General features: G+C 46.0%; 2 protein-coding genes, 1 non-coding gene and 4 pseudogenes across 3 annotated transcripts; 4 read left to right on the top strand and 3 right to left on the bottom strand.

Moving 5' to 3' along the window:
- The first annotated feature begins 30,964 nt into the window (after positions 1–30,964).
- On the top strand, positions 30,965–34,623 carry LOC148776269 (uncharacterized; annotated as a pseudogene).
- A 56,624-nt stretch (positions 34,624–91,247) lies between these two features.
- Positions 91,248–94,906, bottom strand: LOC148776268 (uncharacterized; annotated as a pseudogene).
- A 3,184-nt stretch (positions 94,907–98,090) lies between these two features.
- On the bottom strand, positions 98,091–239,759 carry LOC148776264 (liprin-alpha-1-like). Its single transcript, XM_088841800.1, has 9 exons — positions 239,720–239,759; positions 239,562–239,623; positions 116,236–116,337; positions 115,602–115,766; positions 114,274–114,495; positions 112,214–112,360; positions 101,700–101,762; positions 99,969–100,192; positions 98,091–98,275 (listed from the first exon to the last, which is right to left on the bottom strand). Exons 1-9 carry the CDS (start codon positions 239,757–239,759, stop codon positions 98,131–98,133), a joined length of 1,170 nt encoding a protein of 389 aa, XP_088697926.1. The 3' UTR covers positions 98,091–98,130.
- Positions 153,511–153,617, top strand: LOC148776267 (U6 spliceosomal RNA). The gene has a single exon (XR_016038707.1). It is a non-coding gene; the product is annotated as a U6 spliceosomal RNA (small nuclear RNA).
- On the top strand, positions 210,110–210,691 carry LOC148776266 (large ribosomal subunit protein eL21 pseudogene; annotated as a pseudogene).
- On the top strand, positions 230,943–232,330 carry LOC148776265 (acidic leucine-rich nuclear phosphoprotein 32 family member D-like; annotated as a pseudogene).
- A 12,709-nt stretch (positions 239,760–252,468) lies between the features above and the next one.
- On the bottom strand, positions 252,469–270,761 carry LOC148776263 (liprin-alpha-1-like). Its single transcript, XM_088841690.1, has 8 exons — positions 270,547–270,761; positions 268,488–268,634; positions 264,379–264,510; positions 262,669–262,892; positions 260,688–260,898; positions 256,326–256,465; positions 255,311–255,480; positions 252,469–254,001 (listed from the first exon to the last, which is right to left on the bottom strand). The coding sequence occupies exons 1-7, from the start codon at positions 270,670–270,672 to the stop codon at positions 255,354–255,356; spliced, it is 1,107 nt and encodes a 368-aa protein (XP_088697816.1). The 5' UTR covers positions 270,673–270,761; the 3' UTR covers positions 252,469–254,001; positions 255,311–255,353.
- Between the last annotated feature and the right edge of the window lie 17,597 nt (positions 270,762–288,358).

Below are 288,358 nucleotides of genomic sequence, written 5' to 3'. Positions count from 1 at the left end.
ATAGTGTGTTGATTTTCACTGAAATCATGGTTCTGTCACTACTTTTGTAAACTAACCTGAAACGTAACCTTCACGGTAACTGGGACGATATGCTTGTAAAAGTTTTGTTCCCATTTGCTTTTATCCTCAGTGTTCCTCCTCAATCCCCTGCCAACCCTTATCTTGTATGAGAACAAGGTGTATCTTTGTGGCTGAAGACTTGAATGAAAGATAATGGAACCTTTTATTCTCTGAATAGTGACATGTTATCTGCAGCCACAGATTAAATATCAGACCTAAGAATAAAGATCCTTGGTACTTAAAAAAATAAATAAATAAAGGGGAGAACGTCCTCCCCTTCAGATTCAAATGAAACATCGGGATTCCATAGCAGACGAATCAAGGGACTCGGTCCTCATCTTGAGATGACGAGTGGAAAACGGGGCTCTTCTTGAGCTGTGGCAGGAAGCTCGCTGCTCCTCTCGAGTTTGGCTGGGTATCTCGGGAACTTCTATCGTTTCCTTTAGGGTGCCGAGTATTCTTCCGAGTTTGAAGAGGGAATGTGGGAATTCTTTTGAGCCATTGCAGGGGAAAGGAGCGTGGAGGGGGTGATTTCTTGGTGTTTCTCGAGATGTGGCTTGAAGATTGGAGGTCTTCTCGAGTTACGACGTGGACCTCTAGGACTCGCTAGTGTTGCTGCAGGGAAGTCAGGTCTCCATTCGTGTTGAAAGTAGAAACTCGGAATGCGTTTCGAGGCGCTGCTGGGCATGAGGGCCGCATTTAGACTTGAGTCGGTAAACTCAGTGTTCCTCTCCAGTGGCCACAGGGATCTTGGGGTTGCTATGGAGGTTCCACTGGGAATTCAGGCCTAGTCTTTGTTGAAGATGGAACTCTGCTTTCCCCCCGAGTTGTAAAAGGGATGTCAGGCCTGCTGTCTGCTCAAGCGGGAAATATCGGCTTTTTCGAAAGTTTCAGAGGGAGATTCATGCTTACGATCATCTTGGGAGGTGATACTCCGTATTCGACTGGAGTTGGATTAAGTGCAACACGACTCATCTATAGTTGAGTGTGAACTCGGAGTCCTTGGACTTTGTTGCAGAATCCACGTGGTTCCCCGCGAGTGTCAATACAAGTGACAGGACTCATCTAGTCTTGCTAGGGGAAGTCGGGAATCCTCTTCAGTTGAAAGTAGAATGGTCCATTATGATCAGGTGAGGTGTGATAACGGGGCTCCTCTTAAATTGTGGTGGGAAATTCGGAGTTCTTCTCTCATTAGGACACGTATCTCTGGGCGACCCTTGAGTTGCATCAAGGAATTTAAGTCGCATATCGAATTTTGAGAAGGAACTTGGGACTTGGGTCTAGGCGATGCCAGAAAAAAGGGCCTCTTCTGGCTTTGAAGGAGGAATCTCGATGTTTTTCTCGAGTTGCTGCGTCCTCTCGAGTAACGTCGGGAATATCAGGGAGCCTCCTGTTTTGTCTCTGGGAAGACAGAAAGCCTTTCCATTTGCAAGGGGAACCTCGGGATTCCTTTGGAGTCACTGCAGAGAAACAGGTCTACCTCTAAATTCGAGTCCGTCAACTCATGATTCCTCTCCAGTGGAAAAAGGGTTCTCGTGGTTGTTCTCAAATTCACCTGAGGAGACAGGCATCGTCTCGGGTTCTGACATAAAACTCCGCATTATTCTCTAGTTGTAAAAGCGGTGTTAGACCACAGTCGAGTTGAATCTCTACCTGGAGATTGTATCGAGAATGCTCGGGCAGTCAGGTCTCCACTCGCCTTGTGAGTTGATACTCGAGGATAGATTGGAATCGGTGCAGTGGAATCAGACAATATCACAAGTGGTGGGGTTCATCAGTACCTTTTTGAATTGTGTTTTGAAACCCCGGGGATCCTCCCGAGTTTCAAGGTGATACCGGCCTCCTCATAATGTGCGACGGAAAAGTCCGGATTCCATTGCAGACAAAGCAGGGGAATCAACCCTCATCTGGAAAAGAGGACAAGAAAAAGGGGCACTTTGTCAGTTGTGGCAGGCAACTGTGTGTTCCTCTCGAGTGGGGCCGAGTATGATGGTATAGTTTTGAGTCTCATAAAGGATGGTAAGTAACCTTTCGAGTTTCCAGAGGGAATGTGGGATTTCTCCTGAGAATCTGCAGCGGAAATGTTCCTCATCTCACCGTAGGGGAGAACTTATGGCTTTTCTCGAATTGCAGCAGGAACCTTGCGGTCCCTCTCGAGTATCGATTGGGACCTCAGGAACTCGCTCGTGTTGTCTCAGGTAAGTCAGGTCTCCTCTAATGTTGGAAGGGGAAGGTCAGGATTCCTCTCGGGGCGCGGGAGAGGAACAGGGCCTCATCTAGAGTTGAATCCTTATATTGGTTGCTCCTCTCTAGTGGGGACGGCTATATCGGGGAACTTATTGAGTCACATAAAGGGTGTCAAGTACCTGTTCTAGTTTCAAGTGGGAATGTGGGATATCTGCTGAGACTCTGCAGCAGAATTGTTCCTCATATCACATTGAGGGGAGAATCTGGTTGTTTTTCTCCTGTTGCAGCGGGAAGCTTGGGGTTTCTCTCGAGTTGCGACTTGGACCTCAGGAACTCGCTAGTGTTGGCTCAGGTATGTCAGGTCAACTTTCGTGTTGGAAGGGGAAATTTGGGATTCCTCTCGAGGTGCGGCAGAGGAATAGGGCCACATCTAGCCTTGAGTCGGTTAACTGTGAGTTCCTCTCCAGTGGCGACAGGGATCTCAGCGTTACTAAGTAATTTCTACTGGGGAGTCAGCCTCATCTCCATTTGAGGTATGGAATTCCGCTTTCTCATTGAGATGTAAAAGAGGAGTCAGTCCTCGATTCCTGCTCTGGTCATTCAATAGGGCATTTTCTATAGTCTCAGCATGGGTGTCAGTTCTCCCATCATGTTGTGAAGGGATACTCGGTGTTCCATTGGAGCTGTGAAAGGACATCAGGACCTACCTCGGTTGGAGGAGGAACTCAGAATCCTTTATCCTTGCAGCAGGATCCACAGGAGAGCACTCGACTTTCAATAGGAAACAGAGGCCTCCTCTTGTGGTGGGAGAAGAAGGAAGGATTCCTCATGAGTTGAAGCAGGGATTGAACGCACATATTGTGAGGAGGTGGGGAATACGGAGCTCTTCTAGAGGTGTGCACAATAACTCGGGACTTCTCTCGATTGAAGACGGGTATTCTGGGAGGCCCTTGAGTTGTAATTATGGATTCAAGGCTCCTATTGAATCTTTAGAGAGATCTCAGATTGCTCTCCAGGTGCTGCACGAAAAAAATGGCCTCATGTTTCGTTACCTTGGGCATCTCGTGGCTTTTGGCGAGCTGCGGTGGGAAGTTTAGCTTTCCTTTAGAATTACGACGGGGAACTCAGGGATGTAAGTTACGAGGGAATGCTCGAGATTACTCGAGTCACTGCAGAGGAGTAGGGCTTCAATTCGCATTGAAAGGGGAAACCACAAAATCTTTCTCCAGATGGGGCAGGAATCTTTCGGATTACTCGAGTTGCAACAGGTGCCTCACGGAGTCTCTCAAGTGGTCTCTAGTAAGTCCGGAATCCTTTTGAGGTGTGAGTGACCTTTGGGATGCCTCTCGAGTGATTTCAAGGACTAGGGTCTCAATTATAGTTGAAGCGCTAAACTCAGGATGCCTCTCCAGTTCTGACATCGATCTCAGTGTTCCTATGAAGTTTCAACAGGGGAGTCATGCCACGTCTCTTGTTGAGGCATGGAACTCCGCTATCTTGTCGAGTTGTTAAAGGGGTGCGAGATTCCTGTCGAGTAGAATTTCTGTCCTTGGGCTTTTACTCAACGATGTACCTGGGAAGTCAGGCCTCCCTCAATGGTGTTAGTTGATCCCGTGGGTTCTACTTGAATCGGTACTGTGGAATGGTCTTAAGTCGAGTGGAAGGGGAAAGCAGTGTCATTTTGAATTGTGGCACGACTCACCAGTGTCCTCTTGAGTTTAAAGGGGAGAACGTCCTCCCCTTCAGATTCGAAGGGAACATCGGGATTCCATCCCAGACGAATCAAGGGAATCGGTCCTCATCTTGACATGACGAGTGGAAAACTGGGCTCTTCTTGACCTGTGGCAGGAACCTCGCTCCTCCTCTCGAGTTTGGCCAAGTATCCTGGAGAACTTCTGGAGTTGCGTATAGGGTGCCGAGTATTCCTTCGAGTTTGAAGAAGGAATGTGGGGTTTCTTTTGAGCCGCTGCAGTGGAAAAGGGCATCCTGTAGCGTGGAGAGGAGAATTTCATGGTTTTTCTCGTGTTGCAGCTTGAAGCTTGGAGGTCTTTTTGAGTTACGACTTGGACCTCTGGGACTCGCTGGTGTTGCCTCAGGGAAGTCAGGTCTCCTTTGGTGTTGAAAGTAGAAACTCCGGATTCCTTTCGACGCACTGCAGGGCATTTGGACCGCATTTAGACTTGAGTCGGTTAACTCAGTGTTCCTCTCCTGTGGCCACAGGGATCTTGGGGTTGCTCTAGAGGTTCCACTGGGAAGTCAGGCCTAGTCTTTGTTGAAGATGGAACTCTGCTTTCCCCCCGAGTTGTAAAAGGGATGTCATGTCTGCTGTCTGCTCTAGCTTAAAGTTTTGGCTTTTTCGAGAGGCTCAGCGGGAGACTCATGCCTGCGATCATATTGGGAGGTGATACTCCGTATTCCACTGGAGCTGGATTAAGCGCAACACGACTCATCTATAGTTGAGTGTGAACTCGGCGTCCTTGGACCTTGCTGCAGAATCTGCAGGGTTGCTCATGAGTGTCAGTAGACGTGAGAGGACTCATCTAGTGTTCTAGGGGACAATGGGATTCCTCTTCAGTTGAAAGTGGAATGGCCCATTATGATCAGGTGAGGTGTGATCACGGGGCTCCTCTTAAATTGTGTCAGGAAATTCGGAGTTCTTCTCTCATCCAGATGGGTATCTCTGGACAACCCTTGAGTTGCATCATGGAAGTCAAGCTGCATATCGAATTTAAGAAGGAACTCGGGACTTCTGTCTAGGCGATGCAGGAAAAAAGGGGCCTCTTCTGGATTTGAAGGAGGAATCTCGATGTTTTTCTCGAGTTGCTGCGTCCTCTCTAGTAATGACGGGAATATCAGGGAGCCTCCCGTTTTGTCTCTGGGAAGAGAGAAAGCCTTTCATTTTGCAAGGGGAACCTCGGGATTCTTTGGAGTTGCTGCAGAGAAACATGTCGGCATCTAGATTCGAGTCCATCAACTAATGATTCTCGCAGTATAAACAGGGTTCTCGTGGTTGCTCTCAAAATTCACCTGGGGAGTCAGGCCTCATCTCCTGTTCAGACATGGAACTATGCATTATTCTCTAGTTGTAAAAGGGGTGTTAGGTCACAGTCGAGTTTAATTTCTACCTGGAGATTGTATCGAGAATGCTCGGGCAGTCAAGTCTCCCCTCGCCTTGTGAGTTGATACTCGAGGATAGATTGGAATCGGTGCAGTGAAATCAGACAATATCACGAGTGCTTGAGGACATCAGTACCTTTTGAATTGTGCTTTGAACCCCAAAGATCCAACCGACTTTCAAGGTGATACAAGAGTCCTCATAATGTGCGACGGGAAAGTTCTGATTCCATTGCAGACAAAGCAGGGGAATCGACTCTTATCTGGAAAGGAGGACTGACAAACGGGGCACTTTGTCAGTTGTGGCAGGCAACTGGGTGTTCCTCTCGAGTGGGGCTGGGTATGGCGATGTAGTTTTGAGTCGCATAAAGAATGGTAAGTAACCTTTCGAGTTTCCAGAGGGAATGGATGATTTCTCTTGAGAATCTGCAGCGGAAATGTTCCTCATCTCGCCTTGAGGGGAGAATCTTGTGGTTTTTCTCAAATTGCAGCAGGAAGCTTGGGGTCCCTCTCGACTAGCGATTGGGACTTCAGGAACTCACTTATGTTGTCCCAGGGAAGTCAGGTCTCCTCTTGTGTTGCAAGGGGGACGTTGGGATTTATCTTGAGGCGCGGCAGAGGAATAGGGCCTCATCTAGAGTTGAGTTCTTATATTGGGTGCTCCTATCCAGTAGGGACGATTATACAGGAAACTTTTTGAGTTGCATAAAGGTTTTTAAGTACATGTTCCAGTTTCAAGCAGAAATGTGGGATTTATCTTGAGACTCTGCAGCGAAAAATTCCTCATCCCGCATAGAGGGGAGAAACTTGTGGTTTTTCTCGCATTGAGGCATGAAGCTTGGGGATTTTCTCGAGTAGCGACTTGGACCTCAGTAACTCGCTCGTGTTGCCCCAGGGATGTCAGGTTTCCTTTCCTGTCGGAAGGGGAACTTTGGGATTCCTCTTGAGGTGCAGCAGAGGAATAGGGCCACATCTAATCTTGCGTCGGTCAACTGTGTGTTCCTCTCCAGTGGTGACAGGGATCTCGGGGTAACGATGTAGGTTCTACTGGAGACTCAGCCTCGTCTCGATGATGCATGGAATTCTGCTTTCTCATCGAGAAAAAGATGTAAAAGCTGAGTCAGTACTCGGTTCCTGCTCTGGCAGTTCAATGGGGCATTTTCTATAGTCTCAGCATGGGTTTCAGGTCTCTCATCATGTTGTGAGGGGATACTCAGTGTTCCATTGGAGCTGTGCAAGGACATCAGGACCTACCTCGGTGGGAGGAGGAACTCAGAGTCCTTTATCCTTGCAGCAGTATACACGGGAGAAAACTCGAGTTTCAATAGGAGACAGAGGCCTCCACTTGTGGTGGGAGAAGAATGAAGGATTCCTCATGAGTTGAAGCAGAGATTGAACGCACATATCTTGAGGAGGTGGGGAATACGGATTTCTTCTAGAGGTGTGCCTAGAAACTCGGGGCTTCTCTCGATTGAAGACGGGTGTTGTGGGAGCCCCTTGAGTTGTAAATATGGATTGAAGCCTCCCATCAAATCTTGAGAGAACTCGGGATCTCTCTCCCAGCGCTGCAGGGAAAAAATGGCCTCATGTTTCGTTGCCTTGGGCATCTCATGGCTTATGGCGAATTGCAGAGGGAAATGTGGCTTTCCTTTCGAGTTACGACGGGGAACTCAGGGATACTCTCATGTTGCATCATGGAAGGAAGTTACGAGGGAAAGCTCGAGATTGCTCGAGTCACTGCAGAGGAGTCGGGCTTCAATTGGCATTGAAAGGGGTAATCACAAAATGTTTCTCAAATTGGGGATGGAATCTTTAGGATTCCTCGAGTTGCAACAGGTGCCTAAGGGAGCCTCTCAAGTTGTCTTGGGATATCCGGAATGCTTTTGAGGTGTGAGTAGCCTTTTGGATGCCTCTTGAGTGAATTCAAAAGCCTAGGTCTCATGTGGAGTTGACGTGCTAACCTCAGGTTGCCTCTCCAGTTCTGACATGGATCTCAGTGTTCCTATGAAGTTTCAATAGGGGAGTCATGCCACATCTCTGGTTGAGGCATTGAACTTCGCTATCTTCTCGAGTTGTTAAAGGGGTGCGAGATTCCTGTCGAGTTGAATTTCTGTCCTGGGGCTATTTCTCGATGTTTCTCCTGGGAAGTCAGGCCTCCCTTCGTGGTGTTAGTTGATCCCGGGGGTTCTCTTTGAATTGGTAGGGTGGAATCAGGTCTTAAGTCGAGCAGAAGGGGAAACCGGTGTCATTTTGAATTGTGGCATGACCCACTGGGGTCCTCTCGAGTTTAAAGGGGAGAACGTCCTCCCCTTCAGATTCGACGGGAACATCATTACTCCATCCCAGACGAATCAAGGGAATCGATCCTCAACTTGAGATGACAAGTGGAAATCGGGGCTCTTCTTGAGCTGTGGCAGGAACCTCGCTGCTCCTCTCGAGTTTGGCCGGGTATCTCGGGGAACTTCTGGAGTTGTGTATAGGGTGCCGAGTATTCTTTCGAGTTTGAAGAGGGAATGTGGGATTTCTTTTGAGCCGCTGCAACGTAAAGGGGCGTCCTGTAGCGTGGAGGGGAGATTTTCATAGTTTTTCACGAGTTCGGCTTGAAGTTTGGAGGTCTTCTCGAGTTACGACATGGACCTCTGTGACTCGCTAGTGTTGCCTCAGAGAATTCAGGTCTCGTTTCGTGTTGAAAGTAGACCTCGGGATTCCTCTCCAGGCGCTGCAGGGCATGAGGGCCACATTTAGACTTGAGTTGGTAAACTCAGGTTTCATCTCCAGTGGCCACAGGGATCTTGGGGTTGCTATGGAGGTTCCACTGGGAAGTCAGGCCTAGTTTTGTTGAAGATTGAACTCTGCATTCCCCCCTAGTTGTAAAATGAATGTCAGGCCTGCTGACTGCTCAAGCGGGAAATTTCAGCTTTTTCGAGAGCCTCAGTGGGGAATTCATGCCTACGATCATGTTGGGAGGTATTTCATTCTGTATTTCAGTGGAGCTGGGTTAAGCACAACACGACTCATCTATAGTTGAGTGTGAACTCGTAGTCCTTGGATATTGCTGCAGAATCCACTGGGCTGCCCGCGAGTGTAAATAGAAGTGACAGGACTCTTCTAGTGTTGCTAGAGTAAGTTAGAATTGCTCTTCAGTTGAAAGTGGAATGGCCCATTATGATCAGGTGAGGTGTGATCACAGGGCTCCTATTAAATTGTGTCAGGAAATTCGGAGTTCTTCTCTCATCCAGATGGGTATCTCTGGACAACCCTTGAGTTGCATCATGGAAGTCAAGCTGCATATCGAATTTAAGAAGGAACTCGGGACTTCTGTCTAGGCGATGCAGGAAAAAAAGGGTCTTTTCTGGCTTTGAAGGAGGAATCTTGATGTTTTTCTCGAGTTGCTGCGTCCTCTCTAGTAATGACGGGAATATCAGGGAGCCTCCCGTTTTGTCTCTGGGAAGAGAGAAAGCCTTTCATTTTGCAAGGGGAACCTCGGGATTCCTTTGGAGTTGCTGCAGAGAAACATGTCGGCATCTAGATTCGAGTCCGTCAACTAATGATTCTCGCAGTATAAACAGGGTTCTCGTGGTTGCTCTCAAAATTCACCTGGGGAGTCAGGCCTCGTCTCCTGTTCAGACATGGAACTCGGCATGACTCTCTAGTTGTTAAAGGGGTGTTAGGCCACAGTCGAGTTTAATTTCTACCTGGAGATTGTATCGAGAATGCTCGGGCAGTCAGGTCTCCCCTCGCTTTATGAGTTGATACTCAAGGATAGATTGGAAACGATTCAGTGGAATCAGACAATATCACGAGTGGTTGGGGACATCGGTACCTTTTTGAATTGTGTTTTGAAACCCCGGGGATCCTCCTGAGTTTCAAGGTGATACCAGCCTCCTCATAATGTGTGACGGGAAAGCCCGGAATCCATTGCAGAGAAAGCAGGGGAAATCGACTCTCATCTGGAAAACAGAACTAGAAAACGGGGCACTTTGTCAGTTATGGCAGGAACCTGGGTGCTCTTCTCGAGTGGGGATGGGTTTGGCGGTGTAGTTTTGAGTCGCATAAAGGATGTAAGTAACCTTTCAATTTTCCAGAGGGATTGAGGGATTTCTCTTGAGAATCTGCAGCAGAAATGTTCCTCATCTTGCCTTGAGGGGAGAATCTTGTGGTTTTTCTCGAATTGCAGCAAGAAGCTTGTGGTCCCTCTCGAGTAGCGATTGGGACCTCAGGAACTAGCTCCTGTTGTCCCAGGGAAGTCAGGTCTCCTCTCGTGTTGGAAGAGGAACGACAGGATTCCTCTCCCAGCTCGGCAGAGGAATAGGGCGTCATCTAGAGTTGAGTCCTTAAATTGGGTGCTCCTCTCCATTGGGGACGGCTATATATTGGAACATTTTTAGTCGCATAAATGGTGTCAAGTACCTGTTCGAGTTTCAGGCAGCATTGTGGGAATTCTCTTGAGATTCTGCAGGGGAAAATTTCCTCATCTCACATCGAGGGGAGAATCTTGTGGTTTTCCTCGTGTTGCTGCGGGAAGCTCAGGGTTTCTCTTGAGTTGCAATTTGGACCTCAGGAACACGCTCGTATTGCCCCAAGGATGTCAGCTCTCCTTTCCTGCTGGATAGGGAACTTTGGGATTCCTGCCGAGGCACGGCAGAGGAATAAGGCCACATCTAGCCTTGAGTCGCTCAACTCTGTGTTCCTCTCCAGTGGCAACAGGGATCTAGGGGTTACTATGTAGGTTCTTCCAGGGAGTCAGCCTAGTCTCAATTTGAGGCACGGAATCTGCTCTCTCATGGAGTTGTAAAAGAGGAGTCAGTCCTCGGTTCCTGCTCTGGCGGTTCAATAGGGCATTTTCTCTAGTCTCAGCATGGATGTCAGGTCTCCCATCATGTTGTGAAGGGATACTCGGTGTTCCATTTGAGCTGTGCAAGGACATCAGGACCTACCTCGGTTGGAGGAAGAACTCAGAGTCCTTTATTCCTGGAACAGGATCCACGGGAGAGACCTCGAGTTTCAATAGGAGATAGGGGCCTCCTATTGTGATGGGAGAAGAAGTAAGGACACCTCGTGAGTTGAATCAGGGATGAATGCACATATCGTGAGGAGGTGGGGAATACAGAGCTATTCTAGAGGTGTGCACAGAAACTCAGGGCTTCTCTTGATTGAAGACGGGTATTCTGGGAACCCCTTGAGTTGTAAATATGGATTCAAGCCTCCTATCGAATCTTGAGAGAGAACTCGGGATTGCTCTCCAGGCGCTGCAGGAATAAAACGGCCTCATGTTTCGTTGCCTTGGGCATCTCGTGTCTTTTGGCGAGTTAAGGAGAGAATTTTGGCTTTCCATTCGAGTTACTACGGGGAACTCAGGGAGACTCTCGTATTGCGTCAGGGAAGTAACTTACGAGGGAAAGCTCGAGACTGCTCGAGTCACTGCAGAGGAGTCGGGCTTCAATTCGCATTGAAAGGGGTAACCACAAAGTGTTTCTCAAGTTGGGGCAGGAATATTTTTGATTCCTCGAGTTGCAACAAGTGCCTCACGGAGCCTCTCAAGTTTTCTCTGGGAAACCGGAATCCTTTTGAGGTTTGAGTAGCCTTTGGGAAGCCTCTCGAGTGAGTGCAAAGGCCTAGGGTCTCATTTGGAGATGAAGGGCTAACCTCAGGATGCCTCTCCAGTTCTGACATGGAGCTTAGTGTTCCTATGATGTTTCAACAGACGAGTCATGCCAGGTCTCTTGTTGAGGGATGGAACTCCGCTATCTTTTCGAGTTGTTAAAGGAGTGCGTGATTCCTGTAGAGTTGAATTTCTGTCCTGGGGCTTTTTCTCAATGATGCACCTGGGAATTCATGCCTCCTTTCATGACGTTGTTGATAAAGGGGGTTCTATTTGAATCGGTACAGTGGAATCAGGTCTTAAGTCGAGCGGAAGGGGAAATCGGTGTCATTTTGAATTGTGGCACGACCCACTGGGGTCCTCTCAAGTTTTCAGGGGAGAAGGTCCTCCCCTTCAGATTCGACAGGAACATCGGGATTCCATCCCAGACGAATCAAGAGAATCGATCCTTACCTTGAGATGACGAGTGGAAAACGGGGCTCTTCTTGAGCTGTGGCAGGAATCTTGCTGTTCCTCTCGAGTTTGGCAGGGTATCTTGGGGAACTCCTTGAGTGGCGTAGAGGGTGCCGAGTATTCTTTTGAGTGTGAGGAGGGAATGTGGGATTTCTGTTGAGTTGCTGCAACGGAAATGTGCGTCCTGTAGCATGGAGGGGAGAATTTCATGGTTTTTCTTGAGTTGCGGCTTGAAGCTTGGAGGTCTTCTCAAGTTAAGACGTGGACTTCTTGGACTCGCTAGTGTTGCCTCAGGGAAGTCAGGTCTCCTTTCTTGTAGAAAGTAGAACTTCGGGATTCCTTTCGAGGTGCTGCAGGGCATGAGGGCCGCATTTAGATTTGACTGGGTAAACTCTGTTCCTCTCCAGTGGCCACAATAATCTTGGGGTTGCTATGGCGGTTCCACTGGGAAGTCAGGACTATTCTTTGTTGAAGATGGAACTCTGCTTTCCCCCCGAGTTGTAAAAGGGATGTCAGGCCTGCTGTCTACTCAAGCGGGAATTTTTGGCTTTTTCAAGAGACTCAGCGGGGGATTGATGCCTAGGATCATGTTGGGAGGTGATACTCCGTATTTCACTGGAGCTTTGTTAAGCACAACACGAATCATTTATAGTTGATTGTGAACTCAGAGTCCTTGGACCTTGCTGCAGAATCCACGGGGTTGCCCACGAGTGTCAATAAAAGTGACAGGACTAGTCTAGTGTTGCTAGGAGAAGTTGGGATTCCTCTTCAGTAGAAAGTGAAATGGTCTATTATGATCAGGTGAGGTGTGATCACGGGGCTCCTCCTAAATTGTGGCGGGAATTTCGGAGTTCTTCTCTCATTAGGACACGTATCTCTCGGTGACCCTTGAGTTGCATCAAGGAATTCAAGCCGCATATCGAATTTTGAGAACGAAGTCGGGACTTCTGTCTAGGCGAATAAGGAAAAAAAGTGCCTCTTCTTGCTTTCAAGGAGGAATCTCAATGATTTTCTCGAGTTGCTGCGTCCTCTTGAGTAACCACGGGAATATCAGGGAGCCTACCGTGTTGTCTCTGGGAAGACAGAAAGCCTTTCCTTTTGCAAGGGGAACCTAGGGATTCCTTTGGAGTCGCTGCAGAGAAACAGTTCTGCATCTAGATTCGAATCCGTCAACTCATGATTCCTCTCCAGTGGAAACAGGATTCTCGTGGTTGCTCTCAAAATTCACCTGGGGAGTCAGACTTTGCCTCGTGTTCAGACATGGAACTCCGCATTATTATCTTTTTGTAAAAGGGGTGTTAGGCCACAGTCGAGTTGAATTTCTACCTGGAGGTTGTATCAATAATGCTCGGGCAGTCAGGTCTCCACTCGCCTTGTGTGTTGATATTGGAGGATAGATTGGAATTGGTGCAGTGGAATCAGACAACATCACGAGTGGTTGGAGACATCGGTACATTTTCGTATTCTGTTTTGAAACCCCAGGGATCCTCCCGAGTTTCAAGGTGATAACAGCCTCCTCATAATGTGTGATGGGAAAGTCCGGATTCCATTGCAGACAAAGCAGGGGAATCGACGCTCATCTGGAAAAGAAGACTGGAAAACGGGTCACTTTGTCAGTTGTGGCAGGAAACTGGGTGTTCCTCTTGGGTGGGGTTGGGTATGGTGATGTAGTTTTGAGTCCCGTAAAGGATGGTAAGTAACCTTTCGAGTTTCCAGAGGGAATGTGGGATTTCTCTTAAGAATCTGAAGCAGAAATATTTCTCGTCTCGCCTTGAGGGGAGAATCTTGTGGTTTTTCTCTAATTGCAGCAGGAAGCTTAGGGTCCCTCTCGACTAGCCACTGGGACCTAGGAACTCACTTGTGTTGTCCCAGGGAAGTCAGGGGTCCTCTCGTGTTGGAAAGGTATTGTCAGGATTCCTTTCGAGGTGCAGCAGAGGAATAGGGCCACATCTAGAATTGAGTCCTTATATTGGGTGCTCCTCTCCAGTGGGGACGGCTATATTGGGGGACTTTTTGAGTCGCATAAAGGGTGTGAAGTACCCATTCGAGTTTCAGCCGGGAATGTGGGACTTCTCTTGAGACTCTGCGGCAGAAAATTTCCTTATCTCGCATCGAGGGGAGAATCTTTTGGGTTTTCTCGCGTTTTGGCGGGAAGCTTGGGGTTTTTCTCGAGTTGGGACTTGGACCTCAGGAACTCACTCGTGTTGCTCCAGGGATATCATGTCTCCTTTCATGTCGGAAGGGGTACTTTGGGATTCCACTCAAGGTACAGCAGAGGAATAGGGCAACATCTAGCCTTTAGTTGGTCAACTGTGTGTTCCTCTCAAGCGGCGACAGGGATCTCGGGGTTACTATGAAGGTTCTACTGGGGAGTCAGCCACGTCTCGATTTGAGGTATGGAATTCTGCTTTCTCTTCGAGTTGTAAAAGATGAATCAGTCCTCGGTTCCTGCTCTGGCGGTTCAATAGGGCATTTTCTATAGTCTCAACATGGGTATCAGGTCTCCCATCATGTTGTGAAGGGATATTCGGTGTTCCATTGGAGCAGTGCAAGGACATCAGGACCTACCTCGGTTGGAGGAGGAACTCAGAGTCCTTTATCCTTGCAGCAAGATCCTCGGGAGAGCACTCGAGTTTCAATAGGAGACAGAGGCCTCTTCTTGTGGTGGGAGAAGTAGGAAGGATTCCTCATGAGTTGAAGCAGGGATTGAACGCACATATCTTGAGGAGGTGGGGAATACGGAGCTCTTCTAGAAGTGTGCACAGAAACTAGGGCTTCTCTCTACTGATTACGGATATTCTGATAGCCCCTTGAGTTGTAAATATGGATTCAACCCTTCTATCGAATCTTGTCAGAGAACTTAGGATTGCTGTCCAGGCGCTGCAGGAAAAAAATGGCCTCATGTTTCGTTGCCTTGGGCATCTCGTGGCTTTTGGCGAGTTGCGGAGGGAAGTTTGGCTTTCCTTTCGAATTACTATGGGGAATTCAGGGAGACACTCGTGTTGCAACAGGGACGTAAGTCACGAGGGAAAGCTCGAGATTACTCGAGTCACTGCAGAGGAGACGCGCTTCAATTTGAATTGAAAGGGGTAACCACAAAGTGTTTCTTGAGTTCGGGGCAGGAATCTTTCGGATTCGTCGATTTGCTACAGGTGCCTCACGGAGCCTCTCAAGTTGTCTCTGGGAAGTCCGGAATCCTTTTGAGGTGTGAGTAGCATTTGGGATGCCTCTCGAGTGAGTGCAAAGGCCTAGAGCCTCATCTGGATTTGATGCACTAACCTCAGGGTGCCTCTCCAGTTCTGACATGGATCTCAGTGTTCCTATGAAGTTTCAACAGACGAGTCATGCCAGGTCTCTTGTTGAGTCATGGAACTCCGCTATCTTTTCGAGGTGTTAAAGGGGTGCGAGATTCCTGTTGAGTTGAATTTCTGTCCTGGGGCTTTTTCTCAATGATGCACCTGGGAAGTCAGGCCTACCTTCGTGGTGTTAGTTGATCCCGGGGTTTCTATTTGAATCGTTAGAGTGGAATTAGGTCTTAAGTCGAGCAGAAGGGGAAATCGGTGTCATTTTGAATTGTGGCACGACCCACCGAGGTCCTCTCGAGTTTAAAGAGGAGAAGGTCTTCCCCTTCAGATTCGACGGCAACATGGGGATTCCATCCCAGACGAATCAAGGGAATCGATCCTCATCTTGAGATGACGAGTGGAAAACGGGGCTCTTCCTGAGCTGTGGCAGGAAACTCGCTACTCCTCTCGAGTTTGGCCGGGTATCTCAGGGAACTTCTGGAGTTGCGTATAGGGTGCTGAGTATTGTTTCTAGTTTGAAGAGGGAATCTGGGATTTCTTTTGAGCCACTGCAGCAGAAAGGGGTGTCTTGTAGCGTGGAGGGGAGAATTTCATGGTTTTTTTTTTTTTTTAAGTTGCGGCTTGAGGCTTAGACTTCTTCTCGAGTTACGATGTGGACTTCTGGGACTCACTACTGTTGCCTCAGGGAAGTAAGGTCTCCTTTCCTGTTGAAAGTAGATTCTCGGGATTCCTTTCGAGGCATTGCAGGGCATGAGGGCCGCATTTAGACTTGAGTCGGTAAATTCAGTGTTCCTCTCCTGTGGCCACAGGGATCCTAGATTTGCTATGGAGGTTCCACTGGGAATTCAGGCCTAATCTTTGTTGAAGATGGAACCCTGCTTTACCCCCGAGTTGTAAAAGGGATGTCAGGCTTGCTGTCTCCTCAAACGGGATACTTCAGCTTTTTCGAGAAGCTCAGCTGGATATTTTTGCCTATGATCATGTTGGGAGGTGATACTCTGTATTCCACTGGAGATGGGTTAAGTGCAACACGACTCATCTCTAGTTGAGTGTGAACTCGGAGTCCTTGGACCTTGCTGCAGAATCCACGTGGTTCCTCGCGAGAGTCAATAGAAGTTTCAGGACTCGTCTCGTGTTGCTAGGGGAAGTTGGAATTCCTCTTCAGTTGAAAGTGGAATGACGCATTATGATCAGGTGAGGTGTGATCACGGGGCTCCTCTTAAATTGTGGCAGGAAATTCGGAGTTCTTGTCTCATCGGGACGGGTATCTCTGGGCAACTCTTGAGTTGCATCAAGGAACTCAAGCCCCATATTGAAATTTGAGAAGAAACTCGGAACTTCTGTCTAGGCGATGCAGGAAAAAAAGGGCCTCTTCTTGCTTTCAAGGAGGAATCTCGCTGTTTTTCTCGAGTTGCTGTGTCCTCTTGAGTAACAACAGGAATATCAGGGAACCTCCCGTGTTGTCTCTGGGAAGACATAAAGCCTTTCCTTTTGCAAAGGGAACCTCGGGATTCCTTTGGAGTTGCTGCAGAGAAACAGGTCTGCCTCTAGTTTCGAGTCCGTCAACTCTTAGTTCCTCTGCAGTGGAAACAGGGTTCTCGTGGTTGCTCTCAAAATTCACCTGGGGAGTTAGGCCTCGTCTCGTGTTCAGACATGGAACTCTGCATTATTCTCTAGTTGTAAAAGAGGTCTGAGGCCACAGTCTAGTTGAATTTGTACCTGGAGATTGTGTCGAGAATGCTCAGGCAGTCAGGTCTCCACTCGCCTTGTGAGTTGATACTCGAGGATAGATTGAAATCAGTGCAGTGGAATCAGAAAATTTCACAAGTGGTTGGGGACATTGGTACCTTTTTGAATTGTGTTTTGAAACTCCGGGGATCCTCCCGAGTTTCAAGGTGATACTGTCCTCCTCATAATGTGCGACGGAAAGTCCGAATTCCATTGCAGACAAAGCAAGGGAATCGACTCTCATCTGGAAAAGAGGATTGGAAAACGCGGCACTTTGTCAGTTGTGGCAGGAAACTGGGTGTTCCTCTCGAGTGGGGCCGGGTATGACGGTGTAGTATTGAGTAGCATAAAGGATGGTAAGTAACCTTTCGAGTTTCCAGAGGGAATGTGGGATTTCTCTTGAGAATCTGAAGCGGAAATATTCCTCATCTCCCCTTGAGGGGGGAATCTTGTGGTTTTTCTCGAATTGCAGCAGGAAGCTTGGGGTCCCGCTCATGTAGTGATTGGGACCTCAGGAACTCACTCGTGTTGTCCCAGGAAAATCAGGTCTCCTCTAGTGTTGGAAGGGGAACATCAGGATTCTACTTAAGGCGTGGCAGAATAATAGGGCCTCATCTAGAGTTGAGTCCTTATATTGGGTGCTCCTCTCCAGTGGGGACGACTATACTGCGTAACATTTTGAGTTGCATAAAGGGAGTCAAGTACCCATTTGAGTTCAAGCGGGAATGTGGGATTTCTCTTGGACTCTGCAGCAAAAAAAGTTCCTCATCTTACATCGAGGGGGGAATCTTTAGTTTTTTCTCTCGTTTCAGTGGGAAGCCTGGGGTTTTTCTTGAGTTGCGACTTGGACCTCAGGAACTCACTCGTGTTGCCCCAGGGATGTCAGGTCTCCTTTCCTGTCAGAAGGGGAACTTTGGGATTCCTCTTGAGGGGCGGCAGAGGAATAGGGCCACATCTAGCCTTGAGTCGGTCAACTGTGTGTTCCTCTCTAGTGGCAACAGGGATCTCAGAGTTACTATGTAGGTTCTACTGGGGAGTCAGCCTCGTCTTGTTTTGAGGTATGGAATTCTACTTTCTCATCGAATATTAAAAGAGTAGAGTGTCCTCGGTCCCTGCTCTGGCGGCTCAATAGGGCATTTTCTATACTCTCAGCATGGGTGTCAGGTCTCCCATGATGTTGTGAAGTGATACTCGGTCTTCCATTGGAGCTGTGCAAGGACATCAGGACCTACCTCGGTTGGAGGAGGAACTCAAAGTCCTTTATCCTTGCAGCAGGATCCACGGGAGAGCACTCAAATTTCAATAGGATACAGAGGCCTCGTCCTGTTGTGCGAGAAGCAGGAAGGATTCCTCATGAGTTGAAGCAGGGATTGAACGCACATATTGTGAGAAGGTGGGGAATACGGAGCTCTTCTAGAGGTTTGCACCTAAACTTGGGGCTTCTCTCGATTGAATACGGGTATTCTGAGAGCCCCTCGAGTTGTAAATATGGATTCAAGCCTATTATCGTATCTTTAGATTGACCTCCGGATTGCTCTCCAGACGCTGCAGGAAAAAAAATGTCCTCATGTTTCGTTGCCTTGGGCATCTCTTGGCTTTTGGCGAGTTATAGAGGGAAGTTTGGCTTTCCTTTCGAGTAACAAGGGGACCTCAGGGAGATTCTCATGTTGCATCAGGGAAGTAAGTTACGAGGGAAAGCTCGAGATTTCTCAAGTGACTGCAGAGGAGTCGGGCTTCATTGGCATTGAAAGGGATAACCATAAAGTGTTTTTCGAGTTGGGGCAGGAATTTTTCGGGTTCTTCGAGTTGCCTCAGGTGGCTCACGAAGCCTCTCAAGTGGTCTCTGGGAAGTCCGGAATGCTTTTGATGTGTTGTAGCCTTTGGGATGCCTCTAGAGTGAGTACAAAGGTCTATGGTCTCATCTGGAGTTGAAGCGCCAAACTCAGGGTGCCTCTCCAGTTCTGACATGGATCTCAGTGTTCCTATGAAGTTTCAAAAGGGGAGTCATGCCAGGTCTCTTGTTGAGGCATGGAACTCCGCTATCTTTTCGAGTTGTTAAAGGGGTGAGTGATTCCTGTCTAGTTGAATTTCTGTCCTGGGCATTTTCTCAATGATACACCTGGGAAGTCAGGCCTCCCTTCGTGGTGTTAGTTGACCCAGGGGTTCTATTTGAATCGGTACAGTGGAATCAGGTCTTCAGTCGAGTGGAAGGGGAAAGCGGTGTCATTTTGAATTGTGGCTTGACCCACCAGGGTCCTGTCAAGTTTAAAGGGGATTCGAAGGGAACATCGGTATTCCATCCCAGACGAATCAAGGAATCGATCCTCATCTTGAGATGATGAGTGGAAAGCGGGGCTCTTCTTGACCTGTGGCAGGAACCTCGCTGCTCCTCTCGAGTTTGGCCGGGTATCTCTGGAAACTTCTTGAGTTGCGAAGAGGGTGCTGAGTGTACTTTCGAGTTTGAAAACGGAATTTGGGGTTTCTTTTGAACCGCTGCAGCGGAAAGGGTCGCCCTGTAGTGTGTAAAGGAGAATTTCATGGTTTTTCTCGAGTTACGGCTTGAAGCATGGAGGTCTTCTCGAATTACGATGTGGACATCTGGGACTCACTAGTGTTGCCTCAGGGAAGTCAGATCTCTTTCGTGTTGAAAGTAGAACCTCGGGATTCCTTTTGAGGCGCTGCAGGGCATGAGGGCCACATTTAGACTTGAGTCGGTAAACTCAGTGTTCCTCTGCAGTGGCCACAGGGATCTTGGGGTTGCTATGAAGGTTCCACTGGGAAGTCAGGCCTAGTCTTTGTTGAAGGTGGAACTCTGCTTTTCCCCCGAGTTCTGAAAGGGATGTCAGATCTGCTGTCTGCTCAAGCGGGAATTTTCGGCTTTTTCGAGATGCTCAGCGGGGGATTCATGCCTACGATCATGTTGGGAGGTGATACTCCGCATTCCAATGGAGCTGGGTTAAGCGTAACACGACTCATCTCTAGTTGAGTGTGAACTCGAAGTCCTTGGACCTTGCTGCAGAATCCACGGGGTTGCCCTTGAGTGTCAATAGAAAAGACAGGACTCGTCTAGTGTTGCTAGGTAAAGCTGGGGTTCCTCTTCAGTTGAAAGTGGAATGGCCCATTATGATCAGGTGAGATGTGATCACGGGGCTCCTATTAAATTGTGGCGGGAAATTCAGAATTCTTCTTTCATCGGGACAGGTATCTCTGGGCGACCCTTGAGTTTCACCATGGAATTCAAGCCCCATATCGAATTTTGAGAAGGAACTCGGAACTTGGGTCTAGGCGGTGCAGGAGAAAAAGGACCTCTTCTTACTTTGAAGGAGGAATCTTCGATGTTTTTCTTGAGTTCCTGCATCCTCTCAAGTAACGACGGGAATATTAGGGAGCCTCCCGTGTTGTCTCTGGGAAAACAGAAAGCCTTTCCATTTGCAAGGGGAACCTCGGGATTCCTTTGGAGTCGCTGCAGAGAAACAGGTCTGCATCTAGATTCGAGACCGTCAACTCATGATTCCTCTCCAGTGGAAACAGGGTTTTCGTGGTTGCTCTCAAAATTCTCCTTGGGAGTCAGGCCTCAACTCGTGTTCAGACAAGGAACTCTGCATTATTCTCTAGTTGTACAAGGGGTGTTAGGCCACAGTAGAGTTGAATTTCTACCTGAAGATTTTATCGAGAATGCTCGGGCAGTCAGGTCTCCACTAGCCTTGTGAATTGATACTCGAGGTGTAGATTTGAATCGGTGCAGTATAATTAGACAATATCACGAGTGGTTGGGGACATTGGTACCTTTTTGAATTGTGTTTTGAAACTCTGGGGATCCTCCTGAGTTTCAAGGTGATTGCAGCCTCCTCCTAATTTGCGACGGGAAAGTCTGGATTCCATTGCAGACAAAGCAGGGGAATCGACTCTGGAAAAGAGGACTGGAAAACGGGTCACTTTGTCAGTTGTGGCAGGAAACTGGGTGTTCCTCTCGAGTGGGGCCAGGTGTGGTGGTGTAGTTTTGAGTCGCATAAAGAATGGTAAGTAACCTTTCAAGTTTCCAGAGGGAATGTGGGATTTCTCTTGAGAATCTACAGCGGAAATATTTCTCATATCGCCTTTAGGGGAGAATCTTGTGGTTTTTCTCAAATTGCAGCAGGAAGCTTGGGTTCCCTCTCAGGTAATGATTCGGACCTCAGGAACTCGCTCGTGTTATCCCAGGGAAGTCAGGTCTCCTCTCGTGTTGGAAGGGGAACTTCGGGATTCCTCTTGAGGCGCGGCAATGGAATAGGCCCTCATCTAGCATTGAGTCCTTATATTGTGTGCTCCTCTCCAGTGGGGATGGCTATATCGGGGAACTTTTTGAGTCGCATAAAGAGTGTCAAGTACCCGTTCGAGTTTCAAGCGGGAATGTGGGATTTCACTTGATACGCTGCAGCAGAAATGTTCCTCATCTTGCATTGATGGGGGAATCTTGTGGTTTTTCTCGAGTTGCGGCGGGAAGGTTAGGGTTTCTCTCAAGATGTGACGTGGAAATCAGGACTCGCTCATGTTGCCCCAGGAATGTCAGGTCTCCTTTTCTGTTGGAAGGGGAACTTCGGGATTCCTCTCGAGGCGCGGCAAGAAATAGGCCACGTCTAGCCTTGAGTCGGTCAACTGTGTTCCTCTTCAGTGGCAACAGGGATCTCTGGGTTATTATGTAGGTTCTACTGGGGAGTCAGCCTCGTGATTTGAGGTATGGAATTCTGCTTTCTCATCAAGTTGTAAAAGAGGAGTCAGTCCTCGCTGAGTGATCTGGTGGTTTAATAGGACATTTTCTATAGTCTCAGCATGGGTGTCAGGTCTCCCATCATGTTGTGAAGGGATACTCGGTGTTCCATTGGAGCTGTGCAAGAACATCAGGACCTACCTCGGTTGGAGGAGGAACTCAGTCCTATATCCTTGCAGCAGGATCCACAGGAGAGCACTCGAGTTTCAATAAGAGACAGAGGCCTCCTCTTGTGGTGGAACAAGCAGGAAGAATTTCTCATGAGATGGAGCAGGGATTGAATGCACATATCATGAGGAGGTGGGGAATATGGAGCTCTCCTAGAGGTGTGCACAGAAATTTGTGCCTTCTCTCGATTGAAGACGGGTGTTCTGGTAGCCCCTTGAGTTGTAAATAAGGATTCAAGCCTCCTATCGAATCTTGAGAGACAACTCGGGATTGCTCTCTAAGTACTGCAGGGAAAAAATGGCTTCATGTATCGTTGCTTTGGGCATCTCGTTGCTTTTGGCGAGTTGTGGAGGGAAGTTTGGCTTTCCTTTCGAGTTACGACGGGGAATTCAGGGAGACTCTCGTGTTGCATCAGGGAAGTAAGTTACGAGGGCAAGCTCAATATTGCTCGAGTCACTGCAGAGGAGTTGGGCTTCAATTTGCATTAAAAGGGGTAACAATAAAGCATTTCTCGAGTTGGGGCAGGAATTTTTCGGAATCCTCGAGTTGGAACAGGTGCTTCACGGAGCCTCTCACGTGGTCTCTGGGAAGTCTGGAATCCTTTTGAGGTGTGAGTAGCCTTTGGAATGCCTCTCGAGTGAGTGCAAAGGCCTAGGGTCTCATCTGGAGTTGAAGCGCTAACCTCAGGGTGCCCCTCCAGTTCTGACATGGATCTCAGTGTTCCTATGAAGTTTCAACAGATGAGTCATGCCAGGTCTCTTGTTGAGGCATGGAACTCTGCTCTCCTTTCGAGTTGTTAAAGGGTTGCGTGATTCCTGTCGAGTTGAATTTCTGTCCTGGCGCTTTTTCTCAATGATGGACCTGGTAAGTCAGGCCTCCCTTCATGGTGTGAGTTGATCCCGGGGGTTCTATTTGAATTGGGACAGTGGAATCAGGTCTTAAGTCGAGAGTTAGGGGAAATCGGAGTCATTTTGAATTTTGGCACGACCCACTGGGGTCCTCTCAAGTTTAAAGGGGAGAACGTCCTCCCCTTCAGATTCGACAGGAACATCGGGATTCCATCCCAGATGAATCAAGGGAATCGATCCTCATCTTGAGATGATGAGTGGAAAGCGGGGCTCTTCTTGACCTGTGGCAGGAACCTCGCTGCTCCTCTCGAGTTTGGCCGGGTATCTCTGGAAACTTCTTGAGTTGCGTAGAGGGTGCCGAGTATTCTTTCGAGTTTGTAGATGGAATGTGGGATTTCTTTTAAGCCGCTTCAGTGGAAAGGGGTGTCCTGTAGCGTGGAAGGCAGAATTTCATGGTTTTTCTCAAGTTACTGCTAGAAGCTTGGAGGTCTTCTCCAGTTACAACGTGGACCCCTGGGACTCCCTAGTTTTGCCTCAGGGAAGTCAAGTCTTCTTTCGTGTTGAAAGTAGAACCTCGGCATTCCTTTCGAGGCATTGCAGGGCATGAGGGCCACATTTAGACTTGAGTCAGTAAACTCATTGTTCCTCTCCAGTGGCCACAGGGATCTTGGGGTTGCTATGGAGGTTCCACTGGGAAGTCAGGCCTAGTCTTTGTTGAAGGTGGAACTCTGCTTTTCCCCCGAGTTCTGAAAGGGATGTCAGATCTGCTGTCTACTCAAGCGGGAATTTACGGTTTTTCGAGAGCCAAAGTGGGGGATTCATGTCTACTATCATGTTGGGAGGTGATACTCCGTATTTCACTGGAGCTGGGTTAAGCAAAGCATGACTCATCTCTAGTTGAGTGTGAACTCGGAGTCCTTGGACCTTGCTGCAGAATCCACGGGGTTGCCCTTGAGTGTCAATAGAAGTGACAGGACTCGTCTAGTGTTGCTAGGGGAAGTTGGGATTCCTCCTCATTTGAAAGTGGAATGGCCCTTATCTTCAGCTGAGTTGTGATCACGGGGTTCCTCTTAAATTGTGGCTGGAAATTCGGAGTTCTTCTCTCATCGGGACGGGTATCTCTGTGATGCCCTTGAGTTGCATCAAGGAATTCAAGCCACATATCGAATTTTTATAAGGAACTCGGGACTTCTCTCTAGGCGTTGAAGGAAAAAAGGGCCTCTTCTTGCTTTGAAGGAGGAATCTCGATGTTTTTCTCGAGTTGCTGAGTCCTCTCGAGTAACGACAGGAATATCAGGGAGCCTCCGTGTTGTCTCTGGGAAGACAGAAAGCTTTTCCATTTGCGGGGACCTCAGGATTCCTTTGGAGTCGCTGCAGAGAAACAAGTCTGCATCTAGATTCGAGTCCGTCAACTCATGATTGCTCTCCAATGGAAACAGGGTTCTCGTGGTTGCTCTCAAAATTCACCTGGGGAGTCAGGCCTCGTCCCGTGTTCAGACATGGAACTCCACATTATTCTCTAGTTGCAAAAGGGGTGTTAGGCCACAGTCGAGTTGGATTTGTACCTGAAGATTGTATCGAGAATGCTCGGGAAATCAAGTCTCCACTCGCCTTGTGAATTGATACTTGACGTTAGATTGGAATCGATGCAATGGAATCAGACAATATCACGAGTGGTTAGGGACATCGGTATCTTTTTGAATTGTGTTTTGAAACTGTGGGGATCCTCCCAAGTTTCAAGGTCATATTTGCCTCCTCATAATGTGCGACGGGAAATTCCGGATTCCACTGAGACAAAGCAGGGGAGTAGACTGTCACCTGGAAAGGAGGACTGGGAAACGGGGCACTTTGTCTGTTGTGGCAGGAAACTGGGTGTTCCTCTCGAGTGGGGCCGGGTATGACGGTGTAGTTTTGAGTCGCATAAAGGATGGTAAGTAACCTTTCGAGTTTCCAGAGGGAATGTGGGATTTCTCTTGAGAATCTGCAGTGGAAATGTTCCTCATCTCGCTTTCAGTGGAGAATCTTGTGGTTTTTCTGGAATTGCTGCAGGAAGCTTGGGGTCCCTCTCGAGTAGCGATTCGGACCTCAGGAACTCACTCGTCTTGTCCCAGGAAAATCAGGTCTCCTCTCGTGTTGGAAGGGGAAGGTCTGGATTCCTCTCGAGGCACGACAGAGGAATAGGGCCTCATCTAGGGTTGAGTCCTTATATTGGGTGCTCCTCTCCTGTGGGGACGGCTATATCGGGGAAAATTTTGAGTCACATAAGCGGTGTCAAGTACCCGTTTGAGTTTCAGGCGGGAATGTGGGATTTCTCTTTGACTCTGCAGCGGAAAAGTTCCTCATCTCGCATTGAGGGGAGAATCTTGTGATTTTTCTCGCGTTGCAGCGGGAAGCTTGGGGTTTCCCTCGAGTTGCAACTTGCATCTCAGGAACTCGCTCGTGTTGCCCTAGGCATGTCAGGTCTCCTTTGCTGTCGGAAGGGGAACTTTGAGATTCCTCTCAAGGGGCGGCAGAGGAATACTGCCACATCTAGCCTTGAGTCTGTCAACTGTGTGTTCCTCTCCAGTGGCGACAGGGATAGCGGGGTTACTATGTAGGTTCTACTGGGGAGTCAGCCTCGTCTCGATTTGACGTATAGAATTCTGTTTTCTCATCGAGGTGTAAAACATGAGTCAGTCCTCTGTTCCTGCTCTGGTGGTTCAATAGGACATTTTCTATAGTCTCAGCATGGGTGTCAGGTCACCCATCATGTTGCGAAGGGATACTCGGTGTTTCATTGGAGCGGTGCAAGGACATCAGGACCTACCTCGGATGGAGGAGGAACTCAGAGTCTTTTATCCTTGCAGCAGGATCCACGGGAGAGCACACGAGTTTCAATAGGAGACAGAGGCCTCCTCTTGTGGTGGGAAAATAAGGAAGGATTCCTCATGAGTTGAAGCAGGGATTGGACGCACATATCGTGAGGAGGTGGGGAAAACGGTGCTCTTCTAGAGGTGTGCACAGAAACTCGGGGTTTCTCTAGATTAAATACGGGTATTTTGGGAGCCCTTTGAGTTGTAAATATGGATTCAAGCCTCCTATGGATTCTTAACAGAGAATTCGGGATTGCACTCCAGATGCTGCAGGAAAAAATGGCCTCATGTTTCGTTGCCTTGGACATATCGTGGCTTTTGGGGAGCTGGAGAGAGAATTTTGGCTTTCCTTTCGAGTGACGATGGGGAACTCGGGGAGACTCTTGTGTTGTGTCAGGGAAGTAAGTTACGAGGGAAAGCTCGAGATTGCTCAAGTCACTGCAGAGGAGTCGAGCTTCAATTGGCAATGAAAGGGGTAACCACAAAGTGTTTCTCGAGTTGGGGCAGGAAACTTTCGGATTTCTCGAGTTGCAACAGGTGCCTCACGGAGACTCTCAAGTTGTCTCTGGGAAGTCCGGAATACTTTTGAGGTGTGAGTAGATTTTGGGATGCCTCTCGAGGGAGTGCAAAGGCCTAGGGTCTCATGTGGAGTTGAAGTGCTAACCTCAGGGTGCCTCTCAATTTCTGACACGGAGCTCACTGTTCCTATGAAGTTTCAACAGGGGAGTCATGCCAGCTCCCCGAAAACTCGGTTTCTCTGAGGAACTGTCTTCTCTTTAGGGAAGTCTGAGTATTCCATAGTAGGAAAACTGACTTCAGGTCTGCCTCAAGAGTTTTCAGTTCCAAGATTGCCCTTGATTCTAGAGTTCAGTCAGCCAGGGCGTTCTGTCCACAGTGTGTTGTCAGCACTCTGGCGGGGGGGGGGACGTTGTGGGGTGTCCTCCCCTCAGCTCTGAGCCCCAAGGTGGGTGAGGTCCTGAGGCGGTGTCCCCTGCAGCCCGTGCACACTCCAGCACTGAGGGAGTGCCTCCTGTGTCGCTCAGAGCCTCCCACGTTCTGGTGAAAAGCCGCCTGCATCAGAAAAGCTGGGGTTTTGTGGTTGGCAAATTCCCTATCAGATCTGCATTTTCCTTTTTCACTTAATACAGTGTGAAGATTGGCATGTTGGAAGACAGTGGTCCAAGGACATGCGTTTGAGTTTTACTCATCTCATCAGTAGATTTAAGAAGTTTTCTTTAGACACGGTCTTGGCAGTTATAGCAATTTACAAAAGGGGACAGAATCCAAAGGCCCGCCTCGTGGTGAGCAGGGGGCCTTGGGTCTGGGTACAGCCGAGTGGCTGGGGGCCCCGAGGTCTGCCTGGTGCCACACCCGCACAGCGGTTCCCCTGTCCCTAGTCCACGTTCAGAGTGGCTGCAGGCCGGCGACCCTGCACAGGACCTGGCAGAGCTGCTACTCAGATTGTTCTCGTCACATCAGCTGAGGCCGAGGTGCCCGTCCCTGTCGGCCGAGCGTGGGGGGACTGGGGGAAAGGCAGGGAGTGCACAGCACAACCAGCAAATGCAAGTGGTGCCGCCTCACTTTTGACGCCATAGACAGACTGCTTTGTAGGCCGTGTTTGAGCACAGACGAGCTCAGAAAGATTGCCTTTCCCCACCCCCGCAGGAAATATGAAATGGTTATATATTAATATTCTTATTTTTACATCAAGTTGTCAGGTAAAAGTGATTTTCCCTTATGCAACAAGTTGACTTGATGTAAATGGTAAATTCTGTCCATCAACTTATCAACAGTGAAAACTTTCAAGATGTATAAGTAGAAGTGAAACTAGAGAGTTTAGTTCCTGTAAGAATCTTATATTTTAATTTGAAAATCATTTTATTTGCATAATCGAGTATTTAAACTGCTGTATAACATCCTCCATGACACACTAGGGGAGAAGAGCAGTAACCATGAATTCTAGGTTAATACGGCACATTGACATGAATCCAGAAACTCACACAAAGCTGGGGGAGAACTTCATCAAGTGATGCGTTTGTACATATACAACCTCAAAAAAAAAAAAAAAAAAGATCGACTCAGCACTTCATCTGGTCTGGGGACTTGTCTTTAGAAACTCCAGCTTGTTCGTGAATCTCTGTTTTGACTGTACAGAGTTCCCGATTCCCAGTGGAAAAGACTTGAGGCACTGACGTGCATCTCTGCCCTGAGAGCAGGGAAAAGGTAGAGGCTGTCAACTTCAGGTATCTCCTCACAGGGAGAGAGTCACCACCCAGGCCCCGTCAGAATGTTAGAGTAAATAAGTGCAACCAAACGTGAATGATCAGGGGCCACTTTGTAAGACTCAGTGCTAGTTACTCTAAGTTTGAGAATATTCAAAAGAGGGAAAGTTGAACCTTTTTGCTGAGATGTTAATTGAGCAATTGTTTCTGGAATTTGCTAATCGTGACACAGAATGCCAGCCCAAATGTGTTGTCGAGACACACTCCCCTGCTGAAAAATGCACGTGACAGGTTTTATTCTATTTTAGGTTGATCGAAGAGAAGAACACGGAGCAGTCAGCCGAGGAGACTGAGAGCAGTGTGGGCAGCGGGAGCTTAGGCAACCTCCGTCATTTTATTTATTTTTTATTTATTTATTTATTTTTTCAGCTTGTCAAATTTATATTTTATTAAAGGGATGTCTATGTGTCCTGTCAATGGGTTTATGTCTTCTTTCAGTGTATTTATTTATTTATTTATTATTATACTTTTTGGAGGCTAGTTACTTTACAATATTATATTGGTTGGTTATGCCATACATGCTCCCTCAACCTGTATCCCGCCTCCTCGCTTGCCAGCTCCGGCTCGCACAGCAGAGGGCGCTCCAAGCCCCAAAGGAGGTGGCACAGCCCGCCGCAGGAAGTAGACAAGCTGGGCATCACGACTGGGATATGTGTCTGGCTCCTCCCTGCCGCGTCCCTCCCCCAGCACACTGGTTTTCTTTTGTTTGTTTGTTTTTTCTCTTTTTACCCAGAAGAAAATCAGGTACATTTGCTACGCTCAGAGGTCTAAGATTTTTTAAAACTGCCTAGTCTTTATGGCACAGTGACAAATTCAGTTCAGTTCAGTTCTGGACCACTGGCTTAGCACGTCATCGTGAACTCAGCCAGAGCCTGCCTCTGTAACATTGGGCCTGGCCTGTGCTGGGCACAGCAGCTGCAGGGAAGTTTCTGTTCTCAGGGAGCAGACAGCTTCGTGAAAGTTACCATAGGCAGCTCTCATGGCGTGTGAAAACCGTGCCGCACATTTTCCACTGGGGATGCCTGACTGCAGGGTGCAGGGCATGCGGTGGGGACAAAACCCAAGAATCTCAACTGGTCTGCTTGCTGATGGGCCTGGCCGTGCGCTCAGGCCAGCTCTACGTGTGAAACCAGGTTAAAAGCCGGGGGCCCCAGGGAAGAAGTCGGGCTTCCTCACTCTTCCGAGTCTAAAAACAGGATGACTACCTAGGGCTTTTGGTGGCAGAGTGTGTGGCTCTAAAGCACATGTCCCAGCTTGCTTTCATGTTTAGCTTGGGTTTTGTGAGTGCATTGCTCTTTACCCCATGAAATCACGTGTACAACACTCTGCTTTGTAACTGCACTTGCATTATCACTGTTTCCGTTACCACCCATTTCATGTTAGCTATATTGTTAGTCAGCATATAATTAAATTCACTGTGAATCATTTTAGTGGCATGTGAAGTGGTAACTAGTCCATGTTGTGGTCTTTTGACACGCTGTTTTTATAATTTGCATCATTGACTAAGTAGTTGAAATTTAAAATTCTTTGATGATTTCTCTGTGGTTTCATGCTTGATTTCTTTCCGAGTATTTGTAAAAGAACAGTTCTGTATATGTTTTCCTTGCTGTTGGACTTCTCTGACGGTGTGTCTGCTTTTGTCATTGGTTTTGATTTCCTGTCTCATCCTGCTGTCTGCTTAGTCGTTGTCAGTCAGGCAACGGTCAATCAGTCGTTGTCAATCAGCTGTCGTTTGCCCATCCGTCTCCCCTCCCCCATCCTCCCACTTGCTCTGGTCATAGCGGTGCTGTGGTCCACAGCGTGAGTCCCCTTAGTAGGGTTTGTGCTTTGTCTTCGTGTCTCATTAAATGGTGTGTTTCCCCCATAGCAGTAAGTTTGAATTAGCGTATCACTAAGCAGTTACAGGAGAAGGCAATGGCACCCCCACTCCAGGACTCTCGCCTGGAAAATCCCATGGACGGAGGAGCCTGGTAGGCTTCAGTCCATGGGGTCGCGAAGAGTCAGACACGACTGAGCGACTTCACTTTCCGTTTTCACTTCCATGCATTGGAGAAGGAAATGGCAACCCACTCCAGTGTTCTTGCCTGGAGAATCCCAGGGACAGGGGTGCCTGGTGGGCTGCCATCTATGGGGTCGCACAGAGGGGACACGACTGAAGCGACTTAGCAGCAGCAGCAGCAGCAGCATGCAGTTATAAGCATAATGTAGATGGATCCTAAACTACATAACGTGTGTAATTCATAAATGAGATGATCCTTACATAAAGAAATGACCCTCTTAAGTGTAGATTTAATGGACTTTTGACACAATATCCTTTCTGTGTAGGCGCTTGTATTTAAGACTCTCAATGTCATCAGCTTTTGCACAGTTAATGTCTCTCTTAGACTTTAAAAAAGTATCTTCTATGGTTAATGACTGCACCTGCTATTATGCTAGTTTTCATTCTTACATATTTTCACAGGGAACCTGCTTTAATGAATTTATTTTGAGAAGTTTTAAATCAAATTCTTTGTAAGGATTTTACATAAATATCCAATAAGTGGTCAGATTTCTTCAATGTTGAAATAGGTATTATGGTAACTTCCTCATCAGTTAAATTACTAATTTAATGTTTAACATTTTTTTTGAGAGAAACTAATTTATAGAGAAATTTGGCTGAGAATAGACAACTGTTAAGGCCCTTTATTGTACAGAATGCTGTGCTTTATTAAATCACGATATTGTAATGGAATTGTATCGTCTGAGTAATAATTGGTAGTGTTTCTCTAGTAAATCTTCAATAGCTTATTTAATTTCTGTGGTCAAAAATATGTTCTGTTTCCAGTTACATGTTCTCTAAATCTTCATCTCACTTATATGTTTGCAGTCTTTTTTGCTTTACTGTCTTTGCCTATACTGATTCTTGAATTTTTAGCTTCAGAGTCACAATAAATCTGGTTTCTTTTCATTTCTTTGCATGCATCTATCAACCTAGTGATTTAAGGAAGCATCGTTGAAAGGTAAACTACTTAGTACTTTAGCATGCCTTTGTTTCTCTGTGAAGTGTTAAACAGTCCTTATCGTTTAACATGAATGAACACTATGTGGTTATGTACTGGTGAATAATTGACGTTTTAATGGAAGTAACGAAGCTCACCTACCACTTAAAATATGCTGATGGTTCGGTTGGAAATAGGTCATTTGTTGGGACAATTGTAACAGTTTGCTTTCTCCCACTTGTTTGCCTTCTAATCATCTCATGCTTATTTATAATAGACATAGTATCATTGGTTATTTTTAAATTTTTCTTTACTTATTTTTTTTGCCATGCTGCACAGCTTATGGGATCTTACTTCCGCAACCAGGGATCAGACCAGTGTCCCGGCAGTGAAAGTGCCAAGTCCTAACCTCTGACCACCATGGAATTTACATTCAGTGTTTTCTTAAAAGTCACGACTGTTAGATTTTCTTAAAAGACATAGATGTTAGATTTGCGGGAAGCCAATTTACTGACGGTGGGTAGCAGTGTGCAGGAGACTCTGTGCACCGGGCACCGTGTCAAGTGCTTTCCAAGTCTGTCATCTCATCCCACAGACACCCAGGTGAGGTCTAGGCTGCTGTTATCCCCATTCAGCAGACATGGACACTGAGACTGAGAGAGCCCAGGCTCACACACAGCAGAGCGGTGCGGACTGGTCTGATCAGAGCCTGGACGTGTACCCGTGGTGCCGTCCAGCTCTCTTTCCTCCTGAGGCTCTCGTGTCCATCACGGCATCCCTGATGGAGGGAGCATCAGGAGGGAGCTCGGTGCCGCTCCCCTCGGGTCACTTGGATGAGCCCCTGTTGTTGGGATCCAGTGCCCCGAGGGTTGGCCTTCCTTGTCCCTCTCCCGCTCCCAGCCCGCTGACCGAGGACTCCTGGGGCCTTCCCGCAGGACTCGGGCAGCCGCACTCTGGTTCAGGCAGCTCAGGGCCCGGGAGACCTCCTGTTGGGCACAGCAGGGCAGCGCCGTCACCCTGGGATTGGTGGCCGGGGTGTGCCGCTCTGTCAAACCTCAACATGGATCAGCCGTAGGCACCCATATGTCCCCTCCCTTTTGAACCTAACTCAAATCTCCCTCCCTATTCCACTGCTCTAGGTTGATACAAGATCATCTGTTAGTGAGACCTAGGGGTGCTTTATGGCAACCACAGTGAGCGAATTACACTCGAACTGTGTGTAAGCACTTCAGGGTGTAGCCCCCAGTCTGTGTGTTCCCGAGAAATCCAAGGCAGACCCGTGGTGTTCGCATGGAGGGGTTAGGTACCTTTTCTGTGTTTCTCTGGTCGTGATGGGTTCCAGTAACCTGCATCATCACTACAAATGCTCTTGGGTGGTGGCACAAGCGGTGTGCTTTCCTCCTTCAAACAGAAAGGTCTGGACGGCTTTGCTGAGAGGTTTCTTACTCTTGAAACTGGTGCTTCTGAGCAGCGTCTGGCGATGAGCACAGTCCTTTCATCAGGGCAGTTCATGCCATGCAGGGTTCACGGTGCTGGCATTGCTCTGCCCTCCTACCCGGCAGGGCCATCTGGTCGTTGGGTTCCAGGGAGGGCAGAGCCCGGCTGCAGGGAGGCTCTGGTCCGGGGTCTCTGCACTCAGTCGGGTGCTCTCGCTGCCCCACAGCCCTGCCTCTCTTGAACAAGACAGTCCTTTAAGATGGCATTAAGCTATAACAAGGGTTTATTTTGTACTTGGGGGAAAGCATAGCTAATAGATTTTCAAATAAGTTTCTGGTTATAATGTAAAGCCTGTGAGATTGCCTTTTACGACAGTCTTTTGTTACCCAATTTTACACTTACCTCATTCCCTCAGCCGCCAGCTATCTGGGAAGAGGTAGGAGGCATCGAAGGCAAAACCTCGACCCCTGCCCCACCGCGGTCCCTTCGGCTGGACCAGCTGCACACGGGGTCGCTGCGCACAGCCAGCCACGAGGCCATCAGGGACGCCTGCAAGTAAGGGGCCTGTGCGCCTCGGCATCAGTTTCAGGAGCCCTGCGCCTCTTGTCTTGAAAGAGTTGCAAGGATGATTTTACATGAATCCCACTGGGTTCGGTGCCTGGGTTTAGTGGTGGACTTCAGGTGCTGGGGGAGGAGAGCTCAGTGACCTCAGTGATTTTAGGAAACATCTGTCTCGATGGATTGACTCCTGTGGGAGCTTTCCTCCTGCTCTTGCTAGAGGTCTGCCCGGCCCGGGGTGCGTTCCTGCTGGTGGCGGCCCCTTGCCTCTCGGGTTCACTCTTGAGGGTCCCTCCCTTTTCCTCAAGCGTCTCCTCTCAGGAGACTCTGTCCACTCCCGTGACTGACACTGTCCTCATTCAGACCACCACCTGCTGATCTCCTGTCCTGAGCCAGGCAGCACTCGATGGAGGGCACGTGTGGTCACCTGACCAGCAGCCCTGCACGGTGACCGTCGCTCTCCTGCCACTGCCAGGGGCAGTCACCGTGCGGGAGGCAGGGCTACTGCCCAGAGCCGGGGAGCTCGCCTTCTCTGGGAGTGTCGTCACCTGCCGAGCAGCGACCCTGAGGGAAGGTTGGAGCGCCCTCTGCACCAGCTGGCCTGGGGTCAAGTCCTCCTTGGGGGAGAGCTAGAGGCAGGGAATCGCAGCTTCCCGGGGTGGTTGTCTGTGGCCAGGAGCCTGCTTTGCTCGTGTGGAGTGTGCTTGGTGAAGGAGACTCCACGGTCTGCTGCGAGGTTGAGGCGCGGGTGTTGCTGGGTGCCCGGTTCTATCAGTAGGTCCTGTGGACGGGTGTGTGTTTGCACAAGGGTGCCAGATAACGGTCGTTTTCTCTCCCCGAAGCTCGACAGGCTCCCAGGACAGCCCCGGGAGCAACCCCAGCAGCAGCAGCCAGGACTCGCCGCACAAAGCAGCAAAAAACAAAAGCATCAGGTACTCCATCAGCCGCATATTTCAAAAGAAGTAAAAGGGCCGGCCTGGACACCCCGGCAAGGAGGCATTCGGACCAGGTGGGTGCTTCACCGTTCGGAGTTAGGGGGCCTGCAGGCATGTCCCTTCTGCGTCTCCCCCGTCATCCCCACGAGGCACCTGTCACTCACGCTGGGGGTCCTCCTGGGAGCAGGAGCGGAGGAGGCGTCTGTCTTCTCGGTGGGTCTGAGATGATCTGATGAGTTAATGAGTGGTTGGGTGGATGGATGGATGAATTCGTCAGTGGATGGGTGGATGGATTAATGAGTGGATGAACAGATGGCTGGCTGGATGGGTGGATGAAGGGAGCATGGAATGAATAAAGCAGATGTTTATACTCCAATGCTAGAAACATATTCTCCGAAATTGCTTGAGTAGGAGCTGGGCAATGGTTGTTTCCTCCAGAACAGTGACAGGTGTTTGGAAACGGCTAAGTGCTCATCAGTGAGGGGTGAGGTACAATCTGTGGACAGCCCACAAGGAACAGCCCCCTCCTTCCTGCCACCGTCCCCACCCCCAGGAGCCCGTCAGGGGCTCTGCCCACGGCCCCCGCCCCACCCCACAGCCGCGCAGGTCCTCCTGGGGGCTCCTCAGCACACAGTGTCATCACCAGGCCCCCACCTCACTCGGCGCCATCTCCTGGAGGACAGGGTGTGTTCCTGCCTCTCCAGCCAGATATTTGCTGAGTGTCTTGTTTGTGCTGGGTGTGGGATGTACAGGGGTAAGTAATGCAGATGTGGTCTGGAGCACAGTTTAGGGACAAGAGGGGAAAAGGAGCAGGTTATTACATCTCTCCCTGTTATTCAGAAATACAGCACTGCGAGGGATGCTGCATTGACTGTGTACCAAATGCTGCACGTGCCCCTCACCAAGCAGGGGCTGCCACCTCCCGATTTACAGAGGAGACATGGCCCCGCGGTTAGGGAGTGGTGAGGCAGGTTCACACCCACGCAGTGGGACCGGGCACTTTGCCGAACCCCAGCCACCTCTCCGGTGGATGCAACAGGAATGAGATGGTTCTATGGCATCACTGATTCAATGGACGAGAGTTTTAGCAAACTCCAGGAAATAGTGAAAAGGACAGGAAAGCCTGGAGTGCTGCCGTCCATGGAGCGGCAAAGAGTCGGGCACAACTGAGCGACTGAACTGAAACCTGAGTGTGTGCTGAACTGCTTCAGTCGTGTCCGACACTCTGCAAGCCCAGGAACTGTAGCCCAGTAGCTCCTCTGTCCAGGGGATTCTCCAGGCAAGAATACTGGAGTGGGTTGTCATGCCCTCCTCCAGGGCATCTTCTTGACCCAGGGATCGAACCCACGTCTCTCGTTATCTCTTGCATTGGCAGGCAGGATCTTTAACGAGCGCCACCTGGAAAGCCCCAGTGAATGCTGACAACTAGGAAATGCAGAAAATAAGGGCTGCTCCTAAGTTAAACCAAAAGAGCAGCAAGCACAGGTTGTAAAGTGGGAAACGCAGGATGAGCGACAGCAGTGCTGATGGAAACAAGCTAGGATGCGCTCACCCACATAAAGAAAATACCCGTGCCATTCGGAAGAGGAGCCCGTCAGCCCTCGAGGGACAGTAGAACCGGAACGGAAACCGAGGCCATGGTCAGCAGTGCCCACCCACAGGGCCCGAGTGGAGTAGTGTCACTCACCGGGCTTCCTGCGTCTCCAGAGCTGCTGGCGGTAACATCTCTGAGTGCTAGACTGGGCAGCGTCCCCGAGTGAGCTAAGACATCACTGCTCTCCTTCCAGTGCTGCTGCGGGGCCCTCTGTGGGCGGCCACGCTAATCCCCTGCCCTGCCACCCTCTGGGGCCCGGCTGTCCCCTGGGATCTTTTCAGCCCTTGATCTTGGGTGTTCCCAGCCCTCTGCCACGCAGGACTGGGACGCAACTCAGGACTTGGGCTTGAGACATCAAGGAGACCGTGAATCTGGACGGACCCCGCCCTGGGGCCTGTGAGAGAGCAGGAAAGCAAAGCCCCCACGGGGAGGAAGCAGAGCTGGGGAACGTGCCCTCAGCCACCACTGCCTTCTGCGCAAGTGCCTCTTCTTTGCCTCTCCTTGACCTGAAAGGAACCCCAGCTGCTGCTGCTCCGCAGGTGATTCCTAAAAATGCACCTCCTGCAAGAGCTGTTGTCCTGCTGCACTGGGGCTGCCTGAGTGTGCTAAGGAGTGTCAGAAAACTGGGGATGCCACACCTCATACTGGAGGTGGAGGGCCTGATACTGGGAAGGGTCTAATGCCTGGGGAGGGTCTGAGGGTGAGGGGGGCCAGATGCTGGACTAGGGTCTCATGCTGGGGGAGGGCATGATGCTGGACTAGGGCCTGATGCTGGGGAACGGCCTGATGCTGGACTAGGGTCTGATGCTGGGAGAGGACCTGATACTGGATTAGGGTCTGACCCTGGGGGAGGGTCTGATGCTTGGGAAAGGTCTGATCCCGGGGGAGGGCTTAATGGTGGGGGGGGAGAGCCTGATAGTGGACTAGGGCCTGATGCGGGGGGAACCTCTGATGCTGGCCTAGGGTCTGATGCTGAAGTAGGGCCTGATGCTGGGGGAGGGTCTGATGCTGGGTCGTGTCTGAAGCGGGACTAGGCCCTGGTGTTGAGAGAGGGTCTGATGCTGGAGTGGGCCTGATGCTAGGGGCAAACGTCTGATGCTGGGGGGACCCTCTGATGCTGGATTAGGGTCTGATGCGTGGGGAGGGCCTGATGCTGGGGGAAGGCCTGATGCTGGACTAGGGCCTGATGCTGGGGGAAGATCTGATGCTGGACTAGGGCCTGACACTGGGGGTGGGCCTGATGCTAGGGGGCAGGTCTGATGATGGGGTGCAGCCTGCTCCCAGATGTTCACAGAGTTGAGTATAAACCTCTGTGAGAAATCTTTTTCTCGTACATTCCTAGCCGCCCTTCTATGTTCTCTTTTTCCGAAGCATAGTTGCTGTGCACTATCGGTTTAATTTCTGCCGTACATCAGCATGAGTTAGCCATAGGTGTACGTGTGTCCCCTCCCTCTTGAATCACCCCCCACCTCCCCTTGCTGCATTCTTGTTTCTATGGATACATGAATAGTAAAGACTGTTGACTAAGATAACATAAAAAGCTCCCACACACAAGCGTGCACAGGCACACTCCCTAGTGCATCATTCGGGTCCGCGTCAGGGTTGCCCTCGGCCAACCCCCTGGGACCCACAGTGCGCCTTGACACCTGCACTTTGTTCCCACCCTTGGCCCGCTGCCCACGCCTCAGCAGCAGCGGGGCCCTGTCCCCGCAGATGCTGAAGTGATGGAACCCCTTGGCTCCGGAGCCAAGGGCACGAACACCCCGTCGGTCGTCCTTGGCGGACACCTATGTCTTCGCCTTCTGGCCTTTCCACTGTATCCATCGGCTTCTCCTAACAGAATGTCCGTGTGATGACACGGGCTCCCATTACCAGCTCTGGTCTGTTCTCAGGGAGAGGACAGCTTACCCTCGGCACTCTTGATTGGCAGTGGGAAATTTTGCTTCAATACTTTATTGAAAGAAAACAATAAATAATACTGCAATAAAAAAAGTTCAGAAGTAGACTGTGCGTACTTTGTCACATATTCAGGAAGTTCACAAAAGAGTAATAGGAAAACAACGGTAAGAATGAATTGTACAAGTAAATTAAAGGCGGAACCTACATGTAAAGAGACATGCTGTCTCTGTCTACCGAGATCCAGCTGCATAATAAATATCGCACCATGATCTGAACGCATCTCTTGCTGGCTTTTTTAATGTGCCACTGAAAAAGTAAAAGTTACATTTGTACTTATACAATCCAGAATGGCTATGTCATTGCAATCTAAAAATGTACGCCTAGGTCCATTCTTTAAACATGTTTAGAAACAGATGTAAAAAGGTGATTTACATACAAATAAGGCCTTTGTCAGAGCTGCACTACGCTGTCTGTCTGGGAAGTGGCACCTTCGCTGTCCAGCTGGATGGCTCCGCAGCGGGCACAGGGCATCGCAATTGGTCCCCGATGAGCCTCACCGGAGAGGAGGGATCCGAGTCCAGAGACTAGGTTACCGGAGAGATTTTCATAGCCGTCTTCTAGTCATCCTTTCAGCCCAAATTTCATCAGAAGCTCACATTTAACACCCAGTACTTTTAAATCGCTTCACGCTGCAGACAAAAAGCATTTCTTGCCAGAAAAAGTACGGTTTAGGTCAGTCGTTAAAATCCAACAACCATTGGTTGGAATTAAGTTTGCTGATTTCAGAGTGATTGTTCAAGAGCTCGGTTACAGTCTGGAAGGGTAATGCACACTGTGTCGTGATTTTACAATCGCAGGAAAAGCCCTTCTCTCATGGTTTAACATGTAAAAGTTAAACAAGAATAATTACAATAAATGCATCATTTACAAAAGCCCTATATTTGTTCATAGGATTGACACAGACAAGCACTGCAGTACATTCATTTGAAAGACTAAAATCAGGTATCAGAACACGAATTGCTCTGAAAGGATATTTATAGCCTGAATATACAATAAAAAGTAAGTAATTATATAAATGAAGTCATAAGTTTACATAAACATAAGAAACATGAAATTCTAAAATATTTTCTCTATGGTATCCATGAGCTTTTCACTAATTAAAAACCCTGTCATAAAATATCTTCGGGTCCATATAACAAGTATCAACAGATTAAAGATTGCATCGAGTTGAAAATGTAGTCTCTGTCGTATCCTGGACGCTGTCTAATCACCTGTAGAAGTAGTGTGGGTAAACTGGAAACACACAGACGAGTCAGTCCTGGGACGGCGGCTGGTGCCCGAGCCCCTGCCCCTCCAGACACCCCCCCACACCCCATTCTGGGCTTCAGGGGCTTTGAGAATTCAGAGAAACACGGAGGACCAAGCAGATGAAGGAGAGAACTCTGTGGCGGACTTTATTCTGACATATAGCTAAAAGCTGCTGGTAACAATCCCCAAAACCCAATCCAGCTTTCTAGCTGAGAGGGGAACAGGACAGAGCAGACAGCCTCCTGCCCTCAGAGCGGCTGGAGCAGGGCTGGGCCCCCAGGCCGGACACACCAGAGGACCGCCCAGAGCAGCACCTGCAAGGGAGGGTGGCCCCTCAGCGGCGGCCGAGCCCCAGATGCTGGTGCACCTCCGTGAGAAATGCTGGCCTCCGCACAGAGAGGCCCAGGGCAGGGCAGCCTCGAGAACCCTGACGCCCTGGGCCCTGCTCCCTCCAAGACTGTGCACGCAGGGCATGGCCGGCAGCACTGCCTCTGTGGGAGGGACACCCGTGCACACGGACGCATGGGAGCCTTGGGCCGTGCTCTGACCAGTCCAGCGCCAACCGGGCGCCAAGGTCACATTCTCTGCTGCTGAGGGCTCTCCCAGGCCGACTTCCAGAGACCCGCTGACCCTCCACTCCCAGGGTGTGGCCTCCATGCCCCCGCGGGACCAGGCTTGCCAGTACTCACCCCGAAGCTCAGCAGGAGCAAGTCCTGACTGCAGCGGAATCCAGCCTCTGCATTCCTGCCACGCTGCCTGATCCCACGAGCGCGGGAGGAAGCGTGCAAACACAGTGCGGCTAACCGTGCAGTGTCACACGAGGCACGAGGACACACACACACTCACACCCGCAGCAGCGCCCACTCCTACTGAGGGTCTGGGGAACCTCCTAGAGGGAGGATGAGCCGGGGAGAGCGAGCCTGGCGGCTGCCATCTGTGAATCCTACCCACCGGGGGTGGGGCGGGCAGTCACACTAGAGCAGGAACGGCACAGTCGATGACAAAAACACCGACATGGGGACAGCTACTCCACGTGAGCAGCTGCCACTGTTTCTCCCTGGTCTCTCATCCCCTCCTTTCCTTAATTAACAACTGCCTGAATCTGCCCAATGGAACTCAGGGAAGGTCATGGAGGCTGAATGAAGGCCGTTAATCAAAGAAACGGGGGACACAGAATGCCTTGTGCTCAGGAGCCCCAGGGGGCCCTGCATGGTATCGCCTGTTGGCCCAGCTGCAGTTTGCTCATCCTGTCTTCCTATTCTGGGCCACCCTTCCCTTTTCCATCCCCTGCTACATTTCACTGTCAGGGCACCGACCATGACACCCTTTCTCCGGGTTCAACCACAGCAGGGTCGAAGGGCTGCAGCCTTTCAGCTTCCCCTCTGCTGGCACCTTCACCACACAGGACAGGGTCTGTGTGCACCCTGCTTGTTTACTGCAGCTGGAGACCACAGGCGGTGTGTTTGCTCATGTGCTCACCCCTTTCGCTTCGGGCCAGGTTTGGGGGGTACTGGAGGAGCCCACCACAAGGCGCCCTGGAGGTGGGGCATCAAGGCCCGGACAGAAGGATCGGTTCTTCCAAAATTGCTGGGGATGGGGGATGGGGCAATTTCAGGGCCTCCTCCTCCTGACACTTGGGAGTCTGTTCTTTGTTTTACTTTGCGTGTTTGTCAGAGGCTTCCCCTTTTTCTGTGAGCACTTTCTGAGCCCCCTTCCGCTGTCCCTAGACCCTAGGAGAAAGCCTGGCGAAGGCGGGGACAAACTTGGGGCTGAAATCAAACAGATCATTTACTCTCTGTATATCTTTGGTCGAATTATTAACTCGTCCACACTTCGGTTTCCTTTCCAGGAACAGGCCAGAAACTCCTAGCTCCTGGGACACCCCAGAGGATGAAAGAAGGTGACCAGTTGACCGCCCATCCCCAGTCCTGGCACCAGCACACAAAGAAAGCAATGCCTTCTCTCTGTCCTCCCAAATGTCAGGCCCCAGAGTTTCCTCCCTTATGATACCCGGCCCCCCACCCTACCCCCGCCCAGGAGAGGTATTCAGCTCAACTCAGTGTCAGGAGACATGGGGGCAGGTGAGGGAAATTGACGGTGATTTTCCACTAGCTGTTCAGCACTGTGCTGGATATTTTAGGCATTGCTAGATCTTTCAGGCATTATTTCGTTATTAGGCAGAAAGCACACAAAAATCGGTAATGACTCAGGCCTGCCTTGAACTTTCCTGCCTTCTGTGTGGCAGATTTCAGAGACTCAGGCCCTGGATTTCTCGTCCTCTGAGCCTGGCCACTGGGTGAGACCTGGTCCCCACTTTCCCTTTGCTGGCTGGCCCTGCAGGCCAGCACACAGACCCCTTTTCAAAGTTTCACAGACAGACTGACAAAGGAAGTAACACAAGTTTCAGAATCTCACAGGGCTCTGTGACTGCAGTCTGGATTCTGCCCCCTTTTAAGAGCTGGTTCTGAGACACCCCTTGACCTCTTGCCTGTTGCAGCCATGCCTGGGGCTGGGGGTCTGCAGTCTCCTGTTTCTTTTCCAACCTGCCCCCAACTCACCCCTGGCCGCAGAGTGTTCAGACCACAGAGAGAGGGACCTTAGGACCTCCTGAGGCATTTGTGAGGAAATCCCCTTGGGGAATTTTCTCAAAATGGGATTTGGAAATTCTGCACCTTAGTCACTCTGGACAGAGGCAGCTCTGGGCAGTGACAAGAGAGGGGGGACAGGGATTTAGATCTGGGCTCTGGCCCCAGTTCAGCTCCAGTCCTCTTTGTGAGATGGTGGCAGACCTCTGCCCTTTGAGGCCCTCCATTTCCTCATCTAGGAAGTGGAGGTTTGACAGTATTGTTCCTGAGGCTGTTCTCGGTTGAAAGATACAAAACTAGAGGATTTGTGGTATTCCGGAGGAGAGTTGGGGGTACGTGTGCTATTGCCCCTAAAATCGATTCACATCACTTCTCCTGCAGCTAAGGCTGAGGGGTTATCTTATCATCTCTCCTTCCTTCCCGTCCAAGGGAAGGGACTCACCAAGGCCCGGGACTCACCTTACTCCCTAGCTCATGAAGTCCTTGTGTGGGCAGTACTGGTCGGTCCTTTCACCTCACTCCCTCCGTCACTCCTTCCCTTTCTCCACCCCCCACATCCCCCACCCCCGCCACCTTTCCATTCATTTCTACGTCTGTGACATGTAAAATTCTTCGGGGCTTCCCTGGTGGCTCAGTGGTTAAGAATCCACCTGCCAATGCAGGAAACACGGGTTCGATCCCTGGTTCAGGAAGATCCCACATTCTGTGTGACTACTAAGCCTTTGCGCCACAACTACTGAGCCTGTGCCCTACAGCCCAGGAGCCACAACTACTGAGCCCACGTGCCACAACTATTGAAGCCCGCACGCCCTAGGGCCTGTGCTCCACAACAAGGGAAGCTACCGCAATGAGAAGCCTGTGCACTGCACCTTGAGGGCAGCTCCCGCCTGTGCAACTAGAGAAAAAAAGCCCTCACGGCAATGAAAATCCAGCACAGCCAAATAGAAATAAAATAATAAAAAATAGAATTCTTTGTTTATTAATGTAGAAAACAACTTAAGCAGGAGGGTATTGTAGTGGGGGCGATGCTGAGTAGTTCACAGAGTGGACAGAGCATTGGAGAACCTGACTTGGAAAAAGGGCAAGTGAGAAACCAGGGCATCTGGGCGGCAGTGCTACTGGACAGTCTCATCAGGGTACCACTGTTGAAACAAATACACCCCAACCATGTTTCCTATCCACGTCTCAATCTATTAAAGATTCATAGTCCTAGGGGAGGGAGGGTAAACAGCCAAGCTGGTGTCATTTTCTTGCTTCTTCTCTGGGAGAGGATAGAACTCTGCGATTTACAGTACCACTGAGACTGTAGAGCCTGGAGGAGAAATAAGTCCACAAAAGGATATCAAGATGATATTTGGAAGGGAGAATGGATACTGTGTAAGGAAGTTAAAAAACAAACACAGAAACATATTAAACCAATACTCCGCCCAACCATCCACCCATTAATCTCTCCATCTGTCCGTTTATCTATCTATACTTTCGGCCAACCCAGAAACACGCTTAAAAAAAAAAAAGCCAAAACCTTTTATTTTGTATTGGGGTATGGTGCTGGAGAAGACTCTTGAGAGTCCCTTGGACTGCAAGGAGATCCAACTATTCCATCTGAAAGGAGATCAGTTCTGGGTGTTCACTGGAAGCACTGATGCTAAAGCTGAAACTCCAATACTTTGGCCACCTCTTGCGACGAGTTGACTCACTGGAAAAGACTCTGATGCGGGGAGTGATTGGGGGCAGGAGGAGACGGGGACGACAGAGAGTGAGATGGCTGGATGGCATCACCCACTCGATGGACATGAGTTTGAGTGAACTCTGGGAGTTGGTGGACAGGGAGGCCTGGCATGCTGTGATTCATGGGGTCGCAAAGAGTCGGACACGACTGAGCGACTGAACTGAACTGAACTGAACTGATAGCTGATTAACAATGTTGTAACAGTTTCTGGTGAACGGTGAAGGGACTAGGCATACATATACATGTATCCCTTCTTCCTCAAACTCCCCTCCCATCCAGGCTGCTGCAAAACAGTGAGCAGAGTTCCCTGTGCTAGAGCAGTAGGTCCTTGTTGGTTATCTATTTTAAATATAGCAGAAGAAACACACTAAAAAAGCCTTTTTTTTTTTTTTTTTTTGGTCTGTGTGGCATGTAGGATCCTAGTTCCCCGACCAGGGATGGAACCTGTGCCCTCTTCATTGGAAGAGTGGAGTCTTAAACACCGGATCACCAGGGAAGTCCCTGAAGAAACACATTTTTATTCAGCACCGCTGGCTCAGATGGTAAAGCGTCTGCCTGCAATGCGGGAGACCCAGGTTCGATCCCTGGGTTGGGAAGATCCCCTGGAAAAGGAAATGGCAACCCGCTCCAGTACTCTTGCCTGGAAAATTCCACGGACTGAGGAGCCTGGTAGGCTACAGTCCATGGGGTCGCAAAGAGTAAGACAGGACTGAGAGACTTCACTTTCACTTTCGTGTTTCAGAGGCCATACCAGGCACTTGATAGACTGCAAACGTATCCCTCAGAAATATCACAAGAATCTTCTTGGATTTACATACAAAGGATGTATTAATGGAGCTGAAACAAAGATGAGGACCCAGAGAAAGGAATTCATGTCTAGCCACGCACTGGAGGGCCTCTAACAACATTTCTAGGGACAGAGTGACTCGCTTTGCATGCGGGCAGACAAGGGATGGTTTTTGTGGACGTGTATTGCAGGAGATTGCTCACCACAAGTGCACAACAGGATGTGGCCAGGATTTAACCTCTGAATCCTAGGCTCTGCCTCTAGTCTCTTTACCTCTCTAGCAGTAAGGAAGTCATAGTTCCTTTTTAACAGCTCTCAAACGGGGACTGTGAATATAAGAATCCCTGCCCGGTATAACTCAGAGAAGTTCTGTGAAGTGGGGTGAGTTAGTGGGTGTGAGGTACTTTCCAAGTACAAAGACAGAGAACTATTTTTGCCGTGCTTATTTCTGTCTCCAGAATGGCTAATGAGAACACTCCTGGCTCACGTGTCCCTCTCACTTCTTTCCAGTCCTCACTGCCCTCCACCTAGCGGTCACCACGGAGAGAGTCTGGTGACATTTTTGGTTCTTTAGGCTGGTGGATGAATGTCCAGGATAATCACTGCTACTCACCTTGGATCTGTGAATAGTCAGGGCTCTGTGGGCCCCATGCTGGTTGGAAACAGTCCCTGGGTGAGTGTCTGTGTGTGTGTGAGCAGATCCCGGTTTCTTGTAGAAGTGAATACAGTGACTCAGAAAGCCCTGAAATACGTGGGTGGCTCAGCTTTCAGTTCACAGTAGAAAGGAGCTGGTTCTCCAAGTTTTTGCTAAGTCAGCACAAGAGATCAGAGCTGAGATCAGAGGGTGAAACAGATATTGTCTGGAAATTGCCCCATGCTTACAGGACCCAGGCCATGACCCTGGGTGAAGCTTGTCAATTCCCAGTGCCTGTTTTGTCATCTGTAAAATGGGTGGCTTGCCTGTTGGTGGTGTTGCTTAATCTTTGTCACTTGTCCTAGGATGAATGTCTGTCCAGGCACAGGCCCCCAGCTCATCTCTTGCAGCTAACGGTCATTCCTCATATGGAAAGCACTCTCTGCGCTGCCTTTCATTGCTGGTGGTCTACACACACTGCCACCTCTCTGGAGGGTTGCTTGGCAAAATTCATTCAAATTTTCAAAGCGCATACTGTATTTAATAAGCACTAGCAATTCTACTTCTAGGAATTGATCTTACATTCATATGCACACGTGCACAAACTAATATTTACAAAATAGTCATGGTCTGTAACAATGAACGCTGCAGACAGCCTCATTGTCCATCAGGAAGGGGCTGACTGGGGCTTCCCCCATGACTCAGTGGTAAAGAATCTGCCTATTGACATGCAGGAGCTGCAGGCGATGTTTGTTCGATTCCTGGGTCAACAAGAACCCCTGGAAGAGGGCATGGCAATCCACTCCGGTATTCTTGCCTGGAGAATTCCATGGACAGAAGAGCCTGGTGGGCTACAGGCCATAGGTTTGCGAAGAGTTGAAAACAACTGAAGGGCCTGAGCATGCAAGGGGCTGATTAATCTGGTGCTTCCATATAATGGAATTTTAGGCCGCTACTAAAAAGAATGATGTAGTTCTTTATGTGCAGTTATGAAATGATCTCCAAGATACAAGAGGCAAGAAACAGAGTAGCTTTTGAAGTGTGCTTCATGTGTGTGACAAAAGAAAACTCATCCATGCTTGTATATGTACAGATTCTCTTCTGGAGGCTCGTGGGAAACTAGTAATAATTACCTTCCCTTCCTATCAGAAAGGGCAATGCAAAGGAGGCCTGGGGGCATGGGTAAGAGGGGCAGTGCTTTTTTTCTTTTAAGCTTTCAGACACTTAAAACATGAGTTTAGGGACTTCCCTGGCAGTCCAGTGGTAAAGACTCCAAGCTCTTAATGCAAGGGGTACCGGGTTCAATCCATGGTAGGGGAACTAAGACCCTACATACTGCATGGCAGAGCCCAAAAGAAAAAGGTGAGTTTATTTAGGACAAAAGTATACTTTGAAACATTGACATGAGTCCTTCTTTTTTAATTTGTTATTATAATTATTATTGTTTTACTTTTTGGCCACACTGCACAGCATGTGGGCTCTTAACTCCCTGACCAGGGGTTGAACCCAGGCTCCTGGCATTGGAAACACGGAGTATTAACCACTGGAGCACCAGGGAAGCCCCAGCATGTATCATTTTAAACAGTATAACCATTCAAAATTATTATAGTATTTATTTTCAGTTTCTGGTAAAAAAAAAAATATTACCTTTTTTACATGACTCCTTCACCAAACTTGCTTGATTTTTTTTCTAAAATTTTAATTTTATATTGGGGTACCATTTTGCTGACAAACGTCTGTATAGTCAAAGCGATGGTTTCTCCAGTAGTTATTTATGGATAGGAGAGTTGTACCATAAAGAAGGCTGAATGTCTAAGAATTGATGCTTTTGAACTGTGGTGTTGGAGAAGACTCTTGAGAGTCCCTTGGATTGCAAGGAAATCAAACTAGTCAATCCTAACGAAAAGCAGCCCTGAATATTCACTGGAAGGACTGACGCTGAAGCTGAAGCTCCAATACTTTGGCCACCTGATGCGAAGAACTGACTCATTGGAAAAGACCCTGATGCTGGGAAAGATTGAAGGCAGGAGGAGAAGGGGACGACAGAGGATGAGATGGTTGGATGGCATCAATGGACATGAGTTTGAGCAAGCTCCAGGAGAGAGTGGAGGACAGGGAAGCCTACTGTGCTGCAGTCGCAAAGAGAAGGACATGACTTAGCGACTGAACAACAGTTGATTAACGATGTTGTGTTTCATGTGTTCAAGAAAGTGATTCAGTTAATTATATACATGTATCTGTTCTTTTTCAAAATCTTTTCCCATTTAGGTTATTACAGAATATAGAGCAGAGTTCCCTGTCCTTGTTGATTATCTATTTTAAACGTAATAGTGTGTGTATGTCAATCCTGAACTCCCAACTTATTCCTCCCCACCAGAGGGATGCTATTTCTGTATCTTCAGAATTTAGTATCATGTGGATTTTCTGTCAGTTTATAAACAGTCATCTGGCAGGAAGTGCCCAGGAGTCCCTTGGCATTTCAGGCTCGGTCTTAGAGTCTCTTTGATCTCTAAGTCCAGTGAGGGACCCAGGTCTCACGGGGGTGGGACAACTCACCCAGAGGCTCATCCTTGCTGCAGTCTTTCACCCAATCCCTCGTTCCACCAGCTGCATTGGCTTTTGGAATCGTGCTTTGGCCCCAAAACACAGCCTTCTGTGCCTTCCCCTAGAAGAAGAATGATGTCTGAACCCTGGGAAAGGAGGGATGGATTACTATCTCCTCTGATAGAGGGTGTTGTGTAGTGGAAACTGCACCGGCTTTGCAGTTGCACAAGCTTAGTTTCCAATTCCAGCTTCTGCTGCCGAAGCTGTGAAAGTTCAAGAAACTGCCGTGATCTTGCTAGACGGTCTGCTCATCTGTAAAACGGGCTGACTGCTACTGAGTCCTGGGTCTGGAAAGATGAGAGGAGGTCATTGTGTACAGTGCCTGGCACACAGCAGCTGCTCCGCGAATAGCTGCAGCTGCGCCCATGGTCACTGAAGTCAGGGTGGCCTCTTCTCACGAGGGAGGGAAGAAAGAGTGGTGGTTGGAATTGAGGGCCCCCTGAGCTTGGCCCCTTGCTGGGTAGAGGTGAAAGGGCATGGTGCCTGCCTGCCAGGAATGCTCAGTGATTAAGTAGTCTGAGAGAACCTCAAGTCTGCAGCCGCCTCTCTGTAGCTCTGACGTCTGGAGATGGTGTGGTCGGCCCCAAGGTGACTGTTTGCAGGACGGGACTTGCCCTGGTGTTCATGGTGGTGACTCTGGTCAAGGAAGAGCCTGACTCAGGAAGAAGCAGGAGTGCTGGAAGCTGCTCTGGGAGGCTGGCATGACCCCGGCATCAGCGGTTCTTATTTCCTGGCTCCACACGTGACTCTGCAGCACACTGGCCTTTCCTGCCACTTGGAAATTGTTTTTAAAATGGGGTTTTCCTCCCAGCTACAGAAACATCCACGCCTTCAAGGCGGGGGCAGTGGTGGAGAGCACAGAGTTTCGAGTAAGGCCCGCCTGCGTTGGAGTCCTTGCCTGGATGTTGATTCACTCATTGGCTGTGTTCTTTAACTTTTCAGAGCCTCAGTTTCCTTGTCTGTGAAATGGGGATAATAATGCTGCCTACTTTTCACTGTGAGGATGCACAGAAATGTGTGAGGCAGTACAAAAATGTTGTCTCAGGAGAGCTGGTTAAAGCTGAGCTGATTGGTCTAAAATGAGGGCAAAAATCTTTTTAGGGTGGGAATTACTTTTGGGTTTGGGGAAAAGGTGCATAATGGGCATGTCTGATTAAAAAGGGGAGACTCCCTGCCTTACCCCACCCTTCCTCTGTTGTCTAGAGAGGGCTAATTTTTCTGCAAAAGAAAGAAACAGGTTTGAGAGTTTTTCATGATCAGTGTGAGAGCTGGTGTGGAGTCGTGAGGGAGAAGAAGGGAGATGCCCAAGAGTCCCAGGTCTTGGGAAGAAAGTCAGGCCAGGAAGAGATTAATATTTTTCTGTCAGGAAATGGCCAGTGGGTTTTAAAAATAAATTTATCTAGCTAGGTAGCTATTTATTTATTTTTGGCTGTGTTGGGTCTTTCTTGCTGTACCCGGGCTTTCTCTAGCTGAGGGGCCACTCTTCATTGAGGTGCGGGGCTTCAGTAGTTGGAGCTTAGTTGCCCCATGGTGTTTAGTTGCCCGTGGCACGTGACGTCTTCTGGAACCAGGGATCAAACACGTGTTCCCTACATTGGCAGGCAGATTCTTAACCGGTGGACTACCAGAGAAGTCTCTGGCCAGTGGATTTTTAAAGCAGGGATTTTTACGGCTAATATCTCATTTTATTATTTATTTATTTTTAAATTTATTTATTTGGCTGTGCTGAGTCTTAGTTACAGCACGCAGGCTCTTCAATCTTTATTGCAGCATATGGGATCTGTAGTTGCTGCAACGAAACTCTTAGTTGCAGCATATGAACTCTTAGTTGTGGCATGTGGAATCTAGTTCCCTGACCAGGGATTGAACCAGGATCAGACACCCTGTACTGGGAGCACAGAGTCCTAGCCACTGGACTGCCAGGGAAGACCCTAATACCTAATTGTAAGTTCTCACCCAAATTATTCTGTGCTACATTCAGAACCTATCTTATGCCCAAATTTCCAGTAAACATCTGTTAACACCCAATAACTCACAGAGGGGTTACTTTGGGGAGATGAGGGCCCTGCGTGTGAAGGAAGAAAGAATTCAGTGGAAGCTGGGAACTGGAGAGGAGAGGTGGCAGGACCCAGCCCCAGCCTTCGGTTCTCACGAGGGCATGTGGATGGGCTGAGCTTCCTGACAGCTTGCAGACGCTGAGATGCCGGAGAGAACCAGTTTTGGGGATATTTTGGTGAGGCTCCAGATGACCCCAGAGCAGGACCTGCCAGGTGGGTGGCTTAAAAAGGAGGGAGGACACGCTGAGACTCAGGTCGAGGAGAACGGGGTGGGGCAGAGGCTGCAAGTGAGGGACCAGGGGCTCTGGCCACCACGCCCAGTGAGCAGACTGCGAGTCCCCGGAGCTCAGAGCAAGGTGAGGTGACACCTCCTCAGGCAGAAACCGGAACCCGCAGGGTGAGAGTCACACCCCTCACCCCCAGCCAGGGCCTCCAGGCCACTTCAGTGCCCCTTGCATCCCCAGGCCCTCTTGGAGAGGGTTTTCCATCGTCCATCCTTGAGGATGGGATCCAGTGTGGGATCAGTTCCCGAGAACAAAGAGAACATCCGTCTTTGGGGGTGTAGCTAAGTGGTGACATGTCCGTTTTTGACACTGCCGCATGATGCACGGTAAAGGATCACCCCGCTGTCGCAGATGAGCAACACTCTCCAGCCACAAAACCACCCTCTTGGGTTGCAGACACACAGGCTGCTCTCCGGCCTCAGTGCTGCAGATACTCAGAGCATCTGTCTCTGCAAAGCCCTGCTGGTGCGGCTGAGAGCACAAGGGACCCTCCTTTTTCTGTCATGTAGCTGTCCTGTGACTTGTAGCTTCAGTCTCTTAAAAAAAAAAAAAGAAAGAAAGAAAACAACAAAACTTTTTATTTATGTGACTGGGCCAAGTCTTATTTGGGGCACATGGAATCTTCGATCTTTGCTGTGGCGTGTGGGGTCTAGTTCCCTGACTTGGGATTAAATCTGGGCCCCCTGCATTGGGAGTGTGGAGTCTCAGCCATTGGACTACCAGGGAAGTCGCCTTCAGTCCTCTTTATGAGGCTTAATTTCCCTCCCAGGGACCAGGTAGAAAAGGCTCAGAGAGTAGGATGTGGAATGGTTTTGTTAAAAAATTAGAAAGAAAAGAAATGGAAAGTATGGAGGTTGAGTCACAGGGCAGTGGGGCTAGACCCAGGCCACCAGGACATCAGGTGGGTAGATTTTCTCTTTACTGTTCTGTTGAACTTGTCCTTTCTCCCTTTCTGTTAAATAGGGAATAATTTAAACAATTCTTCCCCTATGGCTTTGGCAAGATTCTCTGAGATAACATAAAGGATTGAATAGGATTTAGCACAGATGGACATGAGTTTGTGTGAACTCTGGGAGTTGGTGATGGACAGGGAGGCCTGGCGTGCTGTGATTCATGGGGTTGCGGAGTCGGACACGACTGAGCGACTGAACTGAACTGAAGCACTCAGTACAGACCAGCCGATATGGTCTTGCTTATTCTCGCCTCCCCTTTGTACTTTTGGTCTCTCTCTCTCTCTTTTCGTTCTCTCTTGCCTCCATTTTTCCACCAGTGATAAGGTGAGTGGAAGCATCATTCAGAATCCCAATAGTAGAACAGACATGTGGACACAGGGGGACAGGAAGGATGAGACGAATTGAGAGATTCGGATCGGCATATGCACACTCCCATGTGTACGATAGATAGCGAGTGGGAAGCTGCTGTATTGCACAGGGAGCTCACCTCAGTGCTGATGAGCTGGAGGGGTGAGATGGGGGTGCTGGGAGGCAGGTTTACGAGGAAAGGGATATGTGTGTCCAGCTGATGCACTTTGCTGTATAGCAGAAAATGACTCAACATTGTAAAGCATCTATACTCCAATAAAAGACTTAAAAATGAGAAGAGAAAAAAAAGGCATAAAGCACACCTAGAATAAACATCAAATGCTTATCATTAAAAAAGAAAAAAGAATCTCTATTGTGATGAAAGGGGAACTTTCCTGTTAGGAGTGAGGATCTGGCTCCTGGTAATTAGGGATCGTCAGGATCCCAGGTTTTGGGCCCAGGCCAAAGCAGTGTGAACTTGCTACTTCCCTCAGCTCCTTGAAAGCCAGTTCCACCACTTACTAGCTGTTTGACCCTGGGTAAAGGGGTGAACTTAATCAAGCCTGTTTCCTTATTGGTAACATGGGGCTGATCCTGTGCAGGACACGCTGGGGCTGGGATAGTTGATCGGCATGTTCCATGTCATGGGCCCAGCTGAATGTGTAAGGCAGGTGCTCCAGATAAGTAGCTGCTTAAGCTAAGATGATGAAACTCTACTGCTCAGGCCAACAACCTGGGAGTCGTCGTCCTTGACTTTTCATTCTCACACACTTCTTTGAGCCTGGCGTGCTGCAGTCCATGAGGTTTGGAAGAGTTGGATGTGACTTGGCTACTGAGCAACAACAACTTCCCTGGGAGATGATTCCAGGAGTTTCCAGGAGGCACACAAAGAAATGGAGCATAAAAAGTAAGAATGCCCCTGCAGGTTTCTTTACTGAGCAGATTGCTATTGTAAATGGGCTTCCCTGGTAGCTCAGCGGTAAAGAATCTGCCTGCCAAGGCAAGAGACTGTAGGTTCGATCCCTGAGTTGGGAAGATCCCCTGGAGAAGGAAATGGCAACCCACTCCAGTGTTCTTGCCTGAAGAATCCCATGGACAGAGGAGCCTGGTGGGCTACCATCCACGGGGTCACACAGAGTTGGACATGACTGAGCAACTAAACAACAGCAAACCATCATAATGGGGCACTTTGGACTCAAAGTCCTCTTTGAGGACTCTGGCACATGGTGTGGAGGGAGAAGCTGAATGATTTGCCCACCAGCGTGGGTCTATCATTGATCAAGGGCTCTTCAGGATGACTTCCCCAGCATTCCCATCTTGCTGGGGGTGGGCCCTGGGGCAGGGAGGCAGCGGCTTGCTGTAGAGGGCCAGCCAGTGGTCGTGGGGCCTGGATTAAAAGGATGAGCTGGACCAGAAAGATTTCTCTGCTGTGGCCTTGGAGATGGAGAAAAAGTGGGGGCACAGGACCTTCCTCAGCTAGTAGGCGTGGACATTGAGCTGGGCGTGTAGATGCTATGACTATGGCCCATAGAGACAGGCATTGATCGGTCCCTCTGGGAGCCTTGGCATCAGACAGACACAGATTTGAATTTTGGCTTGGTCACTGACTAGCTGGGTGTGTTGGAGCAAGTTGCTTGAATTCTGAATTCTCCATGGTTTTCTCGTATGCCCTATGGCTAAAATCCCTGCCCTGCAGGGTAGATATTAGGATTAAGAGACATAAAGGATGCTGGGCGTCAGAAGAATTGATGCTTTTGAACTGTGGTGTTGGAGAAGACTCTTGAGAGTCTCTTGGGCTGCAAGGAAATCAAAGCAGTCAATCGTAAAGGAAATCAGTCCTGAATATTCATTGGAGGAACTGATGCTGAAGCTGGAACTCCAATACTTTGGCCACCTGATGCAAAGAAGTGACTCATTGGAAAAGACCTTGATGCTGGGAAAGATTGAAGGTGGGAGGAGAAGGCGACGACAGAGGATGAGATGGTTAGATGACCTCACCAACTTGGTGGACATGAGTTTGAGTAAACTTCGGGAGCTGCTGATGGACAGGGAGGCCTGGTGTGTTGCAGTCCATGAGGTCTCAAAGAGTCGGACATGACTGAGCAACTGAACTGAACTGTAAGGTACCTGACACAGAACAAGATGGTCACTGAGTGTGATTTTCCTTTTCATTTCCCACTGCCCCACCCCTTGCTTCTTGGAGCTGGGCTGTGACAGGGTTGTGGGTCACAAGTGGGTTTGAGAATGGAGGCTTCTTAGGAAGAACTGAGGAGGACTCCAGCTAGAAAAGGGGAAGTGGAGGCATGCTCATGACTCAGAATTTCTATTTCAGGCTCCCAGGCAGGATTGGGAGGACAGTTCCCCAGCCATTGTGAGATATAAGCAGACAAGAACGAGCGAGGCCAGGGCTGGCTAGGCAGTGGGGGGTTTTCTGAGCTTGGGCCCTTCCCTTCCCCCTCCTCTCCCCTGGGGGGTGAGGGTGGGATGGTGGTCCTGGCAGGGACTCTGCTTTGTAGTAAGGCAAGAAAGGAGGTGGGGGAAGCACCCTGTCAGTTATGCAGCCAGGAGCCTCAGGCTGCTCTGTGAGCCCAAGAGGGAGACAGCTAGCTATCCAACTGTGGTCCACCCTCAGGATGAAGGGGCAAGGGCATCTGTGGGCAGACAGGGAAGTCTCAGGGAAGCCAGGGTGGGAGCACCTCCAGTGGACTCCTCCCTTGTAGGTCTCCATGCTGGAGACACAGGGTAACAAGAATGAGGGGAAATGATGCAAGTAAAACGCAAACACAGAAAACATTCAGATCATTAAAACGGATCGAAGTAATGCAGAAGCACCTAGAGCTGTGGCTGGAATCTAAGTTATAGACTCAGGTTTATAGGAAAGAGAACTTTACCACTATAACCTGGTCTGAAATGTATTTTTATCCTGCCCTGTTGCTGGCCTGGTGAGAAGCTTTGATGTCACCTTTCTGGGGGGTGTTCCAGGCATTGGGGCCCCCATTTGGTGACCTGTCACCACTAGTTATTGCTGAGCCTTCCTCCCTGGGGTTAGTGTGGACTGGGGGGTGTGGTGGTGTTCCGATAGTCTGGGGCTCGCTTGAGGACACAGAGACCTTCCCCAGGACTTGGGCCTTCTGTCTGAATGTTCTTCACAGCCCTTCTTCTTTGGGGTCTCCCCTGTGTCGGCCTAAAGAAAAAGACACAGTGTGTGAGCTGTGGCTTCGGGTTTCCTTCAGGGACTGGCTGAGGACTGCAGCCCGGGAGCCAGCCTCTCAGTCGCTCTGCAGAGTTGCTCTAAGGAAGTGTGTGGGGGGAGCCAGGGTGTGTGCGACTATCGGCTGAGGGTTATGAGCAGTCAAGCAAACACCTTGGTGAAAGGGCACCACTAGTCACGGAGCACAGCTGTCTCAGGTGAAAGGTGTCAGTGACGTTCAGTGCATGGGAAGAGGTGAGAATCCGGGTCATTCAAGTTCTTCCTGAGATAAGCAACTGAGGGGTCTGCTTCTCTGAGGCCCAGAGTGTCTCATCTTGTTGTGGTCTTCTCTTTTTTCCTTTATAAATTATGAAAGTATGATAACACATTTACAGGAGGCTTGGAAAACACAGAGCAAGGTTATATATAATTCCACTATGCATTACAGTTTCTGTATTTATTTTTAAGTTTAAATTATGAAACTTTAATAACGCATTTACAGCAGTCTTGGAAAATACAGAACAAGGTTACATATAGTTCCACTATATATTACAATTATTTTTTAAGTAGATAAATTAAGATTTCTCTTTAAGTTGGAGTTTCAATGTCAAACTCTCAAAAATTAATAGGATGAAAAGATAGAAAGGTAGAAGGATATGGTAGGCCTGAGAAGCACTCTGAACCAATTCACATAGTTAAGATTTATACAATTTCCACACAATATCAGAATACAAATTCTAGTCAAGTCCCCGTAGTCTATAAGCCAGGAGACACTGGAACATATACAGGGACATAAAACAAGGTGCAAAAATTTAATGGTCTGCAGGTACAGAAACCATGGAGTCTGTCCTCTTATCACTGAAGAATTATGTTAGAAATCAATATCAAAAGATATTTGAAAATAACCCACATGTTTTCAAGTACACTGTGATGTTTACCAAGAGAGATCTTTGACTTAGCCTTTGAAAGCCTCAATAAAGATGAAAGACTGAAGAAACACAGAGGCTGATTGCAGAGAAGAAAGTGCTTAAATGAGAAATTAATGTCAAAATGGGAAATTAATATCAACGATACTTAAAAAAACCCATGTATTTTGAAATTAAATGTCCACTTTTAAATGACGGGTGTGTCCAAGAAGACATGACAGGGAAAATTAGAAGTGTCTGTACATCCTGTTGTGGGCTTCATTTCCCCTCAGAGCGTGCCGTCGGGCAGCTTCTGCAGCAGGTTATGACCTAACCTTCGTAAAGCCGGGTGCTGAGCAATGCTCTTGTTTATCTGTCTTGACACCTGCTTCCCGGCAGTGGTGCTGGGATGCGAGGTTGCACCTGCCTCCCTCCAGCCCAAACCAAGACTCCCTCTCTTTCTTTTCTTGGCCATGCCGAAGTGCAGGATCTTAGTTCCTTGATCAGGTCAAACCCGGGGCCCTAGCAATGAAAGTCCAGAATCCTAACCACCGGGTCAGCAGGGAATTCCAACCCCACCTTTTTTTTTTTTTTCCTTCTAAATGAGTGTTTCATTATCTTTCTTTCTTTTTTTTTAATTGAGGTGCAGTTGATTTACAATATTGTGTTAATTTCTGCTGAACAGCAAAGTGACTCTGTTATACACATGCATACATTTAAAAAATACCCTTTTCCTTTAAGGTTTATTCCAGGAGATTGGATACAGTTCCCTGTGCTATCCAGTAGGACCTTGTTGTTTATCCATTCTATTCTTTTTGGCTGTGCCACAGGGCATGTGGGATCTTAGTTCCCTGACTGGGGACAGAACACTCGCTCCCTGCAGTGGAAATCTTAACCACTGGACCACCAGGGAAGTCCCTGTTTATCTGTTCTAAAGGTAATAGTTTGCACCTACTAACCCTGGACTCTCAGCAGAACTCTCTTTTTTTTGTCCTGGAAGAAATCCTCCCTCTTTAATAATTCTGGTGAAGACATGAAGGAAATGCACTTTGAATCTTCTTTTATTCTTTGTGCAGAGGGCGTCGGCTTTTAGAACACAAGCCAGAGACCTCCAGTTTTGCTCTCTGCCCTGCATCAACTCTCCCCTGCAAGGGCTGCAGGAGCCCTCAGGGAAGGGAAGAGGGGACAGAAATAGGAAAATATCCCTAAATATCCTGACAGGGAGTAAAATGTGGCAGTCTGTTTTCCAACAGTGCTCCCTTCCCCCTGTTCACTCCTAGAGCAATGTGTCCTGCATTTGCATGTGTGTGGATTTGGTAGCCTGGGTTAGTCCTTAAGAGGGTCATGCCCCTCTACAGCCAGGAGCATTTCCCCATCTCCTCCCCATTCCCTGTTTCCCATTTTAAAATGCCATGTAGATTACAGTTTAGAATATGCTACACCTAGAGTAGAGCCAGACAGTTTGGTGACGTCAGCTCCCTCTGCAATACCAGCTGCCCTTCGCCTGGTAGATACCCAGTTCCCAAGAGCATAGTACAGAACTGCTATCTCTGCTTTACCGTTCCCCCAGCTCCCTATTAAAAAAATTATTGAAGGGCTTCCCTGGTGGCTCAGTGGTGGGGAATCTGCCTGCCAATACAGGAGACACAGCTTCGGTCCCTGGTTCGGGAAGATCCCACATGCTGCAGAGCCGCTAAGCTTGTGCACCCTAACTCCTGAGCCTGTGCTCCAGGGCCTGGGAACCACAACCACTGAAGTCCATGCGTTCTGTAGCCTGTGCTCCAAAACAAGAGAGGCCACTGAAATGAGAAGCCCGTGCTCTGCAACGAGAGAGTGGCCCCTGCTCATCACAGCTAGAGAAAAGTCCAAGCAGTGACAAAGAACCGGCACAGCCAAAAAACGAAATAAAAAACTTAAAAGGAATTATTGAGGTGTGGCTTTGCATAGAGCTAAGTGTGTGCCTCTTACAGCTTGATGAATTTTGGCACATGGATATGTGTGAGTAGTCATCACCCAGACCCAGATAAAGAACATTGTCAGCTCCTCAGAAGTTTCTCTCTTGTTCACTCTCTTTTTTCGCCTTGCCAAAAGGCTTGTGGAATCTTAATTCCTTGAACAGGGATTGAACGCTGGCCACTGGGAGTGGAAGTGCAGAGTCCTAACCACTGGACCACCAGGGACTTCCCTCCCTCACATTTCTTTCTTTCTTTTCTTTTTTTTTTTGCAGTGAATCCCCTAAAAGTAACCACTATTTGATATCTATGACTGTTTTTTTTTTTTTTAAGACTTTTTGGAAGTGGATCATTTTTTAAAAGTCTTTGTTGAATTTGTTACAACATTGTCTCTGTTTTGGTTTTCTAGCCTCAAGACATGTGGGATCTTAGGTCCCCCTACCAGGGATCAGACCTGCACCCCCTGCCTTGGAAGGTGAAGTCTTAACCACTGAATCATCAGGGAAGTTCTTCTATGATTGTTTTGACTGTTCTTGATTTCACATAAATGGGAAAAAGTATTTACCCTCATGAGTCTGACTGTTTTGCTCCAAACCATGTCTGTGAAATCCATTCATACTGCATCTATCAGTGGTTTGCTGGGTGGTGTGTCCCATTGCATGGATGCACCACAATGACTAAGGCTGCACACAAGCTTCTCTGAATTCAAGTTTCCCCCCAACCTCTGGTCTGAAGGGAGAATTGCATGACAAACTGCTCTCCACTTGTTCACCCAGTTCAGTTCAGTCGCTCAGTCTTGTCCGACTCTTTGTGACCCCGTGAACTGCAGCACACCAGGCCTCCCTGTCCATCACCAACTCCCGGAGTTCACTCAAACTCATGTCCATCGAGTCGGTGATGCCATCCAGCCATCTCATCCTCTGTCATCCCCTTCTCCTCCTGCCCCCAATCCCTCCCAACATCAGGGTCTTTTCCAATGAGTCAACTCTTTGCATGAGGTGGCCAAAGTATTGGAGTTTCAGTTTCAGCATCAGTCCTTCCAATGAACACCCAGGATTGGTCTTTGGGATGGACTGGTTGGATCTCCTTGCAGTCCAAGGGACTCTCAAGAGTCTTCTCCAACACCACAGTTCAAAAGCATCAATTCTTCGGCGATCAGCTTTCTTCACAGCCCAACTCTCACATCCATACATGATCACTGGAAAAACCATAGCCTTGACTAGACAGACCTTGGTTGGCAAAGTAATGTCTCTGCTTTTTAATATGCTGTCTAGGTTTGTCATAACTTTCCTTCCAAGGAGTAAGCATCTTTTAGTTTCATGGCTGCAGTCAGCATCTGCAGTGATTTTGGAGCCCAAAATAATAAAGTCTGACACTGTTTCCACTGTTTTCTCATCTATTTCCCACGAAGTGATGGGACCAGATGCCATGATCTTAGTTTTCTGAATGTTGAGCTTCAAGTCAACTTTTTCACTCTCCTCTTTCACTTTCATCAAGAGGCTTTTTAGTGCCTCTTCACTTTCTGCCATAAAGGTGGTGTCATCTGCATATCTGAGGTTATTGATATTTCTCCCAGCAATCTTGATTCCAGCTTGTGCTTCCTCCAGCCCAACGTTTCTCATGATGTCCTCTGCATAGAAGTTAAATAAGCAGGGTGACAATATACAGCCTTGACGTACTCCTTTTCCTATTTGGAACCAGTCTGTTGTTCCATGTCCAGTTCTAACTGTTGCTTCCTGACCTGCATACAGGTTTCTCAAGAGGCAGGTCAGGTGGTCTGGTATTCCCATCTCTTTCAGAATTTTCCACAGTTTATTGTGATCCACACAGTCAAAGGCTTTGACATAGTCAATAAAACAGAAATAGATGTTCACCCTGAGGTCCCGCCTTCTACTCTTCTGCAACTCTTGGAGTAGAAGGGGCAGCGTTTCCAGGTTCTCCAGCTGTCTCTTACTTTATGCCTTCCTCCTTCCAAGGAGGCACTGGCCCTGCCTTCTTTCTTGAGCTGGGAGAGCAACTGGTTTGCCAAGGAGGACATTCAGTACGACAGGACCTGCTGCTGGACCTGTGTGGGACTCCCGATTGGGGAGGGCAGTTGGAGAGGGAGAAAACGGGCCAAAGGAATAGAGGGAAATCTCGGGTGTGGAGTCTGGATTTCTGCAAGGCTGTGGCATTCAGGTTGCACCAAGTTTAATCAGGTATCCCAGGGGCAGAGAACCTCGAACTGGAGTCTTGGTTTCATACAAGGATGCCCAAGATCAGAGGTCATCTTGGTTCCTAGCCTAGTGCAAAGCAGGGCAAGCTGGATTGACTCAGATAGGACTTGGAAAAGGCTGGCTGGACTGAACTGGGGAAGCTGGCTGCGGCTGCTTGGGAGGACAGACCTTCACCTGGGAGGTCCCTGTCCCCAGGAGGCCTTAGCTAAAGGGTAGGATGGCCTTCCGGGGGCATCAGATGGCTTCTGAGCAGATGACTATTTCTGGACCCCACTGAGGAGTAGGGCACATCACACCAATACCCCACAGGCAACACTGTAGAGGGAGAAGTTTGTCTGCAGAGGTCAGGATGAGAGCTGGACTGTGGCAGATACGGTCCAGAAGGCCCCTTGAAGACTTTCTGTTTCCAGGAACCCTCATTTAAGTGTCCACTTCAACCCTGACCTCTCCAGGAAATTCCCCATAATCCATAATACTCTCACTTCCTCTTTTCCAAAACTTTCCATCCTCAGGATGGTGGGAATGGACAGCACCAGCCTGTGTGATAGTTTCCTAAAGGTACTAGCATGTAAAAGCAGTGTTCCTGGCTCCTAAATTGAGGTGCCAATTAGGAGGATGACAGGCACATGACCCTGGTGAAGGACAAGGCTCCTCATCATGACTGCAAGTTCTTTGCCATCATCTCCTCTTCTCCCAGGCAATCCCACTGCATCTCAGATTATACCATTACAGTGGCTCACTACTGGCTCACTACTTGCCCAAGCAATGTCTCAGCGTTGCCAATTCCCAGACAACCTTTTCCCTTTCCAAGTTAACCCTCCAGTATTAGTTTTGGAGAAAGTGGCTTTTCCCACCCCTGTTTATGTGTCTCCTCCAAGTGCAGCCACATCTCCGTCCTGTCGGTAATATGAGGGACCACATTCACTCTGCAGTTTGTCTGGTCTGATTTTTGGAGGTACTAATTTTTGGCTTAAGTGGCAGAAATCTAGCTTAAATGAACTTGCTCATAAAGGAAACATAATGGTTCATGGAACTGGAAAGTGCAAGCAGCTCCCGGCTTCAGATCCAGCTTGATCCAGAGACTCAAACAATGTCATCAGGAGTTTCTTGCCCTCCACTTTTCACTTCTGCTTTTTCTGAAGATACAGAATAGTCGGGATACTCAGAAATTATCCAGAAATGCTTGGACACAGCTCTCTCTCTTTGAGAGAGCCAAGACTCAACTTCAGTCATTAGCTGTGGACATGTTGTGACAGATTAAAGCAAGGGACATGGCACACAAACTCAAATTCCCATCGAGTCCAGGCAGTAATCTAAAAGAGTGAAATAGGCCAGCTGGAGAATGCACGCCTCATGAAAAGAGGGGCAATCACTATGTGGGATGTTGACCCATGGCTACCAGATCTGTTCATTTTTCTGAGTAGACATAGTGTTAACCTTTATTTCTGCATTATACTGTCTTGGATCAAATAAAATAATATTTTCAAAGTACATAAATCAGCAGGAAAAAGTGTATAACCAGTTTTCTCTGTAATAATATATTTTGAATATAAAGGTCAAAAATCATCTTAATACTGATTTAATCCAAGAGATAGATCTATTTTCCGTATCAGCCTGACAATTAGGGACAGAAGAGGAAAAAATAAAAACAGTAAAAGAAAATTTAAAATGGAAGCATTTAAAAATTATTTAAAACATTTTTATTTATATATTTATTTATTTTAATTGGAGGCTAATTACTTTACACTATTGTATTGATTTTCCCATACATTAACATGACTCTGCCCCGGGTGTACATATGTTCCCCATCTTGAACCCCCTTCCCACCTCCCTCCCCATCCCATCCCTCTGGTTCATCCCAGTACACCAGCCCCGAGCATCTTGTATCATGCATCGAACTTGGACTGGCGATTCGTTTCACATATGATAATATACATGTTTCAATGCCATTCTCCCAAACCATCCCACCCTCACCCTCTCCCACAGAGTCCAAAAGACTGTTCTATACATCTGTGTCTCTTTTGCTATCTCGTATATAGGGTTGTCGTTATCATCTTTCTAAATTCCATATATATGCGTTAATATACTGTATTGGTGTTTTTCTTTCTGGCTTACTTCACTCTGTATAATAGGCTCCAGTTTCATCCACCTCATTAGGACTGATTCAAATGTATTCTTTTTAATTGCTGAGTAATACTCCATTGTGTAAATGTACCACAGCTTTCTTATCCATTCGTCTGTAGATGGACATCTAGGTTGCTTCCATGTCCTGGCTATTATAAACAGTGCTGCGATGAACACTGGGGTACATGTGTCTCTTTCAATTCTGGTTTCCTTGGTGTGTATACCCAGGGGTGCGATTGCTGGGTCGTATGGCAGTTCTATTTCGAGTTTTTTAAGGAATCGCCACACTGTTCTCCATAGTGGTTGTACTAGTTTGCATTCCCACCAACAGTGTAAGAGGGTTCCCTTCTCTCCACACCCTCTCCAGCATTTATTGCTTGTAGACGTTTGGATAGCAGCCATTCTGACTGGACTGAAATGGTACCTCATTGTGGTTTTGATTTGCATTTCTCTGATTATGAGTGATGTTGAGCATCTTTTCATGTGTTTGTTAGCCATCTGTATGTCTTCTTTGGAGAAATGTCTGTTTAGTTCTTTGGTCCATTTTTTGATTGGGTCATTTATTTTTCTGGAATTGAGCTGCAGGAGTTGCTTGTATATTTTTGAGATTAATCCTTTGTCAGTTGCTTCGTTTGCTATTATTTTCTCCCATTCTGAAGGCTGTCTTTTCACCTTGCTTATAGTTTCCTTTGCTGTGCAGAAGCTTTTAATTTTAATTAGGCCCCATTTGTTTATTTTTGCTTTTTTTCCAATATTCTGGGAGGTGGCTCATGGAGGATCCTGCTGTGATTTATGTCGGAGAGTGTTTTGCCTATGTTCTCCTCTAGGAGTTTTATAGTTTCTGGTGTTACATTTAGATCTTTAATCCATTTTGAGTTTATTTTTGTGTATGGTGTCAAGGAGTGTTCTAGTTTCATTCTTTTACAAGTGGTTGACCAGTTTTCCCAGCAGCACTTGTTAAAGAGATTGTCTTTTCTCCATTTTATATTCTTGCCTCCCTTGTCAAAGGAAAGGTGTCCCTAGGTGCATGGATTTATCTCTGGGCTTTCTATTTTGTTCCATTGATCTATATTTCTGTCTTTATGCCAGTACCATACTGTCTTGATGACTGTGGCTTTGTAGTAGAGCCTGAAGTCCGGCAGGTTGATTCCCCCAGTTTCATTCTTCTTTCTCAAAATTGATTTCACAAATAAAGACCAAAAGAAAGCAGGAGTAGCAATACTCATTTCAGATGATATAGACTTTAAGACAAAGGCTGTGAAAAGAGACAAAGAAAGACACTACATAATGATCACAGGATCAATCCAAGAAGAAGATATAACAATTATAATTATATATGCACCCAGCATAGGAGCACCGCAATATGTAAGACAGATACTAAGAAGTATGAAAGGGGAAATTAACAGTAACACAATAATAGTGGGAGACTTTAATACCCCACTCACACCTATGGATAGATCAACTAAACAGAAAATTAACAGGGAAACACAAACGTTAAATGGCACAATAGACCAGTTAGACCTAATAGTTATCTATAGGACATTTAACCCCAAAACAATGAATTTTACCTTCTTCTCAAGTGCACACGGAACCTTCTCCAGGATAGATCACATCCTGGGCCATAAATCTAGCCTTGATAAATTCAAAAAAATTGAAATCATTCCAAGCATCTTTTCTGACCACAATGCAGTAAGACTAGATCTCAGTTACAGGAGAAAAACTATTAAAAATTCCAACATATGGAGGCTGAACAACACGTTGCTGAATAACGAACAAATCATAGAAGAAAGCAAAAAAGAAATCAAAATATGCATAGAAATGAATGAAAATGAAAACACAACAACCCAAAACCTGTGGGACACTGTAAAAGCAGTGCTAATGGGAATGTTCATAGACATACAGGCATATCTCAAGAAACAAGAAAAAAGCCAACTAAATAACCTAACTCTACACCTAAAGCAACTAGAAAAGGAAGAAATGAAGAACCCCAGGGTTAGTAGAAGGAAAGAAATCATAAAAATTAGGGCAGAAATAAATGCAAAAGAAACAAAAGAGACCATAGCAAAAATCAGCAAAGCCAAAAGCTGGTTCTTTGAGAAGGTAAATAAAATTGACAAACCACTAGCCAGACTCATCAAGAAACAAAGGGAGAAAAGCCAAATCAATGAAATTAGAAATGAAAAGGGAGAGATCACAACAGACAACACAGAAATACAAAGGATCATAAGAGACTACTATCAGCAATTACATGCAAATAAAACGGACAACTTGGAAGAAATGGACAAATTCTTAGAAAAGTACAACTTTCCCAAACTGAACCAGGAAGAAATAGAAAATCTTAACAGACCCATCACAAGCATGGAAATTGAAACTGTAATGGGAAATCTTCCAGCAAACAAAAGCCCAGGTCCAGACGGCTTCACAGCTGAATTCGACCAAAAATTTAGAGAAGAGCTAACACCTATTCTACTCAAACTCTTCCAGAAAATAGCAGAGGAAGGTAAACTTCCAAACTCATTCTATGAGGCCACCATCACCCTAATACCAAAACCTGACAAAGATGCCAGGAAAAAAGAGAACTACAGGCCAATATCACTGATGAATATAGATGCAAAAATCCTTAACAAAATTCTAGCGATCAGAATCCAACAACACATCAAAAAAATCATACATCATGACCAAGTGGGCTTTATCCCAGGGATGCAAGCATTCTTCAATATCCGCAAATCAGTCAATGTAATACACCACATCAACAAATTGAAAAGTAAAAACCATAGGATTATCTCAATAGATGCAGAGAAAGCCTTTGACAAAATTCAACATCCATTTATGATCAAAACCCTCCAGAAGGCAGGAATAGAAGGAACATTCCTCAACATAATGAAAGCTATATACGACAAACCCACAGCAACATTATCCTCAATGGTGAAAAATTGAAAGAGTTTCCCTTAAAGTCAGGAACAAGACAAGGGTGCCCACTCACACCACGACTATTCAACATAGTTTTGGAAGTTTTGGCCACATCAATCAGAGCAGAAAAAGGCATAAAAGGAATCAAAATTGGAAAAGAAGAAGTAAAACTCTCACTGTTTGCAGATGACATGATACTCTACACAGAAAACCCTAAAGACTCTACCAGAAAATTCCTAGAGCTAATCAATGACTATAGTAAAGTTGCAGGATATAAAATCAACACACAGAAATCCCTTGCATTCCTATACACTAATAATGAGAAAATAGAAAGAGAAATCTGGAGAAGGCAATGGCAAGCCACTCCAGCACTCTTGCCTAGAAAATCCCATGGATGGAGGAGCCTGGTAGGCTGCAGTCCGTGGGGTCGCTAAGGGTCGGACACGACTGAGCGACTTCACTTTCACTTTTCATTTTCACACATTGGAGAAGGAAATGGCAACCCACTCCAGTGTTCTTGCCTGGAGAATCCCAGGGATGGGGGTCCCTTGTGGGCTTCCGTCTATGGGGTCACACAGAGTCGGACATGACTGAAGCGACTTAGCAGCAGCAGAAAGAGAAATTAAGGAAACAATTCCATTCACCATTGCAACGAAAAGAATAAAATACTTAGGAATATATCTACCTAAAGAAGCAAAAGACCTATATATAGAAAACTATAAAACACTGGTGAAAGAAATCAGAGAGGACACTGATAGAGAAATATGCCGTGTTCATGGATTGGAAGAATAAATATTGTGAAAATGAATATATTACCCAGAGTAATTTATAAGGTCAATGCAATTCCTATCAAGGTATCAACAGTGTTTTTCACAGAGATAGAACAAATAATTTCACAATTTGTATGGAAATACAAAAAACCTAGAATAGCCAAAGCAATCTTGAGAAAGAAGAATGGAACTGGGGGAATCAACCTGCCGGACTTCAGGCTCTACTACAAAGCCACAGTCATCAAGACAGTATGGTACTGGCATAAAGACAGAAATATAGATCAATGGAACAAAATAGAAAGCCCAGAGATAAATCCATGCACCTAGGGACACCTTTCCTTTGACAAGGGAGGCAAGAATATAAAATGGAGAAAAGACAATCTCTTTAACAAGTGCTGCTGGGAAAACTGGTCAACCACTTGTAAAAGAATGAAACTAGAACACTCCTTGACACCATACACAAAAATAAACTCAAAATGGATTAAAGATCTAAATGTAACACCAGAAACTATAAAACTCCTAGAGGAGAACATAGGCAAAACACTCTCCGACATAAATCACAGCAGGATCCTCCATGAGCCACCTCCCAGAATATTGGAAAAAAAGCAAAAATAAACAAATGGGGCCTAATTAAAATTAAAAGCTTCTGCACAGCAAAGGAAACTATAAGCAAGGTGAAAAGACAGCCTTCAGAATGGGAGAAAATAATAGCAAACGAAGCAACTGACAAAGGATTAATCTCAAAAATATACAAGCAACTCCTGCAGCTCAATTCCAGAAAAATAAATGACCCAATCAAAAAATGGACCAAAGAACTAAACAGACATTTCTCCAAAGAAGACATACAGATGGCTAACAAACACATGAAAAGATGCTCAACATCACTCATAATCAGAGAAATGCAAATCAAAACCACAATGAGGTACCATTTCAGTCCAGTCAGAATGGCTGCTATCCAAACGTCTACAAGCAATAAATGCTGGAGAGGGTGTGGAGAGAAGGGAACCCTCTTACACTGTTGGTGGGAATGCAAACTAGTACAACCACTATGGAGAACAGTGTGGCGATTCCTTAAAAAACTCGAAATAGAACTGCCATACGACCCAGCAATCGCACCCCTGGGTATACACACCAAGGAAACCAGAATTGAAAGAGACACATGTACCCCAGTGTTCATCGCAGCACTGTTTATAATAGCCAGGACATGGAAGCAACCTAGATGTCCATCTACAGACGAATGGATAAGAAAGCTGTGGTACATTTACACAATGGAGTATTACTCAGCAATTAAAAAGAATACATTTGAATCAGTCCTAATGAGGTGGATGAAACTGGAGCCTATTATACAGAGTGAAGTAAGCCAGAAAGAAAAACACCAATACAGTATATTAACGCATATATATGGAATTTAGAAAGATGATAACGACAACCCTATATACGAGATAGCAAAAGAGACACAGATGTATAGAACAGTCTTTTGGACTCTGTGGGAGAGGGTGAGGGTGGGATGGTTTGGGAGAATGGCATTGAAACATGTATATTATCATATGTGAAACGAATCGCCAGTCCAAGTTCGATGCATGATACAAGATGCTCGGGGCTGGTGTACTGGGATGAACCAGAGGGATGGGATGGGGAGGGAGGTGGGAAGGGGGTTCAAGATGGGGAACATATGTACACCCGGGGCAGAGTCATGTTAATGTATGGGAAAATCAATACAATAGTGTAAAGTAATTAGCCTCCAATTAAAATAAATAAATATATAAATAAAAATGTTTTAAATAATTTTTAAATGCTTCCATTTTAAATTTTCTTTTACTGTTTTTATTTTTTCCTCTTCTGTCCCTAATTGTCAGGCTGATACGGAAAATAGATCTATCTCTTGGATTAAATCAGTATTAAGATGATTTTTGACCTTTATATTCAAAATATATTATTACAGAGAAAACTGGTTATACACTTTTTCCTGCTGATTTATGTACTTTGAAAATATTATTTTATTTGATCCAAGACAGTATAATGCAGAAATAAAGGTTAACACTATGTCTACTCAGAAAAATGAACAGATCTGGTAGCCATGGGTCAACATCCCACATAGTGATTGCCCCTCTTTTCATGAGGCGTGCATTCTCCAGCTGGCCTATTTCACTCTTTTAGATTACTGCCTGGACTCGATGGGAATTTGAGTTTGTGTGCCATGTCCCTTGCTTTAATCTGTCACAACATGTCCACAGCTAATGACTGAAGTTGAGTCTTGGCTCTCTCAAAGAGAGAGAGCTGTGTCCAAGCATTTCTGGATAATTTCTGAGTATCCCGACTATTCTGTATCTTCAGAAAAAGCAGAAGTGAAAAGTGGAGGGCAAGAAACTCCTGATGACATTGTTTGAGTCTCTGGATCAAGCTGGATCTGAAGCCGGGAGCTGCTTGCACTTTCCAGTTCCATGAACCATTATGTTTCCTTTATGAGCAAGTTCATTTAAGCTAGATTTCTGCCACTTAAGCCAAAAATTAGTACCTCCAAAAATCAGACCAGACAAACTGCAGAGTGAATGTGGTCCCTCATATTACCGACAGGACGGAGATGTGGCTGCACTTGGAGGAGACACATAAACAGGGGTGGGAAAAGCCACTTTCTCCAAAACTAATACTGGAGGGTTAACTTGGAAAGGGAAAAGGTTGTCTGGGAATTGGCAACGCTGAGACATTGCTTGGGCAAGTAGTGAGCCAGTAGTGAGCCACTGTAATGGTATAATCTGAGATGCAGTGGGATTGCCTGGGAGAAGAGGAGATGATGGCAAAGAACTTGCAGTCATGATGAGGAGCCTTGTCCTTCACCAGGGTCATGTGCCTGTCATCCTCCTAATTGGCACCTCAATTTAGGAGCCAGGAACACTGCTTTTACATGCTAGTACCTTTAGGAAACTATCACACAGGCTGGTGCTGTCCATTCCCACCATCCTGAGGATGGAAAGTTTTGGAAAAGAGGAAGTGAGAGTATTATGGATTATGGGGAATTTCCTGGAGAGGTCAGGGTTGAAGTGGACACTTAAATGAGGGTTCCTGGAAACAGAAAGTCTTCAAGGGGCCTTCTGGACCGTATCTGCCACAGTCCAGCTCTCATCCTGACCTCTGCAGACAAACTTCTCCCTCTACAGTGTTGCCTGTGGGGTATTGGTGTGATGTGCCCTACTCCTCAGTGGGGTCCAGAAATAGTCATCTGCTCAGAAGCCATCTGATGCCCCCGGAAGGCCATCCTACCCTTTAGCTAAGGCCTCCTGGGGACAGGGACCTCCCAGGTGAAGGTCTGTCCTCCCAAGCAGCCGCAGCCAGCTTCCCCAGTTCAGTCCAGCCAGCCTTTTCCAAGTCCTATCTGAGTCAATCCAGCTTGCCCTGCTTTGCACTAGGCTAGGAACCAAGATGACCTCTGATCTTGGGCATCCTTGTATGAAACCAAGACTCCAGTTCGAGGTTCTCTGCCCCTGGGATACCTGATTAAACTTGGTGCAACCTGAATGCCACAGCCTTGCAGAAATCCAGACTCCACACCCGAGATTTCCCTCTATTCCTTTGGCCCGTTTTCTCCCTCTCCAACTGCCCTCCCCAATCGGGAGTCCCACACAGGTCCAGCAGCAGGTCCTGTCGTACTGAATGTCCTCCTTGGCAAACCAGTTGCTCTCCCAGCTCAAGAAAGAAGGCAGGGCCAGTGCCTCCTTGGAAGGAGGAAGGCATAAAGTAAGAGACAGCTGGAGAACCTGGAAACGCTGCCCCTTCTACTCCAAGAGTTGCAGAAGAGTAGAAGGCGGGACCTCAGGGTGAACATCTATTTCTGTTTTATTGACTATGTCAAAGCCTTTGACTGTGTGGATCACAATAAACTGTGGAAAATTCTGAAAGAGATGGGAATACCAGACCACCTGACCTGCCTCTTGAGAAACCTGTATGCAGGTCAGGAAGCAACAGTTAGAACTGGACATGGAACAACAGACTGGTTCCAAATAGGAAAAGGAGTACGTCAAGGCTGTATATTGTCACCCTGCTTATTTAACTTCTATGCAGAGGACATCATGAGAAACGTTGGGCTGGAGGAAGCACAAGCTGGAATCAAGATTGCTGGGAGAAATATCAATAACCTCAGATATGCAGATGACACCACCTTTATGGCAGAAAGTGAAGAGGCACTAAAAAGCCTCTTGATGAAAGTGAAAGAGGAGAGTGAAAAAGTTGACTTGAAGCTCAACATTCAGAAAACTAAGATCATGGCATCTGGTCCCATCACTTCGTGGGAAATAGATGAGAAAACAGTGGAAACAGTGTCAGACTTTATTATTTTGGGCTCCAAAATCACTGCAGATGCTGACTGCAGCCATGAAACTAAAAGATGCTTACTCCTTGGAAGGAAAGTTATGACAAACCTAGACAGCATATTAAAAAGCAGAGACATTACTTTGCCAACCAAGGTCTGTCTAGTCAAGGCTATGGTTTTTCCAGTGATCATGTATGGATGTGAGAGTTGGGCTGTGAAGAAAGCTGATCGCCGAAGAATTGATGCTTTTGAACTGTGGTGTTGGAGAAGACTCTTGAGAGTCCCTTGGACTGCAAGGAGATCCAACCAGTCCATCCCAAAGACCAATCCTGGGTGTTCATTGGAAGGACTGATGCTGAAACTGAAACTCCAATACTTTGGCCACCTCATGCAAAGAGTTGACTCATTGGAAAAGACCCTGATGTTGGGAGGGATTGGGGGCAGGAGGAGAAGGGGATGACAGAGGATGAGATGGCTGGATGGCATCACCGACTCGATGGACATGAGTTTGAGTGAACTCCGGGAGTTGGTGATGGACAGGGAGGCCTGGTGTGCTGCAGTTCACGGGGTCACAAAGAGTCGGACAAGACTGAGCGACTGAACTGAACTGGGTGAACAAGTGGAGAGCAGTTTGTCATGCAATTCTCCCTTCAGACCAGAGGTTGGGGGGAAACTTGAATTCAGAGAAGCTTGTGTGCAGCCTTAGTCATTGTGGTGCATCCATGCAATGGGACACACCACCCAGCAAACCACTGATAGATGCAGTATGAATGGATTTCACAGACATGGTTTGGAGCAAAACAGTCAGACTCATGAGGGTAAATACTTTTTCCCATTTATGTGAAATCAAGAACAGTCAAAACAATCATAGAAGAACTTCCCTGATGATTCAGTGGTTAAGACTTCACCTTCCAAGGCAGGGGGTGCAGGTCTGATCCCTGGTAGGGGGACCTAAGATCCCACATGTCTTGAGGCTAGAAAACCAAAACAGAGACAATGTTGTAACAAATTCAACAAAGACTTTTAAAAAATGATCCACTTCCAAAAAGTCTTAAAAAAAAAAAAAACAGTCATAGATATCAAATAGTGGTTACTTTTAGGGGATTCACTGCAAAAAAAAAAAGAAAAGAAAGAAAGAAATGTGAGGGAGGGAAGTCCCTGGTGGTCCAGTGGTTAGGACTCTGCACTTCCACTCCCAGTGGCCAGCGTTCAATCCCTGTTCAAGGAATTAAGATTCCACAAGCCTTTTGGCAAGGCGAAAAAAGAGAGTGAACAAGAGAGAAACTTCTGAGGAGCTGACAATGTTCTTTATCTGGGTCTGGGTGATGACTACTCACACATATCCATGTGCCAAAATTCATCAAGCTGTAAGAGGCACACACTTAGCTCTATGCAAAGCCACACCTCAATAATTCCTTTTAAGTTTTTTATTTCGTTTTTTGGCTGTGCCGGTTCTTTGTCACTGCTTGGACTTTTCTCTAGCTGTGATGAGCAGGGGCCACTCTCTCGTTGCAGAGCACGGGCTTCTCATTTCAGTGGCCTCTCTTGTTTTGGAGCACAGGCTACAGAACGCATGGACTTCAGTGGTTGTGGTTCCCAGGCCCTGGAGCACAGGCTCAGGAGTTAGGGTGCACAAGCTTAGCGGCTCTGCAGCATGTGGGATCTTCCCGAACCAGGGACCGAAGCTGTGTCTCCTGTATTGGCAGGCAGATTCCCCACCACTGAGCCACCAGGGAAGCCCTTCAATAATTTTTTTAATAGGGAGCTGGGGGAACGGTAAAGCAGAGATAGCAGTTCTGTACTATGCTCTTGGGAACTGGGTATCTACCAGGCGAAGGGCAGCTGGTATTGCAGAGGGAGCTGACGTCACCAAACTGTCTGGCTCTACTCTAGGTGTAGCATATTCTAAACTGTAATCTACATGGCATTTTAAAATGGGAAACAGGGAATGGGGAGGAGATGGGGAAATGCTCCTGGCTGTAGAGGGGCATGACCCTCTTAAGGACTAACCCAGGCTACCAAATCCACACACATGCAAATGCAGGACACATTGCTCTAGGAGTGAACAGGGGGAAGGGAGCACTGTTGGAAAACAGACTGCCACATTTTACTCCCTGTCAGGATATTTAGGGATATTTTCCTATTTCTGTCCCCTCTTCCCTTCCCTGAGGGCTCCTGCAGCCCTTGCAGGGGAGAGTTGATGCAGGGCAGAGAGCAAAACTGGAGGTCTCTGGCTTGTGTTCTAAAAGCCGACGCCCTCTGCACAAAGAATAAAAGAAGATTCAAAGTGCATTTCCTTCATGTCTTCACCAGAATTATTAAAGAGGGAGGATTTCTTCCAGGACAAAAAAAAGAGAGTTCTGCTGAGAGTCCAGGGTTAGTAGGTGCAAACTATTACCTTTAGAACAGATAAACAGGGACTTCCCTGGTGGTCCAGTGGTTAAGATTTCCACTGCAGGGAGCGAGTGTTCTGTCCCCAGTCAGGGAACTAAGATCCCACATGCCCTGTGGCACAGCCAAAAAGAATAGAATGGATAAACAACAAGGTCCTACTGGATAGCACAGGGAACTGTATCCAATCTCCTGGAATAAACCTTAAAGGAAAAGGGTATTTTTTAAATGTATGCATGTGTATAACAGAGTCACTTTGCTGTTCAGCAGAAATTAACACAATATTGTAAATCAACTGCACCTCAATTAAAAAAAAAGAAAGAAAGATAATGAAACACTCATTTAGAAGGAAAAAAAAAAAAAGGTGGGGTTGGAATTCCCTGCTGACCCGGTGGTTAGGATTCTGGACTTTCATTGCTAGGGCCCCGGGTTTGACCTGATCAAGGAACTAAGATCCTGCACTTCGGCATGGCCAAGAAAAGAAAGAGAGGGAGTCTTGGTTTGGGCTGGAGGGAGGCAGGTGCAACCTCGCATCCCAGCACCACTGCCGGGAAGCAGGTGTCAAGACAGATAAACAAGAGCATTGCTCAGCACCCGGCTTTACGAAGGTTAGGTCATAACCTGCTGCAGAAGCTGCCCGACGGCACGCTCTGAGGGGAAATGAAGCCCACAACAGGATGTACAGACACTTCTAATTTTCCCTGTCATGTCTTCTTGGACACACCCGTCATTTAAAAGTGGACATTTAATTTCAAAATACATGGGTTTTTTTAAGTATCGTTGATATTAATTTCCCATTTTGACATTAATTTCTCATTTAAGCACTTTCTTCTCTGCAATCAGCCTCTGTGTTTCTTCAGTCTTTCATCTTTATTGAGGCTTTCAAAGGCTAAGTCAAAGATCTCTCTTGGTAAACATCACAGTGTACTTGAAAACATGTGGGTTATTTTCAAATATCTTTTGATATTGATTTCTAACATAATTCTTCAGTGATAAGAGGACAGACTCCATGGTTTCTGTACCTGCAGACCATTAAATTTTTGCACCTTGTTTTATGTCCCTGTATATGTTCCAGTGTCTCCTGGCTTATAGACTACGGGGACTTGACTAGAATTTGTATTCTGATATTGTGTGGAAATTGTATAAATCTTAACTATGTGAATTGGTTCAGAGTGCTTCTCAGGCCTACCATATCCTTCTACCTTTCTATCTTTTCATCCTATTAATTTTTGAGAGTTTGACATTGAAACTCCAACTTAAAGAGAAATCTTAATTTATCTACTTAAAAAATAATTGTAATATATAGTGGAACTATATGTAACCTTGTTCTGTATTTTCCAAGACTGCTGTAAATGCGTTATTAAAGTTTCATAATTTAAACTTAAAAATAAATACAGAAACTGTAATGCATAGTGGAATTATATATAACCTTGCTCTGTGTTTTCCAAGCCTCCTGTAAATGTGTTATCATACTTTCATAATTTATAAAGGAAAAAAGAGAAGACCACAACAAGATGAGACACTCTGGGCCTCAGAGAAGCAGACCCCTCAGTTGCTTATCTCAGGAAGAACTTGAATGACCCGGATTCTCACCTCTTCCCATGCACTGAACGTCACTGACACCTTTCACCTGAGACAGCTGTGCTCCGTGACTAGTGGTGCCCTTTCACCAAGGTGTTTGCTTGACTGCTCATAACCCTCAGCCGATAGTCGCACACACCCTGGCTCCCCCCACACACTTCCTTAGAGCAACTCTGCAGAGCGACTGAGAGGCTGGCTCCCGGGCTGCAGTCCTCAGCCAGTCCCTGAAGGAAACCCGAAGCCACAGCTCACACACTGTGTCTTTTTCTTTAGGCCGACACAGGGGAGACCCCAAAGAAGAAGGGCTGTGAAGAACATTCAGACAGAAGGCCCAAGTCCTGGGGAAGGTCTCTGTGTCCTCAAGCGAGCCCCAGACTATCGGAACACCACCACACCCCCCAGTCCACACTAACCCCAGGGAGGAAGGCTCAGCAATAACTAGTGGTGACAGGTCACCAAATGGGGGCCCCAATGCCTGGAACACCCCCCAGAAAGGTGACATCAAAGCTTCTCACCAGGCCAGCAACAGGGCAGGATAAAAATACATTTCAGACCAGGTTATAGTGGTAAAGTTCTCTTTCCTATAAACCTGAGTCTATAACTTAGATTCCAGCCACAGCTCTAGGTGCTTCTGCATTACTTCGATCCGTTTTAATGATCTGAATGTTTTCTGTGTTTGCATTTTACTTGCATCATTTCCCCTCATTCTTGTTACCCTGTGTCTCCAGCATGGAGACCTACAAGGGAGGAGTCCACTGGAGGTGCTCCCACCCTGGCTTCCCTGAGACTTCCCTGTCTGCCCACAGATGCCCTTGCCCCTTCATCCTGAGGGTGGACCACAGTTGGATAGCTAGCTGTCTCCCTCTTGGGCTCACAGAGCAGCCTGAGGCTCCTGGCTGCATAACTGACAGGGTGCTTCCCCCACCTCCTTTCTTGCCTTACTACAAAGCAGAGTCCCTGCCAGGACCACCATCCCACCCTCACCCCCCAGGGGAGAGGAGGGGGAAGGGAAGGGCCCAAGCTCAGAAAACCCCCCACTGCCTAGCCAGCCCTGGCCTCGCTCGTTCTTGTCTGCTTATATCTCACAATGGCTGGGGAACTGTCCTCCCAATCCTGCCTGGGAGCCTGAAATAGAAATTCTGAGTCATGAGCATGCCTCCACTTCCCCTTTTCTAGCTGGAGTCCTCCTCAGTTCTTCCTAAGAAGCCTCCATTCTCAAACCCACTTGTGACCCACAACCCTGTCACAGCCCAGCTCCAAGAAGCAAGGGGTGGGGCAGTGGGAAATGAAAAGGAAAATCACACTCAGTGACCATCTTGTTCTGTGTCAGGTACCTTACAGTTCAGTTCAGTTGCTCAGTCATGTCCGACTCTTTGAGACCTCATGGACTGCAACACACCAGGCCTCCCTGTCCATCAGCAGCTCCCGAAGTTTACTCAAACTCATGTCCACCAAGTTGGTGAGGTCATCTAACCATCTCATCCTCTGTCGTCGCCTTCTCCTCCCACCTTCAATCTTTCCCAGCATCAAGGTCTTTTCCAATGAGTCACTTCTTTGCATCAGGTGGCCAAAGTATTGGAGTTCCAGCTTCAGCATCAGTTCCTCCAATGAATATTCAGGACTGATTTCCTTTACGATTGACTGCTTTGATTTCCTTGCAGCCCAAGAGACTCTCAAGAGTCTTCTCCAACACCACAGTTCAAAAGCATCAATTCTTCTGACGCCCAGCATCCTTTATGTCTCTTAATCCTAATATCTACCCTGCAGGGCAGGGATTTTAGCCATAGGGCATACGAGAAAACCATGGAGAATTCAGAATTCAAGCAACTTGCTCCAACACACCCAGCTAGTCAGTGACCAAGCCAAAATTCAAATCTGTGTCTGTCTGATGCCAAGGCTCCCAGAGGGACCGATCAATGCCTGTCTCTATGGGCCATAGTCATAGCATCTACACGCCCAGCTCAATGTCCACGCCTACTAGCTGAGGAAGGTCCTGTGTCCCCACTTTTTCTCCATCTCCAAGGCCACAGCAGAGAAATCTTTCTGGTCCAGCTCATCCTTTTAATCCAGGCCCCACGACCACTGGCTGGCCCTCTACAGCAAGCCGCTGCCTCCCTGCCCCAGGGCCCACCCCCAGCAAGATGGGAATGCTGGGGAAGTCATCCTGAAGAGCCCTTGATCAATGATAGACCCACGCTGGTGGGCAAATCATTCAGCTTCTCCCTCCACACCATGTGCCAGAGTCCTCAAAGAGGACTTTGAGTCCAAAGTGCCCCATTATGATGGTTTGCTGTTGTTTAGTTGCTCAGTCATGTCCAACTCTGTGTGACCCCGTGGATGGTAGCCCACCAGGCTCCTCTGTCCATGGGATTCTTCAGGCAAGAACACTGGAGTGGGTTGCCATTTCCTTCTCCAGGGGATCTTCCCAACTCAGGGATCGAACCTACAGTCTCTTGCCTTGGCAGGCAGATTCTTTACCGCTGAGCTACCAGGGAAGCCCATTTACAATAGCAATCTGCTCAGTAAAGAAACCTGCAGGGGCATTCTTACTTTTTATGCTCCATTTCTTTGTGTGCCTCCTGGAAACTCCTGGAATCATCTCCCAGGGAAGTTGTTGTTGCTCAGTAGCCAAGTCACATCCAACTCTTCCAAACCTCATGGACTGCAGCACGCCAGGCTCAAAGAAGTGTGTGAGAATGAAAAGTCAAGGACGACGACTCCCAGGTTGTTGGCCTGAGCAGTAGAGTTTCATCATCTTAGCTTAAGCAGCTACTTATCTGGAGCACCTGCCTTACACATTCAGCTGGGCCCATGACATGGAACATGCCGATCAACTATCCCAGCCCCAGCGTGTCCTGCACAGGATCAGCCCCATGTTACCAATAAGGAAACAGGCTTGATTAAGTTCACCCCTTTACCCAGGGTCAAACAGCTAGTAAGTGGTGGAACTGGCTTTCAAGGAGCTGAGGGAAGTAGCAAGTTCACACTGCTTTGGCCTGGGCCCAAAACCTGGGATCCTGACGATCCCTAATTACCAGGAGCCAGATCCTCACTCCTAACAGGAAAGTTCCCCTTTCATCACAATAGAGATTCTTTTTTCTTTTTTAATGATAAGCATTTGATGTTTATTCTAGGTGTGCTTTATGCCTTTTTTTTCTCTTCTCATTTTTAAGTCTTTTATTGGAGTATAGATGCTTTACAATGTTGAGTCATTTTCTGCTATACAGCAAAGTGCATCAGCTGGACACACATATCCCTTTCCTCGTAAACCTGCCTCCCAGCACCCCCATCTCACCCCTCCAGCTCATCAGCACTGAGGTGAGCTCCCTGTGCAATACAGCAGCTTCCCACTCGCTATCTATCGTACACATGGGAGTGTGCATATGCCGATCCGAATCTCTCAATTCGTCTCATCCTTCCTGTCCCCCTGTGTCCACATGTCTGTTCTACTATTGGGATTCTGAATGATGCTTCCACTCACCTTATCACTGGTGGAAAAATGGAGGCAAGAGAGAACGAAAAGAGAGAGAGAGAGACCAAAAGTACAAAGGGGAGGCGAGAATAAGCAAGACCATATCGGCTGGTCTGTACTGAGTGCTTCAGTTCAGTTCAGTCGCTCAGTCGTGTCCGACTCCGCAACCCCATGAATCACAGCACGCCAGGCCTCCCTGTCCATCACCAACTCCCAGAGTTCACACAAACTCATGTCCATCTGTGCTAAATCCTATTCAATCCTTTATGTTATCTCAGAGAATCTTGCCAAAGCCATAGGGGAAGAATTGTTTAAATTATTCCCTATTTAACAGAAAGGGAGAAAGGACAAGTTCAACAGAACAGTAAAGAGAAAATCTACCCACCTGATGTCCTGGTGGCCTGGGTCTAGCCCCACTGCCCTGTGACTCAACCTCCATACTTTCCATTTCTTTTCTTTCTAATTTTTTAACAAAACCATTCCACATCCTACTCTCTGAGCCTTTTCTACCTGGTCCCTGGGAGGGAAATTAAGCCTCATAAAGAGGACTGAAGGCGACTTCCCTGGTAGTCCAATGGCTGAGACTCCACACTCCCAATGCAGGGGGCCCAGATTTAATCCCAAGTCAGGGAACTAGACCCCACACGCCACAGCAAAGATCGAAGATTCCATGTGCCCCAAATAAGACTTGGCCCAGTCACATAAATAAAAAGTTTTGTTGTTTTCTTTCTTTCTTTTTTTTTTTTTAAGAGACTGAAGCTACAAGTCACAGGACAGCTACATGACAGAAAAAGGAGGGTCCCTTGTGCTCTCAGCCGCACCAGCAGGGCTTTGCAGAGACAGATGATCTGAGTATCTGCAGCACTGAGGCCGGAGAGCAGCCTGTGTGTCTGCAACCCAAGAGGGTGGTTTTGTGGCTGGAGAGTGTTGCTCATCTGCGACAGCGGGGTGATCCTTTACCGTGCATCATGCGGCAGTGTCAAAAACGGACATGTCACCACTTAGCTACACCCCCAAAGACGGATGTTCTCTTTGTTCTCGGGAACTGATCCCACACTGGATCCCATCCTCAAGGATGGACGATGGAAAACCCTCTCCAAGAGGGCCTGGGGATGCAAGGGGCACTGAAGTGGCCTGGAGGCCCTGGCTGGGGGTGAGGGGTGTGACTCTCACCCTGCGGGTTCCGGTTTCTGCCTGAGGAGGTGTCACCTCACCTTGCTCTGAGCTCCGGGGACTCGCAGTCTGCTCACTGGGCGTGGTGGCCAGAGCCCCTGGTCCCTCACTTGCAGCCTCTGCCCCACCCCGTTCTCCTCGACCTGAGTCTCAGCGTGTCCTCCCTCCTTTTTAAGCCACCCACCTGGCAGGTCCTGCTCTGGGGTCATCTGGAGCCTCACCAAAATATCCCCAAAACTGGTTCTCTCCGGCATCTCAGCGTCTGCAAGCTGTCAGGAAGCTCAGCCCATCCACATGCCCTCGTGAGAACCGAAGGCTGGGGCTGGGTCCTGCCACCTCTCCTCTCCAGTTCCCAGCTTCCACTGAATTCTTTCTTCCTTCACACGCAGGGCCCTCATCTCCCCAAAGTAACCCCTCTGTGAGTTATTGGGTGTTAACAGATGTTTACTGGAAATTTGGGCATAAGATAGGTTCTGAATGTAGCACAGAATAATTTGGGTGAGAACTTAAAATTAGGTATTAGGGTCTTCCCTGGCAGTCCAGTGGCTAGGACTCTGTGCTCCCAGTACAGGGTGTCTGATCCTGGTTCAATCCCTGGTCAGGGAACTAGATTCCACATGCCACAACTAAGAGTTCATATGCTGCAACTAAGAGTTTCGTTGCAGCAACTACAGATCCCATATGCTGCAATAAAGATTGAAGAGCCTGCGTGCTGTAACTAAGACTCAGCACAGCCAAATAAATAAATTTAAAAATAAATAAATAATAAAATGAGATATTAGCCGTAAAAATCCCTGCTTTAAAAATCCACTGGCCAGAGACTTCTCTGGTAGTCCACCGGTTAAGAATCTGCCTGCCAATGTAGGGAACACGTGTTTGATCCCTGGTTCCAGAAGACGTCACGTGCCACGGGCAACTAAACACCATGGGGCAACTAAGCTCCAACTACTGAAGCCCCGCACCTCAATGAAGAGTGGCCCCTCAGCTAGAGAAAGCCCGGGTACAGCAAGAAAGACCCAACACAGCCAAAAATAAATAAATAGCTACCTAGCTAGATAAATTTATTTTTAAAACCCACTGGCCATTTCCTGACAGAAAAATATTAATCTCTTCCTGGCCTGACTTTCTTCCCAAGACCTGGGACTCTTGGGCATCTCCCTTCTTCTCCCTCACGACTCCACACCAGCTCTAACACTGACCATGAAAAACTCTCAAACCTGTTTCTTTCTTTTGCAGAAAAATTAGCCCTCTCTAGACAACAGAGGAAGGGTGGGGTAAGGCAGGGAGTCTCCCCTTTTTAATCAGACATGCCCATTATGCACCTTTTCCCCAAACCCAAAAGTAATTCCCACCCTAAAAAGATTTTTGCCCTCATTTTAGACCAATCAGCTCAGCTTTAACCAGCTCTCCTGAGACAACATTTTTGTACTGCCTCACACATTTCTGTGCATCCTCACAGTGAAAAGTAGGCAGCATTATTAGCCCCATTTCACAGACAAGGAAACTGAGGCTCTGAAAAGTTAAAGAACACAGCCAATGAGTGAATCAACATCCAGGCAAGGACTCCAAGCCAGGCGGGCCTTACTCGAAACTCTGTGCTCTCCACCACTGCCCCCGCCTTGAAGGCGTGGATGTTTCTGTAGCTGGGAGGAAAACCCCATTTTAAAAACAATTTCCAAGTGGCAGGAAAGGCCAGTGTGCTGCAGAGTCACGTGTGGAGCCAGGAAATAAGAACCGCTGATGCCGGGGTCATGCCAGCCTCCCAGAGCAGCTTCCAGCACTCCTGCTTCTTCCTGAGTCAGGCTCTTCCTTGACCAGAGTCACCACCATGAACACCAGGGCAAGTCCCGTCCTGCAAACAGTCACCTTGGGGCCGACCACACCATCTCCAGACGTCAGAGCCACAGAGAGGCGGCTGCAGACTTGAGGTTCTCTCAGACTACTTAATCACTGAGCATTCCTGGCAGGCAGGCACCATGCCCTTTCACCTCTACCCAGCAAGGGGCCAAGCTCAGGGGGCCCTCAATTCCAACCACCACTCTTTCTTCCCTCCCTCGTGAGAAGAGGCCACCCTGACTTCAGTGACCATGGGCGCAGCTGCAGCTATTCGCGGAGCAGCTGCTGTGTGCCAGGCACTGTACACAATGACCTCCTCTCATCTTTCCAGACCCAGGACTCAGTAGCAGTCAGCCCGTTTTACAGATGAGCAGACCGTCTAGCAAGATCACGGCAGTTTCTTGAACTTTCACAGCTTCGGCAGCAGAAGCTGGAATTGGAAACTAAGCTTGTGCAACTGCAAAGCCGGTGCAGTTTCCACTACACAACACCCTCTATCAGAGGAGATAGTAATCCATCCCTCCTTTCCCAGGGTTCAGACATCATTCTTCTTCTAGGGGAAGGCACAGAAGGCTGTGTTTTGGGGCCAAAGCACGATTCCAAAAGCCAATGCAGCTGGTGGAACGAGGGATTGGGTGAAAGACTGCAGCAAGGATGAGCCTCTGGGTGAGTTGTCCCACCCCCGTGAGACCTGGGTCCCTCACTGGACTTAGAGATCAAAGAGACTCTAAGACCGAGCCTGAAATGCCAAGGGACTCCTGGGCACTTCCTGCCAGATGACTGTTTATAAACTGACAGAAAATCCACATGATACTAAATTCTGAAGATACAGAAATAGCATCCCTCTGGTGGGGAGGAATAAGTTGGGAGTTCAGGATTGACATACACACACTATTACGTTTAAAATAGATAATCAACAAGGACAGGGAACTCTGCTCTATATTCTGTAATAACCTAAATGGGAAAAGATTTTGAAAAAGAACAGATACATGTATATAATTAACTGAATCACTTTCTTGAACACATGAAACACAACATCGTTAATCAACTGTTGTTCAGTCGCTAAGTCATGTCCTTCTCTTTGCGACTGCAGCACAGTAGGCTTCCCTGTCCTCCACTCTCTCCTGGAGCTTGCTCAAACTCATGTCCATTGATGCCATCCAACCATCTCATCCTCTGTCGTCCCCTTCTCCTCCTGCCTTCAATCTTTCCCAGCATCAGGGTCTTTTCCAATGAGTCAGTTCTTCGCATCAGGTGGCCAAAGTATTGGAGCTTCAGCTTCAGCGTCAGTCCTTCCAGTGAATATTCAGGGCTGCTTTTCGTTAGGATTGACTAGTTTGATTTCCTTGCAATCCAAGGGACTCTCAAGAGTCTTCTCCAACACCACAGTTCAAAAGCATCAATTCTTAGACATTCAGCCTTCTTTATGGTACAACTCTCCTATCCATAAATAACTACTGGAGAAACCATCGCTTTGACTATACAGACGTTTGTCAGCAAAATGGTACCCCAATATAAAATTAAAATTTTAGAAAAAAAATCAAGCAAGTTTGGTGAAGGAGTCATGTAAAAAAGGTAATATTTTTTTTTTTACCAGAAACTGAAAATAAATACTATAATAATTTTGAATGGTTATACTGTTTAAAATGATACATGCTGGGGCTTCCCTGGTGCTCCAGTGGTTAATACTCCGTGTTTCCAATGCCAGGAGCCTGGGTTCAACCCCTGGTCAGGGAGTTAAGAGCCCACATGCTGTGCAGTGTGGCCAAAAAGTAAAACAATAATAATTATAATAACAAATTAAAAAAGAAGGACTCATGTCAATGTTTCAAAGTATACTTTTGTCCTAAATAAACTCACCTTTTTCTTTTGGGCTCTGCCATGCAGTATGTAGGGTCTTAGTTCCCCTACCATGGATTGAACCCGGTACCCCTTGCATTAAGAGCTTGGAGTCTTTACCACTGGACTGCCAGGGAAGTCCCTAAACTCATGTTTTAAGTGTCTGAAAGCTTAAAAGAAAAAAAGCACTGCCCCTCTTACCCATGCCCCCAGGCCTCCTTTGCATTGCCCTTTCTGATAGGAAGGGAAGGTAATTATTACTAGTTTCCCACGAGCCTCCAGAAGAGAATCTGTACATATACAAGCATGGATGAGTTTTCTTTTGTCACACACATGAAGCACACTTCAAAAGCTACTCTGTTTCTTGCCTCTTGTATCTTGGAGATCATTTCATAACTGCACATAAAGAACTACATCATTCTTTTTAGTAGCGGCCTAAAATTCCATTATATGGAAGCACCAGATTAATCAGCCCCTTGCATGCTCAGGCCCTTCAGTTGTTTTCAACTCTTCGCAAACCTATGGCCTGTAGCCCACCAGGCTCTTCTGTCCATGGAATTCTCCAGGCAAGAATACCGGAGTGGATTGCCATGCCCTCTTCCAGGGGTTCTTGTTGACCCAGGAATCGAACAAACATCGCCTGCAGCTCCTGCATGTCAATAGGCAGATTCTTTACCACTGAGTCATGGGGGAAGCCCCAGTCAGCCCCTTCCTGATGGACAATGAGGCTGTCTGCAGCGTTCATTGTTACAGACCATGACTATTTTGTAAATATTAGTTTGTGCACGTGTGCATATGAATGTAAGATCAATTCCTAGAAGTAGAATTGCTAGTGCTTATTAAATACAGTATGCGCTTTGAAAATTTGAATGAATTTTGCCAAGCAACCCTCCAGAGAGGTGGCAGTGTGTGTAGACCACCAGCAATGAAAGGCAGCGCAGAGAGTGCTTTCCATATGAGGAATGACCGTTAGCTGCAAGAGATGAGCTGGGGGCCTGTGCCTGGACAGACATTCATCCTAGGACAAGTGACAAAGATTAAGCAACACCACCAACAGGCAAGCCACCCATTTTACAGATGACAAAACAGGCACTGGGAATTGACAAGCTTCACCCAGGGTCATGGCCTGGGTCCTGTAAGCATGGGGCAATTTCCAGACAATATCTGTTTCACCCTCTGATCTCAGCTCTGATCTCTTGTGCTGACTTAGCAAAAACTTGGAGAACCAGCTCCTTTCTACTGTGAACTGAAAGCTGAGCCACCCACGTATTTCAGGGCTTTCTGAGTCACTGTATTCACTTCTACAAGAAACCGGGATCTGCTCACACACACACAGACACTCACCCAGGGACTGTTTCCAACCAGCATGGGGCCCACAGAGCCCTGACTATTCACAGATCCAAGGTGAGTAGCAGTGATTATCCTGGACATTCATCCACCAGCCTAAAGAACCAAAAATGTCACCAGACTCTCTCCGTGGTGACCGCTAGGTGGAGGGCAGTGAGGACTGGAAAGAAGTGAGAGGGACACGTGAGCCAGGAGTGTTCTCATTAGCCATTCTGGAGACAGAAATAAGCACGGCAAAAATAGTTCTCTGTCTTTGTACTTGGAAAGTACCTCACACCCACTAACTCACCCCACTTCACAGAACTTCTCTGAGTTATACCGGGCAGGGATTCTTATATTCACAGTCCCCGTTTGAGAGCTGTTAAAAAGGAACTATGACTTCCTTACTGCTAGAGAGGTAAAGAGACTAGAGGCAGAGCCTAGGATTCAGAGGTTAAATCCTGGCCACATCCTGTTGTGCACTTGTGGTGAGCAATCTCCTGCAATACACGTCCACAAAAACCATCCCTTGTCTGCCCGCATGCAAAGCGAGTCACTCTGTCCCTAGAAATGTTGTTAGAGGCCCTCCAGTGCGTGGCTAGACATGAATTCCTTTCTCTGGGTCCTCATCTTTGTTTCAGCTCCATTAATACATCCTTTGTATGTAAATCCAAGAAGATTCTTGTGATATTTCTGAGGGATACGTTTGCAGTCTATCAAGTGCCTGGTATGGCCTCTGAAACACGAAAGTGAAAGTGAAGTCTCTCAGTCCTGTCTTACTCTTTGCGACCCCATGGACTGTAGCCTACCAGGCTCCTCAGTCCGTGGAATTTTCCAGGCAAGAGTACTGGAGCGGGTTGCCATTTCCTTTTCCAGGGGATCTTCCCAACCCAGGGATCGAACCTGGGTCTCCCGCATTGCAGGCAGACGCTTTACCATCTGAGCCAGCGGTGCTGAATAAAAATGTGTTTCTTCAGGGACTTCCCTGGTGATCCGGTGTTTAAGACTCCACTCTTCCAATGAAGAGGGCACAGGTTCCATCCCTGGTCAGGGAACTAGGATCCTACATGCCACACAGACCAAAAAAAAAAAAAAAAAAGGCTTTTTTAGTGTGTTTCTTCTGCTATATTTAAAATAGATAACCAACAAGGACCTACTGCTCTAGCACAGGGAACTCTGCTCACTGTTTTGCAGCAGCCTGGATGGGAGGGGAGTTTGAGGAAGAAGGGATACATGTATATGTATGCCTAGTCCCTTCACCGTTCACCAGAAACTGTTACAACATTGTTAATCAGCTATCAGTTCAGTTCAGTTCAGTTCAGTCGCTCAGTCGTGTCCGACTCTTTGCGACCCCATGAATCACAGCATGCCAGGCCTCCCTGTCCACCAACTCCCAGAGTTCACTCAAACTCATGTCCATCGAGTGGGTGATGCCATCCAGCCATCTCACTCTCTGTCGTCCCCGTCTCCTCCTGCCCCCAATCACTCCCCGCATCAGAGTCTTTTCCAGTGAGTCAACTCGTCGCAAGAGGTGGCCAAAGTATTGGAGTTTCAGCTTTAGCATCAGTGCTTCCAGTGAACACCCAGAACTGATCTCCTTTCAGATGGAATAGTTGGATCTCCTTGCAGTCCAAGGGACTCTCAAGAGTCTTCTCCAGCACCATACCCCAATACAAAATAAAAGGTTTTGGCTTTTTTTTTTTTAAGCGTGTTTCTGGGTTGGCCGAAAGTATAGATAGATAAACGGACAGATGGAGAGATTAATGGGTGGATGGTTGGGCGGAGTATTGGTTTAATATGTTTCTGTGTTTGTTTTTTAACTTCCTTACACAGTATCCATTCTCCCTTCCAAATATCATCTTGATATCCTTTTGTGGACTTATTTCTCCTCCAGGCTCTACAGTCTCAGTGGTACTGTAAATCGCAGAGTTCTATCCTCTCCCAGAGAAGAAGCAAGAAAATGACACCAGCTTGGCTGTTTACCCTCCCTCCCCTAGGACTATGAATCTTTAATAGATTGAGACGTGGATAGGAAACATGGTTGGGGTGTATTTGTTTCAACAGTGGTACCCTGATGAGACTGTCCAGTAGCACTGCCGCCCAGATGCCCTGGTTTCTCACTTGCCCTTTTTCCAAGTCAGGTTCTCCAATGCTCTGTCCACTCTGTGAACTACTCAGCATCGCCCCCACTACAATACCCTCCTGCTTAAGTTGTTTTCTACATTAATAAACAAAGAATTCTATTTTTTATTATTTTATTTCTATTTGGCTGTGCTGGATTTTCATTGCCGTGAGGGCTTTTTTTCTCTAGTTGCACAGGCGGGAGCTGCCCTCAAGGTGCAGTGCACAGGCTTCTCATTGCGGTAGCTTCCCTTGTTGTGGAGCACAGGCCCTAGGGCGTGCGGGCTTCAATAGTTGTGGCACGTGGGCTCAGTAGTTGTGGCTCCTGGGCTGTAGGGCACAGGCTCAGTAGTTGTGGCGCAAAGGCTTAGTAGTCACACAGAATGTGGGATCTTCCTGAACCAGGGATCGAACCCGTGTTTCCTGCATTGGCAGGTGGATTCTTAACCACTGAGCCACCAGGGAAGCCCCGAAGAATTTTACATGTCACAGACGTAGAAATGAATGGAAAGGTGGCGGGGGTGGGGGATGTGGGGGGTGGAGAAAGGGAAGGAGTGACGGAGGGAGTGAGGTGAAAGGACCGACCAGTACTGCCCACACAAGGACTTCATGAGCTAGGGAGTAAGGTGAGTCCCGGGCCTTGGTGAGTCCCTTCCCTTGGACGGGAAGGAAGGAGAGATGATAAGATAACCCCTCAGCCTTAGCTGCAGGAGAAGTGATGTGAATCGATTTTAGGGGCAATAGCACACGTACCCCCAACTCTCCTCCGGAATACCACAAATCCTCTAGTTTTGTATCTTTCAACCGAGAACAGCCTCAGGAACAATACTGTCAAACCTCCACTTCCTAGATGAGGAAATGGAGGGCCTCAAAGGGCAGAGGTCTGCCACCATCTCACAAAGAGGACTGGAGCTGAACTGGGGCCAGAGCCCAGATCTAAATCCCTGTCCCCCCTCTCTTGTCACTGCCCAGAGCTGCCTCTGTCCAGAGTGACTAAGGTGCAGAATTTCCAAATCCCATTTTGAGAAAATTCCCCAAGGGGATTTCCTCACAAATGCCTCAGGAGGTCCTAAGGTCCCTCTCTCTGTGGTCTGAACACTCTGCGGCCAGGGGTGAGTTGGGGGCAGGTTGGAAAAGAAACAGGAGACTGCAGACCCCCAGCCCCAGGCATGGCTGCAACAGGCAAGAGGTCAAGGGGTGTCTCAGAACCAGCTCTTAAAAGGGGGCAGAATCCAGACTGCAGTCACAGAGCCCTGTGAGATTCTGAAACTTGTGTTACTTCCTTTGTCAGTCTGTCTGTGAAACTTTGAAAAGGGGTCTGTGTGCTGGCCTGCAGGGCCAGCCAGCAAAGGGAAAGTGGGGACCAGGTCTCACCCAGTGGCCAGGCTCAGAGGACGAGAAATCCAGGGCCTGAGTCTCTGAAATCTGCCACACAGAAGGCAGGAAAGTTCAAGGCAGGCCTGAGTCATTACCGATTTTTGTGTGCTTTCTGCCTAATAACGAAATAATGCCTGAAAGATCTAGCAATGCCTAAAATATCCAGCACAGTGCTGAACAGCTAGTGGAAAATCACCGTCAATTTCCCTCACCTGCCCCCATGTCTCCTGACACTGAGTTGAGCTGAATACCTCTCCTGGGCGGGGGTAGGGTGGGGGGCCGGGTATCATAAGGGAGGAAACTCTGGGGCCTGACATTTGGGAGGACAGAGAGAAGGCATTGCTTTCTTTGTGTGCTGGTGCCAGGACTGGGGATGGGCGGTCAACTGGTCACCTTCTTTCATCCTCTGGGGTGTCCCAGGAGCTAGGAGTTTCTGGCCTGTTCCTGGAAAGGAAACCGAAGTGTGGACGAGTTAATAATTCGACCAAAGATATACAGAGAGTAAATGATCTGTTTGATTTCAGCCCCAAGTTTGTCCCCGCCTTCGCCAGGCTTTCTCCTAGGGTCTAGGGACAGCGGAAGGGGGCTCAGAAAGTGCTCACAGAAAAAGGGGAAGCCTCTGACAAACACGCAAAGTAAAACAAAGAACAGACTCCCAAGTGTCAGGAGGAGGAGGCCCTGAAATTGCCCCATCCCCCATCCCCAGCAATTTTGGAAGAACCGATCCTTCTGTCCGGGCCTTGATGCCCCACCTCCAGGGCGCCTTGTGGTGGGCTCCTCCAGTACCCCCCAAACCTGGCCCGAAGCGAAAGGGGTGAGCACATGAGCAAACACACCGCCTGTGGTCTCCAGCTGCAGTAAACAAGCAGGGTGCACACAGACCCTGTCCTGTGTGGTGAAGGTGCCAGCAGAGGGGAAGCTGAAAGGCTGCAGCCCTTCGACCCTGCTGTGGTTGAACCCGGAGAAAGGGTGTCATGGTCGGTGCCCTGACAGTGAAATGTAGCAGGGGATGGAAAAGGGAAGGGTGGCCCAGAATAGGAAGACAGGATGAGCAAACTGCAGCTGGGCCAACAGGCGATACCATGCAGGGCCCCCTGGGGCTCCTGAGCACAAGGCATTCTGTGTCCCCCGTTTCTTTGATTAACGGCCTTCATTCAGCCTCCATGACCTTCCCTGAGTTCCATTGGGCAGATTCAGGCAGTTGTTAATTAAGGAAAGGAGGGGATGAGAGACCAGGGAGAAACAGTGGCAGCTGCTCACGTGGAGTAGCTGTCCCCATGTCGGTGTTTTTGTCATCGACTGTGCCGTTCCTGCTCTAGTGTGACTGCCCGCCCCACCCCCGGTGGGTAGGATTCACAGATGGCAGCCGCCAGGCTCGCTCTCCCCGGCTCATCCTCCCTCTAGGAGGTTCCCCAGACCCTCAGTAGGAGTGGGCGCTGCTGCGGGTGTGAGTGTGTGTGTGTCCTCGTGCCTCGTGTGACACTGCACGGTTAGCCGCACTGTGTTTGCACGCTTCCTCCCGCGCTCGTGGGATCAGGCAGCGTGGCAGGAATGCAGAGGCTGGATTCCGCTGCAGTCAGGACTTGCTCCTGCTGAGCTTCGGGGTGAGTACTGGCAAGCCTGGTCCCGCGGGGGCATGGAGGCCACACCCTGGGAGTGGAGGGTCAGCGGGTCTCTGGAAGTCGGCCTGGGAGAGCCCTCAGCAGCAGAGAATGTGACCTTGGCGCCCGGTTGGCGCTGGACTGGTCAGAGCACGGCCCAAGGCTCCCATGCGTCCGTGTGCACGGGTGTCCCTCCCACAGAGGCAGTGCTGCCGGCCATGCCCTGCGTGCACAGTCTTGGAGGGAGCAGGGCCCAGGGCGTCAGGGTTCTCGAGGCTGCCCTGCCCTGGGCCTCTCTGTGCGGAGGCCAGCATTTCTCACGGAGGTGCACCAGCATCTGGGGCTCGGCCGCCGCTGAGGGGCCACCCTCCCTTGCAGGTGCTGCTCTGGGCGGTCCTCTGGTGTGTCCGGCCTGGGGGCCCAGCCCTGCTCCAGCCGCTCTGAGGGCAGGAGGCTGTCTGCTCTGTCCTGTTCCCCTCTCAGCTAGAAAGCTAGATTGGGTTTTGGGGATTGTTACCAGCAGCTTTTAGCTATATGTCAGAATAAAGTCCGCCACAGAGTTCTCTCCTTCATCTGCTTGGTCCTCCGTGTTTCTCTGAATTCTCAAAGCCCCTGAAGCCCAGAATGGGGTGTGGGGGGGTGTCTGGAGGGGCAGGGGCTCGGGCACCAGCCGCCGTCCCAGGACTGACTCGTCTGTGTGTTTCCAGTTTACCCACACTACTTCTACAGGTGATTAGACAGCGTCCAGGATACGACAGAGACTACATTTTCAACTCGATGCAATCTTTAATCTGTTGATACTTGTTATATGGACCCGAAGATATTTTATGACAGGGTTTTTAATTAGTGAAAAGCTCATGGATACCATAGAGAAAATATTTTAGAATTTCATGTTTCTTATGTTTATGTAAACTTATGACTTCATTTATATAATTACTTACTTTTTATTGTATATTCAGGCTATAAATATCCTTTCAGAGCAATTCGTGTTCTGATACCTGATTTTAGTCTTTCAAATGAATGTACTGCAGTGCTTGTCTGTGTCAATCCTATGAACAAATATAGGGCTTTTGTAAATGATGCATTTATTGTAATTATTCTTGTTTAACTTTTACATGTTAAACCATGAGAGAAGGGCTTTTCCTGCGATTGTAAAATCACGACACAGTGTGCATTACCCTTCCAGACTGTAACCGAGCTCTTGAACAATCACTCTGAAATCAGCAAACTTAATTCCAACCAATGGTTGTTGGATTTTAACGACTGACCTAAACCGTACTTTTTCTGGCAAGAAATGCTTTTTGTCTGCAGCGTGAAGCGATTTAAAAGTACTGGGTGTTAAATGTGAGCTTCTGATGAAATTTGGGCTGAAAGGATGACTAGAAGACGGCTATGAAAATCTCTCCGGTAACCTAGTCTCTGGACTCGGATCCCTCCTCTCCGGTGAGGCTCATCGGGGACCAATTGCGATGCCCTGTGCCCGCTGCGGAGCCATCCAGCTGGACAGCGAAGGTGCCACTTCCCAGACAGACAGCGTAGTGCAGCTCTGACAAAGGCCTTATTTGTATGTAAATCACCTTTTTACATCTGTTTCTAAACATGTTTAAAGAATGGACCTAGGCGTACATTTTTAGATTGCAATGACATAGCCATTCTGGATTGTATAAGTACAAATGTAACTTTTACTTTTTCAGTGGCACATTAAAAAAGCCAGCAAGAGATGCGTTCAGATCATGGTGCGATATTTATTATGCAGCTGGATCTCGGTAGACAGAGACAGCATGTCTCTTTACATGTAGGTTCCGCCTTTAATTTACTTGTACAATTCATTCTTACCGTTGTTTTCCTATTACTCTTTTGTGAACTTCCTGAATATGTGACAAAGTACGCACAGTCTACTTCTGAACTTTTTTTATTGCAGTATTATTTATTGTTTTCTTTCAATAAAGTATTGAAGCAAAATTTCCCACTGCCAATCAAGAGTGCCGAGGGTAAGCTGTCCTCTCCCTGAGAACAGACCAGAGCTGGTAATGGGAGCCCGTGTCATCACACGGACATTCTGTTAGGAGAAGCCGATGGATACAGTGGAAAGGCCAGAAGGCGAAGACATAGGTGTCCGCCAAGGACGACCGACGGGGTGTTCGTGCCCTTGGCTCCGGAGCCAAGGGGTTCCATCACTTCAGCATCTGCGGGGACAGGGCCCCGCTGCTGCTGAGGCGTGGGCAGCGGGCCAAGGGTGGGAACAAAGTGCAGGTGTCAAGGCGCACTGTGGGTCCCAGGGGGTTGGCCGAGGGCAACCCTGACGCGGACCCGAATGATGCACTAGGGAGTGTGCCTGTGCACGCTTGTGTGTGGGAGCTTTTTATGTTATCTTAGTCAACAGTCTTTACTATTCATGTATCCATAGAAACAAGAATGCAGCAAGGGGAGGTGGGGGGTGATTCAAGAGGGAGGGGACACACGTACACCTATGGCTAACTCATGCTGATGTACGGCAGAAATTAAACCGATAGTGCACAGCAACTATGCTTCGGAAAAAGAGAACATAGAAGGGCGGCTAGGAATGTACGAGAAAAAGATTTCTCACAGAGGTTTATACTCAACTCTGTGAACATCTGGGAGCAGGCTGCACCCCATCATCAGACCTGCCCCCTAGCATCAGGCCCACCCCCAGTGTCAGGCCCTAGTCCAGCATCAGATCTTCCCCCAGCATCAGGCCCTAGTCCAGCATCAGGCCTTCCCCCAGCATCAGGCCCTCCCCACGCATCAGACCCTAATCCAGCATCAGAGGGTCCCCCCAGCATCAGACGTTTGCCCCTAGCATCAGGCCCACTCCAGCATCAGACCCTCTCTCAACACCAGGGCCTAGTCCCGCTTCAGACACGACCCAGCATCAGACCCTCCCCCAGCATCAGGCCCTACTTCAGCATCAGACCCTAGGCCAGCATCAGAGGTTCCCCCCGCATCAGGCCCTAGTCCACTATCAGGCTCTCCCCCCCCACCATTAAGCCCTCCCCCGGGATCAGACCTTTCCCAAGCATCAGACCCTCCCCCAGGGTCAGACCCTAATCCAGTATCAGGTCCTCTCCCAGCATCAGACCCTAGTCCAGCATCAGGCCGTTCCCCAGCATCAGGCCCTAGTCCAGCATCATGCCCTCCCCCAGCATGAGACCCTAGTCCAGCATCTGGCCCCCCTCACCCTCAGACCCTCCCCAGGCATTAGACCCTTCCCAGTATCAGGCCCTCCACCTCCAGTATGAGGTGTGGCATCCCCAGTTTTCTGACACTCCTTAGCACACTCAGGCAGCCCCAGTGCAGCAGGACAACAGCTCTTGCAGGAGGTGCATTTTTAGGAATCACCTGCGGAGCAGCAGCAGCTGGGGTTCCTTTCAGGTCAAGGAGAGGCAAAGAAGAGGCACTTGCGCAGAAGGCAGTGGTGGCTGAGGGCACGTTCCCCAGCTCTGCTTCCTCCCCGTGGGGGCTTTGCTTTCCTGCTCTCTCACAGGCCCCAGGGCGGGGTCCGTCCAGATTCACGGTCTCCTTGATGTCTCAAGCCCAAGTCCTGAGTTGCGTCCCAGTCCTGCGTGGCAGAGGGCTGGGAACACCCAAGATCAAGGGCTGAAAAGATCCCAGGGGACAGCCGGGCCCCAGAGGGTGGCAGGGCAGGGGATTAGCGTGGCCGCCCACAGAGGGCCCCGCAGCAGCACTGGAAGGAGAGCAGTGATGTCTTAGCTCACTCGGGGACGCTGCCCAGTCTAGCACTCAGAGATGTTACCGCCAGCAGCTCTGGAGACGCAGGAAGCCCGGTGAGTGACACTACTCCACTCGGGCCCTGTGGGTGGGCACTGCTGACCATGGCCTCGGTTTCCGTTCCGGTTCTACTGTCCCTCGAGGGCTGACGGGCTCCTCTTCCGAATGGCACGGGTATTTTCTTTATGTGGGTGAGCGCATCCTAGCTTGTTTCCATCAGCACTGCTGTCGCTCATCCTGCGTTTCCCACTTTACAACCTGTGCTTGCTGCTCTTTTGGTTTAACTTAGGAGCAGCCCTTATTTTCTGCATTTCCTAGTTGTCAGCATTCACTGGGGCTTTCCAGGTGGCGCTCGTTAAAGATCCTGCCTGCCAATGCAAGAGATAACGAGAGACGTGGGTTCGATCCCTGGGTCAAGAAGATGCCCTGGAGGAGGGCATGACAACCCACTCCAGTATTCTTGCCTGGAGAATCCCCTGGACAGAGGAGCTACTGGGCTACAGTTCCTGGGCTTGCAGAGTGTCGGACACGACTGAAGCAGTTCAGCACACACTCAGGTTTCAGTTCAGTCGCTCAGTTGTGCCCGACTCTTTGCCGCTCCATGGACGGCAGCACTCCAGGCTTTCCTGTCCTTTTCACTATTTCCTGGAGTTTGCTAAAACTCTCGTCCATTGAATCAGTGATGCCATAGAACCATCTCATTCCTGTTGCATCCACCGGAGAGGTGGCTGGGGTTCGGCAAAGTGCCCGGTCCCACTGCGTGGGTGTGAACCTGCCTCACCACTCCCTAACCGCGGGGCCATGTCTCCTCTGTAAATCGGGAGGTGGCAGCCCCTGCTTGGTGAGGGGCACGTGCAGCATTTGGTACACAGTCAATGCAGCATCCCTCGCAGTGCTGTATTTCTGAATAACAGGGAGAGATGTAATAACCTGCTCCTTTTCCCCTCTTGTCCCTAAACTGTGCTCCAGACCACATCTGCATTACTTACCCCTGTACATCCCACACCCAGCACAAACAAGACACTCAGCAAATATCTGGCTGGAGAGGCAGGAACACACCCTGTCCTCCAGGAGATGGCGCCGAGTGAGGTGGGGGCCTGGTGATGACACTGTGTGCTGAGGAGCCCCCAGGAGGACCTGCGCGGCTGTGGGGTGGGGCGGGGGCCGTGGGCAGAGCCCCTGACGGGCTCCTGGGGGTGGGGACGGTGGCAGGAAGGAGGGGGCTGTTCCTTGTGGGCTGTCCACAGATTGTACCTCACCCCTCACTGATGAGCACTTAGCCGTTTCCAAACACCTGTCACTGTTCTGGAGGAAACAACCATTGCCCAGCTCCTACTCAAGCAATTTCGGAGAATATGTTTCTAGCATTGGAGTATAAACATCTGCTTTATTCATTCCATGCTCCCTTCATCCACCCATCCAGCCAGCCATCTGTTCATCCACTCATTAATCCATCCACCCATCCACTGACGAATTCATCCATCCATCCACCCAACCACTCATTAACTCATCAGATCATCTCAGACCCACCGAGAAGACAGACGCCTCCTCCGCTCCTGCTCCCAGGAGGACCCCCAGCGTGAGTGACAGGTGCCTCGTGGGGATGACGGGGGAGACGCAGAAGGGACATGCCTGCAGGCCCCCTAACTCCGAACGGTGAAGCACCCACCTGGTCCGAATGCCTCCTTGCCGGGGTGTCCAGGCCGGCCCTTTTACTTCTTTTGAAATATGCGGCTGATGGAGTACCTGATGCTTTTGTTTTTTGCTGCTTTGTGCGGCGAGTCCTGGCTGCTGCTGCTGGGGTTGCTCCCGGGGCTGTCCTGGGAGCCTGTCGAGCTTCGGGGAGAGAAAACGACCGTTATCTGGCACCCTTGTGCAAACACACACCCGTCCACAGGACCTACTGATAGAACCGGGCACCCAGCAACACCCGCGCCTCAACCTCGCAGCAGACCGTGGAGTCTCCTTCACCAAGCACACTCCACACGAGCAAAGCAGGCTCCTGGCCACAGACAACCACCCCGGGAAGCTGCGATTCCCTGCCTCTAGCTCTCCCCCAAGGAGGACTTGACCCCAGGCCAGCTGGTGCAGAGGGCGCTCCAACCTTCCCTCAGGGTCGCTGCTCGGCAGGTGACGACACTCCCAGAGAAGGCGAGCTCCCCGGCTCTGGGCAGTAGCCCTGCCTCCCGCACGGTGACTGCCCCTGGCAGTGGCAGGAGAGCGACGGTCACCGTGCAGGGCTGCTGGTCAGGTGACCACACGTGCCCTCCATCGAGTGCTGCCTGGCTCAGGACAGGAGATCAGCAGGTGGTGGTCTGAATGAGGACAGTGTCAGTCACGGGAGTGGACAGAGTCTCCTGAGAGGAGACGCTTGAGGAAAAGGGAGGGACCCTCAAGAGTGAACCCGAGAGGCAAGGGGCCGCCACCAGCAGGAACGCACCCCGGGCCGGGCAGACCTCTAGCAAGAGCAGGAGGAAAGCTCCCACAGGAGTCAATCCATCGAGACAGATGTTTCCTAAAATCACTGAGGTCACTGAGCTCTCCTCCCCCAGCACCTGAAGTCCACCACTAAACCCAGGCACCGAACCCAGTGGGATTCATGTAAAATCATCCTTGCAACTCTTTCAAGACAAGAGGCGCAGGGCTCCTGAAACTGATGCCGAGGCGCACAGGCCCCTTACTTGCAGGCGTCCCTGATGGCCTCGTGGCTGGCTGTGCGCAGCGACCCCGTGTGCAGCTGGTCCAGCCGAAGGGACCGCGGTGGGGCAGGGGTCGAGGTTTTGCCTTCGATGCCTCCTACCTCTTCCCAGATAGCTGGCGGCTGAGGGAATGAGGTAAGTGTAAAATTGGGTAACAAAAGACTGTCGTAAAAGGCAATCTCACAGGCTTTACATTATAACCAGAAACTTATTTGAAAATCTATTAGCTATGCTTTCCCCCAAGTACAAAATAAACCCTTGTTATAGCTTAATGCCATCTTAAAGGACTGTCTTGTTCAAGAGAGGCAGGGCTGTGGGGCAGCGAGAGCACCCGACTGAGTGCAGAGACCCCGGACCAGAGCCTCCCTGCAGCCGGGCTCTGCCCTCCCTGGAACCCAACGACCAGATGGCCCTGCCGGGTAGGAGGGCAGAGCAATGCCAGCACCGTGAACCCTGCATGGCATGAACTGCCCTGATGAAAGGACTGTGCTCATCGCCAGACGCTGCTCAGAAGCACCAGTTTCAAGAGTAAGAAACCTCTCAGCAAAGCCGTCCAGACCTTTCTGTTTGAAGGAGGAAAGCACACCGCTTGTGCCACCACCCAAGAGCATTTGTAGTGATGATGCAGGTTACTGGAACCCATCACGACCAGAGAAACACAGAAAAGGTACCTAACCCCTCCATGCGAACACCACGGGTCTGCCTTGGATTTCTCGGGAACACACAGACTGGGGGCTACACCCTGAAGTGCTTACACACAGTTCGAGTGTAATTCGCTCACTGTGGTTGCCATAAAGCACCCCTAGGTCTCACTAACAGATGATCTTGTATCAACCTAGAGCAGTGGAATAGGGAGGGAGATTTGAGTTAGGTTCAAAAGGGAGGGGACATATGGGTGCCTACGGCTGATCCATGTTGAGGTTTGACAGAGCGGCACACCCCGGCCACCAATCCCAGGGTGACGGCGCTGCCCTGCTGTGCCCAACAGGAGGTCTCCCGGGCCCTGAGCTGCCTGAACCAGAGTGCGGCTGCCCGAGTCCTGCGGGAAGGCCCCAGGAGTCCTCGGTCAGCGGGCTGGGAGCGGGAGAGGGACAAGGAAGGCCAACCCTCGGGGCACTGGATCCCAACAACAGGGGCTCATCCAAGTGACCCGAGGGGAGCGGCACCGAGCTCCCTCCTGATGCTCCCTCCATCAGGGATGCCGTGATGGACACGAGAGCCTCAGGAGGAAAGAGAGCTGGACGGCACCACGGGTACACGTCCAGGCTCTGATCAGACCAGTCCGCACCGCTCTGCTGTGTGTGAGCCTGGGCTCTCTCAGTCTCAGTGTCCATGTCTGCTGAATGGGGATAACAGCAGCCTAGACCTCACCTGGGTGTCTGTGGGATGAGATGACAGACTTGGAAAGCACTTGACACGGTGCCCGGTGCACAGAGTCTCCTGCACACTGCTACCCACCGTCAGTAAATTGGCTTCCCGCAAATCTAACATCTATGTCTTTTAAGAAAATCTAACAGTCGTGACTTTTAAGAAAACACTGAATGTAAATTCCATGGTGGTCAGAGGTTAGGACTTGGCACTTTCACTGCCGGGACACTGGTCTGATCCCTGGTTGCGGAAGTAAGATCCCATAAGCTGTGCAGCATGGCAAAAAAAATAAGTAAAGAAAAATTTAAAAATAACCAATGATACTATGTCTATTATAAATAAGCATGAGATGATTAGAAGGCAAACAAGTGGGAGAAAGCAAACTGTTACAATTGTCCCAACAAATGACCTATTTCCAACCGAACCATCAGCATATTTTAAGTGGTAGGTGAGCTTCGTTACTTCCATTAAAACGTCAATTATTCACCAGTACATAACCACATAGTGTTCATTCATGTTAAACGATAAGGACTGTTTAACACTTCACAGAGAAACAAAGGCATGCTAAAGTACTAAGTAGTTTACCTTTCAACGATGCTTCCTTAAATCACTAGGTTGATAGATGCATGCAAAGAAATGAAAAGAAACCAGATTTATTGTGACTCTGAAGCTAAAAATTCAAGAATCAGTATAGGCAAAGACAGTAAAGCAAAAAAGACTGCAAACATATAAGTGAGATGAAGATTTAGAGAACATGTAACTGGAAACAGAACATATTTTTGACCACAGAAATTAAATAAGCTATTGAAGATTTACTAGAGAAACACTACCAATTATTACTCAGACGATACAATTCCATTACAATATCGTGATTTAATAAAGCACAGCATTCTGTACAATAAAGGGCCTTAACAGTTGTCTATTCTCAGCCAAATTTCTCTATAAATTAGTTTCTCTCAAAAAAAATGTTAAACATTAAATTAGTAATTTAACTGATGAGGAAGTTACCATAATACCTATTTCAACATTGAAGAAATCTGACCACTTATTGGATATTTATGTAAAATCCTTACAAAGAATTTGATTTAAAACTTCTCAAAATAAATTCATTAAAGCAGGTTCCCTGTGAAAATATGTAAGAATGAAAACTAGCATAATAGCAGGTGCAGTCATTAACCATAGAAGATACTTTTTTAAAGTCTAAGAGAGACATTAACTGTGCAAAAGCTGATGACATTGAGAGTCTTAAATACAAGCGCCTACACAGAAAGGATATTGTGTCAAAAGTCCATTAAATCTACACTTAAGAGGGTCATTTCTTTATGTAAGGATCATCTCATTTATGAATTACACACGTTATGTAGTTTAGGATCCATCTACATTATGCTTATAACTGCATGCTGCTGCTGCTGCTGCTGCTAAGTCGCTTCAGTCGTGTCCCCTCTGTGCGACCCCATAGATGGCAGCCCACCAGGCACCCCTGTCCCTGGGATTCTCCAGGCAAGAACACTGGAGTGGGTTGCCATTTCCTTCTCCAATGCATGGAAGTGAAAACGGAAAGTGAAGTCGCTCAGTCGTGTCTGACTCTTCGCGACCCCATGGACTGAAGCCTACCAGGCTCCTCCGTCCATGGGATTTTCCAGGCGAGAGTCCTGGAGTGGGGGTGCCATTGCCTTCTCCTGTAACTGCTTAGTGATACGCTAATTCAAACTTACTGCTATGGGGGAAACACACCATTTAATGAGACACGAAGACAAAGCACAAACCCTACTAAGGGGACTCACGCTGTGGACCACAGCACCGCTATGACCAGAGCAAGTGGGAGGATGGGGGAGGGGAGACGGATGGGCAAACGACAGCTGATTGACAACGACTGATTGACCGTTGCCTGACTGACAACGACTAAGCAGACAGCAGGATGAGACAGGAAATCAAAACCAATGACAAAAGCAGACACACCGTCAGAGAAGTCCAACAGCAAGGAAAACATATACAGAACTGTTCTTTTACAAATACTCGGAAAGAAATCAAGCATGAAACCACAGAGAAATCATCAAAGAATTTTAAATTTCAACTACTTAGTCAATGATGCAAATTATAAAAACAGCGTGTCAAAAGACCACAACATGGACTAGTTACCACTTCACATGCCACTAAAATGATTCACAGTGAATTTAATTATATGCTGACTAACAATATAGCTAACATGAAATGGGTGGTAACGGAAACAGTGATAATGCAAGTGCAGTTACAAAGCAGAGTGTTGTACACGTGATTTCATGGGGTAAAGAGCAATGCACTCACAAAACCCAAGCTAAACATGAAAGCAAGCTGGGACATGTGCTTTAGAGCCACACACTCTGCCACCAAAAGCCCTAGGTAGTTATCCTGTTTTTAGACTCGGAAGAGTGAGGAAGCCCGACTTCTTCCCTGGGGCCCCCGGCTTTTAACCTGGTTTCACACGTAGAGCTGGCCTGAGCGCACGGCCAGGCCCATCAGCAAGCAGACCAGTTGAGATTCTTGGGTTTTGTCCCCACCGCATGCCCTGCACCCTGCAGTCAGGCATCCCCAGTGGAAAATGTGCGGCACGGTTTTCACACGCCATGAGAGCTGCCTATGGTAACTTTCACGAAGCTGTCTGCTCCCTGAGAACAGAAACTTCCCTGCAGCTGCTGTGCCCAGCACAGGCCAGGCCCAATGTTACAGAGGCAGGCTCTGGCTGAGTTCACGATGACGTGCTAAGCCAGTGGTCCAGAACTGAACTGAACTGAATTTGTCACTGTGCCATAAAGACTAGGCAGTTTTAAAAAATCTTAGACCTCTGAGCGTAGCAAATGTACCTGATTTTCTTCTGGGTAAAAAGAGAAAAAACAAACAAACAAAAGAAAACCAGTGTGCTGGGGGAGGGACGCGGCAGGGAGGAGCCAGACACATATCCCAGTCGTGATGCCCAGCTTGTCTACTTCCTGCAGCGGGCTGTGCCACCTCCTTTGGGACTTGGAGCGCCCACTGCTGTGCGAGCAGGAGCTGGCAAGCGAGGAGGCGGGATACAGGTTGAGGGAGCATGTATGGCAAAACCAACCAATATAATATTGTAAAGTAACTAGCCTCCAAAAAGAATAATATAAATAAATAAATAAATACACTGAAAGAAGACATAAACCCATTGACAGGACACATAGACATCCCTTTAATAAAATATAAATTTGACAAGCTGAAAAAATAAATAAATAAATAAAAAATAAATAAAATGACGGAGGTTGCCTAAGCTCCCGCTGCCCACACTGCTCTCAGTCTCCTCGGCCGACTGCTCTGTGTTCTTCTCTTCGGTCAACCTAAAATAGAATAAAACCCGTCACGTGCCTTTGTCAGCAGGGGAGTGTGTCTCGACAACACATTTGGGCTGGCATTCTGTGTCACGATTAGCAAATTCCAGAAACAGTTGCTCAATTAACATCTCAGCAAAAAGGTTCAACTTTTCCTCTTTTTACTAGCACTGAGTCTTACAAAGTGGCCCCTGATCATTCACGTTTGATTGCACTTATTTACTCTAACATTCTGACGGGGCCTGGGTGGCGACTCTCTCCCTGTGAGGAGATACCTGAAGTTGACAACCTCTACCTTTTCCCTGCTCTCAGGGCAGAGATGCACGTCAGTGCCTCAAGTCTTTTCCACTGGGAATCGGGAACTCTGTACAGTCAAAACAGAGATTCACGAACAAGCTGGAGTTTCTAAATACAAGTCCCCAGACCAGATGAAGTGCTGAGTTGATCTTTTTTTTTTTTTTTTTGAGGTTGTATATGGACAAACGCATCACTTGATGAAGTTCTCCCCCAGCTTTGTGTGAGTTTCTGGATTCATGTCAATGTGCCGTATTAACCTAGAATTCATGGTTACTGCTCTTCTCCCCTAGTGTGTCATGGAGGATGTTATACAGCAGTTTAAATACTCGATTACGCAAATAAAATGATTTTCAAATTAAAATATAAGATTCTTACAGGAACTAAACTCTCCAGTTTCACTTCTACTTATACATCTTGAAAGTTTTTCACTGTTGATAAGTTGATGGACAGAATTTACCATTTATACATCAAGTCAACTTGTTGTATAAGGAAAAATCACTTTTACGACAACTTGCTGTAAAAATAAGAATATTAATATATAACCATTCCATATTTCCTGCGGGGATGGGGAAAGACAATCTTCCTGAGCTCATCTGTGCTCAAACACGGCCTACAAAGCAGTCTGTCTATGGCCTCAAAAGTGAGGTGGCACAACCTGCATTTGCTGGTTGTGCCGTCCATCCCCTGCCTTTCCCCCAGTCTCCCCACGCTCAGCTGACAGGGACAGGCACCTCGGCCTCAGCTGATGTGACGAGAACTATCTGAGCAGCAGCTCCGCCAGGTCCTGTGCAGGGTCGCCGGCCTGCAGCCACTCTGAACGTGGACTAGAGACAGGGGAACCGCTGTGCGGGTGTGGCACCAGGCAGGCCTCAGGGCCCCCAGCCACCCGGCTGTACCCAGGCCCAATCTACTGATGAGATGAGTAAAACTCAAACACATGTCCTTGGACCACTGTCTTCCAACATGCCAATCTTCACGCTGTATTAAGTTAAAAGGGAAAATGCAGATCTGAGTGGGAATTTGCTAACCACAAAACTCCAGCTTTTCTGATCCAGGCGGCTTTTCACCAGAACGTGGGAGGCTCTGAGCGACACAGGAGGGCACGCCCTCAGTGCTGGAGGGTGCACGGGCGGCAGGGGACACCGCCTCAGCACCTCACCCACCTTGGGGCTCAGAGCTGAGGGGGGGACACCCCACAATGCCCCCCACAGAGTGCTGACACCACACTGTGGACAGAACGCCCTGGCTGACTGAGCTCTAGAATCAAGGGCAATCTTGGAACTGAAAATTCTTGAGGCAGACCTGAAGTCAGTTTTCTTACTATGGAACACTCAGACTTCTCTAAGGAGAAGACAGTTCCCCAGAGAAACCGAGTTTCCGGGGAGCTGGCATCAGGCTGACCCACCGGATCTCTTCGATGATGGCGTCCAGCTGCCCCTGAAGCATCACAGTCGGAGTCTCAGCATCGTTCTGCCTGCTGGGCGACAGCTGAGTGGCCGAGCTGAAGAGGGTGACCCCGTCGCCCTTGCCATCAGACACGCCCTCGTCACTCTCGAACGCCTGGGCCACGTTGGCCAGCATGCTGGCTTGCTGCACGCGATCCCAGCCCTGTTCCTTCAGGGTCTGCACCTGGGCATGAGAGGACCACGTCTCGTCAGCGACATTCAGGAAAGCTCAAGTCTATCAGGAACTGAACACAATTTTACATGGAAGCCCTGACTGAGGATAAATGGGTCATGCTTAGGAGACACTGCCATCTCTTAAGCGAGCAGTACTAAGAAACGGGCAGGAGGAGAATTCAGTTCCCATATGGCCTGGTGACACTCAGCTCTTAGCGTGGACAGAAGGCAATCGTATGAGGTTATTCACAAGGGAGGGCTGATGGAGTCAGAGACAAAAATCAAACATTAAAAAAATACATCCATGCCCCCATCAGCCAGGCTGAAGGAAAATAAGAAAAAGCAGTCCTTCAGCTCCGCAGCCGCTGGGTCCACCTCAGCTGTCATCACTTGTACTGGTTCACTGAGGAGGGCCACCCTCACAGGTTCCCAGTCCTCCATTTTCCAGGCTGGTCTGAACACCCACAGACAGGAGCGAGCAGGGGCAGCCAGGGGACAGGAGGGCCAGCCCCACCACGGCTTTCCTCTCAGGGCACAGGCCCTCGGCTGTTCTGGGCGGCGGCCCCTCGCACTGCAAGGGCGGCTCTGTCATCAGAGACGCACGGGAGGGTGCCTGCAGGGCCCTGTGCTGCCCTCCCACTCTCACACTTCACACCCTTCTCTCCGCAAATGTCCCCCCTGCCCCACTGTCACCCAGGTCCTGCCTTCTTTTCCCAGACATGACCTCAAAGCAACTGAGGGGCAGCCTCGAGATGCTGGCTTGCCGGCTCCCTGTCCCCAGGGGCCAGTGCCCTCGTCCCCTGTCTTCGTCACGACCCCTCCCCAGGGCAGGGCCACCCCCTTCGCTGGCTCCAGGACCACCTGCCATCATTCCTGCTCCACTCCAGCGAACCAGCTGCCTATGGGTTCACCCCCATCAGCCCGGTCAGCACATCCTCTCCCTTCCTGCGCCTTCAAATCACACAACGGGAACCAGCAGATTCCTCCTCCAGGGCTCCCTGCAGCGCCTGCTGCGAGTCTCTTAAAGTTCCCTGGGAGCAGCCTCTACTGTCCCCCTCCCTGCCTGGTCTCCAGCTCTCTGCAAGCAGGCGGTGTGCCCCGCCCTGCAGGGCAGCTCCCCGGGGGCTCTCAACCCCTGGACTGCCAGCAAAGCCCCAGAAATAAACTTCTAAGAAAGAAACGAAGGGGTGAGGGTGGACCGAGAACAAAGTTCGAGCACGGTGGCTGCTAACACTGGGGCCATCGGGGGATCCGGCTCACTAATGCTTTCTGTAAGGGTTATGGGCACACGTCTACGTCTGTTCCTTTACACACTGCCTGTGGATGCTGTCATGCTTATTGACTAGCATGAAATGCTGCTACTCAATTATTCGTAACCAGTAAAGACATTTACTCTGGGGCCCTCTTGGGAACAGTTTTCCAACTCCTGTCCTGGAGCTTTTCCCCACACACAGATCAAGCCGGGACAGGCCACGCCATATGTGCCTCTTTGTAAAGGGGCCATGGGGCTGGCTCACCTTATCCTCCAGATCAGCCATTCTCTTATTGTGTTCTTCCTTCACGTCGTCTCCCTGCCTTGCCTACAACAGGAAAAACAAAAACTCATGAACTTCAAGAGCAAAGTACGGTTCTTCTTTTAAAAGCACCAGGGAGGGGAGAAGGAACAAGATGGCGGAGGAATAGGACGGCGAGACCACTCTCTCCCCCACAAATTCATCAAAAGAACATTTGAACGCGGAGTAAAGTCCACAAAACAATTTCTGAATGCTGACAGAGGACGTCAGGCACCCAGAAAAGCAGCCCATTGTCTTCGAAAGGAGGTAGGAAAAAACATAAAAGATAAAAAGCGAGACAAAAGAAGTAAGGATGGAGCTCCGTTCCGGGAAGGGAGGCTTTAAAAAGAGAGAAGTTTCCAAACACCAGGAAACACTCTTACTGGAGAATCTGTGGCGAGCCTTGGAAGCTCAGAGGGCCACATAACCCTCTTTTTTTTTTTTTAAGATTTTTTTAAAACCCACAGATTACCCGCCAAACAGTAACTCCCAGCAGAGAAGCAGCGCAGACGCCTGCATATGCCATTAGCAAGCGGCGGCTGGGCAGGGAGGAGCCGGCTGAACTTAGAGAGAGGACTGGGCTTGAATGCCGCAAGAACATTTTGAGAGAACTGGGGAGAGCAAAGCAGACTGTGGGACAGCTTCCCCACGAAAAGGCGGAAAGCTCTAACCTAAGACTCAGCCAGCCCCGCTCACAGAATAAAGGACTGAGCAGAGTGAGCCAGCTGCGGTCGGCCCATCCCCCATCCCCCACCGAGACAGGCAGGGAGCGCAGCCAGAGCTGGAGCGGGCAACCGCGGCCCCAGAAAGGCATCTGATACAAACTGCAGACAGGCTTGTTGCTAGTCAAGACTTCTTGGGCTCGGGCCGGTCGATATCCCCCTGAGAAGGTGCGCCAGTTGTACACCCAGAAAACTGAGTGGCGGGGACTGGGGAGGCGATAAGTCACAGAGACCGCGCTCGCCAAACACCTGGTCCCCTGAGCTGCTCGGACCGGGGAAGGCACAAAACGCAGGCCCAACCAAGTCTGCGCCTTTGTGGAGTACCTGAGAACCTGAACTTGAACCGCTCAGACCTGGGAAGTGCATACAACCCGGCGCCGGCCTCGGACAGTTCCTGGCAGAGCAACCTAGAGCCTGTGCAGTGTAGACTGGGACAGCATACGTGCTGTGAGCGGGGGCAAACCCAGTGTGGCCGAGATGCTGCGAGCACTCCCCACAGACGCCAGAGATATTCATCTGCAGTGTTCCTCCCTTCCCAGTACAGGACTGAACAACTGAGCCTTAAAAAGTGTCCACCCACCCCCTAGTATCAGGGCGGAAATTAGACACTGAAGAGACCAGCAAACAGAAGCTAAAACAGAGGGAACCACCTTGGAAATGACAGATAGAGACGTCTAGAGGCTACTCCAAGAATAAGACCAAAAACCAGAGGCAAGAGGCTTAAGCCCGAATCCTGAGAACACCAGAGAACTCCTGACTCCAGGGAACATTAATCAATAGAAGCTCATCAAACGTCTCTATACCTACACTAAAACCAAGCACCACCCAAGGGTCAACAAGTTCCAGAGCAAGACATACCACGCAAATTCTCCAGTAACACAGGAAACTAGCCCTGAGCTTCAATATACAGGCTGCCCAAAGTCACTCCAAACCCACTGACATCTCATAACTCATTACTGGACACTTCATCGCACTCCAGAGAGAACAAATCCACCTCCACCCACCAAAACACCGACACAAGCTTCCATAACCAGGGAACCTTGACAAGTCACCTGTCCAACCCCACACACAGCGAGGAAACTACATAATAAAGAGAACTCCACAAACGGCCAGAAGAGGGAAAGGCCACCCCAAGCAAAGCATTACAAGCAAGATGAAGAGGCAGAGAAATACCCAGCAAGTAAAGGAACAAGATAAATGCCCACCAACACAAACAAAAGAGTAAGATATAGGGAATCTACCCGATAAAGAATTTCGAATTTTGGTGGTGAAAATGATTCAAAATCTTGAAAGCAAAATGGAGTTACAGATAAATAACCTGGAGAAAAGGATTGAGAAGATGGAAGAAAGGTTTAATAAGGACTTAGAGGAAGTAAAAAAGAATCAATATACAATGAATAATGCAATAGATGAGATCAGAAACACTCTGGAGGGAACAAACAGTAGAATAACAGAGGCAGAAGACAGGATAAGCGAGCTAGAAGATAGAATTGTAGAAATAAATGAAACAGAGAGGAAAAAAGAAAAACAAATTAAAAGAAATGAGAACAATATTAGAGACCTCTGGGACAATGTTAAACGCTCCAACATTCGAATCATAGGAATCCCAGAAGAAGAAGACAAAAAGAAAGACCATGAAAGAATACTTGAGGAGATAATAGTTGAAAACTTCCCTAAAATGAGGAAAGAAATAATCACCCAAGTCGAAGAAACCCAGAGAGTCCCCAACAGGATAAACCCAAGGTGAAATACTCCAAGACACATATTAATCAAATTAACAAAGATCAAACACAAAGAACAAATATTAAAAGCAGCAAGGGAAAAACAGCAAATAACACACAAGGGGATTCCCATAAGGATAACAGCTGATCTTTCAACAGAAACTCTTCAGGCCAGGAGGGAATGGCAAGACATACTTAAAGTGATGAAAGAAAATAACCTACAGCCCAGACTACTGTACCCAGCAAGGATCTCATTCAAATATGAAGGAGAAATCAAAAGCTTTACAGACAAGCAAAAGCTGAGAGAATTCAGCATTACCAAACCAGCTCTCCAACAAATGCTAAAGGATCTTTTCTAGACAGGAAACACAGAAAGGGTGTATAAACTCGAACCCAAAGCAATAAAGAAAATGGCTACGGGATCGTACTTATCAATAATTACCTTAAACGTAAATGGGTTAAATGTCCCAACCAAAAGACAAAGGCTGGCTGAATGGATACAAAAATAAGACCCCCATATATGTTGTCTGCAAGAGACCCACCTCAAAACGAGGGACACATACAGACTGAAAGTGAAGGGCTGGAAAAAGATATGCCATGCAAATAGAGACCAAAAGAAAGCAGGAGTAGCAATATTCATATCAGATAAAATAGACTTTAAAACAAAGGCTGTGAAAAGAGACAAAGAAGGAAACTACATAATGATCAAAGGATCAATCCAAGATGAAGATATAATAATTATAAATATTTATGCACCCAACATAGGAGCACCACAATATGTAAGACAATTACTAACAAGTATGAAAGGGGAAATTAACAATAATGCAATAATAGTGGGAGATTTTAATACCCCACTTACATCTATGGATAGATCAACTAAACAGAAAATTAACAAGGAAACACAAACTTTAAATGATACAATAGACGAGTTAGACCTAATAGATATCTATAGGACATTTCACCCCAAAACAATGAATTTCAACTTTTTCTCAAGTGCACATGGAACCTTTTCCAGGATAGATCACATCCTGGGCCATAAATCTAGCCTTGGTAAATTCAAAAAAGTTGAAATCATTCCATGCATCTTTTCTGACCACAATGCAGTAAGATTAGATCTCAATTACGTGAGAAAAACTATTAAAAATGCCAAAATATGGAGGCTGAACAACACGCTGCTGAATAATGAACAAATCATAGAAGAAATCAAAAGAGAAATCAAAATATGCATAAAAATGAATGAAAATGAAAACACAACAACCCAGAACCTCTGGGACACTGTAAAAGCAGTGCTAAGGGGGAATTTCATAGCAATACAGGCACACATCAAGAAACAAGAAAAAAGTCAACTGATTAACCTAACTCTACATCTAAAGAACTAGAAAAGGAAGAAATGAAGAACCCCAGGGTTAGTAGAAGGAAAGAAATTGTAAAAATTAGGGCAGAGATAAATGCAAAAGAAACAAAAGAGACCATAGCAAAAATCAACAAAGCCAAAAGCTGGTTCCTTGAGAAGGTAAATAAAATTGACAAACCACTAGCCAGACTTATCAAGAAACAAAGGGAGAAGAACCAAATCAATAAAATTAGAAATGAAAATGGTGAGATCACAACTGACAACACAGAAATACAAAGGATTATTAGAGAATACTATCAGCAATTATATGGCAATAAAATGAATAACCTGGAAGAAATGGACAAATTCCTAGAAAAGTACAACTTTCCAAAACTGAACCAGGAAGAAATAGAAAATCTGAACAGACCCATCACAAGCACGGAACTAGAGGCTGTAATCAGGAATCTTCCAGCAAACAAAAGCCCAGGTCCAGGTCCAAATTCTACCAAAAATTTAGAGAAGAGCTAACACCTATTCTACTCAAACTCTTCCAGGAAATTGCTGAGGAAGGGAAACTTCCAAACTCATTCTATGAGGCCACCATCACCCTAATCCCAAAACCTGGTAAAGACCCCACAAAAAAAGAAAACTACAGGCCAATATCACTGATGAATATAGATGCAAAAATCCTTAACAAAATTCTAGCAATCAGAATCCAACAACACATTAAGAAGATCATACATCATGACCAAGTGGGCTTTATCCCAGGAATGCAAGTTTTCTTCAATATCCGCAAATCAATCAACATAATACACCACATTAACAAACTGAAAAATAAAAATCATATGATTATCTCAATAGATGCAGGGAAAGCCTTCGACAAAATTCAACATCCATTTATGATTAAAAAAAAAAAACCCTCCAGAAAGTGGGAATAGAAGGGACATACCTCAACATAATAAAAGCTATATATGACAAACCCACAGCAAACATTATCCTCAATGGTGAAAAACTGAAAGCATTTCCCCTAAAGTCAGGAACAAGACAAGAGTGCCCACTCTCACCACTACTATTCAACATAGTTCTGGAAGTTTTGGCCACAGCAATCAGAGCAAAAAAAGACATAAAAGGAATACAAATTCGAAAAGAAGAAGTAAAACTATCACTGTTCGCTGATGACATGATCCTCTACACAGAAAACCCTAGAGACTCTACCAGAAAACTACTAGAGCTAATCAATGATTACAGTAACGTTGCAAGATATAAAATCAACACACAGAAATCCCTTGCACTCCCATACACTAATAATGAGAAAATAGAAAGAGAAATTAAGGAAACTATTCCATTCACTGTTGCAACGAAAAGAATTAAATACTTAGGAATATATCTACCTAAGGAAACAAAAGACTTGTACATAGAAAACTATAAAACGCTACTGAAAGCAATCAAAGAGGACAGTAATAGATGGAGAAATATACCATGTTCATGGATTGGAAGAATAAATATTGTAAAAATGAGTATACTACCCAAAGTAATTTATACATTCAATGCAATCCCTATCAAGCTACCAACGATATTTTTCACAGAACTAGAACAAATAATCTCACAATTTGTATGGAAATACAAAAAATCTCGAATACCCAAAGCAATCTTGAGGAAGAAAAATGGAACTGGGGGAATTAACCTGCCGGACTTCAGGCTCTACTACAAAGCCACAGTCATCAAGACAGTATGGTACTGGCATAAAGACAGAAATATAGATCAATGGAACAAAATAGAAAGCCCAGAGATAAATCCACGCACCTATGGACACCTCATCTTTGACAAAGGAGGCAAGAATATAAAATGGACAAAAGACAGTCTCTTTAACAAGTGGTGCTGGGAAAACTGGTCGGCCACTTGTAAAACAATGAAACTAGAACACTTCCTAACACCATACACAAAAATAAACTCAAAATGGATTAGAGCGCTAAATGTAAGACCAGAAACTATAAAACTCCTAGAGGAGAACGTAGGCAAAACACTCTCCGACATAAATCACAGCAGGATCCTCCATGACCCACCTCCCAGAATATTGGAAATAAAAGCAAAAATAAACAAATGGGACCTAATTATAATCAAAAGCTTCTGCACAGCAAAGGAAACTATAAGTAAGGTGAAAAGACAGCCTTCAGAATGGGAGAAAATAATAGCAAATGAAGCAACTGATAAAGGATTAATCTCCAAAATATACAAGCAGCTCCTGCAGCTCAATTCCAGAAAAATAAATGACCCAATCAAAAAATGGGCCAAAGAACTAAACAGACATTTCTCCAAAGAAGACATAAAGATGGCTAAAAAACACATGAAAAAATGGTCAACATCCCTCATAATCAGAGAGATGCAAATCAAAACCACAATGAGATACCATTTCACACCAGTCAGAATGGCTGCTATCCAAAAGTCTACATGCAATAAATCTGGAGAGAATGTGGAGAGAAAGGAACCCTCTTACACTTTTGGTGGGAATGCAAACTAGTACAGCCACTATGGAGAACAGTGTGGAGATTCCTCAAAAAACTGGAAGTAGAACTGCCATATGATCCAGCAATCGCACTCCTGGGCATACACACCGAGGAAACCAGAATTGAAAGAGACACATGTACTCCAATGTTCACTGCAGCACTGTTTATAATAGCCAGGACATGGAAGCAACCTAGATGTCCATCTGCAGACGAAAGGATAAGAAAGCTTTGGTACATATACACAATGGAGTATTATTCAGCCATTAAAAAGAATACATTTGAATCAGTTCTAATGAGGTGGATGAAACTGGAGCCTATTATACAGAGTGAAGTAAGCCAGAAAGAAAAACACCAATACAGTATATTAACGCATATATATGGAATTTAGAAAGATGCAAATGATAACCCTGTATATGAGACAGCAAAAGAGATACAGATGTATAGAAGAGTCTTTGGGACTCTATGGGAGAGGGTGAGGGTGGGATGATTTGGGAGAATGGCATTGAAACACGTATGCTGTTATATGTGAAACGAATCATTAGTTCAGGGTCAATGCATGTTATAGGATGCTCGGGGCTGGCATGCGGGGATGACCCAGAGGGAGGATAAAGGGAGGAGGGAGGTGGGAGGGAGGTTCAGGAGGGGGAACTTATGTAAACCCGGGGCGAATTCATGTATGGCAAAACCAACCAATATAATATTGTAAAATAATTTGCCTCCAATAAAAAATAAATTAATTACCAAAAAATAAATAAATAAATAAAAGCACCGGGGAGCCGTGACGTGAGCAGTCTGTGCCCTGGTTCTCGAGGTGGTCCCCTCCCACAGCCACGTCTGGTGGGCTCTTGAGCATCCCCAGAGCAGACGGGCAGGTACAGAGAGAGGCAGGGACTTCACTTGTCAAAGGTCACTCCCAACGCTTCTCTTTGGCTGAGCACCTGAGGGACCTTAGTGTCACCAGCCATTACCTGTTGGAGGAGCTCGGGGAGCAAGCAAATTTACACTCAGAAACAAATAGACTTTAAAGGGGATCAGCTTACACACACGTTGGTAGAGAAAATTCCCAGTACATAAACAGAAGCTTGAGTCTGGTTTAAGGGGGTAAAATGAATTCAAGTTATAAAGCAAAAGGTGAGAAAATTCATTTTGGGAAAAAAGCCAGTGGAGATAGACATTCACATATTTTTCTTTACATGCAACATCACTTAAATTCTTTGTAATGATTGCTGTTGTTCAGTCGTGTCTGACTCTTTGTGACCCCATGGACTGCAGCATGCCAGGCTTCCCTGTCCTTCACTATCTCCCAGAAGTTGCTCAAACTCACATTCATCGGGTCAGTGATGCCATCCAACTGTCTCGTCCTCTGTCGCACCTTCTCCTCCTGCCTTCGATCTTTCCTAGCATCAGGGTCTTTTCCAATCTGTCAGTTCTTTGCATCAGGTGGCCAAAGTACTGAACCTTCAGCCTCAGCATCAGTCCTTCCAATGCATATTCAGGACTGATTTCCTTTAGGATTGATTGATCTCCATGCAGTCCAGGGGACTCTCAAGAGTCTTCTCCAACACCTCAGTTCAGAAGCATCGATTCTTTGGTGCTCAGCTTCTTTACGGTCGAACTCTCACATCCATACATGACTACTGGAAAAACCATAGCTGTAACTAGGTGTTCCTTTGGTGGCAAAGTAATGTCTCTGCTTTTTAATATGCTGTCTAGCTTGGCCATAGCTTTTCTCCCAATGATAATTCATATTCAGTTCAGTTCACTTGCTCAGTCGTGTCTGACTGTGCGACCCCATGAATCACAGCACGCCAGGCTTCCCTGTCCATCACCAACTCCCAGAACTTGTTCAAACTCATGTCCATTGAGTTGGTGATGGCGTCCAATCATCTCATCCTCTGTCACCCACTCTCTTCCTGCCTTCAATCTTTCCCAGCATCAGGGTCTTTTCCAGTATGAAAATTCATATTAAAAAACTAGAAATAATTACCTCAAGCAATTTTTAAATGTAATAACAAAGTTGGCAAGTCTGTGTTTTATAAAATGAGCATCAAGCTAGTGGTTTAAAAAGCTGTTTTAGGACCTACTATATAAAAAAAAAAAATGGAGAGAAGACAAAAGAATGATCTATTTGAGACTGGCCCTGTGTTAAAAATTGCTGAGGCTAATTGCTGGGTCATGGGCATTTATTATACTATATTACAGAAGTGGTATATGATTATACCACTTTTGTGCATGTTTGAAATTTTCCACCTTAAAAAATTAAAAAACAGGTTCAGTTCAGTTCAGTTGCTCAGTCGTGTCCGACTCTCCGCGACCCCATGAGTCACAGCACGCCAGGCCTCCCTGTCCATCACCAACTCCCGGAGTTCACTCAAACTCATGTCCATAGAGTCAGTGATGCCATCCAGCCATCTCATTCTCGGTCGTCCCCTTCTCCTCCCGCCCCCAAACTTTCCCAGCATCAGAGTCTTTTCCAGTGAGTCAACTCGTCGCATGAGGTGGCCAAAGTATTGCAGTTTCAGCTTTAGCATCAGTCCTTCCAATGAACACCCAGGATCGATCTCCCCCAGAATGGACTGGTTGGATCTCCTTGTGGTACAAGGGACTCTCAAGAGTCTTCTCCAGCACCACAGTTCAAAAGTATCAATTCTTCGGCGATCAGCTTTCTTCACAGTCCAACCCTCACATCTATACATGACCACGGGAAAAACCATAGCCTTGACTAGACGGACCTTTGTTGGCAAAGTAATGTCTCTGCTTTTTAATATATTATCAAGGTTGATCATAACTTTCCTTCCAAGGAGTAAGCGTCTTTTAGTTTCATGGCTGCAATCAGCATCTGCAGTGATTTTGGAGCCCAAAAAAACAAAGTCTGACACTGTTTTATTTTCTGTTAAAGTCTTCTCCAGCAACACAGTTCGAAAGCATCAGTTCTTCAGTGCTCAGCCTTCTTTATGGTCCAATTCTCACACCCATACGTAACTACTGGAAAAACGATAGCTTTGACTATACGGATCTTTGTCGGCAAAGTGATGTCTCTACTTCTCAATATGCTGTCTAGGTTTGTCATAGCTTTCCAAGGAGCAAGCATCTTTAAATCTCATGGCTGTAGTCACCGTCTGCAGTGATTTTTGAGCCCAAGGAAACAAAACCTCTCACAGCTTCCACAGTACGGCATCGGCATTCAAATATTTTTAAAGCAAAACAAAAGTTTACTTTGAACTGGCTTAGTCATAAACAGCATCCCAAGCTCAACAGCCTCTGAGCAGCTGTTCTGAAAGTAAGGAAGTGCACCCCTGATTGGGAGACATTGAGCTCTCTGCCTAAGCGGGGAGGGCGCCTCACCGTGGGTCTCATCATCGCAGTCAGAACCACTGCCCCCTGGGAGCCCACGTCTGAGGCTCTACAGTCCAGGCCCAGGAACACAGGCATGGTGGGGACAGTGCTGACACATGAGGCTTTAAAACCCTCAGTAAACAATAGCATATGGTACGTAGTATTTTCTGATCTGCCTCTTGCAGCCACTATTTTATATATCGTAATGCATTCCACCTCATACATTTCAATGATTTTCTAGTGTTTTATTTTTGTGGTGGGGCCAATGATACATGTTGGCACACACCGGCCCGACTCACTTTTTTTGAGAGAAGCCAGATTTGGTTTTCCTGGTTAAGTCCTGATTATCTGAGACCACACAGGAACAGGAGCGAGTAAGGCTCACCAAACCATAGGAAGGACAATCCCTAACCAGACCGGAGCTCTAACCCTTTTGTCACAATGACCCAGTTCTCCACAGGCAGCCCGCTGCCCTGAAGTTCCCTGCTGCTCTCTGCTCTTTCAGTAAAAATGCTAACAAGCCAACAGATTCACGTTCAAATAAAACAAGGGAGTCAGGAGAGGAATTTCACAAAATGGTTAAACCAAGTCCCAAATAATTCAAACCTGCAAGTTGCAGTCACCCCCAAATTTTAAAAAATGTATTTCCTTCCAGTACGCTGATTTACCATGATGTACATCATGATTTACCATGATATACCATGATGTACATAATTTACATGATGTACATGTTTTAGGGTCATAAGAACTTTACACAGGGACTTGATTTCCAACGTGGGAGGTCACATGAAAAGGTCTTTACCTTCCCTCCTCAGTAATTCAATACTATAAAAGTCAGACACAGTACAGTAAAGGCCATTACCTGTCGATGCATAGAATCCTCATTTGCGATTTCCTTTTCAAGTTTATCATTGAAGTCATGCACATAGGCAGCTTCACGCTGTGTGGCGAGGGAGCGTTTCTCTAGGATAATGATTCTCTTTTCCATGTCCTCCTTCTGGGCCATGGCCTACACCGGGCATTGCAGAGGAGAAAATGTAAGTTGTTATCATGGAACACTCCGATACACTTGAGTAACAAAGCTGGACTAAATCCTAAGTTTCAAATCAAACATAAAGTCAGCGTCCTCAAAATTAAACTCCTAGACGTGGCAGTTTTCTTGAACGTGAGCAAAAACACGCCTACCTCCAAGGTCACATTTGCCATGATGGGTATCCATCTGTCTGAATGTTCTGCCCGACTAATCGGTTTACCAAGCTTCTTTGCTATATAATAAATCCAAACAGCAAACAAAAAGTATACTAATCTACCCTGTTATTGAAAGAATTCCAGGAGGGAAGGTATCTGGCATGAAGTCAGGACCTCTGTCTGCTACACCATACAGGCGGACGTGACCAGAACAGGGAGGGACCTACAACAGACCCAAGAGGGAGCTCTGAGGCTCGTTTCCTCGGGTAAAAGTTGGAAAAATCTCATGCAATTTCCTCAAAATTAAAGTAAGACTATTAACGAGTGGAAACAGAAGTCAAAGTGTAACACAACTGGAAGCAGCTTTCTCAAGCAGAGTTAAACCACATGTATGAAATGCTCAAACCAGGACCAGAACTTGCTGCTGGCGCGACTCCTGTCTGCCAGCTCAAAATCCATTTTGGGTCCCTCTGCGGTCACTAAGTAACCAATGTAGGCCAAGTCCTAATATTAAAAGTGAAAGGTCTTAAAAACACTTTTTCCAGAATTCTCAACGTACTAAACTCTGTCACCTAATCTCCTTCTGTTGCCAAAGAGTAGTGTGAGAAGGTTATACAAACATGTGCAAATATTTCTGTTTTGAGTTCTCACACAGAATTCCTCACACCAAGCTACTAAACAGGTACACCTGCTGGAACACATGCTGGAGCGGCTCTGTCTGAGACGGTGTCACGGGGGAGGGGTGGGGCAGGGTGGGGGCTGTCTGTCTGCATACAGAGGAGAGGTGAGGCTCACAGGAGGAGGCCTGAACCCCCAGCACTCTTCTGTTTTCACAATGACCGTTAGGTAGTTTCTCATAAATCATGACACCCGCAGACATGACCGCCAGAAACATCAGGAGTCTACGCGGTTACACAGCTCGGGCCTGAGGACCTGAGGGTGAGCAAATGCCACTCGACTGGTCTGACCGCCGGGATCACTGTCACACATCCCTGTCAAGGAGCGGAAGCTCAGCAAACCAGAGAAGACGGCCAGGCAAGCTGCCTCGGCAGAGCCCACACAGCATGCTCCCATCTCTCCGAGAGAACGGCCTCCACAGACGTCACCAGACTCGCCTGAGCGAATCAGAAGGAAATCTCAGCATCGTCAGGAATACATTCGACAGGCAGGTGGGGGGGCGGGTGAACTGGGAGATTGGGGCTGGCATGTATACACTGCTGATACTACGTATCAAGTCAACAGCCAGTAAGGACCTAGTGTACAGCACAGGGAAGGTTCCTCAGTGCTCTGTGGTGAAGGAAATGGGTAGGAAATCTAAACAACAGGGATATACGTAGATATATATATACACATATACATGACTGATTCAGTTTGCTGCACAGCAGAAATTGATCCAGCAGTGTAAAGCAACTACATGCCAAGAAATGAATGAATGGATAAATGAATGTTTTAAAAGGAACACACTGGGCCCCCTAGAACTTGTAGAAATGAGGAGTCCACACCCAGGGTGCAGCACAGCGCAAGGGCTACCCTCATGTTGGTCCACTGCCAACGGACCGCCTGGATCAGGCCTCTTCTACCCCAGAGACCTCGACACAGAGGCGGGGAGGCAGCCTGTCGTGGTCTCACCAGAGCTCTGCTCTTACTCGTGCAGCCATCCCGAGGCTGAGATCACCGGGAGAACAAGGGACCCACAACCACCTCAGGGCAACAGACACGGCCGCCGTCACTCACTTCACAGACATCCCGCTCCAGTTTCCTGTTCACTTCCTTGGACTTGAGGAGTTTCTTCCTGGCCGTGTCCAGGTCCTCCTCCAGCTCTCTCACGTGGGCAGAGAGGGCTGCCAGGCGCTCTTTCATCTGGCTCTGCTCCCGCAACTGCTTGTCTATGACTTCCTGGAGCTCACTCATCTTAGCCAGGTTTTGCTCGTGGCTTAGAGAGCCATCAGACGATCTCTGAGGGGGAAAGGAAGCCTTAGACAGCCTTGTTTTGGGAGGGAGGGGACACAGCACTTCCGGGAAATCGGCGAGGTCAAAACTGCCTTCTGCTCTGGGAGCTCACAGGACCCTCACGGCTGCTCAGACCTACATGGTGCATTGGTGATGCTGTCCATCCCGATTAGAACCGGGTGATTAGAGTCAGACTTTGTCTTCTCCTGGACAAAGGGGTGCTTAAGAGATCCTGCAGCTCTGAGCCACAAGTCTAGTTTGCTAGTCATTAAAATACCCCAGGTGGGCGGGTCCTCAATCAGAACGCTAAATAGCATGTGATGCCCACCACTACAGCCTTCATACTTTTTTAAAATGAAAGGATACAAATGACAAACCCATAACTGAAATTACACGATGACTGATCAAACTTACCTCTTTATGTGTAGCACCTAATTCTTCTTCTAACAAACGACACCTTTCGTGTGCTATACGTAATCGCTCTCTCAACTCAAATAAAAGGGGTCGAGTCACTGTGTGTTGATGTGTGTATACACGTTAGTGCACTCCTCATTCTATGCTCACCCTAATACATGGCTACTGTAACAGAGTATCTTTAATGGCTCTCATTGATCTTAACATCAAGAAAATCTGCTTGTTAACCGCTTTAAATTCTAAGTTTGAGAGAACAAATGTTATCCTAAATTAATTCTAGTACCCAGTTTTTAACTGCAAATTGATATACAGAATATAATAAATCTTGAGACATTTATGCCAACTAATACTTTTTAACTGGGGGCTTCCCAGGTGGCTCAGTGGTAAAGAATCTGCCTGCCAATGCAAGAGGGCAGGTTCAATCCCTGGGTCGCGAAGATCCCCTAGAGTAGAAGACGGCCACCCACTCCAGTATTCTTGCCTGGGAAGCCCCATGAAGAGAGGAGCGTGGTGGGCTACAGTCCACAGGGTCGCAAAGATACGGACATGCCTGAGCCATATAAAACTGACATCTTACAGAAAAAATGTATTTACAAGAATTCAAGAAGCTCAAAAGTCAACTAGTTACATAAATACATGCATCATCCACCTAACAAGGCAGCAAGTGTACAAATCCAGGAGGTTTGGGTGGCTGGTACCTTCTCATCCAGGGCCTTGTGGTGGTCAAAAAGAAATTTCAGCGCCCTGAGCACCTCCACCTCGCTGGTCATGCTGGCTGGGGGCTGCTCCTGCTGCTTGCCCGCCGTCATCTGGAGGGACGGCATGTTCTGGGAAACCAGGAACTCCAGGTGCTCCAGCAGCAGCTGCAGGGCGGGGCCAAAGGAGCACCTTCAACCTCACACTTGCATTCAGGGTCGGTAACTCCTCTCAGCCTCACGCTAAAGCCGAAACCATGCTAAGGCACATCGGAATCCTGCCAGTTCTGTCTAAAGCTAGGGTGGACTTCCCAGGTGGCCCAGTAGTTAAGACTCCACACTTCTGCAGGGTCATGGGTTTTAATCCCTGGTTGGGGAACTAAGATCCCACAAAAAGTGTAGCGTGGACAAAAATGTAAGTGAAGAGAACTTCCCCTTGAATGTACTAAAATTACATTAGCTCTCATCATAAATTTGAAGCAAGGTATGAGAACCCCGAACTGATCCACGCCAGTCTGCTCAGTGGGAAGATGTGAAAAATGACTTTAAAATCAGACAGAATTTAAAGTCACTAACACGGAGCCCAGTGGTGACCCCCGCGGGGCAAATGTCAACACGTGAGAATCCCCCTACTGACCCTGGTGTTGTTTCTTTCAGCTCTGAGCTCGGCGAGTTCTTCTTCCCTTTCCAGGAGCTGCTTCCTGTATACATTTACCTCCTCGTTAGAAGCTGGAGACTTCTAGAAAACAATTAAATGAGTCACTAAATGCAAACACAAGTTAAAAAGAGAGCGAGACAATGAAGACTGACCCTGTCAAGTCTCTCCAGGCTCCACACAAAGGATCTCCCTGCCCCCCCACAGAAGAGGGGGTCTGCCGACCCCAAGACCACACACGCCACCACAACTCAGACCGGCCATCAGCCTCCACCACGACCTGGCCGGCACACGGCAAGGGAGAACCCAGAATCCAAGCCTGCCTTCTCAACACCCAGGGACATCTGAGAAACGTTCCTAAACATAAACCTAACAACAAAGTGGATGAAGAGATTCTTAAACGACACACAGACAAGTGACCCAGAACCACTGGGGAGAGTGAAGAAGAAAGGTAAGGTCTACAAGGCCACCAGGCTTTGGAGTGTTCCTCTGGGAAAAAGGCTGATGGCACCCCAAGGCCATCTGTTAGCTTGACTCCACTGAAGTCACACAGTCATTCAATAAACTGGTTAAAATGTTAAACTCATGTTATATGTATCTTACCACAATTTGCGTGCACGCGGGGCCGTCCACGTGGTGAACTTGCTCAAATTGAACCACACGGCGTCATCCATTCTTCTGTTTTTCTTGGCACAGATACACAAATCCTGGGCTACATATCCCCTATTCCATACTGAGTATGCAGCACCCAGAGTAGTGCCCTACACTTGTAAGAGGCATGCAGTAGACATGTGAAGCCATGAGGGTGTATGTTATACACGTAAGCAGTAGGTACCCGTCATTAAAATCCTGGACACACTGGTCTGTGCTTTGTAAGACAGGGGGCGTTAAGGGGCTTAGCCTTTCTGCTTCAAGGACTGACTCTCTAGCTCGATCCACACGCTCCAGAGACTCCTCCATCCAGTGTTTCCCTTCTTTGTAAGACAGGGGACGTTAAGGGGCTTAGCCTTTTTGCTTCAAGGACTGGCTCTCTAGCTCAGTCCACGTGCCCCAGAGACTCCTCCAGCCAGTGTTTCCCTTCTTGTGGGGCCCCCACCCATCCTCCGCGCAGCACCTGCCCAACCTCTTACAAGGTCAACCTGCTGGGGTCGATCCTGCCCACTAAGGTCAAAACGCCCTGCCCAGCAGGGCCCACAACCAAGCTAACAAAAGGAAACACAACCCCAACACTTCGCCGGGTGAGGGCCAATCTGACGGGCCCAGCCCCCGGCTGCTCTCACCTCAGGGCACTCTGCTTCCAGGACTCGGTCCGAGGCCAAGCTCCTCCTTGTCTTGGCCTTTGCTTTGGGTTTGCAGCACTGGAATAACGCCCACAGGCGGGCCCTTCTGCGACCCATCCTCGCGGATAGGGGCAGACCCCCACTCGGGGCAACTGCTGTTTCACAGTAGGATACCTCAGCTCCTGAGCTATCACCACTGATCTCACACTATGACCACCGCTCTCACACACACACTGCTCTCACACACACTGCTCTCACTCACACCGCTCTCACACTATGACCACCAGGACCACTGTCTCAAGGAGAAATGGCACGAAGTCTCTGCCCCCAGCACGTCTCCCAGGAGCACGGAACCAGAACCCACTCAGTCACAAGGGGTTCCATGGTAACAGGGGGGCTGGGCTCGGGCCCACCATCAACGGTGCAGAGCGGGGGAGGGGCTGCCAAAAAGATGGCAGGTGAGTGTGGGGTACGGGAGAGGGAAGGCCGTGCCAACAGCTCAGGCCCACCGCCAAACATGACCCTGCAAGGTACTGGTCACAGTCGGACCGAACAGTTTAAACTGCTTCAGAAACCACCACCACTAGGAATGAGCATGTCTTCTAAGTGGCCTTCTGCCCCCTCCACCCCCCAAACAAGCCTTCAGTGAGGCTACAGAAAGGGTACCCCTGAACTCAAGGGCATCCCCAGAACCCACCCAGCTGAGAAGGACTCACCGCGCCAGCCGCCCCTCACTCTCACCCTGAGCTAAGTCCTCCCTGACTGACTCCCTCAGTCGAGCTCAGCAAGGGATTGACCAACCTCGCTCCAGGCACTTAAAATGAACCCACAGTGGGTACAGGGGTTCATTTAACCTGCTGCGAACTCGCCCTCTTAACTTCAACCCTGGGCTACCAGACGACTCTGCCCCGTGGGGGCTGCACGGTGGAGGTCCGGGGTGTCCCTGACTCGAGCCGCAGCAGCCAGCACCTCCCAGACCATGCCAGATGCTGCCCCTCCCTCCACCCCCAAGTCTCCCACCCCCTCTCCTGGCCCCACTCCCACGCTCCCAGCTCTCCACTCGCCAGGGCACAGGCCACACTGCTCCTGGCTCAGCCCAGACCTCTGCTGTCACTTGAGGACCTCAGTCCCCGGGGTGCTTGGGGTCCTATATCCACCCATCTCAGCGATTACAGACTCTGGGAGAGACAGAGAACAGTTTGGGGTCCCGCCCGCAGTTCACCCTGAACACTCTCTTTTTTTGGCTTTATCTACTGGAGTTCTCCGAGATGTCTTTTTGATACCTCAACTACTGCTTTCAAAAGACTGTAAAATCACTATGCTCAACTTTAAGAATAAAATCTTCATTTTCAACCTTAAAATGAAACTGGAGGCAAGACTAAACGCAGTCAATTTTTCAAACTGAAAAAGAAAACCCACATGTGACCACGTCAGAGAATACAGGTCATGTAACCCCTCCCTCCTCAGCCTTCTCCACCCCCAGCAGCCCGTCATCACAAGGCCTGCCCTGGGCCGTCAGGGGTGGGGAAGTGACCTGACCAGCTCCTCTGTTCCCAGGCCATGTGGGCTGCTTGCACCACCTTCTTCACAAGTTCACATGGCACTGAAACAACCCGGGCAAGCTGGGGCTTCTGATCAGAAACACAACCGTGGGTACTAGGCAAGGATCCCTGGTTCTTGTTTACCCCAGTAGCAAATAGAGATGATCAATACAATTACTGTGACTGTTACATGTGGCTTCAGATAAGAGAAGACACCCAGGGCGTCCCCACTTCAAGTTACAGACGCAAGCAGCTTGTAGGGCAGCCCACTGGGAGCTAGAAAAGCTAAACACGGTTTAAAGGAGGTCCTTGAAAGTGAGAGTGAAGTCGCTCAGTCGTGTCTGACTCTTTGCGACCCTTTAGACTGTAGCCTACCAGGCTCCTCTGTCCATGGGATTTTCCAAGCAACAGTACTGGAATGGATTGCCATTTCCTTCTCCAGGGGATCTTCCCAACCCAGGGCTCAAACCCGGGTGTCCCGCATTGCAGATAGAAGCTTTACAGTCTGAGCCAGAGGTCCTTAGGCAGCCACAATCCAAGATTTCGAACAGGAGGGAAGCCCAGTGAGGGAGCTGGAGACCGAGAGGGCCGCTCCTTTCCTCGTGGCATCTGAACAAAGCTGACTCTGTGAAGAAAAGGCAGGGAAAAAGTCAAGCAGAGGGGACTGGCTAACACAGCTCTGGACAGTTCCTTGGGCTGGGAAGACAAAAATTTGAGCGGAGGCCTCACATGTCAGTCCGGATGACAGAGACCAAGCTCCCCAAGAAAAGGGAGGAACAGATAACGTACCCAACACAGCCCAAACCGGCTGAGTGCTGAGTATCGGTCACCTCGTGATGCTCAGGAGACAGAAGGTGGGCTTCAGGACCTGCTGAGAAGGGGGGGCCCTGGGAGGCACCCCAGGCTTCCAGACAGAGACGCTGGAGCGCTCCTCCCTGGGGTCAGGGGGGGACGGTGGGGGAAGGCTTCTGAGACTGAGCTTACAAGGACCCCCTAGCCTCAAGTCACTCAAACCCTGAGTGAACAGAGAGCTCTGTGTCCACTAGAGGTCTGCGTCAGAGGAAACTCTGGAGAAGACAGCATCACCAGAACCTCTAGGGTTTTCCATACAGAATGCCCAACATGCAACCAAAAAAGCAAAAAAGGGTGTAACAACAAATACGAGCAAGAGAAAAAGAACCGAAACAGACCCAGAGGTATCAATATATATCAGCATATCAGAGGTGTGTGTGTGCTACAGGGATCAGATGCAAATGTCACCAGTTCAAAAATACACTTGAAAAAAGGAAAAATTTCTGAGAATCAAAAGCGATTCTAGAACTTTACAATAACAGTGAACTGAATTTAAGATCTCAGTCTCTGGGCTTAACATCAAATTGGACGTAGCTGAAGAGAGGATCAGTGAACTGAAGGATGGATCGGTTAAAATATATATATATGTGGGGAAAAAAGTATAGAATATATCAAAGGAGCCCATTGTTAAACTACGTTGTTAAAAACTATAAATGGGGACCCTCATGGTGGAGAAAAGACAGAAAGGGGAATAAGAAATGCCTACAGGGGTTGAAACTTAAGAGTCTCTTAATGAAAGTGAAAGAAGAGAGTGAAAAAGCTGGCATAAAACTCAACATGCAAAAAATGAAGATCATGGCATACGGCCCCATCACTTCATGGCAAATAAATGGGGAAACAATGGAAACAGTGACAGATTTTATTTTCTTGGGCTCCAAAATTACTGCAGATGGTGAAATTAAAAGATGTTTGCTCCTTGGAAGGAAAGCTATGAAAAACCTAGACAGCATATTAAAAAGCAGAGATATTAATTTGCCGACAAAGGTTCATTTAGCCAAAGCTATGTAGGAGCTCATTTAGTACTAGTTCATTTAGTCAAAGCCAGCAGTCATGTATGGATGTGAGAGTTGACCCATGAAGAAGGCTGAATGCCAAAGAATCAATGCTTCTGAACTATGGTGTTGGAGAAGACTCTTGAGAGCCCCGTGGACTGCAAGCAAATCCAACCTGTCAATCCTAAAGCAAATCAGTCCTGAATATTCATTGGAAAGACTGGTGCTGAAGCTCCAATACTTTGGCCTCCTGATGCGAAGAACTGACTCATTGGAAAAGAACCTGATGCTGGGGAAGACTGAAGGCAGGAGGAGAAGGGGACGACAGAGGATGAGACGGTTGGATGGTATTACCGACTCGATGGACAGGAGCTTGAGCAGGCTCCAGGAGTTGGTGATGGACAAAGAAGCCTGGCATGCTGCAGTCCATGGGGTCGCAACGTGTCCGACACCGAGCGACTGAACTGACTGACAGGGACAGTGGCAACAGTTGGTTCAAGAATCAGACCATTGACTCAAAAATGAAAACCACACATTGGTTTCAGCAGCTCTGCGAGTGCCTAAGGCAAGAAGAAAATGTTCAAGCTCAGAGGGAAAAAGGTGTGGCTTTGAATGGCACAGAAACACTGAGAGCTGACTTTTCAAGAACAAGGAAGTCAGAAGATAATGGACGGGCATCTGTAAAATGCTGGAAAACCACCACCCACCCACCTGGAATTCTATACCCCACAGAAACACTCTTCCAAAGTGAAAGCAAAATAAAGACTTTTAGGGCGAATGGAAATGAGACAACTCATCACGCAGAGACATGAACTAAAAAAATATTCAGGCAGCGCTTTGGGAAAAAGAAAAGTAGTCTCTGACAGAAATATAAAAAACAAGTAAAGACCAACAATGAGGTAACTATGAGGGTAAACATTAACTCTACAAAACAATGATGTTAACGCCAAAAATATATCTAACAATTTAAAGTATAACAGTGACAAGGAGGAGACAGTCGTGTCAGGGAGGCAATAAAAGTACTAAGTTAGACTTGAATGTAAAACACACGCTCTATCTGTGAACGGACACCCAACAACCTGACAGAGGAGTACAGAACTAGAAAAAGACTTCACACTTCTACAAGAAGCAAGAGAAAAGAACACAGAATAGGTGAGACAGACAGAAAACAAACAGTAACACGGTATCTATGCACTGAAATATCAACATTATAAATAGAGCAAATACTCTCATTAAAAGATAAAAATGATCAATTGATGACAATGAAAACTATACACTAGTCACAGAGGTTCCTGTTAAGATGGAAGATCTTTTATACAGGTGAAGGTAAAAGATACCCAGGCAAACAAGGAAAGAAAACTGATGTGGCAATATCACTGTCAAATAGTGTCTAAAGTAAGAAGCATCACTAGCCTTAAAAAGGAGCTTCTCATACTGATACAAGTTCAGTCCAGCAAGAACATGAGGATTCCACATTTGAATGTACCGAATAACATAACCTCAAAATATCAATACATAAAACTGACAGAAATAGAAAAGGAGTAACAGCCAATTTCATAATCACAGTGGGAGACGTTAAAGACACATCTCTCAGGGAACTGGGCTCCCTGAGACGTAGTCACCTGCAGCCATGAAGTACCTGAATTGCGACTGGCTCTATGATGAGATGTGCTGCAAGCATGAAACACACACTGGATTTTTAAGACTTAGCGTGAACAAAAGAACGTGAAATATTTCATTAGGTTGTATCATATTGATTACACACTGAAATGATAATATTTTGGGTGTGTTAAAATAAAATACACTGCAAGTAATTTCACCTACTTCTGCTTTACAAAACGTGGCTACCGGAATCCGAATTACATGAGTCACAAACCTGATCTAACTGATACACACGGAATATTGCTTTCTCACTGATACATATTATTTTCAAGAGCCCAAGGAACATATCACAAAATGAATATATATTGGGCCATTAGGAAAGCTCAAACTCTTTCAAAGGACTGAACTAATGCGGGGTACACTTAGGGACTGCAGTGGGCTGACGGTCTATGTGCCTCAAACTGCACCCCGCGCGCGGTGATGAGCCCAGGAGGCAGGCACTCTGGGAGGGCTCAGGGCAGGAGGGAACAGGCGCTCATGCTGTGAGGACAGGGAGAAGCAGCAGGCAGTTTAGGAACCAGGAGACAGGCCTCACCAGACATGGCACCTGCTGGTGATCTTGGGATTTCCCAGACTCCAGTACTATAAGAAACAACTTTCTGTTGTTTATCACTAGTCTATGGTATTTATAACAGTAGCCCCAAAAGACTAAGATGGGGCTCTTCATGGAATTAAGCTAGAAATCAAAAAAGGGTCACCAGAAAAACATCCCCAAACATTGTTAAAAGACATACTGCTTGAAGAATTTCATGAATAATCATTTTTTAAAAACACAATGAAAATTAGAAAATAATTTTCCATAAAAATCTGGCTTACTAAAACTTGTGGGACGCAGCAAACTGTGTTTAGAGGGTAACTTAAAGCCTTACACACATATACTGGAAAAGAAGGAAGGATAAAAATCAATTAAGCCTCTATCCCTGCTGCTGCTGCTGCTAAGTCACTCCAGTCGTGTCCGATTCTGTGCGACCCCATAGACAGCAGCCCACCAGGCTCCCCCGTCCCTGGTATTCTCCAGGCAAGAATACTGGAGTGGGTTGCCATTTCCTTCTCCAATGCATGAAGTCAAAAGTCAAAATGAAGTCGCTCAGTCGTGTCCGACCCTTAGCGACCCCATGGGCTGCAGAAACCAGAAAAAAAGCAAAGCAAACAAAACACAAGGCAGATGGGGAAAAAAGGAGAAGAAAATAAGGAAACCGAAAGCAATATGGAATTTTTTCAAAACAAAGCCAAAAGTTGGCTCTTTGAAAGGACTGCCAAAACTGATAAACCCCTAGAGAGACTGATTAAGAAAAACAGACAAAGCACAAATCAGCAGTATCAAGGGTTTTTCAAAGGGGAGACAACACATCTTGCAGATAAAAAGATATGATGAACCACAGTTCACTTACTAATTGGAGAGTCTGCTGGCCTCAATAAATTCCTAGCAGCGGGGAAAGGCTTTACACAACTAGACCCAAGAAGACATACAAAATAAGAAAATTTTATTTGCATGAAAAACATTACATCTGAAATTAAAAGCCTCCCCACAATGAAACCAACTGGTTTTGCCAATAAATTCTTCCAAAAATCGAGGGAAGGAAACAGTAATCTCACAGGAACTCTGGGGATAAACAAGGAACACTCTCCAACCTTGTTTTATAAGACTAGCATAACCTTGATACTAAAACCAACAAGGAAGAAGTACAAGAAAGTAACATTACAGACTCTGGATATAGATGAAATAATCCTAAATAAAACACTAACAAATAAAATCCAACAGAAGGAGAATACATCAAGATTAGGTTGGTGTTGTTTTAGAATCACAAAATTTTTTAAAAGTTAAATCACCACATAAAAGAAAAATCACTTGTTTCAAAATCTACAGAAAATAAACTTAAGAAAACTTAATGTAATAATTTTAGTGCATGACTAAGAAAAAACTCTTAGTAAACTAACAGAGAAGAATTTACATATTTTGATAAAATTATCTATAAAAAAGCTAATATCATATGGGATGATGAAATACTGAAAGGTTGAAAGGTTTTCCTCTGATAATGGGAAAGAGACAAAGTTACTTATTCTCAGTACTTCTGTTCACCATTGTACTCGGTACTGGAGATCCTAGTCCGTACAATAAAGTAAGAAAAAGAAAAGGGTTATCACAGTTGCGAAGGGGGAAAAAAGCACTTATTTGCAGACATAATTGTGTATACATAAGAAAATACAATTAGAATGATTTGAAATTAATGGATTTAGCAAGTGAATATAGAAAAGTCAATTCTATCTCTATTAGGAATTTATAATGGCACTAAAATATCAAGATATCTAATTAAACAAGTGCAAGACTTACAGCAAACTATAGACTTCTAAGATAAAGAAGATCTAAAAAAAAATGGAGAGCTATCTATATTGTGTTCATGGATTATAAGAACAGCATAAAACACACACACACAGAGTTAACCGTGTGAGGCGATGCGAGTGTTGGGCAATCATTCCACGACGTCTATGGGCATCAAGTCATCACAATCACAATGTAGACTTGAAATACACACAAACTGTATCTGTCAATGACTCCTTAGTGAAGCTGGGGGTCTAAAATCAGCGCCTGACACCTGATAGCTGGGAGGTGTGGGAACCCGGGTTCACGGGCAGGCTGCACACACTCTTAATCACAGGTGAGACCTGAAGCAACCCAGCAACTCTCCATTTTTCTGTTTCTGTTTTTCTCTGTTCCCCTTGCCATTTCTGTTGAACAGATTCCCAGTATCGAGTGAGCAGCGTCAATGCAGCGATAATGTTTCCCCATCTACAGCAGGAGCATGTAACCCCAGCAGACCTCCCAATTGCCCCGAGATAACTGGGGTGCCCCATCACAACAGAAAGCAAAGAAACGACATTAACCGAGACAGAGCTGCCTGACAGCAGTGGCGACTATGGTCCACCAGACTTCCCAAGGGGACCCCCAGGGGCTTGGATCCCATGCTGGGCCCCTCAGCTTGAGGCCACACGTGCATTTCCACCATTCTGGGAGTCCTGGCAGAAGAAAGCCAGATCACAGAAGGGGGATGGTGTGGCCGGCCCATGGGACGCAGGGTAGGGCTGACTTGGGTCTGTGCTGGGCTCCACGTCCTGTCACCACCCTTGGAGTGTACAAAGTTCTTGGGATCATTGTAGGTTTTTAGCAAAAAGCAATGGAGCCGAAGTCACTTAGGATGGTTTTTAAGAAGAAAACCTCACTGAGGATTCACTCAGCACCAGCCTCGGCCCCTAGTGAGATGCAGACTTCCGGTGATCATCCATGGCTGTGCCCATCACCCACCAGGGCAAGGGGAGGCCCCCGGACACCGGGTGCCACGTGGGGTTCTTCCCCCACTTTGAGTGAAGGGCTGCATCCCCCTGGATGAACCCGGCTCACCCCTCCACCTCTGATGCTGAGGCCCCCGTGCCTCCCACGACCGGAGGATCCAGCCTCTCCCGGGCCTCCGTGTCACTGCACAGGCCTTGTCCGTGCAGCCCTAGCAGGCAGGGTGAGTCCTGCGTGGAGCTTCCCAGCTCGCTGGCCTCGCTGTCCACATCGGGGCTGAGCAGGAGCACCGCATGTCCACTGAACGAGTGGATGAGGGTCCCAACAATGCCAGGGATGATGAAGGGGAGGTGAAGGGGGCTGAGATCCAAGTGTCAGTCCCTGATTCAGGCAGCAGTGCGTATTGACTCATTTAACCTCATGACAAGACTGTGTGTCAGCGGGTGGGGGGTGGGTCCTGCCACTGTTCTCACCTTGGAGCTGGCAAGTTCACTCTCAGTGTCCAGGGACAGCTGTATCCACTGACCACAGACTGGACAACTTTAACACAAATTCATTCTCCCTCAGTTCTGGAGTCAGAAACCTGTGATCAAGGTGTGGGCAGGACTGAGCTCCCTCCAGAGGCTCCAGGGGAGGGTCCCTCTGGCCTTGTCCAGCCCTTGGGAGACCCCAGGCCTCCCTGGGCTTGTGGCCACATCACCCCAACCTCTGTGTCCATCTGCACAAACCTTCTCCCCTGGGTGACTCTGTGCCTCAGATCATGCCCTCTTCTCTTCCAAGGACACCCGTCATTGGATTCAGGGTCCACATGCATCCCGGGTGATCTGGTGCAGCGGTCAGGAACTTACTTCCATCTGCCAAGACTTTTCATCAGAATAAGGTCACCTTGGCAGGCTGCAGAAGGATGGATGGCTTTTGGGGCCACCACTTAGCCCACTACACTTGTCATGAAGCCACAAGGCAGAGCCTCACTGGGCTTGGTGCAGGGAGCTTCGAAGAAGCAGGGCTCCAGTCCTGGGCTGCCTCAAGAACACATTTAGGATCAGGACACTTGGGCACAGGGACCAGATGGGCAAGGCTCAGAGGTGTGCTGGTGGGCGTGGGGCTCACCTGCAGGGAGCCTGGAGCCTGACATGATGGCCCAGGGGTGGGGGACACAGCGCATGGTTTGGGAATGGACACATCCCAGCACGGATGAGAGGAGGCAGGCGCGGGGGCTCAGGCCAGGGGAGCCCAGATCTTCCTGCTGCCCTCAAGGGGCCGGTCAGATGGGCACAGGAGGGAGCCGAGGTTTCAGCGACCTGGGTCGGAGTCCTGGTCTGCTGCTGTGTTGTCTCTGGCGAGTGACTCAGCCTCTCTGAGCCCACCTTTTGCTCCTCTGCAAATCTTTGCCACACGTGACTGTCTTCACAGTTGTGGGGAGTTCTTGGTGCTCTCAGCAGCCCCGCCCAACCCCATGACTGGGGCTATGCCGCCTCTCCACGACCTTGAGGCCGCTAAGACCACCCCTGCACAGACTCTCTTTGCAAAGAAGCTGGAAGCCGCTTCTCCTACCCCAGGAGCCCTGGGGCACCCAGACCCAAGAGGCAGCAATGCCTCTAGCCTGGGGGCTCCCGGGCGAGAAGTTGACCACATGGGGCACTGGGAGTGACCATGGATGGCCCCATATGGCCAACTCCATCTTTCCTGTTGCAGCCCTGGTTTATTTCTGTGTGCTCTGCTCAGCCGCACGCAAAGACCCAAAATATATCCCTCCGAGTCCGTGGAGATTTCTCTCGACGGTGGTCAAGAAGCAGTGCCTGGGCTGGCATCCCTGGGAAAACACGCTCTGCTGTTTACATGAGCGACAGGGTCCCTTCAAGAAAAACATCTGGCCAGATCAGGAAAGGGTCGTGGGACTCACTGGACAAATGGGGTGTCCTCGTTCTTACACACATGGGATGTTTTAAACACTGGCACCCAGCCTGACAACAGCCTGATCCTGGCGGGAAGAAACCGAGAGATGCAGGTCCCCTCCCCCAGTCGGACACCCCAGACAGTGGCTTCTGTCCGGACTGGCCCTGTGGGTGGGGAGTCTGGAGGACACAGAACCACAGGGGCCTCGAGGCTTGGCGTGGGCGTGGGGAGGGCCAAGGGGCTTGGGAAGGCGAGAGGGTCAGGGCCCTTGCAATGGACTGCCACCAAAGGTTGGACAAAGACAAGAAGTAAGAAAACGAATGCCACACCTTAAAGCTGCTCAAGAGCCAAGAAGGCCCAGAAGAGTGACCAGGACTGCGCCGTCCAAGGTGGGGTAGTGGAGGAGGAGGCTCGCCCAGCTCAGACTGGACGGGGTTAAACCTCCGCTCCGGCTCAACTCACAGGAACCTCACCACAGTCACTCCTGACACTTTCCTTTTCGAAGGAAAAAGGGAATCACAGAACAAGCAACACCATCCCTGTGGGGGACTCTTGGCGGTCGAGGATGCCAAGGGCCCCTCTGCGTCCGCACGGCTGCCTGAGCCTGCATGTTGTGCATCACAGTCACCTGTCTCCGCTGAGGGGCAGCCTCCGAGCTTGTTGGAAGGTTGGCCTCAGCGAGGCCGAAATGGGGTCCCTAGCTGCCCCCAGAGGGCTCCCAGGCAGCACACCTCCCCAGCCCACCCTGAACCTAGCTGCCCACCCCAGAGGGCCCCGTCACTGCCATCAGGGAATTAGGGGGTGCCAAGTGCTCAGACCCGAGGGTGGTGGGGGCGCCTCCATGGCATCCTGTGTGTACCCCTCCTCGGCTCACGGTCCAGCAGGAGCTGCGGGGAGCGTGTGTACACGGCAGGGACACACAGGACGCCTCCTGAGCACCGCCAGGCCAGGAAGCCCTGGAGCCCCGGTGGGAAGCCTGGGCCGGACTTCTGACCACCACAGGGGCCTGGTCAACCTCCCCTTCTCTGTGCCCTAGGCTTCCTCAGCTCCAAGGATAACACCACCTCTCGGAGAGCCTCTGATGCCAGGGCTGCTCTGTGGGAGGGATCGTGTTCTCCTTGAATGTGTTCAAGGCACGTGATGCCTGGTCAGTCCCTAATGACTGGCTGCATTCTTGGCAGGCCTGGGGCCTGCCTGCTCTTCCTGTTGGCACCGGGGTCCCGCATGCATGTGAGTTGGCAGGCCTGTTCCAGGCTGGGTCTGTTTGCTTAGGTGACAGACGTGCCTCCTGGGAGGAAGAGCATCTGGCACGGGGTGGGCCTCATCCCCTGATTGGCTCCAGGACCAGCCTCCTTCTAGTTCCCGGGTTGGGAAGACAAGGGCCATTTCTGGGTCACTTGAACGTGTCATCTCATGGGAGCGTGGCTTTATGATATTTGCTGAGTGATCCGGGGGGGTGGGGGACAGTCCTGCTGAGCTCCTACTGTGTGCTGGCAGAGGATGTTCCCGCAGTCCTTCCTTGACTTCTGGCAGCATCCTCGGGTTCACTTTAATACTCTTGGATGAGGAGGCAGGCTTGACTGCCACTGGGGGCCAACCCTGGCTTGCTCACGCCCGCCTGCCACCTGGACAGCTCCTGGAGAGGACAAGAAAGGGCTCAGTCCCTGGGCAAGTATCTGCAGGGAGGCATTTCTGCACCATGGTTCCTGCTGACCACATCTGCACCACCCTGGAGGAGCGGCTGTGGTCACTCAGGCACGGTCACATGGGTGCTGGCCTAAGCATGCCTTCTACACAACCTGGACATGGTATCCTCGACTGTCTCCAGTGAGCCCAGACCCAGAACGTGGTCTCTGAGTTAACTGGAGCTGCAGGACTGGCTGGGGCGGATTTACCCCTCAGCTCTCGGCATAGGGTCTGGCTCCCAAGGACTGGCTTATTGAAGGAATAAAAGACATGTATTCACTCACAGACCTGCTTTGATGATGGGTGGGTAGGTTACTCAGATCCACCCTCTCATGGTAAACAATTATTAAAAAAAAAAAAAAGTGTCATGCCTTAAAGTTGCTGAAGACCTGAGAAGACCCAGAGAAGCAACTGCCCAAGATGAGGGATCTAACAGAAGACCCCTCCCTCCCCATGGAGCCAGACTCCCAGAAGACGACACTTTCAGGTGACCCAGAAAGGGCCTCCCTCCTCCAACCACGGGAATTACAAGGAAGGTGGTGCTGGTGCCGAGCAGGGGAAGAAGCAGGTGAAGACCCCAGTGGGTGCAGGCACATCAGCCTGTGACCTTGGTTCAAGGGGATCCTATCCATGACGCCTCAGATGAGTGGAGAATGCAAGTGCCAAGTCTTTCTGGATAAGGGCACCTTCTTCCCAGGCTTGGGAACTGCTCCGTGGGTTATGGAAGGGTGGTGGCCAGTGGGGAAGAGCGCCAGGCCCATCAGGATGAAAGACAGCCGGAGGAGAACCAGCAGAAGTGACCCCCTCAGCTTTGGGAGCGACTTCACTTCTGAGACAATTAGATGGATAATAAATCTAAGAAATCAGCTAAGCTCACCTCGCTTAGAGAAATAAACCTCAAGATAGAAAGGTCCTGCAAAGACAGGAAACCATTAAAGAAAATGACACAGCCAACTTGGGAAAGAACCAAACAGAACATGCAGAAATTAAAAAGTGTCATAACGAGAAGCAAAAATACAACAGACACGTTTGAAGACACTTGACCTCTTCCGGAAAGGGAGACACGTGGGCACAGAGCAGGGGCATGCTGATAACGTATGCATCCCCTTGCCCAACCCCCTGCTCTCCAGGAAGAAAAACCAACCCTGAACTGTAGCTGCATCATTTGCCAATTTCCGCAGTGTAAATACTCCCACAGTGGCCTGATTCATGTACCAAAGGGTTAACACCCTGCCGGCAGAATTCCCCATGAAACAGAACTACCGGCCAAGAGACATGGGAGGACGTCAGAACCGCAACCCAAGGGGCACAGATTTCAGCCCAAATACCTGGGACCTGGGCAGAGCCGACCTTGGGGAACTTTAAAGACAAGACTCTTTAAACATGTCTAGAATTCACTTTATAACTTTGCCATTTCCTTCTCCTGTTTATAACAAGTACGCTTCCACAAAACCAAGAGAGGCCCAAAGGAAACCAGGTGGGGTGTATAAAAGCCTCAGCACTTAAGACTCAAGAGACATAAAAACTTTACCAGCAAAGAAATGCATGTGTAATGGTGGAATTATGAATAGAGATATGAATAGCTTCGGGACTAGACAATGGCCCCTGACACCTCATTGTAGGACAGGCTCATGGCATAGGCATTAAGCCTGGGGGTACGAGTGAGATGGGGGCTGAAGACCACGTTTTGTTGTTGTTTAGTCACTAAGTCACGTCCGACTCTTTAAGACCCCATGGAATGCAACACACCAGGCTTCCCTGTCTTTCACCATCTCCCAGAGCTTACTCAAACTCATGCCCATGGAGTCAGTGATGCCATCCAACCATCTCTTCCTCTGATGCCCCCTTCTCCTCCTGCCCTCAATCTTTCCCAGCATCAGGGTCTTTTCCAATGAGTCGGCTCTTCACATCAGTTGGTCAAAGTACTGGAGCTTAAGCTTCAGCATCAGTCCTTCCAATGAATAATTTTCAGGGTTGATTTCCTTTAGGATGGACTGGTTTGATGTCCTTGCAGTCCAAGGGACTTTTAAGAGTCTTCTCCAACACCACAGTTCAAAAGCATCAATTCTTTGGTGCTCAGCCTGCTCTATAGTCCAGTGCTCATGGTTCAGGGCAAAGAGTCTGACACGAGGGTGCAGCATCCAAGTTCAAGTGCTGGTTCTGCCCCTGCCGGGCCCAGTGGCCTTGGTCTCCTTGCCCCACCTCTCAGAGCCTCTGTTCCTTCTCTCGGTAAAGGGATCTGACCCTGCACCACAAGCCGGGTCGGGATGGGGGTTTGTGTCCAGGCTGACAAGTCCCCGAGGACACCTGCTGCTGCACTGTTCTTACATGTGGAGTTGTCAAAATTAGACTTGAGGTGTCTCAAAGTCTAGAACCCCCACCCCACGGTCCAGGCTATGAGGACGGGCCCCGCCCCCAACTCCATGCTCATCACCACACTTAGCCAAGTCGGGGAACCGTCTTGGACACCAGCTCATGCCCACAAGGCCTCAGCTGGAAACTGCAAGAAACACGTCCCTCTCCCCTGTCCCATGTCCCCTGGCAGGGAGGACGTGCCATCAGCTCCATTCTACAGATGGAAAAACTAAGGTTCCCAGTGTGGAAGCCATGTGCCTGAGGCTGCTGAGCCCCCAGGAAGTGGTCAGTCTGGGTCTGGACCCGCACACGTGGCCTCAGAGGGGCTAGGCAGGGTCTGAGCCCCCCTGGGAGCTCAGGTACCCTCACCGCCTGACCGTGGGTCCTGGAGTCTGGTGTGGAGGCGGCTACCATCCTCCAGCAGGCAGCTCCTCGCTCTCTTTTCAAAAAACAACATCCACAAAGACAGGAAACAGATGCCGCCGTGGCCCACACCAGCTCCGGGGAGAAACGAGGAGAAACTACAGCCCGCCAGCCCTGGGGTGCGGTGGCGAGCCCTGAACGGCAGCTTGAAAGCAAATTGACCTTGTAAGGTTCATGTGTCTGAGGCCTTAACAATTCTGCCAAAGACGGAGTCAAGTTCAACATCAGGCCAGTGCAGGCCTCCGTCATCCCCAGTACACAGCCAGGATTTTCCTGTGTGGCCTTCTCAGAGTGGACATAAATAATGCCCTGGCTTTGAGGTTGGACTTGAAAAATTTTGATGGGTTTCAGTTACAAGGAAACATGTTGGCCCACAAGCTGCTCTTGTCCATTTCCCAGAAAACCTGGCCGCTGACCCCAACGCCATCGGAGGGACAGAAGAGTGGGGGATGGGTGGATGAGGTGCTCCTGCAGAAGGAAGGCCTGGGCCACCTGCCTCCGGGACCTTCCCCCACCATTTCTATCCTGTCTGCTGTCCCAGGGGTCTCTGACATGACACCCCTCCTGGACCCTCATGTGTGAAACTGACTTCGGGGGCCGTCTTTTGGATCAAGGTGTCAGATCCTCATTTGACAACCAGGGTCTCTCTTGTGGGTGGCTGGGCAAGCAATTTTTAAGCCGAGTCCCTCTGGGCCCACGGTGCCTGGCAGAGGGTAGGGGGCAAGTGGGTCACCTGTGGTCACAGTCAGTCAGCCAGGCTCAGCCTCCATCCATCCTATACACGAAGTTATGGGCACGTTTTGTCCAGACCCGCCACTCCCCCCTCCACTGGGTTCCTGGCCCGGGGCACCCAGTATTGCGTGCGGTATCACTCTGGATAACCCAGTGATATAATGACTTCTTTCCCAGGTGGTTCAGCAGAAAAGAACCCGCCAGCCAATGTAGGAGACGCAGGAGACCTGGGTTCGCTCCCTGGGTTGGGAAGATCCCCTGGAGGAGGAAATGGCAACCATTGCAGTATTCTTGCCTGAAAAATTCCATGGATAGAGGATCTTAGGGGCTAGAGTTCACAGGGCTGCAAAGAGTTGGACATGAATGAGCAACTGAACATGCACACAGTCGTGTAAATACTGTTGTTGTCTCTGTTTAACAAATGGTGAAGCTTCACTGCTGTTGTTGTTCAGTCATCAGATTTTGTCTGATTCCTTGCGACCCCATGGACTATACACTCCATGGAATTCTCTAGGCCAGAATACTGGAGTGGGTAGTGTTTCCCTCCTCCAGGGGATTTTTCTGACTCCCCACATACTGTAAGACTAAACTTGAGAATTCTTAGTTTTTTTAATTTCATTTCAAATAGCCTTTGGGTATCTGAAAGGACAGTGTAGGTACTTTCAAGATGTCTTCTGCAAAACAAAGCCCTTTTGGCAAATGTGGTCATACTATCCAGGTAGACGTTGCTGTTGTAAGTGTCACATCTCAGCCAGAAGGCACATTCTGAGCTCTTCCTCTGGCAGAAGCAAATTAACAAAATAAGCCAAGAAAGAGAGTTGGAAAAACAAACCACACCAACAACCAGAAAAGTATTCCTCATGAGACAAAGCTCAAAAAAATCCCAACATCCTTGTGCCCCAAAAAACCTCTTGGAAATGAATGTTCAGTAAGGAAGAGATGAAACACGGCAAGTTCCAAAGAGAGGCAATGCCCATGGCCAGTGTAGCTTAGAAACGGCCTGACCACTCAGATGAAGATGCACATCAATGTAAACCCTTTGTAGATAGCAGTAATGGTCGTCACCAGAGTAAGTGTTTAGTCTGGTGACAACCTGTCCTGGGCACCACATAAGGGAGCAGACCTGGTTCTCCTCCTTTGCCCCACACCATTCACACATGAAGGCAGCTCAGGTGCTACCTTGCCCTGCCTGCCTGTCTGGCTCACCCATGAGCTGTGACCACCTGCAGGGAAGGACTCCGCCTTCTCTTCTCTGTGCGCCATGAACCTGCACACAGTGGGCCTTCAGAACTTCAGGAGACTCACCCCACCCCCGCTATAGCCAGAACCCTCCCCAGGCATTAAAACACCTGTGGAGTCACTTTGGCCCAAGCCCTGGTTATGGATCCCTGGAGCCTAATACAGATTCTACAGTGCGATTAATCAGGTCCTTTATACACAGATTCCCACCTGTCAGGTCTGATCTTTGGATTCATTGTCACTCTGTCCCTTCCCTGGCAGCAAGGTGGGCCGCAATGCAGACAACAGAGCTCATGAGCTGAGTTTCAAAGGACAGCGATGGATGCAACCTGTTGCAAACTAAAGGAGGGTCCCTGAATGTCTCAGAAAAGGCCTCCGGAGGAGGGACCCCCACGGTGCAAAGGAAAGAGAGGTACTCAGGGGCAAAGGCTCTTGGCCTCTCCTGTAGCAGCTCCAGTTGGTAGCTCGTGAACAGTGGACAGCCAGTGTGGTCACATGAGCGTGACTCTTATTCCCTCACAAAGCAAGAAAAAGGGGGCAGGGTGTGGGAGTACCCGGAGGGTGTGGTGGGGTGGATGGAGGGACGTGTCCCTCCTCTCTTCAGTGCACATTGCGTTTGTGAGTCTCAGAGCTGCCAGAAGGCAGTCGTCAGGTACCCACAGTATCCAGTGTGGGCAGGTGCCTTAGCCCCTGTCACATGGACAAGCCACACCATATGGCTTCCCTGAGTTCCAACAGCAGGATCTGGGGCTTTTGTTTAGGTACACACTTCCTTGCTGTAGCTGTGTTACCCCCCTTCTTTGAGCCCCAGTTTTGTCCTCTAGAAAAAGGACATCGATTGCTACCTTAGCAGGTTGCTACCTTAATCCCGTGAAGACTAATTAGGGTAATCCTACAATTAATAGCTGGCCTTAAGAGATACTGGGCTTCCCTGATAGTTCAGCTGGTAAAGAATCCTCCTGCCATGCAGGAGACCTCAGTTTGATTCCTGGGTCGGGAATGCTGATCCGCTACAGAAGGGACCGGCTACCCACTCCAGTATTCTTGCACTTCTCTTGTGGCTCAGCTAACCTGGGTTCAATCCCTGGCCTGGGAAGATCCCCTGGAGAAGGGAAAGGCTACCCACTCCAGTATTCTGGCTTGGAGGATTCCATGGACTGTACAGCCCATGGGGTCGCCAAGAGTCGGACACGACTGAGGGACTTTCACTTCACTTTCAAGAGATAGGACCTGAATCCAGATTAAACTGGAGTCTCCCAGTGTCATCTGGCATTTCTTCCCTGAAGCCAGCCAAAACCCACACAGGTGCATTTCCAGGGTCTCCACTTAGCCAGCCTGACAGAAAACCCAGCGTGGTTCAAACAAGCTGACAGACAAGCAGGAGAGGACTCACAGGCAGAAGGCTTCCCTCCGGGTCTCAGGTGGAGCTCGGGGACCACAGCAGAAACCGGAGCTCTCAACCCGTGGGCTCAGCAGCGCCCTCCTTCTCAGGTCAGCGTCTCTGCCCTGACGGGCGCGGGAGGGCCGCCAACCGCCACAGGCTGCCCTCACGCCCCTCCCACTGCTGTAGCCTGACCTCTCCTGGCCCCACCCCTTCCGGCCGAACCAGAGCGCCTCTTCCCTTGATTCCAGCGTGAGGCCCGGCCCTGGGCCCTGATTGGCCACCGCCCCAGCCCTGAGCCAATCACGGTGGCCAGGAAGGATGGAACACACCGATTGGCCAGGTCCAGGTCATGTGACCACACTCTCCAGGACACTTGTGAGCCGCTCACACTGTGTCTGGGGTGGAGACAGTGCGGTGCACCCAGTGCAGGGTTGGGAGTCCAGACACTGTGTCTGTGTGCTGTGTCCTGGGACGTGCCTGTGCATCCTCTCTACACGCCGCTGTGCCCTCTGCAGGAAAAATACTCATGACACACCACTTCCCTTCCCAAGCGCTGTTTCACGCACCCACATTCAAGGGAGCAAGACCTCCTGTTTGAAGGTAGGTTTGGAGATCCTCTCTTAACCTCTGGGCTTGTTTCTTGTATCATGTTAGAATAATTTACTCAGTCTAAAAACCCCCACGAGCACCGCCACATGCTGCTTTGCCTATTCAGGATTCTTAGCTGTTCTGAGTAGAGGGCATGGCCCAGGGGCTTCCCAAAGGGTGAATCACTGAATCACTTTGCTGTACACCTTACACAAACAAATTCATTGTAAATCAACAGTACTTCAATTTAAAGAAAAGATATTCCCTCATCAAAAATGGTCCAAAATTTTGTAAAGTTTTTCCTTCAATTGTTGGTTTTTGGTATGTGTCTATTTGGTTTGGTGTTATATTTTGAGGTAGGGATCCAGCTTGCTTTCCCACATGGATACCAAATTGTCCCATTGGGAAGATTTTTTTTGTCCTTTCTCCTGGAAAGGTCCTTTCTGCATTTACACATTAAGAAGCTTTTTAGAAAATGCCACGTATCAAGAACTTCAGATCTTTGGTAGTTTGTGCAGCGCCCCAGAGGCATGGCTCCCCTTCTGTGTCTTCTCTCCGCATCTCACCCTTGCCAGTTTCTAGTGTGCACGGGTGCCCTCAGAGGGTTCTCTGCAGTGAGCCGTGTTTCTGTGAGGACAGAGGATGTGAGCACTGCGTCCCCAGTGACTGTGTGGCTGTGCTCAGTGACCGCGATATTGAGTCTGGCTGCGACTTCCTGAGGCAAGCTCTGCGTTTCTTCCTCTTGGTGTCTGGCTATGCAAAGTGGTGCTGGTGGATTGGGGCTTGGGTCCCTGGGTCCAGCAGTGGAGAGATACACCCACAGCCTGCTTTTCCATTATAGTTTCCTCCTGTGGGCTCTGCTCAGCTGGTGTGGAGATATTTATGCTCAAGGCTTGAGAGGTAGTCAGTCATTCTGCTTCTCATCCCCTGCCTCGTCTGTACTTCTGTCTTTTTTTTTTTTTTTAATATAGCTAGTTTTCAATGTTGTTAGTCTTTGTGTCATTCTGACTCTCAGGCACCTGTGGTTTAATAGACCTCCAACTCCAGAGAGCTCTTTGCCTGCTGGAGACATGGAGCACTCAGGGAGCAGCACCACATCACACTGGAGCCTGGCCCAGAGAGCAGCTTCTTGCCAGGATGGCTCCATTCCTGCTGTGGGGGTTCGGAGTTATCACATCTGATTGTGCATCCCCTGGGCCTCCAGTGCAGGCCCCACTCTGAGATCTGGAAAGGAGGTAGCTTCCCTTCCTGACACAGAACTAGTATTTTTTTGTCCTCGTCCTTGTCCATTCCCATTTGGCTCGCAGGCTCTACACTTGACCCTCACCCACAGGATCAGAAGAGCCCAGTTCTAGAGACGTTTCATACAAGGAGAGGCTCCCGGAGACACTCCAACCCCCGGGCCTAAGTAAGCATTTCCTTGGAGTTTCACAGCCCTGGGAGGAGATACTGGGTTTGTGTCCATGTTACAGTTGAATATGTTGAGCCTCAGATCATTGCGTGATTTGCTCTGGGTCACTCTGCAGGTCAGTGGGTAAGGTGGGATTTGAACCCAGACTCTATGTCTTGGAGCTCGTGACTGTACAGGTGTTTCTGCTCCTCGGGTAAGTTTATTTCAGGATTTTTTTTGTTGTTGTTTTTGATGCATTTGTATGTGGGACTGTTCTGTTTTCTCTCTGACGGTTCATATCCTGCTATGCTGCTGAATTTCTTAGTTTTAATATTTGTTACTTGGTGCAGTTTTTAGGGTTTCATATAAATCCTGTCATAATCGAATAGTGGCAGTGTAACTTCATCTGTTCCAATGGGGATGGCTTTTATTTCCTTTTCTTGCCTAGTTATTCTGGGTAGGACAATTCCACTACTATGTTGAACAAGATTGGTGAGAGTGGGTATCCTTGTACTAGTCCTGATCTTTTAGGAAAATCTTTCATCTCTTTACCATTGAGTTGGATGTTAGCTGTGGGCTTGTTTTTATACCCTTTAGGATGGTCCACGTATAACCACTGTATTGAGAGATTGTACCAAAATTGATGTTAAACTCTGTCGAAAGCATTGTCTGCAATTATTGAGAAGATCACATGATTTCATTCTTAATTTTGCTCAAATTGTGTATCACGGTGATTGATGTGCAGATAAAAATATCATGCTTGCAGGCACAGAATAAATTCCATTTGATCACAGTGTATGATTCTTTTAATGTATCTTCTATTTGGTTTGCTAATATTCTTTTGAGGATTTTCACATCAGTGTACACCAGGGTCAGGGTTCTCTGGTTGTTCATATGGTAGAGAATATGCCTACAATGCGGGAGACCTGGGTTTGACCCCTGGGTCAGGAAAATCCCCTCGAGAAAGGAGTGGCTACCCCCGCCAATATTCTTGCCTGGATAATTCTGTGGACAGAGGACCTGTTGGGCTACAGTCAATGGGTCACAAATAACTGGACATGACTGAGTGACTCACACTTAGAAGAGTGCTTCTTGACTTTCTTAATATCTAAGATTTTATCTCAGTCAAAAATTACAGTCTAAGGCAAAAATGTCAAGAGTCCTTAGAAGTAAATGACAATAAGTCCTAACAGTTGAAAGCAAGAAAGACTGCACATAATTTATTTTTCATAAGAATGTTAGATCTACAGAGGAATTCTCATTAAACTGAATTAAAATGCAAGCTTTAGTTTAAAATGGAAACCTGTTTTGGAATTATGTGTCTATGTTGAGACTGAAATTTTATTATTTATGTATGAGATATTAAGCAATACAGTGTAGCTATTAAAATCATATTTTCAAAACCTTTCATGACATTTATAAGCTCTTATAGTGGAAAAATAGCTAGGGATAGAAGATGATCCCATATAGCTTTAGATGACAGTACAGATATGTTGAATGATAGTTTTCAGATTGTATTTATTTATTTTTGATTGAAGGATAACTGCTTTACAATGGTTGGTTGGTTTTCCTCATACAACAACACAAATAGGCCATAAGTATATTATCCACTCTTTGGTGAGCCTGCCTCCCACTTCCCAATATCCCACCCTCTAGGTCGTCACAGAGCACCATGCTGGGTTCCCTATCTTACATAGCACCTTCCCACTAGCTAGCTATTTTACGTATGGTAGTGGCAATGTTTCAATGCTACTGTCTCAATTCAGCCCACCCTCTCCTTCTCCAGCTGAGTTCACAAGTCCTTCGCCTACATCTGTGTATCTATTTCTGCCCTTCAAATATTCATCAGTACTGACCAACCTTGATAGTATATTAAAAAGCAGAGACATTACTTTGCCAACCAAGGTCCGTCTAGTCAAGGCAATGGTTTTTCCCGTGGTCATGTATGGATGTGAGAGTTGGACTGTGAAGAAAGCTGATCGCCGAAGAATCGATGCTTTTGAACTGTGGTGTTGGAGAAGACTCTTGAGAGTCCCTTATACTGCAAGGAGATCCAACCAGTCCATTCTAAAGGAGATCAATCCTGGGTGTTCATGGAAGGACTGATGCTAAAGCTGAAGCTGCAATACTTTGGCCACCTCATGCGACGAGTTGACTCACTGGAAAAGACTCTGATGCTGGGAAAGGTTGGGGGCGGGAGGAGAAGGGGACGACGGAGAATGAGATGGCTGGATGGCATCACCGACTCTGTGGACATGAGTTTGAGTGTACTCCGGGAGTTGGTGATGGACAGGGAGGCCTGGCGTGCTGTGATTCATGGGGTCGCGGAGAGTCGGACACGACTGAGCGACTGAACTGAACTGAACCATTTTACAAGATTCCATGTGTATGCATTAATATACTTTATTTTTCTCTTTCTGACTTACTTCACTCTGTATCACAGTTTCTAGGTTCATCCACCTCAGTTAAACCGACTCGTATTTGTTCCTTTTCATGGCTGAGTAATATTCCATTGTGTATATGTTCCACAACTTCTTTATCCATTGTTCTCTTGATAGACATTAGGTTGCTTCCATGCCCTGGCTATCTTAAATAGTGCTGCAATGGACATTAGGGTACATAAGTCTTTTTAGAGGTGTGGTTTTCTCAGTGTATATGGCCAGTAGGGGATTGTTGCATCATGCAGTAGTTTTATTCCTACTTCTTTAAGAAACCCACCTTCCTTCTCCATAGTGTTTGTATCCATTTACATGTCTACCAACAGTGCAAGAGGGTTCCCTTTCTTCCATGTCCTGTCCAGCATTTATTATTTGTAGAATTGTTGATGATGGCCATTCTGACGGTGTGAGGTGATAGCTCATGTAGTTTTGATTAGCGTTTCCTTAATAATGAGCGATGTGGAGCATCTTTTCACCTTCTTAACGTCCTCTTTGGAGAAGTGTGTTCATGTCTTCTGCTCGCTTTCACTTGGTTGCTTTTTTTCTGATATTAGGCTCGAGGATCTACTTGTGTACTCGAGATAATCCTTTGTCAATTGCTTCATTTACAATTATTTTCTCCTATTCTGAGGGTTGTCTTTTCATCTTGTTTATAGTTATCTTTGCTGCTTAAATACTTTGGAGTTTCCCTAGATGCCATTTTTTTAATGTTTCTTTTTATTTCAGTCATTCTCGGAGGTGGATCAAAGAGGATCTTGCTGTGATAGATCTCAAAGAGTGTTCTGCCTTTGTTTTCCTCTGAGAATTTTATAGTTTCTGGCCTTCCTGTTGGTCTTCAATCCACTGTGAATTAATATTTGTGTATAGTGTGAAGAAGTGTTCTAATTTCCTTCCTTTGCATGTAGTTGTCCAGTTTCCCAGCACCACTTACTGAAGAGGCTCTCTTTTCTGTCCTTTCTCCTTTGTACATTCTTGCCTCCGTTGTCAAAGAAAAGGTGCCTATAGGAGTGCGGGTTTACCTCTCAGCTTCGTGTCTTGTTCCATTGCTCTATGTTTCTGTTTTTGTGCCTGGACCATAGTGTCTTGGTAGTATAGTCTGAAGTCAGAAAGGTTGATTCCTCCAGTTCCACATTTCTTGCCAAGATTGCTTTGGCCTTTCTGGGTCTTTCTCCCCCCCCAATAAAAATTGTAAAATTATTAGTCCTAGTTCTTTAAAAAATGTCACTGGTTGTTTGATAAGGATGAATTGAATCTGCAGATTACTTTGGGTAGTGTAGTCATTTTCACAACATTGATTTCTTTCAATTCAAGAACATGGCATATCTGTTTCATATTTGCTATCTTTCATCATGCAGCCTGTCTTTCTGCATACACGTGTTGCGTCTGTTTAAGTAGGTTTATTCCTAGCTATTGGAGAAGAAAATGGCAACCCACTCCAGTACACTTGCCTGGAAAATCCCATGGATGGGGGAGCCTGGTAGGCTACAGTCCATGGGGTCCCGAAGAGTTGGACACGATTAAGCAACTTCACTTTCACGTTTTACTTTCATGCATTGGAGAAGGAAATGGCAACCCACTCCAGTGTTCTTGCCTGGAGAATCTCAGGGACAGAGGAGCCTGGTGGGCTGCCATCTATGGGGTCTCACAGAGTCAGACATGACTGATGTGACTTAGCAGCAGCAGCATTCTAGCTATGCTATTCTTCTTGTTGCAGTGGGGAATGGCACTTTTTCCTTAGTTTCTCTTTCTGATTTTTCTTATTGTGCTATAAGTATGCAAAGGACTTCTGTGTATTAATTTTGTATCCTGTGCTTTACTAAATTCACTGATTAGCTCTAGTAATTTTCTGGTTCTATCTTTAGGGTCTTCTGTGAATAGAAACAGGCCACCTGCAATCAATGAGAGATGGACTTCTTCTTATCCAACTTGCATTCTTTTTCATTTTCTTCTCTGATTGCTGTGTCTATGACGTACAAATCTATATTGAATAACAGGAAGGAGCGTGGGCACCATGGTCTTGATCCTGATCTTAGGGAAATGCTTAAATTTTGACACCATTGAGGATAATGTGCTGAGAGGTTTCCCTTATGACCTTTATTATGTTGAGGTAGGTTTCTTCCACGCCCATTTATGGGGCGTTTTTTAAATCATAAACTGGTGTTTAATTTTGTCAAACTCTTTCTCTGCATGATAGAGATTACCATATGGTTTTTATCTTTCAGTTTGTTAATATAGTGTATCACATTGATTGATGTGCACATAGTGAAGAATCCTTGCACCCCTGGGATAAACCACACTTGAACGTGGTGTGTGGTCCTTTCCCTGTGTTCTTGTTTTGCTTTGCTCATGCTCGCGTTTCCTCAGGATTGTTGCATTGGTGCTCGTCAGTGGCGTTAGCCTGTCGTTTTCTTTTCTGGGTTGCGTTCCTGACTCATTGTGGTTCAGGGTGATGGTGGCCGCACAGGATGAGTTGGGATGCTCCTCCCTCTGCGCTTTTCTGGAGGAGTTTGACCAGCACAGGTATCATCACATCTCTACCATTTGAGAGCATTCACCTGTGAAGTCCTGGGCATTTGTTTGTTGGAGACTTTTGATCACAGTTAGTAGTGCTTGTGATTGATGTGTTCATAGTTAGAGCTTGTGACTGGTGTTAGTGCTTGATTTATTCACATTTTCTGTTTCTTCCTGGTTCAGTCCTAGAAGATTGTACTTTTCTAAGAATCTGTCCATTTGTTCCAGGTTGTCCATTTCATTGTCATGCAGTTGTTTCTAATTGTCTCTTATGATCCTTTCTCTTTCTGTGTTGTCTGTTGTAACATCGCCTTTTTCATTTTGAGTTCATTTGAGTGGGCTGCCGTCTATGGGGTCACAGAGAGTCGGACACGACTGGAGTGACTTAGCAGCAGCAGCATCATATAAGGCTCAGAGACCCCGAGCTTTCCCGGATGTGGGATTTTTAGTGCCTAAACCAGGACAGAAAGCTGAGCACCGAAGAATTGATGCTTTTGAACTGTGGTGCTGGAGAAGACTCTTGAGAGTCCCTTGGACTGCAAGGAGATCCAACCAGTCCGTTCTAAAGGACATCAATCCTGGGTGTTCATTGGAAGAACTGATGCTAAAGCTGAAACTCCAATACTTTGGCCACCTCATGCGATGAGTTGACTTGCTGGAAAAGACTCTGATGCTGGGAAGGATTGGGGGAAGGAGGAGAAGGGGATGACAGAGAATGAGATGGCTGGATGGCATCACCAACTCGATGGACATGAGTTTGAGTGAACTCCGGGAATTGGTGATGTACAGGGAGGCCTGGCATGCTGTGATTTATGGGGTCGCAAAGAGTCGGACACGACTGAGCGACTGAACTGAACTGAACTGAATCCAGGACAGCCCCGAGTAAACTAGGATCCTGGTCACCCTAGTTCTGTGTATCGTCTTCCTCAATCCTGAATGCTCCGCCTTGTCTGTCCCACCCCGTGTTTACTATCCAATATTTCTCATCCTCCGTTTCTGCTTGCTCATCACTTCTGCAGCCCCCAGGGAGTGGTTTATTCATCCTATCTAGGTGCTCTGGGGTTTCCCAGGAGGCACTGAACAGAAAGTGAAAGTGTTAGTGGCTCAGTGGTGTCCTGACTCTTTTGAGACCCCATGGACTGTAGCCTGCCAAGCTCCTCTGTCCATGGAAATCCCAGGCAAGAATACTGGTACCCATGCCCTCCTCCAGGAGATCTTCCTGACCTGGGGATAGAACCCAGGTCTCCTGCATTGCAGGTGAAATCTTTACCATCTGAGCCACCAGGGCTGCTAGTGGAAAAGAACCCGCTGCCAATTCAGGAGATCCAAGAGATGATCCCTGGGTCTGGAGAAGGAAATGGCAACCCACTCCAGTATTCTTGCCTGCAGAATTCCATGGATAGAGGAGCCAGGCGGGCTACAGTCCATGGGGTCTCAAAGAGCCAAACATGACCGAGTGACTGAGCACAAACGCTCAAGCTCTCCTGGCAGTGACCACTGTGTTCTAACAGCTGCTCTGTCTTTCTTCAAGTTATAGACTTATTAAAGACCGAGGCAGTTTTTTTTTTCCTTTTACCTATAATCTCAGAGCCTAGCAGAGATTCTGGCACACAGTAGGTATGCAATGAAGTTTTCTTGATTTAATGACTATCATATCAACGTATCAAGTGCCATCTATTTCATATCACTACGTGGGATGTTATGGACTGAATGTTTGGGTCCCCTCCAAAACTCGTATGTTGAAGTCTGAACCCCCAGAGGGGCTGTATTTGGACATGGGGCCCTTAAGGAAATTCATGAGTGTGTGCTAAGTCGCTCAGTCATCTCCAATTCTCTGCAACCCCCAAGGACTGTAGCCTGCCAGGCTCCTCTGTCCATCGGATTTTCCAGGCAAGAATACTGGAGTGGGTTGCCATTTCCTCCTTCAGGAGATCTTCCTGACTCAGGGATCAAGCCTGTGTCCCAGTGCTGGGGGCCTGGGTTTGATCCCTGGTCAGCAAACTAGATCCTACATGCCACAGCTAAGCCCTGGTGTGGTCAAATAAATTTTTTTTTTAAACTCAAGTAACACTAAATTCAACACTATAATTTACAAACAGCATGTGCAGATTGAGCCTATTCCTGTTACAGTCACTCTGTGTAGCTCTCTCTCCATTCTTCTATCTGTATTTGTTATAATGAAGTTCACCAACTGTGGATATTTGTACTATTTCTGTGATCATAAAATCAGGATGATTTGAACTTAGGAAAAAAAAGAAGAGACACCAAGAGATCGCTTTTTCTCTCCCTCCCTCCATCCCCCTCGCTTTTTTCCCCTGCAAAGTTGCCCAGGAAACACCATATGAGCACACACTGAAAAGGCAACCCAAAGGGAGCTCTCAGCAGACATCCACCCTGTCAACACTGAGTCTCAAGTTTCTAGTCTCCAGAGTGGCGAGAAAACAAATTCCTGTTGTCAAAGCCACCAGCCCACGGTAGTTTGTTACGGCAGCCCCAGCGCGATAACACAGGGGATGTACCCAGTTCATAAAACCAGGCTGTGACCAGTGATGGGTGTGGTCACACAGGCACCCTCCTGAGGCAGAGAGCTGCTTTCTATTCCAAAACAGTTCCAGTAATACTTCCCATCCCATTTTAAGAACATAAGTGTTCAACATGACAAGATTGACAAACCTATTTTTCTATCATTCTGCTTTACTTCTGCGGAGAAGTATATTAGAATAGTAACTTCTGGGACTGGGAATGGTTACATGAATATGTGGTTCAGTTTCGAATGTGTGACTAATATTTTTTGCAGCTAAGTAGCATTTTCTGTTTTCCAATGACACTTTAAAGCCCATTTATGTCACCTGAGAATGCATAATTAATTCCTCCTATGGAAATGCCTTTGTTTTCTCCACTGAGCTGGTGATTCTTCATCGTCCCACTCAAATCCTACCACTCCCCTCCCACCCCTGGCCACACTTGTCAGCCCGTTCCCTGCCTCAAAGCCTGACTCTACAAGCTGCAGCCCCCAGGCCTCGCTGTTCTCAGCTCCTCTTTCTTGGCTCTTGGCCAAAGGGAAGCACTATCAGAGTGTGAAGGGAGGAGTGCGAAGGGCAGGGAGAGAGGGGGGTGGGCCTTCTCCCTCCCTCTCTGCCAGAGCCTGCTCTCCCACCGTGGGTGCCTTCCTCTGTCATACAGCACCCACGCTGGGCGGCCCCTCTCCTGTGACCACAGCTCGGGATGGCTTCGAGGAATAGCACACCCTTTCTCTTTTGTTTCTCCAGGCCCAAGGATGACAGAGGCTTCTGCTGCTAATAGTTCCCAGTGTCTTCTCCATCTCGTCTTGATTCTCTTTACCTTGCCCACAGTGTGAGTTAAGGGTTGAGTTGTAACCCCTGCCCCCCATTCCTATGTTGAAGTTCTAACTCCCAAGACCTCAGAGTGTGACTGTCTTAGGATAGTGTCTTCAAAAAGGTAATTAAAGTTAAACAAAGTCATACAGGTGGACCCTAATCCAATCTGACTTATGTCCGTATAATAAGAGCCCCAGGTGGCACTAGTGGTAAAGAACCCGCCTGTCAATGCAGGAGACATAAGAGAGGTGGGTTCGATCCCTGGGTCTGGAAGATCACCTTGGAGGAGGGCATGGCAACCCACTCCAGTATTCTTGCCTGGAGAATCCCGTGGACAGAGGAGTCTTGCAGGCTACAGTCCATGGGGTGGCAAAGAGTCGGACAGGACTGAGCAACTTAGCATATGCACAGTAAGGGAAGATTAGGACATCGACATGCAGAGAAGGAAGACAGTCTGTGGGGAAGGCAGCCATCTGCAACCAAGGAGAGAGGCCTCAGAAGAAACCAACCCTGCCCACATCTTAATCTCGGACTTCCCAGCCTCGAGAAAATAAATGTCTGTTGTTTTTAAGCCACTCATCAATGGTGGTGGTGGTTTAGTCACTCAGTCGTGTCCAACTCTTTGTGACCCTGTGGGCTGTAGCCCACCAGGCTCCTCTGTCCGTGTGATTTCCCAGGCAAGAATACTGGAGTGGGTTGCCATTTCCTTCTCCAGGGCATCTTCCCAACCCAGGGATCAAACCCAAGTCTCCTGCATTGCATGCTGTTTCTTTACCTCTGAGACGTCAGGGAAGCCCACTTATCAATGGTACTTTTGTTACAGCAGCCTAAACGGACTAAGACTTTGTTACAGCAACCCCAGCAAACTATGACACCACGGTCAATCATCCCATCACTAACCCACTTGTAGAGCCTTGGGAATGTGCTGGTTATATCCTTCTCGGACCTGGTCTCACACAGCCAACCTCACCAAGGACACTATCATATGTCCCTTTATCCACTCCACGGTATGTATCATCACGTTCCTAAGTTTCTAAATGTGCCAACGTTTGTGCTGTGAATACCTGTTCCTGAAATACTACAGGACTTGCTTTCACAATAAGGTTCCTAAGCCGTTTCTAAGCAAGGAGCCAAGTGACATCCAAGTCTCTGTGTAGAGCATCTTGTCGTTTTTGGAAAAATCTTTTCACATTTTTAACATCAACTGCTGCTGGAAGGCCTGGGGTGATGACTGAAGTCCAGAGAGTCTCTGGAGATGCTGTGTGAGAGTTTTTCTTGCTGATTCAGTGGCTGGGGGGCCCAGTGGCTGGTAAGGAAGCCAAGCAAGGTGAGCTGGAACGTGTAGGGAGTCCCTGGGTTCTGCATTTAAGGAGATCTAGGGAGGTGAAAGCAATGGCAACCCACTTCAGTACTCTTGCCCGGAAAATCCCATGGACAGAGGAGCCTGGTAGGTTACAGTCCATGGGATCGCAAAGAGTCCAACACGACTGAGTGACTTCACTTTCACTTTTCACTTTCATGCATTGGAGAAGGAAATGGCAACCCACTCGTGTTCTTGCCTGGAGAATCCCAGGGACGGCGGAGCCTGGTGGGCTGCCGTCTATGGTGTCGCACAGAGTCAGACACGACTGAAGCGACTTAGCAGCAGCAGCAGCAGGGAGGTGAAAAGATACCACTGGAGTGAGAGTGGTTAGAACAGCAGAAAAAGCTATCTAATTCAACTTATTTAAGGAATATAAAGGGCTTCCCTAGTGGCTCAGTGGTAAAGGATCCACCTGCCAAGCAGGAGATGTGGGTTTAATTCTTGGGTTGGGAAGATCCTGGGAGAAAGGAATGGCAACCCACTCCAGTATTGTTGCCTGGAGAATTCCATGGACAGAGGAGCCTGGTGGGCTACAGTCCACAGGGTTGCAAAAGAGTCGGACACAAACTAGTTACTAAACAACAACAAAGTAGTATAAAGCAATTTTATAAAATCATAGGGCTGGATGGGATTTATTGAGACATCCCAGTTTTACCACCTTCCCCCTCACACAATCCCTCAAGTATTGAGTTACTCCTAATAAATACATTTCTTTGTCTCCAAAGCACTTTCACAACCATATTGCATTTGAGCCTCAAGGAAATCCTGTGAGGTAGATAGGAGGAGCATTAACGTCTTCATTTCACAAATCAATGAAACTGAAGGGCAGGTAGTTGAAATGCCAGGTTTCAAGGAGCTAAAAGGTTTTAGAGCTGGGCCTGGAGACTCGTGCTCCTGAGACCAGGTGGGTATTGATAGAGTTCCCATCGCTTACCATCCCTGCTCATCCGGGCATGCACACAAAAGACTGACGTCACAGGTGGACATTCCACCCAAACTCACAGCGAGGAAGGGCTTCTCAGCATCTGTCTGTGAGCAGAAAAGGCAGAGAAAGGGAGAGAGCGAGAGAGACATAACATGAGCTGAGTTTACAGGGAACCGGAGTGGGCACATGCACCCTTATCTCGGCCCCAACTGGGCAGAGCAACACAGAGCAAGCAGAGGTACAGAGGCTGAGCCTCTCCGATCACGGTCCCCCTCCCGACTCCATATTCAGCTGGCAGGTCCCAGGAGTCAGGTCACCCTTTACCTCCCTCTAATACTCTGATGAATACGTTTGCAACACACAGGGTTTCCATTAATCTGGGGAAGATCCTACTTTAGGCTTTCACTGAATCAGAAATTGCTTCAGCCATGACTGCTGTCTCCAGTGAACTGGGTCCCTCTTTCTCCACAGAGATGCCCCACACAGGCTGGTCTCGCCTGCTCCCTCCACCCACCTGTCTCTCTCTTGTTTAAATTGGAGGATAATTGCCTTACAGTGTTGTGGTGCTCTCTGCCATACATCAGTGTTAATCAGTCATAATGATGCATATGTATCTATATATATATCTCCCTTCCCTCTGGAGCCTCCCTCCCCTGCATCCCATCCCTCCAGGTCATCACAGAGCTCCAGGTTGGGCTCCTTGTGCTATATAGCCGCCTCCCACAAGTTATGAGCATACATGGGGCTTCTTTGGTGGTTCAAATGGTAAAGCATCTGCCTGCAATGCAGGAGACTCAGGTTTGATCCCTGGATTGGGAAGATCTCCTGGAGAAGGGAATGGCAACCCACTCCAGTATTTTTGCCTGAGAAATCCCATGGACAGAGGAGCCTGGCAGGCTGCAGCCCATGGGGTCTCAAAGAGTCAGACACATGTGAGTGACTGAGAGGGAGTGAGTGTGTATACATCAATGCTGCTTTCTCAGTGTGTCCCAGCCTCTCGTTCCCCCGCCATGTGCACAAGTCCATCCCCTACATCTGCATCTCCATTTCTTCTCTGTAAATAGGTTCATCAGTACTGTTTCCCTAGATTCTGTATATATGTGAGGTGTGTGCATGTTAAGTCACTTTGGTCGTGACTGTGGTCATACAGACCCCACAGACTGTAGCCTGCCATAATGCATATCATACATGCATTAATACACAATATTTCTTTTTCTCTTTCTGACATACTCACCTGGTCTCTTTACTTCTTCCTCTATCCGTGGAGACTCACCTTCTCCAAGAAGCTTGAGTGTTTCAGCCCTGAGGGATTCTTGTCTCAGCTGCATTCCTGAAGCCATTATCATCCAGACCCCAAATTTAGCACTGAACACATGCTCTTCAGTACTAGTTCTCTGATGAGACATCAGCCCCTGGAGAATCAAGCTGGAATCCACCCTCTTGCATCTATGCTCCTGCGGTAGATCCATGCATGTTAGCTGTGACTTTTCTGGGAAAGAGTAGGCAAAACTAGGGTTAAACACAGCCAGTCGTTGGAATCCAAGAGGAAAGGGGGAAGGAGTGGGAATTAATTGTCTTCCCGTGTTGGAAGTTTTCGGTGGTGTTTCAAGATCCGCGTACAGTCAGCATTTTCATGTTGCTCTAAGATTAGCACAAGGTAAGAGAACAACAGAAGCCTTCCTCTGTGCTATTTTAGGAACACGGAAAATAAATTAATACCCTCCAAATGCAGGAACAGCCTAGCTTGCTGTGACACAAGAATGGGCTCGTAACACCTCGGCTGTAACAGTTTCAAATGGAATCATATTACAGTGCAAAGTATATTTATCACTGTGTTGAGGAACCCTTTCTCCTAAGTCCCCCCAGGGGAGAGCCACAGCCCCAGGCAGGCTCCTCTCAACCTCTCCATTCCACCCTGGCAGGTCCCGGGGCTCCCCCGCCCCGCCACCTCTCTTCTTGGTAATTTTCACTACCTACCCAAACTGTCAAGTTTCCCACCCCTTCCTGAGGGGCTCTGGAAGCTGGTCTTTTTATGCCCACCTGTGGGACTGCACCTCACAGGCCTACAAAGCTTGAATTTGCCCAGCTTCAAGACTGAAGAAAGCCTGCATTGGGCAAGAGAGGGATTCCCCAGCGGTTCAGCAGTAAAGAATCCACTAGCAATGCATGAGACACAGGAGATGGGGGTTTGATCCCTGGGCCAGGAAGATCCCCTGGAGAAGGGAATGGCAAACCCACTCCAGTGTTCTTGACCAGAGAATCCCATGAACAGAGGAGCCTGCCAGACTACAGCCCATAAGGTTGCAAAGAGTCAGACATGACCGAAGTGACTTAGCATGTACACATGCATCAAGCAACAGAGATATCAGTAGTTTGACAGACGGGGAGCTTACGTATCTGAAGCAAAGTCCTAGAGTGGCACCCCCACCCTGTGCAGCAGACACCTTCAGGACGTGGCAGCAGTCTTTGCTCCTGGTGGAGGGGGAGATTGCCAGTTACAGGGGAATTGATGTCATATGGACTTATCGATTACCAGGGAAACCAACAGAAGGGCACACCCTTCACTGCCCCTTTGATAAGAACAATCACTGGCCAAGGCCCAAAGCAAGTATGTAGGAAGGCCAGAGTCAGTGTAAGTGAAGCAGGCACTGGTCAGGCAGGGGATAGACAGAGAGCAAGAGAACAGCCATCTTGAGTGGGCTGGTCAGCCACCACCCTTCCTGGTTGTCCCTGAAAAAAAGCTTATAGACCCTCTTCATTTTAAGACTTTAATGCCCATCATGACAAGAGGAAAGACAAAATATGGGGAATTACATGTGTGTGTGTGTTTCCAGTGGCTAAGTTGTGTCTGACTCTTTGCAACCCTGTGGATTGTAGCCCGCCAGGCTCCTCTGTCCATGGAACTTTCCAGACAAGAATACTGGAGTGGGTTGTCATTTTCTCCTCCAGGGGAGCTTCCCGACCCAGGGATCAAACCTGTATCTACTGCCTGCATCTCCTGCATTGGTAGATGGTTTTTTGTTTTTGTTTTTTTTACCACTTGAGCCACCTGGGAAGCCTGAGGAAATATACAAAGGGTACAAATCTGACAGTCTTGAGTTTGGTCCAGAGCATCTGATGATCTGGTTGAGATAACTAGAAATTTCTTTTATGTCAACATTGGGTGTTGTAAGCAGATAGGGCAGTGGGTCCCTGGAGAAAAAGAATCAGGCATGACCTCTTTGACATAAGAGAACCCATTTTGGTCCAAGACATTCTGTGATCTAAGCCTGGCTACAATGCTTGCCCTTAAACAGGTCTCAGTAATTAATGATCTTAAGGGAAGAAAGGACTGCAGGAACAAAGGGAAAGCAGTCAAGAAACAATGGGTCTAGGACTCCACTGGTGGTCCAGTGGCTAAGACTCGAGCTACCAATACCCTAAAGGGGCTGGGGTTCCATCCCTGGTCAGGGAACTAGATCCCACATGCCCCAACTAAGAGTTTGCATGCCCCAACTAAAGATCCTGCATGATGTATGATGTGGCCATTAAAAAAAAAAATTAATCCACATTAAAAAATATATACCTTAAAAATTTTTTTAAATAGATAGAGGTGAGCAAGAAATAATCAACACAACAACAGGCCTGTTTTTGTTCTTCCTTTGTCTTTAGCTCTGGGGTAAAACTGTCAGTTGTGGGGGAAAGGCTAAAAAGAAAATTCTAGCCAGGGTTTTGAAATTTAAGTCCAAGATTATATGATGGCACCAGTCAGCCTCCCAAGTAGGTGACATAAAGTCGGGATGTGCAGCCAAATGTGCACAGACATAGAATTCCTATGGTTGTTTCTTAGTAGGGACTATGAATTATATTTCAAAGAATCCATGTCTGAAAAAAATTGGCTTCTGATGCAGTTTGTTGTAAAAAGGCAAACTATTTAATACAAAGGTTTACACACGTGCACATACGTATAGACTACATATGCACACATATATATTTTTAAAAGATATTTTTGATGTGGACCATTTTTAAAGTTGTTTATTGAATTTGTTACAATATTGCTTCTGTTTTTTGTTTTGGTTTTTGAGCAGTGAGGAATGTGGGATCTTGATCCCCCCATCAGGGATTGAACCTGCAGCCCCTGCATTGGAAGGCCCAGTCTTAACCATGGCACCACCAGGGAAGTCCCTTTTGTTTAACTCTTAAGCAAAAACAGGAATCCATTTGGCCCCAGTCTAAATATTCAGGGAAAGAAGCAAGTAGAATTACTCCGGTTGGAAATGCCACGTTAATTTATTATGCATAGCATGATCAAACAAGAGGCCACAAAGAGAAATGAAAAGATGCTAAGTCGTGGTCCTTCCTGAGAATTAATTTTGCCCCCAGGATTCTTAGCAATTGGGTCTTTATATCTTGGAGGTATCAGGGCAGGAGAGGGCGCACAGCACCAAATCCATGGCACAGAGTGCAACACACAGCATCCTACCTGGGAGCGTGGAATCAGAAACCCAGCACTGAGAAGGGGTCATGCACAGACACAAGATTTATGGAGGCCATGCAGGGAAAGGAAATATATGGGTTACATGTCATACCGCTCTGGATGCAACCATTTTTCACACAGCAGAACCTGTGAGAGAAAAGACAAAGGAGAAAGACAAAGAAAAGTGGGGAGGGGCTTTCCCTGGTGGTCCAGTGGTTAAGAGTCTGCCTTCCAATGCAGGGGACGAGTGTTTGATCCCTGGTAGGGGAACTAAGATCCCACAAGCCACAGGGCAATTAAGTTTGCAAGTTACAACTACTGAGCCTGGGAGCCACATCTAGAGAGAAGCCCGCGCCCTACAGTGAAAGACCCCACACGCTGCAATCAGGACCCACCACAGCCAAAAAATAATCCATTAAAAATATTTAAAAAGAAAAGTGGGGAAAGGAAAGGTAAAGTTGAAAAAGAGAAGGTTGGAGACTCCTCCTGGCCACCTGGCTGACCCCTCGGCAGCAACTCGGCAGCCACTCAGCATCAGCACTCTCTCAGCATCCCTGCTGTCTCCATGGTGATTTAATGTGATTCTGATGGATGTGACTAGTTCATGAACGCTTCCTGGAGCTGGGCACTGTTGTTGCTAGCTCTATTTTCCAGATGAGAAAACAATGCTTCCGAGATTGTTAACAACTTGTCCCAAATCACTGAGTTGCTAAAGTTGTGGAATCAGGCATTGAACCTAGGCTGTTTCAGGCCCAAGCATGTGCTCTTGGTGAGCAAAGTAAAAAATAAGATGGTGTTTAATGGAGGAGAACGTGAACATGTATTGAGTCCTTAATATATACCTGGCATGTAATCCTCACAACAGTCCCGCAAGGGAGGTATCATTATTCCCATTTTATAGATGAAGAAACTGAGGCTCGGTGCTCACTGTGGCAGCACATACACTTAAACAGGAATGATACAAAGAAGATTAGCATGGCCCCTGCTCAAGGATGACATGCAAACTGGGGAAGCATTTCATGTTTTTATGGCAGAAACCATCACAACACTGTAAAGCGATTTTTGATGCATGATACAGGATGCTCGGGGCCGGTGCACTGGGATGAACCAGAGGGATGGGGTGGGGAGGGAGGTGGGAGTGGGATTCAAGATGGGGAACACATGTACACCCAGGGCAGATCCATGTCAGTGTATGGCACAACCAATACAATAATGTAAGTAATTAGTCTCCAATTAAAATAAATAAATTTTTAAAAAATTAAAAAGTATGAATAAAACGGGGACGATTTTTTAAAAATTGAGGCTCAGAGAGGTTAAGTAACTTATCTAAAGTCGCACTGCTTAGTGAAAGAGTCCCGGTCTGGGGCCCTGCACCTCCTCTCAGTGTCTGTTTTCTGTCTGAAATAAATCCTGCTTGCTTACTACCATGAAAAAACAAAAAAAACCCAGGTCTTGCAGACTGCAAAGCCCATATTCCATTGTTTAAAAAAATATATTGTTGTTTTGCTGCTAAATTTTATTTATTTGGCTGCTTCAGGTCTTCACTGTGGCATGTGGAATCTAGTTCCCTGAGCAGGGATCAAACCCAGGCCCCCTACAATGGGACTTTCTTGGTTTCTAGACTACTGAGATCTTGCTTCCATGTGTAAATTGAGTACAATTTCCTAAAGAGATGGAAGGCAGGCTTTATATCCCAGTATGTGATTCATGGGGTCACAAAGAGTTGAACACTACTGAGCGACTGAACTGAACTGAATAGGGAACAAATTTGACTGGGAATGGTTGGGTTACCATCTAACACTGACATGTCATTTTCCCCTGCCTGGGCTCGGCTTCCCTCCATCCAGCTGGCTTTTCTTTCCTGGGCTTATTTCTTTCCTTTCCACCCTCTGCCCCCCTCCCCTCGCCTTGCAGGAGCAGAAACAAGAAGCTCTTCCTCTAATCTCCAGCCTGGCAGGTTTTCCCTCCCCTGGAGTCCAGGTGCCTGTAGCATTTGCTCCTTAGTGGCTTTCCCCCAAGGAGACAGCTCCCTCCTTCTTCTTCCCAAAAAGGAATTGTGGGGCCAACTGTTAAGATTTTTAAAAAATATTTTTTTCATGTCTTTACTCAAGATGGGAAAAATCTCTGAAGTTTAAGGTGGCACCTGGCTGTCCTGTGGTGTTTATATTTTTTCAAGGCTTTGTTCTGTCTGGAATTTTATTATAATAACTACTGATGGGACTTCCTTAATGGTCTAGTGGTTAAGATTCTGAGCTTCCAATGCACGGGTTCACAGGTTCAATCCCTGGTCAGGGAATTAAGATTCCATATGCCACATGATGTGGCCAAAAAGCAAAACAATCACCACAACAAAAAACTAATGGAAATGAACATACCTTGATGTTTATATAATTTTAATAAATCACCTTCAAAATGATAAAGCATTAGTAATCAAATAGAGTTCACTCAGTCGTGTCCAACTCTTTGGGACCCCACAGACTGTAGCACGCGAGGCTCCTCTGTCCATAGGATTTTCCCAGGCAAGAATATTGGAGTGGGTTGTCATTTCCTCTCCCAGGGGAATCTTCCCAACCCAGGGATCAAACCCGTGTCTCCGGTATTGGCAGGTGGATTCTTTACCACTGAGCCACATGGGAAGGCTAGCTTCTATCAATGATTCACACCAAAAGGTGGTTCAATGAAGCAGCGATGATGAGGCAGAGCTAGAATTAAAAGGGGAATCAGGTACCCTTGAAACTCAAACCTAATAATAGTAGAAAACATCACCCACTCACAGCAGTATACACAGATCTGAAACTGTTTCCTTGAGAACGTTTCTGTTTGGGGGGATAATTCTATTATTTGAAGACTCTAAGTAATGACAGGCTAACAGTGATGATGCCTCAGTGACCTGATAGCCATGCCCTGGAGAGATAGCCGAGAGAGGGGTCCCCAACCTCCAGGATCTCATACCTGATGATCTGAGGTGGAGCTGATGTAATAATAATAGGAATTAAGTGCACAATAAATGTAATGCACTTGAATCATCCTGAAACCACTCCCCTTCTCCAATTCATGGAAAAAATTCTCTTCCATGAAACTGGTCCCTGGTGCCAAAAAGTTTGGGGATATTCAAAGGAATATTCTTTGTCTTTCACACCTGCGCTGTTTTTCTTCTAACCACCCCATCCCACAAAGCTTTACCTGTTCGGAGTGTCACACGTCCCTTCCTGTGAGGGGCAGGGTGCCCGCCAGTGCTCAGGCCTCAGGGCCCCCCTGGGCGCTGCTGGTCTGTCCTTCTCATCCTGGCTGTGTGAGGTGTTCCCCTAAGGTTTTCCTGCTACACTGTTTTTCTAGTTCCTCTTGAATCTTCCTAGACAAACCTGCCTAAATGATGCAAGAACTATCTAATGAATATGTTACTTTCTCCAGTTTAATCACACCTGGGTTGTGTCTGCCACACTCTCTCCACAGCTGCACTTGTCGTTTCTGTTTCGTTTTCAGCTTTTTATTTTACACTGGAGTACAGCCGATTAGCAACATTGTGATGGCTTCAGGTGGGCAGCAAAGGGACTCAGACATATGTACACATGTACCCATTCTCCCCCAAACCCCTCTCCCATCCAGGCTGCCACATAACATTAAGCAGAGTTCCCTGTGCTGTACAGGAGGTCCTTTATTATCCATTTTATTGTCAGGTTTTATTTACTCCTTACTTTCCTTATGTCCCCTAAATGAGTTTCCTCAAAACCCAGTTCCTCTCATCTCAGGCCCCATAGCTAGTGTTCCATTTTCACAGTCAGCTTGCCTCACGTAGGAGGCTGCTCCTCTCCTCTTAGGGAGGGTGGTGGGCGGTGGGGCACACTGGTGCAGTGAGGGAGGGTGCCTTCGCCACCTGCAGCCTGCAGCCCAAACAGCCACAAGGCTCCCCAGTGGCGCAGTGGCACAGACGCTGCCTGCCAATACAGAAGACGCAGGAGACTTGGGTTGGATCCCTGGGTCTGACAGATCTCCTGGAGTAGGAAATGGCCCACTGCAGTATTCTTGTCTGGAAAACTGCATGGAAAGGAGGAGCCTGGCAGGCTACAGTCCATGGGGTTGCAAAGAGTCAGACAAGACTGAGCACATCCCAGCTCACTTGTGGAGGGTTTAATTATGCCTTAATGCTCGTTATCATAATTAAGCAGAAATAGTGATTCTAATTAGCACATTTGCAGAAACCACACCAGTATGCTTCCCTGGTGGCTCAGATGGTAAAGAACCTACCTGCAATGCAGGAGACCCAGGTTTGATACCTGGGTTGGAAGATCCCCTGGAGAAGGAAATGGCAACCCACTCCAGTGTTCTTGCCTGGAGAATTCCATGGACAGAGAAGCCTGGCAGGCTACAGTCCACAGGGTCGCAAAGAGTCAGACATGACTGAGCAAATAACAAACACAAGTAGATCCATATAATCGCACACTTCACCTACTCATAGCTTAATGGTGTTCCATCCTTGTTTCCTTTGCCCTGCTTTTCCTTTCAGCTTGAATGAGCACAACTTTTGAAGTCTTTAATTTATGACTATTTTAACTTATGCAAGTCCTGCTAGAGGGTGACAGATGGTCAATGTCAAAAACCCAGAGGGAGGGTTTCTGTTTAGCCTTTGATTTTTGTTTTGCTTTTTAAGCCAGAGAAATGTCCAATTGTGCTCATAGTTTGTCGGAGAATGTGATGGCACCCCACTCCAGTACTGTTGCCTGGAAAATCCCATGGACGGAGGTGCCTGATAGGCTGCAGTCCATGGGGTCGCTGAGAGTCAGACATGACTAAGAGACTTCACTTTCACTTCTCACTTTCATGCATTGGAAAAGGAAATGGCATCCCACTCGAGTGTTCTTGCCTGGAGAATCCCAGGGACGGAGGAGCCTGGTGGGCTGCCATCTATGGGGTCTCACAGAGTCGGACACGACTGTTGCTTTCCAGGCTCCCGTGTCCATGGGATTCTCCAGGCAAGAATACTGGAGTGGGCTGCTGTGCCCTCCTCCATGGGATCTCCTGACCCAGGGATCAAACCTGAGTCTCCTGCATTGACAGGGGTATTCTTTATCACTGAGCCACCAGGAAGCCCTCACATGAACCTACAGTTGGGCAAAATCATCTACCACAAAGCCTATTTTATAATAAAGTGTTGACTACTACACCTGGAGAAGGGAATGGCAACACACTCCAGTATTCTTGCCTGGAGAGTTCCATGGACAGAGGAGCCTGGTGGGCTACAGCCCATGGGGTTGCACAGAGTTGGACACGACTGACGCGACTTAGCACGTACACAAGCACACTGAACTTGAAAACCAGAATGGCTGTCTGGGTACTGATAGTTTTAGTGTATTTGGCCTGTACTCTTGTGACCAAGTGGCTAACTGGGAGCTGTGGCTCACTGGCTGCCCAGCACTATAAATGAGTATCCTACTGCACATGGCTAGCCACCCCTCCCAAAAAATCCAGATACAAAATTTAAAGTATGGTTTCCACTGAACATCTATTACTTTTGCATCACTATAAAGCCAAAAAGTTGCTAAGCCAAAGCATCTTAAGCCAGGGACTGCCCAAACAAACTTAAGGGAAGACACCTGGGCAGTCAGCCTCCCCCACAGTTTCTGCAGCAGCTCATTAGTGATTAAGACTCCAGGACCAGAAACAAACCTTTGCGTTCACAATTAGAGATAAAGCAATACAAGGAAATATCTCTGAGAAGGGGGAGTATAGAGGGTTAAAGTCCTCTGTGTGTGTTCTCAGTCACTCACTCTTGTCTGACTCTTTGCTGAGCCCGCTAGTCTCCTCTGTCCATGGAATTTTCCAGGCAAGAATACTGGGATGAGGGGCCATTTCCTATTCCAAGGGATCTTCCCGACCCAGGGATCAAACCTGTGTCTTTTGGTCTCCTGCACTGGCAGGTGGATTCTTTACCACTAGCACCACCTGGCAAGCCCCAGTTAAAGTTTTGCTAATATGTAAATAATTGATATGATTGGAAAGGAAAAGTGGATAGGAGGACCTGGAAAAAAAAAAGAGTGTCAGAGACAGGAAGCGCATGCCGAAGTAATCTGGGGCATGCCGAACAAACGCTCAGGTTACACACAATCTTCCCCAGTGATGACCCCAAACCAGTCCCAAGATTAGTGACTGATCAAAGATGAGAACATGAGAGCTGGCCAAAATCAAAAGAAAGGTTAGCAACTGAAGGAGCTGTTATCAGAGTCTAAATCTCTGTTTTTCTTCTTTAGTCCATTAGAGAAGAGAAAACAGGGAAGTTTGGGGCTACTTGTATTTTATACGCTACTGCATTTCACCGATAGATATTTGCTAGTTATTATCAAGTAATCAGAATTTTATAGTACTTTAGTTTTAATCATTAAATACATTGACCACCTAAAAAGGCATATGAAGTAAAAATGTATTTTTGACAAGCCTTATGATAAGTCAACTTCTTTATAATCATAGGATCTTTTTTTTTTTTTTAATTATTTAGAGTACTTCTTGATTAAAACCATTCACTGTGGGATTTCCTTGGAAGTCCAGTGACTAAGAATCCGCCAGTGCAGGGGACATGAGTTCCATCCCTGGTCTGGGATGATTCCACATGCTGCAAGGCAAGTAAGCCTGAGAGCCACAACTACTGAGCCCACACGCCACAGCGACTGAAGCCCAAGCAGCCTAGAGCCTGTGCTCTGCAACAAGAGAAGCCACTGCAGTAGGGAGACCGCGTACTGCAAGTAGAGAGGGGTGGTCCCATGCTCACAACAACTAGAGAAAGCCAGCACACAGCAACGAAGACCCAGCTCAGCCATAAACAAATAAAAAGAATCTGGCTTCTAATGCAAGGGAACAGGGTTGATACCTGCTCGGGGAACTAAGATCCCACATGCCACAACTAGAGGAAGCCTGTGTGCTGCAACAAAGGCCCAGTGCAGCCAAAACAAAGAATTTTAAATAAAAGAAACCTATTCGCTGTTACCAGATCTATTCAGTGCTCATGAATCACACTGTGGACACTATCATTCAAGGGGGAGGGGGGACTCTAAAATGGAAAAAAAAAAATCAGAAACCTTAACTTACAAATAAGTGAATAAAATGTATTCGTGGATGAATGTTCCCAGATTTCCTCTTGGCCTGTTTCTGCACAGTCCATATTTCCAACTAACATAAAATGAGACTTCTTTCCTTTGGGGATGGACTATTAGAATGATAGAGAAGACAGACCAGAGTGGCGAGGGCCAGGAGAAGGACCAGCCCACGATGCTGCGGTGATCTATAAAACAAGGAGCCAGTGGGGGCATATGGAGACAGGGAGCTGCAGGGTTTTGGCTTGTAGGTAGTTCGTGGCAGTTCAGGCTGTAACTGCCTTTCCAGCAGTTATACAGTGTGAGAGAACTGGGGAATGAAGAAAGGGGATCTGGTAAGTAGTGTTATGAGTTCTGAATTGGATCCCCTGTGATTTTTCTTTGAGAGACAACATGAAAATTGGTATTCATCTGTAAAATTACTTTGGGTAGTGCAACATGCTACTCTGTAGAAACTGAGCTACATGGGGACCCAGGATGATTAGGGTTATGAAAAAATTCGTATGGGATATAATCATCACTACAGTAAATCAGAAATAACCCCAAATGCCTCACAATAGTGAATCAGCTCAGCAACATGATGAGAGAAAATATGGCATTGAGGATGCATGGGGGCTTTGGGAGTGAGGCCATTCAGTGTCTCACTAAGAATCTCTTAATTTCTTCATTTACACATTGAGAATAATTATGTCTAAATTTAGAGTTACTGGGAAGATTAAATAAATGAAAATAATGTATAAAATTCCTAAAAGAGTGTATGACTCATTGTACTCATGGTAGCTAATATTATAAACAGTGGTCCCCAACCTTTTTGACACTGGGGACCAGTTTCATAGAAGAGAATTTTTCCACAGACTGGGGGAGCAGGCAGGGAGGGATGGCTTCGGGGTGATTCAAGCGCATTACGTTTTGTTGTAGTTCAGTTGCTCAGTCATGTCCAACTCTTTGCAACTCCATGGGCTGCAGCATGCCAGACTTCCCTGTCCTTCGTCATCTCCTGGAGCTGGCTCAAACTCATGTTCATTGAGTCAGTGGTTTTCCTACCATCTGGTCCTCTGTTGTCCCCTTCTCCTCCTGCCTTTAATCTTTCCCAGCATCAGTCTTTTCTAATGAGTCAGCTCTTCGCATCTGGTGGCCAAAGTATGGAGTTTCAGCTTCAGCATCAGTCCTTCCAATGAATATTCAGGACTGACTTCCTTTAGGATGGACTGGTTTGATCTCCTTGCAGTTCAAGGGACTCTCAAGAGTCTTCTCCAACACCACAGTTTAAAAGCATCAGTTCCTCATCGCTCAGCCTTCTCTATAGTCCAACTCTCACATCCATACTTGAAACTGGAAAAACTACAGCATTACATTTATTGTGCACTTTATTTCTAATGTGAGGCCACTGCTGATCTGACGGGAGGTACCAATGGGTCTGTGGCCCAGAGGTTGGGGACCCCTGTTATAAAATATCTTAGTGATGTTAAAAATAATAAGCATGAGGGATAAATCATTAGATATACAATAATTAAATTACAAAGCATAAAGTTACCATGTTTGTACATTAACAAGTACAGGAAGCATATTTTGAAGAATTGAGGTCAGCTCAATTATTTTCATGATGCCCAGAAAAAGAGAACAGGCTCGGATTGAAGAACAGTGATTTAGAATCAATATAAAAGAATATTAGGATTATAAAGCGCTGAAGAAATCTATAAAAGAAAACATTCAAACCTTTTCCTCTAGAGATTAAAAAGATAATTACATTGGTTTCTCATTTATTTCCCTGATTATAACGGTCAAAGATAATTTATATTTGGCTTTGATAGCAGTGGCAAGCCACTCCAGTACTCTTGCCTAGAAAATCCCATGGATGGAGGAGCCTGGTAGGCTGCAGTCCGTGGGGTCGCTAAGGGTCGGACACGACTGAGCGACTTCACTTTCACTTTTCACTTTCACACATTGGAGAAGGAAATGGCAACCCACTCCAGGGTTCTTGCCTGGAGAATCCCAGGGACCTGGGAGCCTGGTCGGACACCACTGAAGTGACTTAGCAGCAGCAGCAGGTGTTCTTTGCCTCGGGGGTTTCTCCTTTCTAATTGTGTTTATTTAGTCTAATAGAAAATGAATTTGCATTCCTTGAACTTCTACCAGTTGAAGGTGGGTAGATGACTGAGAAGAATGCTTAAAAGATGGGGAAATCCCCTTGGAATTTAAAAGGTGCTGGGAATAATCCAAAAAGTAGATAATCCATGGAAGAATTAACTGTACATGAATTTGGTAATCGCCCAGTATCTCTTTTTTAAAAAAAATTCTAAATTGAAGCACTGTTATTTTACAGTGTTTTAGGTATATAGCATAGTGATTCAAACACACACACACACACACACACACATATTCTGTTTTAGGTTCTTTTCCACTGTAGGTTATTATAAGATATTGGATATAGCTCCTTGTGTCATATAGTAGGTTCCTGTTTTTTTTTCAAATCTATCTTATATATAGTAGTATATAAAAGGTCCATCTAGTCAAAGCTATGGTTTTTCCAGTCATGTACGGATGTAAGAGTTGGACTGTAAAGAAAGCTGAGCACTGAAGAATTGATGCTTTTGAACTGTGGTGTTGAAGACTCTTGCGAGTCCCTTGGACTGCAAGGAGATGAAGACGGATTCTAGCAAAGAGGCTTCGGAGTAGGCTGATATCACCTACTAAGGGGTGGCGCCCTCTCCCTTTTTGACCCTGGAGGAGACTTTCTGTAATTGGAGGGTCTCCTCTCAGGTGATGGGGCGGGTCCTGTGGCTCACTAGAGGGAAAAGGCCACTGGTGGCAGTAGCTGTGGGGAGTCCTCACTGGTGTGAGCCGTCCTGGAGGCCACCATTTTCTCACCAAGACCTGCCCCACCCAGCAGCCTTGTTGTTGTTGTTGTTTAGTCACTAAGTTGTGTCTGACTGTTTACAACCTCATGGATGCAGCACACCAGGCTCCCTTGTCCTTCACTATCTCCCAGAGTTGGCTCAAATTCATGTCCTCTAAATTGGTGATGCCATCCAACCATCTTATCCTCTACTGCCCCCTTCTCCTCCTGCCTTCAATCTTTCCCAGCATCAGGGTCTTTTATAATGAGTCAGTTCTTTGCATCAGGTGACCAAAATATTGGAGCTTCAGCATCAGTCCTTCCAATGAATATTCAGGGTTGATTTCCTTTGGGATTGACTGGTTTGATCTCCTTGCAGCCCAAGGGTCTCAAGAGTCTTCTCTGACACCACAAATCGAAAGCATCAATTTTGTACCCTCTCAGAGATGTATACTCAGTAGGTCCGATGTGGGGCCCAGGAATCTGAATCTGAAAGCACACATGATTCTGATGCCTGTGGCCTGAGGACCACACTTAGAAAAACATTCCTACACATCATAGATTCTCGAACCCATTAGGCAGCAAGCACATCTTCTGTATCACAGAAGCACAAATAAGCAGGTGATGATGAGTTATTTTCAATAATTCTTGAGATTTTTTTTCCCTTTCCCCTTTGTCCCCGAATCCTTGGCTCTGCAGCAGCTTGCCTGTGCTGTGGGGTGGGCACGTGGGAAGTGTGGACACCTACCAGCCAGCCTGGTGGGTGCAGCTCAGCTCCGGGGAAGGACAGGGCAGTTCTGAGTCACCTTTCCTAATGAGCATCGCTTGTTGACTGACTGGAGGGAAGGAGCTCATTATTCATGTTTGGCCCAGGGCCTTCTCTCTTGATTGCAAAGGAACAGAGGCCCCGCAGCTTCCTCCATGTTCACATCTGTGGGGAAAAAAGTGGAAAGATCATCCAAGCAACACTTTAGTTCACCCTTCTCATTGAAAAGAGATTAGCTGGAAGGAAGCTTATGAGGCTGTTTGGCAGAGAATTTTCACACTTGATCTATTCCTTTCTTCCTCCATCCATTACCCCTTGCCCAGCCCACCTTGATCCTTTGAATAGGGACATTGTCTGCTCCAAGTCATCCAAAACAAAGCCTCTGTTCTTTTGAGCAATTCCTGCCCCTCCACTCCAGCCCCCAGATGCTTCAGAAACATAACCCCTAAGAAAACAGCATGAGGTTAAAGAATATCATGTCAGTATCCCTATTCCTGTAAAAGGGCTGGCCTAAATCCAGAAACTTCATTTCTCATGTTGTCCTTGTTTCAAAATCCTACAGTACATTTTTGTCTCTTGGTAGAACTCTCAAATAAAGCCCCTAGAGCCAAACATATTTGGAGTTAAAAATTAAGTTGGGAAACAGGGTGGAATTTGTGGAGCTCAACTCCGAAGTGCCTTCCTGGACCAGCCACAGCCAGCACTTTAAGTTGATGGTTTCAACGTAAACAACCTTCTTTAATCATGAGACGGCTCTGTACAGAGGCATAGGGGAGGTTCTTCCCTCCCCAGAAGAGGAAGGTTCACTTCATCCTGGCTCCTGGTTCTATAGCCCACAGGGACTGGAAAGGAGAGAAGCCTTAGCTCCTCTTCCTGCAGCCTTGGCTTCAGTTCTCCATCCTTTGCACCCAGGACTCCTACTGGCCCCTGGACAACTTCTGGGCTCACCTTGTATCAATTCAAAAATGTCTGTTTTCATCAGTGGGAGTCCCTTCACTAGGTCTTGAGACATGAGTATTTGCTAAGGTAACACTGCTCAGGGGGTTGGCTCCCATCTGATGTCATTCTAGAATGGATCCCATCATCACGTTTGAAGACCACGGTGCTCCCTTTGAACGTGGGGCATAAGTTTAGATGAGAGAGAAGCTGGGGTGGCGAGGGGAATGCCCATCTTCCTTTCTTTCCTTGCAGCTCTTTTTGCCCATTTCTCCATGTTTCTGCCTCGTGGCATCTTTCTCTTTGCTTTTGCTCCTCTGAAGCTCTCTATTTAAGGCTTCCCTGGTGGCTCAGTGTTATTTAAAGAATCCACCTGCCAAGCAGGAGCCTCATGTTTGATCCCTGGGTTGGGAAGATTCCCAGAAGGAAATGGCAACCCACACCCGTATTTTTGTCTGGAAAATCCCATGGATAGAGAAACCCGGTGGGCTACAGCCCAGGGGGTCACAAAAGAATCGGACACAACTGAGTGACTAAGCAACAACAGTCTTGTTTAAACCAGGAGATCTTATTTTGGCTGCACCACTCAGCTTGTGGGATCTTAATTCCCTAAGGAGAGTTGAACCTGGGATATGGCGGTGAAAACCCAGAATCCTAACCACTAGGCCACCAGGAAACTCCATTAAACCAGGAGTTCTGAACCTATGGTTCATGGATCCCTTGAATATACAAGAATACGTCTATTTTATGGGGAAAAGCCCACAGTTTTCACATTGTCAAAGTGGACTGAGAAAAAAGAACAGTCATTCTCAACTTCTCCTTTCTCTGCCTTCAACTTCTCCTTCTCGCTGCCCCCTTGGGTTCTGGCTCTTGTGCTGCTGTGACTCTTCCTCCCTGAGCCATGGCTCCCGTTTCTTCTCTCATGTGCTCATATGCTGAGTCGCTCAGTCATGTCTGACTCTTTGTGGCCCCATGGACTGTAGCCCGCCAGGCTCCTCTGTCTGTGGGATTCTCCAGGCAAGAATACTGGAGTGGGCTGCCACGCCCTCCTCCAGGGGATCTTCCTGACCCAGGGATCAAATCCCTGTCTCTTTTGTCCCCTGCTTTGGCAGGCAAGTTCTTTACCACTAGCGCCATCTGGAAAGCCCTTCTTCTCTCCTACCTTCTCTCTTTCTCTTTCTGTCTTTGGCTTATTGCCCCATGCCATCCTTTCTTTTTTTTCCTGAAAATAGGGTATAATAAAAAGTGAATACTAATAATTGTCACATATTGGACAGTGTTCAGTAAATGAAGGTTTAATTTCCCTAGTTATGTTCTTAATTTTAAAAGCCACTGAACTGGATATTTTTCTCTAAAAAAAAAAAAAAATTCACGAGGGATAATTGCTGGCTACTTTTTTTAAAAGTCATCTGTGATGGTTCATTCTACCCACTGTGAGCCCTCAACTGTGAATGAGAGCATAGCTTCCTGCCCGCGGTCTAATCAAACATCGGGAGGGCAATTGCGCCCCCTAGTGTCACAGTTTTAGATTTCATGTTGGGTTAGATGAGGAAGTCACCTCCAAAGGCAAGAAATCTAATTATTTAATAGAATTTGAATCTATGAGCAGGATTGCTTTCAGCAGCTTGCTGGTCTATCCAAACTGGGGGGCTTCACAGAGAAAGAGGCAGAGGGAACAGGGAAGGGTCTGACTCTTTGTCATCGGAGCAATACAAGACACCTCAACCATTAGATAGAGTGGATCTTTGTCCTTCAAGAGTACAGACTGCAATCCCACCTTCTGGTGTTTTGATGTTTTGAGATATTAACATTCCAGTATTTTGCTGGCATAATGCTACCATTATGGTAATGTAAAAAATCTTAAATGCATCTTGAGATATATTTAGAGAGTTAGACACTGCATTAATTTTCAAATGATAAAGTTTACTCATCTGGAAAGTGTTCTTTTATGCCTGTATAACATTCAAGAAGAGAAAGAAAATCAACTGACAGAAAATCTCTTACAAGAATGAGTCTCCATTTTCAGACTTCAGAAACTTCATTTCTCATATTATCCCAAGAGAAGGAAATGGCATCCTACTCCAGTATTCTTGCCTGGAAAACCCCAAGATAGAGAAACCTGGTGGGCTACAGTCCACGGGATGACAAAGAGTCGGATACGACTTAGTGACTATTCCTGCTTCAAACCCCCTAAAGTACCTTTTTCTTGGAACTCTTAGCTAAAGAACTCTAGAATAAAAACACAAGAGCCATGTTTATCTGTTTGGAGTTAAAAAATAAGTTGGAAGATAAGGTGGAATTTGTGGAGCTTAATTCCAGAGTACCTTCCTTGGACCAGCCCCAGATGACACCCCAAGGAAAGGAAAGAAGCCTGGGGCAAAGGTCAGCATTAGACACTTCAGGTGGAAGGTTTCAACATAGATATCCACCTTCTTTAACCATGAGACCGCGCTACACAGAAGTGCAAAGGGAGGTTCCTCCCTCCCCAGAATTCTACAGTGTCCAAATGTAAAATCGTTGTTGTTCCCCAGGCGTTCATCTTGTTCCTTTGTAATGTGCAAAACTGAGATCCATCTGGGGATGGGAGAAAGATAGCATCCATGGGAGCCTCAGGGGCCAAGGGAGGAGATGGTTATGAAGGTGAAAAACAACGATGGTGTTAGAGGCTGTTGTCAAAATGCTCCTACATCAAAGCAGTTGCACCAAACTCTCAGACTAGTAAAATACTCAGTTACCAAGGCACTGGGAGGGAACCATATAGGGGCAGTTTATATTGATTGCAGGCCAAGCAGTGGGAAGAAATGAACTTAGCATCTCATCCTTTTTAAGGGATATGGGATGAGGTGGTGTGAGATGGGAGTGGGAACCAACAATTACTGAGCACCTACCGTATGCCACTCGCTGCCTCTCATTTAACCTTCAAAACAGCTCTGGGTGGTAGGTAGTATTAGCCCTAGTTTTCAAGAATCGAGAACTGAGAATCAGGTTAAACGGCATGATTTTTTCATGTTCCTATGATGAATTTTCTGAAGTATCCCACAATAACTCCCTGCAAAGCTGAATCAAAGGTGTGGTCAGCTGTAGTTGTCCAGACATCACTCTCTAAGGACTCTCCATCCTTGCAGGAATATAGTAACGTGGAGAAGTTAATTCCACTCCCACCCCTGCCCCGCCCAGCACTTTCTCTTAGAGAGAATAGAATAAAAAGCTGTAAGGAATAGTCGATGGGCTTCTGGCGGTGAAAGGGAGTTATAACCCCTGGCTCCTAGCCGTCCTTGTGGAGAAGGCAGTGACTAACTCATGTCTCTGGTTTGCTGAGGTGATAGGCAAGGTTAGAGACAGCCGAAGGTTTGGGACTGCGCAGGAAGGGCGGAGCTGCTGCCACCAGAAGGCGCCCTTCGCTCCTTCCTGCACCCCAGACCCGTCCACACCCACCGCGCAGCTCTAGCCCCAGCCTGGTCTCCACCCGCATCTCTTTCCTTTCTCCAGTTTTTCTCTTTCTCCCTGCTCCTGCTCCTCTCTCTGAGGATCATAAGGTGGCAATGAAGGAAACCTCCTGGAGCTGCTTTTCCACCGCTAGGCACTTTGTTGTTGTGTCTATCCATGGAGGTCGTTTGACAATTTTATGTGACCTTCACTTTGGGTAAATCTCTTCAGTCCTTAATAACAACGTTGCTGGAAATTGTTTCACCAGGGGGAAAATAGCAAGCCCACCATACTATAATTACAACAGGCCTTGCTTTTTAACTTTTAGAGTGACAGCTAGTTAAAAAGTCAATTTCTGGGTGATCACGTAAATGTGCGTCTAAATTAATGGGAAAGGTGTTAACAAAATCTAGCCTTTTTCCAAATTCCTTTTAAAAACGAAACAGTCCAGAATGTTGTAGAAAACAGGTGGGTCTTTTCCCCACATGACAAGAGGAAAGATAGAAGTGGCAAGATTGGGAAGAGAGAGGGGGTCACACAGAGGGTTGGGGTAGGAAAAGAAGTAGGAAGATAAGGAAGATACAGTGGGAGGAGGGCATGGAGTTTGACCTGAGGAAAAGAGGGTGAAAAAGTGATGAAGAGAAAAGGGAAAGAAAAGTGGCATAATGGTTCCTGTATTACGTGCCCGGAATGACTTAAGTGGGTAGAAAGTAAAGACTGGGTGTTAGCACCTTAAAGTTTTCCTTGCCTATGAGGTGAGGGGGAAATCCAGGAAAAGAGTCCTAGAGAAACTGCTAACTCCGCCGTCTTTCTCAGAGCATGTGCTCATCTTCTAGACCCACAGCAGGCGAAACTGCAGAAGGAAGGTCTAAATCTGTTCCCCTCACAAGGTGAGTGTGCTTCCATCTGCCAGGCTGTCTGCTTGCTTTTCACGTCTCCCCAAATCATCTGCTAACAGCACTCATCATCTGCCATCCTGGCACGAGCCCAAGAAGATGCAGCTAAATTAGAATGTGGGGGAGATGAGGAGAGCACGGCTAGTTTTCTGCTCTGGAATTTGTGGTAATTCATGAGTCACTGCTGCTGTTTAGTCGCTCAGTCATGTCCGACTCTTTGAGACCCCATGGATTGTAGCCCACCAGGCTCCTCTGTTCATGGGATTCTTCAGATAAGAATACTGGAGTGGGTTGCCCTTTCCTTCTCCATGGGATCTTGAGGCCTTTGGAGGTCAGGAAAACTGAGATCCTATAGAAAAGGATTCAGGGTTTTGTGCTGGGCTTGCCCAGTCTCTCCTCATTCCCTTTGACCTGGTTGGTGCACTTCTGAACATCAGCAGATTTTTGTGGGACAGTTTTGGGATTCAGTTGAAATGAATGCTCCTCCAAGATAAGACTCTTTAGTTCACTTTTGGTGGTCTTGAGTTTATTTCTTTTTCGATTCAAACAACAACTATTTGTTGCATGACTTCCACATGCCAGAGCAGGAAACAGGGTGGATTGAAAGATCCCTGCAGTCTCACAGAGATTCTCTTCTCACAGAGCAGGACCGGCAGTAACCAAAGAAATAAACAAGAAAGCTACCAGCAAGTAACATGAGCTACACAGATAATTACAAGAAGTGGCTGTAATAGTGAGTGACTGGGTGGTCTTCTGGCATGGGTCGTCTGAGCTGGTGGCATCACTCGGAGTACCAGAGGCCCCTGCCCTGCCAAGATATGAGGGGACACATTGCAGGCTGATGCAAAGGCCCCAGCCCAGGACTAACCTCGGAACATATGAGGAACAGAGACAAGGCTCACTTGTCCTGAGCCCAGTGAATGAGCAGAGAGGTGTGGGGTGAGTTGGAAAGACAGTGGAGGGTAGGGGGGATCACTGAGGCTTTTCTGACTCAAAAGAAGGAATTTGGAATTTTTTTTCCAAGTTCGGTGGGAAATCATTGGAAAGCTTAAGCTTAGGGATAATTTGATCTGGTCTATATTGTCACCCTGCTTATTTAACTTATATGCCGAGTAGATCATGAGGAGCGCTGGGCTGGAAGAAGCACAAGCTGGAATCAAGATTGCCAGGAGAAATATCAATAACCTCAGATATGCAGATGACACCACCCTTATGGCAGAAAGTGAAGAGGAACTCAAAAGCCTCTTGAGGAAAGTGAAAGAGGAGAGTGAAAAGGTTGGCTTGAAGCTCAACATTCAGAAAACAAAGATCATGGCATCTGGTCCCATCACTTCATGGGAAATAGATGGGGAAACAGTGGAAACAGTGTCAGACTTTATTTTTTTGGGCTCCAAAATCACTGCAGATGCTGATTGCAGCCAGGAAATTAAAAGCCGCTTACTCCTTGGAAGGAAAGTTATGACCAACCTAGATAGCATATTGAAAAGCAGAGACATTACTTTGCCAACCAAGGTCCATCTAATCAAGGCTATGGTTTTTCCCGTGGTCATGTATGGATGTGAGAGTTGGACTGTGAAGAAAGCAGAGCGCAGAAGAATTGATGCTTTTGAACTGTGGTGCTGGAGAAGACTCTTGAGAGTCCCTTGGACTGCAAGGAGATCCAACCAGTCCATTCTAAAGGAGATCAATCCTGGGTGTTCACTGGAAGGACTGATGCTAAAGCTGAAACTCCAATACTTTGGCCACCTCATGCGACGAGTTGACTCACTGGAAAAGACTCTGATGCTGGGAGGGATTGGGGGCAGGAGGTGACGGAGACGACAGAGAATGAGATGGCTGGTTGACATGACCGACTCGATGGACATGAGTTTGAGTTAACTCCGGGAGTTGGTGATGGGCAGGGAGGCCTGGCGTGCTGTGTGATTCATGGGGTCGCGAAGAGTCAGACACGACTGAGCGACAGAACTGAACTGAACTGAACTGATATTGGCTCAGATGGTAAAGAATTTGCCTGCAATGAAAATTCAATCCCTGGGTCGGGAACATACCCTGGAGAAGGGCATGCAACCCACTCCAGAATTCTTGCATGGGAAATCCCATGGACAGAGGAGCCTGGCGGGCTACAGTCTATAGGGTTGCAGAAGAGTTGGCTGTGACTAAGTGACTAACGCATGTGCACACATGTTTGTAAAAGGTTAGGTGGGTTTGTGAAGAGGGAACGAGTCTGGGATCAGGGTGGATACCACAGTGGTAAAACAGAAATTCACGGTGGCCCAGACTTGATGGTGGGGGAGTGGTCGAAGTAGAGATGTGGAGAAGAGGATGGATTAGGGTGCATTGTGCATTGACGGCCCTGAGGAAGATGAAAGAAGAAGACCCGGGAACATTCCTAGATTTTTGGCTTAAGTAACCAAGTGGATTGTGTTGTCCTTTTCTGAGATGGAGTGCTTGAAAGAGGAGCTGGTCTGGATGTGGGAAGGTAGAATCAAGAACTCTCTTCTGAGCAAGTTCATTTGAGATGCCTGTGAAACCATTCAAGTCTTCATCTGGAGTTCTGGGCAGAGGTCAGGGCTGAAAATACCAGTTTGGGGAGCCATTGGGCTGTAGGCAGAATCCCCTATTGCGTTTGTCTTCCTCTGATTCCATGTGGCTCAGATGGTAAAGAATCTGCCTGCAAGGCAGGAGACCTGGGTTCGATCCCTCAGTCTGGAAGATTTCCTGAAGGAGGAAATGGCTCCCCACTCCAGTATTCTTGCCTGGAGAATTCCATGGACAGAGGAACCTGGCAGGCTACAGTCCATAGGGTCACAAAGGGCTGGATACGATTGAGCAACTAATTCTTTCCTTCCTTTTTGTCTTCCTCTGCCCACATTCTCTTCTCCTAAGACCATGCAGCCTTCTTTTCTTGATCTACTGGCTTTTTTTTGTATGTGTGATGACCTAGGCTGATCAAAGTTCTTATTGACCCTGATCATTTTTCCATGTTGGAAATATAGGAATAGGTATCCCCAGTTATACAAACATACACACACACACTTCTGGATCTTACAGCATATATATGTAAATACAGGTTAAAGAAAACTCATTGAATTGAGCAGTTGGGGAGGCTTCCAAAATTTCAATATCAAATGATAATATCAATTTTTAATCACCTTTACTGGTGGCTCAGAGGTAAAGAATCTGCCTGCAATGTGGGAGACTCAGGTTCGACCCCTGGGTAGGGACGATCCCCTGGAGAAGGGAATGGCAACCCACTCTAGTATTCTTGCCTGAAGAACTCCATGGACAGAGAAGCCTAATAGGCTACACAGTCCATGAGGTAACAAAGAGGCAGACACGACTGATCAACTAACAGACCCACACCCTATTTCTCTGATGGAAAAACTGAACTGCAGGTGGATCTAGGTTTTCATGTACAGCTTATCGGGGTAGAGGCAGAAACTAAGCCCCATTCTGTATCTCATTTGCTGAAGAGCAGAACTACAGAGACATGGTAAATCATCTAGGGGTCCCTTCATCCCCAGCCTGAACCTGATACCTGCAAATACTCTGCCTGTTGCTGTCATTGGGACCAGAGCAAACAGGAATGAACTGTGACTCCAGAGCCCAGCACTGAGCTCTAGCTCTGACCCTGAGATCCAAAAGAAAGAAGGAAAATGATTATTGAGGATTCTTATGTGGCAAAACTGTGCCAGTGCTCTCCAGGTTTCAGTCTTAATTTAAACAGCAGTCCTGTGAAGTGATTCCTATTATGCCTATTTTACAGATGAAGAAACAAAGGCTCAGACGGGTGCAATGACTTCTTGGTGTTTGGGAATCAAGCCCTGGTCTATTGGAAAGTATTGTCCTGTATTGCTTCACCTTGTCATGTACCCAAGGGCTAGATCTTTAACCAGGTTAAAAATCTGTCTTCGTTTATTAAATGGAACATAACATTTTTTATTTTTATGGGTTTATCTAGCTCTGATATTCTGGATTTTAAATGCATTTGAATGCTTAATTTTCCACTTTTCTAAGAAAGAGTTTTGAATCATATTGTGAGTGACGTGCTTTAGCCAGAGTGTCACTTTCACCCTTTCACTGCAAAAGGGTTATCGCTTGTAGAGTGGATTTGTTACCCTGACACCCAGGAGTGAAAGGTCACTTAGACACAGAAAGGATACAGACATAGCTTCTTTGTTCCCCTTGTTTATAGCTCTTGGTTTCTTCTTCTTTTTCTTTCTCTCTGGAAAATGCTTCTCATTTTCTAAATCCTTGTGCTTTGAAACCAGTTTTGTCAGAGAAATGTCAAACACGGGGTTAAATACGGAATTGATTCTGTTCACTTTGAGCTGCAGTAGCCTGACTGTCACCCCAGACCTCATCATCCTGATGAGCGTTCTGGGATCACCACTTCCTTTGCCAACAGCAAAGGGTTCTTTCTTAATTGATGTTTGCCAGTCTGGATCTTGAAGATCATTCTGATGGTAGAAAGGAAATGCAGCACCCGGCTGACAGCATGATGTTTTGGTCAAAATCTATCTTCACTGAAGAAATTCTCATGGTGTTTTAATCCCATCCCTTTGGGTGGTTGTCCATTTATAACATGTTTTAAAAATTTTGCAAGGGGAATATTCTTACTGTTCTTGACAACTATCTATTCATGAAGAATTGTTATTATTCAGTTCAGTTCAGTTCAGTCACTCAGTCGTGTCCAAATCTTTGCGACCCCATGAATCACAGCACGCCAGGCCTCCCTGTCCATCACGAACTCCCGGAGTTCACTCAAACTCATGTCCATCGAGTCGTTGATGCCATCCAGCCATCTCATCCTCTGTCGTCCCCTTCTCCTCCTGCCCCCAATCCCTCCCAGCATCAGACTCTTTTCCAGTGAGTCAACTCTTTGCATGAGGTGGGCAGGCCTCCCTGTCCATCACCAACTCCCAAAGTTCACTCAAACTCATGTCCATCGAGTTGGTGATGCCATCAAGCCATCTCATCCTCTGTTGTCCCCTTCTCCTCCTGCCCCCAATCCCTCCCAATATCAGAGTCTTTTCCAATGAGTCAGCTCTTCGCATGAGGTGGCCAAAGTATTGGAATTTCAGCTTTAGTATCAGTCCCTCCAATGAACACCCAGGACTGATCTCCTTTAGAATGGACTGGTTGGATCTCCTTGCAGTCCAATGGGCTATCAAGAGTCTTCCCCAACACCACAGTTCAAAGCATCAATTTTTCGGTGATCAGCTTTCTTCACAGTCCAACTCTCACATCCGTACATGAACACTGGAAAACCCATAGCCTTGACTAGATGGACCTTTGCTGAAAAAGTAATTACTAATTTTCTATAAAATATATAATTAATGGGGGTTGGATTTTGTAAAGTACCTTTGCTGTATCTATTAGTATGTTCATATGATTTTTCTTCTCTCAGTTGATATGCTGGGTTCCTTCCATTCATTGATTTTGGAGGGTATGCAAGGCTAGAGTTTTGAACTAGATAGATAGAGTGCCTGATGAACTCTGGACGGAGGGTCGTGACATTGTACAGGAGACAGGGACCAAGACCATCCCCATGGAAAAGAAATGCAAAAAAGCAAAATGGCTGTTTGAGGAGGCCTTACAAATAGCTGTGAAAAGAAGAGAAGCAAAAAGCAAAGGAAAAGGAAAGATATAAGCATCTGAATGCAGAGTTCCAAAGAATAGCAAGGAGAGATAAGAAAGCCTTCCTCAGCAATCAATGCAAAGAAATAGAGGAAAACAACAGAATAGGAAAAACAAGAGATCTTTTCAAGAAAATTAGAGATATCAAGGGAACAATTCATGCAAAGATGGGCTCGATAAAGGACAGAAATGGTATGGACCTAAGAGAAGCAGAAGATATTAAGAAGAGGTGGCAAGAATACACAGAAGAACTGTACAAAAAAGATTTTCACGTCCAAGATAATCACGATGGCGTGATCACTCACCTGGAGCCAGACATCTTGGAATGTGAAGTCAAGTGGGCCTTAGAGAGCATCACTATGAATAAAGCTAGTGAAGGTGATGGAATTCCAATTGAGCTATTTCAAATCCTCAAAGATGATGCTGTGAAAGTGCTGCACTCAATATACCAGCAAATTTGGAAAACTCAGCAGTGGCCACAGGACTGGAAAAGGTCAGTCTTCATTCCAATCCCAAAGAAAGGCAATGCCAAAGAATGCTCAAACTACCGCACAATTGCACTCATCTCACACGCTAGGAAAGTCATGCTCAAAATTCTCCAAGCCAGGCTTCAGCAATATGTGAACCGTGCACTTCCAGATGTTCAAGAGGGTTTTAGAAAAGGCAGACGAACCAGAGATCAAATTGCCAACATCCACTGGATCATGGAGAAAGCAAGAGAGTTCCAAGAAAACATCTATTTCTGCTTCATTGACTATGCCAAAGCCTTTGACTGTGTGGATCCCAATAAACTGTGGAACATTCTGAAACAGATGGGAATCCCAGACCACCTGACCTGCCTCTTGAGAAACCTGTATGCAGGTCAGGAAGCAACATTTAGAACTGTATACGGAACAACAGACTGGTTCCAAATAGGAAAAGGAGTACGTCAAGGTTGTATATTGTCACCCTGCTTATTTAACTTATATGCAGAGTACATCATGAGGAAGGCTGGGCTGGAAGAAGCACAAGCTGAAATCAAGATTGCCGGGAGAAATATCAACAACCTCAGATATGCAGATGACACCACCCTTATGGCAGAACGTGAAGAGGAGCTCAAAAGCCTCTTGAGGAAAGTGTAAGAGGAAAGTGAAAAGGCTGGCTTGAAGCTCAACATTCAGAAAACAAAGATCATGGCATCTGGTCCCATCACTTCATGGGAAATAGACGGGGAAACAGTGGTATCAGTGTTAGACTTTATTTTTGGGCTCCAAAATCACTGCAGATGCTGATTGCAGCCATGAAATTAAAAGGGTTCAGGAGGGGGAACTTATGTAAACCCGGGGCAAATTCATGTCAATGTATGGCAAAACCAACCAATATAATATTGTAAAATAATTTGCCTCCAATAAAAAATAAATTAATTACCAAAAAAAAAGTAAATAAAACTAATCTGTTAATGTCTTTACTTATTTTCTGCTTCCTCTCTTTAGACTCAAAATTTCCATTATAGAACTACAACAGGACAACTGTCTATTTGTTCCCTAACATAACTTCAGCAATTATTAGGTGATTAATAAATTCTTATTGTTTGGATCATTCATATTCTAATAGTTCTCTGAACACCCAGTCTTCATGGCAGAAGTAACTACTTCCACATTTGTGCTCAAATAACGCTTTGAACACACCACCATTATAGTACTCAGGTGTCTACAAGCGTATCTCCTTACTAGAGTGTGAACTTTGCAGGAGTGTAAATCACGACATTTTCTTCTTCAAATTAGAATTCTAGGGTCTTATTCACTACCTGATAAGGAATAGGTAAACAAATGCATGTTTACTGAATAAATGAATGAATAAATGCTAATGAACAGTCACAGAGACTTGAAAACTCATTTTCTAAAATTGCTTTCATCAACAGACAAGAAAAACAACATGAACATAACCTCTGGTTCTGGAAAAACAACTAAAACGGTGACAGCAAAATCAAGCCTCTAATTAAATTTGTCATGCTTCTGCAAAAGAACTCCTAACAACGATTAGGACAGGAGAGAGGAAGAAAAGGACTTTCAGGTTAAATGACTTTGATCTCCTCTGTATTTGCTCATCAATTTTAGTGCTGCAGCAATGGCTCTAGAAACAAGCCAATTTCTGACAGTCACGTGGCCCACATAATTATTGGAATTTTCAGAAATGCTTATCATCACATTGAAAAGGAAAGAGACTTCTCTCCTTGTCTTTGTGCTAAGGGTTCATTTGGGATCTATTAAACTGATGACTGAGGTAATACCTGTGCCCTTTGGATTATTACCAATAGTGCCCCTAAGCTGGCTCCACCAAAGCCCAATCTGTCGCCAGAGAACAATGTCCCTTCTGCCCTTGTAGCCAGCAGGACATGTGGGAAATCAGAAACTTGTACATAGACATTAGTGCACTGATCTTAGTCATCACACTCAGCAAACATGTTCCTAAAAATCTGGTGCCAAACAATTCTTAAAATAAAAATGTACATGTGCCACTGATTCACTTAAGTGTTTAGATGCTTCTCTTGTATTTACTGTTGTTCAGTAGCTCATCTAATGTTACTTGACGCTGATGAAAACCTTCCGTTAGCTCCTTAAGGCCTTAGTTTTGAGCTTAGAGATAGTGAAAAGGGGTCAACATAGTTTTTCAGCAGCAAAACTAGGAGACAGTCACTAATTGGTACCTTAGTAAAAACCTTTTATTATTTTCAAAATACTTTTGAGTGCCTGCTTAGTTTTGATTTTTTTTTCCTAATAAATGGATTTGTGTGTAACCCTGATTTGTGAATTCGTGTGCTGCACTGGAGTACTCAGAGACCAGGTGCTAAAGCTACGTTCCTTACCATTTTAATTCTTGGCACGCTGCAAAATCTCAAACTTCTCCCAATACTCCTCTCATATTCTGCTCCTTATCTCCTTCCAACAAATTGGGTGGGTATGCTAGTGGGAGTGTGAGGTTGATAAAAAACATACACTTGATTAGCAGATAAAAATAAAGAGCATTGTTTAAAAATGGAGGAAAGTATGATGGAGGAGAAGATAAAGGAGAAGTGGGAATAAAAAGAAAACTGGACAATAATGGTGAAAAAAACTGAAGGATAATATTGGAAGAAGGGCACCAGAGACTGATTGCTCTTATTAATCTCAGTACCTCCAACTTCTCCAAGCCACCTCAACAGTCTGTTTCATGGCAACAGGCCAGTTCTGTGCAATGTAATGTTTCTGGTCTTTAATGGATTCCTTGGGCCATTTTCCATTCCTCTTTTGTTCACTGCCCACACTTTGCAGATGTGCAAGTGTGAGGCTGAATATTTTAGTTTTCTACTGCTGCTCTAATAAATTACCCTAAATTTATGGGCTTAAGCAACACTTAAGCAACTTATCACCTTCTGTAAGTTAGAAGTCTGACATGGGTTTCACGGGGCTAAAATGAAGATGTCAGCAGCTCCTTTATGAAGACTTTGAAAGTGAAAGGCACTCAGTTATGGCCAACTCTTTGCGACTCCAAGGACTATATAACCCATGGGATTCTCTAGGCCAGAATACTGGAGTGGGTAGCCTTTTATGAAGACTTTAGGGAAGTGTTAATTTCCTTGCTCACTTTGCTCATTTTGGTTGTCAGCTGACTTCAAAATGGAATGGAAGGCCTTAGAGTAGTAAGCTTCCTGTTACTGAAATCACTCAAGCAGAGGCTTATAAAAGATGGTTTTGGAGGATGTTGGTGCTGGGTTCGAAGTTGAACTTTATGATTTCTAAGGTCCCTTCCAACTAAAGAATGCATGGGAGGGCAATCTGAGGAAACTAACTTGAGATAGCAAAGCAGACTGTGTTATAGCTACCCTGTGAAAAGGTGAAAAGCCCTGACCTAGGACACTGCCAGACCTGCTCCCAGAGTGGGGGACTCAACAGGGCTAGCTGGCTGCGGGCGGCCAGTCCCCCATCCCCCGCCGAGACAGGCAGGGGAGGGCAGCCAGAGCCGGAAGGGGGCAATCGCGGGCCCAGAGAGGCGTCATCTACCAAACTTCAAGCAGGCTTCGTTGCTAGCCAAGATTTATTGGGATTCTGGCCAGTCGACATCCACCTGAGAAGGTGCGCTGGTTGTACACCCAGAAAACCGAGAGGCAGGGACGGGGAGGCAATAAGTCACAGCAACAGCACTAGCCAAACACCTGGTCACCTGAGCTGCTCGGACCGTGGAAGGGCACAAAACGCTGGCCCAACCGAGTCTGCACCTTTGTGGAGTACCCGAGTACCAGAACTTGAGCAACTTTCACCCAGGAAGTGCATGCAACCCAGGGCTTGCCTCAGACAGTTCCTGGCAGAGCAACCTAGAGCCTAAGCAGTATAGACTGGGAAAGCACACACACTGTGTGCCCGTGAGTGGGGGCAAACCCAGTGTGGCCGAGACACTGCGAGCACTCCCCACAGATGCGAGTGATATTTATTTGCAGCGTTCCTCCCTCCCCACAGCACAACTGAACAAAGGAGCCTAAAAAAGTGTCCACCACTGTCCCCTTGTGTCAGGGAGGAAATTAGACACTGAAGAGACCAGCAAACAGAAGAAGCTGAAACAGAGGGAACCACCTTGGAAGTGACAGATGGAGAAGTCTTGAGGTTACTGCAAGAATAAGACTGAAAACCAGAGGAAGAGGCTTAGTCCAAATCCTGAGAACACTAGAGAACTCCTGACTCCAGGGAACACTAATCAATAGGAGATCATCAAACGCCTCCACTGAAACCAAGTACCACCCAAGGGCCAACAAGTTCCAGAGCAAGATATACCACACAAATTCTCCAGCAACACAGGAAAATAGCCCTGAGCTTCAATATAAAGGCTACCCAAAGTCACTCCAAAACCACTGATATCTCATAACTCATTACGGGACACTTCATTGCACTCCAGAGAGAAAAAATCCAGTTCCACCCACCAGAACACCAACACAAGCTTTCTTAAACAGGGAGCGTTGACAAGTCACCCGTCCAACCCCACCCACAGCGAGGGAACCCCACAATAAAGAGAACTCCACAAACTGCCAGAAGACGGAAGTTCAGTTCAGTTCAGTCGCTCAGTCGTGTCCGACTCTCTGCGACCCCATGAATCACAGCAGGCCCAAACACAGCAATATAAGCAAGATGAAGAGGCAGAGAAATACCCAGCAAGAAAATGAACAGGATAAATGCCCACCAACCCAAACAAAAGAGGAAGAGATAGGGAACCTACCTGATAAAGAATTCCAAGTAATGATAGTGAAAATGATCCAAAATCTTGAAAACAAAATGGAGTTACAGATAAATAACCTGGAGACAAGGATTGAGAAGATGCAAGAAAGGTTTAACGAGGATCTAGAAGAAATAAAAAAGAGTAAGTATACAATGAATAATGCAATAGATGAGATCAAAAACACTCTGCAGGAAACCAACAGTAGAATAACGGAGGCAGAAGATAGGATAAGCGAGTTAGAAGACAAAATGCTAGAAATAAATGAAACAGAGAGGAAAAAAGAAAAACGAATTAAAAGAAATGAGGACAATCTCAGAGACCACTGGGACAATGTTAAACACCCCAACATTCGAATCATAGGAGTCCCAAAAGAAGAAGACAAAAAGAAAGACCATGAGAAAATACTGAAGGAGATAATACCTGAAAGTTTCCCTAAAATGGGGAAGGAAATAATCACCTGAGTCCAAGAAACCCAGAGAGTCCCAAACAGGATAAACCCAAGGCAAAATACCCCAAGACACATATTAATCAAATTAACAAAGATCAAACACAAAGAACAAATATTAAAAGCAGCAAGGGAAAAACAACAAGTAACACACAAGGGAATTCCCATAAGGATAAAAGTTGATCTTTCAATAGAAACACTTCAGGCCAGGAGGGAATGGCAGGGCATACTTAAAGTGCTAAAAGAAAATAAGCTACTGCCCAGATTATTGTACCCAGCAAGGATCTCATTCAAATATGAAGGAGAAAGCAAAAGCTCTACAGACAAGCAAAAGCTGAGAGAATTCAGCATCACCAAACCAGCTCTCCAACAAATGCTAAAAGACCTTCTCTAGACAGGAAACACAGAACAGGTGTATAAACTCGAACCCAAAACAATAAAGTAAATGGCAATGGGATCATACTTATCAATAATTACCTTAAATGTAAATGCGTTGAATGCCCCAACCAAAAGACAAAGGCTGACTAGAATGGATACAAAAACAAGACCCCCATACATGTTGTCTACAAGAGACCCACCTCGAAACAAGGGACACATACAGACTGAAAGTGAAGGGCTGGAAAAAGATATCCCACGCAAACAGAGACCAAAAGAAAGCAGGAGTAGCAATACACATATCAGATAAAATAGACTTTAAAACAAAGTCTGTGAAAAGAGACAAAGAAGGACACTACATAATGCTCAAAGGATCAATCCAAGAAGATATAACAATTATAAATATATACGCACCGAACATAGGAGCACCACAATATGTAAGACAAATGTTAACAAATGTGAAAGGGGAAATTAACAATAACACAATAATAGTGGGAGACTTTAATACCCCACTCACACCTATGGATAGATCAACTAAACAGAAAATTAATAAGGAAACACAAACGTTAAATGATACAATAGACCAGTTAGACCTAATAGATATATCTATAGGACATTTCACCCCAAAACCATGAATTTCACCTTTTTCTCAATCGCACATGGAACCTCCTCAAGCACAGATCACATCCTGGGCCATAAATCTACCCTTGGTAAATTCAAAAAAATTGAAATAATTCTAAGCATATTTTCTGACCACAATGCAGTGAGATTAGATCTCAATTACAGGAGAAAAACTATTAAAAATTCCAACATACGGAAGCTGAACAACACACTGCTGAATAACCAACAAATCATAGAAGAAATCAAAAAAGAAATCAAAATATGCACAGAAAACGAATGAAAATGAAAACACAACAACCCAAAACCTGTGGGACACTGTAAAAGCAGTGTTAAGGGGAAGGTTCATAGCAATACAGGCACACTTCAAGAAACAAGAAAAAAGTCAACTAAATAATCTAACTCTACACATAAAGCAACTAGAAAAGGAAGAAATGAAGAACCCCAGGGTGAGTAGAAAGAAAGAAATCTTAAAATTAGGGCAAAAATAAGTGCAAAAGAAACAAAAGAGACCATAGCAAAAATCAACAAAGCCAAAAGCTGGTTCTTTGAGAGGGTAAATAAAATTGACAAACTCATCAAGAAACAAAGGGAGAAAAACCAAATCAATAAAATTAGAAATGAGAATGGAGAGATCGCAACAGACAACACAGAAATACAAAGGATCATCACCAATTATATGCCAAGAAAACGGACAACTTGGCAGAAATGGACAAATTCTTAGAAAAGTACAACTTTCCAAATTGAAACTGTAATAAGAAATCTTCCAGCAAACAAAAGCCCAGGTCCAGACGGCTTCACAGCTGAATTCTATCAAAAATTTAGAGAAGAGCTATCATCTACCCTACTCAAACTCTTCCAGAAAATTGCAGAGGAAGGTAAACTTCCTAACTCATTCTATGAGGCTACCATCACCCTAATCCCTAAACCTGACAAAGATACCACAAAAAAAGAAAACTACAGGCCAATATCACTGATGAACATAGATGCAAAAATCCTTAACAAAATTCTAGCAATCAGAATCCAACAACACATTAAGAAGATCATACATCATGACCAAGTGGGCTTTATCCCAGGAATGAAAGGATTCTTCAATATCCACAAATCAATCAATGTAAATACACCACATCAACAAAATGAAAAATAAAAACCATATGATTATCTCAATAGATACAGAGAAAGCCTTTGACAAAATTCAACACCCATTTATGATAAAAACGCTCCAGAAGGCGGGAATAGAAGGAACATACCTCAACATAATAAAAGCTACATATGACAAACCCACAGTAAACATCCTCAATGGTGAAAAATTGAAAGCATTTCCACTAAAGTCAGGAACAAGACAAGGGTGCCCACTCTAACTACTACTATTCAACATAGTAGTGGAAGCTTTGGCCACAGCAATCAGAGCAGAAAAAGACATAAAAGGAATTCAAATTGGAAAAGAAGCAAAACTCTCACTGTTTGCAGATGACATGATCCTCTACACAGAAAAGCCTAAAGACTCTACCAGAAAATTACTAGAGCTAATCAATGAATATAGTAAAGTTTCAGAATACAAAATCAACACACAGAAATCCCTTGCATTCCTATACACTAATAATGAGAACATAGAAAGAGAAATTAAGGAAACAATTCCATTCACCATTGCAATGAAAAGAATTACATACTTAGGAATGTATCTACCTAAAGGAACAAAAGACCTATATATAGAAAACTATAAAACACTAGTGAAAGAAATCAGAGAGGACACTAATAGATGGAGAAATATACTGTGTTTGTAGACTGGAAGAATAAATATTGTGAAAATGAATATATTACCCAAAGTAATTTATAGATTCAATGCAATCCCTATCAAGCTACCAATGGTATTTTTCACAGAGCTAGAACAAATAATCTCACAATTTGTATGGAAATACAAAAAAACTTGAATAGCCAAAGCAATCTTGAGGAAGAAGAATGGAACTGGGGGAATCAACCTGCCGGACTTCAGGCTCTACTACAAAGCCACAGTCATCAAGACAGTATGGTACTGGCAATAAAGACAGAAATATAGATCAATGGAACAAAACAGATAGACCAGAGATAAATCCACACACCTATGGACACCTTATCTATGACAAAGGAGGCAAGAATATTCAATGGAGAAAAGACAGTCTCTTTAACAAGTGGTGCTGGGAAAACGGGTCAGCCACTTGTAAAAGAATGAAACTAGAACACTTTCTAACACCATACACAAAAATAAATTCAAAATGGATTAAAGATTTAAATGTAAGACCAGAAACTATAAAACTCCTATAGGCAAAACACTCTCCGACATAAATCACAGCAGGATTCTCCATGACACACCTTATATTGGAAAGAAAAGCAAAAATAAACAAATGGGACCTAATTAAAATTAAAAGCTTCTGCACAGCAAAGGAAACTATAAGCAAGGTGAAAAGACAGCCTTCAGAATGGGACAAAATAATAGCAAATGAAGCAACTGACAAAGAATTAATCTCCAAAATATACAAGCAACTCCTGAAGCTCAATTCCAGAAAAATAAACGACCCAATAAAAAAATGGGCCAAAGAAATAAACAGGCATTTCTCCAACGAAGACATACAGATGGCTAACAAACACATGAAAAGATGCTCAACATCACTCATAATCAGAGAAATGCAAATCAAAACCACAATGAAATTAAGGAAACTACTCCATTCACTGTTGCAACGAAAAGAATTAAATACTTAGGAATATATCTACCTAAGGAAACAAAAGACTTGTACATAGAAAACTACAAAACACTAGTGAAAGTAATCAAAGAGGACACGAATAGATGGAGAAATATACCGTGTTCGTGGATTGGAAGAATAAATATTGTAAAAATGAGTATACTACCCAAAGTAATTTATACATTCAATGCAATCCCTATCAAGCTACCAACAATATTTTTCACAGAACTAGAACAAATAATCTCACAATTTGTATGGAAATACAAAAAACCTCGAATAGCCAAAGCAATTTTGAGGAAGAAGAATGGAACTGGGGGAATTAACCTGCCGGACTTCAGGCTCTATTACAAAGCCACAGTCATCAAGACAGTACGGTACTGGCATAAAGACAGAAATATAGATCAATGGAACAAAATAGAAAGCCCAGAGATAAACCCACGCTCCTATGGACACCTTATCTTCGACAAAGGAGGCAAGAATATAAAATGGAGAAAAGACAGTCTCTTTAACAAGTGGTGCTGGGAAAACTGGTCAGCCACTTGTAAAAGAATGAAACTAGAACAATTCCTAACACCATACACCAAAATAAACTCAAAATGGATTAAAGATCTAAATGTAAGACCAGAAACTATAAAACTCCTAGAGGAGAACGTAGGCAAAACACTCTCCGACATAAATCACAGCAGGATCCTCCAAGACCCACCTCCCAGAATATTGGAAATAAAAGCAAAAATAAACAAATGGGACCTAATTAAAATCAAAAGCTTCTGCACAGCAAAGGAAACTCTAAGCAAGGTGAAAAGACAGCCTTCAGAATGGGAGAAAATAATAGCAAATGAAGCAACTGATAAAGGATTAATCTCCAAATTATACAAGCAGCTCCTGCAGCTTAATTCCAGAAAAATAAAAGACCCAATCAAAAAATGGGCCAAAGAACTAAACAGACATTTCTCCAAAGAAGACATAAAGATGGCTAACAAACACATGAAAAAATGCTCAACATCCCTCATCATCAGAGAAATGCAAATCAAAACCACAATGAGATACCATTTCACACCAGTCAGAATGGCTGCTATCCAAAAGTCTACATGCAATAAATGCTGGAGAGGGTGTGGAGAGAAGGGAACCCTCTTACACTGTTGGTGGGAATGCAAACTAGTACAGCCACTATGGAGAACAGTGTGGAGATTCCTCAGAAAACTGGAAATAGAACTGCCCTATGATCCAGCGATCGCACTCCTGGGCATACACACCGAGGAAACCAGAATTGAAAGAGACACATGTACTCCAATGTTCATTGCAGCACTGTTTATAATAGCCAGGACATGGAAGCAACCTAGATGTCCATCTGCAGATGAATGGATAAGAAAGCTTTGGTACATATACACAATGGAGTATTTCTCAGCCATCAAAAAGAATGCATTTGAATCAGTTTTAATGAGGTGGATGAAATTGGAGCCAATTATACAGAGTGAAGTAAGCCAGAAAGAAGAACATCAATACTGTATATTAACGCATATATATGGAATTTAGAAAAATGGTAACCTGAACCCTGTATAAGAGACTGCGAAAGAGACATAGGCATTTAGAACAGTCTTTGGGACTCTGTGGGAGAGGGTGAAGGTGGAATGATTGGGGAGAATGGAATTGTAGCATGTATATTATCATAAGTGACCAGTCCAGGTTCGACGCATAAATTTTCCTCTGTTCATTTCTTTGCATTTGTGCTTTTTTAATAAAAATACTTTTAACTGTAAAATAAAAAAAAGAAAAAAAACCACAATGAGGTACCATTTCACGCCAGCCAGAATGGCTGCTATCCAAAAGTCTACAAGCAATAAATGCTGGAGAGGGTGTGGAGAAAAGGGAACCCTCTTACACTGTTGGTGGGAATGCAAACTAGTACAGCCACAGTCCGTCTAGTCAAGGCTATAGTTTTTCCAGTGGTCATGTATGGATGTGAGACTTGGACTGTGAAGAAAGCTGATCGCTGAAGAATGGATGCTTTTGAACTGTGGTGCTGGAGAACACTCTTGAGAGTCCCTTGGACTGCAAGGAGACCCACCCAGTCCATTCTAAAGGAGATCAATCCTGGGTGTTCATTGGAAGGACTGATGCTAAAGCTGAAACTCCAATACTTTGGCCACCTCATGCGATGAGTTGACTCACTGGAAAAAACTCTGATGCTGGGAAGGATTGGGGGCAGGAGGTGAAGGGGACGACAGAGAATGAGATGGCTGGATGGCATCACCGACTCGATGGACATGAGTTTGAGTGAAGTCCGGGAGTTGGTGATGGACAGGGAGGCCTGGCGTGCCGTGATTCATGGGGTGGCAAAGAGTCAGACACGACTGAGTGACTGAACTGAACTGAACCTTATATTTTGGAAACTTCTTTTGTGATTTAGGACATAGTCCTTTTTTTTTTTTCATAGTCCATTTTTTTTCCCTCAGTTCAGAGTTTAATATGCAAGTAACATCTCCATTAACATTTGAAACCAAGAATAATAACCCATAGCAGAAAGAAGATTTAGAGAAATCTTAGTAACAAAAATACGTTTGATTTAATTCAACTTTTACTTTTTTATGTTTAATTTTATATATTTATTTTTTTGAAGTAGAACAGTTGTTTGCATTTTTTTTCTACGCATGCTCCACATCCTGACCCCCCCCCCCACCTCCCTTCCCCTCCCATCCCTTTGGTTCATCCCAGTACACCAACCCCGAGCATCCTGTATCATGCATTGTACTTGGACTGGCTGCAGACGAATGGATAAGAAAGCTGTAGTACATTTACACAATGGAGAACTACTCAGCAATTAAAAGGAATACATTTGAATCAATTCTAATGAGGTGGATGAAACTGGAGCCTATGATTTGACACAGTCCATTTTTTAAAGTACTCCTTCTGTGCTCAGAAATAACGCTTATTCTCTATTTGTTAGGTACAAAATTTTCTATATGTATTAGACCAAATTTATTAGTTGTGTTGTTCAAATCTTCTATATAGGCATTCTCAAAGATATTGTAGTCTGGTTCCATACCACCACAATAAACAAATACCACAGTAATGTGAGGCATGGGGATTATTTTGTTTCCCAGTACATATAAAACCCATATTTATATTATAATGTAGAATGTAGTATCAACTCATAAGAGTCTAAATAACAATGTTCATGTCTAAATTAAAAAATATTTTATTGCTAAAAAATGCTAACCGTCACCTGAGCCTTCAAGTGAGTCATACTCTTTTTGTTGTGGAGGGTCTTGCCTCGATGTTGAAGGCTGCTGACTGATCGCGGTGGTTTCTGTAGGAGAGATAACTATGGTAATTTCTTAAAATAAGATAATATTGAAGTTTGCCACATCCATTGACTCTTCCTTTCATGAAAAATTTCTCTGTAGCATGAATGACTGTTTGGTAACATTTTACCCAATGGCAATCCACTCCAGTGTTCGTGCCTGGAGAATCCCAGGGACGGCGGAGCCTGGTGGGCTGCCGTCTATGGGGTCGCACAGAGTCGGTCACGACTGAAGCGACTTAGCAGCAGCAGCAGCAACATTTTACCCAAAGTAGAATGTCTTTCAAAACTGAAGTCAATATTCTCAAACCCTGCTTCTGTTTATCAACTAAGTTTACGTAATATTCTAAGTCCTCTGTTGTCATTTCATCAGTCCTCACAGCATCTTCACCAGGAGTAGATTCCATGTCTAGAAATCATTTTCTTAATGCTCACCCATGAGAAACAACTCCTCATCCATTAAAGTCCTATCATGGGATTGAAGCAACTTAGTCACATCTTCAGGTTCCCCTTCTAATTCTAGTTCTCTTGCGATTTTTCTACCACGCTAGGTATTATTTCCTCCACCAAAGTCTTACAGCCCCACAAGGCACCATGAGGGTTGGAATTAACTTCTTTCAAACTCTGCTAATATTCATATTTTGACCTCTTCCCTTGAATCACGAATGTTCTCAATGGCATCTAGAGTGGTGAATCCTTTCCATGTTTTCATTTAACCACCCAAATCCATCAGAGGAGTCACTACGGTAGTTACAGCCTAAAAATGTATTTCTTATGGGACTTCTCTGGCAGTCCAGTGGTTAGAATTTGGCACTGTGGTTTTTCACTGTGGTTCAATCCCTGGTCAGGAAACGAAGATCATGCAAGCTGTGAGGTGTGCCACTCCCAAAATATGTTTCTTAAATAATAAAGCCTTAAAAGTTCCAATTACTCCTTGATCTGTGGGCTGCCGAATGGATGTTGAGAAGGTAGGCATTAAACAACATTAATCTTGTACATCTCCATCAGAGTGCTTGGGTGACCAGACGCATTGTCAATAAGCAGTAATATTTCCAAAGGAATCTCTTTTTTCTGAGCAGCAGATCTCCACAGTGGGCTTCAAATATTTAGTAAACCATGTTGTAAACAGATGTGCTGTCACCCATGCTTTGTTGTTCCATTTACAGAGTACAGGAAGAAAAGATTTAGCATAATTCAGAACGGCAAATGAGCATTTTGTTACTCTTCAGCTGTCATGTCATATCCTACTCTTTTTGAAACCCCATGGACTGTAGCCCACTAGGCTCGTCTGTCCATGGAATTTCCCAGGCAAGAATACTGGAGTGGGTTGCCATTTCCTGCTCCAGGGGATTTTCCCCGACTCAGGGATCAAACCCACATCTCCTGCATTGACAGGTAGATTCTTTACCACTGAGCCACCAGACCAGCTGCATTAGCCCCTAACAAGAGAGTCATCCTGCCTTGTGAAGCTCTCAAGCCAGGCACTGACCTCTCCTCTCTAGCTATGAAAGTCCTGGTGACATCTTCTTCCAATAGAAGACTGTTCTGTCTACACTGAAAATCTGTTGTTTAGAACAGCCACCTTCATGAATGATCTTAGCTAGATCTTCTGGATAACTTGCTGCAGATTCTACATCAGTACTTGCTGCTCTGCCGTGAACTCTGATGCTACAGAGATGATATCTTTCCTTAGTCTTCACGAAATTGACCCCTGCTAGCTTCAAACCTTTCTTCTGAGGCTGTCTCATTCCTCTCAACCATCACAGAATTAGAGTTAGGGCCTTGTCTTAGATTAGGCTTGGGTTTAAGGGAATGCCATGGCTGGCTGATCTATGCAGATCCCAAAACTTTCTCTATATCAGCAATAAGGCTGTTTTGTTTTCTTATCATTCATGAATTCACTAGAGTTATCATTTTCGATTTTCTTTAAAAACCTTCCCTTTGGATTCACAACTTGGCTGCTGGGCTCAAAAGGCCTAACTTTTGGCCTGTTTCAACGTTCAACATAACTTTCTCACTAACCTTAATCATGTCTAGCTTTTGATTTAAAGTGAGAGGTATACAACTCCTTTCACTTGAACCCTTAGCGGCCATTGTAAGATTAGTTGACCTGATTTCAGCATCATTGTGACTAAGTGAATAGGGAGGCCCATGGAGAGCCTTTTATATATAAATCCACCCCCAAAACTTGCATGACTTGCTTTATTGTGATATTTGCTGTATTGAAGTAGTCTGGAACCAAACCTGCAATATCTCAGAGATATGCCTGTTATGCAAGTGTTACCGAAATGTGACACAGGGATATGCAGTGAGCAAATGCTTTTGGGAAAAAAGGCACCAACAGATTTGCTCAACACAGGGTTGCCACGAACCTTCAATTTGTAAAAACTGTGGTGTCTGCAAAGCAAGAGTCTGAAATGCTGTACCAGGATGCAATCTGAAAAACAACGGAATGATCTATTCATTTCCAAGGCAAACCATTCAATATCACAGTAATCCAAGACTATGCTTTGACCAGTAATGCTGAAGAAGCTGAAGTTGAATGGTTCTCAGAAGATCTACAAGACCTTCTAGAACTCACACCCCAAAATGATGTCCTTTTTATTATAAGGGACTGGAATGCAAAAGTAGGAAGTCAAGAAACACCTGGAGTAACAGGAAAATTTGGCCTTGGAGTACAGAATGAAGCAGAGCAAAGGCTAATAGAGTTTTGCAAGAGAATGCAATGGTCAGAGCAAACACCCTCGTCCAATGACACAACAGAAGACTCTACGCATGAACATCACCAGATGTACAATACTGAAATCAGATTGATTATGTTCTTTGCAGGCAAAGATGGAGAAGCTCTATACAGTCAGCAGAAACAAGACTGGAAGCTGACTGTGACTCAGACCATGCACTCCTTATTGTCAAATTCAGACTTAAATTGAAGAAAGTACGGAAAACCACTAGACAATTCAGGTATGACCGAAATCAAATCCATAACGATTATACAGTGGAAGTGAGAAATAGATTCAAGGGATTAGATCTGATAGACAGAGTGCCTGATGACCTATCAATGGATGTTCGTGACACTATACAGGAGACACGGATCGAGATCATTCCCAAGAAAAAGAAATGCAAAAAAGCAAAATGGTTGTCTGAGGAGGTCTTGCAAATAGCTGTGAAGAAAAGGAAAGATACACTCATTTGAATGCAGAGTTCCAAAAAATAGCAAGGAGAGATAAGAAAACCTTCCTCAGTGATCAGTGCAAAGAAATAGAGGAAAACAACAGAATAGAAAAGACAAAAGATCTCTTCAAGAAAATTAGAGATAATAAGGGAACATTTCATGCAAAGATGGGCTCAATAAAGAAGAGAAATAGTATGGACCTAACAGAAGCAGAAGATATTAAGAGGTGGCAAGAATACACAGAAAAACTATACAAAAAAGATCTTCATGACCAAGATATTCACGATGGTGTGATCACCAACCTAGAGCCAGACATCATTGAATGTAAAGTCAAGTGGGCCTTGGGAATCATCACTACGAACAAAGCTAGTGGAGGTGATGGAATTCAAGTTGAGCTATTTCAAATCCTAAAAGATGATGCTGTGAAAATGCTGCACTCAGTATGTCAGCAAATTTGGAAAACTCAAGAAGTGGCCATAGGACTGGAAAAGGTCAGTTTTCATTCCAATCACAAAGAAAGGTAATGCCAAAAAATGCTCAAACTACCCCATAATTGCACTCATCTCACACGCTAGTAAAGTCATGCTCAAAATTCTCCAAGCCAGGCTTCAGCAATACGTGAATCGTAAACTTCCAGACGTTCAAGCGGGTTTTAGAAAAGGCAGAGGAACCAAAGATCAAATTGCCAACACCCGCTGGATCATCGGAAAAGCAAGAGAGTTCCAGAAAAACATCTATTCATGCTTTATTGACTATGCCAAAGCCTTAGTGTGGATCATAATAAACTGGAAAATTCTTAAAGAGATGGGAATACCAGATCACCTGACCTGCCTCTTGAGAAATCTGTATGCAGGTCAAGAAGCAACAGTTAGAACTGGACATGGAACAACAGACTGGGTCCAAGTAGGAAAAGGAGTACGTCAAGGATGTATATTGTCACCCTACTTATTTAACTACTATCCAGTGGAGATCATGAGAAATGCTGGGCTGGAGGAAGCACAAGCCGGAATCAAGATTTCCGGGAGAAATATCAATAACCTCAGATATGTAGATGACACCAACTTTATGGCAGAAAGCAAAGAACTAAAGAGCCTCTTGATGAAAGTGAAAGAGGAGAGTGAAAAAGTGTGCTCAAAACTCAACATGCATCGAACATGGACTGGCGATTCGTTTCACATATGATAATATACATGTTTCAATGCCATTCTCCCAAATCATCCCACCATCACCCTCTCCCACAGAGTCCAAAAGACTGTTCTATACATCTGTGTCTCTTTTACTGTCTCGTATACAGGGTTATTGGAGAAGGCAATGGCAAGCCACTCCAGTACTCTTGCCTAGAAAATCCCATGGATGGAGGAGCCTGGTAGGCTGCAGTCCATGGGGTCGCTAAAGGTCGGACATGACTGAGCGACTTCGCTTTCACTTTTCACCTTCCACTTTCACACATTGGAGAAGGAAATGGCAACCCACTCCAGTGTTCTTGCCTGGAGAATCCCAGGGACAGGGGAGCCTGGTGGGCTTCCGTCTATGGGGTCACACAGAGTTGGACACGACTGAAGTGACTTAGCAGCAGCAGCAGCAGCATACAGGGTTATCGCCAGTCCAAGTTCGATGCATGACACAGGATGCTCGGGTCTGGTGTACTGGGATAAACCAGAGGGATGGGACGGGGAGGGAGGTGGGGGGGGGGGTTCAAGATGGGAAACACATGTACACCAGAGGTAGATTCATGTCAATGTATGGAAAAACCAATATAATAATGTAAAGGAATAGCCTCCAATTAAAATAAATAAATTTTTAAAAAATAAGAAAAAAAACAAACCCTCAACATGCAGAAAATTAAGATCACGGTATCTGGTCCTATCACTTCATTGCAAATAGATGGGAAAACAGTGACAGACTTTATTTTTGGGGGGCTCCAAAATTACTGCAGATGGTGACTGCAGCCATGAAATTAAAAACACTTACTCTGTGGAAGAAAAATTATGACCAATCTAGACAGCATATTAAAAAGCAGAGACATTACTTTGTAAACAAAAGTCCATCTAGTCCTATGGTTTTTCCAGTAGTCATGCATGGATGTGAGAGCTGGACGATGAAGATAGCTAAACGTTGAAGAACTGATGCTTTTGAACTGTGGTGTTGGAGAAGACCCTTGAGAGTCCCTTAGACAGCAAGGAGATCCAACCGATCCACCCTAAAGGAAATCAGTCCTGAATATTCTTTGGAAGGACTGATGCTGAAGCTGAAACTCTGATATTCTGGCTTCCTGATGCAAAGAACTGACTCATCGGAAAAGACCCTGATGCTGGGAAATATTGAAGGTGGGAGGAGAAGGGGACAACAGAGGATAAGATGGTTGGATGGCATCACTAACTCAACGGACATGAGTTGAAGTAAACTCTGGGAATTGGTGATGGACAGAGAGGCCTGGCGGGCTGTAGTCCATGGGGTCACAGAGAGCTGGACATGACTGAGCGACTGAAGTGACTGAAGTGAAGTGTCTGCAAAGCACAATAAAGGGAAGTGCAATAAAACAAGGTATATGTGCTTTCTTGACTAATTTTCTGTTTACCTATTCATTTTTGTTTTTAAGGATATGTATTTCTTTGGCTCCATCGAGTCTTAGCTGCGGTGTGTGGGCTTGGTTGCCCTGCAGCACATGGGATCTTAGTTCCCTGACCAAGGATCAAACCCATGTCCCCTGCACTGCGAGGCGATTCCTAACCACTGGACCACCAGGTAAGTCCCTACCTATCTGTTTTAATAGAGATATGCTAATCTGTGGGCTCCTCCGTTTTCCTTCTGATCCTGTCACTTTTCACTTTTAAGGCTGTGTTAGGTGTTATATCAATGCTCCAGCTGCCCAATGCACTTCAGTGCTCACTGTCAACAGTATTCTATCTCACGTCACTGTTGCCACACCAGTGTGTTTCCTCATCAGACCATCACATTTGTCAAGCGTATCTTTTCCTATTTACCAATGTATTTCTTTCAAGCCTGTCTGTGCTATACTACTGTTTTTAAACAATATATAGTTTCCTCCTACTAAAGTATAAACTCAACGAGGAGTTTTTTTCCCCCAGTGGTCTTATTCCCAGAGCCTAGATCAGTGTCTGGGACATAGCAGGTGCTCATTAAATACATACATACATTTACAATATGTACTTATACTTGGCTTTATGAGAAAAAGTTATAGTTGAAAGTATTCAGCACTTCCATCTTCTTGAACAAGACTATGCTCCTAGCACACTTGAGCTACCTAATACTCCTTGTTATTATTTTCCAGAGAATCAGAATAACCTTTACAAAAATAATTGGTTTTGTTATTATCATTGTTTAGTGGCTTTGCCAAAAAGTACACCCTCATCCTATCTTGGGGTTCTCTTTTCTTTCTGCTAAAGGATGCTTTTTAGAAATTCTTATAGATAGGGTATGCTGAAGATAAATTATTTTATCCTTGACCCAAAATGTCTTTCTCTTGTCCTCAATCTTCAGTGGTGCTTTAGATGGATAAAGTTATCATCACTCAGCATTTTAAAGATATTAGTTCATTATCTTCTAGCCACGATTGTTGCTGTTGAGAAGCCTGCACAGTTGATAATCTTTTGGAGATTTCTTCTCTCTGGTAACTTTTAAATGTCTCTAGCCTTCTAGTTGCTCTATCCTTATACTTGCAAAGAATGTTTCTCATTGTGATTGGTTTTTACTTGTCCTGCTTAGTATGCAGAGCGTCCTTTTAATGTGAGGTTTCAAGTTTTCAGTTCTGATAAATTCAGGATGTAGTTCTTTAGTTATCATTTCTTAGTCATTCTTACAGCCCCTTGTTCTAGAACTCCCATTCGATGTATACTGAAGCTTCTCAACCTATTTTTAATATCTCTTAATGGCATAATTAGGTAATTTTGAGTATTTTATGTCTTTATTATGCATTCTGGGTGATCTAGAGTTAGAACAATTTTCCACTTTACTAGTTCTCTCTTTAATCATGTCTACTTTAGAATTCATTCCATCTATTGACCTAATTCCTATAACTACATTTCTAGGCAAATTGACTTTTATGTTTGTCTATTCTTATTTCATTTCTGCTAATTTATCATAAGTTCTTATTCTTTTAAAGTGCTTTTTATTATTTATCTATTGAAGAATCCTAAACATACATATTTTTAAAATAAGTCTTTAGAAAATTATTACTTTCTATTTACTACTTTCATTACATTTGGGAGTGAATCCATCTCCTGACTTGATTTTATTGAATGACTTTTTAGGTTTAGCTTTTTTTCTTTAATTGTGCTTTGGAATTTCTGTTTACTCACTCCCTCTATTTATCCACCATGTTTCATTCATTTTTGTCTTTACCAGTACCCATGGGGCCCTGGACTTCCCTGGGGGCTCAGGCGGTCGACCCAGGTTTGATCCCTGGGTTGGGAAGATCCTCTGGAGAAGGAAATGGCAATCCACTCCAGTACTCCTGCTGGGAAAATCCCATGGACGGAGGAGTCTGGTGGGCTACAGTCCATGGGGTCGCAGAGTCGGACATGACTGAGCGACTTCACTTTACTTTATGGGGCCCTAGTTAAAAACCAGGTCTAATAATCAGTATCAGCTACCATAGACTCAGCTACTGAGTCATTCAAGTTTGGCCCTCTCCCATCTCTAGATAAATATTTTAAGTGTTTTTATGCTAAATGCAGTTTCAGAAAAGAGCTGGTTCCACCTTTCATGTAAACTTTCTTCTAGGAGCAGGAGAGTTCCATTTCTGACTCCTACTTTTAACTGATAAGCCTAGTCAGAGGACTCTCTGACTCCCATGTAACACTTTTACTTCTGTATACCCATAGAAACTGAATGCCTAGCCACCCCAGCCACTTCAGACCTGGATTCTAGTAGCCCACGCTTTTATCTCCAGTCATCATTTTGCATTTCTATTCTACAAATTAGCTTATTTTGTCTTTTAGGCTGACTCTGTTTAAAAATTCCCTTATTACACTTTATCTCTAACCGGCGCATGATTATAGCTGGACTGGTCCATACAGTCAAAGATATGATCTTTCCAGTACTCATGTACAGCTGTTAGAGTTGGACCATATATAAGTTTGAGTGCCAAAGAATTGATGCTTTAGTTCATTGTGGTGTTGAAGAAGCTTCTTGAGAGTCCCCTTGACTTCAAGGACATCAAACCAGTCAATCCTAAAGGAAATCAACCCTGAGTATTCAGTGGAAGGACTGATGCTGAAGCTCCAATACTTTGGACACTTGATGTGAAGAACCGACTCACTGGCAAAGACCCTGATGCTGACAAAGACTGAAGAGAAAAGGAGAAGCAGGTAGCAGAGGATGAGACCGTTAGACAGCATCACTGACTTCATGCATATGAAGGTGAGCAAACTCGATGAGACGGGGAGCCTGGTGGGCTGCAGTCCACGGGGTTGCAAAGAGTCAGACACGACTTAGCAAATGAACAACTACTCACAGATGACAATACCATTTACTGAATGGAAATAATTGGGGATGGAATGCAGGAACAGTGACAGGGTTTAAGAAGAAAAATTAAGAATTGTATTTCAGACACGTTGAGTTGGAGATGTCATATAAACAGATACACGTCGCAGTTCAGAAGAAAAGTTGACCTATATAATCCAAAGTATGGGACTGAATACGTTTACCCAGAAAAGGAGGAGAGGAGAAAAAGGGAACTTGGGGGAGAAACCGCATCCGATGACTCCTTCAGTACTTTTTAACTGCATTGTATTATCTTTCATAAATTAGAAATACTGTCCATATATCACAAATGCTTATATTAAAGGAGTGCTAAAAACAAAATCAGTAATAACAGCAACAACCAAAACCTTCAACTGAGCAAGACAGTAAAGAGGAGAATTGTAGGTCAGAAGGTTGTAACGTGGGACATTGTGTATTACACGGTTCTGGTTAAAGCCAAATCCCCAGGGAAGACAAGTCAGTACCTGCCATGATAACGATACAGTGAGAAAGCAACTCAAGCTAAACAGAAAGAGACTCATAGACTTTGAAAATAAACTTACAGTTACAAAAGGGAAAAAGTGGAAAGGAGGGATAAATTGGGTTTGGGATTAACAGATACACATTACTGTATATAAAACAGAGAATCAACAACTGCACTCAATATTCTGTAATAACCTATATGGGGAAAGAATAGAAGAAGAATGGATATCTGTACATGCATAACTGAATCGCCTTGCGGTACACCTGAAACTAGCACAGTATCATAAATCAACATTACTCCAATATAAAATAAAGTTAAATTTTAAAATACCACCTTAACAGTGGAAAAGCCTCATCTGATGTATTTCTTCGGTCTCTTTACTGGGAACTGATGGAGAATCCCCAGCAGAAAAGGCAGACAATCCGCCTCCACCACTATCCCTATATCTTGGTCATCGTCCTTTTTCTACAACTGCCTGCCTCGCTGTGAAGAGCCTACTTTTCCTATCTTTTCAACAACCAGTCTCCACTAACAACACTCTAATGTCAATCAACAGAATTTTGCAACGTGACTTTATTTCAACACAATATGGAAAATATTTTCCCAATTTAGATCCATCATCTACCAAAGATGCTGGGGCTTAAATTCTTTTTAATTAAATAGAAAAAATTATTCACGCTAAAGTGGGAAAAAAGCCTCACAGAATAAGAAAAACACCAAGGATATATGTATCGTTATTGTGGTGGCCTAAGTACAATTATTGTTTCTGAGACTTTGGCTCTGAATCAGGTAGGCAGAGTCTTTGGCTTCTCTCCCGATCAAGTGGAATCCATTCAAGTGGAGTCACAGGTAGGGGATGGAGCCATCACCATAGCCTCTCTCTCCCCACACACCAGCATCGGCAGCTGGACAATAGGCTGGCCCATCAAACACCTGACACACTGAACTACAGAGTAGGACCCCACCCAGGGTGCCACGTTAAGTGCCAGAGGCGCCAACCTACAGACTAGGATTCTAGCCAGGGGGGCCCCTCTATGTGCCTGACACACCGAACAACAGAGAAGGACCCCAGGCAAGGTAGCCCTCTAAGTGTTCGAGCAGGCGGAGCTAAGGTAGAATGGCCAAAGAGGCCTTTCGATCGCCGGCTACAAGAGGCTCTGATAGGGACGTAACTCTGGCAGCGGAGGAAGTCCGTATCCTTGCACACTAGGCACTGCCAGGGTCCCTGCAACCCAAGCAGCTGCACCACCTTCAAGTTCAACTCTCACTGGGGCAGAGCTGCCACAGGCAGCTGTCCGCTATCTTGCGTCTACGCCCACAGGGTCGCTTCAGTCCTGTCCAACTCTTTGCTGTCCTGTAAACTGTGACCTGCCAGGCATCTCTGTCAGGGAGGAGGGGCGTTCTCCAGACAAGAATACTGGAGCGTATTGGCCAATACTGGTTGCCATACCCTTCTAGAGCACTGTACGTCCTGCTGCCCTCGTCGCCAACTCCCCTGAGTACCTGGTGCTGCCAGAACCCCTGCAACCCAAGCAGAGGAACCACCTCCACACCTGGCCTTCACAGGGGCAAACCCAAGTCCTCCAGGGCAGCCGCAGGAGCAAACCCCAGTGGAGGACCACATGTATAGGTGGAAATAAAACCACAACTGGAACCCAGGGGCAGTGTGGCTAAGGAAGAAGACCTAAAACCTTCCCACCAGCTGTACAAGCTACAGATTAAATCCACACGATCAATTAGGCAGACTCTGTGTCTATGGAATATATAAAAGGTCATTGAGAACTCCCACAAAAGAAAACTCACTAGTTCTGATAGCTTTGGACACTGGAGGCAAGAACACACAGGAGTTGGACCAGATTAGAATCTAAGCTGCCCCCACAGCAGGTCCAGAGATCAGCACAGTGCTGGAGGGCATCCTAGGGAGGTAAAAGTGGACTGTGACTCCCAGCGAGGGAAAGGACGCTGACAGCAATGACTCAAGAAAAACATTTATTATTCTTATTTTTTGGCTTCTTCTGTAGATTCTTTTGGCTTTTTTCTTCTTTTTCTCCTTCCCTGCACCCCCTCTGTTGGAGCTGTCGATTTTACTGGCACTATGAAATCCAATGGATGCAGAAAAAGCCTTTGACAAAATTTAGCACCCATTTATGATTAAAACTTCAAAAAATGGGCACAGAAGGAACTTTCCTCAACCTAGTAAAGGGCATATATGATAAGTCTACAGCAAACATTATTCTCAATGGTGAAAAACTGAAAGCATTCCCCCTAAGATCAGGGACAACATAAGGGTGTCCACTTTCACCACTATTATTCAAAATAGTTCTGGAAGTCCTAGCTACAGCAATCAGAGAAGAAAAAGAAATAAAAGGAATTCAGATCAGAAAAGAAGAAGTACAGCTCTCACTGTTTACAGATGACATGATACTGTACATAGAAAACCCTAAAGACAGTATCAGAAAATGACTAGAGCTAATCAGTGAATTTAGCAAAGTTGCAGGACACAAAATCAATACACAGAAATCACTTGCATTTCTATATACTAACAATGAAAAATCAGAAAGAGAAACTAAGGAATCAATCCCATTCACCACCGCAACAAAAACAATTAAATATCTAGGAATAAACTTACCTAAGCAGACAAAAGAACTGTACACAGAAAAGTATAAGACACTGGTGAAAGAAATCAAAGATGACACAAACAGATGGAGAGATATTCCATGTTTCTGGGTAGGAAGAGTCAATACTGTGAAAATGACTATACTACCAAACACAATCTACAGACTCAACGTGATCCCTATCAAATTACCAATGGCATTTTTCACAGAACTAGCACAAAAAACTGCACAATTCATATGGAAACACAAAAGATCCCAAACAGCCAAAGCAGTCCTGACAAAGAATGGAGTTGGAGGAATCAACCTTCCTGACTTCAGATTATACTACAAAGCTACAGTCATCAAGATAGTATGGTACTGGCACAAAAATAGAAATATAGACTGATGGAACAAGAGAGAAAGCCCGAAATAAACCCAAGCACCTATGGGTACCTTATTTTTGACAAAGGAGGCAAGAATTTACGATGGGGCAAAGACGGGCTCTTCAATAAACGGGGCTGGGAAAACTGGACAGCTACATGTAAAATAATGAAATTAGAACACTTCTAACACCTACAAAAAGATAAACTCAAAATGGATTAAAGACCTAAATGTAAGATCAGAAACTATAAAACTCTTAGAAGAAAACATAGGCAGAACACTCAATGACGTAAATCAAAGCAAGATACTCTATGACCCACCTCCTAGAGTAATGGAAATAAAAACAAAAGTGAACAAGTGGAAACTGATTAAACTTGAAATCCTTTGCACAGCAAAGGAAACGATAAGCAAGGTGAAAAGACAGCCCTCAGAATGGGAGAAAACAATAGCAAATGAAATAACTGACAAAGGATTAATTTCCAAAATATACAAGCAGCTCCTACAACTCAATGCCAGAAAAACAAACAACCCAAACAAAACGTGGGAAAAAGACCTAAACAGACATTTCTCCAAAGAAGACATACAGATGGATAACAAACACATGAAAAGATGCTCAACACTGCTCATTATTAGAGAAATGCAAATCAAAATTACAATGAGATATCACCTCACAGCGGCCAGAACGGCCATCATCAAAAACATCTACAAACAATAAATGCCGAGAGTGTGTGGAGGAAAGGGAACACTCTTGCACTGTTGATGGGAATGTAAATTGATACAGCCACTATGGAAGACGGTATGGAGACTCCTTAAAAAATTAGGAATAAAACCGCCATATGACCCAGCAATCCCACTCCTAGGCATATACCCTGAGGAAACCAAAGTTGAAAGAGACCCATGTATCCCATTGTTCACTGCAGCAACCTAGTTGTCCACTGATAGATGAATGGATAAAGAAATTGTGGTACATATGCACAATGGAATATGACTCAGCCATCAAAAGGAAGGCATCTGAGTCAGTTCTAATGAGGTGGATGAACCTAGAAGCTATCACACAGAGTGAAGTGAGTAAGAAAGACAAAGACAAATATTGTATTCGAATGCATATATATGGAATCTAGAAAAGCACTACTGAAGAATCTATTTATAGGGCAACAACGGAGAAACAGACATGGAGAAGACACTTATGGACATGGGGAGAGGGTAGGAGAGGATGAGACATTCTTCACCACCTCAAATTCTATTTCATTATGCCTATGTTAGGGCCCAAGAAATCTGCATTTTGACAGTTTTCCAGACTTGAGAAAGCATCACACGCACAGTACAGAAAAAATCAGGGACGTGCTGCAGACATTCTCACATGATCGCAAGTACTGTTCTCATGAACTTCCTGCATTTTCAGTTTTCTTGGCAGCACCAGTTTCTAAGCCTTCAGACTCCCATCAACTAGATATTCAGTAGTTGCATGGATCAAATCGTTTCCAAGAAACTGTCACTGATATTAAGTTTGCCAAATACATGTATAAGCTTATACTGAAGCTGATTAATACAAACCGTTTTCTTCACAAGGCTTGGATTATAAAGAGAAATGACAGAAACTCACTGCACAGAGGCATTTATTAGAACTCTGCAGTAAGCCAGGGCTTTAAGAGAAAAACACCTAAAAAACACTCTATCCTTGAGTTCAAAAGAAGGCACAAACTTGTAAACACAATACAAGATACAGCAGCATGACATATGAAGCAATCAAAATTATGAAAGACTTCATGTCAGTCCCTCAACACAGGATTTTTGAATCAGTATTTGCCTGTACTGGCAGTATGGCAATCAGTATTCTAACAAAAAATGCGAGCAAAGGCACAGAGGTTCAAACAGGGTGTGTGTAGTGTTGCTGGGGCACGAAGAGCGCATGAACTGTAAGCACAAGAGGTAAGCACTTTCAGAAACATGTGTATGCGTGTGTGTGTAAACACTGACAAACATATCAATGGACACATCTCTACATCCAACCACCAACTCATCACAGACACACTCCTTACTTTCTAATCCTTCCAAAACCAAACTCTTGATTTCCACTCCTTAGTTTCTCCATTTTCACAAATGGTAATCCCACTCTTCTAGTTGCTCAGGCCGAAACCCTTGGGGTTCTCCTTGAAACTGCTTCTGAGTATCCACCTCACAACCTACCAGCACTTCTTGTCATTCGATTTCGCAACGTATCTAGAATCTGACCACTTTCCACATCCTCCACAGCATCCACCCAGTTTGAGCGATTAGTACCTCATCCTTGGATTTCTGGAGTGGCTTCCACTTCATCTCCATTTGTACACAAGAACCAGGGTGATTCTTTAAAGACATGCCACCCCTGTGCTCATGATCATGTCTCTTCTGCTCAACATCTTCTGACTCACTCAGAATCAAATCCAAATTCCATAAAGGAGCTCTAAAGACACCTCCCAACCCCAGTGCTTTCTGATTGAATTTCCTTCCCTTCTCCCTTACTCACACGGCTCGAGCCTCTGTGGTGTCCCCGTTGTTCTGTGAATATAACCAGCACGCTTCCACTTCAGAGCCTCTGCACTTGTTGCTCTGCTTCCTCTGCCTGGACCGATCTTCCCTAGATATCTGTATCATTTGTTCTCTCATTTCATTCACGTCCCTGTCACACTGTCTCCTTATTAAAAAAGGACTTCCCTAATGTCACCTAACTCTATTCTTTCTTATTGGCAGTCACTGCTATCTGACATTATCTGCTTATCTATATTCTACCATTACAGCCATCACTTGAACTGTAGCTCCATTAGAACAGACCAGGTTTTGTTCACTACTCATCTCCACTATCTGGAGTAGTGTCTAGCACATGCTGCTGCTGCTGCTCAATCACTTCAGTCACGTCACACTCTGTGTGACCCCACAGACGGCAGCCCACTAGGGTCACCCCGTCCCTGGGATTCTCCAGGCAAGAACTCTGGAGTGGGTTGCCATTTCCTTCTCCAATGCATGAAAGTGAAAAGTGAAAATGAAGTCGCTCAGCTGTGTCCGACTCTTAGTGACCCCATGGACTGCAGCCCACCAGGCTCCTCCGCCCATGGGATTTTCCAGGCAAGAGTACTGGAGTGGGTTGCCACTGCCTTCTCCGGTCAAGCACATGGAAGACATCCAATTGATATTTGCTGAATGGATGACTGTTGACTAAATATATTCATATGGCCCTTACCCAACTTAACAGCTTCCCTGGTGGCTCAACTGGTAAAGAACCTGCCTGCTACTGCAGGAGACACAAGAGACGTGGGTTCGATCCTGGGGTCGGAAAGATTCCCTGGAAAAGGAAATGGCAACCCACTCCAATATTCTTGCCTGGAAAATTTCATGCATGGACAGAGGAGTCTGGTGGGCTATATATATAGTCCACGGGGTCTCAAAAAGTTCTACATGACTGAGCGCTCACCCCACATACAAGTTAATTAGAAAGATGACTAGAAGGAGTATGGAAGACATTTGAGCTGTACAAAATTGAGAGCAGAGATATCCGATGAGCCATAACTAAAACCAGATCAGGCAGTGAGAATGAGACAGCTGTGAAATTAGTTAAATAAAAGCAACAGAATCTACAACTGACTGGATGTGGGAGCTTGGGTCAATGAAGGAGGAATATGCCTTCTAGGAATTAAAAAAAATAAAATGAGCAAGAAGTAAAATCAATTTTAGACATGTTGAAGTTGAGGTACTTGAGACAAATTCAGGTTAGGATATCCAATGGCTGCTTGTTAGGCAGATTTGGAACTTACCAGAAAGATGACAAGGGTATAGATTTGGATTTAGGAGGCATCAGCGTGTGGGGAATGGTTAAAATCAGTGAGATGAAATTATCCAGAGGAAACATGTAGAATCAAAAAGAACAGAAACAGATTGCTAAGAAGCACCAGGAAGAAGAAGATGCAAGAAAGGAAATTGAGAAGGACTGGACTGAGTGACATGTAGCAGACTAGCAGACCACAATAGTGTGCACAAAATGCTGAAGTGATTTTCAGGGAAGGAGGACAGACTGAGGTTGAGGGGAGTAAGGGTCACATAAGGAATGACTGTGAAATGAAATATAGGTATGAAGTGAGTGACGTAGATTTGGCATAAGTGCTGGGGAGAATGAATAGAAACTTTCCCGTTGACCACACTGAAAACTGACTAAAGACAAAGAGCAAACAGAGCAGCTATGGTTTAAACTGTCTAGCAACAGGAGAATGGATAAGCCAAATATAGTAATCTATACAATGGAAGACAAGAAAAAGGAAAGAACTATTAATGAACACAAAACCATTAATGAGTCTTGAAAACAGAGCAAAGAAGAGCACTCTTCACTCAAGCACAATGAGTTATACACGTATGGCTTCATTTGTATGAAGCTCTAGAATACACACAGTGACCATCTAGGAAGGATACTAAACAGCAGTTGCCTCCAGAGGATGGCACAGACATGGGCTGACTAGCAAGGAGCATGAGAGCGTGAGGCAATGGTAATGATCAGGTTCTACACCCTTCTAAGGATTTGGCTTTCTAAGCTGCAGGTTTTTAATCAAAACTCAGGTGCTGTCTTTAGATCTGTGCATTTCCTTGTAAAGTTTTAAACGGAAGAAAAAAAAAAACACTACAGACAAATGTTTGGTGAAGGACCTAATAAAATATTTGTGAGGACAGTAACTGTTGTCTCTCTTTTATTTTTAAATACACTCAAAGAGTAATGTAGATTAGTAGATCAGTAGAGGGATGGACAGATGTGATAAAGCAAATATAATAAAACAATGATAGAATTTGGACTGTAATAAAAAAAAAGGTGTTGCTATGATTTAAATAATTAAATATGCAGCATAATTAACTTGTAATAAATTAGTTGAATTGGTCCAGCTAGAGATCTGAACAAGCACAGTAGATGGAATAAGTTGAAATTGTTAGCAAAAGTACTATTTTATGTGACAGACAACAAAGTTTAACCTAAGTAAGAAAAGAAATGAGATCAGGAAGGGAGCTATTAGGAAAGCTGAGGTCAAACCCCATAACTTTGGGGTATCCATAAAACTGAAGAAGAGGTACAGTATGAACAAGGATATGAGAGATTTGGAAGAATGAAAGGTTATTATGAGAGATCAGTTTGTCAGAAGTTAAGGAAGAATTCAGAGTTAGGCAACTCCAGGCAAAATACTGAGGACATAAAACAGATTTAATACTAACAAAACAGAGATCATAATGACATTTCTATAACTGTACATAATCTATTAAAATAAAAAGACCACTAAACAATTGTAGTTAGACACAAAACTTAAAATAGGATTCCTGCCAAGGTAATTCATAACTGTTGTTATAAATACCAATAAATTTAGATTTCTAAAAGAGGAACGATAAATACTATAAGGTTTTGGGGAGACAGTGGATGAATGGTTTGATGGGTCTAGACAAGAGAGTATGTCAAACAGGTGAAAAACAGAGTAGACAAAGAAAGCCAGCTGTCAGTGAACTGACTACAAGTAACTAACACATGTTTTAAGTTTCTCCATCTATCAAATGACAGTGACAACGTGGGCTTTTTACCTATCTCCAAGGGCTATTGACAGATGATAAATAAAATTGATTTTAAACATGAAGGAGAATTAAGTGTTCTGTGCAGCACTGCCCATAATAGCAAACCCTTGGAAATAACTTAAATGACCATCAGTAGAAGATGGCTAAGTAACTACAGATAGTAGTATTAACACAATTGGCCATTACACAGCAATTAAGAGGAAAGAACCAGGCTAACAAATATAAACAACAGATACAGATATAAACACAGATACATGTACAACATTATATATTTATATATATATATGGAACGTAAAAAAGCATAGAATGTTGCTTATGGATATGCTTGTGATGTACACTAAGAGTGTAAAAACAAACACAAGAAGAATTAACGACAGATTCAACACTGATGATCTCATCTCTGGGGAGAAAAGAAGGAAATGAAATCAAGATGAATACTAACGAAGGAATCTTCAACTCTACCTGTACTGTTTTATTTCTTTAAAAAAGAAATCTGGGGCATTCCCTGGTGGTCCAATGGTTAGGACTTGGTATTCTCATTGTCTGGGCCCCAGGTTCCATCCTTAGTTGGGGGAACTAAGATCCTGCAAGCCATGTGGGATCTTGGGTGTGGCCAAAAAAAAGTCTGAAGCAAACACTGCAAAATATTATTGGACAAAGCTAGACAGTAAGAGCTTTATAGGTATTCATCTATGCTTTATCCTTGAAACATTTAAGAACACGAAAAGGCACAACATTATAGTATAAAAAAATGCAGTATTACTACCATACACGTTATTACTAACAATTATGTTCTCTTAAACAAATCTATAAGACTGTCAGGTAAATGTCCTCAAACCTTTAGGAAATGCTTACAATCTATATATTGGAAGTGATTTGAAAAGTATCTGACATTTTCTGGGTCTGGGTATGGTAATACATGATAGTAAAACAGAACAAAGGGACTTCCCTGGCAGTCCAGTGGTTGACTCCGTGCTTCCAGTGCAGAGGCCACGGGTTCTATCTCTGATCAGGGAACTAAGATCCCACGTTGCATGATCAAAAAACCAACATTGAAAAAAAGGAAGAAAAACAGAAATGACAGAACTACTGTAGTCAATAACACCGAAATCATAAAGATATTTGAGTCCCATTAAGTCATTAGAGATATTTAATAATGAGGCAACAAATGATTATGTTCTCTATATCTTCTAATGCTTTATAAATGGCATTACTTTTATAACCAGAAAAAAAAAAAAACTAAGGGAAAGATATCAAACAATCAATATCTTATGTTTTTCTTAATTACTTTAAAATTTTCTTCACTGAAATGTTTTTCTTTTTCCACCTTTTTCATTTTATTCCAAATTCCTAAGGAAATGAACAGCTCTGAGGCATGAAACTTCTGTTCAAAATTATAAGTAATATACACACTTCGAAAAGTTCTTAAAAACTGATGAACTAGAAGACAAATAATTTTAAATATGCTGCAAAAGAAGCAATGGTCCATGAAAAATCTATGATTTTCGCACCTACTGCATTCCATATCTTCAGGCCAAGGAACACCAAACAGCTCCATGAGCCTCGAGCACTCACTGTGAGCCCACTGACAGAGCCTGCGGCAGGGAAGTGTGACACGTCCGTACTCCACACAGATAGAATAACAGAGCGCACAGAGAGATGGCGGAAATCCCGACAGAAGTCCAAATTCACCCCAGGGCGGAATGGCTGGGAAAAAGTCCAAACCAAATCATTAGATGGAGAGTTGTATACAAGTCAAAGTTTTCTTCACATATAATATGGCAATATTCTTGGTTTTTTCTGTTTTAGAAGATTTCTGAAGGCAATTAAAATTTTCTGAAGGGAAGTTTTTGTTTTTCTCAACAAAACCCTCTTCACCCTACCCCTAGAGATTCTGATTTGGTTAAGTATGAGGTGTATTGCAGAATCTATACGGATATTTTAATTATTACAGGTGATATTAATGAAAAGGCCTGGCTGAGAACGACAAATAACAATACATACAGTCCATTTTACATAGAAAACCCCACAAAAGATACGTGTCAAATGCTCAGAAACCTGATTACTGCTTGGTAATGGGATTACAAGAGATTTCAAATTTGTTTTTCTTAAGTACTTCAATTTCTGTATTTTTGCCAACTAACATGTATCAATAGGAAAGGAGGACAAAAAATGAAAGGAGAGGGTAGGAGAGGAAGAGCAGTCGTTATACACAGTGGGACACATTTTGAGGTGGCAGGTAAAGGAAGAGATATCACTTTGGTCTCATATTTTCCTGTTCTTTTTACATTAAAAGCAAAATTTAAAAACACACATTAGAGTTCTTTGAACTCTGAAATCACATGATGTAAACAGAGCTAACACTGTAAGCTGATATTAAGGAAACAAAAAGAAAAAATAGTGGCCCCAAACATAAAACCATACTAAAATCATCAATTATCCCAAGAAATGTACATCTGGGCTTTTGACTACCAAATATTTTTTTCACATGTTTATATAATCAGTTTCAGAGTCATTGCTGACTTTTACCTCGTAACATATTCTCACCACAAGGCCTTTCCACTAAGACTCAATTTATTTCTACATTGATATAAAACATTTTCCAGAAGCCTTCTATACACAACGCCGTCACAAAACCGAGCGTCACTTAGAGAAACTTGTGTTCAAAGAAGTTAACTGTGTAAGAGATGTGATAAATGATACATAACTATATGGGACAATCACTTTACCACTTATTATCACTATTACTACATAGTATATAGTAATATATAAAATAACACTACATATAATAGTATATATATACACTATATATAAGAATATAACATATATTTATATATAATAACATATAACAAACTATATGCAACCAGCACTTCCAAGCATGAAGAAATCATTTTAAATGAATAACTTTAAATTAAATCAATGTTCCCATCAAGAACAACTTCAAAATATAGGAAAAGTTTTAAAGTAACTCTTGAAGGCTACCAGAGAACTACTGAAGGAAAAGAACTAGACAGACCAGGAATCAGAGAGCAGGAAAGCAGGCAGAGGTGGCCCGATAAGCGAGGCCACTTCTCCAAGGAGGTATCTGCTGAACCTGGGTGTAAGGCAAGAGACTGAGATGCAACTTTTGCCCAGGCTGATGCTAGAGAACCAAGAAACCAGCAGGGCTCTGGTAGTCGTGCAAGACCGTAGACAGTACATGTATATATATAACTGAATCACCTTGCTGTACCCCCTGAAACTAACACAACACTGTATCGATGATGCTCCAATATAAAATAAAAAGTAGAAGGAAAAAAAAGACTACAGACAAAATTCAAAACAAAAGGGACAAATGGGTGAACAGGGAAGTTCCGAGGTTTGGGCCTGACACAGAGCTAATTTTCCCTTCAAGATATTTAAAAAGTCTGGAAATGCATAGGGCAGGAGGTTAGGAAGCTAAGCACAATGCCTCTGAAAAGCAGAGTGGAGATTTTGGCAGTGTTATCAGTATGAGGAAACATAAATTAGAGGCTCAAGTCCAGCTAGGGGAAATGGGCATAACTCACTCGCAGCTGGAAGCCCCTCCCCTGAGTGACCACATGTCAGCAGTGGGGGCAAATGACAGGGAGGCAGAGGCCGGTCAAAACTGAAACCCAGCCTCAACTCAGCTCAGTCCCAAGACGGTACATGAGAAATATGTTTGAGAAAATAAAAGATGAAGGATTCCAGAAAATTGGAATCGATCATAAGAAGGACCAAATGGAAATTCTGTAAGTGAAATACATAAATGATGCTGTAAAGAGCTCATTAGATATACCAGAAGAAAGAACAGACAAAATGGAAAACAAGGCAATAGAAAATATCCAAACCAGAAGCACACAGACCAAAACCTACTGAAAAATACAGAAAAAGACATAGTAGATGTGTAAAACACACGATAATGTTTAGGATATACATAACTGGAACCTCAAAAGAGGTAAGAAAGAAGGAACAGAGGCAATATATAACAAGATGATGGTCAAGAATTTGTCAAAACTGATTAAAAGACAACCCATAGATCTGGAAACCGGCTCCAGTACTCTTGCCTGGAAAATCCTATGGACAGAGGAGCCTGGTAGGCTACAGTCCATGGGGTCACAATGAGTCGGACACGACTGAACGACTTCACTTTCACTTTTTTATAGATTCAAAAAGTTATGCAAATCCCCAGAAGAATATATACAAAAAACACACCTAAACATATCACATTTAAACTGTGGAAAACCAACGAAAAATATCGGAAAAACAACCGGTGGGGGGGAAAAACATACCTTACCTTCAACAGAACAACTACTGCTGGACTTTGGAATGCTAGAAAACAACAGAATGACTTATTCAAAGAACTAAGAGAAAACAACTGCTCACCATAATACTATGGTCAGCAGAAATACCCTTTAATAAGTGAAGGCAAAGTAAAGACATTTCTGGATAGGCAAAAACAGAAAAATTACTGGCCCAAACCTACACTAAAAGATAAAAGTAATCCAAGATGAAAATTCTAAAGGAATTAAAAGCCACAAATAGGTGAATGTGTGGGAAAATAGAAATGAATATTCTCTGTAAGGGCTTCCCTCGTGGCTCAGAGGTTAAAGCGTCTGCCTCTAATGCGGGAGACCCGGGTTCAATCCCTGGGTCGGGAAGATCCCCTGGAGAAGGAAACGGTAACCCACTCCAGTATTCTTGCCTGGAGAATCCCATGCACGGAGAAGCCTGGTAGGCTACAGTCCACGGGGTCGCAAAGAGTCGGACACGACTGAGCGACGGAACGGATTCTCTTAAAGACAAAACACAATGCCTTAAAGACATATAGAATACAAAATAATTATGTGTAATAACAAAATGATAAAGACAGGGGTCAGAGGAACACTAATGGGAGAGTGACCAAATTTATTATTTTTATTAGAATATTGTAAGTCAAGACTACATATCCTAATTTCTGGGGTAAGCAATACAAGAATGCACAACTAACTAGGTAATCAGAGAGAGAAACACAGTAATACAAAAGAAGTCAAGACAGGAGAGAGAAAAAGAAAAAGAGTTTGGAAACACTGAAATCGAATGACAAGATGGCGGATTTAACCCAAGTACCTCACCAACTGCATTATATATAAATGAACTACCGACTCCATAAGAGAGGAAGATTGCTGGACTAGGTACAAAAAAAGTTTGCTGACAGGAATGCAAAATGAGGCAACCACTATGGAAAACAATTTGGCGACTATCCAAGCAGTTAAACATAAAACTTTCACATGACCCTGCAATTCCACTCCTAGGAATTACCCCAAATAACTTTAAATCATGTCTAAGCAAAAATAACCCTGCTTATTTAACTTCTATGCAGAGTACATCATGCAAAATGCCAGACTCAACAAAGCACAAGCCGGACTCAAGACTGCCAGGAGAAATATCAATAACCTCGGATGCGCAGATGACAAGACCCTTATGGCAGAAAGCAAAGAACCAAAGAGCCTCTGGATGACAGTGAAAGAGCAAAGTGAAAAAGTCAGCTTATCCCGCCGTCTTCTCTCTCTCCCCCGGCCCCTCAGGCTAATTCGCCAAAACGACCAACACAAAGGGAAAGAGGAGGGGCACCCGCTACATGTTCTCTAGGCCTTTTAGAAAACACGGAGTTGTTCCTTTGGCCACAGACGTGCGAATCTACAAGAAGGGGCATATTGTAGATATCAAGGGAATGGGTACTGTTCAACAAGGAATGCCCCACAAATGTTACCATGGCAAAACTGGGAGAGTTTACAATCACCCAGCATGCTGTTGGCATCACTGTAAACAAACAAGTTAAGGGCAAGATTCTTGCCAAGAGAATTAATGTGCGTATCGAGCATATTAAGCACTCTAAGAGCCGAGATAGCTTTCTGAAACGTGTGAAGGAAAACGATCAGAAAAAGAAGGAAGCCAAAGAGAAAGGGACTTGGGTTCAGCTGAAGCGCCAGCCTGCTCCACCCAGAGAAGCACACTTTGTGAGGACCAATGGAAAGGAACCCGAAATGTTGGAGCCCATTCCCTATGAATTCATGGCCTGATGGGTGTAAAAATAAAGACCTGGACTGTAAAAAAACAAAACAACAACAACAAAAAATCTTGGCTTAAAACATAACATTCAGAAAACTAAGACCACGACATCTAGTCCCATCACTTCATGGCAAGTAGACAGGGAAACATTGGAAACCGTGAGAGACTATTTTGGGGGGCTCCCAAATCACTGCAGATGGTTACTGCAGCCATGAAATTAAGATCACTTGCTCCTTGGAAGAAAAGTTATGACCATCCTAGATGGCATATTAAAAAGCAGAGACATCACTTGCCAACAAAGGTCCGTCTAGTCAAAGCTATCGGTTTTCAGGTAGTCATGTATGGATGCGAGAGTTGAACTATAAAGAAAGCTGAGTAGCGAAGAATTGACGCTTTTGAACTGTGGTGTTGGAGAAGACTCTTGAGAGTCCCTTGGACAGAAAGGAGATCAAACCACTCTATCATAAAGGAAATCCATCCTGAATACTCATTGGAAGGACTGATACTGAAGCTGAAACTCCAATACTTTGGCCACCTAATGGGAAGAACTGACTCATTGGGAAAGATCCTGATGCTGGGAAAGACTGAAGGCAGGAGGAGAAGGGGACGACAGAGGATGAGATGGTTGGATGGCATCACCGACTAAATGCACAGGAGTTTGAGCAAGCTCTGGGAGTTGGTGATGGACAGGGAGGCCTGGCACGCTACAGTCCATGGGGTTGCAAAGAGTTGGACACGACTGAGCGACTGACCTGAACTGAAGCAAAAATGTGCGTATGAATGTTCATAACAGAGTAGTGTTATTCATAATTACCAAAAAGAGCAAAATAAAGCAAAAGCAAGCAAAGGAAAGGAAATAATAAAGAAGAGAAGTCAATGACACTAAAATCAGAAAATCAATTTTTTTAAAAATATCACTCAACCCAAGAGATGGTTCTTTGAAAACTTTAGTACAATTGATAAGGTTCTAGTACGAATGACTTAAAAAGACAGAGAAACACAACTTAACCAATTTCAAGAATGAAAAAGAGGGTATCACTAGAGACTGTACCGACATTAAAAATATAATAAGGAAGGACTTTCCTAGTGGCCCAGTGGCGAAGAATCCGCCTGCCAATGCAGGGGACACAGGTTCGATCCCTGGTCCAGGAAGATCCCTCATGCTTCAGAGTGGCATGCCCATGTGCCACAACTACTGAAGCCCACACTCTAAAGCCCAGGCTCTCCAACAAGAGAAGCCAGCACAATGAAAAGCCTCAAAGAAAGAGTAGCCCCGACACTCTGCAACTAGGGAAAGACTGCACGCAGCAATGACAACCTGGCACAGCCAAAACTAACTTTCACTTTCCAATAAAAATGCTAAAAATATATAAGTAATATTACAAACAACTCTATGAATATAAACCAGACAATTCAGATGAAGTAGACCAATTCTTCATAAGTCAAACTACCAAAACTCACCCAAGATGAAACTGATAATCTGAACAGTCCTATAACTATTCGACAAATTGAATTTGTAGTTTAAAATCTCCTGAAAAAAGATATTCAGGCCTGATGCTTTCACTGGTAAAAATCTAACAATTTTAAAAGAATACCAATTCTACACAATCTCTTCCAGAAAACAGCAGAGAACTAATGCGAACAAATTCTGTGAACTTCGGATTATTTGATATTCAGTTCAGTTCAGTTGCTCAGTTGTGTCCAACTCTTTGAGACCCCGTAGACTGCAGCAAGCCAGGTATCCCTGTCCATCACCAACTCCCAGAGTTTACTTAAACTCATGTCCACTGAGTTGGTGATGCCATCCAACCATCTCATCCTCTGTCGTCCCCTTCTCCTCCCACCTTTGATCTTTCCCAGTATTAGGGTCTTTCCCAATGAGTCACTTCTTCCCATCAGGTGGCCAAACAATCTTGCTATGGAGCCAAACAATCTTGCTATACCAAAGAACAGCAAGGAGAGATAAGAGATCACTTCCTCAGTGATCAGTGCAAAGAAATAGAGGAAAACATTAGAATGGGAAAGACTAGAGATCTCTTCAAGAAAACTGGAGATACCAAGGGAACATTTCATCCAAAGATGGGCTCAATAAAGCACGGAAATGGTACGGACCTAACAGAAGCAGAAGATATTAAGAAGAGGTGGCAAGAATACACAGAAGAATTCTTTAATATTAAAGCAAAACAAGTGTGTCAGTCGCTCAGTCATATCTGACTCTTTGAGATCTCATGGACTGCAGCCCAACAGTCTCCTCTGTCCATGGAAAGCTCCAGGCAAGAATACTGGAGTGGGATGCCATTCCCTTCTCCAGGGGATCTTCCTGACCCAGGAATTGAACCTGTGTCTCCTGCATTGCAGGCAGAGTCTTTACTTTCTGAGTCACCAAGGAAGCCCAACAAAGATAATACAAAAGATGAAAACTGTAGACTAATACCACCCCCTTAAAAAATGCAAAAATCCTTCATAAAATAGTAGGAAATCAAGTCCAAAAATACATGAAAACCATTATACAACACCGTAACTTAGTAGGATTTGTTCCAGAAATCCAAAACTGGTTCAATATTCCAACATCAATGTAATCCACCAAATCAACAGGCTAACATAACAAAGAGAAAAATCACACGATCATACCAAATGATGCCAAAAAAGCATTCATGATTTTAAAAGTTTTCAGCAGACTAGATATAGAAAGTAACTTCTTCACCTTGACAAAGTATATATACAAAAACCCTATGGTAAACATCATACTTTGTGGTGAAACACTGGATTTCTATATTCAACACTGGAAACAAGGGAAGAATGCCTAGTCCCACCACTCATATTCAGGAGAGTCCTAGAAGTCCCATCAGCACAAAACAAGAAAAGGAAACAGAAAGTGTAGAGACTGGAAAAAGAAAACTGTCCGTATTTGCATGTGACATTACTGTCTACATAGAACATCCCAAAGAATCTCAAAAAAACATTTTTAAATTAGTAACAACAACAAAAAACTAGTAAAATTTATTAGTCCTAGAATAAGTTCAACAAGATTGCAGAATACAAGAAAAACATACCTAAAAAATGAATTTCTGTATACAATTGTGCTTTTATATATATTGAACATGCAGAAACAAAATTAAAACAACACATTTATAATCCCATTTATTTTTTAAAAAAGAAACACCTGGGTATATACTTAACAAAACACATACGGCTTGTGTGCTGAAAGGAAGATATAAATAAATGAACAGATATATGTTTTATTAGTCTGCTAGGGCTGCTGTAACAAAGTCCCTCAAACTGAGTGGCTTAAACAACAGAAATTGATTGTGTCACATTTCTGGAAGCTAAAAGTCCGAGACCAAGGTGCTAGCAGAGCCACACTCCCTCTAAGGGTGATAGGGAAAGATATGTTCCAGGTATCTTTCTCAGCTTCTAGCTGCTCCTTGGCTCGTGGCAGCACACGCCTAGCTTCACACAGCATCCTCTCCATGCTTCTACACGCATCGACCCTCTATGCGCACCTGTGTCTAAAATGGCCTTTTCTAAGGACACCTGTCATATTGGAACAGGAGTCCCTCACTACTTCAGTATACATCTGTCTTAACTAATAACATTGAGAATGACCCTATTTTCAGATAAGGTCACATTCTGAGGTACTGGAGGTTAGGGTTTATTAGAGGCACTCAAGGGACTCCGCTGATGGCTCAGACAGTAAAGGATCTGCCTGCAATGCGGGAGACCCAGGTGCAATCCCTGGATCAGGAAGATCCCTTGGACAAGGGAATGGTTACCCACTCCAGTATTCTTCCCTGGAGAGAATTCCATGGAGAGAGAAGCCTGACGGGCTATACAGTCCATGGGGTCACAGAGAGTCAGACACGACTAACACTTTCACTTTTCAGGGGGACTCAAGTCAATCCACAGCAACACTGTTTATGGATTGGAAATTCAACATCTGACCTCTAGATTTAGTAACATTTCTGTCACAATCCAGTAACACTTTTAGTAGTTAAAGACAAGCTTATTCGAGATTTTATATGAAAAAAAAAGTAAAATAAATGAAACAATTTTGGAAAAAAAAAAGTGGGAAAAATCTTACTATCCAGTTTTAAGATTTACTATATAGCTAACAAAAATCAAGACACTGTGGTACTGGTGGTGAAATAGACGCAAAGATCAACAGGACAGAATAGAGAACCGAAATATAAATCTATACAAGGGCAGATAACGGATTTTTGAGGAAGAAGGAAAAGCAGTTCAATAGTGTAAGGACAGAGAGCCTTTCCAACAAATAGCGCTGAAGCTAGTGGCAAAAAAATAAAACTTACTTTATACAGATTAACTCAAAATTGATCATAGATTTAGATGTAAGACATAAAGGTATAAAACTTCAGAGAATTTGCAGACCAACTGAAGAGTTCTTATAAATGACACCAAACACGCAGTCTCTAAAAGGAAAAAAACTTGGTAAACTGGACTTTGTTAAAATTTAAGACTTCTATTCTCCTAGACTTTGTTAAAAGAATGAAAAAGCAAGCTATAGACGAGAATAAGCTATTTACAAACTACATTTCCAACAAAGGATTTGTATCTAGAATATATAAAGAACTCTCAAAGCTCAGAAGTCAAAAACAATTCAACTGAAAATGAACAACAGACATGAACAGACATTTGATCAAAGAAGATATATGAATGGCACATGAAAAGATGTCCAATATTATTAGCCATAAGGGAAATGCAAATTGAAATCACGTAAGATACCACATCATCTGAGAAAAGCTGAATAAAAAAGTGCAAATACCAAATGGTGGTAAGAATGCTGAGAACGTACGTCTCTCATACACTGCTGGTAGAATGTAAAACGGTAGAACTTCTATGAAAAATAATTGAGTAGTTTCTTAAAAATTCAAACACATGCTTATCATATAAGGCAGCAATCACACTCCTGGGCATTTATTTACCCAAAAGGAAAATTTATGTCTGCACAAAAGCCTGTATATGATTGTTCATAGCAGCTGTACTTGTAATAGCAAAAAGCTGGAAACAACTCAGTATCCTTCAGTGGATGATTAAACAAACGGCGGAACATCTCTATACCGGAATAGTACTCAGCAATTAAAAACAGTCACGACTGGTACATGAAACAACCTGGATGGATCTCAAGGGTATTATGCTAAATGAAAACAGTCAATCTCAAAAGATTATACACTGTATGATTCTATTTATATAACATTCTTGAAATGACAAAATTATAGGGACAGAGAACAAATTAGTCGTTGCCTGGGAATAGGAAAGGGTGGTAGGGAGAAAGGAAGCACAAGAAAGATGTGGTGATAAAAACAGTTCTGTATCGTTTTTGGTGTTTTGTTTTCTTTTTGCCACACTGCGGGTCTTGTGGGATCTCAGTTCCCCGACGAGGGATCTGAACTCCTGCCCCCTGCAGTGGAAGCACAGTATCCTAACCACTGGACTGCCAGGGAATTTCCACAGTATCTTAACCAAAGTGATGGCTACATGAACATATACATGTGATAAAAATGCACAGACAATAAAAATACATGTACATGTGCATATACAGACACAAAAATGAGTACATGTAAAAACTGGTGAAATGTGATAAAGGGCTAAAGAGTATACCAATGATAACTTTCCTTTTTTTTTTTTTTAGATCACCTGTGCCTTTAAATTTTTTTATTTATTTATTTGGCTGTGCTGGGTCTTCATTGCTGAGTACAGGCTTTCTCTAGCTGCAGGGAGTGGGGGCTACTCTCTAGTTGCATTGTGCAGGCTTCTCATCGCAGTGGCTTCTCTTGTTGCAGAACACAGGCTCTAGGGCATAGAAGCTTCAGTAGTTGTGGTACATGGGCTTAGCTGTCCCGAGGCATGTGGGATCGTCCTGGATCAGGGATCAAACTGGTGTCCCCTGTACTGGCAAGAGGATTCTTAACCACTTGACCACTAGGGAAGTCCAATGACCCAGTTTTGATACTAATAGCTACATAAGATAGCAAGACACTGCCCCCTCCAAGCCCCTGGTGAAACTAGCTACAGTATATAGAATTCCTACACTACTTTAACTTCCTGAGCTGCTGCTGCTGCTAAGTTGCTTCAGTCGTGTCCGACCCTGTGCAACCCCATAGATGGCAGCCCACCAGACTCCCCCGTCCCTGGGATTCTCCAGGCAAGAACACTGGAGTGGGTTGCCATTTCCTTCTCCAATGCATGAAAGTGAAAAGGGAAAGTGAAGTCACTCAGTCGTGTCTGACTCTTAGCCACCCCATGGCCTGCAGCCTACCAGGCTCCTCCATCCATGGGATTTTCCAGGCAAGAGTACTGGAATGGGTTGCCATTGCCTTCTCCCTGTGAGTCTATAACTATTTTAAAGTTTAGGGATTCCCTGGTGGTCCAGTGGTTAAGAATCCACCTTAAAATGCAAGGGACACCAGTTCAATCCCTGGTCTGGGAAGATCCCACATGCCACAGGGCTACTGAGCCAGTGGGCCACAACTAATGAGCCTGAGCTCTGGAGACTGCAAGTTGCAACTATTAAGCCCACGCTCCACGACTACTGAAGCCTATGCACTTTAGAGCCTGTGCCCTGAAACAAGAGAAGCCACTGCATCGGAGAAGCTCTTAAACCACAACTTGAGAAAGACTGTGCACAGCAACGAAGACCCAGTGCCACCAAAAAAAAAAAAAAAAGAACTTCAAAGCTGAAAACTGCATTATATTCACAGCTGATATGTGTGTAGACATCATGCATGCAAGCATGTGCATGCCCTAAGGCAGCCTCAGACCCGCTCAGTCCCCAACCATACAACACCAACTAAGCTGATACTGACATGTCACCATGGTAGTAAAACCTCCATTTGTGAGCACCATTATGAATTTTAAAATTGACCTGAATCACTATTTTGTGCTGCCAGCACTGAGTATAAGGCTTTAAGTTTATGCTTCTGTCACTCACTAGCTAGAAGTATCTTGTGCTGTATCTCAGCTAGCATTTATGGACACTTACTACAGGCTGGGCAGTGTTGTAAGTGCTTCACACACCTAACTTAATCTTCTCAACAATCCCATAAGGGAGGTACTATAATCAGTCACACCATTTTATAATAAATGTGAAGAAAAGAAGACATAGAAAGTTAAGTACCTTGCCAAAGATCACATAGTTACAAAGACAGTCCCAAGAGTTAAACCGTGGCATTCTTATCCAGAGCCCTTGAGCTCATTAACCAGTTTGTTCTCTGTAACCTCTCTAAATTTCAGCTTTTCCTCTATAAAATGGTGTTAATATATATAGATGCATTAAGGAGATCAAACCAGTCCAGTCCATCCTAAAGGGAATCAACCCTGAATATTCACCACAAGGACTGATGCTGAAGCTGAAGCTCCAACACTCTGGCCACCTGATGTGAAGAGCCGACTCACTGGAAAAGACCCTGATGCTGGGAAAGACTGAGGGGAGGAGGAGAAGGAGATGACAGAGGATGAGACGATTGGATGGCATCATAGACTCAATGGAGATGAGTTTAAGCAAATTCCAGGAGATGGCGAAGGACAGGGAAGCCTAGCATGCTGCAGTCCGTGGGGTTGCAAAGAGTCGGACACAACTTAGCGACCAAACAACAACAATATAGACAAATAAGAATATATAAAATAGGATACAGCACCTAGTAAATGACAGCTTAAAAAGAGATTAGGAAAGAGGTACAAATTAATAAAGCTGCAGAAGGCCTATTTGATGGGCACGAGGAACCCTGCTCAATTGCCTGTGCTCAACTACCAAGTGAAAAAGTCAACTGTCAACTGGAATGGTGTTTTTAAAAAAGCAAAAGAAAACATGCATTAATCTCTACATCACGACTCTGGGTGAAAGAAACCAGACATAAAAAAGTAGATACTACAGGTACATTCATATAAAACTCTAGAAAATGAACACTAACCCACAGTGACAGAAAGCAGATCAGTGGTTGCTTACAGCAGGGAGTCAACTCAGAGGGGTGGACTACAATGGGCACAGGGAAGCTTTTGTAGTGTAATACTGTTACTCGCTCAGTCGTGTCAAACTCTGTGCGACCCCACGGACTGTGGCCCACCAGGCTCTGTCCACGGGATTCTCCACGCAACAATACTGGAGTGGATTGCCACTCCCTTCTCCAGAGGATCTTCCCGATCCAGGGATCGAACCTGGGTTCGATTCTGTCTGAGCCACAGGGACGATCCCCAGGAAGCTTTTGAGGTGATGGACATGTATGATATCTTGATAGTGATGATGGTTTCACAGATATATACTTCTGTCAGAACTCAAGCTGAACACTGTTAAATGGGTACAGTTAACTGTATACAAATCATACCTCAACAGAGTTATGCAAAAACAAAAAGCATTCATCTTTTCCAAATAAGCAAACTGCCCTGATTATAACTCTAACAAGTTTTAACTTCAGCAAAGTAAAAGTTAAATGAGTTAGCCAGCATACTGCCAAGTTGAGAATATATATAAGGAACACAGACTATCAAAGCTCTATAAAGGAGGAAAAAAGAATCTTCAGCTGATAAAATTTTTAAAAGATTCTTACTGAGTACTCCCTTAAGCTGCAGTACTTTTATTCACTAAATTAAGACCAGGGTATACGAAGTTTACAAACTGAAAAATAACTTTCTAAAATTAAATTTCTGGCTTCTTCAACAAAGGTGCAAGACAGGGAACCTTCTATTCTTTGTTCAAATTCAAATCAACCAAGCCTTTGTGCTCCAATTCTCTTTCTTCTTTGAAATTTCCAAGCCTTCAAGCACAGCAACAGCCCAAGCTTAGCAAGGAGTGTGAAAGGGGAACAGAGTTAAAGGCTAAAATTTGATTCACGAGAATCAGAATGCCAATCTCTGTCACTCTACAAAGGGTCTGATAACCGTAGAAACTGTATCCTACTGGGTTTGGGAATATTATGACTAAATTCACTAAATGTGGAACGGCCTTGAAAATTCAAAAATGGTATTCATTCCATTTTAGATCCAAATTAGAGTAAGAAATTATTTTTAAATAGAATAATTTTAAGTGATGTAAAAGAAGATCTTTAATAACTTTTTTCTAAGAATAAAATTCTAAAGAGAAAAGGTCTAAAACTTTAAGAATTACTTTATATTATATATATATATATATATATATATAATTCTACGTTTGTAAAATACCTTTAGTCCCATAGATTTGCTTTTCTTTTACAAATTTATTTTGTTAATGTCTTATGACAGCATATTAAATATTTCCCAATATTAGTTCAGTGAGCTAGTTTGCAGAAATATGACTTTATCACAGGAGTATATTTATCTTAAGTCAAAGGGGAGCTCCTAAAGCAGCCCATAAAATTTGACTTTTCTTCAGGAAGTAAACTTTTAGCATTTCAAGTATCATGAATGGTTATGAATTATAGTCTGTCTCAAAAGATAAAACTTTACAAACCAAACTCATCAGAATTAATACTTTAATTTAAAATAAGCATTTTAAGCCATTCTTTTTTTTCTTTTATTTATTTCAATTGGAAGCTAATTACTTTACATTATTGTATTGGTTTTGCCATACATTGACATGAATCTGCCCCGGGTGTAGTGATCTAAAATGCAAGAAAATCAAACTGTCAAAAAGTTTATTTTTTTCCTAAAGTCAGAAATAACTAAATGCAATTAATTCTCCACTACGTGTGTATTTTTCACCTTTTTCAATTTAGAAGTTTCCTAGTTCCTGGCTCATTTCCCTGTCACATGATAGGCTCTTCAATCCACTTCACCAGGCTGTTGTTTGCTTAGGGAAAACCACCTTATTAATACTAACCTAAATAGAAGATAATAAGTCAGTCTGACTGATAATGCATATATCCTAAAAATATAAGCCATGAATTTAAAGAATAAATACAATCAAAGAAATTTCATTTCCTCAAATGCCTATCCACAAAATGTTAATCACTGGTACAAAGGGGTATTAAATTATAGTATCCTCTTGAAAAAAAAAAACAAAAACAAAACAAAACCCTGCCTTTCAAGGTCAATTCAAACATCTGCAACTGATCCTTTCCACACATGATCCTTTCTCTTTTGAATCCTCTGAGCACTATATGCCTATTTATGGCATTTACCAAGTTCTTCCTTAAGTTTCAGTCATTCGGATAAAAACATATTTAATAAATACTGAGACACTGAAACTGGGAGCTAGACAAAAAAGGACAGCTGGGATTTTTAAAAATAAAGTTTCCTTACTAATTTTACTATTTTGTTTCTTACCAAAAAAATCAGAAAACACAAACATTAAATGAAAAACACAGAAAACACAAATAAATCGTGTTAATTCAAGAACAATCACTGCTGGTCTTGACAAAAATCTTTCCAGATCACTTACTCTACATGAACATGAATACACTTCTTTTCTTCAACAAAAACAGGATGATACCACATACATTATTTTATTATCTATTCCTATTTTTTCCTATTAATTAATGTATCAAATTTGGCTTCCCTGGTGGCTCAGTAGTAAAGAATCCACCTGCCAAGTAGGAGACGCTGGTTCAATCCCTGGGTCGGGGAGGTTCCCTCGAGGAGGAAATGGCAAACCCACTCCAGTATTCTTGCCTGGGAAATCCCATGGACAGAGAAGCCTGGAGGGATACATCAAGTACAACCATTAGAATTTGACAGGTAAAGATGGAGATGAGATTATTTAGGCAGAAAGAGAATGAGAGGTCTAGAAATAAGAAAGCTGGTCAGTTTTGTTCCTTTACTTTACTATACTACTTACAAGTGTAAATACATAATGTTGAAAGCTTCAGGTCGCTTTGACCTTTTCCCGCTCCAAAAAAAAAAGGGCAAAGGCAAACACTGGTGTTCACAGGAAAGTGGTATCTTTGGTACTCCTGTCAGGACTACCATTACTAACCCCAACAAACCCACAACTACTGACAATTCCAGGAGATCACGTGCTGAGTACACCTCTGTAACACAACCACGACTGACTACCGCCCCTTCCGGAATTCAGTTTATGAAGTTCATTAACTCACTCAGACATTTATTCAGCAGCTATTATGTGTGAGGTACCATGGTAGCTGCTGGCCCTACAAAGATGAATAAGGACCTCAACAGCAAGTTCTGCTTTCAAAAGCAAATGTCCTTCAGCAGGACCTGAACTAAAAAATGAGGACAAGTTGGTACCCAATACAGCGGCTATCATTCCAAAACAAAAACCCAGAAAATAACTAGTGTTGGTGAGGATGTAGAGATACTGGAACCCTTGTGCATCGCTAGCAAAAATGTAAAATGGAGCAGCTGCTATACAAAACAGTTCAGTGGCTCCTCAAAAAATTAAACAGGATTATCATGCTATCCTAAAATTTCACTTCTGGGAAGACCCAAAAAACACTTAAATCAAAGACTGGAACAAATATTTATATATCTGTACTCAGAGCAGCTATATTCATAATAGCCAAAAGGTGGAAGGAACTCAAGAGTCTGATGAATGAATGATTAAACTAAACGTTGGGCATAAATATACAAAGAAATATTATTCAGCCTTAAAAAGGAAGGGAATTCCGACACTTGTTACAACATGGATGAATCGTGAAGACAGTGTGCTAAGTGAAATAAGCCAATCACAAATGGACAAATATTTTATGATTTCACTTAAACGAGGTACTGGAGTCATCAAATTCAGAGAGAAAGAAAAAAAGTAGAACGGTGGCCGCCAAAGGTTGAGGGGAGGGGAGAACAGGGAATTATTGTTTAGCACGTATAGTGTTTCAGTTGCAGAGGCTGAAAAAGTGCTCAAGAAGGATAGTGGTAATGACATACCAAGGTGACTGTATTTAACTCCACTGAACTGCACACTTAAAAATGATTGGAATGGGGGAATTCCTTGGTGGTCTCATGGTTAGGACTCCGAACTTTCAGTGCCGGGAACTGGGTTCAATCCCTGGTCGAGGAATTAAGATACCACAAGCTGCACGGTATGCCAAAAAACAAACAAGAAAAGATTCCAGTGGTAAATTTTATGTTATATATATTTTGCGTACATGCATGCTAAGTCACTTCGGTCATCTCCAACTCTTTGCAACACTATGGATTGTAGCCTGTCACACTCCTCTGTCCATTGGATTCTCCAGGCAAGAATACTTGATTGGGAAGCCATGTCCTCCTCCAGGGGATCTCCCCCACCCTAGGATTGAACCCACACCTCTTGCATTGGCAGGCGGTTTCTTTACCACTAGTGCAACATGTATATTTTGCCACAATTAAAAAAAAATGCTGAGGAACATTATCTATAAGTGCTACTATGAAATAACCAGGATATACTGTTAAGTAAAAAAACAAGGTAGAGAAACAGTATGACACTATATCAAAAGAGCGTGAAACAATATATAGCTATATAGAAATATTATACAGACGCTTTCTATAATTACTATAATTTTTAACGGAAGGATAAACAAAAAGCTTTAAAAAAAACAACTACCCCCAAGGGAAGGAAAGAATAAGGTTAGGATTCAGCTGGTAAAGAATCCACCTGCAGACTCCGGTTCAGTTCCTGGGTCGGGAAGATCCCTTGGAAAAAGGATAGGCTATCCACTCGGTATTCGTGGGCTTCCCTGGTGGCTCAGATGGTAAATAATTTGCCTGAAATTCGGGAGACCTGAGTTCGATCCCTAGGTTGGGAAGATCCCTTGAAGGAGGGCATGACTACCCACTCCAGTATTCTTGCCTGGAGAATCCCCATGGACAGAGGAGCCTAACAGGCTACAGTCCATTGGGTCTCAAAGAGCCAGACACGATGAGTGACTGAGCACAAACACAGTCCAGAAACTAGACTCCTCTGAATGTACCTTGTCGTATATATCAAGTTTTTAAACACGATTATAAAATAAATTCAAACAAAAAAAATTTTAAGTCGTTTCTCAAAATCAAAATGAAACACACACCTAAACTGTGTATTGAGTTAAACCAAACAGAGGAGTACTTAACTCTAAAACACAGTAATCTGACTGCACATCCTTGGTGAAATACATCCTAAGGACATAAGAAATACAAAGAAACCTTACAGGGCTCTCAGTAACGATACTGATATGATTCTGAAATTAAGTACTGTCTATATATCATAAGCTTTCGGCACGAGAAGAAACAAAAATTCTAAAATATTAAATAAAAACTCTCCAATATTATTTAATTACAAGTTATCAGTAAAAACTCATGCTGCACTGTCTTTTTTTAAAAAAAGTTATTTCCTAGCTCCACCTTTGACGAGACCTATAAATTACTAACCTAGTATCAATAAGCATAGCACCCAGATAGCAGTCTGCAAAAATCCGTGAAAATTCTCTCCAACTAAAAGGAACCAGCACTCCCTAAAGAAAGTGATAATTCAAGTTCTGAGGCAGAATTTTATGAAATAAGGTTGGATCATACCAGAAAGCAAGGAAGCTATCAGAAACCACTAGGGTAGTATCAAAAACACTTAGGAGCTATCTTGAAGAGGTGCTCACTACCAAAAACAGAACAGACTCAGCCACAACAAAATAACAACTGCAGTGGACTCAAACGCATAAAATATGGTAAAAATCCATGAGTTCACAATGATACTTGAAAGGGGAACAATGATATTTGAAAGGAGAAAGATCTCATTAGTCACTTTTCAAAGATTCTTGTGAATCAATTTATTATCCTAAAAACTAACAAAGGAGAACAGTTGCATATTTGCTGTCTTTTTTTTACATAAACTGAACATAAGAGTAATTCAACAGTCCAATAATCAAAATGAGCAAGTTTCTGTTTAAAGTATTCTAGCTGAGAAATGAAGAATGACAGAATATCACCATTTTGCTGCTGCTGCTAAGTCGCGTCAGTCGTGTGCCACTCTGTGCGACATCAGGAACCGCAGCAGGTCAGGCCTCCCTGTACATCACCAACTCCCGGAGTCCACCCAAATCCATGTCCATCAAGTCGAGGATGTCATCCAACCGTCTCATCCTCTGTCGTCCCCTTCTCCTCCTGCCCTCAATCTTTCCCAGCATCAGGGTCTTTTCCAATGAGTCATCTCTTCGCATCAGCTGGCCAAAGTACTGGAGTTCCAGCTACAACATCAGTCCGTCCAGTGAACACCCACGACAGATCTCCTTTAGGACGGACTGGTTCGATCTCCTTGCAGTCCAAGGGACTCTCAAGAGCCTTCTCCAACACCACAGGTCAAAAGCATCAATTCTTCTGCGCTCAGCTTTCTTCACAGTCCAACTCTCACATCCATACATGACCACTGGAAAAGCCACAACCTTGACTAGATGGACCTTTGTTGGCAAAGTAATGTCTCTTGCTTTTTAATATGCTGTCGAGGTTGGTCATAACTTTCCTTCCAAGGACTAAACGTCGTTTACTTTCAAGGCTGCAGTCACCATCTGCAGTGATTTTGGAGCCCAGAAAAATAAAGTCAGCCACTGTTTCCACTGTTTCTCCATCTTTTTGCCATGACGTGATGGGACCAGATGCCATGATCTTAGGTTTCTGAATGCTCAGCTTCAAGTCAACTTTTTCACTCTCCTCTTTCACTTTCATCAAGAGGCTCTAGAGTTCCTCTTCACTTTCTGCCATAAGGGTGGTATCATCTGCATATCTAAGGTTATTGACATTTCTCCCGGCAATCTTGATTCCAGCTTGTGCTTCCTCCAGCCCAGCGTTTCTCATGATGTCCTCTGCATAGAAGTTAAATAAGCAGGGTGACAATATACAGCCTTGATGTACTCCTTTTCCTATTTGGAAGCAGTCTGTTGTTCCATGTCCAGTTCTAACTGTTGCTTCCTGACCTGCACACAGGTTTCTCAAGAGGCAGGTCGGGGGTCTGGTATTCCTGTCTCTTTCAGAATTTTCCACAGTTTACTGTGGTCCCCACAGTCAAAGGCTTTGGCATAGCAATAAAGCAGAAATAGAAGTTTTTCTGGAACTCTCTTGCTTTTTCCATGATCCAGCGGATGTTGGCAATTTGATCTCTGGTTGCTCTGCTTTGTCTAAAACCAGCTTGAACATCTGGAAGCTCACAGTTCAAGCATTGCTGAAGCCTGGCTTGGAGAATTTTAAGCATTACTTTACTAGCGTGTGAGATGAGTGCAATTGTGCGGTAGTCTGAGCATTCTTTGGCATTGCCTCTCTTTGGGATTGGAATGAAGACTGACCTTTTCTGGTCCTGTGGCCACTGCTGAGTTTTCCATATTTGCTGGCCTACTGAGTGCAGCACTTTCACAGTGTCTTCTTTCAGGATTTGAAATAGCTCAACTGGAATTCCATCACCTCCACTAGCTTTGTTCGTAATGATGCTTCCTAAGGCCCACTTGACTTCACATTCCAGGATGTCTGGCTCTAGGTGAGTGATCATACCATCGTGATTATCTGGGTCGTGAAGATCTTTTTTGTACAGTTCTTCTGTGTATTCTTGCCACCTCTTCATAACATCCTCTGCTTCTGTTAGGTCCCTACCATTTCTGTCCTTTATTGAGCCCATCTTTGCAAGAAATGTTCCCTTGGTATCTCTAATTTTCTTGAAGAGATCTCTGCTGCTGCTGCTAAGTCACTTCAGTCATGTCCGACTCTGTGTGACCCCATAGACGGCAGCCCACCAGGCTCCCCCGTCCCTGGGATTCTCCTGGCAAGAACACTGGAGTGGGTTGCCATTTCCTTCTCCGATGCAAGAAAGTGAAAAGTGAAAGTGAAGCCGTTCAGTCGTGTCCGACTCCAAGCGACCCCATGGACTGCAGCCTACCAGGCTCCTCCCATGGGATTCTCCAGGCAAGCGTACTGCAGTGGGCCGCCATTCCCGTCTCCAAAGAGATCTCTAGTCTTTCCATTCTATTGTTTTCCTCTATTTCTTTGCACTGATAGCTGAGGAAGGCTTTCTTATCTCTCCTTGCTATTGTTTGGACCTCTGCATTCAAATGGGTGTATCTTTCCTTTTCTCCTTTGCTTTTCGCTTCCAGTCTTTTCACAGCTATTCGTAAGGCCTTCTCAGATAGCCATTTTGCTTTTTTGCATTTCTTTTCTTGGGGATGGTCTTGATTCCTGTCTCCTGTACAATGTCAGCTGTACATTGGAGACAACTGCACTGCATCCTGTACTTGGCAATTTAGACAGTTCAAAATGGTGTGGGAAACTGAGGAATGAGCAATCTTGTTTCTATCAAAAGCCACAATACTCGGGGAAAAGACAGACATCAAGTTAAGAACTTAAGAAACATTTAATGTATGTGTTTATGTAGAAACGCACTTTTTGTAAAGTAAGAAAAATATACATACTAACAAACTAACAAGGATCTTTTCTCCAATTTAATAAGTGGACATTCACCCCATTTATTTGAACATGTTCCAATTTCAATCGAAGTATTGAGGAGGAATTCTCAATATACAATGAAAGAACACCCAACTTGTTGACTGTGAACAATAATAAGCAAAGTTGAAATAACCCACATTCTGCAATTTCTCTCCTGGCACCCTTAGCTCAATACCATATATTATTTCATTCGAAGCACTCATTTTGATTTCACCAAACATCAGTACAGGAATGAACCTGAGGTAGGCTTGAAGCCTGAGTCTGCTGAACGATGCTATTACCTAGGAAATGTCTTTCAACTCATCCAGTCCCACAAAGAACACTCAAGAATGTGCTGGGGTTACCTGCTCCAATTATTTGCTCCCACTAAAATCTGACAAGTTGATCCAAAGGTCCTGGGTCAGAGAAAGGAGCGTGTCATCAGCAGACAAGTCCTTGTAAGGATCTAAGAATCCTTACTTCTATTTGCAAGTGTGCTGTGTTGATTGCTGAGATTCCATATCCTTCGCTATTATAGAAACTTTACACTCTCAGACTGTCAGGAGACTGTCAGTGGCATCACTATCCTGATATGACAACCAAGCCAACTATCCCCGACATCACTTCACATCACCAAAGCTTTCTCTTTCTCATCTAGTTGCTCTCCCTAGAATGAGTGAAATTCAAAAAGATGCAGTCTCACTGCCAGCAAAATGTCTAGCCTATATGGGCATGTTTGAAGAGAGGACAGACAGCCCACCATGCCACCATCATGAAAGCCCCCGGAGCCCACAATGAGAGATGCAAACTCATCTGAAACGAATACATCGTCCTTCTCGCACTTTTGCTCTAGTGTCACTTAGAAATGACATTTGGAATAGAAGTAACACTGGTGGGTCATCTAGTCTGCGTCATGCACTGTGCTAGCTACTTAAATCTCTCATTTAATCCTAATAGCCGTTCAAAGTATTTTTGTTATCAGTACCTTTTCACAAATGATTTTCACAAAGATGCTGAAGTGAAGTCAAGTGACTCAGTCGTGTCCCACTCTTTGCGACCCCATAGACTGTAGCCTACCGGGCTCCTCCGTCCATGGGATTTTCCAGGCAAGAGTACTGGAAGTGGGTTGCCATTTCCTTCTCCAGATCACAGAGATGTTAGGTGACTTAATTTCAAAGTCTGAAAGCTACTACGTGAAAGAGGCAAAAGTTAAACCCAAATCAGTACATAAATCTTTATGACTTATTTCTTACAACTCTATTTGCTGTCCAAAGGAGTTACACTGACTTAAAATGACACCAGAACCAAAGATATTCCTCCTTCATTTTCTTGGTGAGAGAACTGGGTAGTTTTAATACCCGGCAGGGACTACCATGCCCGAACCAAATTCCTATATGAAACCAATACCCATTTTCATATACTCAATCTCACAGTCTATACCAAATCTCTCCTTACCAGTTAGACTGTGTGTAGCCAGTGGAAGAGCAGAAATATTTCATTCAACCTCTAAAATATTTTCAAGTATTTGGACTATACAAGTTGCCCTCTGCATTTCAAAATCTATGAATAATAATCTTTCCCAGATTTATGTTCGTTTACTTGGAAGTACTAAACCTTTGAATTTTACTATAAAATGAAGATTCTAAACCACGTAGTATTCAATTTGCTGAAAGCACTGTAACAAAGGATTAAAGACTAAAATTAAAAAAAAAAAAACTTTAAATTCTATGTACTATGTAGCTACATTAATATTAGAATATGGGAAAATGGTAAAAGCTATCACTTTCAGAGAACTTACTCCAAAAGTACTGTGCCAAGTACTTTAGAAACACTTCATTTTGTATCTTCCAAAGTGTTAACTCTAGTTTACAAGCAAAGTGACAATGGTAAGAAAACTCAAGTAACTTGCCCAAAGTAATACAGATAGAAAGTGGTAGCTGCTGCTGCAGTTTATACAACTCCAAAGCTTTTACCTCTTACTGTCACAGTTTACTGCCCCCTAATTCCTATCTGGTCAACATATCTTTGTCCACAATTCTAAAACCATTATTGAAACACATACGAAATTATTTAAACCTATTATTAACTATATCCATTAACTGGTCATAGCTTCTAAAGTAAAAGAATTAAAAAGTGCCTAAAGAATTACCATTAGAAAAATTCAAGTAAGGCAACAGATTTTCATGAAGCCCTGAGGTCAAGAACAGATAATTCACACAACAAAACCTTTATCACTGCTTGGGAGTTGCTGTTCTTAAATCGATGTGAAGATAGTAAGACCAGGATACCATCTTAATTATTTAAGACAATGTAAATACTGTAAACCCACCAGCCTGAAGGCTGAACCAAAGAACCCATTTTCAAAATCATGTTACCTTCAATATTTACTAAGTGAATCATGAATATTATTATTATTATAGTCTGCTCTTTAAAGTCTTATTATCAAATAGCAGAAAAGATGTAACCATAACTTGGACAATTTAAACTTCTGAAAGGCTATTACTTCCCCAGTTCCAAACTTCCAAATTTCTTCATAAAACAATAATATCTGAAAACTAAGATGAGTAACATTCCCCAAACCTGAAATCTTCAGTCGATCAGAGTCTGAACCTAAATACATAACTTTTTAATGTACAAGATGCAGTTCAAAATAACATATTAGTTTTTCCTGTTGTTTATCAAATACATTCATTAGACTGATTAAAAGGGCAATACAAGAACAATTTTCTACGACATGCCAAATAATAGATGAAGTCTTACCTCCATTGCTAAAGCTGCCGTCTGTTGGTCATAATGATTCAGAAGACTGGGCATGAGGGCAGTGTTACAAGGCAAATCTTGGCACATCCTCAAGGTAATAGGCTCAAAGAAAACAAACTGTGCCCATCTATACAGCCCACAAACATAGTCAAGGGCCACAGACAGAAGACGATCCAACTCACAGCCATGCTTTCTCGACTGAATGAGATTCAGATGATCAGGCCTACTCAATATGTATTTTAGATCTTTGTACACCTCAGCTTGAAAGTACTTCTTCTATCTTGCTGTTAAGTTCTTCAAACAGAGTTATTCTTTGCACCATCAGAGGTTTGTTAGCTTGGTCTCATGAAAGGCATTTGTTTTTGGTTTCACAATATGGGAAAATGACATCATCTTGCCTCTTGTTTTCATTTTATTACATTGGGCACCATCTGGCCAACGTGTCAAGTGGATCAACCACATTCCCAAACAACAGACTCCATCTTAGGAGAAGAATTCTTTCTGCCTTTGGCTGAACTATCTGAAAAATAATTGTTTTTTAAAAATGGGAGAAATTAGCAATTTCCTCTTGAAATATTACAGGCTTGATATTAAAACTTTGATTAGCTCAGTACAGTTGCAGGATACACAATCAGTATACAAAAATCAGTTGCGTTTCTACACACTAACAATCAGTTCTAGGAAGAGAAATTTTAAAATACTGCCTTTGGGACCTTCCGGTGGTCCAGTGATTAAAGCTGCACACATCCACTCCTGGGGCACCAGTGCACTCCCTGGTGGAGAACTAAAATTCCAAATGCCGGGCGTGTGGCAAACAACAACAACAATCACAGACTTTGACCGAGAGACACAATACTGCCTTACAGATAAAACACATGGGTATTTCATAAACAAATCCTATAGCTTTTCTACCTTAGCATTCTTGCTCTAGATATACCAGAGAATCCATAAATAGCATTTAAAGGCACTGTTTCCTCCCTCAGTTGTTTATATACCATACAGTTTAATTTCCCATCTATAATGGTAGTTTTTCATTTGTCACAAGACATAATTGATCCATTGGGAAAAACTTGCATGCTGTTGTCCTAATTTTTATTTAAATATCTGCCACACTTAATAACAAGTTATTTACATTTTATTATAAATGTTTTAATCATTAAATGATTCAACTTTTCCCTCCAGGGTTTCTCTCTGCTCCCGCGAGTAACTTGGCTCCAGGGCCTCCGCTCGCCTGCCTGCACGCCGCCCGCCACCCAGGACCGTGCCGTCGGCCTCTGCCTCGAGCAGACCCCTTCCGATGGCCCTCGCTGCGCAGGCTGGGACGCCTCTCCCCTCTCCACGGAAAGTTAAGTTTGAAGAGGGGGGAAGAGAGAGAAACTTGGGCATGAAGAGGAGGATCCACCTGGAGCTGAGGAACCGGACCCCGGCAGCTGTTCGAGAACTTGTCCTGGACAATTGCAAATCAAATGATGGGAAAATTGAGGGCGTAACAGCTGAATTTGTGAACTTACGAGTTCCCCAGTTTAATAAATGTAGGCTTGATTTCAGTTTCAAATCTTCCCAAACTACCTAAATTGAAAAAGCTTGAGCTCGGTGACAACAGAATCTGTGGAGGTCTGGATATGTTAGCAGAAAAACTTCCAAATCTTACACATCTCAACTTAAGTGGAAATAAACTGAAAGATATCAGCACCCTGGAACCTTTGAAAAAGTTGGAATGTCTGAAGAGCCTGGATCTGTTTAACTGTGAGGTTACTAACCTGAACGACTACCGAGAGAGTGTCTTCAAGCTCCTGCCCCAGCTGACCTATCTGGATGGCTATGACCGAGAGGATCGTGAAGCCCCAGATTCAGATGCCGAGGTGGATGGTGTGGATGAAGAAGAGGATGATGAAGAAGGAGAAGATGAGGATAAGGAGGAAGATGAAGATGGTGAGGAAGAAGAGTTTGATGATGAAGAGGATGACGATGAAGATGCAGAAGGGAGGAGGATGAAGATGAAGTCAGTGGGGAGGAAGAAGAATTTGGACATGATGGAGCAGTTGATGAAGATGAGGATGAAGAAGAGGAAGAAAGCGGGAAAGGTGAAAAGAGGAAGAGAGAAACAGATGACAAAGGAAAAGATGATTAATAAGACCCCAATAACCTGCAAAAAAAGAACTGTTCAGTATTGGCTGGACTGCTGACATGGATCTGGTAGCTGCTGTTTTTTGTTTGTTTTTTTTTTTTTTTAAGAAAAAAAAAAAAAAGGTAGCTGTGATACAAACCCCAGGACACCCACCCACCCAAAGAGCCAAAGAATAGTTCCTGTGACATTCCACCTTCCTCCATTTAGTCCCTCTTGGAAATCCACCACCAAGCTTGGGGACTTCACCCCAACAAAATTGTAAGCGTTGTTAGGTTTTTGTGTAAGACTTGCTGTAGTGTGGATAGCTGTGATTGGTGAGTCAACTGTCCGTGGCTACCAGTCACACCAAGATCGTAACAGCATTTTTACTTTCTGTACAACAAAGAAGTTTTGTAAATAAAATCTTAACATTTAAAAATAAATAAATAAATTCAGCAGATGGTATCTGTGAAAGGTGTAAAATATAAAGAAATCAATAGATATGGATTCAAGCCTCTTCCCAACTATGTGAATCACTTAACTTCTCTGAGCTCAGAATTTTCCTTTCTAAACATTGCACCTCCCTATCAAAGATGGTACATAAGTGAATTATAAAATAATGTACTCTATAAAAGGTAAAGCAACATCAAACTTTAGGTAGTTTCATTACTGAATTACTGCGGATACAAAGACTTACTTCTATCAACCAATACTGAACTGGCAAACAGAAGATTCTAAGAGTATTATCAGGACATTTTCCCAACAACGCTTCATCCTTTTAGATAGTACAAAAATTCAGTACATAGATAGAAAACGTTTGACCAACAAATGCTTCATTACACACAGTCAGGCTGCAGAGAAGAGTCAACCCTAGAAAGTTACAGCGTGGGATACGAATGATTTCCAGTTAAGAGTTTCTACCAAGTTTCAGAGTCCGATTTGACACTGCCTTTGCTGGGGGCTTCCCTGGTGGCTCAGACGGTAAAGGATCCGCCTGCAATGCTGGAGACATGCGTTTGATCCCTGGGTTGGGAAGATTTCCTGGAGGAGGAAATGGCAACCCACACCAGTATTCTTGCCTGGAGAACTCCATGGACAGAGGAGCCCGGCAGGCTACAGTCCAAGGGGTCGCAGAAAGTTGGATGCAACTTTCACTTTTTTTCTAGGGACAAAAATATGCATCTCTCTGGGGGCTGGAAGGGTAGGTAGAGTGGAAGACAGGACTGGTAGGAAAAAAGCATATTCTAAAACTATCATACTTCCATTTGGTTTTGTAATGATGTTAAGCCTGCTTTTACTTTATTTTCGTTTCACAGATGGCAAATATTTCTGTTTGAAGTACACAACCTCAGTTGGGAAAACATGAGAAAGTCAGGTTCAGAAATTCTCAGAGACCCAGGTTAACAGGACAATTCAAATAGATATTAGGGCCCGTGACAGCTTAGACCTTGAAAACTTGAACTGGCTTGGCTAAAGCAGAGAAAGAAACTGTCCTTTGTGCACTACCAATGACAGGGACCTCTGCATCCCAAGCTTTAATTACTGGGCAGAAAAAACTATTTGGAGAAAGTAAAGCCATGGCTGAATCTTCCCAATTTTTCCCTCAAGCATATGGTCTTGAGTAGAAGAAGGGAAAAGCAAAGTCTACAACCTTAGGAATTAGGAACACCAAAGTTACAAGCGACCTCTGCCCCAAACATCTAATCTCTCTAATACTGAAATCTCTAAGTAAGAAATATTTGTTAAAGCTTCTTGGCCTGCCATTGTATTGTTTCCTCCTTCAAGCTGGGCCCAGAAATGTGATGTCTGGCTATGGAAAAGTGATATTAAACACAGTCATGTATATGGAAGCTTATCATGCAGCACGGTAACAATTATGCATATCATTAAATATGTCAAGCCCTGAAAGCTTTATTTCGCTACAGTATCAAAACATCCATATAAGTTCCATGTTTGTAGTTTGCTGCTTATGCAGCATGTTCATCTGCTTGCAACTTAAAAAATAAAAGCTAAAGGGAACACTGCTGCTGCTGCTGTCACTTCAGTCGTGTCCGACTCTGTGTGACTCCATAGACGGAAGCCCACCAGGCTCCCCCATCCCTGGGATTCTCCAGGCAAGAACCCTGGAGTGGGTTGCCATTTCCTTCTCCAATGTGTGAAAGTGAAGTCGCTCAGTCGTGTCCGACCCTTAGCGACCCCACGGACTGCAGCCTACCAGGCTCCTCCATCCATGGGATTTTCTAGGCAAGAGTACTGGAGTGGCTTGCCATTGCCTCCTCCGAATTATGTGCTGAGCAAAAGTAATATATAAAATGAATTTTTTTAAAAAGCAGATAAAGAATACTACTTTAACAGAAAAATGGAAAAAGGACATACATTTACAAAAGAAATACAAATGGCCAACAAACACATGAAAAGATATTCAACTTTACTAATAAAAACATACAAACATGATATATAACATTTTTGCCAATCAGATGAGCAAAAAGAATAACAGAACACAGCATAGGAGAGGGTGCAGAAAAAAGAATATCTTCAACATTCCCACACTTGGAGATACATTTTTCTTTTTTTTTTTTTTGGCTGTCCTTCACTCCTTCACAGCTTGCAGAGTCTTAGTTCCCCAAACAAGGACTGAACCCAGACCAAGGCAGTGAAGTGTCTAACCACTAGACCGCCAGGAAATTCTCCATTTTCAAGTACTACTGGAGGAAAAGTAAACTAGTTGGTATTTCAAAAAAATAGCTATGGACATCAAAAGCTCTTAAAATGTATATACTTTGATTCAGCAGACCTATTCTACAATTTATTCTAAGCAAGTAAACACAAGTACACATGATGTATAACTGAAATGTTAGTACAACACTGTTTATAAAATAAAAACCCAGAGACAATCTGAAAGTCTACCAATAAGGAATTGGTTAAACTACAGCACAACCAACACATAACACACTCACTAAAAATGATGAGCAGGATCTGTATATGCTGACTTGAAAAGACAGTAACAATACAGTAAGTGAAAAATAAAATTTTAAATGGTTTACAAAACAGCATAGAGTCTCCCACTTTTGTCAAAAATATACATACATGAAACAGAATAAAACTACCTGAATTGTTTAAAAATACAATATTATAGGGACTTCCCAGGACTCCACACTTCTACTTCAGGGGGCTCGAGTTTGATCCCTTGTCAGAGAATTAAGGTGCCACAAGCTGCACAGCGTGGTCAAAAAACAGAAACAAAACAAAAAAGGAGTAAAGTATTATAAATGCTGAAATGTTATTTTTAAATCTGTCACATGTTATTTGTGTACTGGAAAATTAAGTCTGCTAAATCTGTAAATGTGTGCTGACAATACTACTACTTGAATCAATGTTTACTGACTGTTGATTAAGTAACAAGCCAAGGGACACAAAAATGCCCTACTACAGGCAGCAAGAAAAGCAAAAAAAAAAAAAGATGATAAACTCAGACTGGGTCAAAAATTGATTTTCACTACTGAAAAAAAATCAGATCACCTCTCAGCTGAACCAAATATTATGCACAATTTAAAAAAAAAAGTTGATATATATTCTAAATTGTTTTTCAATAATATAATGAAATAAATGCTTCTAATCAGGATCACGTGAGTATGGACAGCAACAATCCTTTTTCCTAAGAGAACCATCCTTGAAGAAGCTGTAAGTTTCAGACAGCAGGACACATAAGATTGAGCAAACCAAGAAATACTGACAAAATACAGCAACTGATTACATAAAGGTTAAAAGATTTTTTGTATTCTTTTTGATATTATATCTTTGACTACAGAAATCTGCAGAATCTCAGCTGAATAAGGGAATTGCTGGATTAACTGGAGGGAACAGTCTCAGGCGCCAAGGACCAGTAGAAAATGAGGGGCCTGTAAACAGTTTTCCATGCCCTAACCCTGAGAAAAGAGACATTCACTTCTTTACGGAGCAATACAAGATATCTGGGAAAACTAATTTCAGATTAAGTGACCTGATGATTATTTCATCAGAAAACAAAAAGGACTAGATACACTGAACCCTACACTTTAATTTTTATCAATGTGTAACATCAGGAATCTGATATTCCCCAATTTACCAGTTCTCTTTTGAAGATAAAAAGTAAAAGCCCATAAAATAAGGTGAGTATTTGTCCTGAAGAACAGCAATAAAGGGGATGCAGTCTTGGAACTGTCTTCAGAGGCTGGCTACAAAGCCAGACCCAAAGAACTCAGGTGGGAAAAGCAGGAGATGGCAACTGTGAAGAGGAAAGAAAGCAGGCTGAATCCCAGAAGAGACAATGACAAAAGTGGGCCCTGGGGGCTTGTCAGCAAGGCCCTGCAACAAAAGATGTTAGCAATTCTATTCCAATTCACACTTCCTGTACAGAAAGTGATTCCTTTCATCTTTCTCAGCTTAGATTTACTTATCTTGACACACTACAAATGTACGTAACATTTTGCTTTTCCAATTCAGAAATTAAAGGTTGCCTCAAACACACTGGCTACAATGGGAACAGGAGGATATTCTTTTGTCTTCTTTCAGAGTTTTCCAAGACTGCATTATAAGGATTAGCAATCACTACCTCTGAAGCTTCTTCTCTCAAGGAACATAAAACAGCAAAGTACACACTGAGAGCATATCACTGCTCAAAGTGCTAGATTCCTTTTCCTAAAACTCATGTGGGTTTTGGCCTTTTGTTTTCCATATCTTTTTTTTTTTTTTTTTTAAATAAATTCACTCTCAGGATACTGTTTTCTGGTTGCTAAAGTTTATATAGCTCCATATTTAATTCTGAGGGCCTAGATTCTTACTAATCTCAAGGTATCACTTTGCTACTTTATCTAATTTTTAAAGTCCATCTAGTCATCTACTGATTACAAAAGATAATCTAATCTTCCAGTGTGCTGAGTGATGGGGCTTAAAAAAATACAGGGAAAACATTCAAGTTCAAGATTAAAATGAACAGTAGGCATCAAAATCCAGTCCATCTTACAAATTATACATTACTTTTAAGACTAGAGAAAGCAGAAGCTCTTTTAAAACTAAAAGCAAAACTGGAAAGTTGAAAGATGGCCAGAATCTGGACTTTAAAAAAAAAAATCAGGTTGAAATTCCAGCCTGGTTTCCCTTTTTCATTAAAATGTGTTCAGAAAATGCTCTAATATCAAGCTCCTGATTTTTCCCCCCCTTTAGCATGGTTGCATGTTTTGACTATAAAATTAGTTTAATGAGATAAACTTTGGGGACCAAGATTTTTTTAGGCCTACTAGCCTAGTTGTTTTTTCTTAAACTTCATTAACAGTGCATTCCTTGGATCCACCAAAACTGTTGCTAGTTCTCAGCATAACTCAAAGACTGTAACTCAAAGATAGATTCACCATTTACGATGCAACAGTCAGTTAAAACTGTTTTCTAGTCAAGGAGGAGTTGTTACTCTTCAAACATTCATTCCTAACCTTCCGGAAATGCCACTATTAAAAACCTTCCCTTGTTTCCTCAAGACGCTGTGACCCTTCTCACAAATCTATACTGAACAATTCCTCTGGTACATATTTCAAAATCTTGCTTTTCATTTGCACTACTGCTCTTTTTGTGGCCAACTGCAGCTTTAAACGTCTCTAACTCTAGAGATTTAGGGGTTAAAAAACACTTGAGGCCAACACTGCTCTTCCCTGTGAAAGAAGGTAAAGATGCAGTAAGAACTGTTTCCTATCACAAGTCTCCTGAAGAAAATAAAGTCAACAGCAGTCTAACATCAACAAACTAACAAGCTCAGAGTAAGTTTTCAGTATGAAATCTCATAGTTTTACCAACACATACGAAACTTAAGTTGGAGAGAGAGATTCTCTGCCTGTGAAGTGGGCAACAGAGGACTTACAGGGAATTTAAAAGCCCCTCTCTCTGCCCATCTCACAGCACTGTGCTATACAAAGAAAGAACGTGCACTTTACTGTTTATCTTCCCCGCAAGGCTCCCTACTTCAAATATCTCAATCATGGCTGGGGATCTCTCTACAAAAATCCACCTCAATGTTCAAAGCACAAAACAAAGTTCAGAGGAATACAGTACCTAAGATGAAAACGGGATGAAAGAACCTACAGTCCTTTCTTCTTCTATTAATAGGGCACTGGTAGATTCGGGACAGACGGAGAGGCAGGGAATATCAGCGGATGAGAAAAAAATAAATAACGGAGGAGGAGGAAAGAGAAGGTAGGACACTAGGCTTTACTAATTACCTTACTTTCCTGACAGTTTCAAAGCATTTGGGGGGAGGGGGGTAGAGGAAGAACCCCCTATAGAAAAAACAACACTGTAAGAAGAATTGCATCTCGATTATCTTTTATTTTCAGCTCTATCTTTGGAAGCCAGGCCACTTAAGCTTTTACATCACTTTCCTATCTTATTACCTCTATGTTGTGGTTTGGTACTTCAAACAAACACTTTTTTGTTATTTTCCTTCTTCTTCTGGAGGAAAAAGATGGCATTGATTTGCCTAAAAGTACAGATGGGGGAAAAAAAAAAGTACGGATGGAAAGCATTATCTTGAGGAGTAAATGGTTCTTAAAAACAGAACTATGGATTCCTCTATCCCTTTGACTGTCAGCACATCACTAAAGGCTAAAAGAAGGCTCAAGAGGGAGGTAACATCCCCCTTGTCAAGTCTCTGTTTCCTTGCTCCTGCGATATTAGCTTTGCCAAGTAACCCAATTCCCGTAAGTAAACATTACAGGTCTCTCCAAACTACTTCTATAAAATAATATCTTGCTTGACCAACCTTATAGAGCAGTCATTTATTTCTATAGCTGCTGAGCTGCTCTGCTGTTCTGTCTGCCTACATTCAGAAGGGAACCAAAATTCAAAATTTCATTTATTCTGGGCCAAAACCCAGACCTTTTGTCCTCCTTCCTAGATATGCTGCAACTTCAAGTTGGCTCCTCTGCCTAAATTAGTGGCATATGCTTTTGTTCTTTTAAGAACGAAAGAAAACACACCCCTTTTTCTCTTATTGAGGAAGGCACCTAACTCTGATAAAGGCCTCTAGGAAGATGCTACAATGCCTTGACATGTTTGCTGCTGCTGCTGCTAAGTCTCAGAGGCTACGGATGAATCTCACCGCCCTACCCCAGGGCAAACACACGGAGCGTCCAAGGGGGCAGAGGGGGAAAGCTCGAGGAGGAATATGCAGACTTTGCAAAACTGACGGGAGGGAAGAGAGGGGACAACATTCAGGACTAGAAACAGGAGGCAGTCCAGATGCTGCGACGCCGCCCGGCCCCGGGAAGCCCCGACGCCCCCCGCGCCCAGCCCTCCGCGCACTGTCCTCCCGCCAGCGGCCGCGGCCTCCCCCCACAGCCCCCAGCGGCCCGGGAGCGCCACACGCCCCCGCGGCGCCGACCGAGCCCCAGGGCTGGCGCAGGGAGCGCGGCGCGGAGGGAGCGCGGGCCGCCCTCCAACAGGCTGCTCGGCGCGGGCTCGGGACCCAGAGGGTCAACCCCGTCCGCGGGCATCGGCCCGCCCCGGCGCCCAGCCCCAAACTCGGGCTCCTCCGCGCCCCGCCGGCCCGCCGCCCGCCCCGAGAAAGCCCCGAGACACCCCTCCACAGCGCGGCGCCCGCGGCTGTTGTTTCGGCGGCGACGCGAATAACGCTCCCTGAGGAGGAGGGGCCGCGGCCGCTGGTGCCTACTCCGCACAGGGTCAGACCGAGGAGCGGGCAGCCGCGGCGGCACCTCCTCAGTCCCCACTCCCGACTCCTTTTCCCGCTACGCCGGACGGGAAGGGGCCTGCACGACCCGGGGCTCACCTCACACCTCGGGGCCGGGCTCCCGGGAGGCTGCGACGCCGGCCGGGGGCGGCCGCGGGTCCCTCAGGTAAGCGGTATCAGCGACAAGCGCCGGCGAGCTTTTCCAACTGCCAGGGCGCGGGGGCGGGCGGGGGCGGGGAGCATGCGCGCGCACGTACGGCGCAGGCGCGCTGCGCTCGCTCGGCTGCGCGCTCGCATTTTGAGCCCAGCTTCTGGGTAGCAGTTAAATCAGAGAAGGCAGTGGCAACCCACTCCAGTACTCTCGCCTGGAAAATCCCATGGCCGGAGGAGCCCTGTAGGCTGCAGTACATGGGGTTGCGAAGAGTCAGACAGGACTGAGCGACTTTACTTTCCCTTTCCACTTTCATGCATTGGAGAAGGAAATGGCAACCCACTCCAGTGTTCTTGCCTGGAGAATGCCAGGGATGGGGGAGCCCTGGGACCCTTGGGCATCTCCCTTCTTCTCCCTCACGACTCCACACCAGCTCTCACACTGACCATGAAAACCCTCAAACCTGTTTCTTTCTTTTGCAGAAAAATTAGCCCTCTCTAGACAACAGAGGAAGGGTGGGGTAAGGCAGGGAGTCTCCCCTTTTTAATCAGACATGCCCATTATGCACCTTTTCCCCAAACCCAACAGTAATTCCCTCCCTAAGAAGATTTTTGCCCTCATTTTAGACCAATCAGCTCAGCTTTAACCAGCTCTCCTGAGACAACATTTTTGTACTGCCTCACACATCTCTGTGAATCCTCACAGTGAAAAGTAGGCAGCATTATTATCCCCATTTCACAGACAAGGAAACTGAGGCTCTGAAAAGTTAAAGAACACAGCCAATGAGTGAATCAACGTCCAGGCAAGGACTCCAAGCCAGGCGGGCCTTACTCGAAACTCTGTGCCCTCCACCACTGCCCCCGCCTTGAAGGCGTGGATGTTTCTGTAGCTGGGAGGAAAAGCCCATTTTTAAGACAATTTCCAAGTGGCAGGAAAGGCCAGTGTGCTGCAGAGTCACGTGTGGAGCCAGGAAATAAGAACCGCTGATGCCGGGGTCATGCCAGCCTCCCAGAGCAGCTTCCAGCACTCCTGCTTCTTCCTGAGTCAGGCTCTTCCTTGACCAGAGTCACCACCATGAACACCAGGGCAAGTCCCGTCCTGCAAACAGTCACCTTGGGGCCGACCACACCATCTCCAGACGTCAGAGCTACAGAGAGGCGGCTGCAGACTTGAGGTTCTCTCAGACTACTTAATCACCGAGCATTCCTGGCAGGCAGGCACCATGCCCTTTCACCTCTACCCAGCAAGGGGCCAAGCTCAGGGGGCCCTCAATTCCACCCACCACCGTTCTTCCCTCCCTCGTGAGAAGAGGCCACCCCAACTTCAGTGACCATGGGCGCAGCTGCAGCTATTCGCGGAGCAGCTGCTGTGTGCCAGGCACTGTACACAATGACCTCCTCTCATCTTTCCAGCCCCAGGACTCAGTAGCAGTCAGCCCGTTTTACAGATGAGCAGACCGTCTAGCAAGATCACGGCAGTTTCTTGAACTTTCACAGCTTCGGCAGCAGAAGCTGGAATTGGAAACTAAGCTTGTGCAGCTGCAAAGCCGGTGCAGTTTCCACTACACAACACCCTCTATTGGAGGGGATAGTAATCCGTCCCTCCTTTCCCAGGGTTCAGACGTCATTCTTCTTCTAGGGGAAGGCACAGAAGGCTGTGTTTTTGGGGCCAAAGCACGATTCCAAAAGCCAATGCAGCTGGTGGGACGAGGGATTGGGTGAAAGACTGCAGCAAGGATGAGCCTCTGGGTGAGTTGTCCCACCCCCGTGAGACCTGGGTCCCTCACTGGACTTAGAGATCAAAGAGACTCTAAGACCGAGCCTGAAATGCCAAGGGACTCCTGGGCACTTCCTGCCAGATGACTGTTTATAAACTGACAGAAAATCCACATGATACTAAATTCTGAAGATACAGAAATAGCATCCCTCTGGTGGGGAGGAATAAGTTGGGAGTTCAGGATTGACATACACACACTATTACGTTTAAAATAGATAATCAACAAGGACAGGGAACTCCGCTCTATATTCTGTAATAACCTAAATGGGAAAAGATTTTGAAAAAGAACAGATACATGTATATGTTTAACTGAATCACTTTCTTGAACACATGAAACACAACATTGTTAATCAACTGTTGTCGTTCAGTCGCTAAGTCATGTCCTTCTCTTTGCGACTGCAGCACAGTAGGCTTCCCTGTCCTTCACTCTGTCCTGGAGCTTGCTCAAACTCATGTCCACTGATGCCATCCAACCGTCTCATCCTCTGTCGTCCCCTTCTCCTCCTGCCTTCAATCTTTCCCAGCATCACGGTCTTTTCCAATGAGTCAGTTCTTCGCATCAGGTGGCCAAAGGATTGGAGCTTCAGCGTCAGCGTCAGCCCTTCCAGTGAATATTCAGGGCTGCTTTTCGTTTGGATTGACTAGTTTGATTTCCCTGCAATCCAAGGGACTCTCAAGAGTCTTCTCCAACACCACAGTTCAAAAGTATCAATTCTTAGGCATTCAGCCTTCTTTATGGTACAACTCTCAAATCCATAAATAACTACTGGAGAAACCATCGCTTTGACTATACAGACGTTTGTCAGCAAAGTGGCACTCCAATATAAAATTAAAATTTTAGAAAAAAGATCAAGCAAGTTGGGTGAAGGAGTCATGTAAAAAAGGTTATTTCTTTTTTACCAGAAACTGAAAATATATACTATAATAATTTTGAATGGTTATACTGTACTATGGCCACCTCATGCGACGAGTTGACTCACTGGAAAAGAGTCTGATGCTAGGAAGGATTGGGGGTGGGAGGAGACGGGGACGACAGAGAATGAGATGGCTGGATGGCATCACTGACTCGATGGACATGAGTTTGAGTGAACTCCGGGAGTTGGTGATGGACAGGGAGGCCTGGCGTGCTGTGGTTCATGGGGTCGCAAAGAGTCGGACACGACTAAGCGACTGAACTGAACTGAACTGAACTGTTTAAAATGATACATGTTGGGGCTTCCCTGGTGCTCCAGTAGTTAATACTCCGTGTTTCCAATGCCAGGAACCTGGGTTCAACCCCTGGTCAGGGAGTTAAGAGCCCACATGCTGTGCAGCGTGGCCAAAAAGTAAAATAATAATAATAATAACAAATTAAAAAAGAAGGACTCATGTCAATGTTTCAAAGTGTACTTTTGTCCTAAATAAACTCACCTTTTTCTTTTGGGCTCTGCCATGCAGTATGTAGGGTCTTAGTTCCCCTACCATGGATTGAACCCCGTACCCCCTGCATTAAGAGCTTGGAGTCTTAACCACTGGACTGCCAGGGAAGTCCCTAAACTCATGGTTTAAGTGTCTGAAAGCTTAAAAGAAAAAAAGCACTGCCCCTCTTACCCATGCCCCCAGGCCTCCTTTGCATTGCCCTTTCTGATAGGAAGGGAAGGTAATTATTACTAGTTTCCAACGAGCCTCCAGAAGAGAATCTGTATATTTACAAGCATGGATGAGTTTTCTTTTGTCACACACATGAAGCACACTTCAAAAGCTACTCTGTTTCTTACCTCTTGTATCTTAGAGATCATTTCATAACTGCACATAAAGAACTACATCATTCTTTTTAGTAGCGGCCTAAAATTCCATTATATGGAAGCACCAGATTAATCAGCCCCTTGCATGCTCAGGCCCTTCAGTTGTTTTCAACTCTTTGCAACCCTGTGGACTGTAGCCCACCAGGCTCTTCTGTCCATGGAATTCTCCAGGCAAGAATACCGGAGTGGATTGCCATGCCCTCTTCCAGGGGTTCTTGTTGACCCAGGAATCGAACAAACATCTCCTGCAGCTCCTGCATGTCAATAGGCAGATTCTTTACCACTGAGTCATGGGGGAAGCCCCAGTCAGCCCCTTCCTGATGGACAATGAGGCTGTCTGCAGCGTTCATTGTTACAGACCATGACTATTTTGTAAATATTAGTTTGTGCACGTGTGCATATGAATGTAAGATCAATTCCTAGAAGTAGAATTGCTAGTGCTTATTAAATACAGTATGCGCTTTAAAAATTCGACTGAATTTTGCCAAGCAACCCTCCAGAGAGGTGGCAGTGTGTGTAGACCACCAGCAATGAAAGGCAGCGCAGAGAGTGCTTTCCATATGAGGAATGACTGTTAGCTGCAAGAGCTGAGCTGGGGGCCTGTGCATGGACAGATATTCATCCTAGGACAAGTGACAAAGATCAGGCAACACCACCAACAGGCAAGCCACCCGTTTTACAGATGACAAAACAGGCACTGGGAATTGACAAGCTTCACCCAGGGTCATGGCCTGGGTCCTGTAAGCATGGGGCAATTTCCAGACAATATCTGTTTCACCCTCTGATCTCAGCTCTGATCTCTTGCGCTGACTTAGCAAAAACTTGGAGAACCAGCTCCTTTCTACTGTGAACTGAAAGCTGAGCCACCCAAGTATTTCAGGGCTTTCTGAGTCACTGTATTCACCTCTACAAGAAACCGGGATCTATCACACACACACACACACACACACTCACCCAGGGACTGTTTCCAACCAGGATGGGGCCCACAGAGCCCTGACCATTCACAGATCCAAGGTTCCAAGGTGAATAGCAGTGATTATCCTGGACATTCATCCACCAGCCTAAAGAACCAAAAATGTCACCAGACTCTCTCCGTGGTGACCGCTAGGTGGAGGGCAGTGAGGACTGGAAAGAAGTGAGAGGGACACGTGAGCCAGGAGTGTTCTCATTAGCCATTCTGGAGACAGAAATAAGCACGGCAAAAATAGTTCTCTGTCTTTGTACTTGGAAAGTACCTCACACCCACTAACTCACCCCACTTCACAGAACTTCTCTGAGTTATACCGGGCTGCTGCTGCTAAGTCACTTCAGTTGTGTCCGACTCTGTGTGACCCCATAGACGGAAGCCCACTAGGCTCCCCCGTCCCTGGGATTCTCCAGGCAAGAACACTGCCGGGAAGGGATTCTTATATTCACAGTCCCCGTTTGAGAGCTGTTAAAAAGGAACTAGGACTTCCTTACTGCTAGAGAGGTAAAGAGACTAGAGGCAGAGCCTAGGATTCAGAGGTTAAATCCTGGCCACACCCTGTTGTGCACTTGTGGTGAGCAATCTCCTGCAATACACGTCCACAAAAACCATCCCTTGTCTGCCCGCATGCAAAGCGAGTCACTCTGTCCCTAGAAATGTTGTTAGAGGCCCTCCAGTGCGTGGATAGACATGAATTCCTTTCTCTGGGTCCTCTTCTTTGTTTCAGCTCCATAAATACATCCTTTGTATGTACATCCAAGAAGACTCTTGGGATATTTCTGAGGGATACGTTTGCACTCTATCAAGTGCCTGGTATGGCCTCTGGAACACGAAAGGGAAAGTGAAGTCTCTCAGTCGTGTCCGACTCTTTGCGACCCCATGGACTATAGCCTACCAGGCTCCTCAGTCCGTGGAATTTTCCAGGCAAGAGTACTGGAGTGGGTTGCCATTTCCTTCTCCAGGGGATCTTCCCAACCCAGGGATCGAACATGGGTCTCCCTCATTGCAGGCAGACGCATTACCGACTGAGCCAGCGGTGCTGAATAAAAAATGTTTCTTCAGGGACTTCCCTGGTGATCCAGTGGTTAAGACTCCACTCTTCCAATGCAGAGGGCACAGGTTCCATCCCTGGTCAGGGAACTAGGATCCTACATGCCACACAGACCAAAAAAAAAAAAGGCTTTTTCAGTGTGTTTCTTCTGCTATATTTAAAATAGATAACCAACAAGGACCTACAGATCTAGCACAGGGAACTCTGCTCACTATTTTGCGGCAGCCTGGATGGGAGGGGAGTTTGAGGGAGAAGGGATACATGTATATGTATGCCTAGTCCCTTCACCGTTCACCAGAAACTGTTACAACATTGTTAATCAGCTATACCCCAATACAAAATAAAAGGTTTTGGCTTTTTTTTTAAAGTGTGTTTCTTGGTTGGCCGAAAATATAGATAGATAAATGGACAGATGGAGAGATGAATGGGTAGATGGTTGGGTGGAGTATGGGTTTAATATGTTTCTGTGTTTGTTTTTTAACTTCCTTACACAGTATCCATTCTCCCTTCCAAATATCATCTTGATATCCTTTTGTGGACTTATTTCTCCTCCAGGCTCTACAGTCTCAGGGGTACTGCGAAGCCCAGAGTTCTATCCTCTCCCAGCGAAGAAGCAAGCAAGTGACACCAGCTTGGCTGTTTACCCTCCCTCTTCTAGGACTATGAATCTTTAATAGATTGAGACGTGGATAGGAAACATGGCTGGGGTATATTTGGTTCAACAGTGGTACCCTGATGAGACTGTCCAGTAGCACTGCCGCCCAGATGCCCTGGTTTCTCACTTGCCCTTTTTCCAAGTCAGGTTCTCCAATGCTCTGTCCACTCTGTGAACTACTCAGCATCGCCCCCAGTACAATACCCTCCTGCTTAAGTTGTTTTCTACATTAATAAACAAAGAATTCTATTTTTTATTATTTTATTTCTATTTGGCTGTGCTGGATTTTCATTGCCGTGAGGGCTTTTTTTCTCTAGTTGCACAGGCGGGAGCTGCCCTCAATGTGCAGTGCACAGGCTTCTCATTGCGGTGGCTTCCCTTGTTGTGGAGCACAGGCCCTAGGGCGTGTGGGCTTCAATAGTTGTGGCACGTGGGCTCAGTAGTTGTGGCTCCTGGGCTGTAGGGCACAGGCTCAGTAGTTGTGGCACAAAGGCTTAGTAGTCACACAGCATGTGGGATCTTCCTGGACCAGGGATCGAACCCGTGTTTCCTGCATTGGCAGGTGGATTCTTAACCACTGAGCCACCAGGGAAGCCCCGAAGAATTTTACATGTCACAGAAGTAGAAATGAATGGAAAGGTGGCGGGGGGGGGGGGGGCGGCAGCGGGTGGAGAAAGGGAAGGAGTGACGGAGGGAGTGAGGTGAAAGGACCGACCAGTACTGCCCACACAAGGACTTCATGAGCTAGGGAGTAAGGTGAGTCCCGGGCCTTGGTGAATCCCTTCCCTTGGACGGGAAGGAAGGAGAGATGATAAGATAACCCCTCAGCCTTAGCTGCAGGAGAAGTGATGTGAATCGATTTTAGGGGCAATAGCACACGTACCCCCAACTCTCCTCCGGAATACCACAAATCCTCTAGTTTTGTATCTTTCAACCGAGAACAGCCTCAGGAACAATACTGTCAAACCTCCACTTCCTAGATGAGGAAATGGAGGGCCTCAAAGGGCAGAGGTCTGCCGCCATCTCACAAAGAGGACTGGAGCTGAACTGGGGCCAGAGCCCAGATCTAAATCCCTGTCCCCCCATCTTGTCACTGCCCAGAGCTGCCTCTGTCCAGAGTGACTAAGGTACAGAATTTCCAAATCCCATTTTGAGAAAATTCCCCAAGGGGATTTCCTCGCGAATGCCTCAGGAGGTCCTAAGGTCCCTCTTTCTGTGGCCTGAACACTCTGTGGCCTGAACACTCTGCGGCCAGGGGTGAGTTGGGGGCAGGTTGGAAAAGAAACAGGAGACTGCAGACCCCCAGCCCCAGGCATGGCTGCAACAGGCAAGAGGTCAAGGGGGTCTCAGAACCAGCTCTTAAAAGGGGGCAGAATCCAGACCGCAGTCACAGAGCCCTGTGAGATTCTGAAACTTGTGTTACATCCTTTGTCAGTCTGTCTGTGAAACTTTGAAAAAGGGGTCTGTGTGCTGGCCTGCAGGGCCAGCCAGGAAAGGGGAAGTGGGGACCAGGTCTCACCCAGTGGCCAGGCTCAGAGGACGAGAAATCCAGGGCCTGAGTCTCTGAAATCTGCCACACAGAAGGCAGGAAAGTTCAAGGCAGGCCTGAGTCATTACCGTTTTTTGTGTGCTTTCTGTCTAATAACGAAATAACACCTGAAATATTTAGCAATGCCTAAAATATCCAGCACAGTGCTGAACAGCTAGTGGAAAATCACCATCAATTTCCCTCGCCTGCCCCCATGTCTCCTGACGCTGAGCTGAGCTGAATACCTCTCCTGGGCGGGGGTAGGGGCGGGGGCCGAGTATCATAAGGGAGGAAACTCTGGGGCCTGACATTTGGGAGGACAGAGAGAAGGCATTGCTTTCTTTATGTGCTGGTGCCAGGATTGGCGATGGGCGGTCAACTGGTTGCCTCCTTTCATCCTCTGGGATGTCCCAGGAGCTAGGAGTTTCTGGCCTGTTCCTAGAAAGGAAACCGAAGTGTCAGTTCAGTCAGTTCAGTCGCTCAGTCGTGTCCGACTCTCCACGACCCCATGAATCACAGCACGCCAGGCCTCCCTGTCCATCACCAACTCCCGGAGTTCACTCAAACTCATCTCCACAGAGTCGGTGATGCCATCCAGCCATCTCATTCTCTGTCGTCCCCTTCTCCTCCCGCCCCCAACCTTTCCCAGCATCAGAGTCTTTTCCAGTGAGTCAACTCGTCGCATGAGGTGGCCAAAGTATTGCAGTTTCAGCTTTAGCATCAGTCCCTCCAATGAACATCCAGGATTGATCTCCTCTAGAATGGACTGGTTGGATCTCCTTGCAGTATAAGGGACTCTCAAGAGTCTTCTCCAACACCACAGTTCAAAAGCATCGACTCTTCGGCGATCAGCCTTCTTCACAGTCCAACTCTCACATCCATACATGACCACGGGAAAAACCATTGCCTTGACTAGACGGACCTTGGTTGGCAAAGTAATGTCTCTGCTTTTTAATATACTATCAAGGTTGGTCATAACTTTCCTTCCAAGGAGCAAGCGTCTTTTAATTTCATGGCTGCAATCAGCATCTGCAGTGATTTTGGAGCCCAAAAAAACAAAGTCTGACACTGTTTCCACTGTTTTTCCATCTATTTCCCATGAAGTGATGGGACCAGATGCCATGATCTTTGTTTTCTGAATGTTGAGCTTCAAACCAACCTTTTCACTCTCCTCCTTCACCTTCATCAAGAGGCTTTTGAGTTCCTCTTCACTTTCTGCCATAAGGGTAGTGTCATCTGCATATCTGAGGTTATTGATATTTCTCCCAGCAATCTTGATTCCAGCTTGTGCTTCTTCCAGCCCAGTGTTCCTCATGATGTACTCTGCATATAAGTTAAATAAGCAAGGTGACAATATACAACCTTGATGTACACCTTTTCCTATTTGGAACCAGTCTGTTGTTCCATGTCCAGTTCTAACTGTTGCTTCCTGACCTGCATACAGGTTTCTCAAGAGGCAGGTCAGGTGGTCTGGTATTCCCATCTCTTTCAGAATGTTCCACAGTTTATTGTGATCCACATAGTCAAAGGCTTTGGCATAGTCAATGAAGCAGAAATAGATGTTTTTCTGAAACCGAAGTGTAGACGAGTTAATAACTCGACCAAAGATATACAGAGAGTAAATGATCTGTTTGTCCCCGCCTTCGCCAGGCTTTCTCCTAGGGTCTAGGGACAGCGGAAGGGGGTTCAGAAAGTGCTCACAGAGAAAGGGGAAGTCTGCAACAAACACGCAAAGTAAAACCAAGAACAGACTCCCAAGTGTCAGGAGGAGGAGGCCCTGAAATTGCCCCATCCCCCATCCCCAGCAATTTTGGAAGAACCGATCCTTCTGTCCAGGCCTTGATGCCCCACCTCCAGGGCGCCTTGTGGTGGGCTCCTCCAGTACCCCCCCAAACCTGGCCCGAAGCGAAAGGGGTGAGCACACGAGCAAACACACCACCTGTGGTCTCCAGCCGTAGTAAACAAGCAGGGTGCACACAGCCCCTGTCCTGTGTGGTGAAGGAGCCAGCAGAGGGGAGGCTGAGAAGCTGCAGCCCTTCGACCCTGCTGTGGTTGAACCCGGAGAACGGGTGTCATGGTCGGTGCCCTGACAGTGAGATGTACCAGGGGATGGAAAAGGGAAGAGCGGCCCAGAATAGGATGACAGGATGAGCAAACCGCAGCTGGGCCCCCTGGGGCTCCTGAGCACAGGGCTTCCTGTGTCCCCGTTTCTTTGATTAACGGCCTTCATTCAGCCTCCATGACCTTCCCTGAGTTCCATTGGGCAGATTCAGGCAGTTGTTAATTAGGGAAAGGAGGGGATGAGAGACCAGGGAGAAACAGTGGCAGCTGCTCACGTGGAGTAGCTGTCCCCATGTTGGCGTGTCTGTCATCGAATGTGCCGTTGCTGCTCTAGTGTGACCGCCCGCCCCCGGGTGGTAGGGGTTTGTAGATGGCAGCCGCCAGGCTCGCTCTCCTCGGCTCATCCTCCCTCTAGAAGGTTCCCCAGACCCTCAGTAGGAGTGGGCGCTGCTGCGGGTGTGAGTGTGTCCTCGTGCCCCGTGTGACGTTGCACGGCTAGCCGCACTCTGTGTTTGCACGCTTCCTCCCGCGCTCCTGGGATCGGGCAGCGTGGCGGGAACGCAGAGACTGGATTCCGCTGCAGTCAGGACTTGCTCCTGCTGAGCTTCGGGGTGAGTACTGGCCGGCCTGGTCCCGCGGGGGCACGGAGGCCACGCCCTGAGAGTGGAGGGTCAGCGGGTCTCCGGAGGTCGGCCGGCGAGAGCCCTCAGCAGCAGAGAACGTGACCTTGGCGCATGGCTGGTGCCGGACTGGTCAGAGCTCGGCCTGAGGCTCCCGCGCGTCTGTGCGCACGGGTGTCCCTCCCACAGCGGCAGTGCTGCTGGCCATGCCCTGCGTGCACGGTCTCGGAGGGAGCAGGGCCCAGGGCGTCAGGGTTCTCAAGGCTGCCCTGCCAGCGTTTCTCACGGAGGTGCACCGGCAGCTGGGGCTTGGCCACCGCTGAGGGGCCACCCTCCCTTGCAGGTGCTGCTCTGGGCGGTCCTCTGGTGGGGCCGGCCCGGGGGCCCAGCTCTGCTCGAGCCGCTCTGAGGGCAGGAGGCTGTCTGCTCTGTCCTGTTCTCTCAGCTAGAAAGCTGGATTGGGTTTTGGGGATTGTTACCAGCAGCTTTTAGCTATACGTCAGAATAAAGTCCGCCACAGAGTTCTCTCCTTCATCTGCTTGGTCCTCCGTGTTTCTCTGAATTCTCAAAGCCCCTGAAGCCCTGAATGGGGTTGGGGGGGGGTGTGTCTGGAGGGGCAGGGGCTCGGGCACCAGCCGCCGTCCCAGGACTGACTCGTCTGTGTGTTTCCAGTTTACCCACACTACTTCTACAGGTGATTAGACAGCGTCCAGGATACGACAGAGACTACATTTTCAACTCGATGCAATCTTTAATCTGTTGATACTTGTTATATGGACCCGAAGATACTTTATGACAGGGTTTTTAATTAGTGAAAAGCTCATGGATACCATAGAGAAAATAATTTTAGAATTTCATGTTTCTTATGTTTATGTAAACTTATGACTTCATTTATATAATTACTTACTTGTATATTCAGGCTATAAATATCCTTTCAGATCAATTCGTGTTCTGATACCTGATTTTAGTCTTTCAAATGAATGTACTGTAGTGCTTGTCTGTATCAATCCTATGAACAAATATAGGGCGTTTGTAAATGATGCATTTATTGTAATTATTCTTGTTTAATTTTTACATGTTAAACCATGAGAGAAAGGCTTTTCCTGCGATTGTAAAATCATCATGACACGGTGTGCATTCTCCTTCCAGAATGTAATCGAGCTCTCCAACAATCACTCTGAAATCAGCAAACTTAATTCCAACCAATGGTTGTTGGATTTTAACGACTGACCTAAACCGTACTTTTTCTGGCAAGAAATGCTTTTTGTCTGCAGCGCGAAGCGATTTAAAAGTACTGGGTGTTAAATGTGAGCTTCTGATGAAATTTGGGCTGAAAGGATGACTAGAAGACGACTATGAAAATCTCTCCGGTAACCTAGTCTCTGGACTCGGATCCCTCCTCTCCGGTGAGACTCTTCGGGGACCAATCATGATGCCCTGCACCTGCTGCGGAGCCATCCAGCTGGACAACGAAGGTGCCACTTCCCAGACAGACAGCGTAGTGCAGCTCTGACAAAGGCCTTATTTGTATGTAAATCATCTTTTTACATCTGTTTCTAAACATGTTTAAAGAATGGACCTAGGCGTACATTTTTAGATTGCAATGACATAGCCATTCTGGATTGTATAAGTAGCAAATGTAACTTTTACTTTTTCAGCGGCACATTAAAAAAGCCAGCAAGAGATGCGTTCAGATCACGGTGTGATATTTATTATGCAGCTGGATCTCGGTAGACAGAAACAGCATGTCTCTTTACATGTGGGTTCTGCCTTTAATTTACTCGTACAATTCATTCTTACTGTTGTTTTCCTATTAATCTTTTGTGAACTTCCTGAATATGTGACAAAGTACGAACAGTCTACTTTTGAACTTTTTTTATTGCAGTATTATTTATTGCTTTCTTTCAATAAAGTACTGAAGCAAAATTTCCCACTGCCAATCAAGAGTGCCGAGGGTAAGCTGTCCTCTCCCTGAGAACAGACCAGAGCTGGTAATGGGAGCCCGTGTCATCACACGGGCATTCTGTTAGGAGTCGATGGATACAATGGAAAGGCCAGAAGGCGAAGACATAGGTGTCCCCAAAGGACGACCGACGGGGTGTTCATGCCCTTGGCTCCGGAGCCAAGAGGCTCCATCACTTCAGCATCTGCCGGGGGCAGGTCCTCTCCCATCATCAGACCCTAGTCCAGCATCAGGCCATCCCCCAGCATCAGGCCCTAGTCCAGCATCTGACATTCCCCCTACATCAGACCCTCCCCCAGCATCAGATCCTAGTCCAGCATCAGCCCTTAGTCCAACATCATGCCCTCCCCGAGCATCAGATCCTAGTCCAGCACCACGCCCTCCCCCAGCATCAGACCCTAGTCCAGCATCAGAAGCCCCCCCCAGCATCAGACTCCCTCCCCCCCCAGCATCAGACCTTCCCTCCCAGCTTCAGGACCTAGTCCAGAATCAGACCTTCCGGGGCATTAGACCCTGCCCCAGCGTCAGGCACTCCCCCAGCATCAGACCTTAGTCCAGCATCAGAGGTTACCCAAAATATCAGGCCCTAGTCCAACATAAACCCTCCCCCAGCATCAGGCCCTATTCCAGTAGCAGGCCCTCCCCAAGCATCAGACCCTAGTCCAGCATCAGACACTCGCCCAGCAACAGGCCCTCCCCAGCTTCCGACCCTAGTCTTGCATAAGACGTTCCCCTCAGCATCAGAAGTTCCCCAAATCAGACCTTCCTCCAGAATCAGACCATCCCACAGTGTCAGGCACACCCCGTCACAGACCCTCCCCCAGCATGAGACCCTAGTCCAGCATCAGGCCCACCCCCACCCTCAGACCCTCCCCAGGCATCAGACCCTTCCCAGTATCAGGCCCTCCACCTCCAGTATGAGGTGTGGCATCCCCACTTTTCTGACACTCCTTAGCACACTCAGGCAGTCCCAGTGCAGCAGGACAATAGCTCTTGCAGGAGGTGCATTTTTATGAATCACCTGCGGAGCAGCAGCAGCTGGGGTTTCTTTCAGGTCAAGGACAGGCAAAGAGGAGGCACTTGTGCAGGAGGCAGTGGTGGCTGAGGGCACGTTCCCCAGCTCTGCATCCTCCCCGAGGGTGGGGGAGGGCCTGATGCTGGACTAGGGGCTTTGCTTTCCTGCTCTCTCACGGGCCCCAGGGCGGTGTCCTTCCAGATTCACGGTCTCCTTGATGTCTCAAGCCCAAGACCTGAGTTGCGTCCCAGTCCTGCATGGCAGAGGGCTGGGAACACCCAAGATCAAGGGCTGAAAAGATCCCGGGGGACAGCCAGGCCCCAGAGGGTGGCAGGGCAGGGGATGAGCGTGGCCGCCCACAGAGGGCCCCGCAGCAGCACTGGAAGGAGAACAGTGATGTCTTAGCTCACTCGGGGATGCTGCCCGGCCTAGCGCTCAAGAGATGTTACCGCCGGCAGCTCTGGGGACGCAGGAAGCCTGGTGAGTGACACTACTCCACTTGGGCCGTGTGGGTGGGCACTGCTGACCACGGCCTCGGTTTCCGTTCTGGTTCTACTGTCCCTCCGAGGGCTGACGGGTTCCTCTTCCGAACGGTACAGGTATTCTCTTTATGTGGGTTAGCGCATCCCTGCTTGTTTCCGTCAGCACTGCTGTCGCTCATCCTGTGTTTCCCTCTTTACAACCTGTGCTTGCTGCTCTTCTGGTTTAACTTAGGAGCATGGAATTGTAGCATGTATATTATCATAAGTGACCAGTCCAGGTTCGACGCATAAATTTTCCTCTGTTCATTTCTTTGCATTTGTGCTTTTTTAATAAAATTCTTTTTTAGAAATTAAAAAAAAAAATAAAGAATTGAATATGTCAGTGAAAAAAAAAAAAAAACTTAGGAGCAGCCCTTATTTTCTGCATTTCCTAGTTGTCAGCGTTCACTAAGGCTTTCCAGGTGGCACTCGTGGTAAAGATCCTGCCTGCCAATGCAAGAGATAACAAGAGACGTGGGTTCAATCCCTGGGTCAAGAAGATGCCCTGGAGGAGGGCATGACAACCCACTCCAGTATTCTTGCCTGGAGAATCCCCTGGACAGAGGAGCTACTGGGCTACAGTCCCTGGGCTTGCAGAGTGTCGGACACGACTGAAGCAGTTCAGCACACACTCAGGTTTCAGTTCAGTCGCTCAGTTGTGCCCGACTCTTTGCCGCTCCATGGACGGCAGCACTCCAGGCTTTCCTGTCCTTTTCACTATTTCCTGGAGTTTGCTAAAACTCTCGTCCATTGAATCAGTGATGCCATAGAACCATCTCATTCCTGTTGCATCCACCGGAGAGGTGGCTGGGGTTCGGCAAAGTGCCCGGTCCCACTGCGTGGGTGTGAACCTGCCTCACCACTCCCTAACCGCGGGGCCATGTCTCCTCTGTAAATCGGGAGGTGGCAGCCCCTGCTTGGTGAGGGGCACGCGCAGCATCTGGTACACAGTCAATGCAGCATCCCTCGCAGTGCTGTATTTCTGAATAACAGGGAGAGATGTAATAACCTGTTCCTTTTCCCCTCTTGTCCCTAAACTGCGCTCCAGACCACATCTGCGTTACTTACCCCTGTACATCCCACACCCAGCACAAACAAGACACTCAGCAAATATCTGGCTGGAGAGGCAGGAACACACCCTGTCCTCCAGGAGATGGCGCCGAGTGAGGTGGGGGCCTGGTGATGACACTGTGTGCTGAGGAGCCCCCAGGAGGACCTGCGCGGCTGTGGGGTGGGACGGGGGCCGTGGGCAGAGCCCCTGACGGGCTCCTGGGGGTGGGGACGGTGGCAGGAAGGAGGGGGCTGTTCCTTGTGGGCTGTCCACAGATTGTACCTCACCCCTCACTGATGAGCACTTAGCCGTTTCCAAACACCTGTCACTGTTCTGGAGGAAACAACCATTGCCCAGCTCCTACTCAAGCAATTTCGGAGAATATGTTTCTAGCATTGGAGTATAAACATCTGCTTTATTCATTCCATGCTCCCTTCATCCACCCATCCAGCCAGCCATCTGTTCATCCATCTATCCACTCACTAATCTATCCACCCATCCACTGACGAATTCATCCATCCATCCACCCAACCACTCATTAACTCATCAGATCATCTCAGACCCACCGAGAAGATAGACGCCTCCTCCGCTCCTGCTCCCAGGAGGACCCCCAGCGTGAGTGACAGGTGCCTCGTGGGGATGACGGGGGAGACGCAGAAGGGACATGCCTGCAGGCCCCCTAACTCCGAACGGTGAAGCACCCACCTGGTCCGAATGCCTCCTTGCCGGGGTGTCCAGGCCGGCCCTTTTACTTCTTTTGAAATATGCGGCTGATGGAGTACCTGATGCTTTTGTTTTTTGCTGCTTTGTGTGGCGAGTCCTGGCTGCTGCTGCTGCTGGGGTTGCTCCCGGGGCTGTCCTGGGAGCCTGTCGAGCTTCAGGGAGAGAAAACGACCGTTATCCAGCACCCTCGTGCAAACATACACCTGTCCACAGGACCTACTGATAGAACTGGGCACCCAGCAACCTCCGCGCCTCAACCTCACAGCAGACCGTGGAGTCTCCTTCACCAAGCACACTCCACACGAGCAATGCAGGCTCCTGGCCACAGACAACCACCCGGGAAAGCTGCGATTCCCTGCCTCTAGCTCTCGCCCAAGGAGGGCTTGACTCTAGGCCAGCTGGTGCAGAGGGCGCTCCAACCTTCCCTCAAGGTCGCTGCTCGGCAGGTGACGACACTCCCAGGGAAGGCGAGCTCCCCCGCTCTGGGCAGTCCCCCTGCCTCCCGCATGGTGACTGCCCCTGGCAGTGGCAGGAGAGCGACGGTCACCATGCAGGGCTGCTGGTCAGGTGACCACACGTGCCCTCCATCGAGCGCTGCCTGGCTCAGGACGGGAGTTCAGCAGGTGGTCGTCTGAGTGAGGACAGTGTCAGTCACGGGAGTGGACAGAGTCTCCTGAGAGGAGACCCTTGAGGAAAAGGGAGGGACCCTCAAGAGTGAACCCGAGAGGCAAGGGGCCGCCACCGGCAGGAACGCGCCCCGGGCCGGGCAGACCTCTAGCAAGAGCAGGAGGAAAGCTCCCACAGGAGTCAATCCATCGAGACGGACGTTTCCTAAAATCACTGAGGTCACTGAGCTCTCCTCCCCCAGCACCTGAAGTCCACCACTAAACCCAGGCACCGAACCCAGTGGGATTCATGTAAAATCATCCTTGCAACTCTTTCAAGACAAGAGGTGCAGGGCTCCTGAAACTGATGCCGAGGCGCGCAGGCCCCTTACTTGCAGGCGTCCCTGATGGCCTCGTGGCTGGCTGTGCGCAGCGACCCCGTGTGCAGCTGGTCCAGCCGAAGGGACCGCGGTGGGGCAGGGGTCGAGGTTTTGCCTTCGATGCCTCCTACCTCTTCCCGGATAGCTGGCGGCTGAGGGAATGAGGTAAGTGTAAAATTGGGTAACAAAAGACTGTCGTAAAAGGCAATCTCACAGGCTTTACATTATAACCAGAAACTTATTTGAAAATCTATTAGCTATGCTTTCCCCCAAGTACAAAATAAACCCTTGTTATAGCTTAATGCCATCTTAAAGGACTGTCTTGTTCAAGAGAGGCAGGGTTGTGGGGCAGCGAGAGCACCCGACTGAGTGCAGAGACCCCGGACCAGAGCCTCCCTGCAGCCGGGCTCTGCCCTCCCTGGAATCCAACAACCAGATGGCCCTGCCGGGTAGGAGGGCAGAGCAATGCCAGCACCGTGAACCCTGCATGGCATGAACTGCCCTGATGAAAGGACTGTGCTCATCGCCAGACGCTGCTCAGAAGCACCAGTTTCGAGAGTAAGAAGAAACCTCTCAGCAAAGCCGTCCAGACCTTTCTGTTTGAAGGAGGAAAGGACACCGCTTGTGCCACCACCCAAGAGCATTTGTAGTGATGATGCAGGTTACTGGAACCCATCATGACCAGAGAAACACAGAAAAGGTACCTAACCCCTCCATGCGAACACCACGGGTCTGGCTTGTATTTCTCGGGAACACACAGACTGGGGGCTACACCCTGAAGTGCTTACACACAGTTCGAGTGTAATTTGCTCACTGTGGTTTCCATAAAGCACCCCTAGGTCTCACTAAGAGATGATCTTGTATCAACCTAGAGCAGTGGAATGGGGAGGGAGATTTGAGTTAGGTTCAAAAGGGAGAGGACATATGGGTGCCTACGGCTGATCCATGTTAAGGTTTGACAGAGCGGCACACCCAGGACACCAACCCCAGGGTGACGGCGCTGCCCTGCTGTGCCCAGCAGGAGGGCTCCCGGGCACTGAGCTGCCTGAACCAGAGTGCGGCTGCCCGAGTCCTGCAGGAAGGCCCCAGGAGTGCTCGGTCAGAGGGCTGGGAGCAGGAGAGGGACAAGGAAGGCCAGCCCTTGGGGCACTGGACTCCAACAACAGGGGCTCATCCAAGTGACCCGAGGGGAGCGGCACCGAGCTCCCTCCTGATGCTCCTTCCATCAGGGATGCCGTGATGGACACGAGAGCCTCAGGAGGAAAGCGGGCTGGACGGCACCATGGGTACGCGTCCAGGCTCTGATCAGACCAGTCCGCACCACACTGCTGTGTGTGTGAGCCTGGGCACGGTGCCCAGCCTCTCTCAGCCTCAGTGTCCATGTCTGCTGAATAGGGATAACAGCAGCCTGGACCTCACCTGGGTGTCTGCGGGATGAGATGACAGACTCGCAAAGCACTCGACACGGTGCCCGGCACACAGTCTCCTGCACACTGCTACCCACCGTCAGTAAATTGGCTTCCCGCAAATCTAACATCTATGTCTTTTAAGAAAATCTAACAGTCACGTCTTTTAAGAAAACACTGAGCATAAATTCCACGGTGGTCCAGAGGTTAGGACTTGGCACTTTCACTGCCGGGACACTGGTCTGATCCCTGGTTGCGGAACTAAGATCCCATAAGCTGTGCAGCATGGCCAAAAGAATAAGTAAAGAAAATTTAAAAAGTAACCAATGATACTATGTCTATTATAAATAAGCATGAGATGATTAGAAGACAAACAAGTGGGAGAAAGGCAAACTGTTACAATTGTCCCAACGAATGACCTATTTCCAACAGAACCATCAGCATGTTTTACGTGGTGGGTGAGTTTCATTACTTCCATTAAAACATCAATTATTCACCAGTACATAACCACATAGTGTTCATTCACGTTAAACGATAAGGACTATTGAACACTTCACAGAGAAACAAACGCATGCTAAAGTTCTAAGGAGTTTACCTTTCAACGATGCTTCCTTAAATCACTAGGTTGATAGATGCATGCAAAGAAATGAAGAGAAACCAGATTTATTGCGACTCTGAAGCTAAAAATTCAAGAATCAGTATAGGCAAAGACAGTAAAGCAAAAAAGACTGCAAACATATAAGTGAGATGAAGATTTAGAGAACATGTAACTGGAAACAGAACATTTTTTTTTACCACAGAAATTAAATAAGCTATTGAAGATTTACTAGAGAAACACTATCAATTATTACTCAGAAGATACAATTCCATTACAACATCATGATTTAATAAAGCACAGCATTCTGTACAATAAAGGGCCTTAACAGCTGTCTATTCTCAGCCAAACTTCTCTATAAGTTAGTTTCTCTCAACAAAAAACATGTTCAACGTTAAATCAGTAATTTAACTGATGAGAAAGTTACCATAATACCTATTTCAACATTGAACAAATCTAACCACCTACTGGACATTAATGTAAAATCCTTACAAAGAATTTGATTTAAAACTTCGCAAAATAAATTCATTAAAGCAGGTTCCCTGTGAAAATATGTAAGAATGAAAGCTAGCATAATAGCAGGTGCAGTCTTTACATTTTATTAGCCATAGAAGATACTTTTTTAAAGTCTAAGAGAGACATTAACTGTGCAAAAGCTGATGAGATTGAGAGTCTTAAATACAAGCACCTACACAGAAAGGATATTGTGTCAAAAATCCATTAAATCTACACTTAAGAGGGTCTTTTCTTTATGTAAGGATCATCTCATTTATGAATTACACACGTTATGTAGTTTAGGATCCATCTACATTACGCTTATAACTGCATGCTGCTGCTGCTGCTGCTAAGTCGCTTCCGTCGTGTCCCCTCTGTGCGACCCCATAGATGGCAGCCCACCAGGCTCCCCCGTCCCTGGGATTCTCCAGGCAAGAACACTGGAGTGGGTTGCCATTTCCTTCTCCAATGCATGGAAGTGAAAACGGAAAGTGAAGTCTCTCAGTCGTGTCCGACTCTTCGCGACCCCATGGACTGAAGCCTACCAGGCTCCTCCGTCCATGGGATTTTCCAGGCGAGAGTCCTGGAGTGGGGGTGCCATTGCCTTCTCCTGTAACTGCTTAGTGATACGCTAATTCAAACTTACTGCTATGGGGGAAAAACACCATTTAATGAGACATGAAGACAAAGCACAAACCCGACTAAGGGGACTCACGCTGTGGACCACAGCACCGCTATGACCAGAGCAAGTGGGAGGACGGGGGAGGGGAGACGGATGGGCAAACGACAGCTGATTGACAACGACTGATTGACCATTGCCTGACTGACAACGACTAAGCAGACAGCAGGATGAGACAGGAAATCAAAACCAATAACGAAAGCAGACACACCGTCAGAGAAGTCCAACAGCAAGGAAAACATATACAGAACTGTTCTTTTACAAATACTCGGAAAGAAATCAAGCATGAAACCACAGAGAAATCGTCAAAGAATTTTAAATTTCAACTACTTAGTCAATGATGCAAATTATAAAAACAGCGTGTCAGAAGACCACAACATGGACTAGTTACCACTTCACATGCCGCTAAAATGATTCACAGTGAATTTAATTATATGCTGACTAACAACATAGCTAACATGAAATGAGTGGTAATGGAAACAGTGATAATGCAAGTGCAGTTACAAAGCAGAGTGTTGTACACGTGATTTCATGGGGTAAACAGGAACGCACTCACAAAACCTAAGCTAAACATGAAAGCAAGCTGGGACATGTGCTTTAGAGCCACACACTCTGTCACCAAAAGCCCTAGGATGTCATCCTGTTTTTAGACTCGGAAGAGTGAGGAAGCCCGACTTCTTCCCTGGGGCCCCCGGCTTTTAACCCGGTTTCACACGTAGAGCTGGCCTGAGCGCACGGCCAGGCCCATCAGCAAGCAGACCAGTTTAGATTCTTGGGTTTTCTTCCCACCGCATGCCCTGCACCCTGCAGCCAGGCATCCCCAGTGGAAAATGTGCGGCACGGTTTTCACATGCCATGAGAGCTGCCTATGGTAACTTTCACGAAGCTGTCTGCTCCCTGAGAACAGAAACTTCCCTGCAGCTGCTGTGCCCAGCACAGGCCAGGCCCAATGTTACAGAGGCAGGCTCTGGCTGAGTTCACGATGACGTGCTAAGCCAGTGGTCCAGAACTGAACTGAACTGAATTTGTCACTGTGCCATTATGGAATGATTAAAGACTAGGAAGTTTTAAAAATCTTAGACCTCTGAGCATAGCAAATGTACCTGATTTTCTTCTGGGTAAAAAGAGAAAAAACAAACAAGCAAAAGAAAACCACTGTGCTGGGGGAGGGACGCGGCAGGGAGGAGGCAGACACATACCCCAGTCGTGATGCCCAGCTTGTCTACTTCCTGCGGCGGGCTGTGCCGCCTCCTTTGGGGCTTGGAGCGCCCACTGCTGGGCGAGCTGGAGCCGGGATACAGGCTGAGGGAGCTCATCGTTTTACAACGACGGAGGTTGCCTAAGCTCCCCCTGTCCACCCTGCTCTCAGTCTCCTCGGCCGACTGCTCTGTGTTCTTCTCTTCGATCAACCTAAAATAGAATAAAACCCGTCACCCGCCTTTGTCAGCAGAGGAGTGTGTCTGGACAACACATTTGGGCTGGCATTCTGTGTCACGATTAGCAAATTCCAGGAACAGTTGCTCAATTAACATCTCAGCAAAAAGGTTCAACTTTCCCTCTTTTGAATATTCTCAAACTTAGAATAACTTAGCACTGAGTCTCACAAAGTGGCCCCTGATCATTCACGTTTGATTGCACTTATTTACTCTAACATTCTGACGGGGCCTGGGTGGCGACTCTCTCCCTGTGAGGAGATACCTGAAGTTGACAACCTCTACCTTTTCCCTGCTCTCAGGGCAGAGATGCACGTCAGTGCCTCAAGTCTTTTCCACTGGGAGTCGGGAACTCTGTACAATCAAAACAGAGATTCACGAACAAGCTGGAGTTTCTAAACACAAGTCTGCAGACCAGATGAAGTGCTGAGTTGATCTTTCTTTTTTTTTGAGGTTGTATATGTACAAACGCATCACTTGATGAGGTTCTCCCCCAGCTTTGTGTGAGTTTCTGGATTCATGTCAATGGGCCGCATTAACCTAGAATTCACGGTTACTGCTCTTCTCCCCTAATGTGTCATGGAAGATGTTATACAGCAGTTTAAATACTCGATTATGCAAATAAAATGATTTTCAAATTAAAATACAAGATTCTTACAGGAACTAAACTCTCCAGTTTCACTTCTACTTATACACCTTGAAAGTTTTTCACTGTTGATAAGTTGATGGACAGAATTTACCATTTACATCAAGTCAAGGAAAAATCACTTTTACCTGACAACTTGCTATAAAAATAAGAATATATAACCGTTCCATATTTCCTGCGGGGAAGGGGAAAGACAATCTTTCTGAGCTCGTCTGTGCTCAAACACGGCCTACAAAGCAGTCTGTCTATGGCGTCAAAAGTGCAGGCAGCACCACCTGCGTTTGCTGGTTGTGCCGTCCATCCCCTGCCTTTCCCCCAGTCCCCCCACGCTCGGCTGACAGGGACGGGCACCTCGGCCTCAGCTGACGTGACGAGAACAACCTGAGCAGCAGCTCTGCCGGGTCCTGTGCAGGACGTGGACTTGGGACAGGGGAACCGCTGTGCGGGTGTGGCACCAGGCAGGCCTCGGGGCCCCCAGCCACCCGGCTGTACCCAGACCCAAGGCCCCCTGCTCACCACGAGGCGGGCCTTTGGATTCTGTCCCCTTTTGTAAATTGCTATAACTGCCAAGACCGTGTCTAAAGAAAACATCTTAAATCTACTGATGAGATGAGAAAAACTCAAACACATGTCCTTGGACCACTGTCTTCCCACAAGCCAATCTTCACACTGTATTAAGTTAAAAAGGAAAATGCAGATCTGAGTGGGAATTTGCCAACCCCAAAACCCCAGCTTTTCTGATCCAGGCGGCTTTTCACCAGAACGTGGGAGTCTCTGAGCGACACATGAGGGCGCGCCCTCAGTGCTGCAGGGTGCACGGGCCGCAGGGGACACCGCCTCGGCACCTCACCCAACTTGGGGCTCAGAGCTGAGGGGGGGACACCCCACAACACCGCCCCCCCTGCAGAGTGCTGACACCACACTGTGGACAGAACGCCCTGGCTGACTGAGCTCTAGAATCAAGGGCAATCTTGGAACTGAAAATTCTTGAGGCAGACCTGAAGTCAGTTTTCTTACTATGGAACACTCAGACTTCTCTAAGGAGAAGACAGTTCCCCAGAGAAACCGAGTTTCCGGGAAGCTGGCATCAGGCGCACCCACCAGATCTCTTCGTTGATGGCGTCCAGCTGCCCCTGAAGCATCACAGTCGGAGTCTCGGCATCGTCCTGCCCTCTCGGTGACAGCTGAGTGGCCGAGCTGAAGAGGGTGACCCCGTCGCCCTCGCCGTCAGACACGCCCTCGTCACTCTCGAATGCCTGGGCCATGTTGGCCAGCACGCTGGCTTGCTGCGCGCGATCCCAGCCCTGTTCCTTCAGGGTCTGCACCTGGGCAAGAGAGGACCACGTCTCGTCAGCGACATTCAGGGCAGCTCAAGTCTATCAGGAACTGAACACAATTTTACATGGAAGCCCTGACTGAGGATAAATGGGCCATGCTTAGGAGACACTGGCATCTCTTAAGCGAGCAGTACTGAAGAAACGGGCAGGAGGAGAATTCAGTTCCCATATGGCCTGGTGACACTCAGCTCTTAGCGTGGACAGAAGGCAATCCTATGAGGTTATTCACAAGCGAGGGCTGATGGAGTCAGGGACAGAAAGCAAACATTAAAAAAAATACATCCATGCCCCCATCAGCCAGGCTGAAGGAAAATAAGGAAAAGCAATCCTTCAGCTCCACAGCCGCTGGGTCCACCTCAGCTGTCATCACTTGTACTGGTTCACCGAGGAGGGCCGTCCTCGCAGGTTCCCAGCCCTCCGTTTTCCAGGCTGGTCTGAACTCCCACAGACAGGAGAGAGCAGGGGCAGCCAGCGGACAGGAGGGCCAGCCCCACCGCCGCTCTCCTCTCGGGGCACAGGCCCTTGGCTGTTCTGGGCGGCGGCCCCTCGCACTGCAAGGGTGGCTCTGTCATCAGAGACGCACGGGAGCGTGCCTGCGGGGCCCCGTGCCGCCCTCCCGCTCTCACACCTCACACCCTTCTCTCCGCAAATGTCCCCCCTGCCCCACTGTCACCCAGGTCCTGCCTTCTTTTCCCAGACATGACCTCAAAGCAACTGAGGGGCAGCCTCGAGATGCTGGCTTGCCGGCTCCCTGTCCCCCGGGGCCAGTGCCCTCGCCCCCTGTCTTCATCACGACCCCTCCCCAGGGCAGGGCCACCCCCTTTGCTGGCTCCAGGCCACCTGCCATCATTCCTGCTCCACTCCAACGAACCAACTGCCTATGGGTTCACCCCCATTCACCCCCGCGCCTTCAAATCGCACAACGGGAACCAGCAGATTCCTCCTCCAGGGCTCCCTGCAGCGCCTGCTGCGAGTCTCTGAAAGTTCCCTGGGAGCGGCCTCTACTGTCCCCCTCCCTGCCTGGTCTCCAGCTCTCTGCAAGCAGGCAGTGTGCCCCGCCCCGCAGGGCAGCTCCCTGGGGGCTCTCAACCCCTGGACTGCCAGCAAAGCCCCAGAAATAAACTTCTAAGAAAGAAACGAAGGGGTGAGGGTGGACCGAGAACAAAGTTCGAGCACGGCGGCTGCTAACACTGGGGCCATCGGGGGATCTGGCTCACTGATGCTTTCTGTAAGGGTTGTGGGCACACGTCTACGTCTGTTCCTTTACACACTGCCTGTGGATGCTGTCACGCTTATTGACTAGCATGAAATGCTGCTACTCAATTATTCGTAACCAGTAAAGACATTCACTCTGAGGCCCTCTTGGGAACAGTTTTCCAACTCCTGTCCTGGAGCTTTTCCCCACACACAGACCAGGCCGGGATAGGCCCCGCCAGATGTGCCTCTTTGTAAAGGGGCCCTGGGGCTGGCTCACCTTATCCTCCAGAGCAGCCATTCTCTCCTTCAGATGAAGCTGAAGCCTCTCATCTGATTCGGACACAGGCTTATCCACGGTATCTGATAAGGGTTTATTGTGTTCTTCCTTCACGTCTTCTCCCTGCCTTGCCTAAAACAGGAAAAACAAAAACTCATAAACTTCAAGAGCAAAGTACGGTCCTTCTTTTAAAAGCACCGGGGAGCCGTGACGTGAGCAGCCTGTGCCCTGGTTCCCGAGGCGGTCCCCTCCCACGGCCACGTCTGGTGGGCTCTTGAGCATCACCAGAGCAGACGGACAGGTGCAGAGGGAGGCAGAGACTTCACCTGTCAAAAGTCACTCCCAACGCTTCCCTTTGGCTGAGCACCTGGGGGACCTTAATGTCACCAGCCATTACCTGTCAGAGGAGCTCGGAGAGCAAGCAGATTGACACTCAGAAACAAGCAGACTTTAAAGGGGATCGGCTTACACACACGTTGGTAGAGGAAATTCCCAGTATATAAACAGAAGCTTGAGTCTGGTTTAGGGGGTAAAATGAATTCAATTTACAAAGTAAAAGGTGAGAAAATTCATTTTGGGGAAAAAAGCCAGTGGAGATAGACATTCACATATTTTTCTTTACATGCAACATCACTTAAATTCTTTGTAATGATTGCTGTTGTTCAGTCGTGTCTGACTCTTTGTGACCCCATGGACTGCAGCATGCCAGGCTTCCCTGTCCTTCACTATCTCCCAGAAGTTGCTCAAACTCACATCCATCGGGTCAGTGATGGCATCCAACCGTCTCGTCCTCTGTCGCACCTTCTCTTCCTGCCTTCGATCTTACCTAGCATCAGGGTCTTTTCCAATCTGTCAGTTCTTCGCATCAGGTGGCCAAAGTATTAAAGCTTCAGCCTCAGAATCAGTCCTTCCAATGCATATTCAGGACTGATTTCCTTTAGGATTGATCGGTTTGATCTCCATGCAGTCCAGGGGGACTCTCAAGAGTCTTCTCCAACACCTCAGTTCAAAAGCATTGATTCTTTGGTGCTCAGCCTTCTTTACGGTCCAACTCTCACATCCATACATGACTACTGGAAAAACCATAGCTGCAAAGTAATGTCTCTGCTTTTTAATATGCTGTCTAGGTTGGTCATAGCTTTTCTCCCAATGATAATTCATATTCAGTTCAGTTCACTTGCTCAGTCGTGTCTGACTGTGAAGCCCCATGGACTGCAGCATGCCAGGCTTCCCTGTCCATCACCAACTCCCAGAACTTGCTCAAACTCATGTCCATTGAGTTGGTGATGCCGTCCAATCATCTCATCCTCTGTCACCCACTCTCTTCCTGCCTTCAATCTTTCCCGGCAACAGGGTCTTTTCCAATATGAAAATTCATATTAAAAAACTGGAAATAATTACCTCAAGCAATTTTTAAATGTAATAACAAAGTTGGCAAGTCTGTGTTTTATAAAATGAGCATCAACCTCATGGTTTAAAAAGCTGTTTTAGGACCTACTGTATAAAAAAAAAAAATTGAGAGAAGATAAAAGAATGATCTATTTGAGACTGGCCCTGTGTTAGAAATTGCTGAGGCTAATTGCTGGGTCATGGGTATTTATTATACTATATTATAGAAGTGGTATATGATTATACCACTTTTGTGCATGTTTGAAATTTTCCACCTTAAAAAATTAAAAAACAGGTTATTTTCTGTTAAAACAAAGTCGTCTCCAGCAACACAGTTCGAAAGCATCAATTCTTCAGTGCTCAGCCTTCTTTATGGTCCAATTCTCACACCCATACGTAACTACTGGAAAAACGACAGCTTTGACTATATGGACCTTTGTCGCAAAGTGATATCTCTACTTCTCAATATGCTGTCTAGGTTTGTCATAGCTTTCCAAGGAGCAAGCATTTTTGAATCTCATGGCTGTAGTCACCGTCTGCAGTGATTTTTGTGCCCAAGGAAACAAAACCTCTCACAGCTTCCACAGTACGGCATCGGCATTCAAATATTTTTAAAGCAAAACAAAAGTTTACTTTGAACTGGCTTAGTCATAAACAGCATCCCAAGCTCAACAGCCTCTGAGCAGCTGTTCTGAAAGTAAGGAAGTGCACCCCTGATCGGAAGACATTGAGCTCTCTGCCTAAGCGGGGAGGGCGCCTCACCGTGGGTCTCACCATGGGAGTCAGAACCACTGCCCGCTGGGAGCCCACGTCTGAGAACCTGCAGTCCAGGCCCAAGAACACAGGCATGCTGGGGACAGTACTGACACGTGAGGCTTTAAAATCCTCAGAAAACAATAGCATATGGTACGTAGTATTTTCTGATCTGCCTTTGGCAGCCACTATTTTGTATATCGTAATGCGCTCCACCTCATACATTTCAATGACTTTCTAGTGCTTTAATTTTGTGGTGGGGCCAATGCCAAAGCCTTTGACTGTGTGGATCACAATAAACTGTGGAAAATTCTGAAAGAGATGGGAATACCAGACCACCTGACCTGCCTCCTGAGAAACCTGTATGCAGGTCAGGAAGCAACAGTTAGAACTGGACATGGAACAACAGACTGGTTCCAAATAGGAAAAGGAGTACGACAAGGCTGTATATTGTCACCCTGCTTATTTAACTTATATGCAGAGTACATCATGAGGAACGCTGGGCTGGAAGAAGCACAAGCTGGAATCAAGATTGCCAGGAGAAATATCAATAACCTCAGATATGCAGATGACACCACCCTTATGGCAGAAAGTGAAGAGGAACTCAAAGGCCTCTTGATGAAAGTGAAAGAGGAGAGTGAAAAGGTTGGCTTGAAGCTCAACATTCAGAAAACGAAGATCATGGCATCTGGTCCCATCACTTCATGGGAAATAGATGGGGAAACAGTGGAAACAGTGTCAGACTTTATTTTTTTGGGCTCCAAAATCACTGCAGATGCTGATTGCAGCCAGGAAATTAAAAGCTGCTTACTCCTTGGAAGGAAAGTTATGACCAACCTAGATAGCACATTAAAAAGCAGAGACATTACTTTGCCAACCAAGGTCTGTCTAGTCAAGGCTATGGTTTTTCCCGTGGTCATGTATGGATGTGAGAGTTGGACTGGGAAGAAAGCTGAGCACCGAAGAATTGATGCTTTTGAACTGTGGTGCTGGAGAAGACTCTTGAGAGTCCCTTGGACTGCAAGGAGATCCAACCAGTCCATTCTCAAGGAGATCAGTTCTGGGTGTTCATTGGAAGGACTGATGCTAAAGCTGAAACTCCAATACTCTGGCCACCTCATGCGACGAGTTGACTCACTGGAAAAGAGTCTGATGCTGGGAGGGATTGGGGGTGGGAGGAGACGGGGACGACAGAGAATGAGATGGCTGGATGGCATCACCAACTCGATGGACATGAGTTTGAGTGAACTCCGGGAGTTGGTGATGGACAGGGAGGCCTGGTGTGCTGTGATTCATGGGGTCGCAAAGAGTCGGACACGACTGAGCAACTGAACTGAACGTGTTCCACCTCATATATTTCAATGACTTCCTAGTGCTTTATTTTTGTGGTGGGGCCAATGATACACTTTGGCACACACCGGCCCGACTCACTTTTTTTGAGAGAAGCCAGATTTGGTTTTCCTGGTTAAGTCTTGATTATCTGAGACCACACGGGAACAGGAGCGAGTAAGGCTCACCAAACCATAGGAAGGAAAATCCCTAACCAGACCGGAGCTCTAACCCTGCCTCTTGTCACAGTGACCCAGTTCTCAACAGGCAGCCCGCTGCCCTGAAGTTCCCTGCTGCTCTCTGCTCTTTCAGTAAAAACGCTAACAAGCCAACAGAGTCACGCTCAAGTAAAACAAGGGAGTCAGGAGAGGAATTCCACAAAATGGTTAAACCAAGTCCCACATAATTCAAACCTGGAAGTTGCAGTCTCCCCCAATTTTTAAAAAATGTATTTCCTTCCAGTACAGCTGATTTACCATGATGGACATCCACACCTTTGAACGCAATGTTTTAGGGTCGTAAGAACTTTACACGGGGACTTGATTTTCAACATGGGAGTCACATGAAAAGGTCTTTACCTTCCCTCCTCAGTAATGCAATACTATAAAAGTCAGACACAGTACAGTAAAGGCCATTACCTGTCGATGCATAGAATCCTCATTTGCGATTTCATTTTCAAGTTTATCATTGAAGTCATGCACACAGGCAGCTTCGCGCTGTGCGGCGAGGGAGCGTTTCGCTAGGGTAGTAATTCTCTTTTCCATGTCCTCCGTCTGGGCCATGGCCTACACCGGGCATTGCAGAGGAGAAAAGGTAAGCCGTTATCATGGAACACTCCGATACACTTAAGAGTAACAAAACTGGACTAAATCCTAAGTTTCAAATCAAACATAAAGTTAGCGTCCTCAAAATTAAACTCCTAGACGTGGCAGTTTTCTCGGACGTGAGCAAAAACGCACCTACCTCAAAGGTCACATTTGCCACGATGGGCAGCCATCTGTCTGAATGTTCTGTCTGGCCACTCGGTTTACCAAGCTTCTTTGTTATATAATAAATCCAAACAGCAAACAAAAAGTATACTAAACTACCCTGTTATTGCAAGAATTCCAGGAGGGAAGGTATCTGGCATGAAGTCAGGACCTCTGTCTGCTACACCATACAGGCGGACGTGATCCAGAACAGGGAGGGACCTACAACAGACCCAAGAGGGAGCTCTGAGGCTCGTTTCCTCGGGTAAAAGTTGGAAAAATCTCATGCAATTTCCTCAAAATTAAAGTAAGACTATTAACGAGTGGAAACAGAAGTCAAAGTGTAACACAACTGGAAGCAGCCTTCTCAAGCAGAGTTAAACCACATGTATGAAATGCTCAAACCAGGACCAGAACTTGCTGCTGGTGCAACTCCTGTCTGCCAGCTCAAAATCCATTTCGGGTCCCTCTGCGGTCACTAAGTAACCAATGTGGGCCAAGTCCTAATATTAAAAGTGAAAGGTCTTAAAAACGCTTTTTCCAGAATTCTCAGCGTATTAAACTCTGCCACCTAATCTCCTCCTGTTGCCAAAGAGTAGTGTGAGAAGGTTATACAAACATGTGCAAATATTTCTGTTTTGAGTTCTCACACAGAATTCCTCACACCAAGCTACTAAACAAGTACACCTGCTGGAACACATACTGGAGGGGCTCTGTCTGAGACGGTGTCACAGGGGAGGGGTGGGGCAGGGTGGGCGCTGTCTGTCTGCGTACAGAGGAGAGGTGAGGCTCACAGGAGGAGGCCTGAACCCCCAGCACTCTTCTGTTTTCACAGTGACCGTTAGGTAGTTTCTCATAAATCATGACACCCGCAGACACGACCGCCAGAAACATCAGGATTCTACACGGTTACACAGCTTGGGCCTGAGGACCTGAGGGTGAGCAAACGCCACTCGACTGGTCGGACCGCCGGGATCACCGTCACACATCCCTGTCAAGGAGCGGAACCTCAGCAAACCAGAGAAAATGGCCAGGCAAGCTGCCTCGGCAGAGCCCACACAGCATGCTCCCATCTCTCCGAGAGAACGGCCTCCACAGACATCACCAGACTCGCCTGAGCGAATCAGAAGGAAATCTCAGCATCGTCAGAAATACATTCGACAGGCAGGTGTGGGGGATGAACTGGGAGACTGGGACTGGCATATATACACTGCTGATACTACGCATCAAGTCAACAGCGAGTAAGGACCTAGTGTACAGCACAGGGAAGGCTCCTCAGTGCTCTGCGGTGAAGGAAATGGGTAGGAAATCTAAACAACAGGGATATATGTAGATATATATATACACATATACATGACTGATTCAGTTTGCTGCACAGCAGAAATTGACCCAGCAGTGTAAAGCAACTACATGCTACGAAATGAATGAACGGATAAATGAATGTTTTAAAAGGAACACACTGGGCCCCCTAGAACTTGTAGAAATGAGGAGTCCACACCCAGGGTGCAGCACAGCGCAAGGGCTACCCTCATGTTGGTCCACTGCCAATGGACCGCCTGGATCAGGCCTCTTCTACCCCAGAGACCTTGACACAGAGGCAGGGAGACAGCCTGTCGTGTCTCGCCAGAGCTCTACTCTTACTCGCGCAGCCATCCCGAGGCTGAGATCACCGGGAGAACAAGGGACCCACAACCACCTCAGGGCAACAGACACGGCCGCCGTCACTCACTTCACAGACATCCCGCTCCAGTTTCCTGTTCACTTCCTTGGACTTGAGTAGTTTCTTCCTGGCCGTGTCCAGGTCCTCCTCCAGCTCTCTCATGTGGGCAGAGAGAGCTGCCAGGTGCTCTTCCATCTGGCTCTGCTCCCACAACTGCTTGTCTATGACTTCCTGGAGCTCGCTTATCTTAGCCAGGGTTTGCTCGTGGCTTAGAGAGCCATCGGACGATCTCTAAGGGGGAAAGGAAGCCTTAGAGAGCCTTGTTTTGGGAGGGAGGGAACACAGCACTTCCGGGAAATCGGTGAGGTCAAAACTGCCTTCTGCACTTGGGAGTTCACAGGACCCTCACGGCTGCTCAGACCTACATGGTGCATTGGTGATGCTGTCCATCCCGATTAGAACCGGGTGATTAGAGTCAGACTTTGTCTTCTCCTGGACAAAGGGGTGCTTAAGAGATCCTGCAGCTCTGAGCCACAAGTCTAGTTTGCTAGTCATTAAAATACCCCAGGTGGGCGGGTCCTCAATCAGAACGCTAAATAGCATGTGATGCCCACCACTACAGCCTTCATACTTTTTTAAAATGAAAGGATACAAATGACAAACCCATAACTGAAATTACACGATGACTGATCAAACTTACCTCTTTATGTGTAGCACCTAATTCTTCTTCTAACAAACGACACCTTTCGTGTGCTATACGTAATCGCTCTCTCAACTCAAATAAAAGGGGTCGAGTCACTGTGTGTTGATGTGTGTATACACGTTAGTGCACTCCTCATTCTATGCTCACCCTAATACATGGCTACTGTAACAGAGTATCTTTAATGGCTCTCATTGATCTTAACATCAAGAAAATCTGCTTGTTAACAGCTTTAAATTCTAAGTTTGAGAGAACAAATGTTATCCTAAATTAATTCTAGTACCCAGTTTTTAACTGCAAATTGATATACAGAATATAATAAATCTTGAGACATTTATGCCAACTAATACTTTTTAACTGGGGGCTTCCCAGGTGGCTCAGTGGTAAAGAATCTGCCTGCCAATGCAAGAGGGCAGGTTCAATCCCTGGGTCGCGAAGATCCCCTAGAGTAGAAGACGGCCACCCACTCCAGTATTCTTGCCTGGGAAGCCCCATGAAGAGAGGAGCGTGGTGGGCTACAGTCCACAGGGTCGCAAAGATACGGACATGCCTGAGCCATATAAAACTGACATCTTACAGAAAAAATGTATTTACAAGAATTCAAGAAGCTCAAAAGTCAACTAGTTACATAAATACATGCATCATCCACCTAACAAGGCAGCAAGTGTACAAATCCAGGAGGTTTGGGTGGCTGGTACCTTCTCATCCAGGGCCTTGTGGTGGTCAAAAAGAAATTTCAGCGCCCTGAGCACCTCCACCTCGCTGGTCATGCTGGCTGGGGGCTGCTCCTGCTGCTTGCCCGCCGTCATCTGGAGGGACGGCATGTTCTGGGAAACCAGGAACTCCAGGTGCTCCAGCAGCAGCTGCAGGGCGGGGCCAAAGGAGCACCTTCAACCTCACACTTGCATTCAGGGTCGGTAACTCCTCTCAGCCTCACGCTAAAGCCGAAACCATGCTAAGGCACATCGGAATCCTGCCAGTTCTGTCTAAAGCTAGGGTGGACTTCCCAGGTGGCCCAGTAGTTAAGACTCCACACTTCTGCAGGGTCATGGGTTTTAATCCCTGGTTGGGGAACTAAGATCCCACAAAAAGTGTAGCGTGGACAAAAATGTAAGTGAAGAGAACTTCCCCTTGAATGTACTAAAATTACATTAGCTCTCATCATAAATTTGAAGCAAGGTATGAGAACCCCGAACTGATCCACGCCAGTCTGCTCAGTGGGAAGATGTGAAAAATGACTTTAAAATCAGACAGAATTTAAAGTCACTAACACGGAGCCCAGTGGTGACCCCCGCGGGGCAAATGTCAACACGTGAGAATCCCCCTACTGACCCTGGTGTTGTTTCTTTCAGCTCTGAGCTCGGCGAGTTCTTCTTCCCTTTCCAGGAGCTGCTTCTTGTATACATTTACCTCCTCGTTAGAAGCTGGAGACTTCTAGAAAACAATTAAATGAGTCACTAAATGCAAACACAAGTTAAAAAGAGAGCGAGACAATGAAGACTGACCCTGTCAAGTCTCTCCAGGCTCCACACAAAGGATCTCCCTGCCCCCCCACAGAAGAGGGGGTCTGCCGACCCCAAGACCACACACGCCACCACAACTCAGACCGGCCATCAGCCTCCACCACGACCTGGCCGGCACACGGCAAGGGAGAACCCAGAATCCAAGCCTGCCTTCTCAACACCCAGGGACATCTGAGAAACGTTCCTAAACATAAACCTAACAACAAAGTGGATGAAGAGATTCTTAAACGACACACAGACAAGTGACCCAGAACCACTGGGGAGAGTGAAGAAGAAAGGTAAGGTCTACAAGGCCACCAGGCTTTGGAGTGTTCCTCTGGGAAAAAGGCTGATGGCACCCCAAGGCCATCTGTTAGCTTGACTCCACTGAAGTCACACAGTCATTCAATAAACTGGTTAAAATGTTAAACTCATGTTATATGTATCTTACCACAATTTGCGTGCACGCGGGGCCGTCCACGTGGTGAACTTGCTCAAATTGAACCACACGGCGTCATCCATTCTTCTGTTTTTCTTGGCACAGATACACAAATCCTGGGCTACATATCCCCTATTCCATACTGAGTATGCAGCACCCAGAGTAGTGCCCTACACTTGTAAGAGGCATGCAGTAGACATGTGAAGCCATGAGGGTGTATGTTATACACGTAAGCAGTAGGTACCCGTCATTAAAATCCTGGACACACTGGTCTGTGCTTTGTAAGACAGGGGGCGTTAAGGGGCTTAGCCTTTCTGCTTCAAGGACTGACTCTCTAGCTCGATCCACACGCTCCAGAGACTCCTCCATCCAGTGTTTCCCTTCTTTGTAAGACAGGGGACGTTAAGGGGCTTAGCCTTTTTGCTTCAAGGACTGGCTCTCTAGCTCAGTCCACGTGCCCCAGAGACTCCTCCAGCCAGTGTTTCCCTTCTTGTGGGGCCCCCACCCATCCTCCGCGCAGCACCTGCCCAACCTCTTACAAGGTCAACCTGCTGGGGTCGATCCTGCCCACTAAGGTCAAAACGCCCTGCCCAGCAGGGCCCACAACCAAGCTAACAAAAGGAAACACAACCCCAACACTTCGCCGGGTGAGGGCCAATCTGACGGGCCCAGCCCCCGGCTGCTCTCACCTCAGGGCACTCTGCTTCCAGGACTCGGTCCGAGGCCAAGCTCCTCCTTGTCTTGGCCTTTGCTTTGGGTTTGCAGCACTGGAATAACGCCCACAGGCGGGCCCTTCTGCGACCCATCCTCGCGGATAGGGGCAGACCCCCACTCGGGGCAACTGCTGTTTCACAGTAGGATACCTCAGCTCCTGAGCTATCACCACTGATCTCACACTATGACCACCGCTCTCACACACACACTGCTCTCACACACACTGCTCTCACTCACACCGCTCTCACACTATGACCACCAGGACCACTGTCTCAAGGAGAAATGGCACGAAGTCTCTGCCCCCAGCACGTCTCCCAGGAGCACGGAACCAGAACCCACTCAGTCACAAGGGGTTCCATGGTAACAGGGGGGCTGGGCTCGGGCCCACCATCAACGGTGCAGAGCGGGGGAGGGGCTGCCAAAAAGATGGCAGGTGAGTGTGGGGTACGGGAGAGGGAAGGCCGTGCCAACAGCTCAGGCCCACCGCCAAACATGACCCTGCAAGGTACTGGTCACAGTCGGACCGAACAGTTTAAACTGCTTCAGAAACCACCACCACTAGGAATGAGCATGTCTTCTAAGTGGCCTTCTGCCCCCTCCACCCCCCAAACAAGCCTTCAGTGAGGCTACAGAAAGGGTACCCCTGAACTCAAGGGCATCCCCAGAACCCACCCAGCTGAGAAGGACTCACCGCGCCAGCCGCCCCTCACTCTCACCCTGAGCTAAGTCCTCCCTGACTGACTCCCTCACTCGAGCTCAGCAAGGGATTGACCAACCTCGCTCCAGGCACTTAAAATGAACCCACAGTGGGTACAGGGGTTCATTTAACCTGCTGCGAACTCGCCCTCTTAACTTCGACCCTGGGCTACCAGATGACTCTGCCCCGTGGGGGCTGCATGGTGGAGGTCTGGGGTGTCCCTGACTCGAGCCGCAGCAGCCAGCGCCTCCCAGACCCTGCCAGGTGCTGCCTCTCCCTCCGCCCCCGAGTCTCCCACCCCCTCTCCTGGCCCCACTCCCACCCAGAGTGGTGGCTCTCCACTCGCCAGGGCACAGGCCACACTGCTCCTGGCTCAGCCCGGACCTCTGCTGTCACTTGAGGACCTCAGGCCCCGGGGTGCTTGGGGTCCTATATCCACCCATCTCAGCAATTACAGACTCTGGGAGAGACAGAGGACAGTTTGGGGTCCCTCCCGCAGGTCACCCTGAACACGTTCTCTTTTTTTGGCTTTATCTACTGGAGTTCTCTGAGATGTCTTTTTGATACCTCAACTACTGCTTTCAAAAAGACTGTAAAATCACTGTGCTCAACTTTAAGAATAAAATCTTCATTTTCAACCTTAAAATGAAACTGGAGGCAAGACTAAACGCAGTCAATTTTTCAAACTGAAAAAGAAAACCCACATGTGACCACGTCACAGAATACAGGTCACGTAACCCCTCCCTCAGCCTTCTCCACCCCCAGCAGCCCGTCATCACAAGGCCCGCTCTGGGCCGGCATGGACAGGGGAAGTGACCTGACCGGCTCCTCTGTCCCCAGGCTGCATGGGCCGCTTGTTCCACCTTCTTCACAAGGTGGAACTGAAGGCACTGAAACAGCCCAGGCAAGCTGGGGATTCTGATCAGAAACACAACCGTGGGTACTAGGCAAGGACCCCTGGTTCTTGTTTACCCCGGTAGCAAATAGAGATGATCAATACAATCACTGTGACTGTTACATGTGGCTTCAGATAAGAGAAGACACCCAGGGCGTCCCCACTTCCAGTTGCAGACGCAAGCAGCTTGTAGGGCAGCCCACCGAGAGCTAGAAAAGCTAAACACAGTTTAAAGGAGGTCCTTGAAAGTGAGAGTGAAGTCGCTCAGTTGTGTCCGACTCTTGGCGACCCTTTAGACTGTAGCCTACCAGGCTCCACCGTCCATGGGATTTTCCAGGCAACAGTACTGGAATGGATTGCCATTTCCTTCTCCAGGGGATCTTCCCAACCCAGGGCTCAAACCCGGGTGTCCCACATTGCAGACAGATGCTTTACAGTCTGAGCCAGAGGTCCTTAGGCAGCCACAATCCAAGATTTCGAACAGAAAGGAAGCCCAGTGAGGGAGCTGGAGACTGAGAGGGCTGCTCCTTTCCTCGGGGCATCTGAACAAAGCTGACTCTGCGAAGAAAAGGCAGGGAAAAAGTCAAGCAGAGGGGACTGGCTAACACAGCTCTGGACAGTTCCTTGGGCTGGGAAGACAAAAATTTGAGCGGAGGCCTCACAAGTCAGGCCGGATGACAGAGACCAAGCTCCCCAAGAAAAGGGAGGCACAGAAAACGCACCCAACACTCAGCTCAAACCGGCTAAGTGCTGAGTATCAGTCGCCTCGTGGTGCTCAGGAGACAGAAGGTGGGCTTTAGGACCTGCCAAGAAGGGCAGGCCCTGGGAGGCACCCCCGGTTTCCAGATGGAGACGCTGGAGGGCTCCTCCCTGGGGTCGGGGGGACGGTGGGGGAAGGCTGCTGAGACTGAGCTTACAAGGACCCCCCAGCCTCAAGTCACTCAAACCCTGAGTGAACAAGAGAGCTCTGTGTCCACTAGAGGTCTGTGTCAGAGGAAACTCTGGAGAAAACAGCATCACCAGAACCTCTAGGGTTTTCCATACAGAATGTCCAACATGCAACCAAAAAAGCAAAAAAGGGTGTAACAACAAATACGAGCAAGGGAAAAAGAACCGAAACAGATCCAGAGGTATCAGTGTATATCAGCATATCAGAGGTGTGCTAGCGGGATCAGATGCAAACGTCACCAGTTCAAAAATACACTTGAAAAAAGGAACAACTTCTGAGAATCAAAAGCGATTCTAGAGCTTTAAAATAACAGTGAACTGAATTTAAGAACTCAGTCTCTGGGCTTAACATCAAATTAGACGTAGTTGAAGAGAGGATCAGTGAACTGAAGGATGGATCAGTTAAAAAACATATATACATGGGGAAAAAAGTATAGCATATATCTGAGGAGCCCGTTGTTAAACTACGTTGTTAAAAACTACTATAAATGGAGACCCTCATGGTGGAGAAAAGACAGAGAGGGGAATAAGAAATGCCTACAGGGGTTGAAACTTAAGAGTCTCTTAATGACAGTGAAAGAGGAGAGTGAAAAAGCTGGCATAAAACTCAACATTCAAAAAATGAAGATCATGGCATATGGCCCCATCACTTCATGGCAAATAAATGGGGAAACAATGGAAACAGTGACAGATTTTATTTTCTTGGGCTCCAAAATTACTGCAGATGGTGAAATTAAAAGATGCTTGCTCCTTGGAAGGAAAGCTATGACAAACCTAGACAGCATATTAAAAAGCAGAGACATTACTTTGCCGACAAAGGTTCATTTAGCCAAAGCTATGTTGGAGTTCATTTAGTACTAGTTCATTTGGTCAAAGCCAGCAGTCATGTATGGATGTGAGAGTTGACCCATGAAGAAGGCTGAATGCCAAAGAATCAATGCTTCTGAACTATGTTGTTGGAGAAGACTCTTGAGAGCCCCGTGGACTGCAAGCAAATCCAACCTGTCAATCCGAAAGCAAATCAGTCCTGAATATTCATTGGAAAGACTGGTGCTGAAGCTCCAATACTTTGGCCTCCTGATGCGAAGAACTGACTCATTGGAAAAGAACCTGATGCTGGGGAAGACTGAAGGCAGGAGGAGAAGGCGACGACAGAGGATGAGATGGTTGGATGGTATCACCAACTCAATGGACATGAGCTTGAGCAGGCTCCGGGAGTCGGTGATGGACAAAGAAGCCTGGCATGCTGCAGTCCATGGTGTCGCCACGTGTCCGACACTGAGCGACTGAACTGAATGACAGGGACAGTGGCAAGAGTTGGCTCTAGAATCAGACCATTGACTCAGAAATGAAAACCACACATTGGTTTTGGCAGCTCCGCGGGTGCCTAAGGCAAGAAGAAAATGTTCAAGCGCTCAGAGGAAAAAAGGTGTGGCTTTGAATGGCACAGCAACACTGAGAGCTGACTTTTCAAGAACAAGGAAGTCAGAAGATAATGGACTGGCATTCGTAAAATGCTGGAAAACAACCACCCACCCACCTGGAATTCTATACCCCACAGAAACACTCTTCCAAAGTGAAAGCAAAATAAAGACTTTTAGGGCAAGTGGAAATGAGACAACTCATCACCCACAGACATGAACTAAAAAAATATTAAGGCAGTGCTTTGGGAAAAAGAAAAGAGGTCTCTGACAAAAATATAAAAAACAAGTAAAGACCAACAATGAGGTAACTGTGAGGGTAAATATTAACTCTACAAAACAATGATGTTAACGCCAAAAATATATCTAACAATTTAAAGTATAACAGTGACAAGGAGGAAACAGTTGTGTCAGGGAGGCAGTAAAAGTACTAAGTTAGACTTGAATGTAAAACACACGCTCTATCTGTGAATGGACACCCAACAACCTGACAGAGGAGTACAGAACTAGAAAAAGACTTCACACTTCTACAAGAAGCAAGAGAAAAGAACACAGAATAGGTGAGACAGACAGAAAACAAACAGTAACACGGTATCTACGCACTGAAATATCAGCATTATAAACAGAGCAAATACTCTCATTAAAAGATAAAAAGTGTTGAACTGATGACAATGAAAACCGTACACTAGTCACAGAGGTTCCTGTTAAGATGGAAGATCTTTTAGACAGGTGAAGGTAAAAGATACCCAGACAAACAAGGAAAGAAAACTGATGTGGCAATATCACTGTCAAATAGTGTCTAAAGTAAGAAGCATCACTAGCCTTAAAAAGGAGCTTCTCATACTGATACAAGTTCAATCCAGCAAGAACATGAGGATTCCACATTTGAATGTACCGAATAACATAACCTCAAAATATCAATACATAAAACTGACAGAAATAGAAAAGGAGTAACAGCCAAGTTCATAATCACAGTGGGAGACGTTAAAGACACATCTCTCAGGGAACTGGGCTCCCTGAGACGTAGTCACCTGCAGCCATGAAGTACCTGAATTGCGACTGGCTCTACGATGAGATGTGCTGCAAGCATGAAACACACACTGGATTTTAAAGACTTAGCGTGAACAAAAGAACGTGAAATATTTCATTAGGTTGTATCATGTTGATTACACACTGAAATGATAATACTTTGGGTGTGTTAAAATAAAATACACTGCAAGTAATTTCACCTACTTCTGCTTTACAAAACGTGGCTACTGGAATCTGAATTACATGAGTCACAAACCTGATCTAACTGATACACACGGAATATTGCTTTCTCACTGATACATATAATTTTCAAGGGCCCAAGGAACATATCACAAAATTAATATATTGGGCCATTAGGAAAGCTCAAACTCTTTCAAAGGACTGAACTAATGCGGGGTACACTTAGGGGCTGCAGTGGGCTGACGGTCTATGTGCCTCAAACTGCACCCCGCACGTGGTGATGAGCCCAGAAGGCAGGCACTCTGGGAGGGCTCAGGGCAGGAGGGAACGGGCGCCTGTGCTGTGAGGACAGGGAGAAGCAGCAGGCAGTCTAGGAACCAGGAGACAGGCCTCACCAGACGTGGCGCCCGCTGGTGATCTTGGGACTTCCCAGCCTCCAGTACTATAAGAAACAACTTTCTGTTGTTTATCACTAGTCTATGGTATTTATAACAGTAGCCCCAAAAGACTAAGACGGGGCTCTTCATGGAACTAAGCTAGAAATCAAACAAGGGTCACTAGAAAAACATCCCCAAACATTGTTAAATGACATACTGCCTGAAGAATTTCATGAATAATCATTTTAAAAAACACAATGAAAATTAGAAAATACTTTTCCATAAAAAATCTGGCCTACTCAAACTGTGGGACGCAGCAAACTGTGTTTAGAGGGTAACTTAAAGCCTTACACACATATACTGGGAAAGAAGGAAGGCTAAAAATCAATTAAGCCTCTATCCCTGCTGCTGCTGCTGCTAAGTCACTTCAGTCATGTCTGACTCTGTGCGACCCCACAGACGGCAGTCCACCAGGCTCCCCCATCCCTGGGATTCTCCAGGCAAGAATACTGGAGTGGGTTGCCATTTCCTTCTCCAATGCATGAAGTCAAAAGTCAAAAGTCAAGTTGCTCAGTCGTGTCCGACCCTTAGCGATCCCATGGGCTGCAGAAACCAGAAAAAAAGCAAAGCAAACGAAACACAAGGCAGATGGGGAAAAAAGGAGCAGAAAATAAGGAAACTGAAAGCAAATACGGAATTTTTTCTAAACAAAGCCAAAAGTGGGCTCTTTGAAAGGACTGCCAAAACTGATAAACCCCTAGAGAGACTGATTAAGAAAAACAGACAAAGCACAAATCACCAGTATCAAGGGTTTTTCAAAGGAGACAACACATCTTGCAGATAAGAAAGATATGATGAACCACAGTTCACTTACTAATTGGAGAGTCTGCTGGCCTCAATAAATTCCTAGCAGGGGGGAAAGGCTTTACATAACTAGACCCAAGAAGACATACAAAATCAGAAAATCTTATTTGCATGAAAAACATTACATCTGAAATTAAAAGCCTCCCCACAATGAAACCAACTGGTTTTGCCAATCAATTCTTCCAAAAATCGAGGGAAGGAAACAGTAATCTCACAGGAACTCTGGGGATAAACAAGGAACACTCTCCAACCTTGTTTTATAAGACTAGCATAACCTTGATACTAAAACCAACAAGGAAGAAGTACAAGAAAGTAACACTACAGGCTCTGAATATAGATGAAATAATCCTAAATAAAACACTAACAAATAAAATCCAACAGAAGGAGAATACATCAAGATCAGGTTGGGGTTGTTCTAGAATCAGAAAATTTTTTAAAAGTTAAATCACCACATAAAAGAAAAGTCACCTGTTTCAAAATATACAGAAAATAAACTTAAGAAAACTTAATGTAATAATTTCAGTGCATGACTACAAAAAAACTCTTAGTAAGCCAACAGAGAAGAATTTACATATTTTGATAAAAATATCTATTAAAAAACTAATATCAGTAGAGAGACAGGAAGATGGTGGAAAAACAGGATGGGGTGACCACTTTCTCCCCCACAAATTCAGCAAAAGAACATTTGACCGCTGAGTAAATTCCACAAAACAACCTCTGAATGCCGGCAGAGGACATCAGGCACCCAGAAAAGCAGCCCATTGTCTTAGAAAGGAGATAGGAAATAGTATAAAAGATAAAAAGAGAGACTAAAGAGGGAGAGATGGAGCTCTGTCCCGGGAAGGGAGGCCTGAAAAAGGAGAGAAGTTTCCAAACACCAGGAAACACTCACTGGCGAGTCTGTGGCGAGCCTTGGAACTTCAGAGGGCAACATAACCAGGAGAAAAAAAGAAATAAATAATTAAAACCCACAGACTAAGTGCCCAGAGGAAACTCAGCGGAGAAGCAGCACAACCGCCCGCACCCGCCACCAGCAAGCAGGGGCTGGGCAGGGAGGCGCGGGCGGCATCGCTTAGAGCGAGGACCAGGCCTGTGCCCCGAGTTGCAATCTGAGGGCGCTAACTTAAGACAGCCAAGCAGACTGTGGGATAGCGACCCCGCGAAAAGGCAAAAAACCCCAACCTAAGACACTACCAGACCCGCTCACAGAACAAAGGACTGAGCAGAGCTAGCTGGCTGTGTTCGGCCCACCCCCCATCCCCCACCGAGACAGGCAGGGGAGCGCAGCCAGAGCCAGAAGGGGGCAACCGCGGCCCCAGAGAGGCTTCCCCTACCAAGCTGCAGGCAGGCTTCATTGCTAACCAAGACTTCTTGGGTTCGGGCCAGTCAATATCCACCTGAGAAGGTGCACCGGTTGTACACCCAGAAAACTGAGCGGCAGGGACCAGGGAGGCGATAAGTCGCAGCAACCGCGTTCGCCAAACGCCTGGTCACCTGAGCTGCTCAGACCAGGGAAGGCACAAAACGCAGGCCCAACCAAGTCTGCGCTTTTGTGGAGTACCCGAGTACCTGAACCTGAGCTGCTCAGACCTGGGAAGTGCATGCAACCCAGCGACGGCCGCGGACAGTTCCCGGCAGAGCAACTGAGAGCCTGAGCAGCATAAACAGGGAAAGCACACATGCCATGAGAGGGGGCAATCCCAGTGTGGCCGAGACACTGTGAGCACTCCCCACAGACGCCAGTGATATTTGTTAGCAGCGTTCCTCCCTCCAAACAGCAGGACTGAACAGGTGACCCTATAAAAGTGTCCACCACCGCTCCCTTGTGTCAGGACAGGAATTAGACACTGAAGAAACCAGCAAACAGAAGAGCTTAAACAGAAGGAACTGCCTTGGAAGTGACAGATGGAGAAGTCTTGAGCTTACTGCAAGAATAAGACTGAAAACCAGAGGCAGAGTCTTAAGTCCAAATCCTGAAAACACCAGAGACCTCCTATTCCAGGGAACATTAATTGATAGGAGTTCATCAAATGCCTCCATACATATACTGAAACTAGGCACCACCCAAGGGTCAACAAGTTTCAGAGAAAGACATACCATGCAAATTCACCAGCAACACAGGAGAATAGCCCTGAACTTCAATATGCAGGCTGCCCAAAGCCACTCCATACCCACTGACATCTCAAAATCATTACTGGACACTTCATTTCATTCCAGAGAGAAGAAATCCAGCTCCACCCACCAGTACACCAACACAAGCTTCCCTAACCAGGGAACCTTGACAAGCCGCCCATCCAACCCCACACACAGCAAAGAAACTACATAATAAAGAGAACTCCACAAACTGCCAGAAGACGGAAAGGCCACCCCAAGCACAGCAATATAAGCAAGATGAAGAGGCAGAGAAATACTCAGCAAGTAAAGGAACAGGATAAATGCCCACCAACACAAACAAAAGAGGAAGATATAAGAATCTACCTGATAAAGAATTTCAAATTTTGATAGTGAAAATGATTCAAAATCTTGAAAGCAAAATGGAGGTACAGATAAATAACCTGGAGAAAAGGATTGAGAAGATGCAAGAAAAGTTTAATAAGGATTTAGAGGAAATAAAAAAGAGACAATAAACAATGAGTAATGCAATAGATGAGATCAGAAACACTCTGGAGGGAACAAACAGTAGAATAACGGAGGCAGAAGACAGGATAAGTGAGCTAGAAAATAGAATTGTAGAAATAAATGAAACAGAGAGGAAAAACGAATCAAAAGAAATAAGGACAATATTAGAGTCCTCTGGAACAGTGTTAAACGCCCCAACATTCGAATCATAGGAGTCTCAGAAGAAGAAGACAAAAGACCATGAGAGAATACTTGAGGAGATAATAGTTGAAAACCTCCCTAAAATGAGGAAAGAAATAATCACCCAAGTCCAAGAAACCCAGAGAGTCCCCAACAGGATAAACCCAAGGCGAAATACTCCAAGACACATATTAATCAAATTAACAAAGATCAAACACAAAGAACAAATATTAAAAGCAACAAGGGAAAAGCAACAAATAACACACACGGGGATTCCCATAAGGATAACAGCTGATCTTTCAACAGAAACTCTTCAGGCCAGGAGGGAATGGCAAGACATACTTAAAGTGATGAAAGAAAATAACCTACAGCCCAGATTACTGTACCCGGCAAGGATCTCATTCAAATATGAAGGAGAAATCAAAAGCTTTACAGACAAGCAAAAGCTGAGAGAATTCAGCATCACCAAACCAGCTCTCCAACAAATGCTAAAGGATCTTCTCTAGACAAGAAACACAGAAAGGGTGTATAAACTTGAACCCAAAACAATAAAGAAAATGGCAACGAGATCATACTTATCAATAATTACCTTAAACGTAAATGCGTTGAATGCCCCAACCAAAAGACACAGGCCGGCGGAATGGATACAAAAACAAGACCCCCATATATGTTGTCTACAAGAGACCCACCTCAAAACGAGGGACACATACAGACTGAAAGTGAAGGGCTGCAAAAAGATATGCCATGCAAATAGAGACCAAAAGAAAGCAGGAGTAGCAATATTCATATCAGATAAAATAGACTTTAAAACAAAGGCTGCGAAAAGAGACAAAGAAGGAATCTACATAATGATCAAAGGATCAATCCAAAAAGAAGATATAAGAATTATAAGTATTTATGCACGCAACATAGGAGCACCGCAATATGTAAGACAATTACTAACAAGTATGAAACGGGAAATTAACAACAATGCAATAATAGTGGGAGACTTTAATACCCCACTCACACCTATGGATAGATCAACTAAACAGAAAATTAACAAGGAAACACAAACTTTAAGTGATACAATAGACCAGTTAGACCTAATAGATCTCTATAGGACATTTCACCCCAAAACAATGAATTTCACCTTTTTCTCAAGCGCACACAGAACCTTTTCCAGGATACATCACATCCTGGGCCATAAATCTAGCCTTGGTAAATTCAAAAAAATTGAAATCATTCCAAGCATCTTTTCTGACCACAATGCAGTAAGATTAGATCTCAATTACAGGAGAAAAACTATTAAAAATGCCAACATATGGAGGCTGAACAACATGCTGCTGAATAACGAACAAATCATAGAAGAAATCAAAAGAGAAATAAAACTATGCATAGAAATGAATGAAAATGAAAACACAGCAACCAAAAACCTGTGGGACACTGTAAAAGCAGTGCTAAGGGGAAGGCTCATAGCCATAGAGGCAGACCTCAAGAAACAAGAAAAAGGTCAACTAAATAACATAACTCTACACCTAAAGAAACTAGAAAAGGAAGAAATGAAGAACCCGAGGGTTAGTAGAAGGAAGTTCAATTCAGTTCAATTCAGTCGCTCAGTCGTGTCCGACTCTCCGCGACCCCATGAATCACAGCACGCCAGGCCTCCCTGTCCATCACCAACTCCCGGAGTACACTCAAACTCATGTCCACAGAGTCGGTGATGCCATCCAGCCATCTCAAAATTAGGGCAGAAATAAATGCAAAAGAAACAAAAGAGACCATAGCAAAAATCAACAAAGCCAAAAGCTGGTTCTTTGAGAGGGTAAATAAAATTGACAAACCACGAGCCAGACTCATCAAGAAACAAACGGAGAAGAACCAAATCAATAAAATTAGAAATGAAAATGGAGAGATCACAATCGACAACACAGAAATACAAAGGACCATTAGAGAATACTATCAGCAATTATATGGCAATAAAATGAACAACTTGGAAGAAATGGACAAATTCTTAGAAAAGTACAACTTTTCAAAACTGAACCAGGAAGAAATAGAAAATCTGAACAGACCCATCACAAGCACGGAAATAGAAGCTGTAATCGGAAATCTTCCAGCAAACAGAAGCCCAGGTCCAGATGACTTCACAGCTGAATTCTACCAAAAATTTAGAGAAGAGATAACACCTATTCTACTCAAACTCTTCCAGAAAATTTCCGAGGAAGGGAAACTTCCAAACTCATTCTATGAGGCCACCATCACCCTAATCCCAAAACCTGGTAAAGATCCCACAAAAAAGAAAACTACAGGCCAATATCACTGATGAACATAGATGCAAAATTCCTTAACAAAATTCTAGCAATCAGAATCCAACAACATATTAAGAAGATCATACATCAAAAGGATTCTTCAATATCCCCAAATCAATCAACGTAATACACCACATTAACAAACTGAAAAGTAAAAATCATACGATTATCTCAATAGATGCAGAGAAAGCCTTTGACAAAATTCAACATCCATTTATGATAAAAACCCTCCAGAAGGTGGGAATAGAAGGAACATACCTCAACATAATAAAAGCTATATATGACAAACACACAGCAAACATTATCCTCAATGGTGAAAAGCCGAAAGCATTTCCACTAAAGTCAGGAACAAGACAAGGGTGCCCACTCTCTCCACTACTATTCAACATAGTTCTGGAAGTTTTGGCCACAGCAATCAGAGCAGAGAAAGACATAAAAGGAATCCAAATTGGAAAAGAAGAAGTAAAACTTTCACTGTTCGCCGATGACATGATCCTCTACACAGAAAACCCTAAACACTTTACCAGAAAGTTACTAGAGCTAATCAATGAATACAGTAAATTTGCAGGATATAAAATCAACACACAGAAATCCCTTGCATTCCTATACACTAATAATGAGAAAACAGAAAGAGAAATTAAGGAAACTATTCCATTCACTGTTGCAACGAAAAGAATTAAATACTTAGGAATATATCTACCTAAAGAAACAAAAGACCTGTACATAGAACACTATAAGACACAGGTGAAAGTAATCAAAGAGGACACTAATAGATGGGGAAATATACCGTGTTCGTGGATTGGAAGAATAAATATTGTGAAAATGAGTATACTTCCCCAAATAATTTATACATTCAATGCAATCCCTATCAAGCTACCAACAATATTTTTCACAGAGCTAGAACAAATAATCTCACAATTTGTATGGAAATACAAAAAACCTCGAATAGCCAAAGCAATCTTGAGGAAGAAGAATGGAACAGGAGGAATCAACTTGCAGGACTTCAGGCTCTACTACAAAGCCACAGTCATCAAGACAGTATGGTACTGGCATAAAGACAGAAATATAGATCAATGGAACAAAATAGAAAGCCCAGAGATAAATCCACGCACCTATGGACACCTCATCTTTGACAAAGGAGGCAAGAATATAAAATGGAGAAAAGACAGTCTCTTTAACAAGTGGTGCTGGGAAAACTGGTCGGCCACTTGTAAAAGAATGAAACTAGAACACTTCCTAACACCAAACACAAAAATAAACTCAAAATGGATTACAGATCTAAATGTAAGACCAGAAACTATAAAACTCCTAGAGGAGAACATAGGCAAAACACTCTCCGAAATAAATCACAGCAGGATCCTCCATTACCCACCTCCCAGAATATTGGAAATAAAAGCAAAAATAAACAAATGGGACCTAATTAAAATTAAAAGCTTCTGCACAGCAAAGGAAACTATAAGCAAGGTGAAAAGACAGCCTTCAGAATGGGACAAAATAATAGCAAATGAAACAACTGACAAAGGATTAATCTCCAAAATATACAAGCAGCTCCTGCAGCTCAATTCCAGAAAAATAAAAGACCCAATCAAAAAATGGGCCAAAAACTAAACAGACATTTCTCCAAAGAAGACATACAGATGGCTAACAAACACATGAAAAATTGCTCAACATCCCTCATAATCAGAGAAATGCAAATCAAAACCACAATGAGGTACCATTTCACACCAGTCAGAGTGGCTGCTATCCAAAAGCCTACATGCAATAAATGCTGGAGAGGGTGTGGAGAAAAGGGAACCCTCTTACACTGCTGGTGGGAATGCAAACTAGTACAGCCACTATGGAGAACAGTGTGGAGATTCCTTAAAAAACTGGAAATAGAACTGCCATATGACCCAGCAATCCCACTGCTGGGCGTACACACTGAGGAAACCAGAATTGAAAGAGACACATGTACTCCAATGTTCATTGCAGCACTGTTTATAATAGCCAGGACATGGAAACAACCTAGATGTCCATCTGCAGACGAATGGATAAGAAAGCTTTGCTACATATACACAATGGAGTATTACTCAGCCATTAAAAAGAATACATTTGAATCAGTTCTAATGAGGTGGATGAAACTGGAGCCTATTATACAGAGTGAAGTAAGCCAGAAAGAAAAACACCAATACAGTATACTAACCCATATATATGGAATTTAGAAAGATGGTAACCTTAACCCTGTATACGAGACAGCAAAAGAGACACAGGTGTATAGAACAGTCTTTGGGACTCTGTGGGAGAGATGAGGGTGGGATGATTTGGGAGAATGGCATTGAAACATGTATATTATCATATGTGAAACGAATCACCAGTCCAGGTTCAATGCATGATACAGGATGCTCGGGACTGGTGCACAGGGATGACCCAGAGGGAGGATAAGGGGAGGAGGGAGGTGGGAGGGGTTTCGGGAGGGGGTACTCATGTACACCCGGGGCGGATTCATGTCAATGTATGGCAAAACCAACCAATGTAATATTGTAATTAGCCTCCAATAAAAAAATAAATTAAAAAAATATATAAGTTTAAGCAGTAAAAATAAGGAAATAAAGTAAAAAAGCTAACATCATATGTGAGGGTGAAACACTGAAAGCTTTCCTCTGATAACGGGAAAGAGGCAAGGTATACACATTCTCACTACTTCTGTCCACCACTGTCCTCGGAACTGGAGATCCTAGTCTGCACAATAAGGGAAGAAAAAGAAAAGGGTTATCACAGCTGTGAAGGGGGAAAAAGCACTTATTTGCAGACATAATTGTGTATACATAAGAAAATACAATTAGGATGATTTGAAATAAACGGATTTAGCAAGTGAATACAGAGAAGTCAATTCTATATCTATTAGGAACTTATAATGGCACTGAAAATATCAAGATATATAAACATGTGCAAGACTTACAGCAAACTATAGACTTGTAAGATAAATTAAAGATCTAAAAAAATGGAGAGCTATCTATATTGTGTTCATGGATTATAAGAACAACATAGAACA

This window comes from Moschus berezovskii, chromosome 11 (assembly GCF_049115385.1).
Source record: "Moschus berezovskii isolate FMDL1 chromosome 11, NW_MosBer_1.0, whole genome shotgun sequence".
NCBI classification, from domain to species: Eukaryota; Metazoa; Chordata; class Mammalia; order Artiodactyla; family Moschidae; genus Moschus; species Moschus berezovskii.
The sequence above is the reverse complement of the archived record's forward strand: the minus strand, read 5'-3'. Positions and strand labels throughout refer to the sequence as shown.

Coding starts and splice junctions, on each gene's coding strand:
- LOC148776264 (XM_088841800.1), bottom strand. CDS start 239,759: ATGCGAGCGCGCAGCCGAGCGAGCGCAGCGCGCCTGCGCC. Junction 115,767..116,235: donor CTGAAAGAAACAACACCAGG/GTCAGTAGGGGG, acceptor CCCGCCCTGCAG/CTGCTGCTGGAGCACCTGGA. Junction 101,763..112,213: donor AGGATTCTATGCATCGACAG/GTAATGGCCTTT, acceptor TTCCTGTTGTAG/GCAAGGCAGGGAGACGACGT.
- LOC148776263 (XM_088841690.1), bottom strand. CDS start 270,672: ATGGAAGAGCACCTGGCAGCTCTCTCTGCCCACATGAGAGAGCTGGAG. Junction 268,635..270,546: donor TGGAGCGGGATGTCTGTGAA/GTGAGTGACGGC, acceptor TGCCCGGTGTAG/GCCATGGCCCAGACGGAGGA. Junction 264,511..268,487: donor AGGATTCTATGCATCGACAG/GTAATGGCCTTT, acceptor TTCCTGTTTTAG/GCAAGGCAGGGAGAAGACGT.